This window comes from Schistocerca serialis, chromosome 4, assembly GCF_023864345.2.
Source record: "Schistocerca serialis cubense isolate TAMUIC-IGC-003099 chromosome 4, iqSchSeri2.2, whole genome shotgun sequence".
In the NCBI taxonomy this organism is placed as follows: Eukaryota; Metazoa; Arthropoda; class Insecta; order Orthoptera; family Acrididae; genus Schistocerca; species Schistocerca serialis.
Window position 1 is genome coordinate 433,621,901 of NC_064641.1, and position 288,358 is coordinate 433,910,258.

At 41.0% G+C, this 288,358-nt stretch overlaps 1 protein-coding gene across 3 annotated transcripts; it reads left to right on the forward strand.

The window, feature by feature from the left end:
- Positions 1-57,954: 57,954 nt before the first annotated feature.
- LOC126475037 (acetylcholinesterase-like) lies at positions 57,955-194,448 on the forward strand. 3 transcript variants are annotated; one of them, XM_050102583.1, is made up of 12 exons: positions 57,955-58,013; positions 99,451-99,558; positions 116,670-116,804; positions 136,594-136,870; positions 141,068-141,253; positions 147,901-148,103; positions 162,403-162,553; positions 168,363-168,544; positions 174,862-174,991; positions 185,542-185,674; positions 192,268-192,449; positions 193,877-194,448. In XM_050102583.1, the coding sequence occupies exons 2-11, from the start codon at positions 99,502-99,504 to the stop codon at positions 192,434-192,436; spliced, it is 1,623 nt and encodes a 540-aa protein (XP_049958540.1). In that variant the 5' UTR covers positions 57,955-58,013; positions 99,451-99,501; the 3' UTR covers positions 192,437-192,449; positions 193,877-194,448. The 3 variants fall into 3 exon arrangements, 2 of the variants coding, with proteins under 2 accessions (XP_049958540.1, XP_049958539.1); XM_050102582.1 differs by lacking the exon at positions 57,955-58,013 and adding an exon at positions 78,669-78,767; XR_007586645.1 differs by lacking the exons at positions 57,955-58,013; positions 185,542-185,674 and adding an exon at positions 78,669-78,767.
- Positions 194,449-288,358: the final 93,910 nt, after the last annotated feature.

Sequence of the window (288,358 nt, forward strand, 5' to 3'; positions counted from 1 at the left end):
TGACTTTGATGCGAACTTACAGGAACTACAGTAAATCATTCCATCTAATTTTTGGTTTAGCTGTGTTTCTTCGTCCTCTAGGTTTATATTTTTGTAGTATTTTTGGTACTTTCTCGTCCTCCATACTAGTGATGTGTTTTAGCTGTTACCTTCTTTGTAGTTTCCCTTATTCTCATTCAGAGACATTTATCAATATTCTCATCGTATTTCCCGTTTCCCATAACGATCTTGACTTGTGTATCTGGCAACGTCTGAGGAACCCGATCACCATACTCCACATTCTTAATGCATCCTGCTCCATTACTTTCCCATTTTTAGACCTAATTTTACTTTTCCGATAAAATTCCACCTCCATTTTCTGTTGGCAAACAGCGAAAATTTGTTTAAAGCACAGATTCTTTGATACTGATGCAGTGTTCGCTGAAAATCATTTTCTGTTAAAAATAATTACGTCATCTGCAATACCACTGCGAGTATATAGTCTGGATTTTCTGGAGTAAAGCTTAAATGATAGTTTATTCATTCATTTCAATAGGATTTCGGCTATGTATATATCCACAGTTAGTTATGAAAAACACTGCCTTTGCTTAAAACCTAGATAGATTGATGCTCTCTCCATTAGTTTTGCCGCCGGTAGACGTATGTGACTTTTCGTACTTACTCTTCATGACGTCTGTTAAATGTTTAGGAAAAATTCATGCTTTCAAGTGTTTGGAAGAAACTGCGTCTTTTAACACGATTAGAATCTTCAATGAAATCGACGAAGATTATACGTCTTTGCTTCCAGTACTACATACGTTTTTCATCAATTTAATTACGATAGTTGTGTCATGAACAGCTCTTCCCTCTCATGAATCCGGATTGCTCCTTGAAAGCGTATTAAGAATTTTTCTTGATTCTTGTTTTAAAAATTTTGCAGTTTTCTTTGTCTGTTCTATTCATTATGTTCAGATGAAGATCGCTCTCACAAATCATTTCGACCCTCCTTCTGTCTTGACTACAATGAGTCTCATTCCATGCTTCCACTACAGTGGAATGTGCTATCCAAAACTTATTTATAAGTATTGTGAATCCACCGATTATTTTATTTGATAGGCCGACGTTGCCGTAAAGCCAATTAATTTTCACCACATATTTATATACTATTTTTGTTTCCTTTTGCAGGCATTCGCTAACACAGAAGAAGAGGAAAAAACAGCACACTATGGGTGAATAATAACTGTTAAAATGGACTTCTCAAAGAATTTGATTCAAAATTTGTGATGCATATCTACTGAATCGGGAATATCATACTTTTAAGTCTGTCAGAAACGTGGATGTATACATTTCTACGTATAATTCACACCTTCATCTCAGAAATGCAAAGAAATTTCGGAGGACACCAACAAGTGAAGCTGAATACTTACACCTGCCATAAACCTATTGGCCTCAGATTTGTTTTCAGTTCCTCAATGTCTGAACTTGAAGAAATTATTAATAAAAACACTATGCATTAATTTACAGTGTCAGTTCTTATTTACTGTTACACGATACAGCTGAAACCAGTTGTCTGTGAACAACCTTTGCAGACGATAGCCCAAGATGATTGGTAATTAGTTTACAGCGCTGTCAACACAGGAACAACAAATAGGTCTACACGGCAGATAGTGCAGATAGTTTCTTCTTTTGTAGGAGATACGACATACCTCAGCACTCGTCGCTGGCGGTCTTATGCAGTGTTTTAATGCTGCTCGTCAGAGTAACTTCCTAAATTAGAGTTAGCTATTTATTGAAAATGTAGTCTCATTTCTTGTTTTAATTAAATAGTTACTTAGTTACCAGTGGAGGACAAGATTATAGAATGGAAGGCAGAAAGGGTTGATTACATTGACCACCAAGTATTCTCGAATGGTGAAGAACAATTGCACTATTAAAGTTAATGTATGAATTTGAAAAAGAAATGTGGTGCCGAAATACCTGAGAGAAGTGAAGTGTAAAAACGTTTTGACATACTTTCCAGGATATACAGACATAATAAACAAGGTAAATGAAAAATTGCTAATATGTTTTAAAGTGATCTAATTCTTTCTGTATGTTCGACGTACGCTCAGTGTCCTTTTCAAATTAGGCTAGAGATTTGTCTAAACCATTTAGTACGAATGGAATTACAGTTGAGGGGAGCCAAGTTTATTGACGGATGCTCTCCATTTTGAAACCTGCTACTATTGTCGGTTCAGACAATACAAACAACGGTAGGCATTTGGAACATTCGCGAGTAGCTCACGAACATGTCAAATTCCGTCAATTCTATAAATACTTAGGCATGCAATTCTGTGATACTGGGTGTCAGTCCATACAGAAATGTGGATGGCGGCTAGGAGAAAATGTTTTCACTGATTCGTTCTTCACAAAAATGCTCATTTAGATTGCCTGTCTTTGTAAAAGTATCAGGAGCTACTTTTATTGATATCGCTGTTCTCAGCGATAAAAAACATGTCGATTCTCTGTGTATCAACAGAATTGATTCCTCAAGACCATGTTCAACTCTTCTATGAAATAAATAAGGATATTATAGTTTTATTTGAAAGTGACTCCTAACACCATTTGTAGTTATTATCATACTCTTAATCACAATGCCTCTGTCCAAGTAACAGGTAAGCTACTGTGGATTTTCATTCTCATTGGCTTCATCCGGACGATCTCAATTCACTCTATTCTCTGTTGTGATTCCGTGTACACAGGCTTGGGTAAAGCAAAACATTCTTCTTAGAACCTCAGCTACTCATTACACGCTTGGAATTTCTTATCTTCGTATTCATTCTAGTTTACTTTCTTAGTAGCAACAGTGGACCATTACAGAACAATTTACATTCATGTGAATCGTAATCATAATCTTACTATAGCAACTACTGCATAAATATATTATACTAGTTCTAATACTAAACTTCTAACATGACAGCTTGTCTTCATATATACTCAGAGCAAAGACAAGTAGGAAATTCATTTGGATCATTATACACATTCTCTCCTCACTATAGACTGAGACTGAAATTTACTGTCATTGTTGTGGTGTCTGTTGACTATAGCTACTGCTGCTTTTTCTGAGACGTTTTCGACAAGTCGATTTATAATAACGGCAGTTCCTTGAAAATTTGTAACAAAGATTACTGTGCCATTATCAAACCTCAATTACATTTAACATATTTTTAAAATCTCTTCTCTCACAAACTATTAACGGTGGTTGGTGGATACGAAATTTTTTCCCATCACTGCAGTAGAGCAGCATTTCTAAATCTTCCACCATTTGTTACTCTATTTTCAGTCATAATCTTAATCCCTCCCATTTTCCAAATACAATATAATTCGACGTTAAAGCTAGAAAGTTACTAATTTTGAAACTTACCAAAATAAGCAAATTTGTTTCCATTTCACAATATCTATCCGCTACAATGTTAAAAACAGAATCGATGGCACTATATTGCTCTCTCTATCGCAGAGGCAGCACGCGAACATACTCCCGAAGGTCTCTCACCTGCTGAAGACTGAATTTTGGGGAGGGTGGATTGATGAGCTTTGGGCACTGAAAACATGAGCATTTCGTATGCTATCACGATGCGTTGGCTGCTTTTAAGAAAAATAAAAATCTCAGCTAATTATCAAAAGATAACTTACAGTGCTTATTTCCTATATTCAGCCCTTACTTCGAAAAGCTTTGCCTGGCAACCCAGACCCAAGGGAGCCGCTAATAATTATAAAAGATGTTTTTAAATAGTGGTGAAAAGCTATTTATTAGATATGATAAGCAGTACTGATACAGTAAGATTTATAAGCGCATTATATCCGTGTAAATGCAAATTTTAATGTTTCATTTTGTCCGAACGTATTTTGCCATACTTATCTTTCAGTAAGTTGATGAATTTTTTAATTAATTATTGTTTTGTGCCGGCGTCTCTATTTTTATTCGGGACACTCTTTCCTCACAGGATACTATTTTTAGTGTTGGAATACTACTAACAATTGGCTTCCTTTTTGCTTCTCTCCGGCAGTTCCTGTTGCTGGCTTATGCAAGATTTCGATTGTTAATGACTGTCTATCCAAGGCTTTTCTCACTTCGCGCTTAAGCCTCCCTCGAAAGTGCCTTCTAAAAATGGTTCAAATGGCTCTGAGCACTATGGGACTTAACATCTGAGGTCATCAATCCCCTAGACTTATAACTATTTAAACCCAACTAACCTAAGGACTTCCCACACATCCATGCCTGAGGCAGGATTCGAACCTGCGACCGTAGCAGCAGCGCGATTCTGGACTGAAGAGCCTCAGCCGCTCGGCTGCTCGGTCACAGCTGCCGGCAAAGCGCCTTCTCTTTTTGTTGAATTTTGCTGTGCGGAGCTCACTCTGTGGGTTCGTCTTCGTGTCTTGAAGCACTTTTCACTCCGCGTGTGAGGTTTTCTTACTACTGTTGAGATCCTACTAGAGAGTCCCCGCCTTCTAATGCCTAACTGCCATCCTTGATCCGTCTGCATTTGAATACGTTTGCCAAGAACCCACAGGCTTCCGAGGCATAACTAAAAACGGCTCTATTTTCCTTGAAAAAGTCTCGAGCCACCAACGCGTCAAACGGAAGATCATCTTACCATTTAAGAGGAAGCACTGCTTCACTTGCATTCCACTCCCCATTCATAATCAGAGGGTTACGGTGTCCTTGCAACCATATTAGCGATTCCCCGAATCCTAGTACGTTCAGCTGGATTACGCTTTCCAACGCTTCTCAGACAAGTTCTACGAAGTAGGCTTATTTGCACTCCCCTATCCACGAGAAATTTTAGCGCATTGTTGGTGCCTTCCTGACAGTCTTGATTTATACTCATTTTTGTTTCCAAAATCAACTGTTAATATCTTTCCTGGTAAGGCTGTTTCCTTTTGCCCTTACTTAGTTTTCCTGTCTTTTACTTTCATATGCATGGAATGCGCTCTCTGGGCACTCTTTTGCTTTATAAAGGCTTCGTTTGCATTTAAAGCGCGTTATCGAGTTATGCTTCACACATGGGACTCTGTGAATTGGTAAATTTCATTGTGAGCACGTCACTAATCGCTGTCGATCAATTTCCTTGTAGTTTATTTCTGCAACAAGAACTACTTTCTTAATTCCTTTATCTGTGCGACAGTCTCACATCATATTACCTGGCTCTCCTCATGTGAAGCACTTCATGCCCTGCAGCACACCACCTCTGCCTCTACCATGTTTTCTCTGGCTGAGGCTATAGCGCTTTCCTCTGTCAGAGCGATCTCTATAGCCTCTGCTAGCGTTAACTGTGCACCGCGCGCTCACACTGTGGTCTTTACCCTGCTGTCGTAAAAGCCTTGGATAAACTTCAAATGAGCGCAAGGCTGCCTTCCAAGTGGAAGTTCTCATATGGTGCCTTTGATAGTTTCTCTGGCGTGGCGTTGCACTCTATTGAACCTTGAACCCTATTGTTCTGTACATTGCCCTCATTACTGCTGACTTCCCAACATCTGACAAGCATACAAGTCAAATGGTCTTTTGGCGGCATAGTTATCTACTAATATGGCACGCACGTCTCACCAAACAGCACCTAGATCTCTGACCAACAACATGCTGCTTGCTGAGCCCACTGTCTTAGTTTTAACAAATTTCAAAAGGGTATCATGCTGCTCTGAGTCAAAAAGTTCGAATCAAGATCGCAAACGTCGAGGAACTCAGTTGAAGCGTTCTTCAGGCCATGGAATGATTTTGGTATTAAATTTCCACTTCTGACAAAGTAACGAATTGCGTAGTGGGTTGCTCATATCCGTCAGTGTTGGTCTTCAAACATTATCGCCATCATATTGTAAAAGGTCCATGACTAAGGAATTTATTGCTAGCGCACTTGAGCAGATGTTATTTCGATGGATTGCTCACGCGCTGCCTGCGATATGTAAGCCATAAGAGAATCTGTGTGGCAGTAGGAGTAAGTAGTAGCTAGCAGTTCTGGTGTATCGAGTTGGCCGGCCGGTCGTAGGGATCGACGGCGGTGCCTGAGCGATGTAGTATAAGGTAAAGGCAGCTTCGCGCATATGTACTATTATTGTATCAAGTCCCATGTAAATGTGTTTAAAAAAATCTCTTAGTAATAATCTTTCTTATAAACAGTAACTTTTGACAATTATTCATCTCAGTGTAAAGAATTTACTAATTTCTCCAATCCATGGTCATCCCGATTATTGTAAAGAAAAATAAGTTGTTTCTTTTTATACTTGACAAATCTATCGGCCAGCATTGTACAGGGCTGTGCCAGATAAATTTCTTTTAGGAGCAGATATATATGCGTTATCCGGCGACTTCATTGAGGTAAGAATTTTCAAGTTATTCAGTACGATCTTTCTGGGCCATGACGCAGCATTGCTGACGTCTAAAATTTACCAGTTTAAATTCACAGTCAGTTAGTTATTGAAAGTTTATATATGAGTCACATTTTTTATTGGGAGGTTAGATTTTATCGGCAGGCTACATGAGTAAACTGCTGGGAGGTTACACTGAATGTGAATGTTATACATATTTTAAACTGCTGGGAGGTTACACTTGTCGACAACCGGCCAGGATCGTATTTTTGTGCATTTCTGAGAAGTAGTCAGTTATATAACTGCACTTATTTACTTAATGTTAAATGTAGTTTTCATTTGGCGCTACGCATTTACTAATTTGTCACTCTTTCTTTCACAGATCATCGGCAATTTATTGCTCTTTGTTGTTATTGTATTTGTTCCATTTTTGCTTTGTCTTTGATTTTGTGCCTATTTTTGACTTGTGAAAATTCTACGAAAAACTGGCAACAGTACATCGCAATGCGCAATGAGTGAAAAAGCCGACTCGAATAATTTGACCGATAATACTAGCGACACTCAGAGTCATACTGTAAATCCTCTAATTAGAGATAATCAATACGTACCGACCACTAGTAATGATTCTAACCTAAATGATGAGCAAATAAATCCAATTACGTCCACACTAAATTCAACGACAATTGATGACGCGGCACGTTCCGTTACAATGAACGCTGCCCAGTTTGACACGCCCGACTTGCAAAATTTACACAGTGAACAGATAAATGTTTCTCACGAAGGTGAACAATGTAGTCAAAATATGTAAGATTTATTTAATTCCGATGTATTGACCAACAGTGCACATCCAATTGGCAAACCTTTTCAAGAATCAGAGAATAACGAAATGGTTACACAAAATGTGACAAATGCAGATACACCATCACACAGCACAGAGAATAGAGTAGCTAATTTTGGCATGGATCAAGTTATGGCAGTATTGCTGCAACTTAATGAAACTGGCGAACAACTTAATGAAAATCTCAAACAGTTGAATGAAAAACACGACAACAATTTCAAACAACTTACTGAAAGACAAGACAACAATTATAAACAACTTAATGAAAGTTTCAATCAGTTGAATGAAAACCACGACAGGTCGTTGTAACAAATTAATGAAAAACTTGACACCGCTATTGAACAGTTTACTGAATAGATTGCGGTCGTTGACGAGCAATGTAATGAAACTAAAAAACAATTACGTGAGGAAATTAAGGCCTGTGCCAGGAATAATAGTGAAGAGATACGCAATACACTTGCTGCCACAACTAAATTACTTAGAGATGAAATTAGTGCAGTTGTTAAACAATATTCAGAAAACGCAACACAGTTACGCGACGAGTTTAAATTAATGTCAGCAAAACTTTCACGCACACTTGATGTGAAATTAGGCACGAAATTTGACCAACAGAACAGCCAAATTGACGAACGTTCTAATCACCACCTACAAAACAGTGAAACACGTTACCGTAAATTCATACAGGAACAGAACAAAGTAAAGAAACAAGTCATGCAAACAATTACTCAACTACTACACAGAGACAGGAAGAAAAGCGTAAGTTATTTTCGAAAGCAAAAACATACGTAGGCAACAACATTGCTACAGTTCAGACGAAATCAAACAATTCAACACCGAATTGCATGATGAAACCTCCGATCTTAAAACAAAAGCAGATACACACACAGTAGACTTTTAGACAATGACCAGCAGACTTGAACAATTGGAATTAATACAGGATCCCGATGTCATTACAGCAGACGTTAAGGAATTGAACAAAACAACACGTAAAATCCAAAAACCAATTAATGCTCGTGACACTAAAAATGACGATCAGGTAAAAGCACCGACTGAAAAAATTGATGAACTGGCCAGTCGTATTGATGTTATCGAAAATAACAATGACACCAAATCAGACGATACGCCACCAGTTTCGTTTAATCAAACACCCGAATCACAAAACTTCAGTGAGATAGGTTCGTCCAATAATACATTGCGTAGAAAAGTGTCATCTTTACAGCAAGAAGTGACAGAAATGAAAAATGTTTCAGCCTTTAACACGTCACCGCATACGCCACTTTCCGAACTTTTCTCACACTCACACAGCTAGTATAATTTAGGTAATTTACCGAGAGTACGTGACTTAGAATCCGAACAGTCACAGACAAACAGATTATCATACATTTTCAAATAACTTCCGGGAATTCAGCCAGGTAACACTTTCAGCGACCGCCGATATTTCGGCGGGAGAACACACCGCCATTTTCAAGGCAAACTGCAACGGACAGGCGGCGTACATGCAAATTTAATACCTCGGTTCTCGGACCCAAGCAGAACATCTGAACTCGATCCACCCGAACATTCGTTTTACGATGGAGGTGGAAAAGGATGGTTGCCTTCCCTTTCTCGACGTGTTGGTTAGGAGGAAGGATGATGGATCATTGGGACATGCAGTCTACAGGAAACGTACTCACACCGACTTGTACTTACAAGCTAATAGTTGTCACCATTCGGCTCAGCGTGAAGGGGTACTTCGTACCTTGGTACACAGGGCACATATCGTTTCTGACGCTGAGACTTTACCAGCTGTGCTGTCCCATCTTGAAGTTACATTTCGTCAAAATGGTTACAGTGGTAGACAGATTGAACGTGCGTTGCGCTATCGACCAACTGTACATCAGGTGATTGATGATAATTCTGAGTCAACACCTAAGTCTACTGCCTTTTTGCCTTACGTAGGAAACACGTCCAATAAGATCGGTCGTATTTTACGGAAATACGATGTGAAATGTGTTTTCCGACCTCCATCTAAAATTAGAGCACTTTTGAGTTCCGTTAAGGATGATCTTGGACTGCGTAAGGCGGGTGTATATCGTGTCCCTTGTAGCTGCGGCATGGCATATATTGGTCAAACTATCAGGACCGTGGAGGACAGATGTACTGAGCATAAACGGCACACACGATTACAGCAGCCAAATAGATCTGCTATTGCCGAACATTGCTTGGATACTGGTCACCCCATGTTATATAATAACACCGAGATATTGGCATGCACGTCCAGCTATTGGGACAGTGTGATTCGGGAGGCAGTTGAGATTAAATTAGCGAGCAACCTTGTTAACAGGGATGGAGGTTTCTGTCTAAACTCTGTTTGGAATCCGGCTCTCTCCCTTGTCAAGAAACAGAGGGACAGACTCAATGCTACCTCACCTGCGAATTCATAGTCTCACTATCGATAGCTCTGACTCTGGCCATCTTTGGTGGCACTAGTGTTCAGTGTGTGTGTGTTATCTTTCCTGCTTGGGTCCGAGAACCGAGGTATTAAATTTGCATGTACGCCGCCTGTCCGTTGCAGTTTGCCTTGAAAATGGCGGGGTGTTCTCCCGCCGAAATATCGGCGGTCGCTGAAAGTGTTACCTGGCTGAATTCCCGGAAGTTATTTGAAAGTTGTATACGCCAGGAGAAACTCAGGTTTCAGATTATCATACAATTCCGAACCTATTCAGACATTCAGAGACGATAATTTTGATTAAAAGCACTTTCTGTCCGTGAGAAAATTTAAGGTGTTTAAGAATGACAGAACACAGATTCACCCTTTGGATTGGATACAACATACGCTTTGCTTTTCCATCAACTTGGCCCGTAGCACATAAACTTGAATTTATTTGCAATTTTTTCGAAGGCGAACCAGCAACTGGTATGAGACCGATCGCGAGATAATGTTATTCTGTAGAAGAATTTCAGAATGCTTTTCTGTCAGCATACTGGTCGAAGACGACACGGTGCGGAATCAAGGATCAGTTAATTAACTTACCGAATTATGAGAATTCAAATTTTCCCACTGTGACGCAATTTTTTGAACATATGGTACAACGAAACCAATATTTATGTGAGGCAGCACTTATTCAATTATGTATTTCAAAATTACCACGATAGTTAAGAGCGTCACTTTTAACAGGACAGCAAAAAGAAAATATTTCGGCATTTAGAGATCTGCTACAGCTTTCGGAAGTTTAGCAATCAGACTATTCCTTCATAAACAAAAAATTTTCACAACGTAACCAAGGCCAACAAGCATACAGTAATTACGATCAGCCACGCTATTTTAATAGCAAAGGTGATAGACGCTCCAGAAATGACAACTATAAGAATTTTAATAACAGACAAAATTTTAATTATCAGTATGATCAAAATTATCAGCAACAGGAAACACATTTTGGTAACAATAGTCGTTTTTCCCCACAACAACAATAAAACAAGCTGGTTAGCATACCTAACCAACAATGTAATGTACAAGGTCAACCAAGCTTTGATGTTTCGCCGCCTACACGTATAGCTTCGGCCCCATCAAATAGTAACGCACAGCAACAAAGAAATCTCTACGTACAGAAAACATATCATTTCAACTCCTATCGGAATGCGCCGTGTAGCACTGATTATTATGACAGATGTAAAAGTAATGAGCACAGTTTTTAGCGTAACAGTATATCTTATCAACAGCAGAATCATCCTCAACAACAGATTATCATGAATGAACCAGACAGTCGGTATCATCCCGAACCTAATACGTCAGGAAGAAATAACAGAACAGTACAAATAGTCGAAATGCCACAGCATCCTCCCGCAAATAACAGCACGTCAGAAAGAATTTGACTAGATACAGTACAGGTTGCATCTTCCAGCAACGTAAGCAATACTTTTGACCTACAGAATCTTGTTCACGAAAATGTTATTACTTTTGACGATATCCGAGACACTGTTTTACATGAAAAACCAGTTATACAAAAAACCATTTCCCACCCTGTCATTGAAGTAAAGATTGGATCATCCAAATTTTCATCAGTAATCCATTCTGGATCACCTATGCCAGTTATAAATGAAGAAACTTTCAGCATTAGGCAAAACTAAAGTAAAGGAGTAGATGTAAAATTACAGACACACATATCATTTTGTATTGCAGGTCATACGTTCCACTCAAATTTTTGGATTGTTCCCTTACTGACAACAGACGTTATTTTACGTGCGAATTTTTTGGTACAACACGACGCCGTTATTGACTTCCAAAATTCCTATCTAGTGTTAAAGGATGAAAAGGTACAACTGGAATTAGAATTTCAGCACGCTTTATCTGCAGAAAAAAAGCAATTAATCGCACAGAGGGCATTTCTACGTCGTGTAACACGGACTGTCATTCCACATTGTTTACAGATACGTACGTACACAATTATAATACACCAGACGAGGCGACTATGACGTTATGCAAATGATTTCTGAGAAGGTAAAACAGAGCAATGTAAATACAGATGATGAACGCAAAGTTCTTTTACAGCAAGCTCCAGTTTTTGACAACATCCCTGGTACTATGTCCGGTTTTATGTATGAATTTCAAGTTAAACAGCATGACACATTTAAAGTCAGCCAAACATTATCCTATTCCTTACATCCAAAGAGAACAAATTAAGAAAGAATTGCAAACTATGCTTGACCAAGGAATTATTGAACCGGCAGTTAGTCCGCACATAGATCCGCTCCATATTGTTAAGAAAAAAGGATGGATCACTTCGCCTCGTACTTAATTTGCGTCATGTCAACGAGATTATTACTGATGAAACAGATCGCCAACAGACGCTAGAAGAACTTTTACAGAAATTTCATGGTACTGCTGTTTATTGCACATTACATTTGAAATCGGGATTTTGGCAAATTCAGCTCCATCCGAACTGCAGAAAGTGCACAGCATTTCTCTAATTTGGTGATTGTTATCAATTTTGCAAATTACCGTTCGGTTTAACAATTTCTTCAGCAGCATTTATTCGCGGTTTGAATAATATACTTCCGACAGAACTGAAAGACAGAATCACAACATATGTAGACGACATGTCTGAACACAGTTTCATTCTTGAACAACTGTTACAAACTTTTCGTGCACAAGGACTCACAGACTATCTTAGCAAATCACACTTTAGCAAAACTTCTATAAAATTTCTTGGACATGTAATTTCAGCAGAAGGCATTGCGCCTGACCCGGAAAAACTTCAATCTTTACGTGACATTACTGCTCCAACTACGAAGAAACAACTACGCAGCTTTCTGGGATTAATTAACTTTTTCCGTAAATTTATTCATTACTCTGCTTTAGACACCCCTAGATTATGCCACTTGACGGGTAAAATTGCTATTTGGTCCTGAGAGAGCGAAGCCGAGTCTGAGTTTGTTCATCTGAAACATGCCTTGTTGAATGCACCACTTTTATCACACCCAAATCCTACCAGTAATTTTTCCATTGCCACCGACAGCTCTAACACCGCTTTAGGCGTACACATTTTTCAGGAAACTGAAGAAGACGGTACTACAGTAATTAAAAACATCGCCTTTGCATTCTGTCACCTGTTGAGCGCAATTATTCTGTTACAGAACTTGAAACATTATGTGTTGTATGAGCATTTACCAGATTTAGGTATTTTCTTTATGGAAGACATACTACCGTCTACACAGATCATAGAGCTAAACAGTTTTTACTTTCCGCTAAATTTACACATGGCAGGTTAAGCATATGGAAACTTTATTTACAGGAATTTAATTTTACAACTGTTCACATTCCCGGTACACAAAATATTGTAGCAGACGCACTATCCCGTTCTCTCAGCAACAATCAGCAAGACATCGCAACCAACTTCTGCGAAGCAAATTTTAATGTCATGTATATTTCACAAGTTGCATTTGAAAATTTCATTTAGTCGTCATTACAAGACATGACACAGTAGCAAAGCAAAGACAACGTATGGAAAGAAATTAAACACCTTTGGCAAGATAGGAATAAAGTTACCAGTGGAAACCATTATACTGTACGCAAAAACATTCTGTTTCGCTGCTCTCACACTGACAGCAACAAATGGTCATTATGTATTTCTGACGAGCTGGTTAACAAATTACTTTCGTACACTCATTTAAGTTACGCACATTACGGAGGCAGAAAATGTTATCTTACACTGAGACAGAGCTGTTATTTTGCCAACATGGAGAAACGTATTCCACGAGTTTTAGCGACATATAAAATCTGCCAGAAAGCTAAATCAGACACGACTTTACATATTCCTCCGTTACATCCCATTGTACCCGTTAAATTGAGACATATGGCCGCTGTAGACATTTTTGGTCCGATTCCCAGATCTAATAGAGGTTTTTGTTACATCTCCGTTGCTGTTGAACTCACTTCGAAATTTGTTACCTTTACTCCTTTACGTAAAGCTTCGGCTACATCTATTTCGAATGCATTTGTAAAACATTTTCTATTTCATGTAGGGCATGTACTGAAAGTAATTTCCGACAATGGACCACAATTTCTATCTGTAAAATGGACACGTATGTTACGAGCTAGAAACATTTCTCCGACCTATTACGCTTCTTCGAACCCATCTGAACGACTAATGAAAGAAACTGGTAAACTATGTAGAATATACTGCCATAAAAAACATATTGCTTGGGATACACGCATACTCTCATTCCAGGATGTAATTAACTCCATACCAAATGAAATTACTGTGCTATCTCACACTGTTATATTGAAAAATGTTGAACCACCCTACAAAATTAAAGAATTAGTATCTTTTCCTACATCTCGTCGACCACGCCACCATGAAATAATTGCACTGCGCTCAACAACATCAAACGTGCCGCAGAACGCTGGAGAAGACAGCACACGCCTTGAATTCCACATAGGACGGAAGATATTAGTATACATACCTTATTTATCCAACAGAGGAAAAAGTAGATGCAGTAAATTTGATCTTCTATACGCTGGTCCATATAGAAAACGAAGCATTCCTCACCCCAATGTAGTACACGTCGAAACTTTGAGAACCAGAAAAAGCAAGGGCAATCATCATATTTCCAATATTAAACCCATTTTTGAGTGAACATACTTTATGATTTATCACACTGTAGTGCCATTTCCAGATATTAATAAGACCACTGACTGATGATGGTCATACTTTTTCTTGGCAAGTGCCCGGCAAGGTAATGTTAGCAGGTCGCTTTTCTTGTCGCTATATATCGGACTGTGCACATTTTCTGATCTTTTTATGTATATATGATGATTTTCCTATTGAATGTAAAATTTTCTCTGTATGCACTATGAGATCTTTAAGATGTAACAAACACCAGTTGACATTAACATTTTTGCCTTATAATATCTCAATATCTTGATTATTCTAGATTTATTTTGCTACTAGATTATGGTATTGTGTGCACATTTTCGCACTTGAAAAATGTCTATGTTCTGACCTAATACGTTTTATGTCATGCTATGCTGTATGCTTAGTTATATCACTAGAAACACGTTTTTATTTAATGGGTATATGATTTAAATGTAAGATATTAATCCTTATTCATCATTTTCAGAAAGCAATACCATGTAAAAGAAAGAAATTATACAACCACAGTGTTCTACTATGAAATGGACATTTCACCATCGGAATGAACGAAAGAAAATGCAATTCTTGTCATGAAGAGTTACTGGATCAGAATTAACAGGCATTAACAAGAATATACTATACACACTGTATAATAGCAGTCTTAAATAATAATTTTTCTTTCAGAATACGAGGCGATTATTGCCGGCTGTCTGACAGAACTACACACGTTAATTGTAGTGATGAAATATGCTTGAAGTAAGAAACTCTATAATACATGAAGTAATAAATGATAATGAATAGTTGTATGAGGAGAATGGTAATATATGAATAATGAATAATGATGCGTCTGTTTTTTGCAGATGATAATAAATGATGATGCATAGTTATATGAAGAATATGGAAATATGAATAATGACGTTTTTCTTTGCAGATGATAATGATGAAGTTATGGTAATATGAATAATGAAGTTTTTCTTTGCATATGATGATAATGATGAAGTTCATATATTTTCTATTAATTACGAAATGCAATGTAGTTATTTAAGTATTTGTTGCAGTTTCTGTTGACAGTATGTCTTATGTCGCATAGTATAATGACTGAATGTTTTGGAAAGACAGATAGAGTACATAATATTAAGTCCACGTTTTATTACTTGTTAATTCGATGTTTACTACTTTTCAACATAATATGCATTTTTTCTTTGAGGTCAATAATCCATTTTGTATTTTTTCCAGGAGAAGCTTTTCATGATATCAATATGCTATGAACAGTTAGTTATGAAACCTGTTCTAATACTTGCATTTTTTACCCAGTTATATCATTTATGAATGTGATCACATATACTCTACTTGTTTCATAAACCTTGCTACAGCTGACTCATGACAAAAGATGTCAATAATCCTTATTTCCAGCAATAAGTCAAAAGCAAATATTTTCATGCCCCAGCAATTAATTATCGATCCCAACGCAATGCTTTGCTAGTACAACAAAAAAAAATATTATCAATCCCAACTATTACCAGTATACAACTAAATAATGCTACCAGTTTAAGATATATTTCTAGTCCTAAATATAATGCGTATTTCTCTGATGTATTGATTCCATTATGTGTATGTATTATTGAACTAAACACCTTGAATACTAGTTCCAATGTATTACATTTTAAGTATGTCTTATGTCAGTTGCATGATATCATATATAATCACTAGCAGCTTGATGCTACATGCAATAAATCTTGTTTTGAATGATGACTTGTGAGTAATATTTAAATATGCTTTGTAATCCTGCATAGATGCTATGTCAATAATTACTGTAATGAGATGACTTATGAATAATGTTCTGTAATACTCCATACATACTACATAAATGTTTAGTAACTGGCCAATGAATGCCAATGATTACTGTAATAAGATGACTTATGCATAAATGCTATGCCAATAATTACTGTAATGAGATGACTTATGAATAATGTTCTGTAATACTCCATACATACTACATAAATATTTAGTAACTGGCCAATGAATGCCAATGATTACTGTAATGAGATGACTTATGCATAAATGCTATGCCAAAAATTACTGTTATGAGATGACTTATGCATAAATGCTATGCCAATAATTTCTGTAATGAGATGACTTATGCATAAGTGCTATGCCAAAATTTAATGTAATGAGATGACTTATGAATAATGTTCTGTAATACTCCATACATACTACATAAATGTTTAGTAACTGGCCAATGAATGCCAATGATTACGGTAATGAGATGACTTATGCATAAATGCTATGCCAATAATTACTGTAATGAGATGACTTATGAATAATGTTATGTAATACTCCATACATACTACATAAATATTTAGTAACTAGCCACTGAGTGCTAATAATTATTCAAATCGGTTGATACACTAGTGTAATTCTGAATGATGACTAGCATAAGATTTAATATCCTTCACCTCCTGACCTAATTACCAGCAATTACTGCAATATCCGTATGTCCTGTCCATCTGCATGATCATGGAGTGCTATATTTGGTTTTTGCACTAATTCTACGTTGATGTAACAGTATGGATTCTACTAGAATGTGGTGTTGACATATCAAGCTGTCCACCACTCTGACTGAAGGAGATGTTATTATAGTCCTACAGTTTGGTGTACCTAATGTACTACCAAAATGATAACATACAATATTAATACAACATTTAAGTGTCTTGGTTACACTAATAAATACTTCAGGGAAGAGAACTTCCGATTGTCTCACTTGATGTTGTGCTTCTGTAGAAAGATATGGACTTTTAGTGCAGCTATGAGCAATCCACTGTGCTACAACCATGATGCTATCCTTCCCATTCCTTTCCTAGTCCTTATAAAATGCTAAAGACTTTTACAGTGTGTATGCACTTTATTTCATTTCTTAATGCATTCAGTTCATGTAAAAATGCTAAGGACTTATACAGTGCATGTGCACCCTATTTCATTTCTTAATATGTTCTGTACTTATATTATTTATCAATAATGTTTTATATATATATATATATATATATATATATATATATATATACTCAGTGACTGTAGACTTAGTAAACTAAATAGATTATAGAAAAATATGTTCCTCATATCAAGTCCAACTGACTCATCATCGCTGCCAAATTTTTGCTCCCCCCCCCCTCCCCCAGTGGAGGGTTAAGTAGCAGGACCATGACTAAGGAATTTAATGCTAGCACACTCGAGCAGATGTAATTTCGATGGATTGCTCACGCACTGCCTGCTGCCTGCGATATGTAAGCTATAAGAGAATCTCAGACCAGAGAGCAGTGTTGTATACATTAGGAACTGTGTGGCAGTAGGAGTAAGTAGTAGAGAGCAGTTCTGGTGTATCGAGTTGACTGGGCCGGTAGTGGGGAGCGATTGCGGTGGCTGAGAGATGTAGTATAAGGTAAAGACAGCCTCGCGCATATGTACTATGATTATATCAAGTCCCATGTAAATATTTTTAAAAAATCTCTTAATAATAATCTTTCTTATAAAAAGTCACTTTTGACAATCATTCATATCAATGTAAAGAATATACTAATTTCTCCAATCCATGGTCATCCTGATTATTGTAAAGAAAAATTAATTGTTTCTTTTTATACATGACAAATCTATCGGCTAGCATTGAACAGGGCTATGCCAGATAAATTTCTTATAGGAGCAGATATAAACGCGTTATCCGGTGACTTCACTGAGGTAAGAATTTTCAAGCTATTCAGTATGATCTTCCAGGGCCATGGCACAGCACTGCTGACGTCTAAAATTTACCAGTTTAAATTCACAGACAGTTGATTATTGAAAGGTTATATAAGTCGCATTTTTTATTGGGAGGTTAGTCAGATATTATCGGCAGGTTACATCAGTACACTGTTAGGAGGTTACACTGAATGTGAATGTTATACATATTTTAAATTGTTTGGAGGTTACAATATGAAATGCCTGCGAATTCCTTCTTTTTAACTCACTGCGCAATTTCTTACTGCTCCAATTGCTGCTGTGCGTCATCCGCAACTAAGCGTTGCCCCGTGTGCCGCCGTCCGTCGCCTCCACTGCCGCTGCCGCTGCTGCTGACGTGTGCCTTCCTCTGTTCTGCACCGCCGTCAGCAACATGGGGCGCCTGTCTGCGCTGCTTCTGCTGCTGCCGATGCTGGCAGCCTCGCGCCGTGTCTGACCCACACCGCTGTCTCTCGTCGCCGGTGTCGCTGCACTGTCTGTGTCGTCTGCGACCCCATGCTCAGTGGCGCATTTGCATATAGGCCGACTAGGCACGGCCCTGGGGGCGGCACTGTAAGGGGAGCGGCCTTTTTTGCTCTGTACTCATTTTAACCTTTATGTTTTAAAATAATTGCACTTACAGACGACAAAAAATTTTAATATTGTTGAACAACTTGCGAGTTTAAATAAGCCTTAAGAACGAAATTTGGCAATACAGGCTTTGAAGTATACGTAGTTTACTTGGTGGCTGAATGGAAATTAACACTGGGTTTCTGTCTGATATGATCTTCATGATTGTTCAACATTTTTTGAAGTAAACTGTCAGGGCAGCAATCACCAATACAATGTTTGAAACGTTATTATTCCGAGAATGTTGTCGGCTTTTACTTAACCCTACCATATTTTGCCCGGGAATATACAAAGACCCCTGAAAAGCTGTGATAAACTAACCACCAGTTTCTTAAATACTGTAACATGTGTGGGCATCAGTATGTAAAAACCGACTCCACTTAAATTGCTTGTAGAAATTACGTGGAAGGATCAAGTCACCCCTCCATTACCGTAATTAATGTGAAAGCTCTTTGGTCTTCAATATCTGAGCTTTAACTTAATGACACCCGTTTAACAAAACATGATGATACTGGGAACGTTTTACATTTTTAAACATATCTTAATACGAAAAGAACGTAAGCAGAATATTTAATAATGTGCGAAATACACTTCACAACAGTTTAACAATTTTATTTACTTATTTACTTAGTTAAATTTTTTGGTGACAAAAGAAGAAAAAACGAAACTTCGTTTGTCTCATTTATTATGCTGCAGCCTGCACGATATCTAAGTTCCCATTCTGTGCAGTCAAATAGTTGGTGGCATTGCAAATTTTGTATTAAACTTCTTAACTATGCTTTTTCCGTCGAGGAAAGGTTGTTTTTATTTTATGTTGGAACAAACGGTGCATTTGCGTGCAGACATAATAGCAGTGTTGACACAAGTGATAACACACCACATCAACTGTCAACAAGACAACTTGAACTTTGTAGTCTGACTTCTCTGCCCACAGAAACCACTAAAATGGTTTAAGAATAAGTGGGATAAGAGTCGATCCAGCACACCACACGGCAAGAAATTGGAAAAATTATTTGCTTTTTAAATTAGAGACACAATATGAAGAATTTTCAGAACGTATTTGCATCCCAGCTAAAATTTCAGCGACGCGGGAAACAGAAGCCAAAAATGGGACTGTCCCGTTCCTTTACGAGACGAATTCCAGCTGGCAGATGTGCTTCTACTGTTCACTGACAACAGAGAAACAGGCGACAATGCAATGAAATTAATCTGCATTGGTGTTCTTTCGTAGCACAGTTAGGACGAGTAATCCGAGTTGATCAGTTCGTCGCTCGATGTTTAAAGGAAAAATCTTTGTGCTCGCATGCCATGTTTAAAGTAAAAAGCTTTGTGCTCATGTGCGGTGTAGTACGATTTGAGCTAGATACAGTCTTTCTTTGTTTCGTTTTACAAATTTTTTCTTTTGATTAGACTGTTGGTTGACAATTTTGTAAGTACCTTAACATGAGTAACAGTGAAAAAAGCAAACGTGCAAAATTAAGTTGGGTGGCATTTCGGAAATTATCGAAGGAGAAGCGAGAACGAGAAACCAATGTTCTAAAAGTGCTTGGCAGAGTAGATAACATTTTCGCAAAAAATGTTGCTGGTTTGACATCGAGTTCAAGTAGTACGGATGCTATTTCTGGTGCTAGAGCTGTTGCAAAAGAAGTAAATACAGACGAAACAAAAGTTAAAAAAGAAGAAAAGCAAATTGTTGCTGATATCAAGTTTAACTAAAAACTAAGTGTCGAGTCAGACATTACAAAAGGAAATGTCCTTGTTAGTGATGATCCTGCAGAATGGTATGTCAATGAATCAACAATCGACATTCTCTTACAACGAGGCATTAATCAAAATTGTAACCACGACTTTTCTAATTTAAAAAGATCAATAAGCGATAAAACCAGATATTTGAACAAAAATGTATTATACCGTACTTTTAAGTGGTGAATCAACTTTGCGTGATTTTCTGGTACATCCCCATTGCACCACTGCTGTTTTTTGTGCACCATGTAAATTGTTCAGCGGTAAGGCCGCGATTGCTGCTAATGGTATTGCAGATTGGAAAAATATTTCTAATATTTTATCTCATCATGAGAACTCACTTGAACATAAAAGTTCTGCGTTATCACTCTTAAGAAGAAAAAAGTCACATGGAACAAAAGATAACCTTTTCGAATCATATGCGGGGACAGAAAAAATGTACTGGCGCGGTGTGTTGAAAAGGGTGTTTGCAGTAGTAAAGAAGCTAACAAGTCGAGGACTTTCCCTACATGGACTCGTTGAAAGATTCCGGTCATTACATAATGGTCAATTAATGACGTCTCTTGAACATATAACTGAGTTTGATCCTTTTCTCGCAGAGCACAGTCACGATAAGGAAATCCAGGGAAGGGACATACAAGTTATCTTCCTTTAACAATCTGCGATGATATAATGGGCCTTCTATCTGAACAAATAAAAAGGATTATCGTTAGTGAAATAAAACAGGCCACATATTTCTCTATGTAATAGTGGATTCTACTGCAGAAATTTCACATATTGATCAATTATCTTTCATGTTAAGATATATGAACGAAAATAGTGAACCTGTTGAGCGTTTCCTTCTGTTTTTACCAAACCCGGGACACAAGTCCGAAAACTTAGGTGTGGCCGTACTAAAAGTCTTGTCTACAAATTCCGCTTATATTACTGACCGCAAAGTCCAGTCATATGACAATGCAAGCAATATGTGAGGAACCTACGCTCGTTTGCAGGCATGCATTAAAGAACGAAATCGGAAATTCCATTATGTGCCTTGGGCAGCATGTTCTTTGAATTTAGTCGGCACTAGTAGTGCAAGCGGTTGTCGGGAAGCATGTTCATTTTTCAGTATAGTGCAAAACCCTTATAATTTGTTTCTCTGCTTCGACACAGCACAGGGATGAACTTCTTTTTTTCATGAAAGTAGGTAGCAAAACAGAAAAAGTTTATCAATAACACATTGGTCAGCAAGAGTGGAAGCGTGTGTAAGTCTGCATGAAAACTGGGAGGGCACTATCAATACCCTCACACATATTTGCAATAATACGTTGGAAACACCACTTGTGCGAAATGAGGCTTCAGCTTTCTTGAATCAAATCACCAGACTAGAAACAATATTCATGATTACAGTTTGGACGGACATACTCCAGAGATTCAATAGCATAAATCTGAAATTACAAAGTGCAAATATTTATACTAAAACAGTGCATGAATTGTATGAATCACTTGTAGGGTTTATTGCATCTATAAAACCTGGTTGGTAGGTACTCAGAGAACACACATGATAAGGTTACGATTGTGAATGGGGCCGTAAACAGTTGCTGTGAGTTGCACAATCAAACACACAACTTTGTATTTCTAAGAACCACTTATTTACACATCGCTACACAAGACGGGTGAAGGCCTAGTTAAAGAAAATTTGAGATGCTTTCTGAGCTGAACGCCAAAATCACACCAAAACAAAAATGGCTGAAGGCCTGGGTTAGAAATCAAAAGCAATTAAAAATAGAGGGTAAAATTTTTTTAAAAAAAAAGAAACTTGGAATTGAAAACAGTTAGTGGCTGAAGGCCTAACTACAGTCTGAAGGACAACTACAATTAAAACACATTAATAAACCATTTTTCTTACCAAGAAATTTCTTTTTAAACTTAATGCACCACTGAAGGCCACAAACAAATTTGAAACAACAGCTGAAGGCCTGAACAACAAGACCGACCAACAATTTAACTAATTCCCTTCTATCCAACCAACGGAACAACGATGGAAAGTATCGTTCAAGGTGTCTAAAACCAGCCAACGGAACAATAAACACTGTAAGCAAAATATGAACCAAACAACTTAAAAGACTGTCGAACATACACGCCGTTCCAGATAACATCAACACGATGAGGAAAGGCACATTGTCTGAAAAGTACGCTGAAAATGACGGCAGGTAACTGAGGAGTTAACGGTCACATGGCAGAAAATACCGCTGGTGCACTTCCGTGGCAAGTAACAGTCAATTTAATCATTAATCACAATATAGGAAGATAGCTGCAAGATTTCGCCGACTCCAACACATCATGCGATGCTCATAGCCCGAACGGCCCAGGGAGCAACAACCCGCAAATGAACAAAGAGATGTCACAATAGTTGAGGTTTCATAACAGGTTAAATGATCACTCAACTTCAGCGTCCAGGTTGGGTGGGCAACAAACTTTGTCGCTCTCGTAGCTAGCGCCTCACGATCCGACAACGAGTGCACGCCTCCATCGATACCGGCCTGGCCTCGTCCCGCGGAGACTTCCTTGCTGCTCCGTCCCAACTGACTGACCACCACACACCGCACCACCACCCGAAAGTACTAGCGGTCACATCAAAGATAGTACGACAGTACTAGTATCGATAAGCGCTGCTGCTGCCACTCAAGGAGGCAAGCCAGCAACCTCGATACGCCAGTAAGTAAGGAAGAAACAAGACGCCACTCGATGTGGCAAAATGCCAATGAACAAACGGCATGAACGCGAGCCGCACACGGCTGAATCTACTAGTGGCATGTTCGACTATTATGAAAATAAATAGATGGAGACTGTGACTGATGTAGACTAAGACCGCGCCTATAAAAGATCACGAAAACGCAAACTTCATGATGACGAAGAAGCGGACTCTAAAGAAGTTTTTCTGACTGGAAGGGAAAAATTTAGAATCAAAACATTTCTCCCAGTAGTCGAGAACCTGTGCGCTGAATTACGGAGGAAAGCTATAGAACACTGTAGGACTCCTTCATAGTTTTCAATAACCTTAAGAACACCTGATGATATTGATGAACACAGAGCCTTCCATCCCTAGTGAATGTGTACATTTCACGTAACTTTTCAAATCTTCTAAGATTAGTGATATACCGGTCGAGATGAGAAAATTTTTACAAAGAGAGAGGTTACAGTCCGCGTTTCCGAATGTTTACATTGCCCTTAGAATATTTCTATATATGTAAATTACAAATGGTTCAGCAGAATAAGACTAAAACCCATTCTACGTTGTCTGAGGAGAGATTGAACGCCTTGTCCATTCTTCACATTGAGGCCGACCTCCTAACTGATAACTGTCTGAACTATGAAGATATGATCAACGAGTTTTCTGCCCTCAAAGCCAGATGCAAACTTTGCGGACTGGTGAGTTTGTTTATTTATTTATTCGTATCAGTTATAAAATTTAAGTTTATAATGCAGTTTTTATTATAACTTAGAGCAAATTCATTAGTTTTACAGACTACGTATTACCTGTTTATTTTACAGTTGCCGATGGCAGAACGCAGAACTAAACCTCGTTTCCGTGTACACCTGACCGAAGGTGCCTTACAATACTAAACAATACTCGAATGACCGAGGCTGCTCGGCGCTGTACAGTCAAGTCATAGTGATACTGTAGTATATTACTACTGATGCGTATTCTTGGAATCAGCTGAAATGTATAGTTATCTCGGAAATATACGTTATCGGAGAGTGCGCTTAGATGAAAAAGTGCTAATAAATAACGTAGTCCAGTTCTGTCAATAAATACGCAAAAGTTTTACAGACTACGTATTACCTGTTTATTTTAGAGTTGCCGATGGCAGAACGCAGAACTAAACCTCGTTTCCGTGTATACCTGACCGAAGGTGCCTTAAAATACCAAACAATACTCGAATGACCGAGGCTGCTTGGCGCTGTACAGTCAAGTCATACAGATACTGTAGTATATTACTACTGATGCGTATTCTTGGAATCAGCTGAAATGTATAGTTATTTCGGAAATATACGTTATCGGAGAGTGCACTTAGATGAAAAAGTGCTAATAAATAACGTAGTTCAGTTCTGTCGATAAATATCGTTAGAAAGAGCTATAGTGAAAGCAGTAGCTGCAGTACAAAACTGTTCAGTCCTTACGTAGATTAAAGGTAGTGTGTACGCGTACTAATACAGCGTATAGCTACACAGACCCTAATGCTTTACACGTTAACTAATAGACTATAAAGCAAATTTGATTTTTCCACACTAGTCTGTAATATTATGTAATAGGATATCCCGTTCTGTGTTTGTTCGTCTGTTTATTTTCAGTTCTTACGCTTTCTTATAGCTTCACGTCTTAATACTGAACGTGTTTCTTCTATCTTCTACACATTCAAGTTATTAGATCGTAAAACGACAGTTTAATTTTAATTTTGAACGTGTCTCTGTGAAAGTATGTGTAAATTTCTAATGTTTGACAAATCCGCTTAAATTTTTAGGTTGTAAAACAACTTTTTTATTTTCGTTTTCAATGGTTTCGTGTAAAAGAACAAATTATAAGTAAATGTATAACAAAACTCCTTTGTCTCCTACACGCTCTGCTGAATTTTTAGGCCATAAAAGAAAAGTTATTTTCCTTGTGTTTGTTTCTCTTGTCTTTCTACAGAAGGATTTGTTAACACAATGCAGTTTCAAGTTTGTTTTATCCGCTGCCGTATACCTAGTATAGTTCAGAAACTATAGTACATTTTGACTGAGTGCGACTAGACCGCTGACGCGCGCTTCAGAACAACGAATAGCAGAGTACGGAAACAGCTCACAGCTCCCACGGAGAACGGCAATTGTGAAGTGATCGGGTAATAGTTGTTTTTTAAAACATGTTTTTTTTTCAGGGGTGGGGGGTGCGCATATATTATGATACGCCTAGATGCGCTCCGCCACTGGCCACGCTGCCTACCGCGGCTCCTGGCTGCCCCTCCCACCGTCCTCCAAGACCTCCTGGTGCTGTGCGCAACCGCCTGTACCACTGCACTGCCTCTGCGTGCTGTCTGCGACCTTGCGCCACAGTCGACAGCCCCTATCCGTTCACTATTTCTCAGGTTGCAACGCCTTTGGCGAGCTCCGTGAAGGTCCGCCTCCTTAGCTGAATGTTTACGTGTACGCTTCTCATGAAATGGGCCCGGGTTCGATTCCCTGCTGGGTTGGAGATTTTCTTGTAGACTGGGTGTTGTTCTCATCTTCATCCTGGCATGCAAGCTGAAATGAGACTTGCACTCGGCGGCCGAACTTCCCGTGTGGACCCTCCCGGCCAACAATGCCATACGCATTTTTTTTTTTTTTTTTTTTTTTTACCTCTCGGAAAAACCTCGCTCGGGAGCTCTTTCACTCTCTTAGGTCCTGGCCTGAGTACAGGTTATTCAAGTAGTCTAGAAGGGGTTCTCATAGCTGATCAATCCTTTTACGTGATGTCGGGCTGAGCTGGTTCGATGTTCCAAGGATGGGTGACCTGTTTTTACGACTCGTGACGTGACGAGTGTGTGCTCCCTGCCGCCGTTGGATAAGCAGCTGCAGCAGCAAGTCGTATACTCCTAGCTCACTCATTTGTTACATAGTTTAATTCTTAATTTCTTTGCGTGTTTTTGGTACTTGCATTGTTTAATTCATAAATTTCAGGCGTATTATAGTATTTGAGAGTTGTAGCATCGAGTTTTAGTACCTGAATAGTGTAAATTCGCGTAGTCGTCTGTCCTCTGTTTTTGTTTTGAACGGCCAGTGTCGGTTGGTCACAGTCAGTGTGCTCCCTGCCGCCGTTGGATAAGCAGCTGCAGCAGCAAGTCGTATACTCCTAGCTCACTCATTTGTTACATAGTTTAATTCTTAATTTCTTTGCGTGTTTTTGGTACTTGCATTGTTTAATTCATAAATTTCAGGCGTGTTATAGTATTTGAGAGTTATAGCATCGCGTTTTAGTACCTGAATAGTGTAAAATCGCGTAGTCTCCTTCCGCCGCCGAGCAGTGTGTCAGCAGTGCGCAAGTAGCAGCATTACTGCATTTACTAGGCAATCTTGTATTTTAATAACCGTTCAAATTTTGTGTCCATTTGTTTGCGCTCTCTGTAGATCAGTTCAGACGTTCTTTACACAACAGTTTTTAGCATGGATAGGGACTGCAACTGCTGTGTTCGGATGCAGGCTGAGTTGGCATCCCTTTGCTCCCAGCTTCAGGCAGTGTTGGCTTCGGTCACACAGCTTGAGGCTGTTGCCAATGGGCATCACTGTGGGGGTCCAGATGGGGGTTTGTCGGGGCCCACGCATCCCTCGATCGGACTACGACTGTGGTTGCCCGGGATACTGCCCGCATTGAGGCTGATCCCTCACCTGTGGTAGAGTGGGAAGTCGTCTCAAGGTGTGGCAGGGGGCGAAAGGCATTCCGGAGGGCTGAACGGAAGGCCTCTCCAGTTTGTCTGACGAACCGGTTTCAGGCTCTGTCTCGGGCTGATACTGATTTTCGGCCTGACATGGCTGCTTGTCCTGTTCCAGAGGTTGCCCCTCAGTCTGCAAGATCCGGGCGGTCGCAGAGGGTGGGCTTACTGGTAGTTGGAAGCTCCAACGTCAGGCGCGTAATGGGGCCCCTTAGGGATATGGCAGAAAGAGAGGGGAAGAAAACCAATGTGCACTCCTTGTGCATACCGGGGGGAGTCATTCCAGATGTGGAAAGGGTCCTTCCGGATGCCATGAAGAGTACAGGGTGCACCCATCTGCAGGTGGTCGCTCATGTCGGCACCAATGATGTGTGTCGCTATGGATTGGAGGAAATCCTCTCTGGCTTCCGGCGGCTATCTGGTTTGGTGAAGACTGCCAGTCTCGCTAGTGGGATGAAAGCAGAGCTCACCATCTGCAGCATCGTCGACAGGACTGACTGCGGACCTTCGGTACAGAGCTGAGTGGAGGGTCTGAATCAGAGGCTGAGACGGTTCTGCGACCGTGTGGGCTGAAGATTCCTCGACTTGCGCCATAGGGTGTTGGGGTTTCGGGTTCCGCTGGATGGGTCAGGAGTCCACTACACGCAACAAGTGGCTACACGGGTAGTAGGGGTTGTGTGGCGTGGGCTGGGCGGTTTTTTGGTTAGATGGCCTTGGGCAAGAACAGAAAGGGCAACAGCCTCAACGGGTGCGGGGCAAAGTCAGGACATGCGGGGACCAAGCAGCAATCGGTATTGTAATTGTAAACTGTCGAAGCTGCGTTGGTAAAGTACCGGAACTTCAAGCGCTGATAGAAAGCACCAAAGCTTAAATCGTTATAGGTACAGAAAGCTGGCTGAAGCCAGAGATAAATTGTGCCGAAATGTTTACAAAGGTACAGACGGTGTTTAGAAAGGATAGATTGCATGCAACCGGTGGTGGAGTGTTCGTCGCTGTTAGTAGTAGTTTATCCTGTAGTGAAGTAGAAGTGGATAGTTCCTGTGAATTATTATGGGTGGAGGTTACACTCAACAACCGAGCTAGGTTAATAATTGGCTCCTTTTACCGACCTCCCGACTCAGCAGCATTAGTGGCAGAACAACTGAGAGAAAATGTGGAATACATTTCACATAAATTTTCTCAGCATATTATAGTCTTAGGTGGAGATTTCAATTTACCAGATATAGACTGGGACACTCAGATGTTTAGGACGGGTGGTAGGGACAGAGCATCGAGTGACATTTTACTGAGTGCACTATCCGAAAATTACCTCGAGCAATTAAACAGAGAGCTGACTCGTGGAGATAACACCTTGGACCTACTGATAACAAACAGACCCGAACGTTTCGACTCTGTATGTGCAGAACAGGGAATCAGTGATCATAAGGCCGTTGCAGCATCCCTGAATATGGAAGTTAATAGGAATATAAAAAAAGGGAGGAAGGTTTATCTGTTTAGCAAGAGTAATGGAAGGCATATATCAGACTACCTAACAGATCAAAACGAAAATTTCTGTTCCGACACTGACAATGTTGAGTGTTTATGGAAAAAGTTCAAGGCAATCGTAAAATGCGTTTTAGACAGGTACGTGCCGAGTAAAACTGTGAGGGACGGGAAAAACCCACCGTGGTACAACAACAAAGTTAGGAAACTACTGCGAAAGCAAAGAGAGCTTCACTCCAAGTTTAAACGCAGCCAAAACCTCTAAGACAAACAGAAGCTAAACGATTTCAAAGTTATCGGAAGGAGGGCTATGCGTGAAGCGCTCAGTGAATTCGAAAGTAAAATTCTATGTACCGACCTGACAGAAAATCCTAGGAAGTTCTGGTCTTACGTTAAATCAGTAAGTGGCTCGAAACAGCATATCCAGACACTCCGGGATGATGATGGCATTGAAACAGAGGATGACACGCGTAAAGCTGAAATACTAAACACCCTTTTCCAAAGCTGTTTCACAGAGGAAGACCGCACTGCAGTTCCTTCTCTAAATCCTCGCACAAACGAAAAAATGGCTGATATCGAAATAAGTGTCCAAGGAATAGAAAAGCAACTGGAATCACTCAACAGAGGAAAGTCCACTGGACCTCACGGGATACCAATTCGATTCTACACAGAGTACGCGAAAGAACTTGCCCCCCTTCTAACAGCCGTGTACCGCAAGTCTCTAGAGGAACGGAAGGTTCCAAATGATTGGAAAAGAGCACAGGTAGTCCCAGTCTTCAAGAAGGGTCGTCGAGCAGATGCGCAAAACCATAGACCTATATCTCTGACGTCGATCTGTTGTAGAATTTTAGAATATGTTTTTTGCTCGAGTATCATGTCGTTTTTGGAAACCCAGAATCTACTATGTAGGAATCAACATGGATTCCGGAAACAGCGATCGTGTGAGACCCAACTCGCTTTATTTGTTCATGAGACGCAGAAAATATTAGATACGGGCTCCCAGGTAGATGCTATTTTTCTTGACTTCCGGAAGACGTTCGATACAGTTCCGCACTGTCGCCTGATAAACAAAGTAAGAGCCTACGGAATATCAGACCAGCTGTGTGGATGGATTGAAGAGTTTTTAGCAAACAGAACACAGCATGTTGTTATCAATGGAGAGACGTCTACAGACGTTAAAGTAACCTCTGGCGTGCCACAGGGGAGTGTTATGGGACCATTGCTTTTCACAATATATATAAATGACCTAGTAGATAGTGTCGGAAGTTCCATGCGGCTTTTCGCGGATGATGCTGTAGTATACAGAGAAGTTGCAGCATTAGAAAATTGTAGCGAAATGCAGGAAGATCTGCAGCGGATAGGCACTTGGTGCAGGGAGTGGCAACTGACCCTTAACATAGACAAATGTAATGTATTGCGAATACATAGAAAGAAGGATCCTTTATTACATGATTATATGATAGCGGAACAAACACTGGTAGCAGTTACTTCTGTAAAATATCTGGGAGTATGCGTGCGGAACGATTTAAAGTGGAATGATCATATAAAATCAACTGTTGGTAAGGCGGGTACCAGGTTGAGATTCATTGGGAGAGTCTTTAGAAAATGTAGTCCATCAACAAAGGAGGTGGCTTACAAGACACTCGTTCGACCTATACTTGAGTATTGCTCGTCAGTGTGGGAACCGTACCAGATCGGGTTGACGGAGGAGATAGACAAGATTCCTGTTTCGTCACAGGGTTATTTGGTAACCGTGATAGCGTTACGGAGATGTTTAACAAACTCAAGTGGCAGACTCTGCAAGAGAGGCGCTCTGCATCGCGGTGTAGCTTGCTTGCCAGGTTTAGAGAAGGTGCGTTTCTGGATGAAGTATCGAATATATTGCTTCCTCCTACTTATACCTCCCGTGGAGATCACGAATATAAAAATAGAGAGATTAGAGCGCGCACGGAGGCTTTCAGACAGTAGTTCTTCCCGCGAACCATACGCGACTGGAACAGGAAAGGGAGGTAATGACAGTGGCACGTAAAATGCCCTCCGCCACACACCGTTGGGTGGCTTGCGGAGTATAAATGTAGATGTAGATGTAGACGACAGAAACAAGGGTACATGAGCGTGCCTTCCACTCGGAATGCCCTTTCTTTGAATGGTTTGCTGGCTGATACTTGTGGATGGACAAGCACTGAAATCTGCAGCAATTTGCGGAAACGTTGCTCTTCTGTCACGTTGAACGATTCTCTTCAATCGCCGTTGTTGCAGTATCTTTTTCCGATTTCAGAGATTTGATGTGGTGCTGATTCCTAATATTCGCAGTGCACTCGTGAAATGTCCGTACGGTAAAATCACCACTTCATCTCTATCTCGAAGATGCTGTGTCCCATTGCCAACTATAACACCACGTTCAATCTCACTTAAATCTTGATAACCTGCCATTGCAGACTTGCTGTCTTATATATGCGTTGCTGACCAGAGTGCCGTATTCGGCCTGTTTACATTCCTCCGTATTTGAGTACGCATGCCTGTACCAGTTTCTTTGGCGCATCAGTGCATGATTGTGTCGCTATTTCAACTGCTTTACAATGTTAATGAAATAAATATTTAGATAGTCCGCTGTGGTTTGGCGAAAGAAACACATGACAACCAGCAGACTTAAAGACTGCTCAAAACTCATCACAGCTAACGTTTCTCTGGAGAAAAGTAAAGGTGATGATAGTTCCGGGTAAAATAAATCGCTACTGCAGTTGAAATTCCAGTGAAATCCTATACCCCAATATATTTTTAATAACGTATGACATGGACTGAGACTTAGCAACGGATTTTATTTCTGTATATCAATAATCTACCATTTACCAAATGAGGGATTGTGATTTATCGGCACAAGCGTATTTTAGTTTGTCAAAGATATTGCTAGTCTGTTTACTTCTTGACAGACAGTTGACAGGATTTTGCAGATTTTAATGTTTTGGTATTTCTCACATAATTAAGATACAGAAATGGAATTCTTTGGCCAGTGTCAGTCTGGATAATTCATTATTAAAAACACAATAGTGTATAGAATTCCAATAAAATTTCAACAGACGTGTTATTAGACTTCTTACTCCCTTTATTTATCTTCAGAAAGACGTTATCATTGATGAGTTTTGAGTAATACGTAAGTTCCGTTTGTGCCGTGTTCAAATCTGCTTGTTTCTCCAATATACAACAGAATTTGTAACTATTCATCTCATTAAAATCTTAATGCAGTTGCAAAATATTCATAAAACAGCAACTGATGGAAAGACAAGTCAACTGTTTAAGAAAATGCCCGTTCACGCTATAATAATGAACTGAAATTTCTTCTGATGTATTGTCCCAAACCCAAAATAATTATCGTTTCACCAATTATCGATGGTCCTTAAATATTAAATCATTTCACTGAAAAAATTGCGTAAGTATTGCGATAAATATGGAAGTCTTACGTATTAATCATATGGCGAAGCACTCTCCTCTTTGCTTACTATGATCTGCAAAAATCTTGTTCCGATACATGAAATCACGTGCGGGATGTGAGAAATATTGTGAATTTTTCATTCTGGCTTCTTCACCGGCGTGTGAGTTCGGGGCAAAGCACTTCACGTACGATCCATTTTCTCGAGACCTGTAGTAGGTAGCATTATCTCTTAAGGTTAAAAGAAAAATTCAATCTGTTAACTACATTTCATATACACCAACATATGACCTAACATGCACCAGATACTAATTCATAGCAATTTCTAATTTTCACTGTAAACTTTCAAAAATTGTTGCAGTAGTTTACCTGATCCTGAAATATCATAGTAAATACAACCACTAACGAAATGACAGACACTTCATCATGAAGCTGAACATTAATAAAGCTTACGAATGAAGCTGTTAGATGTGTGAGAATCGAATCTTTTTGCCAAGCACTTTCTTTACAGTCACTTGAGAAAGACTGAAGTTTGGCTGGCACGACCACTTTGCTGTTCATTGATTCAAAGCAGCCAGCTAGCTGCCGCACCGACTCATATATATTGTGAGAGGTTTAGCATGCGAGGTAGCCATCACCCCACCTGTTAGCGAGTAATCATGTACACCTTCGAGAAAACTCGTGGAAAAGCATGTGTGAGATCGACTAAAATGACATTTCACATTGCCATTGCAGGTAGACGCAAATACACATCACAAGTTCTTTTCCACTCAACTTGAACCTTGTAAAGTCTTTTTTGCCTTGGAGAAGTAGCATAGGTCCATAGAATTTTTATCTTTGCGTGTGCGTGTTTATGTGTGTATGTGTGTGTGTGTGTGTGTGTGTGTGTGTGTGTGTGTGCGCGCGCGTATCACTCGCCTTTGACGACAAAGGGACAGAAATAAAGATTTAGTTTGATATTTGGCATTTCACTGGCAATAATTAAGCAAAAAACTATAGACGAACTAAGTTTCACACAAAATTCAGAGACATAAGACTAATATACAGTACTGACACTGTCTAAATATAGAAACAGTAACTTTAAAACAAGTAAAATATTGCAATATGCTTACAAACTGAATTGACATACTGCAGTGATATGAAAATGATTGTTACATGTATCAAAAGTCTGGTGTATTAGCTTTACGCGTAATATTGTTATGAATTGAACTGACTGCAAGAGAAGACGAATTGCTCCACAGCAAGGTGTCTATGAGTGATGCGGTATGCCAGCAGAGCAGTAAGAATTTCGTCGCTTTCCAAGGCACATGCTGTCGACGGTCCACTCGCCACCTGCTGAGTCAATTCTCGCCTCCGAGTCAGTAAACAAAAAGAAAGTACAGTGACCATAACATAAGCTGTATCCAGCTATAATTCTTCAGCGTAATTCGTTTTATAGTGCAATTAGTTTTAGAGTCACTGTTCCAAAATAGGAGCAGTGCTCTTTTAATTTTTTTATATTTTTGCATCTTTGTTAATCTCACCAATATTAATTACGCTCTTTGGTAAAGAAAAAGTGGAGCTTTTGAAGAACCGATCCCTACAGTTCGAGAGAGGCCATCACAAAATTAGACAGCTGAAGGTCACTCTTGCTACTTGCAGTCCACCGGTGCTAAGCGCTACAATTCATTCGCTTCATTGCTTTGTTGTCGCATGTACACTGTTAACAAACAGTAGGTCAGTGCCAGATAAATGTCCTGCGTTTCTGTGTGATAGCGTGTGTTCAGATGTGGTTTCAGTTTTCCTTAGTATGGTTTTCTGACTTTTGTTTGATAGTGAGCGAAATACAGGAGCAAGGGATACGTTCAGTGCTACACCAGCTGGTGTGCATAAAGCGCAAAAAGATATTCGAAAACAGTGTAAAATTGTCATTTCGAAGATTTGTTACAGATCTGACCAACAGTAAAGAAGTCAGGAATAACAAAAATTTTGTGCAAGATCGCAAAATGGCAACAAAGCCTACTCATATTCCTAAATCTACCGTGTTCTGTAATAACAGTGCAGTAACAATCGCAAAGGATGTGTTTTGGTTTTCCAACAAAGGGATACAAAAGAAAAAAAAATTCGGAATTCAGTATTTTAACAAAAATTTAGTGTGTAGAACAGTACATCATTACTACGACAGAGGAATGTAGCCAATGACTAGAAAAATACAGAGTGGTCTTCGTGAAAAAAATTAATTATTCTGGCTGAGAGACCGTCGTTCTTTGTCGACTCCGCTCAACTGGTTTTTGATTCCGACAGTACACTACTGGCCATTAAAACTGCTACACCACGAAGATGACGTGCTACAGAAGCGAAATCTAACCGACAGGAAGAAGATGCTGTGATATGCAAATGAGTAGCTTTTCAGAGCGTTGACACAAGATTGGCCCCGGTGGCGACACCTACAACGAGCAGACATGGATGAAAGTTTCCAACAGATTTCTCATACACAAACAGCGGTTGACCGGCGTTGCTTGGTGAAACGTTGTTGTGATGCCTCGTGTAAGGAAGAGAAATGCGTACCATCACATTTCCGACTTTGATAAGGGTCAGATTGTAGCCTATCGCGATTACGGTTTATCGTATCGCGACATTGCTGCTCGCGTTGGTCGAGATCCAATGACTGCTAGCAGAATATGGAATCGGTGGGTTCAGGAGGGTAATACAGAACGTTGTGCTGGATCCCAACGGCCTCGTATCACTAGCAGTCGAGATGACAGGCATCTTATCCGCATGGCTGTAACGGATCGTGCAGCCACGCCTTGATCCCTGCGTCAACATATAAGGACGTTTGCAAGACAACAACCATCTGCACGAACAGCTCGACAACGTTTGCAGCAGCATGGACTATCAGCTCGGAGACCGTGGCAGCGGTTAGCCTTGACGCCGCATCACAGACAGGAGCGCCTGCATGGTTTATTCAACGAAGAACCTGTGTGCACGAATGGCAAAACGTCATTTTTTCGGATGAATCCAGGTTCTGTTTACAGCATCATGACGGTCGCATCCGTGTTTGGCGACACCGCGGTGAACGCACGTTGGAAGCATGTATTCGTCATCACCATACTGGCGTATCATCCGGCGTCACGGCATGGGATGCCATTGCTAACACGTCTCGGTCACCTATTATTCGCACTGACGGCGCTTTGAACAGTGGACGTTACATTTCAGATATTGTACGACCCGTGGCTCTACCCTTCATTTGATCCCTGCGAAACCCTACGTTTCAGCAGGATAATGCACGACCGCATGTTGCAGGTCCTGTACGGCCCTTTGTGGATACAGAAAATATTCGACTGCTGCCCTGGCCAGCACATTCTCCAGATCTCTCACCAACTGAAAACGTCTGGTCAATGATGGCCCAGTAACTGGCTCGTCACAATACGCCAGTCAAAACTCTTGATGAACTGTGGTAGTGTATATATACTGACAAAAATTTTTAATGGAGTGCAGAGACATTGTTGAAGCAAGCACAAAGTTTGGTACAAAATGTACTTAACTGAGTACTGAGTAGAATAGTTTTGTAGTATACTTCGATAAAACTTGGATTTCACGGACACAAACAGAAAAATACATTCTGTTCGATTTTATGGGAAATATGGCCTGGAAATACCTACAGTGACTTTTGTATAGAGTGTATCAGCGATCTGACTGATTCGTGTAGTGACAGAAGATTGGTTTGGTTGGTCCCTTGTTCTTATTAAAACAATTCCACGAGGGAAAAAGTGGAACAAACGAGACATACAGCACAATACCGAGAGGAACGAAAAATCGCAAAATGACAGAAGGGCAACAACATACAAGGAACTAAATAGTACATGAAAACCGACCGGCCAGAGTGGCCGAGCGGTTCTAGGCGCTATCGCGCGACCGCTACGGTCGCAGGTCCGAATCCGGCCTCGGGCATGGATGTGTGTGATGTGCTTAGGTTTAGTTATGTTTACGTAGTTCTAAGTTCTACTGGACGACCTCAGAAGTTAAGTCCCATAGTGCTTAGAGCCATTTTGAACCAAGATAATCGCAGAGAAACGCAAGAAACAGGTAGACAAGATTAAAACAAAGAGCTAATTACCATGGTTGGGTGATCACGAGAATAAAAAGGATAAGCCAGCCGCTCTGCAACACATTAAAACCTCTAGCCTAAAGGTAGAATGGGAGAAAAAAGAGAGTGACACATGAGAATTGGTAAAATTTAGAGGGATAAACCCCCCACCCCCCTCATGTATAAAACGTAAAACTAAATCAGCTGATAAGGCGTTGTCTGCTAAAATTAGCTGTAACGAATCCGGTAGACGAAGAGTATGGCGCAGGGCAGCCAAAAAGGACAGTTTAACAGTACATGGGCCGCTGTCAACCTGGCACTGCATCGGCGGTGAGGTGGGTCTTCATTGCACAGGAGTTAGCCGTGAGTCATCCAACTGTCGCCATTACGGAGCCGTCCCTGCGAGAGGCCCGCATAGAATACTTCTTCACATTCGTAGTCTCCTTAATGACACGGAGTTTGTTGTGCATAGTGTTATGCCATTCCGTCCCCCAAGGCCGAAAAACCTTGCGGCATAATAATGAACGCACGTCAATTACAGGAATGCCGATCTCCATAAGCTGTTTCTGTGTAGCCTGTTTGGCCAGCCTGTCAGCAAGTTCATTGATTGGGATGCCGACGTGTCCTGGGGTCCAGACAAACACCATCGAACGGCTGGATCGTTCCATTGCAGAGATGGACTCCTGAATGGTCGCTATCAAAGGATGGCAAAGGTAGAACTGGTCGATAGCTTGCAGGCTGCTCAAGGAGTCGGTACAGAGAAGAAACGACTCGTCATGGCATGAACGGATGTCTTCAAGGGCACGAGATATCGCCACCAGCTCTGCAGTGAAAACACTGCAGCCATCTGGCAAGGAATCCTCTTCAATATGTCCTCTGTGAACATAAGCGAAGCCAACGTGACCATCAGCCATCGATCAGTCTGTGTAAACCACTTCAGAGCCCCGGGACATGTCAAGAATCGAGAGGAAGTGACAGTGGAGAGCTGCGGGAGAAACTGAGACCTTAGGGTCATGCGAAAGGTCCAGAAGAAGCGCGGCCTAGGTAACACCATGGAGGCGTACGCAGATGGACCCGGAGGGGAGGTGGTAAAGCAAAGGACTCTAGTTGACACAGCAGGGATCGGATACGAACTGTGTGTGATCTTAAAGTCTGCCCTGGGCCGCCGAGAGTAGATGAACCGCAGTGGTTGGGAAAAGGAGACCATAATTCGGATGCACAGGAGAGCTACGAATGTGTGCAACGTAACTGGAGAGCAGTTGTGCATGCCTAACCTTCAATGGAGGGACTCCAGCCTCCATCGGACTCGTCCTAAAGGCTTCCATCGCTAGTCGAACGCCACACTGGTGCACTGCGTCGAGTAAACGCAACGCAGAGGGCGCCAACGAACTCTAAACCAGACTTCCATAGTCAAGGCGGCATTGAAAAAGGGCTCTGTAGAGCTGCAGCAGCGTAGAGCGATCTCCATCCCAGATGTTGTTTCTCAGGCAACGCTGGGCTTTGAGATGCTTCCAAATGGTTCAAATGGCTTTGAACACTATGGGACTTAACATCTGAGGTCATCAGTACCCTAGAATTTAGAACTACTTAAATCTAACTAACCTAAGGACATCAGACACATCCATGCCCGAGGCAGGATTCGAACCTGCGACCGTAGCGGTCACGTGGTTCCAGACTGTAGCGCCTAGAACCTCTCGGCCACCCCGGCCGGTGAGGTGCTTCCAGCACTTCCCCTTAAACTGACGAGCATGAGGAAGCCAAGTCAATAGAGCATCGAAAACCAGTCCGAAGAATCAACTTGTCTCCACTACCGTGAGTGGATTGTCATTAAGATAAAATTCTGGTTCCAGATGCATTGTATGACGCTGACAGAAGTGCATGACACACGACGTTGCGGCTGAAAAGTGGAAGCTGTTGGCTAGAGCCCATGACTGCTCCTGTAGGCGCCTCTCAGCAACACCAGTACTGGATGAACAGGGAACAGTATGAAATGCAGAAGTCGTCTGCATACAGAGAAAGTGAGACCGATGTCCCTATAGCTGCTGCTAGACCGTTAACGGCCACTAAAAATTGACACTCAATACAGAGCCCTGCAGTACTCTATTCTCCTGAATATGGGGGGAACTATGGGAGGCACCACCCTGAACATGGAAAGTATGGAGTGACAGGAAGTTTTGGATAAAAATTTGGAGCGGCCCCCAAAGAGCCCACCCATATAAAGTGACAAGGATATGATGTCGCCAGGTTGTATCGTAAGCTTTCATTGAATCGAAATGACGGCAACCAGTTTTTGACAATTAGAAAAGACTGTTCTGATGGCAGAGTCGAGGGACACAAATTTATCAGTTGTAGTACGACACACCCGACGACATACCATATGTTCTAACAGCTTACAAAGAAAGTTGTAACGTTGGTGAGTCTGATGGGCCGATAGCTATCCACACCAAGCGGACTTTTACCAGGTTTGAGCACTAGAATGATGGTGCTCTCCCGCCCTTACCATAGAAATACGACATCGCACCAGCTCCCGGTGAAGATGACGAGAAGATGTCGCTTGTAGTCCAACGAGAGATGTTTAATCATCTGACTGTTTATCCGATCTAGCCCAGGGGCTGTGTTGGGGCAATGTGCAAGTGCGCTGAGGAGCTCCCGGTCGGTAAATGAAGCATTATAGCTTTCACTGTGCCGTTCAGTGAATGAGAGAACTTTCCCTTCCACCCGCCGCTTGAGGGTGCGAAAAGCTTGGGGGTGGGGGTAATTCTGCGTCGCAAAGGCTCGAGCATAGTGCTCAGGATGGTGCTCGGCAATTGCGTTTCCGTTGGTAAATAACACGCCAGTGATGTTAATGCCAAGAACACCTGTCAGGATATGGTGCCCAAAAACACATCAGATACACGTCCAGATCCGGGAAGGTGACTTATACCTCTCCCAACACTCCTGTTTGCGTCTTTTTATAAGCTGGCAAAAGCGGACATGGAGCCGTTTGAAAGCTGTTGGGGAAGGGTGCCGCTTATGTCGCTGTTGAGCTCGGAGGAGCTCCTTAATTGCCTCAACGATTTTCGGTGACCATCAAGGCACCGACTTTCGCCTGGGGCGTCCTAAGGAACGAGGGTTCGCGTTCTCCGCCGCAGAAACGATCGTCCTGGTGACTCGCTCAACCATCTCATCGGTGCTACCGCGTGGGGAAGATCCAGTGGTGATTTCAGAGGTGAAAGCTTACCAGTCTGCCTTGTTTAAATCCCATCTGGGTAGGCGTCCATGGGCATGACGTCAGAGGACTGACAGGAAGATGGGGAAGTGGTCACTGAGATCTCCTGCTATACCCCCAGGACAGTAGCTTAATTTGTGGAAAGTGGCCAAAATGTGTGGCTGTCAGTTGCACTCGAGCATACTTTATTCATTTGACATACACTACAAGAGTAATGAAAACATTAAAAACATAGCAAGCCAAACATTAATTTTAGAATTTTGTACATGGATGCATGTTCAGAGACCGTGAATAGTTGCAAGTGAAAGAAAACAGCCTTCGGTCACTATTTTTAACGAATTAACCGGGTTTCAACACTGCTAGGAGTGTCTTCCTCAGACGTTTTTAGTCATAATTCTGTGACCATGTTATAGACCATTCTTTGATTTAAATTCTGAGGAAGACACTCCTAGCAGTGTTGAAACCCCGTTAATTCATTAAAAATAGTGACTGAGGGCTGTTGCCTTTCAATTATTAATTTTAGAACTTAATTTCCGGCTAAATGCACCATTCAATCTCTCGCCTCAAGGGCAAAACTACTTTAATTTAATACCAGCTGAAGGCCAGTCACTTGAGACTTAAAAACAAGAGTTTGAATTTTAAAAGGCAGACAGCCTCTACTTAAAACATTTCTCTAAATTAGGTTGAAGGCTCAAACAGTCTCACGCCTTAAGGGAAAAACAACATTAATTCAAAATCGGCTGAAGCCCAGTAACTTAAGACAAAAAAACAGAAATTTGAATTTAAAAGGCCGAAGGCCTTATCTTAAAACACTTCTCTAAATTAGGCTAAAAGCCCAAACAATCTCACGCCCTAAGGACAAAACAACTGTAACTTAAAATCGGCTGAAGGCCAATAACTTAAGGCTCTAAACAGGAATTTTAATTTTAAATGGCAGAAGGCTTTATCCTACAATTTCTTTAAATCGGGCTGAAGACCCAAACAATCGCACGGCTTAAGGGCAAAACAACTTTAATTTAAAATCGGCTAGAAGCCATACATAAACAAATAACAAGGACCAATAAGAAAAGGCAGCACATCAAACGGCGCTTAGAAGTTTCCAAGGGTCAGCCTGGAATTCAAACACTAAAGCTCGCTTAGGTGAGACAGGCAATCGGCCCAACAATTCTCAATCTGACGGCAACCCAGCCAACAGACAATCAACGGACCAAGCGACAGGATAACTTCCGCTCCACCCGACCAGCACACAAAAGGGAGTTAATTGGAACAACAGCAGAAGGCATCAGCGCCCACAACAAATTACACATTCAGCTGTCAAACTACACACTGTGCTGGAAAGCCACAACATGACGAGGAAAAAACACTGCCTGAATTTAGGTCAATGGCCAGGGCAGGTAACCGGAAAGTTAACGGCTACAAGGCAGAAGATTCTGCTGGAGAGGAGCTAGAATTTCGCCAACTTGAAAACACACGTTGTTGCTCGTGGGAATGTCCCAACAGCCCACAACGAGAGTCAAACGACACAATGTGAACAGTTGGGGCTGGTTGGTAGGTTAAGTAAAGATTGATGAGCCACAGGCCTGGTAACAGTGGGAACAGCCCCTCACACTCCGACCGCGCGCGGACGCTGCCAGCAGCCCCGGCCAAACATGTGCCATGGAGACTTCCTCACTGCTCTATGCCAACCGACCAACTGCCTGCAGCCAGAAACTACAAGCGTGAGGCCAAAGATAGTACAAGGGTGCGAATATCGATATATGCTGCTGCTGCCACTCGTGGAGAGAGAGGATAACAGCATAATCGCGATAACTGCAGATGGGGGAAGTCCTGGGCTGCAAAGCGATAAATCAATGGCCTAGTAAATACCATGAGTCACACTGAAATGTGTGAGGGCCCCAGTATCTAAGAGGCAGAGGTCGAATTGAGACAGTAAATTTTCGACATCTCTACCCCAGCCAGTAAGGATTGTGCCACCCCACAAGGGTTTATGGGCATTAAAATCTCCCACAAGTGGGAAAGGTTTAGGGAGTTGATGAATCAGTGCAGCCAACACATTCACGGGTACTGAGGCATATGGAGCAAAATATATGTTGCAGATGGTTATTTCGTGTGTCCTCCTTATCCTGACAGCCACAGCTTTAAGAGGAGTTTGAAGGGGCACAGGTTCACTACATACGGAGTTCAGGACATAAACATAAGCCCCACCTGACACTCTATTATAGTCGCTATGGTTCTTCTAATGCCCCATACAGCCACAAAGGGCGGAAACCACGTTTCCTGGAGGGCAATACAGAAAGCAGGTGCAAAGCTTAAAGTTGTAGCTCAGCCAAGTGGTGGAAAAAAAACCGCCGAAATTCCATTGCAGGTTGACATCGTCCTGGGGCTGGGAAGGCATGAAGCGAGAAATGAGGCAGTTTAGGCCTCAGGGTCACCTGCTGCAAAGACTCAGAGTCCGGCGAGATGTAGGACCTCAGCACAGTCCAGAATCTCCATCCTCGGATGCAGAGCTTGTAGGAAGCAGTGGTGTGGATGCCACCGCAATTTCCTTTTCCTACGGGGTGTCCTTTTTTGATTTCTCTCACTGCTCCTTGGGTTTCTCTGGCTGGGAGGGCTTCACTGATTCAGTCTCTGGGACTGAAGCCCTACTACCAGCTGCCTATGGGCGCTTAAGCCACAGGCAGGTGTCTGTTTTCCCACTGGTAATCACCTGGGAACTGACTCAAGGGACCTCTTCCTAGCGAGAGGAACCGAAGAAGACTAACGCTTCTCCAGCTGAGAAGTGCGGTCTGATGTCCCTGATGGTTGAGGGGTCAGTGCTTCCAAGGTAGGTGGTGTGGGAGCAACAGGTAGGAAAGGGCCCCCCCACCATCAACAGGGCAGGTGTAGTCTTACGACTCTGAGAGCTGACTGGAATTGGAGGAACTGATGGGGCTGGAACTTTTGCCGTAGCGGCAACGTAAGAAGATGTCATACGCACAGGATTTGGGCATTCAAGGTTCCTCTTAGCCTCAGTGTAGGTCAGTTGGTCCAGTGTCTTGTATTCCACGATTTTCCTTTCTTTCTGTAGAATTGTGCAGTCTGTCGAGCAAGGGGAATGGTGCTCTCTGCAATTGACACAGATGGGAGGCGGGTCCTTGGAGTATTGGGATATGATGGACGTCGACAATATCGACAGGTGACACTGGAAGTACAGCGCGAAGACTTATTCCCCGCGTTGGGGGAGGGATATATGGCTTGGTATCACAGCAGTAGACCATCACTTTGACCTTTTCGGGTAATGTGTCACCCTCGAAGGCTAAGATGAGGGCACCAGCGGCAATCGGATTATCCCTCGGACCCTGATGGATGCGCCAGACGAAATGAACAACTCGTCACTCTAAATTGGCGGGCAGCTCGTCATCAGACTGTAACAGAAAGTCCCAGTGGAATATAATACCCTGCACGATATTTAAGCTCTTATGGGGCATGATGGTATCAGAAACAACCCCCAGCTTGTCACAGATGAGTAATGCCCATGACTGGGCAGAAGATGCTGTTTTTATCAAGACCGACACCTCTCCAAACTTGTCATCTAAATGCTCTACAAGAAACAGGCTTCATCGATATGAAGGATTCCCCATCAGCCCTCATACATACAAGGTACTTGGGTGAATAAGATCCGCTGCCATCCTTAGCCTGGCATTTCTCCCATGGTGTCAACAGAGAGAGGAACGATTTGGGGTTGTACTTCCTTGTACTAAACTGGGACCTGGAGCGCTTAGATATTGCTGATGTTTGACCGCCGGCACGTATTGACGTAGTACGCTTAATAGTGTGTCATCTGCCCTGATGCCACCCACTCCGACTAGGGGCCCACCCAACGGTCGCCACCCAGCCTCAGCAAAGGCTGTTTGGCAGGATGACCATTGCTGGGAGTCCCAATGGCATCTATGCCTTGGCATACATGTGGATTTAAGGGCGTAGGCATCAGCAGAGCGATCCATGTGTAGTCAGGGGGCTACAACCAACAGAGTACACGGCGACCCCATCACAACAGACTGGCTACAGTGCTGGATATGAGGTGCAAAGGAATCCATGATCATCGCCGGCACAGAAAAAGACACCGAACAGTGGATGGAGGAAAAGGCAACTACAAAGGTGTCCTCACCCAACTGCTGGATAATAAGCAGAACTGCAAATCCACGACGATAATGTGTACTAAAGATCCCAGTGCACGATGGACAGGATGCAGCACGTAAGGCGCCCTTCCCCACTTGGCTCCACATACAGCGGACCATCACAGAAAGGCCGAAACCTTTGCGACTCCTTTTAGTCGCTTCTTACGACAGGCAGGGATACCTCAGGCCTATTGTAACCCCAGACCTGCAGAGGAAGCAGAAGATCAGTAAGTGCTGCAAATAAAACAAGGTGTCTGGAGGGAGGGAGCATTCTCTCTCACTCGTATTAAGGCGAGCCGTCGGAACTAAAATGCTGATGCCGTCATACAAGTACTCGCACGCTGTCAACCACGGAGACCCCGTAAAAGTAAATAAATAAATGAAAAAGTTCATACTTGATATGATACATTAATGATGTCTCAGATGTTACGAAAATTAATTTCATAGGTGTCTTAACAACTTTCTCACTGGAAGTTCCAACGAGGTCCTACTGAAAGGAAATTCATCAGCAACGACAGTTATCGCTACACAGGAGAAACAGAGTCACTCCTCTCGCGGTATTTTGATTTTTATCTCAGAATAGGTCTACATTTTCACTGTAAAATGTATGCCACATGCATCTATAAACTTTGAAAAAGTTCATATTTTATTTTCAGTCCGAATATGTTAGTGGATCTGTTTTGTCCACAAGCTGAATTAAAGAAATTAAAAAAGAATTTCAACAGTATTTCTTGTAATGCTGGTTCTTATTTTCTTTTGTGGAATGCTGTAATGTGGTGAGATGATCTTGAGGGGACTATTTCCATGATGAACACTATAGTTAGGAGCAGATGATGATGATCAGCCCTCTAAATACGTGATGGAGGATCATCACAACACGAGTACTTCGGTTAGTTCAGATGTTGGTGCCAGTGAATTGATTGACGAAATAACTGTTTACAAAGTTTAAGTGAAAATTACAAATGTTACGTAATTAATGCACTCCTATGCATCTGCAGATACAGTCGGTATGGATGTTCACAGTGAAGTATAAGATGAAAGCACTCGGGTAAAGACTACAATAACTGAGAATCATCTCAAGGTTTTTCTAATGGGCTTCAATGAAATGACTCAAAATGCACGGAAATTATCGAAAAATCATTTTAAAATTCTGATGTGGAATCGAAAGCAGTAAAATGAACTAAAAATCAGCTTGATCAGTCTATCACCAAACACATTTAAAAATACTGTACATTTAGGACATCAATACAAATTTGAGTAAATCTGTTGTGAAAAACCAATCAAAAATGAAATACATCCAAACAAAAGATCCACATAAAGACCTTAAATTTGATAAAAGAAATTAAAGGACCGCAAAATTCATTTGATGATGTTTTAATCAAATAAGGGACAGAAATTAAAAGCTCAAAAAATTACGTATGTGGTATACAGTGTAGTTCAGTTGCCGACAGCTAACATATAAATTGTTGAAAATTATTTTGCTTATCAGAAGATATAAGATTTGGAAGTAGAATAAATCTCTAAAAGAGAACAGGTCAAAACTTCATTCAATGAGGATGATGATGAAATTCATTTGAAACTGAAGGAAATTTAGGATAAAACCTAAAATACATCAATTTCGGAAACTGAAATACTGATTAACTGCGCCTAACAGGTGGAAGCTGAAATCATGTAGCACCCTGAAGACTGTTCCGACAAGAGTGGCATTGAGAAAACAAGCCGGATTCGTTGACTCAGCATCCTTTAGCACTTTTTTAGTGGTGCCATATTACATGTTTGTTTGCCTTATTGAAGGCTGTCCCCTACGTGTCTCCTCCCTCTGCCCCAACTTCTCTCCTCTCCTTCTCCCCACTCCTCTTCTTCACCCCCCCCCCCCTCTCTGCTTCTTCCGAGATCATATCATATCTGTACAAGGTGGGGAAAGATCATCAAGAAGCGATATCAGTAGAGATTGGTCAAAGAACAAAACAAATTTGAAAGTAGGTCAGAAAGCGCGATAAGTTTGAAAGTAGGTATACATTCAACAGATAATGATTATAGTGAACTTAATCAATTGTAATTATATTCACTTATAGTTACGTTTCGTTATTTTTTTTAATTGCAGCAGCACAGGACGCCATAGTGGAAGTGCTAGACAAATACACTGAAGTGTTCAATATACATGTATAATCTGCAATGCCACAGCAGCAGCACCAGTCAACATAGGACCCTCCATACTTATCGGACCTACTGTCGTTCATCTATTCTGTACAACCACCAGAACTCCATCAACTCATCGAGCATCAGGTACGTCCCACAAGAATGCTACTATTCACCAACACATACAATGTGGCAGCTAGTGGTTCTAAGCATATGAATGTTGGCCTAGCGCCAGACAGTGATCTTGAAGTCCTCAACTCATCGAGCCTCAGCTTTGTCCCACACGAATGCTATTGTTCACCAGCACATACAATGTGACAGCTTGTGGTTCTAAGTGCATGAATGTGGGCCTAGCACCTGACAGTAGCTCTCGTAGGAAACATTAAGATAAAGCGCTGAATTCATGGTATGAGTGAGACTACCTGTGTAGCATAGAGAGTATACAGAAAAGAGAATAACAGTGGATTAAGATCCCTCTTTTACTCCTGTTGATGCTTGTATGTCTGGATGTAGAATTTCAATAGCTGATATGTACAGTTAAGTTGTGTTTGAATTAATTTTAGTAGACACATACACTCACCTAAAGCATCCAAGGGTCCTGAATTTGAAAAATTGTAAATTTGCAAATTTGTGGTAAGATCTTATAGGACCAAACTGCTTAGGTCATCGGTCCCTTAGCTTACACACCCTGCGGCCCTCTTAATTTGTATTATTTATATTGCGCGCTAGCAACAGCGGCATTACAATACAGCTGTTGCTTTTAATTATCATTATTCAAGTTCATTAAAAGATTCCGCCAATATTACTGCACTTTTAATATGAAATACAGTCGATTCGGAAATTCAAGTAAGTTTTGTTGTCATTTCTTGATCTTGCGATCAATTTTTAGTATTCTTGGCTTCTTCGCTGTGGGCCAGACCAGTAAAACATCTTCAGCACGTTCGTTACGCTGATTTCGAATGTCTTTTCGCTCTTTGCCCACACTGACTGGATTAGCAACACACATGCAATCTACCTACATTTCTATCACTATCAAGTACACATCAGTACACCATTTCACAGAAGACTGAAACCACATGTGAACACACGATATCTCACAGTAACACAGAACATTTATTTGCCCTACCGCCTCTTAACAGTAGACATACAGCAACAAAGCAAGGACGTGGGTGAATCACAGCACTTAGCGCCAGCGGACTATAGGGAGTGGGTGGGACCATCGGGTGTCTATAGTTCGGTTATTACTTTATACTTCACACCTGACGCCTTGCAGCTGGTTTCCTCGAATCAGAGGACTCACCGTCCGCCCGAACCATTCGCTGTTGCCAAAGTACCACAACAGTTGGGCGGTTTACGTCGAATTCCTTGTCCAGTGTTATTTCTTGATGTGTTTGGATCTACAATTTGTGTCTGGCACTTTTATTTTGTATTTCATCACATATGATAACCAAACAAAAAATAAATAACAAAATACATTACGATGATATTGAAATACACATGTTCACACACAGCACTAACCAAACACCACTGGATACTTCTGCACAAGACGCGATTCAGCCTCTCATATTATCATAATCACAGTTATCATAATCACACTAGATAAGCCGAGTTTTGGAAGGCTGCTTTTCACTTTTGCGACTAAGGCACCACAATCACAAATGTGGAACTTAACTGAGTCTTGTGCGTTACCACACCGGTTGGCGCATAAACCTGATATGCAGAGGATCATTAGGTTCAAATCTCATCAAATGTAGCGAAATTCTTTTTATTTCTAAATATAATCGAAAGAATTTGATTATTACTATTATTGTGTTAATTAGCTTAATGTAATTTCTTTATTGCTTTTTCTTTGCTGCATAATTTTCATCATCGCATTTGGTTTTTTATTTGCACTTATTTTTCTTCCTGCCAGTCTTTTGTCGTTCGGAATATGTCTTTGCTGCCTATAATCTGCAGCCACGTATCAACGAGGACTGCTTGTCAGTTGGCAACGTGGCAACTTTTGTAGCCAATGTGAGGATTGTTTCAGGAGACCAATGATAATGAGAAATTGCCGTTTGCTTTTAGAGATGAAATGTATATTGTCTGTCTTCAGTTTGCTTGTATAGGTTGGCTTTCATCGCTGAGAACAAAGTAATCGTCATTTCAGTTCTGCCGCTAACTGTTGACAACCGTTTCCTTGGACGCCTTGCACATCATAATGTTATGGTAAGCATTGGAAGTGAATTTAAATTTTGTGCTACAAAACGCGTCGTGATCTACAGTTTAGTCAATGGTCACTCAAAAACAGCTGTCTACAGAGTATATCCTGTTTCCGACTTACCTGACAGGGGATACTTCCAACATTGCTCTTTGTTACACATTGACAGCATTTGTGAAGCGATCCACCGTGTTTCTGTGTCACCTATAACGACGCCGTAGAGGCCAGCAGATGTGAATACACTGTAGTGGTACGTGACAGACGTCAAGTATCAAATAATTTTAATCGGACAATAATTTCTTGACTGCCTTTGAAGTACTGTACAGATCGGTTACTCAAAACTACTACCTATCCATCATTCAAGTGTATAATGAAAACTGGTAAGATTTAAGAAACACAAAATAACACAAGACAGATGCCGCTTACAAATTGCGACTGTACAAGAAAGTGCACTAAGAAAATGAATCGCACAAAAGAACTACTACTGGGTATAGATGACGCCATAAAAAATGTAGTCACTGTACTTTCTTTCCGTGTACTGCCTCAGAGCGCTGCAGTGGTGTAAAGTGAGTCATCGGTTAGATCGAGGGGCAGGGGGGGGGGAGAGCGGAAGCTGTGTTGAAGGCGACGGCCAGGAAGCAGCAGGTGGCGACTGTAATGGACTGTCGGCAGCATTTGCGCCATAAAAAGCGACCGAGATCTTTTTGTTCCGTTGACATAAGGCGTGACTCGTGAAAACCTTGCTGTGGCTCAATGCCGTCTCCTCTTGCAATTATATAATTAACAGCTCACAAGGTAATTGCTGATGGAGAAGCAAATAATTACGTAATAATATTTCGTGTAAAGTTGCTTCACGAAACGTTGGGCACCTGTAACGTTCATTTTCGTGTCATTGTCTAATAACAAGTCATTTTATAAACCTATTACAATATTCTTATCACATTTTTTAAAGCTACTGTTAGAGGTATACACTTTTTTGCATTATCAATAACAGAGTCAAGTAAACGAGATCTACATAAAAAATTCAGTATTATCAATAAATCTGCCAACCACAAATCACTGGAAATCAAATTCCCACCATGGATACGACATGCAGTCTCACTTCCCATTCAACATTACCTCTGAAGATGGGAGTACTGTCAGGTTGTTATGTAACTAAAGGCTCACATGGTAATTGCTGGTGCAGAAGCAAATAATTACGTAATAATTTCTTTGTGACAAACACTTATGTTTATCATTTCCTGAGCACAAAAAAGATACCCTTGATCTGAATTGAATTTCGCTCGACGTCGGTGTTACGGCAGACGCGGTAGACGACAGCGAAACTGCCGTTGTATTTTTAGCACTTGTTTCTTTAATGACTATGGCCTTCTGCGGAATGGGCCGTTGTCGGGTGCAGTGTAACTGTATCATTAACTGACGTGAACAGTGCAAGCAAGCTTTGGCTCCTGAATCTCGACGCCTCTTTACAATCTTTTAGACATAACAAGGAAGATTTCATTGCAATATGAAGCGGTCCCTCGTTGGTGATAGGCATGAAACAAGGGTTGTCCATTAAGTGGCGGAAAGAATGGAGGTACTCCAAAGGCGAAAATGAGAAGGTATTATGAGAAGTACTTATTGCTAGGCTTCACGAAAACTACAATCAGTGATGATGAACGTCTGCATTGTGTAATTTGTGTAAGCATTTTAGCTGTTGATAACATGAAGCGTAACAAGTTAAGAAACATCTTGAAACCAAATATCGCGAATTGACAGGAAAACGAAACAAAATTTTTCTCTGAAAAATATCGAATGTGTCTTCCGCCCACCTCCTAAAACGCGTGGCCGGCTAGGTACAGTAAAAGATGACCTGGAGCTCCCCAAACCGGGTGACCGTATTCCGTGTAATTGCGGTAAGGGATACATCTGGCAAACTGTACGAACAATCGAAGAAAGCTGCCAGGAACACAGGAACACTGAAGACACACAACTGAAGCAGTCTACAAAATCTGTGGTTGCGGAACACTACATCGATACTGGAGATACTATGGAGTACACGAAAACGGAAGTTTTAAGGCAGGCCTCGTCTTTTTGGGACTGTGTTTTGAAGGAGGCGATTGAAATACGTGTAGCTCATGAGCTGATCTACAGAGACGCCGGGTTCAACCTCAGCAAATCTTGGGACCTAGCACTCAGCCAACTAAAAGCACAGCGCCGACACAAACCGACTTCCGCGCCTGAGGAAGGCCACAGGACATCTGATGGTCCCCAGTTCGCATCCAGCCGCCAGCAGTCCGCCCCTCCCCACCACCGCCCCACGCAGCGCGGGGGAAGGGTGGGGAGCGATCAGAGTATAAAGGGGAGGAGATTCAGAGGAGATGTTTCACTTGGGCGGGACGTTCCCACGTTCGTGCCTACACAGGCTCGACATAGGCCAGACGTGTTAGACATAGCCCTCATAAAGGGCATCACATGCACACTCAACCTTACGGTTGAAAACGATCTGGACTCAGACCACATGCCTGTAATACTGCACATGGAAGAGACACTGCAGGACATCGAACCACGCAGGATGCTTAACTACAAGCGTGCAAATTGGACACTGTTCAAGGAAACGCTTCATAGTCGCATTCCTGACACCCACGAAATTAACGACACACAGCAATTCGATGAGGCTGTGGAGGCTCTCACAACTGCCGTCCAAGACGCAATGACTGACGCCATTCCATTCACAACACCAAGACAACACTCGACGGCCCTGCCCCAGGAAATCCTGGGCCTTATCTCAATGAGGAACCGCCTCAGGAGATACTGGCAGCGTACCAGGCGCCCGTTCTATAAACTGCACGTCAACAGACTCCAGGGCATAATACGGAATAAAATACAAACATTCAGAAACGAGCGACGAGGACAGAAACTCGCTGGGCTGGATACCACACGTCCTGGCATGTGGCAGCTGGCCAGACACTTCACCAGGGAGAAACATTACATTCCCACGTTACAAGGACCAGACGGCCCGGCCTACTCCGCGACGGAAAAGGCAGAGCTTATGGCCACAACACTTGCAGCGTCCTTCATGCCGAATCTGGTTCCTTCAGACCCAGCATTCACACTTGAAACGGACCAGGAGGTTGCTCGACTTGTAGCCCAGCCCTCGCGCAACGAAATAGGACGTACTAGCAGAAATGAGATCACAAGGGCTATCAAGCACACAAACGCTAGAAAAGCCCCTGGGCCTGATGGCATTCAAAACCGTGTCCTCCAGGAGTTCACGGATAAAGCCGTAGAATACGTTTCCGAGAGAAAGTCAGGTACCTTGGTGTCTGGCTGGACCGGAAACTTACATGGGGGGACCACATCGAATACGTTGCCAACCGATGGCACGCGAGGCTCAAACAGCTCTACCCAATGCTCAACATGGAAAGCACACAGAATACGAGGGTGTCGAGGTCCATATACATGACACTGATTAGACCTCTGATGACGTACGCAGCTCCCGTCTGGGGATATGCAGCTCCTACACGACTGCGCCGCCTGTAGATCATACAGAACAAGGTGCTACGAATCATAAGCAAAGCTCCACGCTACACACGCACCGTGGATCTTCACCATGAATACCGCCTTGATACCCTCAAGGAAGTATTCAAAAAACACGCCACACGACTATACAGGAACTCGAGACACTCGAACAATCCTTTCATCCTCATTCTGGGAAACTACGATCACAACCACAGGTGGAAGCACAAGCGGCCAAAGACACTGCTAGCTAGGGCATAGCCACCTATGGTAAACTAACATACGCAAACAGCGACAAACGTCGGCAAGCCCCTGCATATCAGCAACACTGACTGGCAACTACCAGCTGCTATTAGAGCCGACCAACAGGCCACAGCAGGGACACCGACGAGCTCGCCCACAGATGCACAAACAATCTGCCAACATTCCCACACACTGTGCCTCCGGTATATGACCTATCGGACACAAGATCGATAACAAACCTAACTGTCGCAGGTTGCTGACGCTGAACGAGGACTCTGTACCAGCATCCAGCGCCAGCCGCCGAGCAGCTCAAACGCACAACGTCAAGGTACCGACATGCATGATACCCACTACTAACAAAGCCTATCCTTGTACAACCTATCGCAGGCAGCAAGACAACCGCTACTGCTCTTACCACCCGACCCAACTTTCGCAAAGGTTTTCTTCCCTTGGCTCTTGCCTTGGCACTTTTTTTCCTCTGCCCTTCAAACTGCTACCCTTCGTCAGATTTCGACCAATCTATCTCCAGATGAGCGCGTATTAATGGTTAATCCTGACCAGACGTACGCAAACATCGCAGTACCCACATCCTGCGACACCTCACTTTAGTGAATACTAAGCCTTATGCAGAGATGGCAGTAGACCTTTTGTGTTGGCCATCATGCCGGTGTGGGCGTAGAGGGGCTCCACCTCTTATTTAAAAAAAAAAAAAAAAAAAAAAGGAGATGCTCAGTCTGCAGGTATCACCTGAAGATGACGGCAAGGAACGCTGTCGAAATATCGCGGTTTGAAAACGACTCCACTGGGCTGGAGACCCGAGAACAGTACAAACAATCAACAAATTTACTTGTTTTTGGCAATTTTTAAAGTTATATCTTTTTAGCTTTAGCTAGTGCATGACAATTATGACTGCAAATTGGGCCCCCGAATACTGAAATAATGAGAAACGTTGTTCCACTGCAGTTATGAGGAAATTAATTTCGTCTAGTTGGCAACCATTGAAAACAACTGCTGAGAGGACTTATGTTGTTCTGTGGACTATCGTTAGAATCGCTGAATCCCTCTCTACTAGTGCCCTGACATCGCCAGAAACGATGTGCTTCTCTAACACTGCCGCCAGGCTGCAGAACGAAGAGCTTTTCATGGGTAGTATACGCCAAGGAAGTCTACATTTACGTATGTGCATGGAGCGGTATTTCCAATATTAGCATATGTACTTCAATAATAAAGGTATTGCTACCATTTAATTCTGTTTTATAAACTACAAGCCCTTGACGAATGGAGACAGGCAGATCGCTCACTAGGACGTGTATCCACCGACTACGCCGAACTTTCCTGATGGAGCACTGACTACATAATCTTCAAAGAATATGACCGATCCTTTCCATAGATTGTGCATTCCTAATCTTAGCATACTGAGCTGGTTTCCTTCACACAACAGTTTCGGAAAACGTCAGTGTCTCGGAAGCAACAACTCCTGGAGGAAAGTTCACCAAAGCAGCAACGTGCTAACTGGATGACGTCAGTCACTGACAACGTTCTTACAACATTTTAGGAACGTGGGAAATATTAATTCAAACAGCTTTTTCCTAGGATAATTTAAATTCTGGCATTGCCGACAACTTCCGCTCTATACGGTGAGACATGGTTGGAGGAAAAGCAATAAATTATAATTCATTTTGTAACAATCTACTTTTCACTAGGACCATAGTTTTGGTAGTAAAACTAAACCACGGGACCAGATATTAGTCAAACCCACACGTAACAGTGCCTTGAACTCTTATAATGGCATCACTTCGACCAAGGAGTGAGACCATGAGTTTTTCCGGATATGCCATTTGCAGATGAACCCACAAATTGATAACTGGATCTCATGAAGGTAACCAAACTGCCCATACGCTGATTACTGCTCTTCATACGTTTTTCCCTATAGTCCCAGACATTTCTACGGAATTCAGTTCGAGTGATATAGTGGGCCAATCGCAGGATGCTTTTGTGTTAGTCCAAGCAAGAAGTTATGAATGCTCTACTGTAAATGTGACTGTTGTCCTCTCGGAATACAGAGTGTCCATAGCGTACTTGTCACGAAACTGTAGTAGTAGATATGCAGAAAGAATAAAGAGGTATATGTCCTGGTTCATAGTCACGGTAACCTGAATCATTGGCAACAAGTCATGGTTCATCAAATACCTCCAAAACATCAAAGCACCATTCACTGCCTGAACTGCATCCTTCAAACATATGGAATTAAATCCCTAATTGCGCCATCGGTGTATTCCATTGCGTAATTTAAAAGAAGTAAAACAGAGATCCATTGCGCCACACTACACGTTCAGCATCAACTTGGCCCACTGGAGACGGCCAGAACAAGATACTTTGAAGAAGTTCCCCGCTTCAAATCTCCACTGCACAATGACGGACAGGTATCCTGATTTAATGTGCTACAGCACACTGTAAATAGGGCGCTAAAATTGTGCCATTTCTCTTCGAATGCGAGCCGAAAATCGCACTTAAGTAACGCTATTTCCCGTTGAATGCAATCCCACATCACTCTAAAATCACGCAATTTATCTTCGGATGCGTGCTGGAACGCAAATAAAGCAGGCGAAAACGTACTGTGGAGCACTCTCTGCACGATTACTGGAAACCAGTGTCAAGCGCTGAAATTATGGCTACTCAGAGAACGGAAGCAGATGTCTGTTGTTGTGATGTGACGTCATCCCATCTGGCACTACGAGTGCTACGTTTTTCGCAGCACCAAGACGAGACATCCACCACAGAGCTTATAAGAGCGTGTAGTTGCATAAGTTGTAGCAACGCTCCTTCTGCCACCGTGCGACGTGACTCGACACCGCGATACATCGAGACGCTTAGCGTCAAAGTCAGCCGCAACAGGGGGCATCGACAGCTGCTTTTGCTCGCGTACGGGATAGCAGCACTTAGAGGCTGCGTAAATTATTGTAAGAACGTTTGTCAGTGACTGACGTCATCCAGTTAGCACGTTGCTGCTTTGGTGAACTTTCCTCCAGGAGTTGTTGCTTACGAGACACTGACGTTCTCCGAAACTGTTTGATGTTAGTCTGCCTCCGCTAAGAATGTTGTTGTGTACTGCAAATTATGCGCTGACGACATTAAAGGACTTCGAACCATCGTAATATTTAAAGTGATGGGCTGTAGTAATGTGTATGCACCACTTAATACTAAAATTAATAAAATTTCTTTATTGTACCATATTGTTGCAATTTTTGTGGCCAACACGTTATTTGTGGACTACACTGATAAACAGAAACACCTATTATCTTCTCAGCTTTCGAAGAATTTTATATGATAGCGAAAAGGCTGCAGGACGGATTCGAAGATATCGAAACAAAAATGATCATCGAAGGGACTGATTCAGCTTACAGAAAAGTAAAAAAACCCTTCCTGAAATTAAAAGCAAGGGTGGTAACACTAAGTGTGCGATTGGGTTTCCTTTGTTAAAGATTGGATAGGTGGAGTGAGTACACTGAGAGTCTAAATGAGGGAGAGGACTTGCCTCACGACGTGACAGAAGGAAATATTCGAATTTATATGGAAGATATAGAAGCTCCAGTATTTGAGTCAGAATTTAAAAGAGCTCTGGACAACTTGTGATCATATAATGCAGAAGGGATAGATGACATTCAATCGGAATCGGGATAGGTGACCAAAGTTAGATGACGATCACACTTTAGGAAGGGAAAGGCACTAATGAGGCAATTCTGACTTTTCGCTTGCCATTCGAAGCAAGACTGAAGAAAAATCAAGAGGCGCTCATAGGATCTGTCGACCTAGAAAAAGCTTTAGACGATATAAGTACAAAATATATGAAATTATGGAAAAAATGAGTAAAATATGCGGAAAGACGAGAAATATGCAACATGTACAAGAAGTAATACCGAATTTTGGCTCTTAGCACTATGGGACTCAACTTCTGAGGTCATCAGACCCCTAGAACTTAGAACTACTTAAACCTAACTAACCTAAGGACATCACACACATCCATGCCCGAGGCAGGTTTCGAAGTAAGACCGAAAAGTAAGACAGTAGAACCTACAACCAAGTGCTTAGAATAAGAAGGATGAGAGACAGGAATGCAGTCTTTCGCTCCTATTGTTCAACCTACATATATATGAAGCAATGACGGAAATAAAAGAAGGGTTCAAGAGTAGGATCAAAATTCAGTCTGTCACTGACAGGATTCGATGTTGACATTACTATCCTCAGTGAAAGGAGAATTACAGAATCTAATGAATGAAAAGAACAGTCTAATGTGTACAGAATATGGATTGGAAAAAAAACAGGAAAAAGATGAAAGTGATGAGATGTAGCAGAAATAAAATTAGCGAGAAACTTGTCAAAACTGGTGATCACGAAACAGAGGAAAATATGAAAGTCTACTACCCTGGAACCGAAGTAACCGTTTATCGACGAACTAAGGAGGACATAAGGAGCAGACTAGCACAGGCTACGAGTGCATTCATGGCCAAGAGTAACGCACTGTTATCAAACGTAAGACTTAATGTGAAGAGGAAATTTCGGAGAACGTACGTTTGGAGAGAGGTATTGTATGGTAGTGAAATGTCGATTGCGGAAAACCGGAACAGAAGAGAATGAAGCGTTTGAGATGTACTGCTCCACAAAAGTGTTCAAAATTAGGTGGACTGAGAAGAAAAGGAATGAGAAGGTTCTTCGCAGAATAGGCGAAGAAAGGAACGTACGGTAATCACTGACAAGATGAGGGGGCAGAATGATACGACCCGTGTTAAGGCACAGGGGAACATACTCCATGTTACTAGAGCGAGTTATAGAGGATGGAAACTGGAGGGGAAGACAGAGATTGTGTAACGTCCCCTTAGAAAAATTAATGAATTACTGTGCTGATAAACATCTTATGTTATTTGATTTTCAAACAGCTGAGCAAAACTGAACGTACTCAGACATTCACTAAAGTGACACACAATATTTTTAGCGAAACGCAATCTGACTTTCAGTAACCCCTACAAAAGAATGGCCCTGACTAACAATAACCTATACCTTTCATGAATTCTTACCTCACAATAATCTTCGTTACTCTTATCTACTGCAATATAGCGAGCGCCAATACTGCCAGCTAAATAAAAGATTCTAATTATTGAAGGCACTAACTACTGATAGGCATAGTTAGAAAATGAAAGATTTTGATAGCGAACAATGTATTTACCTTAATAGTGTTCAAAAGTCATTATATATATCAGTTCACTGCATCCAGTCTCTGTCCAGATCATCCGCTCTTAAAACTCCGCCATCTCACTCCCCACATCCACCACTGCTGGCGGCTCACCTCCAACTGCGCAACGCCACGCGCTGTTAACAGCCAACTGCCCAACACTACAATAGCAAACAACAATGCAAACCAGCCACAGACTGCACACAGCACAGCCAGTGATTATCATACAGAGCGCTACATGGCGTTACCAACGTAAAAACCTAGACAGCCTACTTACAATTGGAATACATCTAACAACTATGTGATATTCTGAGATGAAGAGGTTGGTCCAGGAGAGGAATTTGTGGCGGGCGGCATCAAACGAGTCACAACACTCATGACAGGGAAAAGAATTCAACAAAAAGTAAAAATAATACAGTGGCTCGTGTGATGTTTGGAAATCAAAGGCCGAAGTCAATAGGCGGCCGGAGTGGCCGAGCGGTTCTAGGCGCTACAGTCTGTAACAGCGCGACCGCTACTGTCGCAGGTTCGAATCCTGCCTCGGGCATGGACGTCTGTGATGTCCTTAGGTTGGTTAGGTTTAAGTAGTACTAAGTGCTAGGGGACTGATGACCTCAAAAGTTAAGTCCCATAGTGCTCAGAGCCATTTGAACCATTTTTTCAGAAGCCAATAATCACAAACCGTGTATCACAGCTTTCTCCATTCCATCTTATTAAATTCTTACAACAGGTTAATTCACAGTGGCAACTCTGTCATCTACAACATTATGTGCTGTATCCTTATTACGTAGTGGGTAGCACACTGGACTCACATTTTGGAGGACGACCGTTCAGTTATCTGATTTCCTTTTCATCCTGTCTTTTATGACCATACTGCCGACGGGACGTGAACCCCCTTATCAATCGTTTTCTCTTTGTCTCACCACTTTAGACGGAGCGCTACAGCCCACTCTTCTGAGGCACGTTTTCTTTTTTAAGGTGCTTGAGTGTGTTACTGACAGGACTCGTACGCGTAAGTTCCCTGAATCACTTACGCAGTAAATTTCGGTTACAAGGAATAATCAAAGAAAGAAAGTGCACTTAAATTTAAGTTCGTATAATTGTGAAGTTGTCTATGAATCGATATTGCAGCATGTTCATTAAAGGTGCCTATGGCGAGGAGAAAGAAAGTTTGCCGATTTTCAAGACTTGCGTAAGAGTTACATCATGAATTTTGGTCTGATTTTTGTAGTCCCTTTTTTTTGCTTTTTAACGACAGAGAAATAAATGACCGTAGTTATTTAACAGTATATAAGTGACGATCTTCAGCAACCACATTTGTGCCGTTGTCCTGGAGGTTACATAACCAGAAGGATGAGGTCGGTGTGGTGGACGGAGCCGAAGGTGTGGTGGATGGCTTTAGGGGGGTGGGGGTGAGGGGTGAGGGGAAACGTACTGTGCTGGCTGGTGACCTCACGAGAACAGCCGTGCCGGCAGTTGGTTCGTGGCTGCAGCCGCGCTGGCTGCGATCTTTGTCCTCTGCTGATAATGTCTTCAGAGGAGGAAGATCTGTAAGTATTTCTCACATTTATCTGGAGTATGACGGGCAACGCTATGGTCTTTAGCAGCTGATACGGTCACATTAATTACCTCAATGGCTTGTGATGAGTGTGCTCATGCTGCCGACTGCACCTGCGGCGTTCAGCGTTATGTTCTTCCTCACACTGTCATCTTGGCAGTATGCGGCTTTGTGCTATGACACGTAATAACCTGAGACAATAATTCTTACTTCACTTCCACTCCATTGCTTCATTATTCTTGCGACTGACGTTGTTAATCAATGTCGTGAGAAATTATCTTACAGATGTGCCTGAGTTCATATCTGTGTTTGTAAATTTATACTGCGACGTTGAAACTTTTGTTTGGGGTAGAAAGAAGAATCTACGTTTGCAAATTTCTTTTTGATGATTCAATTTTCGGTTTATTTCATTTTTTATTATCGTAAATAAACTTCCTGTGGGCCTACACTGAGGATAAACTAGAACAGGACAGCATTGCTTTCAGTTACAATAAGCGGTTAACTGTAGTTTTATTTCTCGAAAATCTGGGTACTGGAGGATGTAGCAGTCATGCTGCATCACAGATCTAGACATGCCGCCAGTGAACGGATCTGCAATGCAGCTACATCTCTCCTTGGCTCTTCACAGTCCTTATGAAGCTACGCTATGTTAAATTCTCTAAAAAGTTCATTTGTTCGATTTATTAATCGATCAACACCGGTAACGTTTCCAGAAGCAAAGCGTGACTGATGCCTTAACGGACTCGTTCCACATAGATCTCCAAGGTACAAACTATAAAAGAAACATCACACAAACGAAATAACTTGGCAGACAGTGTCATATACACATAAACACACAGAGTTTTGAACATGATAGTGAAACAAGGTCTTGTGCTTGCAAATAAAACTGTAAATAGGATGCAAACGTACTTAACAACCTCTACTCTAAAGAGTACCAAATTCCAGAAATGAAGCATCGGTCAACTTGAAGGTCAAAGCTACAATGCACCATATGTTAGAATGACAAACAGGAATTTTAACACAAGATATAAAGCACACATGAGATGTTCAAACTGTGACAGTAATTTCTTCATATCTGTGGAACATTTAAAGAAAGACATGAAAACCATCACAATAAATAATTCCAATAAATACGTCATACGTATAGTACAGAGCAAGTAACTGATCAATGACCACACACCTATAAACACCAACTCACTAAAAAAACTTAGCCAAAAAGCTGACACATACAGACACTCAACCTTCGATCGCAGGCAGCTCGATATACGAGGAACTGCTGAAAAATAATGCCTTGGAATTTCTTATATGAAAACTCTTGAAGATTATTAAATAAAACAAACGTTATTAACATACTACATCTTCATTTTCGTGTCTACATATTTGCAGCCTTCTGTCGGCAGAGGGCTAAGAATTGTAGTCTGTAACATGACTGTCTGTAACGTAACTATGTCGGTGCGTGGGAAACGCAGTATTGTAATCGAATTTGGAGTTCGAAGAGTTCTTCCACATATGGAACACACTCTGCTACAGGGCAACATCACACCATACACTAGCGGTGCGACATATGCAACAATCCGACGCCTTGTGTTCGCTTGGCCCCATATGATTATCGTCCGTTTAAAAAAACAAACACCTTCGATGAGTTCACATTCATTGTGATGAAGCAGTGCAAGTAGAGGTGAGGCTGTTGTCTGCTCAATAAAGTCAAACATTCTGCAGTGATCGCTTCAACAAAATGGTCCCACGATGACAGTAATGTATTCTTCACTGGGATGATTATGTTTAGCAATAAATAATCATACATAAAGAATAACGATGTAGAATGTTAATAACGTTTGTTTTATTTATATAGATTTAAGATTTTTGACGTAAATTCGCTCAAACATCTCACCGTTGGCAAAAGTCCATAATATGAGTGACATAGTGGAAGACGGTGTGTGCGGTTTGTTTCCTAAGTTGATGAATACAGTCAGTGGTCTTCAAATGGTGTAAATAGTGATGTATATTTGTTCATCAGTCCGTACTCAGTCTCCAGAATATTTGTCGTGGGGAGTGAGTACAGCATAATGAACAACATTACATCAGTATTTACGTCACCTTAAGATCAATAGCTATAGTTATCTATTTTTTTAGGGGGTTGGTAGACTAGCTACAAGCACATCTGGCAAGGCCGAACCGTTGACCATTGTTTCCTCCTGGTCAGCAGGTCAGGTGTGGAACTGTGGACGCAAGACGTTTAGTCTATACTGATGGGCATAGTCCTCTTAGTGGTACAGGTACGATTAACCAGGAAACATGAGGTAGTAAGTTACATGACATATTTTAGGGAAGGCGCAGAGAAAAAAACAACCAACACGTGAAGTGGGTAAACACTAAGGTACCAATGATCACAATATCTGCAGTAGTATTCCTAGCAGACAGCCACAAGTGACATCATTTCAGTAGAAGCAGTTCCATCAGTGGCACCCAGCAATGTTGAACAGGTGCAGACAGCAACTAGTGACATCATTTCAGTAGAAGCAGTTCCATCAGTGGCACCCAGCAATGTTGAACAGGTGCAGACAGCGACAGGTGACATTATTTCAGTAGAACAGTTCCATCAGTGGCACCCAGCAATGACGAGCAGGTGCAGGTAACAGTCCATAATATTCACCAGCAATAATTACACAGTTCATCAGAGTTCCTCAGCAGAAATTAAACATTTCCAAGTGGCACCAACAATGTTAATAAGTGTAAGCACGGACAACAGTTTGAATGCACACACAACTGCTTTTACAAAATTATATACTGCTTATTGATTTAAAAAAGTGTGTGCGTAGACAATCTTACTTCCACTGAGTGTTCTAGTCTGCTATCTTCATCCTTCTTGTTCCATATAAACCAACAACAAAAAAAAAATATAGTCCTCACTTACTTTACCTCTTAGCCACCAAAACTCCAATAATCATCAGCATAACATAATCTCAATACTTTAATAATTCCTCTTCAATATGTCGATACATATAAATCTTATCACCAATGTCATTTACCTGACCTCTTATCCACCAAAACTCCAATAATCATCATCACACAATCTCAATACTTCAATAATTCATCTTCAACACGTCGATACATATAAACCTTATCACCAATATCATTTCACTTCCATAACAACTCTTTCCTCTAGTCTGTCTCTTTGAACAAGTACAAATAAAATCAGAGTGCAAACTTCAATTCATCATCCTATAAAACCTGAAGACACAATGTCCACACACAACCTCTGTGTAATCCTCCTGAGCCAATTCCTCTACTCAATATGAATTATAAAATACATTTTGGTTACATTGTCCATCATAAAATAAAAGAAATGCATACATGACCTCTAATAGCCTTCAGTTTGAATAACATTCAGTAAGTGGGTGCGAGTACATAGTATGGATGATCACATAATACTTTGAATGAATAAATCGTAATATTTCACAGTGTGTACACCACTTCAAGAATCATGGCAAAACAGAAGCAAACATGTAGAGTATTTCTTTGTATCAAATGTCACTTGCTATTTCAATGGCTCAGTGTAATAACTGTCAATGGTCTAAAGCTAGTGTTGGCATTTCATGTCGTTAGCTTCCTTTCTATTAGCATGAATTTATACAGATTCTACAAAACCTCCAGTTCATGTAACGTCAATGAAGTTTCTTGTACCAATGTAGTTCGTAGAATTATAGCAGTTCATTTTCTTATTTAAAATATAAAGCACTGAGCGTAAGCAAAACAAGTAGTAGCGAGTAAATAAACCAGTAGAGACAGAATGTCAACAAGTGGATGCAGCACAATCCCTACAACGAGGCTCTGCCAAGCGAACAATCTATAATTAATACCATAGTGTAACCCAAGCTCCATGTTCGTACAGAGTATTAAGCATTTCTATATACCAATTTAAAGAGTAGTTATGACAACAAATCACAAATGTGTAAATATTCAATCCATACGCAAAGCAGAAAGTATATATCTTTCATAATAAACAGGTCATTAGCATCATATCAGCATAAGCAAATAAATGTTCATATACATCTCAATAAGTAAACATGAAGGCGCAAGCAGATAAATCACAAAGTATAACTTGCATACATAACCATATCAGCACAACTAATCAGGTGACAATTATAATTTAAATAAATAGGCACAGCAGGCTCATAATAAAAAATATGACATCAGTGAAAAAGCAGAGCAGCCAAGCGATGCATAATATACATAAGTAACAACCCTGTTCATTAATCAATCATTCTCAAAATCAGTTAACACAAAGTATAAATCATGTAATCGCGAGCAGTAAATTACATATAAAGTACATACCTAAGTAGAAATATGTTACCCGAAAAATAAACTCAATTAATAGTTACCTTTTTAGTTTATTACTTTATTCTTCGACAGCAAGTCCTCTTAACGTCGGACACACACAGAATTTACCTGAAGTTCTTAAATATTTTGTACAACTGTATCCTGGAAAAAAACTGAACGTTAATAACATAAGTTATCAAGTCATAATAGCTTTATACTGAATTTAATCGGAGAATTAGACTGTGTATTTGTCTACGGCTGTCAGTGGATTCGTACTGAACGCTCGATCAGCTGTAGGTAAGCGTGACGTAGGATGTAATTATTTGCGGTCAACGACTACCATGTGCAGCGCGCAGACTTGACTGTCGCTTTTTGTATGTGCCGCCGCCAAATCACGACACGGTATCCTTATATTCTCTGCGTATTTAAGTGTAACTGTTAATTTCTCAAAAGTATGTCATTCCACAAAAATTTTAACGTTCGATATATGATGTATTCCCTTAGAGCGCCGCGATTTAAGAGTTTCTACTTCAACCGTGTTATCATGAATAATTTTGCGAATTCTATATGGACCGTTATGAAGCAGAAAAAATTTGCGACACAAGCCTTTTCCTTTATGAGACAAACGATGAGACTTAATTAACACCTTTTGACCAACTGACAAAGTTTTTAAACGACCAGGACGTGTAGCTGATTTCTCTCTTCTAGCAGCCACAGATGCAATATTTTGTAGAGCCAGGTTGACAACTTCAGAATGCCGCAGTTTCCGTGTAGACGGAAAAGGATCTATTTCAGAAATGCGATTTGTCGGTGCTTTATTTTTTAATGTCAATATAGGCGGTAAAGAAGTTGAATCATGAGGGAGTTCATTCAGAATATTTTGAAAAATATGAAGATACTGATCCCACGTTCTGTGATTATGATGACAATAAAGACGACACAATTTATTGATTTCCTTCATCCATCTCTCTGACGCGTTAGATAGAGGGTGAAAAAGTGAAATGAAAATTGGTTTAATCTTACGACGCCGTAGAGTACGAAGCCAAATTTTAGAGCGAAACTGTGATCCGTCATCTGACATAACTTTATCAACATGACCCACTTCTTTAAGAAAATGTCTGATGAAAGCATTAGATACTGAACGAGCTGTTGCTTTACCTAAAGGAGTAAAACACACATATTTTGATGTCAATTCCATTGCTACCAAAATGTACGCAAAACCATTAGTAGAACGAACCACTGGATCGAACAAATCGACTGAAGCCATCTCCTTTAATTTCTCTGGAATGATAGGAAACAACGGTGCTCTGTGAGAAATAGTTGGCGGCTTAGCCTTTTGACATAATTTGCATTTGGCAAGAACAAATCGAATGCGTTTTTCCATATTACTGAAGTGGCAATTTTCTCGTAATTTATGAAAGCATTATCTGGGACCAAAGTGTGCATAACTGAAATGTGTATACCAAAACCTAATATAATTTGTGTACTGAGTAATGGAACAATAATAAAATTAACAGAAAATTCATATCCTTGACAAATGATATTTAAGTTGGTCTGTTGTTTGACTTCCACACTTTTTCCAGAAATAGCTCCTCGAATTGTAGTTTTAGAAATAGGTAATACAGGACAAGCAATAGTTCTTACACATATACGAAAACCTGATTCACTAATAACATTCAATGGGTTCCCAGAATCTAAAACACCAGTGAACTTATTCTTACACATGCTTCAATAACATCATCATCATCATCATCATTTAAGACTGATTATGCCTTTCAGCGTTCAGTCCAGAGTATAGCCCCCTTATAAAATTCCTCCATGATCCCCTATTCAGTGCTAACATTGGTGCCTCTTCTGATGTTAAGCCTGTTACTTCAAAATCATTCTTAACCGTATCTAGGTACCTTCTCCTTGGTCTGCCCCGACTCCTCCTACCCTCTACTGCTGAACCCATGAGGCTCTTGGGTAACCTTGTTTCTCCCATGCGTGTAACATGACCCCACCATCTAAGCCTGTTAGCCCTGACTGCTACATCTATAGAGTTCATTCCCAGTTTTTCTTAGACTTCCTCATTGTGGACACCCTCCTGCCATTGTTCCCATCTACTAGTACCTGCAATCATCCAAGCTACTTTCATATCCGTAACCTCAACCTTATTGATAAGGTAACCTGAATCTACCCAGCTTTCGCTCCCATACAACAAAGTTGGTCGAAAGATTGAACGGTGCACAGATAACTTAGTCTTGGTACTGACTTCCTCCTTGCAGAAGAGAGTAGATCGTAGCTGAGCACTCACTGCATTAGCTTTGCTACACCTTGCCTCCAGTTCTTCCACTATGTTGCCATCCTGTGAGAATATGCATCCTAAGTACTTGACACCATCCACCTGCTCTAACTTTGTTCCTCCTATTTGGCACTCAATCCGTTTATATCTCTTTCCCACTGACATTATTTTCGTTTTGGAGATGCTAATCTTCATACCATAGTCCTTACATTTCTGATCTAGCTCTGAAATATTAATTTGCAAACTTTCAATCGAATCTGCCATCACAACTAAATCATCCGCATATGCAAGACTGCTTATTTCGTATTCACATATCTTAATCCCACCAAGCCAGTCTATTGTTTTCAACATATGATCCATAAATAATATGAACGACAGTGGAGAGACAGGTTGTAGCCTTGCCTTACCCCTGAAACTACTCTGAACCATGAACTCAATTTGCTGTCAACTCTAACTGCTGCCTGACTATCCATGTAAAGACTTTTAATTGCTTGCAAAAGTTTGCCTTCTATTCCTTAATCTCGTAGAACAGACAATAACTTCCTCCTAGGAACCCGGTCGTATGCCTTTTCTAGATCTATAATGCATAGATACAATTCCCTGTTCCACTCATAACACTTCTCCATTATTTGCCATAAGCTAAAGATCTGGTCCTGACAACCTCTAAGAGGCCTAAACCCACACTGATTTTCATCCAATTGGACCTCAACTAATACTCGCACTTTCCTTTCAACAATACCTGAGAAGATTTTACCCACAACGCTGATTAAAGAGATACCTCTGTAGTTGTTATAATCTGTTCTGTTTCCATGTTTAAAGATTGGTGTGATTACTGCTTTTGTCCAGTCTGATGGAACCTGTCCCGACTCCCAGGCCATTTCAATTATCCTGTATAGCCAGTTAAGACCTGACATTCCACTGTATTTGATGAGTTCAGACTTAATTTCATCCACCCCAGCTGCTTTATTGCATTGCAATGTATTGACCATTTTCTCCACTTCCTCAAATGTGATTCTATTTCCATCATCATTCCTATCCCATTGTACATCGAAATCTGAAACATTACTGATCGTATTTTCACCTACATTGAGCAACTCTTCAAAATATTCCCTCCATCTGCCCAAGGAATCCACAGGATTCACCAGCAGTTTTCCTGACCTGTCCAAAATACTTGTCATTTCCTTCTTACCTCCCTTTCGAAGACTGCTAATTACACTCCACAATGGCTTTTCAGCAGCTTGACCCAAAGTCTCCAACCTGTTTCCAAAGTCTTCCCAAGATATTTTCTTGGATGCTGCAATTATCTGTTTGGTTGTGTTTCTTTCTTCAACATAACTTTTCTGTCTACCTGAGTTCTAGTATGTAGCAATTGTCGATACTCCTTCTTTTTCCTTTTACAGGCTGCCTTGACTGTGTCATTCCACCAAGCTGTTTGCTTCATCCTACCTTCACACACTACTGTTCCAAGACATTCTTTAGCCACTTCTAGTACTGTGTCTCTGTACCTTGTCCATTCCTTTTCCAATGACTGTAATTGACTACATTTAACTAACTGGTACCTTTCTGAGATCACTGTTATGTACTTGTGCCTGATTTCCCTATCCTGAAGTTTCTCCACTCTTATCCTCCTACATATGGACCTGACCTCCTGTACTTTCGGCCTCACCATACCAATTTCACTGCAGATTAAGTAATGATGAGTGTCATCAAAGAATCCCCTGAATACATGTGTGTCCCTCACAGCCTTCCTGAATTCCTGATCTGTTATTATATAGTCAATGACAGATCTGGTTCCCCTGCCTTCCCAAGTATACCGGTGAATGTTCTTATGTTTAAAAAAGGAGTTTGTGATTACTAAGCCCATACTGGCACAGAAATCCAAGATTTGTTTCCCGTTCCTGTTGGCCTCCATATCCTCTCCAAATTTACCCATAACCTTTTCATACCCTTCTGTTCAATTTCCAATCCTGGCAGTAAAATCATCCATGAGCAGAACACTGTCCTTGTCCTTTACTCTAACTACATCACTGAGTCCATCATAAAAACTATCCATCTTATCTTGATCTGTCCCTTCACAATGCGAATATACCGACACAATCCTAATTTTCTTGCTAGACACTGTCAAATCTATCCACATCAGTCGTTCGTTTACATACCTTATTGCAACTACGCTGGGTTCCATTTCTTTCCTGATGTAAGGCCCTACACCCCATTGTGCTATTCCTGCTTTGACTCCTGACAGGTAGACCGTGTATTCTCCCTCTTCTTTCTCACCCCTTACCCGAATGTCACTAACAGCTAAAACGTCCAGGCCTATCTTACTTGCAGCCTCTGCCAGCTCTGCCTTCTTCCCAGAGTAGCCCCCATTGATATTAATAGCTCCCCACCTCATTACCATTTGTTTTCCAAGTCGTATCTTAGGAGTCCATGGTTTGTCAGTTAGAGGTGGGACTCCGTCACCTCCAAAGGTCCGAGGCATTTTGCTCTGATTGTTGCCAGCATCATACACTCCTGGAAATGGAAAAAAGAACACATTGACACCGGTGTGTCAGACCCACCATACTTGCTCCGGACACTGCGAGAGGGCTGTACAAGCAATGATCACACGCACGGCACAGCGGACACACCAGGAACCGCGGTGTTGGCCGTCGAATGGCGCTAGCTGCGCAGCATTTGTGCACCGCCGCCGTCAGTGTCAGCCAGTTTGCCGTGGCATACGGAGCTCCATCGCAGTCTTTAACACTGGTAGCATGCCGCGACAGCGTGGACGTCAACCGTATGTGCAGTTGACGGACTTTGAGCGAGGGCGTATAGTGGGCATGCGGGAGGCCGGGTGGACGTACCGCCGAATTGCTCAACACGTGGGGCGTGAGGTCTCCACAGTACATCGATGTTGTCGCCAGTGGTCGGCGGAAGGTGCACGTGCCCGTCGACCTGGGACCGGACCGCAGCGACGCACGGATGCACGCCAAGACCGTAGGATCCTACGCAGTGCCGTAGGGGACCGCGCCGCCACTTCCCAGCAAATTAGGGACACTGTTGCTCCTGGGGTATCGGCGAGGACCATTCGCAACCGTCTCCATGAAGCTGGGCTACGGTCCCGCACACTGTTAGGCCGTCTTCCGCTCACGCCCCAACATCGTGCAGCCCACCTCCAGTGGTGTCGCGACAGGCGTGAATGGAGGGACGAATGGAGACGTGTCGTCTTCAGCGATGAGAGTCGCTTCTGCCTTGGTGCCAATGATGGTCGTATGCGTGTTTGGCGCCGTGCAGGTGAGCGCCACAATCAGGACTGCATACGACCGAGGCACACAGGGCCAACACCCGGCATCATGGTGTGGGGAGCGATCTCCTACACTGGCCGTATACCACTGGTGATCGTCGAGGGGACACTGAATAGTGCACGGTACATCCAAACCGTCATCGAACCCATCGTTCTACAATTCCTAGACCGGCAAGGGAACTTGCTGTTCCAACAGGACAATGCACGTCCGCATGTATCCCGTGCCACCCAACGTGCTCTAGAAGGTGTAAGTCAACTACCCTGGCCAGCAAGATCTCCGGATCTGTCCCCCATTGAGCATGTTTGGGACTGGATGAAGCGTCGTCTCACGCGGTCTGCACGTCCAGCACGAACGCTGGTCCAACAGAGGCGCCAGGTGGAAATGGCATGGCAAACCGTTCCACAGGACTACATCCAGCAGCTCTACGATCGTCTACATGGGAGAATAGCAGCCTGCATTGCTGCGAAAGGTGGATATACACTGTACTAGTGCCGACATTGTGCATGCTCTGTTGCCTGTGTCTATGTGCCTGTGGTTCTGTCAGTGTGATCATGTGATGTATCTGACCCCAGGAATGTGTCAATAAAGTTTCCCCTTCCTGGGATAATGAATTCACGGTGTTCTTATTTCAATTTCCAGGAGTGTATTTAAAGTACCAGGGAAGCAGGTTGCTAGCCTTACTTGCCCCGAGTCCCATTGAGTTTTACCCCTAACGGTTGAGGGACTAACCGGTGGATTTGGTAGTCTTTGACGTATGAGCACAAAGGTGACCACGACTCAGAATATGTCCGAAATGCCCAGCCTTATTCCAAAGTAACTGGTATTCCGACTGTTGGGACCACTTACTTGGGCACTCATACGTTGGCCGTGGTTCATGAACTACGACCACCATGAACAATAACGGGATGTAAAAATGCGTCTAAATTATTTTCCTTTTCGTCTAGCAAAATAACTCTCATGTCTTCCATGCGCATGTAGTGTAAAGTCGTAGCGTCATTACTTTCTGAACCGTCTATATTGCTGCCAGAAGCCGAAGCTACAAGTCACTGTCATTTGTTTGCGTCACATCTTTGATTATTCGCGTCATTTCGCGGATAAATTTCTACGATTTGCACTTGTCTCTCTGAGTTTCTGTCACTTGGAGGATGCCAATTAGGTGCCTCCTGTCCGTTGCATGTAAATTCTTGGTTGTGTCTGTTATTAAAATTTCTATTTTTCCTGGCTATCTGCATAACTACTTCTTGTGTAATTTCGACTGTATTTCTGAAATTATTGTTAGATCTTATACCCTAGTTATTTCTGTAGTAAGAATTTCTATTATTGTATGAATAATTTCTGTCTCGATGATACCGATTCCTGTTTCCATATGATTGATCATTCCGGTAGGAATTTCCGTTATTATAATTGTCTGTGTAATTTCTATTAGAGCGTCTGTTATTGTCATAAGGATGGTATCTATTGTCCTGTCTGTTTCGTCTATCATTTTCAAAATTACCGCTATAACGTCCGTTCCGATCATTATCCTTTTTCTCTGAAAATCTTTTGTGATTACAGTTACTGAAAAAATTACAAGAAATCCCGTCGTCGTTGTCATACTCAAGTTCTTGTAGCAAAGTCTTAAAAGTTTCAGTGTCGTCTTTACGTCTTCCGGCTAAAGCAATGTGTCTTATCGATTGTGGCAGCTTAGTTAAACAAATGCGAATTAATTCAGTCGGGCTATAAGGGTTGGAAAGGAATTGATTCGAATCATATATTCAAATAATTCTGCCGGCGTGCGGAACTGAGACTTTAAAATTACGCTGCATAATAAGACTATGTTTGACTCTGTCTTGCGTGTTTTCGGACCAGTATGTCGATAGAAATACATCATCAAAGTCATTTAAATTATTACAATCTCTAATAAGTGCGCGCATGAGCGTCGCCGGTTCGTTTTCATCAGTATCCTGAAAACTGTCACTTTTGGGTAAAATAGTCCTATCCGGTTATTCTTTACTAACTCCTTTTCTAGATAGATTGATAGTTGAAGAGTTGTTTCAATGGATACAAAGAATAGTAAAAGAGTAGGCAGCAGTGCAGAAAACTAAAAGGGAACTAGCACCACTACAGCTCGGGGACCTGTACATGCTACGGCACATATTCACTTAGTGTAGTGAATCCCCTGAGAACCTAAATAGCCACACATAAATTCCAGTTTGTGACTTAGTGGGCAATTTGGCAGAAGTGCGTACATAAATTGATCTAATCATGAACATGTATGTATGTCATTATTAGAATTGCGAAAGATCCTAAATTTCCGAACAGTTAAAAAGTGTTTATAGTCAAAGTTTTCGCCTCGTGGCGACAAAGACCTACTGCGTCTGTCCCAGTCCGAATGTCGATTATTGTCAAGTTCGCGCGCCTGGCGCTGTCTTGTTGCATCTCGTAAATGAAATAAATTATTTTCTTCAAAACCCGCTGCTATCGGTGATTCCAAATTTCTTCTACTTTCTTTTCCTACGATTTTGCTTACAGTTTGTTTAACTTGCCTTCGTAACGCCTCAAATTCCCTTTTAACGCGTTCATTAAAATTTCCCTGATTTTCAACATGTTTATTTATATTCTGGTACTCCTCTGCTCCTGCAAATGGGAATGAAGCTGTATCATCTGAATCTCTGTCCCCATTTAAACTAAGACTTGTCAATTTATCTGAAATCTCCTCAACTCTTTCCGATAAGTCACCTATTTATTCTTTCTGTTTATTTACGTCTTCCGTAAGTGTCGCGACTTGGGTTTCAGTATTGACACATTTAGTACTTAACTGTTCATATTGTTGTGTTAGGTTATTTATTCTGTCATTGGTACGGATTCCTCGATTCTTTCAAATATTTCTTCCTTGTCGTGTGCACGTTGTAAATGTAACTCTGAAAATTTTTGTACCATCACGCGATCTCTTTCTTCCTGTTCTCTATCCTGTTCCTTTTGTCTAATTTCTATTGAAATTAATCTATTATTGTGAGCATTCAAAATCGGTTGTACTTCTTCTCTAGTTTCTTTCTTTAATTCATCTTTCATGTTTTTGAAACATGTCCCTATTCGTGAGTCTAACCGTGTTTCCATTGTTCCCATATCAGTATTAATTGTTCCTATTTGTGAGTCTACCCGTGTTGCCAATGTTCCCATATCAGTTTCCAACCGTGTTGCCACCGTTTTTAATTCAGGTCCTAACTGTGATCCCAAATTTAATATTGCACTCATCAACTGCCCCATATTAACTGGTTCGAAATTCTTTTCGCCCCTAACATTTCCCGTAAAACTAACTTCCTTCGTCACAGCTGTAAAGCTATCTATGTTCGATACTATTCCAGAAGCTTCTGTCGTTAATCTCGTATGCTGAAATTTTTTGATTGTGAAAAATTTTGAACTGGTTCCGGTCTATTTTCCCGGCTTATTAAATTGTTCTCTACTTCATTATTCATCCTACTGTTCTCCTGTGATGGTGAGTTTGCTATGTTAACAATTTCGTCATTCTGACTATCCATCATTTTTGCCTTTTTCATCGATCGCGTAATCTTTTACAAAACATACAAAACTCGTCACTATACGAAAATTACACACAATATAACACTTTATCACCAACGATACCATCCACACGAAATGCTTCCCAACAAACACAATTAACGAACAATTAAAACCTTCACAATTGCACAAAATTGTCAAACCCGTATACGACTCATCAAAAATTCAATTCTACAAAAATACCATCAGAAGAATGACAAGACAACTACAAATGTTCAATTACAAATTCTGTATCTGCAATATAGACTACGATTACTAAACTACAAATTACTATAACAGTACTACTGTCTGCTAATTTTACTATCAAAAGAATTCCAAGATACGATCTGAAGCAGCGGTCGCCACGTGCATGGGGGCTTAATTAAAAATAATAATCAATAAATGCAATAACTGTAGTAGCTGTGTGTCCGGTTATGAAGTCTCGTAACCGGTTGGCCCTGAGTAGTACTAGCACGCAATCTGACTGCATAAAATAAAAATAAAGAATGACAAGAAATTTCCGTTAACACAATTGATTAATTAAGTCCCCTGCAACTGTAAAAGGTACGAAACAACAAAGTACAAGTGTAACTGTTCTGTGTGTCGTAGTGTGACTCAACGTACATGTATCTGGCACGGTTCTTCCTCAATACGACAAGATATTTTAAACACCATTTACAATGAACTAATTGAAAAACCAGAAATACTATAACTGCACATAGAAACCAGAATTACAAGTCTAATACATGAACACGAACCAGATGCTTTGTTGACTGAACCTATGACCAAGAGGCATTTTCATTAAAGAAATGTATATATATTTTTTTAACTCAATATATATTCACGAAAAATACACTGTGATCATTGCAACATCTTCCATCTATACATTACACTAACCGAACAGCATCTACTTTCTCGCCCAACAGAACAACAACTGTACTCGACCCTGCACCAGTGGAGGCGGCGGAATAATGATCTTTGGCGCAATCTCTGGCGCTGTGACTCAGTGTAGCCACCTTTCAACAATTTCCGATGTGATGGTGAAGTGGAAACGTGAAGGTACACGTACAGGACAAAAGCGTGCAGGCCGACCTAGTCTGTTGACTGACATGGACTGCCGATAGTTGAAGAGCGTCGTAATGTGTAATAGGCAGCTATCTATCCAAACCATCACATAGGAATTCCAAATAGCATCAGGATCTACTGCAAGTCATGCGGGAGGTGAGTAAACTTGGATTTCATGGTCGAGCAGCTGCTCATAAGCCACACAGACATCACGGCGGTAAATGACAAACGACGCCTACCTCGGTATAAAGAGCGTAAACTTAGGACTATTTAACACTTGGAAAAACGTTGTGTGGAGTTACTAATTACGGTACACAATGTGTCGATCCGAAGGCAGGGTGTGGGTATGGCGAATGCCGGTGAACGTCATCTGCCAGCGTATGTAGCGCGAACAGTAAAATTCGGAGGCGATGGTGTTATGGTGTGGTCGTGTTTTTCGTGGATGGGGCTAGCACCCTTTGTTGTTATTCATGACATTATTACAGCACAGGCCTACAATGATGTTTTAAGCACTTTTTTGCTTCCCACTGTTGAAGAGCAATTCGGGATGGCGATTGCATCTTTCAACATGATCAAGTACCTGATCAAAATGCAGGGCCTGTGGAGGAGTGGTTACACGACAATAACATCCCTATAATGAACTGCCCTGCACATAGTCCTGACCTGAATCCTATAGCATAGGTTTGGGATGTTTTGGGACGCCGACTTCGTGCCAGGCCTCACCCACCGACATCGATATCTCTCCTTAGTGCAGCACCTCGTGAAGATGAGCTGCCATTCCCCAGGAAACTCTCCAGCACCTGACTGAGCGTATGGCTGCGAGAGTGGAAGCTGTCACCACCGATAACGGTGGACCAACTACATATTCAGTTCCATCATTACCGACGGAGGGCGCCACGAACTTGTGTTATTTTCAGCCAGATGTGCGGATACATTTGATCATTTAGTGTATGTTCGCCTCTATAGTGTCTATGTTACAGGACAGGGAGAGTCCGATAGTTCCAATGGCGGTAAAACCCTGCCTTCTTCATCGTCTTGCAGCACTGAAGGTTCTTTTCGGAATGTATTTCAGCGATTATATTGATAGATTTAATTGGGTTAAAAATCAGTTCATAAATGCTCCTAGACCATTACATCTGAATATAAATGAACAACGATTTACTGACCTCATTTGTGACACTTCATCGAAAAGTAAATATAATGAAGTTTCTGTGTTGTTGTTTCGCAAGGAATCCACAAATCTGAGCCAAAACGCAATGAAGGGTCTGATTCCTTTCACAACAGCATACTTGTACGACACTGGCTTTCCGACAAGTATGTAGTCGAAATCCTGTTCAAAGCTAAACACAAGCAAAGAGCTTCGAGTGGCCATTTCTCCTGTTGCATCACGTCTTAAGGAACATTGTTCTCAAAAGCAAGCACATACATCACACAGCGGAATTTAAATTTTTAATATTCTTGAAATCCTTGTTTGCTGAAATGTAAATATTTTTCATTTCATTGTTTTCAATAAATGAAAATGTGATAAAGATAAACAATACGTTCCGTGTTTTTTAGTTCCCCTTGCGTAAAATCCTTCAAACTGATATTGATAAAACAGAGAATAGGTCAAACAAAATATAAAAAAGACTGAAAAACTGATCAATTAATTGAAAGAAAACTAAAGCAAAACACATTCTGAGAAAATAAAAGTTAAAATTCACATTTACACTGATATACATCGCTTATAAACATGCTGCATAACGCATTTGATAGATAACTTTCTACTACTAAATTAAAATAAAGTTTTGTAGTTGTTAGGGCCTCCTTTCGGTCTGGCTTGCAGAGAAAAGCATTTCGAAGGATATTAGAAACAGACGCTCTAAGTTGTTTTTCTACGTTCAGCTCAGAGTTATACTTCGTCTTCAAAATAACCAACGCATGAAATTCGGTTCTTCAAAGGTAGAATATTGAAAATGGTAATAGTGTACGAAATGCTCTTGTTTTCGGTGAATAAAACTCATCCATCCACCCTTCCCAAAATTAAAAGGGCTATTTAATAATAAACGGTTTTTCAGTTTTGCCACTTGCTGTGAACTCATCATCAGCTGAGACACTTTCGAGCGAACATTCGCCTGCAATCTGTTGTAAGAAAGATAGATAGATAGATAGAGAGAGAGAGAGAGAGAGAGAGAGAGAGAGAGCAATAGAGAGCCATGGATTTTGGTTTTGACATTGTAGTGGATAGATATTGCGAAACGTCAATAAATTTAGTTATTATTGGTAATTTTTAAAGTTTATATCTTTTTAGCTTTCGTTATGGCATGACAATTATGACTGCAAATTGGGCTCCGAATACTGAAGTACTGAGAAACGCTGCTCCACTGCAATTGTGCGTAAATAAATTTCGTCTCGTCAGCAACCACTGCAAACAACTGCTGAGAGTACTTATGTTGTTCTGTGAATTATCGTTAGGATTACTAAATCCCTTTCTGTTCGTCCCCTGACACCGCTACAAACGATTTACTACTTTAACACTGCCACTTGGGCGTAACATTGCAGAGCGATATGAAGTGGGACAAGCATGTAATTGTAGTTGTGGGGAAGGCAGATAGTCGTCTTCGGTTCATTGGTAGAATTTTGGGAAGATGTGGTTCATCTGTAAAGGAGATAACCTATTCTTGAGTACTGCTCGAGCGTTTGGGATCCCTATCAGGTTGGATTGAGGGAGGACATAGAAGCAATTCAGAGGCGGGCTGCTAGATTTGTTACAGGTAAGTTTGATCATCACGCGAGTGTTATGGAAATGCTTCAGGAAGTCGGGTGGGAGTCTCTGGATGAAAGGAGGCGTTCTTTTCGTGAATCGCTACTGAGGAAATTTAGAGAACCAGCGTTTGAGGCTGATTGCAGTACAGTTTTACTGCTGCCAACTTATATTTCGCGGAATGTCCACAAGGATAAGAGAGATTAGGGCTCGTAGAGAGGCATATAGGCAGTCATTTTTCCCTCGTTCTGTTTGGGAGTGGAACAGGGAGAGAAGATGCTAGTTGTGGTACGACGTACCCTCCGCTACGCACTGTATGGTGGATTGCGGCGTATGTATGTAAATGTCTACATTTACGTATGTGCAGGTAACGGTATTTCCAATATGGGCAACTGCACTGTTATCTTTGTAATTAGTTTTACACATCGCAAGCCGTTGAAGAAGAGAAACACGCAGATCGCTCACTAGTACGTGAATCCTACGACTAGGGCAACCTTAAGCCCTGCTGGAGCACTGACCACATGCTCTTCAAACAACGGGACCGATACTTTCCGTAGACTGTGCATTAATAATTCCTGTTTCCTTCTCACATCTTTCCAGAGAAGATTATCAAACAGTGTACTACAAAGGAAGTGCTCAGTCACGTTTCCTTACAAGCGACAATAAGTTCTCGTTGATTCCCAGGGACAGCATGGTACTATCCATTGTACTATCCAGTTCTAACGTACATGCAGATAGCCTAACATTTTACGAACGTGCAACATATTGATTCAAACAGCTTTTTCCTAGAACAACTTAAATTCTGGCATTTCCGATCACTTCCGCTCCATCCGGTGTGGGATGGTTGGGGGGAAAGCAATGAACTATAATACATTTTGTAACATCCTACTTTTCACTAGGGCCATAGTTTTGGTAGTAAAACTAAACACAAGGGACCAAAAATTAGTCACATCCATATGTAACACCGTCTCTAACTTTTATGAGTTTGCGGCTGAACCCAAGCATTAATGATTAGATCTGCTGAAGGTACCAACCTGCTCAGATGCTGTTTACTACTCTTCATCTGTTTTTCCATATAGTCCCAGATATTGCTACGGAATTCCCTTCGAGTGGTTTAGTGGGCCAATCGCAGGGGGCTTGAGTGTTCGTCCAAGCAAGATGTTATGGATGCTCTTCTGTGAACGTGGCTGTTAGCTCGATATAGGGGAGTGTCCGTAGTGGACTTGTCAAGAAACTGTAGTATTAGATACGCACGAAGAATATAGAAGTACATCTCCTGGTTCATGGTCACCGTAATCTGAACCATGGCTCTGAGCACTATGGGACTTAACTGCTGTGGTCATCAGTCCCCTAGAACTTAGAACTACCTAAACCTAACTAACCTAAGGACATCACACACATCCATGCCCGATGCAGGATTCGAACCTGCGACCGCAGCGGTCGCGCGGTTCCAGACTGTAGCGCCTAGAACTGCTCGGCCACTCCGGCCGGCAGTAGTGAGGCAATTTTGACTTTCCGCTTGCCATTCGAAGCAAGACTGAAGAAAAATCAAGAGACGTTCATATGGTCTGTCGACCTAGACGAAGTTTTCAACAACATAAATTGATACAAAATGTTTGAAATTCTGAAAAAAAAGAGTAAAATATGGGGAAATACGAGTAATACTAAGAACCAAGTGGTCAGAATAAGAAGGATGTGAGACAGGGATGCAGTCTTTCACCCCTATTGCTCAACCTACATACCGAAGAAGCTATGACGGAAATAAAGGAAGGTTCAAGTGTGGGACTGATATTCAATCCGTCAGTGACGATATTCGCTGTTGACATTACTGTCGTCAGTGAAAGTGAAGTAGAATTACAGGACCTGATGAATGAGAAGGTCTAATATTTACAGAATAAGGATATAAAGAAAACAGGAGAAAAATGAATGTGATGGGATGTAGCAGAAATAAAATTAGCGACAAACTTAACGTCAAAACTCGTGATCACGAAACAGAGGAAAATATGGAATTCTGCTACCCTGAGAGCGAAATAACCCATGTTCGACAAAGTAAGGTGGACATAAGGAGCAGACTAGGACAGGCAACGAGGGCATTCATGGCCAAGAGTAACAGACTGGTATCAAATATAAGATTTGAAGAAATTTCGAAAACGTACGTTGCGAGCAAGGTATTGTATGGTAGTGAAACGTCGATTGTGGAAAACCGAACAGAAGAGAATGAAGCGTTTGAGATGCGCTGCTCCACAAAAACGTTCAGAATTAGGTGCACTAAGAAGAAAATGAATGAGAAGGTTCTTTGCAGAATAGGTGAAGAAAGGAACGTATCGTAATCACTTACAAGATGAAGGGGCAGGATGATACGACCCGTGTTAAGACACAAGGGAATAGACTCCATGGTACTAGTGCGAGTTATAGAGGATGAAAACTGGAGGGGAAGACAGAGCTTGGAATACATCTAACAACTAAGTGATATTCTGAGATGAAGAGGTTGGTCCAGGAGAGGAATTTGTGGCGGGCCGCATCAAACAAGTTAGAACACTCATGACAGGGAAAAAAATTCAACAAAAAGTAAAAATATAACGGTGGCTCGTGTGATGCTTGGAAATCAAAGTCAGCAGCCAATAATGACAAACCGTGTATCACAGCTTTCTCCATTCCATCTTATTAAAAATTATACAATATGTTAATTCACGGAAGCAACTGTGTCATCTATAACATTATCTGCTTTATTTTTTTACCGAGCGAGGCAACGTAGTGGGTAGCACACTGGACTCGCAGTTTACACGACGACCATTGAGTTATTTCATTTGCTTTTCACCCTATCTTTCATTACCATATTGTCGACAGGACATGAAACCTTAATCATTCATCTTCTCTTTGTCTAACCACATTAGACGGAACGCTACAGCGCACTCTTTTGATGCATGTTTTCTTTTTTAAGATGATTGTGTTACTGATAGGGCTCGTATGCGTAAGTTCCCTTAATCACTTACGCAGTAAATTTCGGTTACAAGTAATAATAAAAGAAAAAGAGTGTCCTTAAATTTAAGTTCGTAATATTGTGAAGTTGTATATGAACAGATATTGCAGCAAGTTGATCAAAGGTGCCTATGGTGAAGATAAAGTAATTTTGCCGACTTTGAAGACTTGCAAGAAAGTTACATAGTTCTTGAATTTTGGTATAATTTTTGTAGTGCCTTTTCTTGCTTTTCATCAAGCACCAAAGTAAATGACCGTTGTTATTTCACAGTATATAAATGACGAACTATGGTAAGCACATTTTTGCTGTCGTCCTGGAGGTTACATAAGCAGGAGGATGAGGTCGGTGTGGTGGACAGAGCCGAAGGAGTGGTGGACGGCTTTTTCGGGGGGGGGGGGGGGGGTGAGGGGAGGGGAAGCTTACTGTGCTGGCTGGTGACCTCGAGAGCAGGCGTGCCGGCAGTTGGGTCATGGCTGCAGCCGCGTTGGCTGCAAACTTTGTCCTCTGCTGGAAACGTCCTCAGAGAAGGAACTTCTGTAAGTATCTCTCACTTTTATCTGGAGTATAACGAGTTACGCGCTGGTCCTTAGCAGCTGAAACGGCTAGATGAATTACCTCAAAGGCTTGTGATAGGTGTGCTCAAGCTGCCAATTGCATCAGCGGCGTACAGCGCTGTGTTATTCCTGACACTGTTATCTTGGCAGTCTGCGGCTTTGTCCGATGGCACGTAATAACCCGAGACAATAATTCTTATTTCACTTCCACTCCACTGCGACTTATGCTGTTAATCAATGTCGTGTGAAATAAACTTACAGATGTGCCTGAGTTCATATCTGTGTTTGTAAGTTTATACTGCGACGTTGAAACTTTTGTTTGGGGTAGAAAGAAGCATTTCGTTTGCACATTTCTTTCTAATGGTTCAACTTTCGGTTTATTTCATTTTTTATTATCGTAAATAAACTTCCTGTGGGCCGACACTGAGGATAAACTAGAACAGGACAGCATTGCTTTCAGTTACAATAAGCGGTTAACTGTAGTTTTATTTATCGAAAATCTGGGTACTGGAGGATGTAGCAGTCATATTGCATCACAGATCTAGACATCCCACCAGTGAACGGATCTGCAATGCAGATACATCTCTCCATGCTTCTTCACAGTCCTTACGGTGTTAAATTCTCAAAAAAGTTCATTTCTTCAATCAATTAACCGATCAACACCGGTAACGTTTCCAGAAGCAAATCGTGACTGATGCCATAACGGACTCGCTCCACATGAAAGAAACACCACACAAACGGCATAAGTTAGCAGACAGTGTCAAATACACATAAACACACAGAGCTCTGAACATGATAACGAAACAACGACCTCCACTCTAAGGAGTACCAAATTCCAGAAATGTAGCATCTGTCACGTTGAAGGTGAAAGCTACAATGCAGCATATGTTTGAATGACAAACAGGAATTTTAACGCAGGATATAAAGCACACATCAGATGTTCGGATTGTGACAGTAATTTTTCCATATCTGTGCAACATATAAAGAAACATGAAAATCATTACAATAAATAGTACAGAGCAAGCAACTGATCAATGACCACACAGCTATAAACACCAACTCACTAAAAAACCTATCCAAAAAGCTGGCACATACGGACACTCAACCTTTGATCGCAGGTAGCTCGATATACGTGGGACTGTTGAAAAACAATGCCTCCGAGTTTCTTATATGAAAACTCTTGAAGATTATTAAATAAAACAAACGTTATTTGCATACTACATCTTCATTTTCATGTCTACATATTTGCAGCCCTCTGGCGGCAGAAGGCTAAGAATTGTAGTCTGTAACATGACTGTCTGTAACGTAACTATGTCGGTGCGTGGGAAACGCAGTACTGTAATCGAATTTCGAGTTTGAAGAGTTCTTCCACATATGGAACACACTCTCCTACAGGGCGACACCACACCATACACTAGCGGTGCGACATATGCAACAATCCGACGCCTTGTGTTCGCTTGGCCCCATATGATTATCGTCTGTTTCTAAAACCTAAACACCTTCGATGAGTTCACATTCATTGTGATGAAGCAGTGCAAGTAGAGGTGAGGCTGTTGTCTGCTCAATAAAGTCAAACATTCTGCAGTGTTCTCTTCAACAAAATTGTCACACGTTGGCAGAAATGTATTTATCGCCGGGATGACTATGATCAGAAATAAATAATCATACATGAAGAATGACGATGTAGAATGTTAATAACGTTTGTTTTATTTATATAGATTTAAGATTTTTGACGTAAATTCGCTCCTACATGTCAGCATTGGCAAAAGTCCATATAAGAGTGACATAGTGGAAGACGGTGTGTGCGGTTTGTTTCCTGCGCTGATGACTACAGTCAGTGGTCTTCAAATGATGTAAATCCTGGGCACTGAGTACAGCGTAATGAACAACATTACATCAATGTTTACGTCACCTGAAGATCAATAACTGTAGTTACCAGGAGCAGTGTTTTTTAGGGGGTTGGTAGGCTACCTACGAGCACATCTGGCAAGGGCGAACGATTGATCATTATTTTCTGCTGGCCAGCAGGTCAGGTGTGGAACTGTGGACGCAAGACGTTTAGTCTATACTGATAGGCATAATCCTCTTAGTGGTACAGGTACGATTATGCAGGAAACATGAGGTAGTAAGTTACATGACATATCTTCGAGAAGGCGCAGAGAAAAAAAATCAACCAACACGTGAAGTGGGTAAACAGTAAGGTACCAATGATAACAATATCTGCTCTAGTGCTCCTAGCACCCTGTACATATTAGGCCATTGCTGATGTCCTCGTAAACTAAGGCGAAACGCATCTGATGAAGTAAATATTGCCAATATTCAGTTGTAGGCAGAGGGTCCTGACTAAAAAACCATTAATTTAACGCTAATATCCTCGGTGTGACCGATTAACAACATTAAAGATCTTACGTAGGATTTTCAAGACTCTATGCGTTCTGACGAACTGACATGCCAAGTCCTGTTCTATCACTGTCAGAGTTACATTATGTCAAAGGAGGTGAGGATGAGCTGGGAGGGGAAGTACATTCAAATAAAAGGACAGAATTATATTCACTATGGACTGGAATGAATTTTGAATTTAAAGACAAACAGCTGCCAAAAGGCGTACAATTCAAACAAAATGTGCTTACAGGACAGTCCAAAGCTTTTGGAATATTAAAAGTTTTGGCTGGTTTCGGTGTCTAGGCGCTGGGATATGTAGTTACCGCAATACAGGCCAAACACTGCTGAGTCTACAGTATACGGTAATAAGACACACATGAATCGAATGGTCGATGAGTTGCATCACTCAGCAATTGCGAATTATGAATGGAGCATATAAATTTATAAATGAAAAATTGCAATTAAGTAAAATCTGTAGGTACTATCTTAACGACTTTAAATGATGAGTACGATAGTAGAAGTACTTTTGAGAATGCGGTATATTTCTACTAAACACTTATTGGTGTCGATAATCCAGCAATTAAATAAAATATAAGTTGAATAACAGGGAAACTATAGATTCCTACTGCACATAATTAGTTATGAAGAACATCATAGCTCACGATATATTCACTTCTAAACGCACACTACGTCTTGACTGTAGAAACCTCGGAAGTCTCACAAGTTCACAAGTCCGCATTCTGAAGTACACTCCTGGAATTGGAAAAAAGAATACATTGACACCGGTGTGTCAGACCCACCATACTTGCTCCGGACACTGCGAGAGGGCTGTACAAGCAACGATCACACGCACGGCACAGCGGACACACCAGGAACCGCAGTGTTGGCCGTCGAATGGCGCTAGCTGCGCAGCATTTGTGCACCGCCGCCGTCAGTGTCAGCCAGTTTGCCGTGGCATACGGAGCTCCATCGCAGTCTTTAACACTTGTAGCATGCCGCGACAGCGTGAACGTGAACCGTATGTGCAGTTGACGGACTTTGAGCGAGGGCGTATAGTGGGCATGCGGGAGGCCGGGTGGACGTTCCGCCGAATTGCTCAACACGTGGGGCGTGAGGTCTCCACAGTACATCGATGTTGTCGCCAGTGGTCGGCGGAAGGTGCACCTGCCCGTCGACCTGGGACCTGACCGCAGCGACGCACGGATGCACGCCAAGACCGTAGGATCCTACGCAGTGCCGTAGGGGACCGCACCGCCACTTCCCAGCAAATTAGGGACACTGTTTCTCCTGGGGTATTGGCGAGGACCATTCGCAACCGTCTCCATGAAGCTGGGCTACGGTCCCGCACACCGTTAGGCCGTCTTCCGCTCACGCCCCAACATCGTGCAGCCCGCCTCCAGTGGTGTCGCGACAGGCGTGAATGGAGGGACGAATGGAGACGTGTCGTCTTCAGCGATGAGAGTCGGTTCTGCCTTGGTGCCAATGATGGTCGTATGCGTGTTTGGCGCCGTGCAGGTGAGCGCCACAATCAGGACTGCATACGACCGAGGCACACAGGGCCAACACCCGGCATCATGGTGTGGGGAGCGATCTCCTACACTGGCCGTACACCACTGGTGATCGTCGAGGGGACACTGAATAGTGCACGGTACATCCAAACCGTCATCGAACCCATCGTTCTACCATTCCTAGACCGGCAAGGGAACTTGCTGTTCCAACAGGACAATGCACGTCCGCATGTATCCCGTGCCACCCAACGTGCTCTAGAAGGTGTTAGTCAACTACCCTGGCCAGCAAGATCTCCGGATCTGTCCCCCATTGAGCATGTTTGGGACTGGATGAAGCGTCGTCTCAAGCGGTCTGCACGTCCAGCACGAACGCTGGTCCAACTGAGGCGCCAGGTGGAAATGGCATGGCAAGCCGTTCCACAGGACTACATCCAGCATCTCTACGATCGTCTCCATGGGAGAATAGCAGCCTGCATTGCTGCGAAAGGTGGATATACACTGTACTAGTGCCGACATTGTGCATGCTCTGTTGCCTGTGTCTATGTGCCTGTGGTTCTGTCAGTGTGATCATGTGATGTATCTGACCCCAGGAATGTGTCAATAAAGTTTCCCCTTCCTGGGACAATGAATTCACGGTGTTCTTTTTTCAGTTTCCAGGAGTGTATTTCTATCTCTCGCGACCACGCGCGAACAGCTCCACATTCCAAGTCTCTCTCGCGATCGTGCGTTCCGTACTCTCCATGTAGACATCTCCTTCATCGACTCATAGCACCATCCTCGTCACAGCTGAATTCCCAGCCACGCGGCCGATGGACCTTGTGCTGGGGCTGCCCCTCCTGCAACGGCCCATGTCCGGCACCACGCGGCCGGCCTGCCGTGCCCCCGCTAGGCGAACGACCCGAGTGGTGGCAGCCAGCTCTGAACTTAGAATATTTTCAGGGCGCCATATATCGCCCGTTACCTCACAACACGAATTTGAATAGTGGTTTTCTTGCCACGTCCCCCAATGATTTTAGAAACTCTGATGAAATGTTATCTATCCCTTCTGCATTACTTGATCTTAAGTCCTCCAAAGCTCTATTAAATTCTGATTCTAATACTGGATCTCCTATCTCATCTAAATCGACTCCTGTTTCTAGCGTTTCGTTATTTTACGATTCTGGAGCTTAACCAACCTTAACATTGGGTCCCTTCAACTGAAATTGACAGGGAGGTCACAGAACTATGTCAGCTAATGTTGAATATCAACGTAATAGTTTCAGACTGCAACATCTGAAAAATCGCTACACAAACGTATCTCTAGGTTGCCAAGAGTTTGTGCAGCTGTAGTGAGGTCAAAGAGTGGATACTTGGAAGACGCTAAAATCTAAACCATATTGTTCTGTTCTTAGTGACAGAGAAAGTTAACATGTATTTTGTTACTCTAGTTAGTTTGTTCGGTGTGTTTGTACATTGAAATAAGGTGTATGTAATTTTCATCTAGGGCGATCGAGAACTTTTGACCGTTAGTGTACTATACAGGTTGATTCAATGATGATGTTACAAACTCCCAGGGATGATGGAGAAGGAATACGTATCAATTTCAGGTAAGGACCCTGGTCAGGAAACGCCTGACTGAACATCTTCTTCATATCTCTGTCAGTGGAATGGATGTACCGGTACTATTGTTGCTAAGGTAACTTTCAGAGGTTGTAGTATGGTCCAACATAGCGAGTAAAAGTCGTCTCTAAAATGCGTACCTTAAGAGCTACGAGCACTTGTACAGTAGAAGAGATGTGTTTCAGTCGAAGTTGAACATGTGCTCTTAGCTATTAAGGTATGAGTTTTAGAACCTATGTTCACTCGACGTTTTTCCTTGTTTTGGTTCATATTACCAACTATCAATGTTGCCTACCCTACAATCTTAGAAACAAAAATACCGGTGCTCTGTAAGAGGTATCAAAACGATTTTCGCTGATAACTTCGAACTCGATCGTTTCTGGACAAGTGGCCATTACATCCAACTGATACAATTACAGTTCTCCACCATCTCTGAAAGTATTTAACATCTTCTTGGAGTCATCATGTACATTCTCTTCACAGTTCACTTTTCCTTTTCCTTGCGCTGTACAGCCTACTCATTAGAGCTCTTCATTTCATAGAGGTATGTTTTATTTTGTCCCAAGTTTCCTTTACCTTTCTCATAGGTGACGTCTATCTCTCTTCTAGTAATGATTGCATTTACTGCATTGTATGTCTCACATGGTCACTCCTGCTTTGGCATTTTTCACTTCCTGTCAATTTCATTTTTCAGACGTCTGTATTCCTTTCCGTCTTCTTCAGTTCCTGTTATTTTATACTTTCGTATTATTCTATTTCGTCTACAAAAATTAATATGTTTTCTCTTGTCCAGTGATTTCTATTTCATTTCGTCCGTTTGTCTATTTGATCTTCATTCGCCTTCACTATTTCATCTCTCTACTCTACCCGCCCGCCTTGTCCTGTATTCCTTTCCATTGTATTAGTCAACACTTGCTTAAAGCTTCGTTTGAAAATCTCCAGAGTCAATCTTTTTTTTCAATTTATTAACCTCACTTATTTTTCTGCAATTTCTTCAGTTTTAATTTGCTAACAATTATAAGTAAATTATAGTGTAAACAGGCAAATGCTTTTCGATATGATTCGAAGTTTAAAATAGGTTTTCAAAATCTATGTCTTATCATCATGTATCTTACTTGAAGCCTTCACCTCCACGTCTCTTCCACGTACACTTCCGCGTTGTTTTATAATCCTGAAGCCAAGGATTGAAATATGCTCCTATTTTTCTGCAGTTTCTTCAGTTTTAATTTGCTAGTGATAATAAGTAAATTATAGTGAGAATAGGCAAATGCTTTTCGATATGATTTGAAGTTTAAAATCTGTTTTCGAAATCTATGTCTTATCATCATGTATTTTATTTGAAGCCTTCAGCTCCGCATCTCTTCCACATTCACCGTCTTCTTTCATAATCCTTAAGCCAAGGATTGAACTATGCTCCGAGCAAGATTCTAACAGGCTGTTTAACCGTCTATTCCTCTTCCCCAGTCCACGTTCTCCTATACTTCTTCCATCTCTCCTTTCTCCTAATATCGAATTCCAAGCCACCGTTACAAGTGCGTTTACGTCTTGTTCAACAATGTGAGTAATTTCATCTCAATATACATTCTTTAGCCCAACAATGGCAGGGATAGCGGTGTGCTCCATGCCACATCCAATGAAGTCTTGGGCAGAGCATGATGTCATTGACAGAGGGTGACATCACCGGCAGAGGATCACATGTTGGATGATCGGCCCCGAAGGACCTGTCTAGTGGCGGATTGCGGAACTTTATATTTTCTCTTAAATTCTGCCCACCTGGTTGGTGAGTGGCTTCGTATCTACCTTGACTCCGACAATACACTGATGTGCAAAAATTAAAGAAAAATTAAAGAAGTATCATAGGCCAATGGAACGTGTACCATACATACAAAGAGCTGCAGCAGTGTGGTATAGAAGGTAACTAAAAGAAATATGTAATAAGAAAGACAGTAGGGACATTTCTATTCAAAGACAGAAATTAAATTAAATAAACTGAGCCACTAGCAGTAGTTATTAAAGAATGAATCCCAGAACTCAACAAAATTAAACTAAAAGAAAGATATAAAGGCCTTTTGGCAATGCAAGAGACGGGACGTGGTTCTTAACGTGGTGTGTGATCACTATGGACGAGAAACTATGCTCTGTAATGTTCTCCCATAGTGGCCACAAGTTTAATATGGAGTTCTTGTAGTAGGGCGTTTCATCCCTGCACTAGCACTTTTGACAAATTCTGGGTGGTGGTTGGTGCATCTGCACGTGCTGTAATACTGTACATGTTCCCAATGCATCCCACACTGCTCAATGGGATTTTAGTCTCAGGAACAGGAAGGTCAGTCCATTCGCACCATATATCCTGTCATTCTAAGACCCTTTCAAGACGCGCAGCTCGATGAGGTAGCGCACTGCATCCGTAGTTATGTAGTCGGAGCCAGATGTTACCTGAAACGACTTACGAAGGGAATTAATACAGTGTTGCAATAACATTGACCAGTGAACGTACCATGTTTAAAAACTTGTAGGTCAGTACGCCCTTGCAACATTATGTCTCACCACACCATAACACTTGTATCCCCAAAACGATCATTATCGACAACGTTTCTGGGTGTAAGTGTTCCCACATCTCACCATACGATGGTCGATGTAATTGTGACACTGTAACTCTCCCTTTTCTTATCTTTTCAGGAGTGCATTGGGCCCTGACATGATCTTAGTGCATCACAATGTGCGACAGCTTCCAACTGTGCAAGTGGAGAAAGTCTTGAAGCTTTAGAACATTCGGTGAATGGTCTGATCTGCTTAAAAACGTATTAAGCACGAATGCGATCTCATAATGCAGCACATTCAGAAAAGACCATCCAGCGGCTGTCAACCGTGCTGGTGGAGGAATGGAGCGCCCTGTGACAAGAACTCCTTACAAACCTGTGACCAGCACGGCAGCACGTTTCAGAGCGAGCACTGCCGTCAGTGGTGATCAGACATCCATGTCCCACCATTTGTAATGAGGAGGGAACCCTCATGAATCGCGTTGACTTCAGTGTATAGCTGGCGCAGGATACGGTGGACGATGCGCAGTGAACGGTTATCGTCCAAAAAGGTGGGAGAGTTCATTCGTTTGTTAAGAAGGCGAAGCCGACAAGAGTTTGCCTCCTTTCGGATGGTCGGCGATGACGAAACCGACGCGTAAGCCCTGAAATCTTTCTCAAACGATTTCACAGAAAATATTTGGTAAAAAATTTTCTTTTTTCTTGAATTGTAGCTTTATGTCAGGTTCTTTATGATGTGCCCATCATTTCGTTTATGCACGTAGTTACTGGGATATTTACATGTCAGTAAGACATTTCGCAAAATTCGAAAATGTTTGCAATGCGAAACAGGGGTCGCTATGATTTTGTGTCTGGTGAATATTACATAATATGTTGCTGCGTACGAAATTTAGCTAAGATATTGAATTTTATTTAGACTTGGTTGAAGGTCTCTGTCACCGATGTCGAGGAAATTGATCTGACGTAGCCCACTCATTTGCGATCGCACCGCGCCAGCGACAAAGCCAAGGTGAAACACGCACAACATTCCTCATGTTTCATAAACGTAGAGATATCGATATGAGATCTTGGCAAATGGCAGCACATGAAGAGGAGAGTATTTTGCTATACGGTTATCACGCAAAACTTCATTAGGTACTGTGTTACTCCACAAACTAGAGACTTTTCCCATGAAAGAATGTAAGTTTTAAAGGTCATCGACAGCTGGTGAAACGAGAAATGCTATGGCTTTGGGAATAACATAAGTAAAGTCATTACACTTTTATTTCGTACCGAGGGTGTAATTTTCCATAAAATTCTGACCTTACTTTTCATTCATAAACTTAATAAACCACAGTTTCAGATTTATCTCTCAACTGCGTCTGCACAGCACGTTAGTGAGGTGAAACTGTGTAAAGTCCGCTGAGATTTGGCAAAAGAAGCAAATTTCAACATGGCAACAAGAGACATGTGTAGGTTTTACTCCTGACTCTTCTCTGAAGATATAAAAAGCGTAAGTTAGATGGGTCACCCTACATGTTTTTAATAAAGACGTGTACGTACCAAAAATATACTGAATGTAAACTACCATGATATATGCAAGAATTATGTTAATTTCTTTTGAGAATGTAGCTTTTTAGAGAATGTGATTTGATTACAAAATCTCAAGGTGCTTACTCCGATGAAAGTAATTTGAATGACATATTCTAAAGAATGCAATTGACTCAACATTTTTCACAAAAAAATGGACCCCAGTATTGTGGCCACAGATTAGCAGTTCTGTGTGGGATGAATTCGGTGACCGTAGATCAGAAAATAAATCACGAAGGATATATATTGAATATTGGAATTTCTTAGTTGCTAGAAGAGACTTCTGAATGGCGCTCTCTCTGGAAATTTACTCCATTGTTCATTCTTTGTAGTACGTTTGGAAGAAACAAGAGAGAGAAGAAATGACTTTCCGACGGCCTAGATCTTATTTCTACAACGAATCTGCCACGTACACTCAAAACAGCGAATACACCGCTACAGGCCGAGATATTAGTTTTGAAAACAAGCCCTAGGCTGTACCAAGTAAATTCTCCGCGATGGATGTCCTTCTGAAGTGTTAGTACAGCAAGGAACGCCAGAGCGTATCTGTGAACGTTCGAAAGGGAAAGGAAAGTTTTACGAAAATTAAAGCACTGAAGGAAACTCTGGAGTCATAATAACTTAGTTGGCAAGAGCAGTCACGAAGAAAAGTATCGTGCCGACTTCGAGTCCTGTCGGTATTAATTTTCCACAAAATTTCGAAACAAAGCACACTCACTGCCAACATCGATTCTAAAACGTGACCTTGTTTACCCTGGTCAGCTCATGGGGTACTAACGGGTTGCAACGTTCCCTCGACAAGTAATTTTACAGCAATCATCATCATCCAAGAATACGACACTCTTCCTACATACATCGGGTAAACTTCCATGAACCGTGTTAAGAAATAAGCAGCCATTTTTCACTGTTACCGACATGTTCGTCTCGGAACAAACGGCAACCATACTCATACTGAAAATAATTCTCAATTGTTTTTCAGTCTCAGTTGCACATTTATCGTTTGATGACATGTTTCAATTACTCTGGATCATCTTCAGATCAATAGTTGCCCCAGCAGGTCGTCTTGTCTTTCCAGAACATTTGAAACGTCCCCTTTGAACAATTCTACATAAGACTGTGCTTAACCTGACACACAATATTTTGTTAGCGCAACGCAATCTGACTTTCTAAATTCCCTACAAAAGAATGGCCCTGACTAACATTAAACTATACCTTTCACAAATCACTTACCTCACAAAAATCTTCGCTGCTCAAGCTACTGCAATACAGCGAGCGCCACTACTGCCAGCTAAATAAAAGATTCAAACTACTGAAGGCACTAACTACTGATAGGGATAGTTAGCAAATGAAAGATATTAATAGAGAACAAACAATGTATTTACCTTGATATCATCATATATAAATATAGCAGTTCATGACAAATTACAAAACTCCGCCATCTCTCTCCCCACATCCACCACTGCTGGCGGCTCACCTCCAACTGCGCAACGCTACGTGCTGTTCACAGCCAGCTGCCTAACACTACAATGGCGAGTATTACAACAATGCAAAGCAGCCACAGACTGCACACAGCACAGCCAGTGATTTTTATACAGAGGTGGTGTTACCAATAAAAAGACCTAAACAGCCTACTTACATAGAGAAAACATAAACAGCCTACTTACATAGAGAAAACATAAACAGCCTACTTACATAGAGAAAACATAAACAGCCTACTTACATAGAGCCTACTTACATAGAGAAAACATAAACAGCCTACTTACATAGAGAAAACATAAACAGCCTACTTACATAGCCCCCATGCTCCCCACAAAAAATTTTACAAATTTTTTTTTGGGCAGTGGCCAATAATGATTTGATAAAATTTTTCATAATTACAATAACAAAGAAATCAAATGCACACACTTATTGATACAATGTTGGTCAAAAGCTAAAATTTTCTCACAGTCCATAAAGACAGTCCTAATCGTACATAACAGTAGAATAGCAGTGTTTTTCTCAAAGTCTGAGCAGTAAAAGAAAATGCACACGGAAGTAGTGGATTTCCATGCAGTCTTGAAGAAGTAGTGTTGTCCTTCCAACGGAAAGACAGTGCTGACTCTTGACATGCTGACAGGTAATGGGCCACAACGAAGCAAACCCACTGCAGAGTCAGTGGACGTTTTGATGAATATTGGTAGGTAGGTCATCACAGAACAGACCCACTGTAGTCCTGGTAGAGATTACGGTATTGGTGGGCCACCAGAGGTGCAGACCCACTGTAGTCCTGGTAGAAATAATGGTATTGGTGAGTCATCAAAGGTGTAGACTCACTGTAGTCCTTGTAGAGACGGCCAGCAGCCATCCGTTGCGACTGTGCAGGTGCACAATCACCATCGAAGATTCTTGCGGAGAATATAGCAAGTCCATAAACCACCACTTGTGCACTCACAAAGTTTTTGAAATTGTCCTTAGAACCAGCAATGCTGTTATCCAGTCCCTTGCTGAATCATTAACACATGTGCAAACACTATCAGTCCCTACTTCTCACATATTGTCTATATACTATGACCAACAGAAACGTGTGCAGTGAAATGTAACTTAATTTGAAGAACTGGTAACATTTACAATTTGGTAACATAAAAATACAATAACAAAGGTACAAAATACATCATTAAAGAACATAATAATACAGATAACATTTGTAGTACAGGCTTTACAAAAGAATCGAAATAACATATACGTCAGTGTTCCAGGAATTATGACATGAGTACATACATAAAAGATCAGAATAACTTGCGAAACATCAACTTCACCCATGAGCATTAAACAGAACGGAATTAACAATGTCTAACATCTTTACAAACTAAATAACATATTATTAATGCCAATTATATTCGAGGATAACAGTATTCCTCATCATAGTGAATGTAGCTTAATATTAAAAGAAGAAAAAATTCTATGAAACTACACAGAGACAGGAAGAAAACAAATACACAAGGGTACACAAACACATAGTGGGATAACACCAATAGGAAAGGACAGGGTTCGTTTTTAGTGTAACATTTGGTACTGCAGTCCAACCCAAAACTTCATATATCTTTCCTCTTATTTCATCCTTTGTTTCCACCAAAAAAAAATTCTATCTAAGCATGCTTTCTGTATTTATATGTTCACACATTTCTTACCTCAACATTTATTTCCAAGAAAATCCTACCTAAACCTGTTTTCTCAATGCATTTCTTCCACTTCATCGCAACTCATTCTCTTAGAGGCTACCCCCTCTTAAGCTAACTTAAATCTACTGAGCTCAGATGCTAAACTAAGGGACGAGGCAATGCAGCATCACATAACAAATCAACACAAACAGCAATGCAAAAAATGCAAATTGGCAAAGCTAGCAGCATAAATGAGCAAAAGTCAAATTCAATAACACTATGCCTGGCAAACAGCAGCAACTTATAACTAAACATAACGCAAGCAGAAAAAATATTACACTAAAATGGCCATGTCTAATACCTATGTCACATCTTAACACTAGAGTGATGCATCACAATTTATTCTACAAAAGAAATTACCAAGTACTTGAAAAGAAAATTATGAATGCAGTTCCTGTGAAGGTAAATGTCGCTTTGTGCTCCCTCATTTTTTGAAAAAAAATTATTATATACTCGATCTGTAGACAGAAAGTGTTCACATTAGCAAATGCATTTAATTTTATTTTATGAAACCAATGCTGCAACACAGCTGGAAACCAGATATCAAATGAAATAAGCAATTACGCAAACCAAAGCATAAAAACATCATTCAATAGCTATGTGGCATTTTGTAAGTCAGTAGAAATTCTCTCAACTCTCGTAGAAAGATGCTTGTCGTAATCAGGTGTGCAGATGTAAAAATATTTCCAAGGATAATGGCCTCCCCTTTTTTCTTGTTCTACCTGTGCCGCTGAAAAGGGCTCGCAATAATGGCTTTTTCTCCAGGCGTCTGACACAGCTGGGTGCCCGCGACGCATTACGTGCAGGTGGTCACTTAACTTTCTTACGGAAATATTTACTGCTACAGTGACAGTCTCACATAAAAATATTTCACAGGTCAAGAATTAGCGTTGCAAATCTGTAGAAACAAAATCCTATGAATATAACAGTGTCCAAAAAATGTTCAGTGGCAATGTGATACATTCACACATGATTCACACATGTCATAACTCTTAAAGTACGATTCTTGGTTTCCAACATCCTGTTTCACAAGCCAAGAGTCCCTACCCCTACTCCTTATTCCTTACCTTATTACACATATACATATTCATATTCATCAACACGTCTTCAATATTTCATCATAATAACTACATAGCATAATCAGATTCCTCATATAGCATCAGCTTATTTATCATAAACATACCTCAACATCATAGTACACATCGTCGTCGTAATAATAACATCATAACACTTTGGTCAAATCTCAAAAACGTCGTAGCTTTCTGCAATAATTTCAAAACCTAAAAAAATTCTCTGCTCATGTCAAAAGTGTCATCTGCCTCAAACGTACTTTAAAAATCATGATCTCATACCAAATACATCATTCAAAGCTCTCATAGTATCACAATGGTTCCGAAAAATATGAACAGTTTATAAAGTACAGACAAAATACAGTTTCATAAGTGTGAAGTTATCCAACTGTGTAATTGCGTAAACATGTGTCACTGATGTAGTAAAATAAATGTTTGTCTCTCTCAGTTAAATAATCAGATAGCTGTGTAATTCTGTGTTTTAGAGAAATATGGTACCGATGTGTAAAGTTGTATAAGCAAAATACCATATTAGGTAGGGTTCCTTGTGGTTGCCACACACATGGTACACAAAGTAAGCGTGTACCCCCCTGAGGATTAATGTAATTATACCCTCAGGTGTTACAGATTACACCAATGGAATGAAATATATCACGGAAAACTTTCTTTGTAATTCAAAAATCTTTAAAAATAAATGTTTTAAGTACAAAATTAATCACTCAAATACGTGTACTGTAGCGCTAAATGTGCGTCTTGTTGCAACATAATCTGTGTGGAAGTGTTGTAGTTATCGTCCTCCGAAAGCTAAGTTCTGCAGAAGCCAATGTACTTACCTCATGATAAACAAAAGTGAAATGCTTTGCGTATAGATATCATACTTATTACGCTTATTGCCGTGATGAAGAAAGTACTGTGCTGTAACGTATTGTTATGCTACAGAAAAGGCTGTCTCCTTGTAGCTATACCATAAAAGTTACTATTAAAACATGTTTTACTTTCCAGAATAATACAGAAAAACTGTGCAGATATAAAACAGAAACACCGCAAAATCAACATTGTAAATTGTCACTCATTAGTAGCGTCGTGATAAAATCGTGTAGCTGTCACATAAACTAACTATTGTCTCATCTGGTATCTCACAGAAAGTACTTTAAATCCGGAATGTATTTTCAAGTAAACCAAAATGTTGCATTAAAATCTCATTAGCAGTACAGGTAAATGTTCTAATCGTGCAACTAACAAGCAAGAATGTACACACACAATTACACTGTGTCGTCTGTTCGCAATAACAATGCATTCGTAATTTCTGTTTAAATAATTTCTCTTGGTTCTTGGCTGGATATTTAACTTCAAACATTGTTGCATGGTAACAGTTTCTAAGTCTGACAAAGCATATTAGTAATGTGAAGCGAAAAATTTTATGACAAAGACTAAGTTAAAAAGCAGATTATCTTTCAATAAATGGTTTTACATGTGAAACGTGGTGCAAACCTTTACTCTTCCTAGTGCACAGAGTTTCAACTTCAAAGCAATTATCATGTTGTATACATCGGTAAAGAATGCTAAAATTTTTCTCAAGGCTAGCGTCTTATGTTATTTTTCTCTGAGCCACCTGGCGCACGCGGCTGCCTGCTGTGCGAGTCATTGTCTGTCTCTTTGTTGGCGCGCGTCGTTATTGGGATTAGGAGACCTAACTTCTACAAATTCGCCTTGCCGAGAGGGCCCTGCTCTGTTTGAATCCCGCCAGTTCTGATGCAATTGACGTCTGTCGTTATGATCATATCGTCTGTCGTCATTTCGGTAGAATCCGTAGTTTCTTCCTTGTCGGTCATGTGGTGGAGAATTTCTCCCTGAATCGTAACTGCGCGCTGGTCCGTTGCGTCTAAAGTTATTCTGTCTCCCTTGATAGTATTTATTTTGGTTCCCATATTGTCTGTTTCTCTTATTGTCTCTGTGATAGTCATTACCACGGAGAGGTGATCTTTCCCTGTAGTTATTACTACTCTGCCAACGGTTGTCATACGGGTGGTGTCTGTTTTGGTCACGATTTGTGTTGTGAGAATAGCCTTGTCGTGTCAAGTTATTACTTCTTTCATCGCGGAATTGCGACGGATGTGACCTGTAATTGTTGTGTTCCTGGTTTCGCGTTCCGCGATTCTCAGTGTCAATTTCTAATTCTTGTAACAGTCCCTGAAATGCTTCAATGTCGTCTTTGCAACGCCCTGCCAAAATAATGTGTCGTAAATGTTCAGGTAATTTGATTAAGCAAATGCGGATGAGTTCTGAGGGGCTGTATGGGTTTGACAGGTACTGATTCTTGTGCAACATGTCTTCAAAATATTTCACAAGACTGGAAAATTCAGATTGTTCGAAATGTTTCATCATTATGATGCTATATTTTACCCGGTCTTGTGTAGCTTGAGGCCAATATGCTGAGAGGAAGGCATGATAAAAATCTCCTTCACTGTGACAATCGTGAATTACCGATCGCATTCTTACAGCTGGTTCATTCTCCAAGTAGCCACACATAAATTCTAATCTGTGTTCTAACGACCAGTTGGGAGGAAAACAATGAGAGAATTGATGGAGCCATGCTTGTGGATGAATGTCGTTGCCAGAATTCTTAAATGTTTTGAATTTACGCGTAGTAATGAACAGCTTATAGTCAAAATCATCATGTCGGCGAGTCGCATATCGGTCATTGTTAGGTCGTGTCGGCCGTTCCATCTCAAAATTCGGTCCACCGTGCCAATTCCTTTCATAATTACCGAAATGCCCTGTGTTATTATTTTGTGGTTGTTCCGTATTTCTATGTCCCTCTTCCCGTATTGGAACGCGAGTGTCCTCTGAAATACGTAATTCTTGTATTACCTGTGTCAGCTGATCTTGTACTTCCCGGATTTCTCTTTGATGTTGCGTATCAATTTGATTCAGATTTTGTTTCAGTTTCCTAATTTGTTCGCTCTCTTCTGTGTCATTAAAGACTACCGGTCTTGTGTCAATCAGATTATCATCTACCTTCGTAGATAAATTAGTGAACTGATCCAAAAGTTCGGCTACTTTCTCCGATAGTGTACTTATTTCCTCAGTGTGTTTTTCTGAACCAAGTTTCAGAGTATCTACTGTGTCCTTAAAGTTTTCCTGAGTTTTTGCAAGTTGCGTAACCGAATCGGTAGATGCAACTGAGTCAAATTTAGCTTGCAAGGTCTCATGATTTTCATGAACAATAATTTGCAGTTCTTTTATGGCTGCTTCGTGATTCTGTAATGCATTTTTAATGCCGCGAAAAAATAGGTTGAAAATGCTCACAAATTTGAGTTTTTACGTCATTACAGACTTTTTGACATTTCGATTCAATGTGATGTAACTCAGTAGTTAAATCTTCACGCGTTTGTTCAAGAGTTTGTTCCAATGAGTCTAACTTTTGAAGCTGTTGCTGTGTTTGTCTCTGATTTTGTTCCAGTGTGTCTAACTTTTGAAGCTTTTGCTGTGTTTGTCCCATTTGTTGTATTAATTGTAATAACAATGCATTGGTGTCTGAAATATGTTCCTCAGTGCTTTTCGGCAGTGAATTTGCACCGGCAACATTCACATTTTGACAAGCAGAAAATGTGTCTTGACTTATTTGAGAAAACGGTGATGACCCAAAACCTGAATCTACAGTATTTGCGAAATTGTGTCCTGTTATTTCTGATTCCTGAGGCGATCTGTTGCCGACCGATCGATCGATAATGCTTCCCTGTTCACTACCTGTTTCACTGTGTACACCATTGTTTGCAGCCCGCTCCATTTCCCTATGCACAATTACCAAATTACTACTTTGAACATCAGTTAATTCATGACGCGGTGGCGCTAACATACTGCTTTCATTTTCACTGTCATTTCTCAGTTTACTTTGGAGCCTAGTATTACGTTTTTCACACGCCATTATTGTCACAGTATTTCACACGACAACACAGAAAAACACAATTTGAAGATCAAAAATAAGAGAACACATTAAAATAGCACTGAAAATAATATCTAGTTAATTGCAGCTGCGAAATGCTTGAGAACACATTAAAATAGCACTGAAAATAATATCTAGTTAATTGCAGCTGCGAAATGCTTGGTGCAAATCTACATGCATGCCACAACTGTTTTACTGTACAACAATGAAAGACTGCAACTAGAAAGGAAATTCTCTCTATAATTACGCGCTAGCAATAAACAAAATCTACACTAATTACACAAACTACAAGAAAAAAATCAGAAGATTCCAGTGAGGTATCCTCGGCTAAGGGTCGACATATGAAACTTCCCCTTAGAACAATTCTACATAAGACTGTGCTTAACCTGACACACAATATTTTGTTAGCGCAACGCAATCTGACTTTCAAAATTCCCTACAAAAGAATGGCCCTGACTAACATTAAACTATACCTTTCACAAATCACTTACCTCACAAAAATCTTCGCTGCTCAAGCTACTGCAATACAGCGAGCGCCACTACTGCCAGCTAAATAAAAGATTCAAACTACTGAAGGCACTAACTACTGATAGGGATAGTTAGCAAATGAAAGATATTAATAGAGAACAAACAATGTATTTACCTTGATATCATCATATATAAATATAGCAGTTCATGACAAATTACAAAACTCCGCCATCTCTCTCCCCACATCCACCACTGCTGGCGGCTCACCTCCAACTGCGCAACGCTACGCGCTGTTCACAGCCAGCTGCCTAACACTACAATGGCGAGTATTACAACAATGCAAAGCAGCCACAGACTGCACACAGCACAGCCAGTGATTTTTATACAGAGGTGGTGTTACCAATAAAAAGACCTAAACAGCCTACTTACATAGAGAAAACATAAACAGCCTACTTACATAGAGAAAACATAAACAGCCTACTTACGTAGAGAAAACATAAACAGCCTACTTACACATTATTCCAGAGCAGTCTCAATATACAACTGGGGCTGACGATGTTACTACTTAGATATGAAGATGGTCTACAGTGTCATAAAATTTGAAATGTGCTACTGAGATTGAACAATAAATGGAAATTATTTCAGTGGCTGTTGTTATAAACTTTATTGATCAAGTGACCGATATAGCGATCTTGGGTTAATTTCATTTTGCAGGAGCATAAGCCCTTTACGGCCCACAAGTGTGGTTTATACAAGCAGGGCCTGACGCCTGTAGTAGATATGTGAGCCACCTGGCTGTTCTATGACCCGTTCTTGCTTCAACGCCCTCAAGTTGTCACCGATCCTCTGCCCCGCCGATCATTAACAGTCTTCCGTGCCTTGATAGGATGGCCCTGTCAGCATGCTATCCTACTTTATTTCATTCATCTAAGACGTAACAATGCTGGAAGATCGATTCGAAACTGGAAGAGTTTCGACACATGGGTGTGCATCCTTAGTACTACTACAGTTTCTACAGTAAGCTACAAAGTTCCCCAGTGGTCAATACTTTCGAAAAGAGAGCTGATGGAGGAGGGTAGCTCTTGAAAGGAAACGTTAAAGTGCTGTTGCTGATCAACTCTGTTAAAGTACTTGGTTTAAGCAAAAGGTAAAAGAGTTACTGTCTCGAAAGTCGATTTAAGTTTGTCTATTCTTAATGATCTTGTGCAATACGTATTTCTCACTGGGCACTAGACGGTTACTCAATTCTCGAAGATATTGCAGGTGACGTCTTATTAATGTCGACAGATGACTCACGCGGCGTCGCTCGAATTCCTTATCTTTAGATTTCTACACGAGTTGTGTTCTATAAAGATACTTCGAGCTTTTTTGGGACTTAAAACGATTGGGAATTCTCTAACACATTAATACGGAAATAAAACAACACGTCGCTTTCGACTTACGCATTTGTGTAGTGACTGGACACCTATCAAGGCCACGGTATCATTGGAAGCTATCGTAGATATCCCTCGCGATCGTTTTCTGTTAGGAGAGCCACTGGCATCGTTTGCCACACTACGACAGCGCGTATATCACCAACTTGCAATTTGCTGATTCTTCTGTGCTGTTTACTGTCACCCTCCCCCCTCAACCTTCCTTCCCACCCGTTTACAAAACTTCGTTGCACACATTTGCAAGAATTACAGCCCTTTAACTGACAACGATTCAGTGAATTTAAGAAAGGTTTTGCTCCGACTGTTTCAGATATTTGAGAGGCGACACTTCTGTCATTGATTGTGGTCCGCACTCCCTACCGATACACGTTGTGGGCGCCGAACATTTGCTGTGTCACAGAGCATTCGGGTGTCAGCTGTTATCGTTTTCGACGGCCCCTGGCTTGTCTCTGTATTTTTCTTCAGTCGAATTTGTAGTTTATTGCTATTAGTTTCGTTCGTCTAAACCTCCATTATATTTTCTGTAAAAATCTGCTTTCAAATATAAATTTCCCTAATCGTCGCTTCAACTAAATACCCGACTCCTCGAAACCTGGTCATCCGACCGACGCCACAACAAAGATGCCGTATGTGCTGCCACCTTGTGGAGCCATTCGTTATCAACATAAAATTCAGAAAAGTTTTATTACATCGTAAAACATGGAGCATGGCCATTACTAGAAATTTCACATGTGAGAAATCAGAAACGTACATTTCACTCTAATCCTACAGGAGAAGGCATTCTCAGCGAAGTAGCGTTGTAATTACGAAACATTTCATAACTTCCGCCGGTAATGGTGATAACAGCAGCTTCATCAGATAACGCCTAGTACAGTGTTCGAAAAAGTCGCTGCTGTATATAAAGTGTCGGAATATCGCAAAACTTATCTCAGTGGAACCCTTGTGATTTTCAGGACGCTGGGGAACTTTCCGCAGCAGTGAAACAGGATAACAACGCACCAGCTATGCATTTCCCAATCGCCGCTACGCTAGCAATCGTCGGGTCCGTAACGCTCTGCAAGGTAATTATTTCTGACAGTATATTCAGCGCAGACTCTCAGACCTGTTGCTGTTCCTTTCCAATAGTGTTTATCCAAGGGTTTTGTAACAGTGACCTTACACAGTATTGTAGCTTTTCTTTCACTGCAGTTCACACATCATCCGTAAGAGCCTCTTAAGAAATTCCTTGATTCTGCAGGGTGTATAGAGAATTCCTCACGTATTAAAACTACGTCGCGGAAATGGACAAATCTACATCTACATCTATCCTCCGCAAGCAACCCTACGGTTTATGGTGGAGGGTACTTTGTGTACAAACGTCATTTCCCCATTATCTTGTTCCAGTGATGGTTCTGTGAGGGCCCCAATCCCTCTAATTTTATCTTCACGTTCTTTTCGCAAGATATGCACAGGAGCACGCAGCATATTGGTTGGCTCTTCTACAAACGTACTCTTTCAGAAATTTTACAGTAGATTATACTGTGATGCAGAATGCCTGTGTTGCACCGTCTGCCACTGCAGCTGATTGGCCATCACCGTGACGTTTTGCGCTCTTATTAAATCAACCTGAAACAAAACGTGCTATTCATCTGTCGTCTTCTCTATTTACTCTATTAATCATGTCTAGTACGGTCCGCCCCGACTGCTGAATGGTCAGCATGACGGACTGCCGTCGTAAGGACTGCCGTCCTAGGGGGCCCAGGTTCAATTCCCGGCTGGGTAGGGGATTTTCTGTGCTGAGGGACTGGATGTTGTGTCGTCTTCATCATCATTTCATCCCCATCCTGCGCGCAGGTCGTCCAATGTGGTGTCGAATGTAATAAGACCTGCACCAAGGCGGCGAGACCTGCCCCGTAAGGGGCCTCCCGGCCAATGACGCCAAACGCTCATTTCCATTTCCAGGTCTAGTACGGATCCCAAACTGACTGATCGAATGAATGTCATGTTAGGTACTTCCTTTGTTGATGGGGTACAAAAAAAATGGCTCTGAGCACTATGGGACTCAACTGCTGAGGTCATTAGTCCCCTAGAACTTAGAACTAGTTAAACCTAACTAACCTAAGGACATCACAAACATCCATGCCCGAGGCAGGATTCGAACCTGCGACCGTAGCGGTCTTGCGGTTCCAGACTGCAGCGCCTGTAACCGCACGGCCACTTCGGCCGGCTGATGGGGTACACTTTCTGAGAACTTTCCCAATGAATCTCCAGCATCTGCCTTAACCCCGATTAATTTTATATGGTCATTGCCCTTCAGATCTCTCAGTACGCAAATTCACAGACATTTTATGGAAGGAACAGCTTCCTGTGATTGTATCTATCTTGTAGTCATACAATAAAGGGTCCTTCTGTCCATGTGTTCGCATTGCTTTACATGTGTATATGTTGAGGATTAGTTGCAAATACAAAGACAGAACTACTATATGAATACATAAATGATGAACAATTACTTCGAGCAAATATCTAGGTACGTCTGCGGTAATCTCTCTCATATACTGAACAATTCAAAAATAGTATAGAACAATCAGTGTGCTTTAATATAGCATACGCTCCGGTGTCGAATGAAAGATTTATTCTGAGAACCAACAAGTTCAAGTATGGCATTAGAAAATGTTCGGATTACTCATTTGGTAAGAGCATCTTCCGTCTGAGGCAAGCCGCACATAACGCACCTTCACGTTTAGTATTACAACTTTGTCAGAAGCGCAAAAATGTCAGCCACAGATCGTTACCTACAGTCTTTTTACTTTTCTTTGAAGTATTAATAAGTGACGTTCAGCTGAAAGTATCCTCCCAGCACAACATTTACAGGCAAGTGGATTTGAAACTATTGTCACTGGATTGTGTCTCTCATATCATTCAATTTATGTTTGAAAGAGATACTGTTTTCCTCGTCTTTACTAAACGTTATTGTTCATTAGTACTACCACTAATTTATCTTCTATACTCTATTCAGATCGCGCAAATAGTAAAGCAGCAATACCGAATACCCCCTTTAGCAGCATGTAATGGCTCAAGATACTGGTTTTCATAGTTACCATCGAATGGGTCAAGCAACTCATATTCCACTTTTGAGAATAGTGGCATCTGTTGCTTGCTTAGAGTCTCTGGAGAAATTTCTTCTTCTTATTCCATATGGCTTGGTTGTACTTGTTCTCAAGTAAATGCACTTCCATGACTCAGATAATTGTTGCTGTTACCTACATTAAAATACTGCAGAATGGTGCATTTTCTTGAGATAAGAACAATTTTATTTAACTGCAGTGTTTCTTCACATAATTTAAAAGATCGACGTCTGTATATGGCTAATCAGATTTAAGTCTTGTTGGCATCCCATGCACGAAATTTAAGTGATGCAGTTTTATCTCGACAATTCTTGTAGTTCTTCATACACTAACAGATTTATATTTAAAGTATTTGATACTACACAGCTAACTGGTTGCAAATAGCTGTTTGGTACACTGACCTATGTTTCCACTCCTCTAAGGATGTCTTCTTCAGAATGAATTTTTAAGAGACCCTACAAAATAATACACAGAAAAATACTTTTGACAAAATTATTAACCAAATGACAATTGTCATGCAATACAAAGGTTACTTATGTGAAGTTACACTGCGAGAAAGCAGTGGTCCAACTTTCGAGCAGATATGCTCAAGTCAAAAATTAAAATAAAACACTTTGAAGCCTTTGGCATGTATCCCTGGCTGGGAACAACATCAGACTGATCGGTCTAGTGGCTTACATTGCTGTTACGAAAACAATACAAGCTGCGCCCCCTATTGGGCGCTGACTGTGGAATATGCGCACCTGAGACATTATAACAGATATAATTGAACTAAGCAACAATTGACAGAAAAACCAAGTGCAAAGGAAAAGAGCTTAATATGCTTTTGAAGTTACAAAAGAAGTAGGGCAAATAAAGTACAACACAGCCATCTATGAGGCTACACAGGAATTATCGATACGTAAAGCACAGGATATTACAGAATATTCATACAAATAGCTGCACAATCCGAAAAATATGTGGATGAAGGCAGCTTTAGTAGTACTCATCTATGAGATTCGAAGACTAACATGCTTCGGAACTAGAGGCATGAAAACAAAGTAAAAAATGAAAGAATCGAAATTCCGCGAGTAGTGCATTAAAGTTATTAAGAAAAAAATTTACGTAATTCTAACAGTTCATTGAGGATGAGACCATCGTTCTTAGTAATATGATAGATAACCTCCTACTCTTCGAATCTGTCGAGCCTATGATCCATTTCTTCCCTACGTCAAACGCAAATTTCTTCTACGCTTTTCGATTTGTGGCCGAAAATTAACAGATGATCAGCAAAATAGGAATTCTATACATTAGCGCCTCTTTTTCCCAATAAATGTTCCTTGTATCTGATCCTGAAAGATCTTCCAGTTTGTCCAATATAATAAATGAGACTGAATGATCTTCCAGTTTGTCCTATATAATAAATGACACATGTGTCGCAAGTGATGTTATAAACCCCAGAACCATTAGAAGATAGTGATTCACCATTAACAGAGATATTATTCTTCGTTTTCAAAACAGTTGTAGTACTTTTAGTTACAGTGCTTGTAGGTAATACCCCAGTTACATATTAGACACCCTTTTCTAAATATACTTCAGGGATATTGATCAGAACTATATGAACATTCCTACCAGTTACAAGATTAATTTTATTACAATACCATAACTAGAGCTATTTTATTTTGTGGTTTATCCTATTGAAGCAACGCTCACAATGAAAATCATGGATGAAAATGGAACTAAAGACATGAATAGTCAGATTACGTTGATGTTGTAGTAGATGTTTACATAAAATGAGAAAGAGAACTGGAAATTTATGTATGTCACACTCTATATGTAGAAATCGAACAATTTTTTATATGAACACAAATTTTGATCAAACAGAACCCCCAGATATGTTATATTCCTAAACAGTTGCAGCATTAGAAGCTAAGAGTGATGCAACATCAAAATAATAAGTCTAAGGAATATTTACAATACTACTGCCTGGATTATTATTTACACAGTGCCCATTCATCAAAACGGCCTAAAGTGATAACAACTGTTACTGAAAAAATATTGGTGAACTGCATTTAAGGATGTTAGTAAACATAATACGTCATGTACATTGTAAAGAGATAAATGAATGTAAACAATGAACTGTTAAACGAAACAGGAGTGTATCAAAGCCTGCTTCTGATAGGAAAATCACTACCATATCATCTGTTTAATAACTTTCCTATTGCATTAACTTTATGTAATGAAACAAACTTGATGAATTTAAATAATTAAACATAATTTATACAAGTAAGAAAGAAAAATTTTATACTGAAGACATAAAACTTTATTCTCAGTGTCTGAACCTCCTAAGAACAATTTGAATGTTCCACGAAATTTTAGGTAGACTACTCTTAGCGTTACTATTAATCTAATTACTGTTCCAGTTAACACAACTGTAAAATAAATTATTTATAATAAATTATACTTATGTAATGAAACCAATGTACTTTGGGATCAAATTCACATAAGAGAATAATTTTCCATTCATTTAAATTTTAATTGTGTAATTGTCCCTTAACAAACAAAGAAAGGGCATCAACAGAAATTTCAGAGTTAAACGGAGATGATAGACCTGGCAGGTGGAATGAATGTCCTAAATACGACTATGTGGTAGGAGATTTTGTTTTCAGTTATGACTGAAGAAGAAGATATAAGAGACTCATTATTGAAATAAGAAAGTTTGAAAGAGTTTTGGAATCAAACTATGTAGAGAAGACAAAAGCATGTTTGTCTGCTAGTGAGTAACGCATGTTTCTTTGTTTCGCAGATTTACTAGAAATTTGGAGCTGTTATTAAATAGCAACACTGCTAAATATTTTCGAGATCCTTGATCTAATGCCCCATTACCATTCTGTTTAATGATATTTAAGATGTAACTGCATCTAAAATGGAAAACCAAAGAGCAGTATTCAACAATGGCCAGGCCAGTGAGAGCAGAGGAGGCGAGCCCACAGAGAATGCTGTGGACACACAACTGGGCATTGTGGTAAGTGCTGAATTCGTCAAGGTCTATGTGAGTGCAGCGAAACAGGAACAAAACGTGCTTCAGGTCAATGGTTCAGACTGTTGCTGATGCTGTCACTGCAACAGTGTTGCGAAAAAAGTACCGAAGACACTGTAGGTGTATGTGATCCATGTGTGTGCCCTGATCAAATGATTGAAGGGACCTGTGGATATGGCACGATTGTTCAAACGCAACTTAACAGACAAATCTGACGATCTAGATCACTATCAGATATCTTACACTTTTCGGAATTCCAGAGCACGGCAAGGAGAATTTCGAAAGTACGGTGATAAATCTTGCCCGAAAGAAGCTAGGGGTGCAGTGACAGAAAATGACGATGAAAGTCAAAAAGTGGTGTAAACGAGGCCGTGCTCTACGAAACCTAGAACTATAATAGTGAAATTTGTATCATATATGGAATGACGTTAAGAGAGGAGAAGAAACTTTTTGAGTTAGCTCTGCCAATAGCTGGGAGTCTCCAGATGTGAATTAGACAACTTGTGTACCCGTAACGGGTAAGAAAGCTGCTAAAAAATACAATTTTCGTAGCAAATGAACTGAAAACCTAACAAATAGAACCTGAAAACACGTCTTTTCACGCAGCGGTTATTTATATGTTTGTATGATACTGTTTCCGTACAACATAAATGTGATTTACCCATTTGTTATTGAACTACTTTACTTTATTACTATTTCTTTTTTATGTGTCTTTTCCCCTGTACTGACTTAACTTTACCATGTTTTATTTAGCGCATTGTTACCAAATAATTGGTGTTACTCATCATTAGAGCTAATGACATTAAATCATACACTGTCATTTTTTATCTTGCATTTGCTACTGTTGTGTGAGAATTGTTTCTGGTCTACTCAGTAAATTTGACTTCCCACTACCTCTTCTATTCGTGTGACAGCTGTATAACCCAGCTGGCCTCGATCACAGAACTATTTTTCCTACTTTCTCCCAGTTTCCATACGCCTTCTGCACATACTTCATACTTTGACTCCGACATGTCTGAAACAACAGACAAAATGTATTTATATACCTGATTCGCCTTGATCAGCTATGATTCTGACACCGTAAGTACGAATCTACAATCACATTCGACATCCTGCAGGAATTTCAAAGTAGCGAGCAAGGTGGACATAGATGGGCACTGTGGATAGGTGGTGCGAGGTGGGAATGTGGGTCAGCCGAGGACAATACCGAAGTAGTCTGCGTAATAGCAATAGACACTGTGTCCAGGTGGCTCACTGGTTAACGCAATTGCCTAGTAAACAAGAGACCCCAGGTTCGAATCCCGGTGTAGCGCACAGTTTCACTTGTCACACTTACTCCGCGTAAAGTTCCGATGCAGCTGACATAATGAATTTCTGCCTTTTCCCTTCATCCGTCTACCCTCCCCCAACCACCTCCTCCCCTTCAATTTACATAAAATGTCCAGTGTCTGGCCTGTCATCGCGACGAGTTCCACCATATGTTTCAAGATGTAAACACGCATATAAAATTTCTGTCAGAGACAGAAGCGATCCACAACAGAGTAAACGCATTCATCTATGTCTTCTAGAACAGGGCAGATGAAAGATATGAGAGGGGGTAAACAAGCTCTGGCGTATTATCACGCTATGTACATCCAACTCTAATGAAGAGAAACAAGTTGGCTGTATGCTCATATACACCAGGTCACTTTCTTCTTCAAATCTAACGCCACTTCAGCTTAACCTACCCATTATACAGTAAACTGTCACAGCCTCATTCATACATTTGCAATGAAATCCTCAGAGTAATATCCGCAGCTGTTATGTGTGGCTGTAAAATAAATTTCGTGTTGTGGTCGCTAGAGTGTCCAAAAAAGAAAACCACAACGGACTATTTACACAGACGTTAAGTGCACCATTGTATCTTAAACTTCAACAAAGATACAAGTGACAGATTGGTAGATAACGTGCCTTACGTTAAGGAACATGAAAGAGAAACCTTCTGATTTTCTGAGCAACATATGCATTCCACTATATTAAGGTACAATTACTGTTCCCGGAAGACCGGAAAAGTAAGAGGAAAACCAGCACATGTGAAAACGGTTGAGGTAAAGCAACTCAGGAAACTCAGAGACGCCGTACATCACGCATAGAAACGACGTCCCACACCTGAATATCATGTTGCTTACTACTACAAAGGCAACAGAGTTAGTCAGTCTGCGAGAAACGCTACATTAACTCACAATTGATATAAACCAGACGTTGATAGTACAAACTGCTTGTTCTATATAAATGCTAAGTAAATATGGTAGTTTACATAACTGCCTCGATCGAGAAGTCACATTAATGGCAATTATGTTAAAAAAAAGCTGTCAGGCGTGTCACGCCAGCATTTGCTGGACCCGTTATGTCTCGGTCCTAATGACAGAGATTCGTAGTGACCCATTATTGCCCATACAACATTTATTTTCAATCAGTCCTTGACAACTGGTTTCCCTGTTGCTTGGAAAGAGACATCTGTCAAACCACTACCACAGGAAGTCCCCGCCACAGCGCGCTGCCCTCTGACACACCATTTTTATCTTCTACCCATGTGCTAAGTCTTAGACTATGTAGTCTACCAGCAGGTTACGAATTAATTAACAACAAACAATTTATTTGACAGATACCAATCAGGCTAAGAGAAAACACACTTGAAAACGGGAACTGTTTCCCGACACTTGTCCTGTGAAATACGAATAAAAGAAAATTGTGATTGGTAGCAGAAAAGTTATTTATAAACAAACCCATTGCTTTCACAGTCGCAGCCTTTCAAAAAATCCATTTATTATTTACAAAATCACAAAACGTTTTGACAACTTTGGGAAATGGGTAATGTAAATAATGGATGCATATCCAAATATTCAAGAAGAACGTTTAGTGTCTCAAACAGCGACATAGGGTCACTTTATTTTGATATGAATAAGAACAGAAAAATGAATGGTGATCAAGTTTTGTTTTCAGAAATCATCTTATCGGCTGACGAATGGTATCACAGAATTACAAGACAACATACATGTACCACTCATTTCATAAAAGAGAAATTGGAGGCATCTTTCGCCCCACGCACCGTATGGGACGAAAATTCTCCATAAATCTTATTCAGGACCAACTTTACCCCAGTATTATACAGCCTTTCAGACTTGGATCAACCAGGCTAGCTCCTCCTATTCTCAGTCCATTCGCAGCTCAAGAGTATATCACGTACTATCTGAACAACACATACTGGTAGGTTATCAAATCACTTTATACTCACTTTAAGCAGATTTCAGCATAACAATTACTCCTGTCCAGTCACTACCCACCTCTTGGTAGTTCCCTTTTCACTATGCAAGTGGTCCCTGTCGGTGGGAGACACCATCAGCTATGGAGCCAAGCCTATCGTCGAGTGCATTGTTAAACCTCCTCGTCTTCACAGCTTTCGCCAATGTAATACATTATCTTATCCACTACTTCATTGTAAGCGACTGACAGTTCGCAAAGTGAACTAAGTAATGCATTTCAAACGATGTAAGGTCCGTGATGGAATAACAACACTAATTACAGATTGCTACCTGCCACATGTAGGGTGTGTTGAGTCGCAGATAGGGACAGTGAAGAAAGATGTTGAATATTTAAGCTTTTGGAGAAATTCCATCTTTCAGAATAGGAAACAACACACATTTACACATTGACGCAAGCACAACTGACACACACATGGCCACTGTATCCAGGGACTGATACACAACTGCTGCTGCATATCTCATGAACAGTAATGTGGCTGTGTTGGGGCTTTGGTATTAAGGAGGAAGTGAGGGATGGGGAGGGGGAGGGACAGCAGAATAGGACTGGGGACTGTGCTAGTGCTGCCTGACGGAATGTGGAGGTGTTGAGGACAGGATAGGTCTGCTAAGTGCAGTGGCTGTGGTGAGGGTGCAGGAACGATTAGGGGGCTGAAGTGGAGAGGGGAAAGTACTGAGTGGGTGTGTAGGTGGGATAGAAAGTATGTGTAGTACTGGCGAAAGTTCGACCAGTCATGAAGGCAGGCAGCTTGTCAGTAGCTATGCACACATAGAATGCATATCAATGGTGGCAGCTGAGATTGATGCTCACACTGCTGCTTTCACAGGTGGCCCTGAATCTGATGAGTTAGAAGATGCCTGTGATAGGATTGGAGTATGTGGTATTGGTAGAATGTATAGAACAAGTCTCGCATCTAGGTCTACTGTAGGGATACAAGACATGGAGCAAGGGGTTGGGTGCAGGGTTAGAGTACAGGTGGATGAGGATATTGTGTAGCTTAAGTGGGTGGGGGAATACAACTGTAGAAGGGTGGTAAGGATAATGGGGACGATACTATTCATTCCAGGGCTTGATGAGGAGTAGTCGAACCCTGACAGAGAATTTGATTCATTTGCTCCAGTACTGGGTGGTCCTGAATCCAGAGAGGAGTGCTCCTTTGTGGCTAGTCAAAGGGTATGTGGGGTGGGGGGGCCGTAGGTGACGTGTGGCAAGTCGCCTGTTTATGGACAAGATGAGGATTGCTTTTATAAAGCAATTTGTTCTAAATGTTACAGATATTTCACATAGAAAGGAAACTAAAAATTTGTTTTATTACTCGAAACTTTGTTGACAGTAATATCTGGGAAATATTCATAATGCTGGGTATTTTCACAAACGGTAAAATCGTCACAGTGGTGTTAAAACAGTTTATATGGATTACGAAAAAGTGCGTACTTGAGTATCTCAGTCGGTAGAGAACTTGCCCGCGAAATACAAAGATCCCCAGTTAGAGTCACGGCCAGGCACACAGATTTAATTTCCAGGAAGTTTCAACGAAAATTCGTGTTGTGTAAAGTGTGTTGAGTGATTTAATTCTATTTTTAAGCGTATAATCTGTATTGTAATTCAGACAACTGTGGCTGTTGCTGTAGGGTACGAGCACATTATGAGTTGGAAAGTCACCGGGGTCTAGAGTGGGAATCTGAAGTGGGAATTCAGCGAGGCTCTTCCGAAAAACTGAAACTCAGTAGAAAAGAGAGGATAAACGCTAAAGAGTGGTTGGTTGGTTGTTTTGGGGAAGGAGACCAAACAGCGAGGTCATCGGTCTCATCGGATTAGGGAAGGACGGGGAAGGAAGTCGGCCGTGCCCTTTGAAAGGAACCATCCCGGCATTTTCCTGGAGTGATTTAGGGAAATCACGGAAAACCTAAACCAGGATGGCCGGACGCGGGATTGAACCGTCGTCCTCCCGACTGCGACTCCAGTGTCTAACCCCTGCGCTACCTCGCTCGGTGCTGAAGAGTGGGAAAGGATTTGTATTCTTCAGGCTGAATTAGACCTCGCGAAATCTGAACTAGATGGATTGAAGGGGGATGAAGATCATGGAAATTAGGTAGAGGTAACAAGTAATGAGTATAGATGAAAGAGGAAGACTCCTTCAACTTCATCATTTACATCTGAGGTTACAGTATGGAAGAAACTTGACTTTCTACCTGAAGTAGTAGCAGAAGAGCCTCATTCAGTTGTAGGTCACAGTAGGGTTTAACACATTTGTACCAAAGAAACCAACGATAAGTTGTTACCAAAGGAGCGTACGAGGAGGAGATTTCTTGCTGCTAGGCTGTAGTCATTGTAACGGTATAGGCCAGACGGTACATTACAAACTGGGAACAGGGTACCAGGTCACGAGTACTGTGATGCCAAGTGCTAGCCGGCCGCTGTGACCGAGTGGTTCTAGGCGCTTCAGTCCGGAACCGCGCTGCTGCTACAGTCGCAGGTTCGAATCCTGCATCGGGCATGGGTATGTGTGAAGTCCTTAGGTTAGTTAGGTTTAAGTGGTTCTATGTCTAGAGGACTGATGACCTCAGATGTTAAGTGCCATAGTGTTTAGAGCCATATGAACCATTTATGAACCTTTTTTTTTTAGCCAAGTCGACCACTTAGCCAGGTAGCATAGGGACATTGCGCAAGGATTTTGACAAAGTGGGTCACATTACTGTGGTAGGTGGAGTTGAGAATAATCTGGATAAGAAGAGAAATTAGGGCATTAGGGGTGATCTGGGTGAAATAGGAACAGTAATTACACACACAAATGTTTTTGAAGGTGCTGCAGCGCCATGACCGTCCCTGGTTGACATTTCTGTGAACCGTGTGAACATTGAGTTTAAGAGGCTGCTGCTAACTGAAACGAAATCTCATACGAGTGCAGTGACAGTTGCTGCAATAGGGAGACGGGAATAAGCTAGACATTACATACATCTGAATGGGGGAAGGGTTGGTTGAACTTTTTGCAGATAATATACTGGGGGAGGGGGAGGGGAGCGGTGGGACCTCACACACAGCAACATTCCTGTGGTTACTGGTGTAAAAGAGGCACCTGTATCAGGTTAGACTGATTCAGACACCCTGTTCTGAAATAACTGTAAATAACTGGAGAGCATCACAAAATGCTTGATAGTGCACAGAAAATTGGGATTAGCTTTTTTCATCAGAACATTAAAAGACTAAGCAAGAAGGTAGAAGAGCTTCTAGCTATTTTGAAAATTTAGACAGCTATGAAAATATAGACATCCTTTACTATATGGGGACGACAAAACCACAGGGATAGATAAGTTACACAAGGTAACCTTACACTCTAGCATCTTCATCAGGCAGAACTAATATGAGAAATGAGGAGCTATTGTATATATTAAGACAGAAATTCAAAAATATGGTGACTAATAGATTTTGTAATGATCATCACACGTGAATGGGTACTTGTCAATTAATACCGAAAAATAGATGATTTTTAACTGTTACTGTATATATCATTGCTTGGAAATTTTGAATTGTTTACGAGGATTCTGGATTCCTTTCTACGCTATCAGTCGTCAGAAAGTAGCTAATAGTCTCCCAGATTTAGATTTTCTAAGGGTTTATGATAGGTAAAATTATGTAGAAATCTCATTTTGATCCTACAATTTCATCTCAGTAATTAACTTTCCAACATGAGTGAATAAAGACAGTAGGACCCTAATCGGTATTATTTTCTTTGGCGAAGCTCAAAGGCTAAACATTTGTTGCCCAGTAACAAATGCTGTCTCTGGTCATGATACACAGTTATTTACGATAAATAGATAGTGCCTTACAGTATTGAAACTCCTCGGTGGAAATCAGAATAAGTAATGACTCCATAAAAAAATGCTTTTTGAGAACAGTTTATAAGAAATGATCTGGTACGAACTTTATAAGGAACCAAATGCTAACATAAAATTTAATCTATCCCTTGATAAATTCGTATTATTATCTTAAAATAGATTACTACCTAAGCTAATCAGAGAGGCCATCAAACAGCCATTCAAAAACTGTGGGACACTAGAGGGATACTTGTACAAGGAAAATGGAGAAGTATCTGTTGGCGAGAACAAGGAGAGATACTGAAGTAGCAGCATAGTACCAGAACAACTCAGATTTACTAAGAAAAGTCATCAAAACTGAGGAACATGCACATAGTGTAACTGTAATTTCAGCATCAAACGTTAGGCTGTACGGAATGTCACGGAACGAGAGACAGGACAATCAGCCACGAAACAAAATAACATCACTAATGTATTAAACGGAAGGGTGATAAATCATAAATAACGTGTAACAAACGTATTTAATAATTAATTATGAAATATAGTAGAAAGTATAGTGACAAGCAGTACAACATAAAAATCGCAGCAGTATGTTGAAAAAGCAGGTCTCATCAAGCTCAGTCATATGAACGACTCACCAACTTCTCCTTCTGAAATTTAGAGAATTATATATTCTCTCAAAAATAAAAGTTCATCTGGATTTGATGGTGCTTCCAAAATAATAGTAAACATTTGTTCGTATAAGTAAACCTTATATTACCTGAAAAATGTAATTCATCACTGACTTAAGACATTTTTCGGAGCGACTGAAATATGTAGTTGCTAAACTCCTTTTTAAGATAGATGATTAGAGTGATGTCAATAACTACCAACGTGTTTCACTACTGACATCATTTTTAAGAATGGGATATGTTATAGAATTGTATATCACCTGAGCAACGGTAATATCCTCAGCAAATCTGACATTGGACTTGAGAATATTTGCTCTACTCAGAATGCATTTACATTTCATTAATAAAATTTTACAAGCATTTAATAATAAAATTTCGTGGTTGGTATTTTCTGCTACCTATATGAGGCATTTTACTGTGTTAATAATATTATCTCTTAGATAAACTGAAGTTTGATGGGACTGATTGTATAGCCAATCAATGGGTAATGCCGCATCAAACCAAAATAATGTAGGAAGTTCTACTTAGTGATTCAGCTGATACAGTCCAGTGATATTATTCTAACTAGGACAAATCACATGTGTTATTAGCCAAAGATCAGTCTAGGTCTGCAGTTGTTGCTCACACACGTACACTATCTCCCATCCAATATACAATAACTAGCATTAGTTATTTTTTGCAGATGACGCTAGTAACCAATGCAAGTATGCATACAACTATTAAAGGAATGATAAACAGTATTCTTAAGAGTATTATTGATCGGTCGTCTGGAAATGTCTCACTCTCAGTTTTAAAAAGACGCAACGTATTCAGTTCTACACATCTAGGGGTCCTACACGGATGATGTGACCGTACTGACGAGAATTTAAACTGGGAAAAAAACGTTTTGGAACTCCTTAAACAGCTTAGTTTACCCACACTCACACTTGGAATCACTGCAAGTTATGAAGAAAGACAAATCAGTAAGTCGACATTTTTACATAATTTCATTCAATAAAGGTATATGTAACAACGTCCTGGCGCAGCTCATCTTTAGGAAACATAGTCTTCATCATTCAAAAACGTGGTGTAAAGGAAACATGTCGTGAACTCCAAAGATCATCTTGTAGACATCTGTTTCAGGATTTAGGTATTCTGACTACTGCTATGCAATTTCTTTTTCCATCAAGAAGTTTGCTGTACATAATGCAGTGCATTTGTAAAGGAACAACGATGTAGGCACATAATACCAGAAGAAAAAATTACATTCATTACGCCAGTGTAAGGTAGTCTTTAACACAAAAATAGGTGGATAATGCTGTATTCAAAATTTTTGATCACTTACCTAAATATATAAAATGTCTGACAGATAGGAAAGTAAAATAAACTGAAAATGTTCTCCATTGACAACTCCTTCTTTTACGAAGAAGAATTTCTACTAGTGTGACGTGTAACAGGTTGTGGGTAAGAACCCTGTAAATGATCAGTGCCTTACAAAATAGTTCACGGTTGTAGGACTGAGTCTCGGGCTTTCGGTTAACCTGATGATGGCAACGTCATAGTCTGACGGAACATTCTGCCCATTGGACACTAGTTTGTCAACAGTTACACTGGGAGACTGACCACTTCTTATTTTCATAATTATCTGATCCATGCCATATCAAATTGATACAGTTTTACTATACTAAAATCATCCCTTCTAAAAGGCTGGTGTTCTCTTAAATTGATCACAGTGATTTATTTTCAGAATCATTCTCGAAGTTAGACAGCAGTACGTTTGTGATGACGTAGATATCAACAGTATGTTAAGCCCTAACCTTTCACCGTTTCTTCACAGTGTTAGAGCACCCTTATAGACATCTATAACTTGTAAGGGGGCTGAGTAAATAATATTTCGAGTTGGAACGCATGTCTGGAAACGCACCGTTCCTTGCTAGAAAACTTATTTATAACGCAACCACTTTTACAAGTAGTTTATTAAGCGTGACCCAGTACACCACTTGTTTCACCATTATGCTCATTAAAAAACCAAGAAAGATAACCCGTTGACGGGCTCGCTTCAGCGAGATTTAGCACGGCTTCTTGCATTTCGGAAGTGCTGTGTCTCCCTGCAGCAGCACAGTAACGCCTGCTCACAGTAAAGGTACACCTTTCTCGAAGCCGTTGCGTAATTGCAACGAGAAGGGTATGCAATGGTGTCGGACATTGTGGGTAGCGATCTTCATAAAGGCGACGAGCTGCTGTTTCATTACTGTGAGCTTCGCCATACAGAAGGATCGTGTCGGTATATTCTGCAAACGTGTGCTCACCCATGTAGCCCTGACACTTACGAGAATGGAACTCGAACCAGGTGGGAAAGGTAGTATAGACGTCAAATGACATCAGCCGATCCGACAGAATCAGCCCTCCCCCCCCCCCCCCCCACCTCCCCTGCGCCGCCGTCACTACCCTGTTGTATATCTACCTAGAAAACAAGTTTTCAAGCGGCTGTAGTACGTAAACGGTACGTTTTAAGACATGGATTCCAGTTCGTAATATTGTGTACTCTGTCCCCTCCACAAGTTATAGAAGGCTATTCCCTGCCCATTTGTCAGGTGTGTAACTAGCTGACTGTCTACGGTTTGAGCCAACTTCATAATTGCTTGCCTCTGCAAATGGTCTGTTACCCTAGATGTAAAGAAGAAAAGGGGAAAGACTGAGCAGCTGCATGTGTTTCTAGTGGCCACAGTATCTTATCCATATTTCATCTTAACATTTCATTAGGTTATTGGTACCTGTCGGAGCCCCACACGCGTGTTTGATGCATTTATGTGCCATATTTCAATGTACCTAGTCTTTCCTCTTTTTGTCCGATCAGTTGAATATATGGATGAGAGTGTGCAATGATTTAAGCGTGTAGGTACGTGGGAGCGTAGTAGTCTGCCATTGTGTCAGAACAGCCAAGTGTAGGAAACACGTGCCAGGTAGCAAAGTGGTTTCTGTTTCCCTTGGACGGACCTTTTTTGTAGGTTAGCACCACAGTAGGGGTTCCTCTGGTCACTTTCGTAGGTATGGGGCGGTTTTGGTTGAGAGCGAATGCTCGTGGATTGTTCCGTGGGACGCGAGACCTACTGGCGGTAATTGTGCCTTTGCGATGAGAAGTTAATGTTGTGTTTTATGTAAGTAGTCAAAGAAAATCATTCCTTTCATTGTTCGTAGCTTATCCTGTGTGACATATTTTACTTGCTAATTCGCGACTGTTAAATGCGTTAAAATCCAGGGAAGGTGTAGGCTATTGTTCAGTTGAACTGTTAATCAAACACGTGGAGCCGTGTTGGGTTTATTGTGATTCAGTTAATTCTTCTTAGTATCCCTTTCGCAAGAGCATATATGTTGTGTATGATTTCCGTGATTTTATGACAGAATTTTGTGCAATTTGTCTCACTTGATAACTTTCTTTGTGCACGCTTTTGTTTGTGAGGTCCACGTGCTCGTGATCTAATAAGAAAGTTTGTGGTGCCAAGGCTATAGTGATCTTCCGCTGTAGAATATCTGAATTAATTATGATTCTTAATTAGGCTTCATTTTTATAGCAATACACTTCAAACAGAAATTTTATTAATTTATCCAGCATGTTGAAATCAAGGGAACAGCCTTTCTTGCTGCCCACGTATGCTGTGGTGAAGGTTTTTAGTTCTTTTCCTTCCTGTTAGTGTGTCAAGTGTATGTGAATATAAGCGTTCATAATTAAACCATCCTTTGAACATTCCTTTTCCATAGATCACAGACCTTGCAGGGGACTCCGAAGTAATTTTCTAGAATTAATTAGTATGCGACGTATTAGATTGCAGCCAACAGCAGTCATCATGTTACCCACTATACTCGGTCATGTGTGCAATTTACCGATAAGATAAATGTTCTTCTGCCAGAATTTTTGTTTACGCTCTCACTGCTGAAATTCCACTTCTTGCTTCATCCAGCTGTGATGTGCGGCACATCCTACTGAATTCCGTTTGCGCGACAGTTGTATTGAGGCCACACTTTACCCCTATATTCAGATTAACTGTAAAGATACCCCACAAATGTAAAGATACCTTTCAGCGTCAACCTATATTCACTTCATAATGTCTTCAAAAGTGATAGTATGACATTGATTCTTATGTAACAGTTTTAAATTTTATATACTGAAACATTCCGGGGTTAATGATCGAGGGAATGAGTTTATTTACATTTTGGCGAATGCTTTTGGTAACGGAGACTTTTTATCTCACCCTCATACCCATGTGAACCTCACTCCTGTTGCAGGGAGAAGATGTGCTGGTGACCGTTCAGCAGGGAACACTACGAGGATCCACAGCCACGAGCGTCTACAACACCTCTTACTCGGCCTTTTTGGGTATCCCGTATGCCGTGCCGCCAACCGGGAAGTTGCGATTTTTGGTGAGTGTTCAACTGTCAGTGAGTAAAGTTGGACAGCTGTCTGAAGGTGACAGGGCACACAGTTTTTGAACTGATCTTGTTTCAGTCCATCGAGAAATCTCAACAAAAATATCCAGATGGAAGAAAAAATGTCGAAACGTATCTACAATGAAGAAAACCGGCAAAGCGGGAACTTGCAAACAGCGTTTCGGATAAATAACTCGTGTGGGAAGTTATATATAATTTGTAATATACAAATGGGATGTCAGTTTGACACAGTACAAGTAATACTAATACGAATAGTAATTATTACATGCTGTAAGTACGATTCTTTTAAAGGCGACGTGTGAGACCCCAACAGCGTCATTCTTCTTGAAAAAAAAAAAAAAACTTCCAGCTTGACGAGGATTTGAAAAATGCAGCAACACGCTTTCCTGAAAGCTACCGATGCATCTTCTGTAACACATATGTGCTGTCTTACAAACGATTCGTAATTTATATAGCATTACAGGTACCTGGAGCTAAAGAAAAAAAGGAACAGAGATTCGGGTTTGACGTCTCGTCTGCGTCGAGGTCTTTAGTCACGGAGCACAAATTACGATTTATTTAAGGGTGAGGAAGGAACTCGGCAGTGCACTTTCAAAGGAATCGTCCCGGGGTCTGTCTGGAGAAATGTAGGAAATCATGGAATGGCAGAGGGTAACTCTTACCACAACTAGTTAACTTGTTTCCTGTTCCACTCGCAAATGGAGTGAGAGAAAAACGAATGTCTGTATCCCTCTGTGTGAGCTCTAATTTCTTTCACCTTCCTTTCATGGGCCTAACGTAAAACGTCCATTGGTAGCAATACAATCTCTCTGTAGTCAGCTTCAAATGCCGGTTCCCTAAATTTTCTCAAAATTATTTTGCGACAAGAACGTCGTCTTCGCTCCAGGTATTTCCATAAGAGCTCACAAAGTTTGCCGATAATACTCGGTGTTGATCAAACTACCGCTACAGATCAAGCCTCACGCCGCTGATTTAGTTAGATGTCTGCCTTTAATCTGACCTGGTGGTGATCCGAACCACTCAAGCATTTATCTAGAACGGATTGCACTTATTGTTCTATACGCGGTATATTTTACACATGATTTACATTTTCCTAAAATTATCCCAATACTAAAATTCTCGCCTTCTCCACTACCGTCCTTGCGAGCTCATTCCACTTTATATCACTTTGCAGCGTTACACCAGAATATTAAATCGACATGACTGTGTCAAGCAGCATTCTACCAATATTGTACTCGAAAATTGGAGGTTTGTTTTTCCTTCTCATCCACGTTAACTTACACTTTTCTACATTTAGAAAAGCTTCCATTTATCACATCAACTAGAAGTTTTGTCTGTCATCTGATACCGTCCTACTGTCACTCATCGACGATAACTACCTGTACACAAATAGCAATAGGTTCCTGCTCACTCTGTCCATCAGATTATTTATGTATTTAGAGAACCGAAGGTTTCTTAGTTGTTACGTCCCTTGTACCAATGTTGGTCTTTTCTAATTCAGTAATTTCCCTTGTCAAAGGTTTCCATTCACCTTCAGCTGAACTACCTACATTAAAATTCATTATCAGAGTATCTACCCAATTACATCTACACCCACATCATACTCCGCAAGCCACCTAATGGTGTGTAGCGGAGGGTACTTTCGGTACCGCTATGTGCCCCCTTCAACTCGGTTCCACTCGCGAATAGTGCGTAGGAAGAATGATTGTCAGTAAGCCTCTGTATTGGCTCTAATTTCACGAATTTTCTCTTCATGGTCAATACGCGAGATGTGTGTGGGGGAAAGTAATATGTTGTCCGACTCCTCCTGAAGAGTACTGTACCGAAATTTCTCTTCTGGGACTTTACCAATGCAAGACGTGTTCTATTTGAAGTATGTGAGGACATATGTTCTCTTAGGATAATGTGACTGATCTGTCTAAGTTTCAGCACGCAGTTAATCACGGCTCTAAAACAGAATTCTTCTAACCTAACAAAAACAGCGTGCAAACAATACATTCTACATTGTCTTAGGAGTCGCTTCCTCCGTGTCATAAAGACTGATCTGTTAAGGTGGGCTCTACATTTTCCGGCCAGTAGAGAAGCCTCAGAACCGAAGTGTCAGCGGCCATTCGTCCCGCGTCACGACATCCAACCGGTTGCGCCCAGTGCGTTCAGTAGCCGCCGGCACAGATTCCTCCACATCTCGGAAGAGATCTCCAGTCAAGCTTACCGAGTGCTCAGTAGCAACCTTTCACGGTCACCCTGGCATTTCCCAGATGCGATGTTCGCCACGCTTGTTTCCTAGTCTTCGTCTACTTGCTCTGAGGGTTTTCTGATGCGTTCAGCGTGAACTGCCACGTCGTAAAGAAACTGATTAATTAACTAACTTGACCTTTGACGCAGATAAGACAGGTACTGCATTTAAACGCTCTCTTGATATCTTTGACTAGATGCATATATTTTAAAATTATTAACTTGTCTGAGATAAAAGTATGTGAAAGAATTTGACTTTAGATGATTATGTTTTCTTCGTGGCTGCTGTAGAGGAGAACGGTTTAGGTATAGGATCAGTTGGCGGTCGGACGTTTCCGTTTCTCCGGTTCTCAGAGATCGCCGGACTGAGTCGGAGAAAACCACTTCAACTCGCGATGAAGACCGTCTCTCTTGGCAGCTAAAGTACACAGTCGCCGTAAGATTTTTTGGAAACATGTTCAGAAGGAGAAGGTTGAGCAACAGTGGTAATGTGGTGTCTTCTAACAAATTGGTCGCTTAGCGAACGTCTTGAACACACAAGCTGACGGCGAAATATTACGCGTCGTTTTGACAGTGATAGTAGCAGATTTGCCCAGTATTGTTAATATGAGGAAATCACTACGCACTGTGTTGCTAAACACACTAATAGTTTTATGAAGGTCTGGGCATCTAACATCGAATAAAGGTTCGTAGACGATATTTAACTCTTTTTCGTAAGAGAAATTGTTTATTTTTGATAATTGCGATTACAAGCTGTATCTCTTCTGCACATCAAATTACGTCTATATATATATATATATATATATATATATATATATATATATATATATATATATATATATATATAGCCAGAAAAGGCTAGATGCTTTTTTTTCACAGTAAAGAGCGTTGTCATCTCAATTAAGGTTGCGCATCATCGCTGGTACTCGCAGATGTAATATTAAAGTACTATTACATTACGTAGGGACATATCGAAATATGTATTTCATAAAGCTTCCTTCGCCCACTGCGAGCATTTTTTTTTTTTTTGGTCATCAGTCTACTGACTGGTTTGATGCGGCCCGCCAGGAAATCCTTTCCTGTGCTAACGTCTTCATCTCAGAGTAGCACTTGCAACCTACGTCCTCAATTATTTGCTTGACGTATTCCAATCTCTGTCTTCCTCTACAGTTTTTGCCCTCCACAGCTCCCTCTAGTACCATGGAAGTCATTCCCTCATGTCTTAGCAGATGTCCTATCATCCTGTCCCTTCTCCTTATCAGTGTTTTTTACATATTCCTTTCCTCTCCGATTCTGCATAGAACCTCCTCCTCATTCCTTACCTTATCAGTCCACCTAATTTTCAACATTCGTCTATAGCACGACATCTCAAATGCTTCGATTCTCTTCTGTTCCGGTTTTCCCACAGTCCATGTTTCACTACCATACAATGCTGTACTCCAGACGTACATACTCAGAAATTTCTTCCTCAAATTAAGGCCGGTATTTGATATTAGTAGACTTCTCTTGACCAGAAATGCCTTTTTTGCCACAGCGAGTCTAATACTGGATCCCCTATCTCTTCTAAATCGACTCCTGTTTCTTCTTATATCATATCAGACAAATCTTCACCCTCATAGAGGCTTTCAATGTATTCTTTCCACCTATCTGCTCTCTCCTCTGCATTTAACAGTGGAATTCCCGTTGCACTCTTAATGTTACCACCGTTGCTTTTAATGTCACCAATGGTTGTTTTGACTTTCCTGTATGCTGAGTCTGTCCTTCCGACAATCATATCTTTTTCGATGTCTTCACATTTTTCCTGCAGCCATTTCGTCTTAGCTCCCTGCACTTCCTATTTATTTCATTCCTCAGCGACTTGTATTTCTGTATTCCTGATTTTTCCGGAACATGTTTGTACTTCCTTCTTTCATCATTCAACCGAAGTATTTCTTCTGTTACCCATGGTTTCTTCGCAGCTACCTTCTTTGTACCTATGTTTTCCTTCCCAACTTCTGTGATGGCCCTTTTTAGAGATGTCCATTCCTCTTCAACTGTACTGCCTACTGCGCTATCTATAGCGTTAGAGAACTTCAAACGTATCTCGTCATTCCTTAGTACCTCCGTATCCCACTTCTTTGCGTATTGATTCTTCCTGACTAATGTCTTGAACTTCAGCCTACTCTTCATCACTACTATATTGTGATCTGAGTCTATATCTGCTCCTGGGTACGCCTTACAATCCAGTATCTGATTTCGGAATCTCTGTCTGACCATGATGTAATCAATTGAAATCTTCCCGTATCTCCCGGCCTTTTCCAAGTATACCTCCTCCTCTTGTGATTCTTGAACAGGGTATTCCTTATTACAAGCTGAAACTTGTTACAGAACTCAATTAGTCTTTCTCCTCTTTCATTCCTTGTCCCAAGCCCATATTCTCCTGTAACCTTTTCTTCTACTCCTTCCCCTACAACTGCATTCCAGGCGCCTATGACTATTAGATTTTCGTCCCCCTTTGCATACTGCATTACCCTTTCAATATCTTCATACACTTTCCCTATCTGTTCATCGTCAGCTTGCGACGTCGGCATGTATACCTGAACTATCGTTGTCGGTGTTGGTCTGCTGTCGATTCTGATTAGAACAACCGGGTCACTGAACTGTTCACAGTAACACACGCTCTGCCCTACCGTCCTATTCATAACGAATCCTACATCTGTTATACCATTTTCTGCTGCTGTTAATATTACCCGATACTCATCTGACCAGAAATCCTTGTCTTCTTTCCACTTCACTTCACTGACCCCTACTATATCTAGATTGAGCCTTTGCATTTCCCTTTTCAGATTTTCTAGTTTCCCTACCACGTTCAAGCCTCTGACATTCCACGCCCCGACTCGTAGAACGTTATCCTTCCGTTGATTATTCAATCTTTTTCTCATGGTAACCTCCCCCTTGGCAGTCCCCTCCCGGAGATCCGAATGGGGGACTATTCCGGAATGTTCTGCCAATGGAGAGATCATCATGACACTTCTTCAATTACAGGCCACATGTCCTGTGGATACACGTTACGTGTCTTTAATGCAGTGGTTTCCATTGCCTTCTGCATCCTCATGTCGTTGATCATTGCTGATTCTTCCGCCTTTAGCGGCAATTTCCCACCCCTAGTACAAGAGAGTGCCCTGAACCTCTATCCGCTCCTCCGCCCTCTTTGACAAGGCCGTTGGCAGAATGAGGCTGACTTCTTATGCCGGAAGTCTTCGGCCGCCAATGCTGATTATTTACCAAAATTTAGGCAGTGGCGGCGATCGAACCCGGGACCGAAGACGTTTTGATTATAAATCACGGGCATACTGAACCGAATAAGGAAGTGAAAGTCTGTCTACCTTGGGCTCCAAGCTATATTACTGCAGCGTGTAGAAGAGTGATTTTGTAACACTGTTCTTGTCTTGTATAATCGTTTAAGTGCTGAGTCGGAGAAGTGTTTCATAATGCGCAGCATGTTAATCCACCCTGGAGAACAACTACAAAGGGCTGGGCAGCATTTTTGAAGGGAGCTTTGGAGATATTTCCTTTTCATATTTGCCGTGCTGTCACCCATAAAATAGCTCCCGCTATAAATGATTACAACTACAATCTGTAGTTTACACAAGGCACAGCTATTAATGAAGGGGGTCGTCTGAATTTTATCCAAGGTTGTTGTTGCTTCCCTTCTCAATGCTGCTCTGAATAAACAATTTTTTGGTTGGATATAGTAGTAATCCCTATGAACCATGGACCTTGCCGTTGGTGGGGTGGCTTGCTTGCCTCAATGGAGGGGTATCTGCTGAGAGACCAGACAAACGTGTGGTTCCTGAAGAGGGGCAACAGCCTTTTCAGTAGTTACAGGGGCAAGTCTGGATGATTGACTGATCTGACCTTGTAAAACTAACCAAAACGGCCTTGCTGTGCTGGTACTGCGAACGGCTGAAAGCAAGGGGAAACTACAGCCGTAATTTTTCCCGAGGGAATGCAGCTTTACTGCATGGTTAAATGATGACGACGTCCTCTCGAGTAAAATAGTCCACCATTCGGATCTCCGGGCGGGGATTACTTCGGAGGACGTCGTTACCAGGAGAAAGAATATTGGCGTTCTACGGGTCGGTTCGTGCAATGTCAGATCCCTTAATCGGGCAGGTTGGTTAGAAAATTGAAAAAGGGAAATGGATCGGCTTAAGTTAGATCTAGTGGGAATTTGTGAAGCTCGGTGGCAGGAAAAACAAGACTTCTGGTCAAGTGAATACAGTGTTATAAATACAAAATCCAATAGGGGTAATGCAGGAGCAGGTTCAATAATGAATAAAAAATAGGAGTGCGGGTAAGCTACTACAATCAGAACAGTGAACGCATTATTGTGGCGAAGATAGACACGAAGCCCACGCCTACCACAGTAGTACAAGTTTATATGCCAACTACCTATGCAGATGAGAAAAAGATTGATAATATATATGATGAGATAAAAGAAATTATTCAGATAGTGAAGGGAGAGGAAAATTTAACAGTCATGGGTGACTGGAATTCGATAGTAGGAAAAGGAAGAGAAGGAAACGTGGTAGGTTAATATGGAATGGGGGTAAGAAATGAAAGAGGAAGCCGCCTTGTAGAATTTTGCACAGAGTATAACTTAATCAGAGCTAACACTTGCTTAAGAACCATGAAAGAAGGTTGTATACATGGAAGAGACCTGGAGAGAACAGAAAGTTTAAGACAGATTATATAATGGTAAGACAGAGATTTAGGAACCAGGTTTTAAATTATAAGACATTTCCAGGGACAGATGTGGACTCTGACCACAATCTATTGGTTATTAACTGTAGATTAAAACTGAAGAAACAGCAAAAAGGAGGGAATTTAAGGCGATGGGACCTGGATAAACTGACAGAACCAGAGGTTGTACAGAGTTTCAGGGAGAGTATAAGGGAACAATTGACAGGAATGGGGGAAAGAAACACAGTAGAAGAAGAATGGGTAGCTTTGAAGGATGAAGTGAAGCCAGCAGAGGATCAAGTAGGTAAAAAGGCTAGCGCTAGTAGAAATCTTTGGGTGACAGAAGAAATATTGAATATGATTGACCAAAGGAGAAAATATAAAAATGCAGTAAATGAAGCAGGGAATAAGGAATACAAATGTCTGAAAAATTTGATCGACAGAAAGTGTAAAATGGCTAAGCAGGGATGGCTAGAGGACAAATGTAAGGATGTACTGGGTTATCTCACTAGGGGTAAGATAGGTACTGCCTACAAGAAAATTAAGGAGGCCTTTGGAGAAAAGAGAACCACTTGTATGAATATCAAGAGCTCGGATGGAAGCCCAGTTCTAAGCAAAGAAGGGTGGAAGGAGTATATAGAGGGTCTATACAAGGGTGATGTACCTGAGGACATTGTTATGGAAATGGAAGAGGATGTACAGAGGATGAAACGGGAGATACGATACTGCGTGAAGTGTTTTACGGAGCACTGAAAGACCTAAGTCGAAACAAGGCCCCGGGAGCAGACACAATTCCATTAGACAGCCTTGGGAGACCCAGCCCTGACGAAACTCTACCATCTGGTGAGCAAGATGTATGAGACAGGCGAAATACCCTCAGACTTCAAGAAGAATATAAAAATTCCAATCCCAAAAAAAGCAGGTGTTGACAGATGTGAAAATTACCGAACTATCAATATAATAATTCACTACTGTAAAATACTAACGCGATTTTTTTTACAGACGAATGGAAAACCTGGTAGAAGCCGACCTCGGGGAAGATCAATTTGGATTCCCTAGAAATACTGGAACACTTGAGGCAATACTGACCCTACGACTAATCTTAGAAAATAGATTAAGGAAAAGCAAACCTACGTTTCCAGCATTTGTAGACTTAGAGAAAGCTTTTGCCAATGTTGACTGGAATACTCTCTTTCAAATTCTGAATACGGCAGGGGTACAATACAGGGAGCGAAAGGCTATTTACAATTTGTACAGAAAAAAGATGGTGGTTGTAACAGTCGAGGGGCATGAAAGGGAAGAAGTGTTTGGTAAGGGAGTGAGACAGGGTTGTAGCCTATTCCCGATGTTATTCAATCTCTATATTGAGCATGCAGTAAAGGAAACAAAAGACAAATTCGGAGTTGGTATTAAAATCCATGGAGAAGGCCGGCCGCGGTGGTGTAGCGGTTCTAGGCCCGCAGTCCGGAACCGCGCGATTGCTACAGTCGCAGGTTCGAATCCTGCCTCGGGCATGGATGTGTGTGATGTCCTTAGGTTAGTTAGGTTTAAGTAGTTCTAAGTTCTAGGGGATTGATGACCACAGATGTTAAGTCCCATACTGCTCAGAGCCATTTGAACCATTTGAACCATGTAGAAGAAACAAAAACTTTGAGGTTCGCCGATGACATTGTAATTATGTCAGAGACAGCAAAGGACTTGGAGGAGCAGCTGAACGGAATGGACAGTGTCTTGAAAGGAGGGTATAAGATGAACGTCAACAAAAGCAAAACGAGGATAATGGAATGTAGTCGAATAAAGTCGGGTGATGCAGAGGGAGTTAGATTAGGAAATGAGACACTTAAAGTAGTAAAGGAGTTTTGCTGTTTGGGGAGCAAAATAACTGATGATGTACGAAGTAGTGAGGATACAAAATGTAGATGGCGATGGCAAGGAAGGCGTTTCTGAAGAAGAGAATTTGTTAACATCGAGTATGGATTTAAGTGCCAGTAAGTCGTTTCCGAAAGTATTTGTATGGAGTGTAGCCATGTATGGAAGTGAAACATGGACTATAAATAGTTTGGACAAGAAGAAAATAGAATATTTCGAAATGTGGTGCTTCAGAAGAATCCTGAAGATTAGGTGGGAATATCACATAACTAATGAGGAGGTACTGAATAGAATTGGGGAGAAGAGAAATTTGTGGCACAACTTGACTAGAAGAAGGGTCGGTTGGAAGGACATGTTGAGAGGCATCAAGGGATCACGAAATTAATATTGGAAAACAGCGTGGAGGGAGACCACGAGATGAGTACACTATGCAGATTCAGAAGGATGTAGTTTGCAGTAGGTACTGGGAGATGAAGAAGCTTGCACAGGATAGAGTAGCATGGAGAGCTGCATCAAACCAGTCTCAGGGCTGAAGACCACAACAACAACACAATATTAATCTTTTATTTTCGTTGACTGTGTGTCCTAGTTGACGTCTTACCGCCCTGCGCGTTATGAGAGTGGACATTGTGAATTTTTAAGCGCCATTTTTTCGGAAAAGGCGTTTTCAATGTTGTTTTTTCTTACTCTCAGTACTCTGTTGCATATTTGTAGGTTTGTTCAGGTGCCAAGCCATGATCAAAGTGTTTAAACATGCATTGTAGATGGCACATGGTCCATGTGCCAAGCAGTGTTTCCCTCTAGAGTTCCAAATGCCATGAGTCGGGGCACTACTTGAACCTATCTAACCTAAGGACATCACACACATCCATGGGCGAGGCAGTAGACTAGCTATAGTAAGGGTGTACAGGTTGGCACACCAGAGGAATTCGTGGTGAGGCCGCACCCGAACAGTCAGAAGCCTGAAAATTAAAAAAAGTGAATAATGTTTGCGAAAGTTATTGCGAACAAAGTTAGTAGCAAAGAAGTAATAAATTTAAACGTCATGCACGATGTGACAGTTTTCGATGCATCTCTTTGTGTCGTCATGTCTTATGAACTGATTCTTACAGTGATTTAATTTTGCTAATTAATTCAGCGATATATATTCACATAGTCTGCAAAATATTTCGCGAATACAACTGGTAGTAAGGAAGTAATAAATTATAACGTAAGGTCTCGTGGTACACTTATTCCATAAACAGCGGAAAAGTAGTAAGCGTTTATCTATTATCTTTATTGTAGGGGTTAAACTAAAAAACTAAACTCCTTCCGAACAGGCCATGAAGGCCCAACAATACCGACCGGCCGCCGTGTCATCCTCAGCCCGTAGGCGTCATTGGATGCGGATATGGAGGGGCATGTGGTGAGCAAAACGCTCTTCCTGCCGTATGCCAGTTTCCGAGACCGGAGCCGCTACCTCTCAATTAAGTAGCTCCTCAGTTTGCCTCACAAGGGCTAAGTGCACCCCGCTTGCCAACAGCGCTCGGCAGACAGGATGGTCGCCCATCCAAGTGCTAGTCCAGCCCGACAGCGGTGATCTGACGGGAACCCGTGTTACCACTGCTGCAAGACCGTTGAAATTTTGTAGGGGTTACCACGGATAAAATTTCCAAAGCTTTGAAATTATGTGTAAAGTCTGCTGCAAGTCGCTAAGTGCTCTCTCAGATACTGGGTGTATAAAGTCGGTAATTCACGCGTCACGGGCTGCAATTGCTTTTCACCATCCTCTCCCCCCTCCCTTCCTCCACCGCCTTCCCATGATAGATCGCTGGTTATTGCACCCACAGTGATTGTTGTCTGACAATGAGGTATACAGTGATCAACCAGTATATTATGACCACCTTCGTCACAGCCGGTGTGTCCAACTTTAGCACGGACAATAGCGGCAACATGTCGTTACCTGGAAGCAATGAGGCCTTGGTAGGTCAAAGGAGGAGTTGGCACCACATCTGCACACAAGTCACCTACTTGCCTTAAATTTCACAGAGGGGGCGATGAGCCCTGACGCCACGTTCAGTCGCGTCCCAGATATACTGGATCGTATTCACGTCTGGCAAGTTCGAGGGTCAGCGCTGCCTTCCTCGAACCACTTCGTCAGACTACTGGCCTTGTAACATGGTGCATTATTTTGCTGAAGAAAACCACTGCCGGAGGTAAACATGATCGTCATGGAGGGGTATACATGGTCTGCAACCAGTCTACGACTCTCCTCGGATGTCATGTTGTCTTGCACGACCTCCAGTGGAACCAGTGATGCCCACATGAATGTTCCCCAGAACATAACGGAGCCTCCACCAGCTTGCCTCCGTCCCGCAGTGCAGCTGTCAAGAAGCTGTCCGCCTGGAAGACGACGGATTCGCGCCCTCTCATTGGAATCATGAAGTAGGTAACGTGATTCATCAGACCATGCAACACTCTGCCTCAGCACTACCGTCCAGCGCCGATGGTCACGTGCTGATTTCGGTTGTAGTTGCCGATGTCGTGGTGTTAGCACTGGCCCATGCATCGGAGTACGGAGTCCCATCGTTAGGAGTGTTCGGTGCACAGTGTGTTAGACAAACTTTTACTCTGCCCAGCATCAATGTCTGATGTCAGTTCCGCCACATTTCGCCGCCTGTCCTGTTTTACTAGTCTACGACGTCCAAAATCTCTGATGAAGGGTGGCCGCCCAACGTCACGACATCGCGACGTTGTTTCACCTTGGTTTCGCCACGTTTTGAAGACACTCACCACAACACTCACCACAACACTCCTCGAACACCCGATAAGTCGTGCAGTCTCCAAACTGCTCGTGTCGAGCGTCCGGGTCATCACAATCTGCACTCAGACAGACTGAGGTAGATCGCGTGGCTTCCCAATTTTACTCACTGACAGCACGCTCACTGACACTGTATGCACCTTGATTGTGATCAGTAAGAGTCATTCATGGCCAGGTGACTCTGCTATCGCCTGAACTGGTTTGTATCGAAAGTGGTCAACATGTTGTGGCTGATCATTGTGTGTATACTAAGTTTGGCTGAAATCGGTTCAAATGGTTCAAATGGCTCTGAGTACTATGGGACTTAACTTCTGAGGTCATCAGTCCCCTAGAACTTAGAACTACTTGAACCTATCTAACCTAAGGACATCACACACATCCATGGCCGAGGCAGGATTCGAACCTGCGACCGTAGCGGTCTCGCGGTTCCAGGCTGTAGGGCCTAGAACCGCTTGGCCACTCCGGCCGGCTTGAAATCGGTCCAGTGGTTTAGGAAGAGATGTGGAACACGCATATATACACACATAAAAACATATGTATGAATACATCCGTTTTTATAATGTGTATGGATAACGTGTTCAAAGACTCACTTAATTGTTCGTTTGTGCCAACCTTATTTACCACTCGTTTACTATGTCGTCACTGGTTACAGGAAGTGTTTTCAGAATTTTAGAACACCGTTGAAGATGTATAATGAGAAATATAATAATGACGACAGTGCAAGGACCAATTTCTCTTCTTGTTTAGTTCTGTGTTGATTCCAGTTACATGACGTATCTTCTGTTATATAGCCAAGCAACCTGTTAAACAATGACTTCGACATTTGAAGACAGTTGAACACTTTAATGTCGTCCGCTGTTAGATCGTCAAACAGCGTAACATATTTCTATGGTCAGTCGAGTAATGTATATCGAATATTATCTTTGTCCTAACCTTTCGGCTTATCATTTTAACAGAAGAGTGAGCAGACGTAGTTCTATGTACGATGTCATTCTCACAACTGACTATTTCCGTAGAAGCCGGTTTAATGCCTCAGAATTTGAGCTGTCATTAAAAACTGGTGACAGACGTTGTCTGGTTCGTATAACTACTGGCAGCCAGTGGCATCATTAGTGGTGCTTCTAGAGGCACTTGGCTGACAGCGGCCTATGGACGCCAATACTAGGTATCTGGAGATGAAGCGCCGTCTTGGTGCTTCATTATTTCCTTCCAAAGAAACCAATGAGTCACCACTCGAGATACAACAAGGCTGACGGAGGTACTATTTTCAGTTTCAGTGTCGCTACTGTGTAAATTTCACCGTTCTATGCGGCGTTCGTTTCGCAGTCGGTTCCAGCAACTCTGGTAATACATTCTGTCCTCGTAATTAATGCAAATACGCCCGCTATAATTCTGGAAGTTAAATGATGACTCATTGTAATGAGAACGCTCCTCATTGTCTCCTGTATACAACAGTAACTGATGAGCACTGATTTGGCATCCACCGAAGTTATTGCAGCAGCAAACCATTCTGAGATACGAGATAGTTGTCGATATTATTACTGCCGCAAAACAGAATGCTATGAAACAAAAAAATAAGCCTGAAGATAATAATTGTTCTGAGAGTATTGTATGAAGAGTTGTATAGAGGCAACGAAACCTATGACCTGGAGCGAAGATACAAACAATTGTTAATCCATATAGAGGTAAAGCTGCCTAGCAAACCAGTGATTGAATCTCTTATGATAATTTATTGGAAAGCATTCCGTGTGATCATGAGCGCTTCATGTAGAAGCTAACCACAGAATTCGTTCCTGTAGCAATTCCATGCAAAGATAACCAAAACACAAGGCGAATAATACTAGCATTTGAACCCCAAATGTTTGACACTGTGACACAACCACAATATCAAAGCTCGAGTGGCAGTTACAAAGTGCTGTGCCACTTTGAAAGGAAGGGACAGTGGCCATGAAAGAAAGGCGTTCGATAAGTGACGCAACAAATTTTCTGTTTCGACCGATTTCGGTTGAAAAAGTGCGGAATTTGTTGTGGAATATCCTGGAATACTCCCGCCTCAGCCCCTTTAGTTTCACTAAGTTCAGATTGGTGGCGGCGCTATATGTGGTCTTCAAAATGGCGTCTGGAACGGTCTTCAAAATGGCGTCTGTAACGGAGGTGTGTTTTAACCAGAGAGGTCTTCTTCGTTTTGGCGGAAAACCAGAGTATCACATTCATAGGCGCCTGCTGAATGTCTACGGGCACTTGACAGTGAACAAAAGCACCTTGAGCCATTCTGTGAGGCGTCTGTCATCATCGCAACTAAGTCGCGCTAACCAGTACGGTTTCCTGTGGGCCGGCCAGCTGCACACAGCTGTGATTCCTTCTGTGTTGGAACATTCGGACACTGTCATTCGATGAGATCGACGGATCACGATCAAACACCTACCTATTCAACTGGACGTCTCTGTGGTAGTGCTGACACGTTTGTGCACCAATTCTGGTATGTAAAGGAGTGTGCCTGCTGGGTTGCTCGTCGCCGAACGGAAGACCGTAGAGAGGACGAAGGTCCACCTGTAAGGAACTGCTTGCGCGTTACATCGTCACAGACGAAGATAAATGGGTTCATCACATCGAACCAGAAACAAAACGGTAATCCATGGAATGGCGCCACAACACTGGTCGTCCGAAGAGAAAGTTCAAAATTACAGCCTCAGCCGGTAAAGCTGTATCGACGGTCTTCTGGGACTCTAAAGGAATTTTGTTTGATGTCATGGTGCAACGATCAACTTTGAAGTGTATTGCGCTACCTCGCAAATTGCAGAAATAACTTCAGCATTTACATCGCCATAAAAATGCAAACAAAGTACCCCTTCCCCAAGAAAATGTAAGCCTCACACAGGTCTGGCACTCGAGAGGACCTCACAAAGCTTCGCTGGACTCTTCTTCCACATCCACGCTACAGCTCAGACCTAACACTTCCGTTTCCCGTAAATCTGTTTGGTCCAATGGAGGATGCACTCCATGGGAAGCAGTACGTGGACGATTGGGAGGTTATTTATGCAGCAACACGTTGGCTCCGACTTAGACCAGTAGAGGGGTACCATCCAAGCCTGCAGGCCCTCCCAGTAGGGTTGCGTTTTATTGTAGATTATGTTAAAAACTAGAGTCTTGTAGCCAAAAATGTGGGGGATATTGTGGTGTATTGCAGTGCAGAATAAAACTAATCTGCTTTCAGAAAAAAAAGTGTTTGCATTACTTGTTAAGCGCGCCTCGTAGGTTTTCCTGTGATCATGTTTAGTATATACGAAGCAAAAATCAAAGCAATAGTAAAAATAATAATATCAACAAGAAACGTATCTCTCTTTGGAAAAGCATGTGTTTCTTATAGTAGCGCTTGGTTGAAATATTAAGGTATAGTTCTTTTCCATAGCTTTTCTTCTTTCAGTATGTTACAACGTCCATTTATTTCTATATTAGGCAAATTTTATTTCATTATTAAACTCTATGGCCGGATGCCCACCTGACGCACAGTTGTCGAGAGGGCCAAATTGAGCAAAATGCATGTGTGCCATCTATCTGCGAACCGAGTAGAGTTTGTTTTGTGTGTTCTCGTTTTTCATCTGTTTCGTGTATCATATTAACTAAGGTGGAATTAGGTGCCTACTTCAGCATTTGCAAAATAGCCTAATAACCGCCACAGGCAGGTTGGCCAGTGTACGAACACGTTTTCGTTAACGCGCTACGCTGATAGATCCTGGTAGAACCCAATTCATTGTCTCGTGAGCTAGCGCTCTGTGCCTTATTTTTTACGAGCGGGTTATTTATTCCATTTACTCGCTTTTGGGGCCTAGCTACACAGCCATCTAAATAGTGACATGTCAGTTTTGAGGATACGAACGTAACGGAAACACAACAGCCAGTCTCTGACTGCACAGCAACTAAAGCGGTGTACGAGCAGGTTGTTGTTGTTGTGGTCTTCAGTCCTGAGACTGGTTTGATGCAGCTCTCCATGCTACTCTATCCTGTGCAAGCTTCTTCATCTCCCAGTACCTACTGCAGTCTACATCCCTCTGAATCTGCGCAGTGTATTCATCTCTTGGTCTCCCTCTACAATTTTTACCCTCCACGCTGCACTCCAATACTAAATTGGTGATCCCTTGAAGCCTCAGAACTTGTCCTACCAACCGATCCCTTCTTCTAATCAAGTTGTGCCACAAAATCCTCTTCTCACCAATCCTATTCATTACCTCCTCATTAGTTATGTGATCTACCCATGTAATCTTCAGCATTCTTCTGTAGCACCACATTTCGAAAGCTTCTATTCTCTTCTTGTCCAAACTATTTATCGTCCATGTTTCACTTCCATACATGGCTACACTCCATACATATACTTTCAGAAATGACTTCTTGACACTTAAATCTATACTCGATGTTAACAAATTTCTCTTCTTCAGAAACGCTTTCCTTGCCATGGCCAGTCTACATTTTATATCCTCTCTACTTCGACCATCATCAGTTATTTTGCTTCCCAAACAGCAAAACTCCTTTACTACTTTAAGTGTCTCATTTCCTAATCTAACTCCCTCAGCATCACCCGATTTAATTCGACTACATTCCATTATCCTCGATTTGTTTTTGTTGATGTTCATCTTATATCCTCCTTTCAAGACACTGTCCATTCCGTTCTACTGCTCTTCCAAGGATTACAACGTCATCGGCGAACCTCAAAGTTTTTATTTCTTCTCCATGGATTTTAATACCTACTCCGAATTTTTATTTTGTTTCCTTTACTGCTTGCTCAATATACAGATTGAACAACTTCGGGGAGAGGCTACAACCCGGTCTCACTCCCTTCCCAACCACTGCTTCCCTTTCATGTCCCTCGACTCTTATAACTGCCATCTGGTTTCTGTACAAATTGTAAAGAGCCTTTCGCTCCTTGTATTTTACCCCTGCCACCTTCAGAATTTGAAAGAGAGTATTCCAGTCAACATTGTCAAAAGCTTTCTCTAAGTCTACAAATGCTAGAAAAGTAGGTTTGCCTTTTCTTAATCTACTTTCTAAAATAAGTCGTAGGGTCAGTAGTGCCTCACGTGTTCCCAAATTTCTACGGAATCCAAACTGATCTTCGCCGAGGTCGGGTTCTACCAGTTTTTCCATTCGCCTGTAAAGAATTCGCGTTAGTATTTTGCAGCCGTGTCTTATTAAACTGATAGTTCTTTAATTTTCACATCTGTCAACGCCTGCATTCTTTGGGATTGGAATAATTACATTCTTCTTGAAGTCTGAGGGTATTTCGCCTTTCTCATACATCTTGCTCACCAGATGGTAGATTTTTGACAGGACTGACTTTCCTAAGGCTGCCAGTAGTTCTAATGGAATGTTGTCTACTCCGGGGCCCTTGTTTCGACTTAGGTCTTTCAGTGCTCTGTCAAACTCTTCACACTGTATCATATCTCCCATTTCATCTTCATCTACATCCTCTTCTATTTCCTTAATATTGTCGTCAAGTACATCGCCCTTGTAATAGACCCTCTATATACTCCTTCCATCTTTCTGCTTTCCCTTCCTTGCTTAGAGCTGGGTTTCCATCTCAGCTCTTGACAGTCATGCAAGTGGTTCTCCTTTCTCGAAAGGTCTCTTAAATTTTCCTTTAGGCAGTATCTATCTTACCCCTAGAGAGATAAGCCTCTACAGCCTTACATTTGTCCTCTAGCCATTCCTGCTTAGCCATCTTGCACTTCCTGTCGATCTCATTTTTGAGACGTTTGTATTCCTTTTCACCTGCTTCATTTTTATATTTTCTCCTTTCATCAATTAAATTCAATATTTGTTCTGTTACCTAAGGGTTACTACTTGCCCTCGTCTTTTTACCTATTTGATCCTCTGCTGCCTCCACTACTTCATCCCTCATTCTTCTTCTACTGTATTTCTTCCCCCATTCCTGTCAATTGTTCCCTTATGCTCTCCCTGAAACTCTGTACAACCCCTGGCTCTTTCAGTTTATCCAGGTCCCATCTCGTTAAATTCCCACCTTTTTTTTTTTTCTTCAGTTTTAATCTACAGTTCATAACCAATAGATTGTGGTCATAGTCCACGTCTGCCCCTTGTAAATGTCTTACAATTTAAAACCTGGTTCCTAAAGCTCTGACTTACCATTATATAATCTATCTGAAACCTGTCAGTATCTCCAGGCTTCTTCCATGTATTCAACCTCCTTTTGTGATTCTTGAACCAATTGTTAGCTATGATTAAGCTGTTCTCTGTGCAAAATTCTACCAGGCGGCTTCCTCTTTCATTTCTTACCCCCAATCCATAGTCACCTACTAGTTTTCTTTCTCTCCCTTTTCCTACTATCGAATTCCAGTCACCCATGACTATTAAATTTTCGTCTCCGTTCACTATCTGATAATTTCTTTTATTTCATCATACATTTCTTCGATTTCTTCGTCATCTGCAGAGCTAGTTGGCATATAGACTTGTACTACTGTCGTAGGCGTGGGCTTCGTGTCTATCTTGGCCACAACAATGCGTTCGTTGTGCTGTTTGTAGTAGCTTACCCGCATTCCTATTGTTATGTTCATTATTAAACCTACTCCTGCATTACCCCTATTTGATTTTGTATTTATAACCCTGTATCCACCCTACCAAAAGTCTTGTTCCTCCTGCCACCAAACTTCACTATTTCCCACTATATCTAACTTTAACCTATCCAGTTCCTTTTTTAAATTTTCTAGCGTACCTGCCCGATTAAGGGATCTGACATCCCACGCTCCGACCCGTAGAACGCCAGTTTTCGTTCTCCTGATAACGACGTCCTCCTGAGTAGTCCCCGCCCGGAGATCCGAATGGGGGACCATTTAAAATAGCAAATCAGATGTAAAAGGAAATGTGTGTTGACTGAATACTAAATATTATGAATTTACACTACTGGCCATTAAAATTGCTACACCAAGAAGAAATGCAGGTAATAACGGGTATTCATTGGACAAATATATTATACTTGAACTGACATGTGATTACATTTTCACGCAATTTGAGTTCATAGATCCTGAGAAATCAGTACCCAGAAGAAGCACCTCTGGCAGTAATAACGGTCTTGATACGCCTGGGCATTGAGTCAAACAGAGCTTGGATGGCGTGTACAAGTACAGCTGCCCACGCAGCTTCAACACGATACCACAATTTATCAAGAGTAGTGACTGGCGTATTGTGACGAGCTAGTTGCTCGGCCTCCATTGACCAGACGTTTTCAGTTGGTGAGATATCTGGAGAATGTGCTGCCAGGGCAGCAGTCGAACATTTTCTGTATCCAGTAAGGCCCTTACAGTACCTGCAACACGCGATCGTGTATTATCCTGCTGAAATTCGCAGGGATCTAATGAAGGGTAGAGCTACGTGTCGTAACCCATCTGAAATGTAACGTCCACTGTTCAAAGTGCCGTCAGTGCGAACAAGGGGTGGCCGAGACGTGTAACCAATGGCACCCCATACCATCACGCCGGGTGATACGCCAGTATGGCGATGATGAATACACGCTTCCAATTTGAGTTTGCCACGATGCCGCCAAACACGGATGCGACCATCATGATGCTGTAAACAGAACCTGAATTCATCCGAAAAAATTACTTTTTGTCATTCGCGCACCCGGGTTCGTCGTTGAGTACACTATCACAGCAATTTTAATGGCCAGTAGCGTGTATTACCAAGATTATTTGTGTTTCAGATCATTTTGAGCACAAAATGAATTCTGTAAGTCTTGCCTGCGTGAAAGAGAAAACAAATCACGATGCTAAATACAATGAAAGGCGCCGAAAGTAATGTGTGGTGATACTATAAAATACATAGAACATTATTGCGTACGAACTCATTGTATCGATTTTCTAACAATGGTTACGTGTGATCCCAGAAAATAAGTGTGCGAAGAAATGAGTTATCAGGAATCAGTCACGTTTTTACATCCTTTTTATATTTTATTTTAATGTGGCGATTGTAAATCTCCCATGCTGTGAAAATAAAATGATTGAATTCGTCAGTGAGAGTAGATACGTGTCCTGGGAGATTAGTCATAGTGACAATTTTCTCAAATGTTTCATAAATGTCATTGTGATGAATCTCTGCTAAATCTGAAATTATCCTAGGAATGCCTTACAGGCTCCTCAGCCGGCAGGAAACTGGGAAGGAGTACGCAATGCCACTCAATACGGCAACGACTGCGTCCAACAGGACGGCAGCGGCTCCGAGGACTGCCTCTACCTGAACGTGTACGTGCCGGGCGTTCCACAGGAGGGCGCCAACCTACCTGTGATGTTCTACATTTACGGTGGCGCATTCAAAACTGGCAGTGGTTCTGACCAGGAATACGGCCCCGACTTCCTCGTTTCCTACAGTGTCATACTCGTCACGGTTAATTACCGGCTGGGGCAGCTTGGTAAGTATTGCTTTCCGATATTCTGGTCTAGAGGCAGTGAGTAGGTATTGGGTCCCAGGTTTGATACGAGCCACTGCTTAATTTTGGAATATGTGTATTGTTCGACGAATAGATCTGGAACAAGGAGCCATAACCACTCAGCGTATGGTTTTACCAAAGAGGACGAAGAAGCGGATAAAACTTAAACGTAAAACTGCCCTAAAGCCATAACCATCGGATTCATCAACAGTCTTATTTTTTGACATAGTCATTACCTTCTAATGAAGCTGTCGATTCAGAAAACTTGTAGATAATCAAGATCATCAGAAACCTGTCTAACCTTGACATGGGCACGTCATTGTGTACTGAGGTTTGCGTATTGATCGACTCATTATTTTTATGCACAGCAATGCGCAATACATTTAAAGGATCACTTTTTCGAAACGCCAACATTGTCCCCCATTGCGACGCAGAAGTTTGAAATTTGGCTCAAAGATGCCTGCCACCTTCCACTGTAATGGAGTAAAACTACGCCGTCCTGGGACGTCACCCTCGAACTCAAGGACGCTTCAAACAGCAAGGTGTCGCCACTTGCAAAGAACGGCCAAGGCTCAGAAGATCACGTCTTGTGTGGGTTGGGTTAATGGTGTCACACGGGTACCAATTTCAGTGGTCTCACGATGGATCCAGATTTCGCTACAATTCTGCCCAGCCTCATCGTGGACGTGTCACACGTTGAGAAGGTCTTCACAGGCCCTCTTACCCGCATTTCATCCCTTCTACTGAAGCCTTCTAAACGCACCTGTGGTTGGTAATAAGTGAGTGCTATGTTTGCATTTTGTGCACGATTCCACTCAGCGCGCATAACGTAGTTTGAACACGACCTATAAGGAAACTTGCTACTACTTCAGAAGAATAGCTGCCGTCCATGTTCCTAAAATATCCCAATGAGGTAGGAAGGGAGCCTCTATCTTAGAGTAGACAAAAACTATTCACTGTAATTGTATTTATTGGAATCATGCACATGTTAGGTCATTACAATTCTCAACAGCAATCTCAGACATCACCTGTCGACACATGGGTATCCTGGTCTTAAATTTTTGAAATAACATAAAATATAAAATGTGAATAATATAAATATAAATAATAATATAATATAAAATTAAGGATAGTCAATTATTTTAACTGAGAGAACGACTCTCTGGTTGAAGACTATCATAATGTCTTACTGAACAATGTTACTGGCTTTGACAAATTTTATTCCTTTCCCACAAATGCTAATCAAACGTAGCCATCGAGCGCACGAAGGAAATAGGCTACGCTAATTTCGGGAAATTCTGCAAGGAGGACAGGTTTTCCTACTTCGAGCTTCGTATCTCAGGAGTAAAAACTGGCTTGTGACACGACATTTACATTTACTAACGTGCCACGTTCTTTACGTTGTGCTGCACAGCGTCGTCGGCTTGGCTGAGGCCATGTGTCGTCGGATCTGTAAATCTATAAGAATCCTATACTGAGCTTGTCTGATTCTGTATCATCAAACTTGCCTCACCTTTTCATGGAGCGACAAACGTTAACTTCATCCCAGTCTTCTTTTAAGGGCTAAGTACACGCGCAAGGCTGGCGCTATTCGCTATTCTCGCAAGAGTATATTGGCTCTTATCGTTCTCTTCTCTGGAGATTTACTAAAAGAATTCAGCCAGATCCTGACTGAATTTTCGAGCCGGGAGAACGAAGTGTTCACACCAGTGTATCTCCTTTCCCTGTCGTCATGTCAGAGAGCGAAGCGTCTCCTCAACCTAGTTTCCCTTCTCTACTGTGGATGGAGCAGCCAATGGCAGTCGCTCTTTCATTTCTAGTAGCCACGGCAGCTCATTCAGCAAATGGCTTAATAACTAAAGTGTCGTATAATAGGCTGGCTTTCAAGTGAACAGCCAGGTCAGTTACTCCCGTATGAACACTCCATCATCCACAAGTGGTAATTTGCGTCCTCACGTGCCGCACACGCTATATTCTGTTCTTCCCCCAGTTCTCTGCCTTGCCCGTCACCAGCGCTTGACCTTGTCTAGGCTGCGGCTGTGCAGACCATTGTACCAAAGCGTGGCTACCTAAAAGCTGGCTTCCCCTCCAGTGATGCTTCCATCCTGTTTCTACTTAAACGTACAAATTTATGTAATGAAGTTTTCTCGTCACTCTCGACGCCATGTGTACTAAATCTCAAACGCGACGAATATACAAACAAAAACCTGTCTCATGTTGCAAAACTAGTGTCTGGCAACACTAGAAACGACTCTTAAAACTGAGGCACTCTACATTTAAGGTGTCCAAAATCGCGGCGCCTTACATCCTTTACAACAAAAGTCAGAACCGCAACACCCAACGTTGAAATCACGCGATTTTCTTATGGGTAGCCAAGGAAAGAATTTCTGAGACACCCGATCAGAATCGACACGAAAGTGCCCTAGCAGGTGGCCTGAAGGGCGTCAATGAATGAACAAGTTCCCTTAGGGCGTTGATTCCAACACATCTCGCGATATAACGACAGATCGGAATGCTATGGGCAACAGGGCGACGTTCTTGACAACCTTTGAAGCGGCTGACAGCCACAGACATTTTAATACTTCCACAGGAACATTGTGAGGATGCATCCCTATTGGACTATGGAGAGCAGTGCACCAGCAATTGTTGCTCTGGTGTTTGTGCTGGAACCACTGGGGGCAGTTCAAACCCATTCGATGGAATTTGAACGTGACCCAAAACACAAATGGGTGCTTACGCTTTCCTGTTTCACGCCCTCCTGTGTCGTGATTACAGGTGAGGGGGGAGGGGGGGGGGAGAGGTGTCATTAGCACATGCGTGAATAAAACGGGGAATGTCCTTCTAAAACCTTCTCGTTCCGCAACATCCTCGGTGGCACCCGTCAACATTTATTGAGAATTTTAAAACTAAACTTGTACAGAGAAAACCTGTGAAGTAGTCTTACGCACCTGCAGGGAGGCAACGCCTAGACACCCTCCAATTCTAGATGCGTGACTGCAGGTGCTTCTCTAAAGTCACATTTTTAAAATTTTCAATAAAGCTTGGCGGGTGTCATCAAGAAAGCTTTAAAGGGACACTCCCGTTTTTTTCATGCATGTGCCAATGTCTCGCCGATATACCCTCACCCTGTGGTCACACCATAGGAGGCCGAGAAACAGGACAGCCGAAAATGCATAAACATCTTTTACTGGTTCGTTCAAATGTCGTCGAACGGATTTGAACGGTCTCTAATGGTTCCATCCAGTACACCACAGCAAAAACTGCAGTCGTACTTCATTCCAAAGGGGTACGATGACACTCAACGAGAATCCTCAGTTGAGGTTAAATGTCTGCGACCACGACCATCTCTCCGATGGAGCGTAAAATGTGATTCATCTGAATAGGCTTTCACTTTCAACTCAATGAACGTCTAGTTGCGGTATTGGTATGCAAATTCCAGGCAATGAACAGCAGTCAACAGGGGTTCATGAAATAAGTGCCTCGTGCGAACGCCCATTCGCAGTAACATTCGCTTAACCAGCTTTGGGGAGTCATTGTTGGTAGACACTTGGTTTATTTGGGCAGTCAGATGCCAAAAAGTTCCATGTCTATTTGCCTGTACACATTTCCGCAGTCGTCGTTCACGTATATCTATGGACTGTGGTGTGCCACAGTTGCCTCGGCGTTGGTTTCGGGTAGCGCCATTTTGTCTCGCACGGTATATTTTAATCACGGGAGCATGCTAACAGTTTACACACTTACCCATTTCGGAAATGCTTCACCCTTGGCGCGTAGGTTAACGATACCCTCCTCCCCCCCCCCCCCTGCACTCTGCCCCCCCACCCCGCAGTGCTTGGATGCCACCTGTAGTCTCTGAATTGTTATTGCACGTTGACGTTGCCCATAGGCAGTGTTCATTTTAACGTAACTGGATCATGCACATTTTAAAATATCGTGTCTTATCATGGTATGCGTCTCATTAATTTTGTTTTGTAATTTTTGTGTGGTTAATTAAGATATTTTCATCGTACACCTGCAGATGCTTTTCAAACACATCATGAAAACTGAAACAACATGAAAACTGAACAAATGTGGTTGCGATCAGTATAGTTCCATATCTTCTTAAGTGCCTTGTGCCATTGTAGCTTGCCTTGGTTGTTAGTTACATTCTTATGTCCGGGTTGCCGTGTTTAATTCCAGGTTTTCTGAGCACGGGAGACGCTGTCGCCCCTGGTAACGCGGGCCTCAAGGACCAGAGGCTGGCACTGACCTGGGTACAGAGGAACATCGAGCGCTTTGGCGGCGACCCGCAGCAAGTCACAATATTCGGACATAGCGCCGGTGCACTGTCTACCTGCTATCACTTTATCTCGCCACAGTCCTCAGGTGAGCAAAACTTCTGATAGAGTTCTTCCACTTGCATTAAAGTTGGCCTTACAGATTCCCTGGCAGAATTTCTGTTGTTTATCATGAACTATTTTATAACGTACTTCTAAATGCCGATTACAAAGCTTTGTACACAAGAGCACTACTACAAATGATTCATTCGTTTCAAAGTATTACTAAGTATTACATGTACAAATACGATTGATGCAGGAATAGAAGCGTAAACTCGCCATCTGTCCATTTTGAACTCTAAAAACGTTCTATAAGCGCCCCTCTAATAACATGACACACGTCCAATCGCTAGTCAAATTCGTTCCTTACCTTACGTAGCAACATCCTGTCAATGGTCACCACAGCGGCGTTGGCACGTTCTCTGAGCTGTTCCACTGCTCTTGTAAGTGGGGGTACACAGAAACGGTCCGTAATGTAACGCCAAAGGCAAAATTCGAAAGGTGTCAGTTCAGGAAACCTACAGGGCCAAGAGAACGGAGCCACATTATGTCCACCACTACCACCGACTCAGTGATCCCCCAGTCATAATCTTTCGGTTTTAATTCCTACGCGAACTGCAGTGGTACAGTTTAAAACATAGCCGCCGTCGCAAAATCTTCCACACAGTTTGGTTCGGTAATCACAGTTCGTAGATTGCGCGGACGGTTGATATTTCTTTGGACTATGTTCGAAACTTCCCCTCGCCCACCCCATAATTCGATCAGGCACATTTGGTCGATCGGTACTTCTCTGTTCAGAGCAACAACCATTGGCCATAAACTGTCGAGAACAGCGCACAGTTCTCTGTTTACATGGCGGCTCTTTGCCATAACTCCTTCTGAATGCACGCTACTGTTGTAACACATAAATGTCTCACATATTCCAACACAGAAAAATTATTTTCTGCCTTTGTCGCTTTACTTCTAGGCACTACTCTCGTAACACTATCCGGAGGGCACAATGGAAAAAACGTGTTAATGCGGTTCTCTTCATGGATCAATCGTATTTAACATGTAAAATTGTAACATATAGATCTCTGAAAACGGATGAATCATTTACCCTCTAGTATACCCTACTACACATTGAATACCGAATTATGGCGTTGCCGTGTGCGTAAAGCGATTTTTGGAGACAAAATAAGCGAAGTGTGCGTGCAGACGTCAGTTTAAATCGATTTATTTAGTACAGGGTTCTCATTACTTTTTTATGTATATTTGGTGCAAAGTATTCGAGCTAGCATAGCGAAATATCCGGATGAGATTATTCGATATCGGATAAGTGACAGAAAATGACTACAGTCTATGAGCTATGGATTGGGAATTGAGTGTCTCCTGTAGGATCATCTCATGATCTGGGAGTAGTAGAAGAGGATGGAAAAAGCCTGTGGCAGTATAGGAAAGACACACACCACATGACAACCCTGTGGTAGAATACTTGCTTTAAGTAACCAAAGAGGTCCAACCAGCACAGTACATGCTTTAGTAAGAGACAACACAGTCACCTCTCGAACACGTGTCTCCTGCTGAGGTTTTATCGGACTGAAAAGGTTAACCAGTTTATGCAGAGATCCTTCAGATGGATTATAGTGCTGGATTACTTTGCATGTACAGAACTCTCAGAGACTTTCATGCAGTTGGAGTGTTAATGCATTTCCCTCCTGGCCGCCTTCACTTTGGCAGTCCCCAACAGGATATGCGAATGGAGGATAAGTAATGAATCTTTTGCCAATGGAGAGATGATGATGGTACTTTCTCAATAACATCCTCGTGTCGTGAATGCACATTATACGTTTTGAATTAGGTGGTTCTTAGTGTCTTCTTCATGCTCGCACCTTTGATCACTGCTAATTCTTCCACCTTTTAAGGGCAGTTGATTACACCAAGGGCAAGAACGTTGCCACAAGCTTGTCTGCTCCTCCATCGTCACTGACAAGGCCGTTGGCAGAACAAGAGTGACTCGTTATACGGGAGGTATTCGATCACCGTTGCTGATAATTTTTATACAGAATTTCAACAGAAATGCGGATTTATCCGGGGACCCATTGTGTTCTGATTACTATTCAAAGACGCTATTCCCTTTTCTTTCTTTCCATTTGTTTCTTCGTTGGTTTTTCATCTGCGTTTCTGTGCATATGTCGCATGACATCTTTCAAAGTCCATCTATGAGAACTTCAGTCAGTTTATTTACTACAGATAGCGGCCTGTGGGCGGACCGAATATGCTGCACACCCGTTTTATCAGCTTCATTTGCTGCTTCGTCTCCTTGAATTACGACATATCATATTACCCAGAAGAATAACACGTCCTTTCCCTGCACTTGTAAATGAACCAGGTAGTCGTTACTCAATTGTTTGTGTCTTTTTTCTGGTTATAAGTGAAGGACAGCTTATAGAACCACTAGTAAATGAGGACTTTGGTAGAGTGATTACATCTCATCACATCCAAAGCTCTTACCGTCGCATATAAATCAGCATTATATACAGTGAACGTATTAGCTAACAAATCTTAAGGGCATATTCAGGAATAAACACAGTAGAGCCGATGGAATTCCACTGCATAGAACCTGTAACAGGAGAAAGACGGGTTCCTGAAGTTGTGATTGCTGGTTTTTCTACTTCTAGCTTAAAACAATTAAAGGATAATTACCATTTGTTGCAGTCCGCCCCCTTAGCTGAGTGATCAGCGCGTCGGACCGCAATACAGTTGGCGTGGGTTCGATTCCCGGCCAGATCGGAGATTTCCTGCACTCTGGGACTGGGTGTTGTGCTGTTCTCATTATCATTGCATAATCACTGACACGCAGTTCGCCTAATTTGACATCTCATGAAAAGACTTGCAACTTAGCTGCAGAACATCCCCGGCTGGGGACTTCCGGCCATCAATGCCATACGATCATTTCATTTCACAATTTGTTACAACAATAAGTAGACGTAGCGGGACAAACGTCTAACATTTACGATGACTATATCACTTCTTCCGTCCCCTTCTGAAAAAAAAAAATCAAAACTGTAGAAAGATTAACGCTCCATCTTGCCAACATTTGGTAAATTTTAATATATCGCTGATACTAAAACAATCTTCCCTTTGAAGAAAATGGTCTTGAAGGAAAATTCTTCAGATTTAACACCTGAAAAAACTTACGGCACAAATATAAAATGACAAGTTCAAAGTAAGTTATGGAATCATAGCGTGTAGGCTGTTATGGAAGTTAGCAACTGCTGATTTATATTAAAATAAAAAAATTACGAACGGAAATGTACAATGAACACCCCAGGTTATAAGAAAGTTCCTTCTTTAACTATAGTGCTATCACAACATCACGTGTACACACAACATTAACTTTTTTGACCTGTACATCCTAGGACAGAAACAAACGACGCACGACGAAGCAATTAGCCGAAAAGAAAGTAAATCGGTAGATGTACAATTTCAGAAAAAATTGGTGATTTATTCAAGAAAAAGAGCTTCACAAATTAAGCGTGTCAGTAACATGTTGGTCCACCTGTGGCCCTTTTTCAAGCACTTATTCGGCATGGAGTTGATTGTTAGAGTTCTTGAATGTCTTCCTGGGGGACATAGTGCCAAATTCTGTCCAATTGCAGCGTTAGATCGTCAAAATCCCGAGTTGGTAGGAGGGCCCTGCCCATAATGCTCCAAATGTTTTCAGTTGGTGAGAGATGCGGCAAGCTTGCTGCACAAGGTAGGGCTAGGCAAGCACGAAGACAACCTCTAGAAACTCTAGATGTGTGCGGCAGGCATTATCTGGCTGAACTGGATGCTCAGGGTGGTTTACAATGAAAAGCAACAAAACGGGGCGTAGAATAACGTAGAGTTATCGTTGTGCAGTAAGGATCCTAATGACGAGAACCAAAGGGTCCTCCGACAAAAAGAAATGGCAACCCGGACCATTAAACCTGGCTGTCGCGCCGTATGATGGACGACAGTCGCGTTGGTACCCCACCGCTGTCTGAGGCGAATCCGTCTCCGCTGGCCCGCGGGCTTAATTCGAAGCGGGAATCAGCATAAAGACTACTCTACTCCAGTCGTTGAGATTCCAGGTCCAAGACGGTTCTGGAGACGCCCCGGAGAGCAGTGGGGTACCGACGTGACTATCACTCGCCATACGGCCCGACAGCCAGCTTTTAACGGTTGGGGTACCATTTCTTTTCATAGCAGGACCACTTTGCTTGTCATTCGTGGTACCCTACAGTATAGGGACACGTTGACGATATTCTACGCCCCCCGTTATTGCCCTTCACGGAAAATCATCCTGGGCTTACATTTCAACAAGCTAAAGCTCGCTCACATTTGGAAAGAGAGTCTACTGCTTATCTTCCTGCTTGCCAAACCGTAAATTGGTCAGCAAGGGCGCCGGACCTTTCCGTAACTGAGAAAGTTTGGAGCATTATGGGCAGGGCTCTCCCACCATCTCGGGATTTTGACGATCTAACTCTCCAATTGGACAGAATTTGACATGACATCCCTCGGGAGGAAAGCCATCAACTCTATCAATCAATGACAACCTGAACAAGTGCTTGCATAAAGGCCAGAGGTGGACTATTGTGTGATTCACTTGCAAATTTGTGAATGTCTTCCTCGTGTACAAATCATCCATCATTTCTGAAATTGTAATCACTTGTTTGCCTGTGCTTGTGCGTCACATTTATCGATATCCGCACCAGTTTGATAATTCCTTGATGGTACGTCATTTTCTTCGTTTTAGTGTGTCAATAATTTGCTTATAAGACATTACATACTACCATATTCTAGAGAAATAACTAGAATCTAAAAACAGCTGGTGTTCCCGCATTTCCCTGGGCGGCGCAGTCACAAACAGACAACCCAGGTAACTGCTAATGTCCAGAAACCAAAGCTTCTAACGCTGCTTTGGAATAACCCTCGAATAACATCCGTTTGCAGGACGATAGCATCGAACAACGCCCTTTATAGCAGAGTTGTGAGTTATGCGATGTACCGAGGCCGTTTGTGCGCTTAAAACATCAAACCATATATACTGAACGCCTCTCACTACTGGTCACATTGGCACCCACTACGCAACTCCCAGGGTCCCACAGGCAAGCAAGACCGCGCGCGCATGGACAGTCTTACGAAAACTGCCAGGGAATACTCGCTGACTGCCGCCCAGTATCTCGAATCACTGCCCTTAGAGGCTGTCCTGGCGATGACAGCTATTCAAGAGCCCCCTGCGGGTCGTTATGTGCAGATCTGTTGACTTGCAGAGGCTCATACCCATCAACTAGCGGTTGATTATAATTATAGTGCAGTTACCCACAGAGGTCCAGTACAGGCTGCAATTCTCGTATGGCAACGACACTTGCCAGATACTCTAATGCGTTAATGTGGAACATATTAACGGAAGTAAAAGAATTTGTTCCTGTTTTCGCCACCTGATGAATATCTCCCGCTGCGAACGCAAAAAAAGTCGTATGGCAATGTTTCCATACGAAAAAGAGTAGCACAGGGACGTGTGCAAGTAAGAAAGGTCTTTACACAGTTTATTCAGTATCAGCGTCGAAGGCGTAGACGAGATGCTCTACAGAACCAGATCTGCACCTGATGGCCAATATTGGAACTATTTTTTACCAGCCCAAATTAGTTCCGCATGAACGCTTTAGCGTATCTGTTAAGTCCTGCTGCCATCCGATAATTGGAGTCCATATCGGACCTCCATGAGTAACTCCACTTACACCATAGCCAGCTACTGTTAATAATATTTCAAATGCATTTTGAGATATTCCTATATCTTGAGCCTCGCAATACTTTTTTTGCACAAATCAACGTATACATAGTGAGAAAGTGTTTCCAACGAGGCAGTTGCTAATATCTGTAGTATTTCAAAGACTTCAAGACTGACTTTCAAATGCAACCTCGTAAGCACCATTTCCATGTGAACTTAAAATACCTCTCAGTTATTGGATTATTTCCCACAGACGCCGCGAAATACTACCCCAATAGATTTCTTTAAAAGATTAACTATTATCTTAAGCGTTCAACTACAGGTTTCTTGTTTTTCAAATCTTGCAAATTTCCCATCTTGCTTTTCTTGTATCCCGGTTGTTCTCAGATACAGAATACGGTTGTTCAGAGTTTATGTCGTTCAAGGTTGTTTTAGTCCCTCACAAGTATCTAAAGGAATCCACATTGGAGCTTCCTGAATTCCTTCTTCTATTGAACACAAAGCTTAGTTGCTTTCTCGAGTTAGTCTCAATTAGTTAGTATGCTACTAATTTTCTATTTTTTCCTTTATATTTGTCAAGTACTTACCTTAGTTAATGTGTAGAACGTAAGATGTTAATCATGTCATGCAGTAGTTATATCGTAAAAATTTCTTGCTTTCTGTAATTTGAGGATTATGCCTTATCAGAGTCTCGATGATCCACCAAAATACTTTTGCATCAGGTCGAGGTTATACATTATGTTCAGGAGTCAGATCACACGATTTATTTTTTACTGATTCACTTTCCTCTTAACAAGTGATTACATGTTACTATCCCTAAAAATAGCGTCCATTGATGCCTACTTTCAGAAGGAGAGTAACAAGGTGAATAAGTCACAAAGCTTCTGTTTGACTGCAATACCTATGGTACACCTCTCAGCGCCGACACTAACTGAAATGTGTAATACGTCTTTTTGCAGGTCTGTTCTCAAGAGCTATTATTCAGAGTAGTAACTTCGTCGTCGCAAATCCATTCTCAACAACAAATGCCCGGACTCATTCTTTCAAACTAGGAGCCATCCTCGGCTACGAAACCAACGATTCACAACAGCTGCTCGACTTTCTGCAGTCTGTGAACGTTACAGACCTTCTGGTAAACGACTCACTGATCCAGACAGATGTGGTAGGTAAAAACACAACTTTCTCCTTCTGTGTACTGCATGTGAGCAAAAGTGTGAACAAGATTTGACGTGTGATGGAAGGATGGAAGGGGGAAACGGGAATCATGGACCTTACAGAGACCGGGCTGACTGCTTGCCTGAATAACGCACATAACACGTGCAATCACAATTTAGTGGTATCTTCGAAGAGGTCTGTCTAATTCGTGGTTCCTAAAGAGAACCAACAACCTTTTTAGTAGTGTAGGGGAACTGTCTTTAAGACTGATGGATCTAGGTTTATACAGTGGGCCAACATGGTCTTACTGGTTTGGTACTGTGAGCTGTTGAAAACAAGAGACAGCTATTGTAGCATTTTCTGTGCTAAGACCATGCTGTTAGTGATGATGGTATCCTCTTACGTAAAATATTGGATCTTTCGGTGGAGTAAGTCGTCATAAGAAATACCAGCACTGGTACTCTAGAGCAAGGTGCGTGGAATGTCAAATCCTTTAATTTGGGAATGTAGGTTTAACAATTCGAACGGGAAATGGATAGGACGAAGATATACATGGTGGGAATTAGTGGAGTGCGGCGGAAGAAAGAACAAGATTTTAGGTTTTGTGAGTACCGGATTATCAACACAAAATTGGATGGGGGTAATACAGTATTAACCCTAAACCTTAACAAGAAAACAGGAATACAAGTACATTGTTACGAAGAGCATTGTGAACCCGTTGTAGCCAAGATAAAGTTGAAACCAGTTCACATCACAGTGGTACAGGTTTGTATGCCAACTAAGTCTGCAGATGAAGAGACTAAAAGAATGGATGATAAGGCAAAGGATAGTATTCAGGTAGTTACATGACATGAAAATTTAGTTTTGTGGGCGGCTTCAGTTCGGTAGTAGGAAAAGGAAGAGAGGGAAAAAGATATTTGGAGAACATGGACTGAGAAATGGAATGAAAGGGGAAGCCACCTTCTAGAATTTTAAACAGAGCGTACTTCAGTCATCATTAACACTTGCTTATAGAATCGTGTAACGGGGTTATATACGTGGATGGTCTCTGGGGACACTGCAAGATTACAGATTGATGATATAATAATAACGCAAAAATAACAAAACCAGATTTTAAAATGCAAGGGGCAGATGTGGACTCCGACTATAGTTTATTGTTTACGACCTGCAGATTGAAACTGAAGAAATTGCAGAAAGGTGAGAAATTAAAGAGATGGGCCTGGATAATTGAAGGAACCAAGGGTTGTTGAGAGTTTTAGAGCGAGCGTTTGTTAACCTTGAACTGAAACTGTTGCTAAGAGTATATAGAATACGATTTGGTAGCCCTGAGGGATGAAGTAGGAAAGAAGCAGGGAATTACATACATAAAAAAACAAGTACTAATTTAAATTCTTGGATAACTCAGGGGAGACCGAATGTAACTGAGGAAAAGAGAAAATTTAAAAACAAAACAAACGGAGTTGCCGAAAGGGAATACAGATACGTAGAAAATGTAACTGGCAGAAACTGAAAAATAGCTCTGTACTGATTTGGTAGAAGACAAATGCAAGGCTGTACAACAGGGCGTAATTAGGAGAAGAATAGGAAAATTACAGAAGTCGTTATCGAAAAGGGAAGCTACTGAATGAATAACAAGAGCTTAGATGGCAAACCGTTACTAAGCAAACAAGGTAAAGCTGATTGGTGAAAGGAATACGTAGAGGGTCTGTGTAAGAGAACGAAATTGAGGACGAATATTAAAGAGCAGAAGAGATAGCTGGACACCTGATATATGACATTTGCGAAAAAAATCAGCAGAACACTGAAGTACATAACTCTAAAAACAGTGCACCTGATGTAGACAAGGTACCCTCTGAATTACTGAGACCACTGGGAGAGCTAGCCACGTCGAAAAAATTCCAGCTCGTGTGTAAGACATAGGGGACAGGCGAAATACCCTCAAACTTCAGAAAGAATGTAAGAATTCCAATCCCACTAAAGGCAGGTGCTGACAGGTGTGAATACTACTGACTGTCAGTTTAATAAGTCGTGTTTGTAAAATAATAACACGTACTATTTACAGAAGAATGGAGAAACCAATAGAGTCAGATCTTGGAGTAGATCAGGAAAAATGTAGAAACACCTGAGGCAGTAATCACCCTACGTCTACGGGCGCTTATGACCTCAGCTGTTTTGCACGCCAAAGCAACAACAAACTAACAAATCGTACGTGTAATAAGTCGATGAAAAGCAAACCTATGATTATAGAATTTGAAAATGTAGACAGTTTTTGACAGTGTTTACCGGAGTACACTCTTTGAAGTTCTGAAGATGGCAGGGATAAAATAACTTTGCCCAAATGGTATTTGCTACTTGTGCGAAAATCAGACTGCAGTTACAAGAGGGGAGTGATACAGTGTTGTAGCCTATCCCAGACGTTACTCCATCTATACACTGACCGAGCCATGAAGGAAACCAAAGATATATTTGGGAAGGAATTAAAGTTCATGCAGAATAAATAAAAACTGAACGTTTCGCTAATGACAATATAATTCTGCCAGCAATGACTAAGGGCTCTGAACGGAATGAACAATGGCTTGAAAACAGGTTACAAGATGAAAATCGTAAAAAATAAATCAAGCTAATGGAATGTAGATGAAGTAGAGCCGGCAATGTTGAGGGAATTAGTTTGGGAAATGGAACAATAAAATTAGTAGATGAGTTTTGCTTTCGGGCTGCAGAAAACTGATGATGGCAAATGCAGGGAAATATAAAATGCAGAGAGGAAATAACAAGAAAAAGCATCTCTGATTAGGAGAAATTTGTTCACATCTATTACAAATGTGGAAGCTAGGAAGTCTTTTCTGGAGATTTTTTTCAGGAGGGAAGTCTTGTACGAATGTGGACGTGAACGACAGGCAATTACGACAAGAAGAGAAAAAAAGGTTCTGAATTACAGTGCTGTAAATGAGCGCTGCAGTTGAAATGGGTAGATCTAATAACTTAGGAGGATATACTGAAACGAATTTGGAAGAAAGAAATTTACGACGTAACTTCTGTAGAGGAAGGAGTCCTTTGATAGGCCACAACTTAGGCGTCAAGTGATTCTTATTTTGGTAACGGGACGAAGAGTATGGGGTAAAACTCGTAGAAGGAGACCAAGGCTTGAATATTGTGAGCGGGCATGTAGACTGAGAGATGAAGAAGATTGCACAAAATAGACCAGCATGGAGAACTACATCAAACCAGAACAACAGCAACATTATCATGAGAGATACTGCAAATCTACATTTAAAGAAAGTATTTATTTTATAGTATCAGCAGCAAATTGTCACAAATTTCAATCATTTAATTGTAGCACTCGTATCTATAAATGGAAATAAATCAATAATATAAGTCTCTATACAAGTGAGTAACACATTTCGAAAATATCAAAAATGTAATGTTCTTAATGTTATCACTGATCAGTCATTAGTTTTTAAAAGTCAACAATTATAGTGAAATATCCCATTCATCACACGTAAAATAATGAGAAAAGCAGCATACAACACATGTAAGTGTGGTGAGCTGCTAAGTTGGTCTTCCTCCAGGTGGGGCTGGGCCTACCAAGCCATGTCTTCAAAATGCTTGAAGTACACAGAACTCTTGAAGTCACAGTGAAGACACTCGTTGTAATTTTTTTTTTTGAGGTTCCTGTCAAACACATTCTATAACATTTTCACAACCAGTGTGAATGCTACCACTTGAAATGCATTGAGGAATTTTTATGACATTCCAATCCATTCCACTCCATGCCACTGCATGGTGGCCAACATTCTCCCAGGTACATATGGCGAGCTACTGGTTGTAGAATACTGTTTTCAGAGCCCCGTAGTTTAAGAACAATGCATTAATGCCAAAATAAATTGAACATATAAGCTGACAGCTACTAGCTTTCCAGCGCAATTTTGATATCTCGTATCTGACAGACAGTGTCAAGCAGCGGCGTATAAAAGGACAGCTTTTGGTGTTACAATACTCATTGAAAATCCAGTATGTGAGACCCACTATCAAGTTGTGGCTCATACACTGTCATAGTCTTCTTTTAGAATACTATATGAACTATGAATATGTATTTGTTTCAGTCAACTGTCACTGCGTCGCCTGCCTAGCATTGTAGTTTCCACTGTATGACAGAATGAAAATGAGCGTATGTCATCGTTGGCAGGGAGGCCCCATCCGTGGAAGTTCGGCCTCCAAGTGCAAGTCTTATTTCAGTCAACGCCACATTGGGTGACTTTCGCGCTCGTGATAAGAATGAAATGATGATGAGGACAACACAACACCCATTCCCCGAGCAGAGAAATTCTCCAAGCCGGCCGGGAATCGAACCCGGGCCCATTTGCGTGCCAAGCGAGCACGTTACGTCCCAGCTAAGCAGGCGTATTGTGACTGAATAAGTTAGCATTATTAGCAGAAGATGAGGAAGGTTGTCTACTGCCAGAGACACCGGCATGGAGTTGCTATAATATTGTTTTTCTTGTTTGGCTTTGAAAGTGGATAGCTGAAACTATAGATACCTCGTTTCGTACCTATATATGTACATATTTGCGTCTGAAACCTTGTCCACCACGTCTTTGACCATGTTGTATTCCTCTGCCCGAAAATGGCGCTTGGTCAGTTCGTACGCCTTTGGTTATGTTGTGTGTTTACATCTCATATTCAGAGCTTTGTGAACAGAATGTGGTATCATTTAGCTATTGATTATGGTACATACAGTATTCACTGAGTCTTACAGAGTGCTTTGGCACCATAGTACCACTCGGAAAAAGCCACAAACTTCTCTGAAAGTTCTTCTTTAACATACCCTCATTTAGGCCTAAAATAATCACTGCCTGCTTAGCATGTTACCGTAAGTGACATGTACTTTGTACAGTTAAAGAACAATTCAGGCGTGGAATTACCACTGTGGCACATAATTTGAAAGTTCACTGTTGCGCTTTAGGTAGCAACTGTAAATTATAAATTAATTAGGTTCTATCAGTAGGGACAGAAAGTTGGCTGAAACCACACGTAAACAGTAATGAAATCCTAAACTCAGATTGGAATGTACACCGCAGAGACAGGCTGGACAGTGAAGGGGGAGGCGTATTTACAGCGATAAGAAGTGCAATAGTATCGAAGGAAATTGACGGAGATCCGAAATGTGAAATAATTTGTGTGAAGGTCACGGTTAAAGCAGGCTCAGACATGGTAATTGGATGTCTCTATAGGCCCCCTGCCTCAGAAGCTGTTGTGGCTGAGCACCTGAAGGATAATTTGGAAAATATTTCGAGTAGATCAGTTGTAGAATTTTGGAACACCTATTATGGTCGAGTATAATGACTTTTCTGGAGACTAGAAATCTACTCTGTAGGAATCACCATGGGTTTCGAAAAAGACGGTCGTGTGAAACCCAGCTCGAGCTATTCGTCCATGAGACTCAGATGGGCATAGACACGGGTTCACTGGTAGATGCCGTGTTTCTTGACTTCCGCAAGGCGTTCGATACAATTCCCCACAGTCGTTTAATGAACAGAGTAAGAACATATGGACTATCAGACCAATTGTGTGATTGGATTGAAGTGTTCCTAGATAACAGAACGCAGCATGTCATTCTCAATGGAGAGAAGTCTTCCGAAGTAAGAGTGATTTCAGGTGTGCCGCAGGGGAGTGTCATAGGACCGTTGCTATTAACAGTATACATAAATGACCTTGTGGATGACATCGGAAGTTCACTGAGGCTTGTTGGACATGATGCTGTGGTATATCGAGAGGTTGTAACAATGGAAAATTGTACTGAAATGCAGGAGGATCTGCAGCGAATTGACGCAGGGTGCAGGGAATGGCAACTGAATCTGAATGTAGACGAGTGTTATGTGCTGCGAATACACAGAAAGATAGATCCCTTATCATTTAGCTACAAAATAGCAGGTCAGCAACTGGAAGCAGTTAATTCCATAAATTATCTGGGAGTACGCATTAGGAGTGATTTAAAATGGAATGATCATATAAAGTTGATCGTCGGTAAAGCAGATGCCAGACTGAGATTCATTGGAAGAATCCTAAGGAAATGCAATCCGAAAACAAAAGAAATAGGTTACAGTCGGCTTGTTCGCCCACTGCTTGAATACTGCTCAGCAGTGTGGGATCCGTACCAGATAGGGTTGACAGAAGAGATAGAGAAGATCCAACGGAGAGCAGTGCGCTTCGTTACATGATCATTTAGTAATCGCGAAAGCGTTACGGAGATGATAGATAAACTCCAGTGGAAGACTGTAGGAGAGATGCTCAGTAGCTCGGTACGGGCTTTTGTTAAAGTTTCGAGAACATACCTTCACCGAAGAGTCAAGCAGTATATTCCTCCCTCCTACGTATATCTCGCGAAGAGACCATGAGGATAAAATCAGAGAGATTAAGCCCACCAGAAGCATACCGACAATCCTTTCCACGAACAATACGAGACTGGAATAGAAGGGAGAACCGATAGAGGTACTCAACGTACCCTCCGCCACACACTGTCAGGTGGCTTACGGAGTATGGATGTAGATGTAGATGTAGATGTAGGTGACAATAATTGTGAGTGACTAACTGTTTATGTCACCTAACACTACTGTAAAATATCCAGTCTGGCCATCCTTGCTGCTGTGTGTTAGGCACCAATATGTTTAGCATGTAAGTCGCGACTGGAAAATGGTTACCTGAGTGCAGACCACTGACACTTAGTTATGAAACCTTATCGTCTGAAATTGGTTCAAGCACTGTCTGCAGCTGATAAGATTAAAAGAATCGATTTCTGTGATTTTATCCTTGCTCAAATGGAAACAGATGAATCTTTCGTTTCAAAGATTGTGTTTAGTGATGAAGCAACTTTCCACACTAACGGGAAAGTCAACCGACACAATGTCTGTATATGGGGCACTGAGAATCCGCGGGAAACAACTCAGTATGAACGTGACTCGCCTAAGGTGAACGTTTTCTGTGCCATTTCAGCCAATAAAGTTTTTGGTCCCTTTTTCTTCGAAGGTGCTACTGTAACTGAACTACAGTATCTGGAGATGTTAGAGAATTGGCTGTTCCCTCAGCTCGAACAAGAAGCACAACAATTCATACTTCAGCAGGATGGAGCGCCACCACATTGGCACTTATCTGTCCGTAACTACCTGAACGTCAACTACCCGAGGCGATGGATCGGCCGCCAGGCAGCCCGTGACAGAACACTTCATCACTGGCCTCCAAGAAGCCCTGATCTTACCCCCTGCGATTTTTTCTTATAGGGGTATGTTGAGGATATGGTGTTTCGGCCACCTCTCCCAGCCACCATTGATGATTTGAAACGAGAAATAACAGCAGCTATCCAAACTGTTACGCCTGATATGCTACAGAGAGTGTGGAACGAGTTGGAGTATCGGGTTGATATTGCTCGAGTGTCTGGAGGGGGCCATATTGAACATCTCTGAACTTGTTTTTGAGTGAAAAACACCTTTTTAAATACTCTTTGTAATGATGTATAACAGAAGGTTCTATTATGTTTCTTTCATTAAATACACATTTTTAAAATTGTGGTATTCTTTTTGAATCAGCCTGTATGTCTCCAGTTTTAAACGATTTGATGCTCCGGGTTTATGTTGCTAGATCCTCCAAAAAATGACGATCTTCGTGAGATTAAATTTATTGCAGGAGTTGTTATTCTCGTAAGCGTTAATAAGACTTCTCGCCTCTATCCCTATCCACCAGCTTACAAACAATCGCTGTATCAGTGCATGTGCAACATAGATTTACAATATGGTCCCTCACCTTCCCCAACATGAAGTTTTAGATACATTGGCTCTCATGAAATTCACCCTCAGCTCTCCCACCCTTACACCATTATCGAGATTTTAACACAGAGATTGTTGTTTGGGTTTCTGCACCTACCAATTAAGGGTCTCGTAAAGTCATCACATGTGTATCAATTAAACAGAGGACACTGTCCACACATCAACACTTCAAGAGGGTCATTCATTGCTATTGACCACTTGGTATACTCTCGATACTTCGCACACACTTTGAATGGGGTGTGATCAATGGCTTGTATTCAAGTGACCATTTCCTGATCTGTACTCACCTGCCAAACAGATTGATACCCAAAAGACAGGAGCCAATTTGGGTGCTCAGTAAGGAAGACTGGATGCTTTACATCGAACTTTTACGTTTATGCACTGTGGCAGTGTCTAAGGATGGGTCCATCATATTACCAAGTCTATTCAACACGCCACTGAAACATCCATTTCACAGGCTCTATCGAGGCTGCTTGCTTTACGATTGTCCATCTACTTCTGGAATATTGTTGTGCGTTGTGGGATAAGCGTCAAATTGGACATCAAAAGAGTTAAAAGATGGGCAGGTCGTTTTGTATTACTGCGAAAAAAGGGAAAGAGTACCAGAGATATGATATGCGAACTGAGCTGGGAATCATTAAAACAAAAGACTTTCACGTTGTGGCAGAAACTTCTCTCCTCAGAGCGTGAAAATATTTTGTTAGTGCAGATCTGCACAGGGAGAAATGATCATCACAATAAAACGACATAAGTCAGAGCTCGCTCGGAACGATTTAAGCATTCGTTTTTCCCCACGCTGTTCGAGAGGGAAACTGTAGAGAAATAGCTTCAAGGTGGTTCGATGAATCCTCTACCAGGCAGAGTAACCATGTAGTTGCGATGTAGATATTTACAGGTCGGCTAAAATGGCAGCCTTTCATTTGGTGGTGCTATGGAGGTCACTCAGAAGTCCAATCCAGGCAAATGGCTGACTGTAGGTTCAAGAGACGGTCAACTGCAAAGAACTTCGCAGCCTTTCGGGCGACAAAGGTGAAATGTTACCTAATTATTAGAAACGGCAAGACATAATCGTGGAAATGCTTCCAGGACATCATAAACTGTTCCACTGAAAGTTCAGTCGTATGGAAGGTCATTTGCAGGATTTCTAGTAGAGGTGGGAGACCCAAAGTGGCTGTTGCAATGGGGAACGGAAGTCTCCAGACCAACCCGCGAAACTTTACTCAGATCATGGCGCAATATTTTGTCAGAGTTAAGGCTCCGGCAAACGATCAAACAATTTGTCAACTTCACTACGTTCGCCAAACATGTAACCATGTACTGTTTGTTACAGTATTCCTAAAGTGAAAAATCTTAGCTCTGACGATGACATGTAGGCAGGTGTCGGAAGATTTTAGAATTCTGATATGTTCTGAAGCGGAATCTTATGGAATACCACTTGACAGTGGCCTAAAGGCGTAAACTGCAAAACTGGAGTAAAACTAATAATTTTCTACAGCCAACGGCGAACATCATGTCCTTCAAAAACGTGCACGGTGAAGTTTGAAAAATTTGTCAAACGTAGACCGTATTGTGGCTACGAAGTCATTCGCGACGTATTTCTTGAATAAAAATCTCTCGGTGTACATGCCGGTGTACATGCCTCGTCAATTCGTAGACCGTATTGGACGCATTTACCAGAAAGTTTTACTGACCGAAAATCTGGCAAGATGGCGAACGGTGTTTGTGTTGATGCTACGACAAAATGGTTCAAATGGCTCTGAGCACTATGGGACTTAACATCTGTGGTCATCAGTCCCCTAAAACTTAGAACTACTTAAACCTAACTAACCTAAGGACATCACAAACATCCATGCCCGAGGCCGGATTCGAACCTGCGACCGTAGCAGTCGCGCGGTTCCGGACTGAGCGCCTAGAACCGCTAGACCACCGCGGCCGGCGATGCTAGGACATATAGGTTTCGTGAAGACTGTTATATTACATGTTATCCCACTGTATCGTGAGTTTCCACAACTATGGAAAGCACAAGTGGGGATAAAAACAATATAGCACCGCAAGTACCAAAATGGTAGAGGTGTCACATCATTCCAAGTCATATACTACGCTGGAACAGACTAAAGAAGAAAATCGGCTTCTATACATAACATACAAGTAGGAGTGCAATAAAATAAAATAAAAAATAAAGTTCTCCGACTCTTGCAAGGACGATGTACGTTATGCCATATTTGCCCAAATTACGGTATTTTAATGAACTGTTATTAGAGGACCAACAGCAGAGAATAAATTTTCGAATACTTGTGTCCTCTGTTGCAATGCGAGGGCGAAGTCATTCTAAAGAATTTACTGAAAGTTTCACTGTCCATTCGCAGAAAGTTGATTTTATCATCAGGTTCCGAGTGTCATACTTCCTTGACCAGGTGTCAGTGCTTATATTTGTGTCTCATTTCAGATCTCTCATTTTAAATCATTCCCTTCAGCAGCATTTGGTTTTCCTCTTCTTCTTCTTTAAACACAGTGCCAGAGTGTAAGAAATTCTTTATCTGCATTTGTAGCCATTGCCACTAAAAGCGTCTGCTTCAAAAGTGAGATTACAATGACACATATTGTTGTTATATATACAGGCTTATTTTACAAATCCGTGGCTGAGTAGGAGGAAACTTGGAAAACAAGTTTGTTCGTATACGAGGGTCTTTTCAGTCACTGCCATTCAGGTTCCAGCTTTCCGACTCCTCAGAATGGCCTCTGGGATGGTGGTGGTGGGGGTGGGGGAGGAGTGGGTTGGGGAAGGGGAGGAAGGTAAGACTTCAGTTCTACCAATGATGAAGGGGACAACTGCTGTGTTCTATTATGGAATGCTACTGAACCTCATGGTGCGAAGCAAATAAACCCTCCTCACTTTTTATTACTGCATATGGACCGTAGGAGACATTGCAGACTCGTGAAGTGAGGCAATTTTAATCCCAATTTTAAACACCGAGAAGGACCCTAAATGCTCTATTATTTCTCGTAGTGTTACCATCACTGTCTGCCTTGGGAAGGCCTTGCACCAGATGGTCAGTCTCCACCTTGTGTGGACAGACAGTTACCTCGTCGCCTCCAGAGCCCGTCAAAGATATCACGCTACCTTTGATAACATACGAGTCGAATTTTTTTATATGAAGACGGACTGTGATACCACTTGGAGGCACAATATCCTCAGTAGCTCCAAGAATGTTGCTTTCGAGGACTCTTACAGCCTTTGTATGGTAACTCCTCTCACTAGGAGTCAGTGAAGTAAAGTGGAAAGCAAACAAGGATTTCTGGCCAAATGAATGTAGGGTAATATCAACAGCAGCAGAAAATGGTATGACGGGAGTAGGATTCATTATGAAGAGGAAGAGTGTGTGCTACTATTAACAGTTCAGTGATAGGGTTGTTCTTATCAGAACCGAAAGCAAACCAACACCGACAGCGAGAATTCAGGTATACATACCGCCGTCGCAAGCTGAAGATCGATTGAAAATGTGTACGAGGATATTGAAAGGGTAATACAGTATGCAAAGGGATATGTAAATGGCGACCACTGTGGCCGAGCGGCTCTAGGCGCTTCAATCCAGAACCGCGCTGCTGCTACGGTCGAAGGTTCGAATCCTGCCTTGGAGATGGATATGTGTGCTGTCCTTATGTTAGTTAGGCTGAAGTAGTTCTAAGTCTAGGGACTGATGACTTCAGATGTTAAATGACATGGTGCTTAGAGCCATTTGAACCATGTGGATATGTAAATCTAATAGTCATGGGAGACTGGAATGTAGTTGTAGGGGAAGGAGCAGAAGAAAATGTTGCAGGAGAATATGGGTTTGGGACAAGGAATGAGAGAGGAGAAAGACTAACTGAATTCTGTAAAAAGTTTCAGCTAGTAATTGCGAATACTCTCTTCAAGAATCACAAGAGGAAGAAGTATACTAGCAAAAGGCAAGGTGACAGGGGAAGATATCCGTTAGATTACATCATGGTCAGACAGTAATTTCGAAATCAGATACTGGAATGTAAGGCGTACCCAGGAGCCGGCATAGTCTCAGATCACAATGTAATAGTGATGAAGAAATGCCTGAAGTTAACTATATTAGTCAGAAAGAATCAATATGTAAAGAAGTGGGATACGGAAGTACTAAGGAATGACGAGATACGGTTGAAGTTCTCTAAGGCTATAGATACAGCAATACGGAATTGCTCAGCAGGCAGTACAGTTGAAGAGGAATGGACATCTCTAAAAAGGGCCATCACAGAAGTAGGGAAGGAAAACATAGGTACAAGGAGGTAACTGCGAAGGAACCGTAGGTAACAAAAGAAACACTTGAACTGATCGATGAGAGGAGGAAGTTCAAAAATGTTTCTAGAAACTCAGGAATAGAGAAATACAAGTCGGTGAGGAATGAAATAAATAGCAAGTGCAGGTAGGATGAGACTAAATGGCTCTAGGGAAAATCTGAAGACATGAAAAGGCAATGAGAGTTTTGACGGACTCAGCATACAGAAAAATCAAAACAACCTTCGGCGACATTGAAAGCAAGGGCGACAATATTAAGAGTGCAACGGGAATTCCACTGTTAAATGCAGAGGAGAGAGCGGATAGGTTGAAACAATATGAGGGGAAAGATTTGTCAGATATCATAGAAGAAGATACAAGAGTCGATTTAGAAGAGGTAGGGGATCCGGTATTATTATCAGAATTCAAAAGAGTTTTGGAGGACTTAAGATATATAAGGCTGAAGGGATAGATAACATTCCATCAGAATTTCTAAAATCATTGGGGGAAGTGGCAACAAAACGACTATTCAAACTAGTGTCTAGAATGTATGAGTCTGGCGTCATTCCGTCTGACTCTCGGAAAAGCATCATCCACACAATCCGAAGACGGCAAGAGCTGACAAGAGCGAGAATTACCGCACAGTCAGATTAAGAGCTCATGCATCCAAGTTTCTTGCAAGAATAATATATAAAAGAATGGAAAAGAAAATTGAGGATGCGCTAGATGACAATCAGTTTGGCTTTAGGAAAGGTAAAGGCATGAGAGACCTAATTATGTCGTTGCGGTTAATAATGGAAGGAACACTAAAGAAAAATCAAGACACGTTCATAGGATTTGTCGACCTGGAAAAAGCTCTGGGGCAAATGATGTGTCTTCATAGCAATAAGTTCCTCGTCTGCTAAAATTTCCTTAGTGTCCTATAATGTTACAACAATTTCACCCTCAGAGATAATGTTACAACAAATTCAAGAAAATCTGCTTCTCTCTTAGTTGCAAGGGAAAATTGTATCTCCGCGCTGAGTATCAGCGCCCGCGGAAATTCGGGTAAATAATCAAGCAGACCAAGCAGCGAAAGGGATTTACAGGGGACAAAACGTGGTTCAATTTCCCTTCCCCTGCAGTCATTCTGCTGTTGACTCAAAGCTGTGACACGGTGGGAGGATAAATGGCAGGCGGTGAGTACACTTTCCATCGCGGTGAGACAGCAGATGCAAATTTAAGTGGAGACCTGTTCTCTAGCTTATGTGATGACCAGTCAAGTGTGATAAACCTTGACAATTTTGTGATAATTTTAGGTTCCAGTTTAAGATTTAGCCTGGAGAGCTTAGTTTGCTTCAGAGTGGTTGGCTCATCTTTTATATTTCAGAAATCGGTCTGAAAGAGCTGTCTGTTGTATTATTTTAATTCTTCCCACAACTTTTTCCTCTCTACTGTAAGCCTTAGTTCTGAAAAATAAATATTCTTTGTATCTGAAAATGATTTGTAAGTGATCGAAGTAGTAATAACTTATGGAAATTAAAATTCTCTGTCTGCTCCATCCGAATTGTAACTGTTGTACTTGTGTAGCATGACTGATTTTGTCTTGGTCAATACAAGACTAATACAAAATTCAAACGGACAATATTTCTGTGGGTGTGGTGGGGTAGAATGGAATTTTGGCTTATGGAGATCATAATTTTACTTTCTAGGACACACAGGGGTGGCAGCTGCTTTCCCACGTCAAATTTGAAATAATAATAGCTCAGTGATCAAATAATTTTCTCGGGTCACAGCATCTATTGCTAGACACATTATGGTAACATCAGTTCCTTTATTTCTTTAATTAACACTTCCATTGGAACAGTGTGTATCACTTCACTGTGCACTTCGCGATCTCTTGTCCCACAGTGCTCATTGCTTGCGCTGTTTGCTTACTCTGTGCAAAAATAACAAGTACATGGTGACCGCCAGCAAATAAAACAACTGTAGCCAACGTGAAAAATACTTAACCAGCATCTGACTTGTCAAAATTCACTTATAGTTAGATTCATGTAACAATCCTCTCAATAAACATGCCTATTGTCACTAGGCATTTGTTCCACAAGATAAAAACGATTAATGCTGTGAACATCGCGAAGTATCATTTATTTCTAAGCAAACATGTGGTAGCTACACCACTTAAAAGGCTGTAAGTGTGACTTATATTTTCATTTTATGCATTTTAGGAAAAGAAGCAAGTTATACACCGTCCATGGGAACCAAATATCGAGCCAGACGTGGAGGGTGCTGTAGTTACTGAGTCCCCTAATCAGATGCTCATAGACGGCCGTTTCAACAACGTGCCAATCATGATGGGCACTGTTTCTGCCGAAATTGGTACGTATTTCGTGTTTGCCGCATCCGAGTTGAAGCTGCTTCACTTGTGCTGCATGACAGGTTTTTCTAGGTCAGTACAAGGCTAGTACAAAATTCAAACAGGAAATGTTTCGGCGAAACTTTCTGTAACTTATATGCATCTTCCATTATTTGACAGCTGACTCTTGTTAATCTTGTGATCACGGCATTTGTATCAGAGTTAGTGGCTTATTACGTAAATGTGTAGAATCTAAAATCTGAACTGAAAAAGATACTATAAGGTAATGCATTTTTAGTCAATCGTTGTTTCTTCCCCCACTCCAACCCTTGACTCACCACCATCCTCTGCCCCAAATATTATAGTCCTCAGCTTTACATGACACAGTATTAGAAATACATACAAACAGCTGGAATACACCTTGCTGAAGAATACTCTACGTTAGTAATTTGAGTTTATTTGCTTCTACAGGAAAAACAGCAACACTAATGTCTATCGGACCCATAATTTCAGAGCGCTGACTCAAATGTATCGTAGTTTAATTATAGACAAATTAACTAAGTTGTCTTTAAATTGTCCACGGTACAGCAATTTTCTCAATACATAACTATTTGATTTCCAGTTAATAAATCATGAGATTATCTAGACCAGTCCACGTAAGATCGTAAGATATGACACTCGCACATGGTAAAGAACAAGTGTACTGAAGAATATGTTATTTTGCCGAACATCTACCCAATGTTGCCGACAAAGAATCCCACACGAATCTTAACGTACCATTTTTCTGCGTCACTTAATTTTCTACAGATAATCACATCTGTTCCATACCAAATATTAAAAAGCCTTGGCATTTAATTCTAAGAGGAAGTAGTTAATTATTAAGAAATGTTTGGCTTCATTTTTTAATTCTATCTATGAAACATAATAAATTGCAAATCCTACAGTCATATTGCTTGTTTTCAATTCATTAAAGACGTATAATGATATAGCTTTGAGATTTAGTAATGCATACTGCTATCACTTCTTTCAACATAGGAGTTTGATTATTTGACATGTTTTGCATATATTTATTGTTGCCTTGAGACATACTATGTTTGGCAACAGATCCTATTTACAGTACTTTTTCTACTTGTTACATGTTATAACTGTTTGAAACTTGAGTTTCAGTGTTAAAATAATAACAGCGATTAACAAACTGTAAGAAATGATATGTAGTATTGGCAGTGTTAATTGAAAGGATAGGTGTACATGTTTCAGCCAAAAACAAAGAGAGAAGAAAAACTTCAGAATCCAAGGTCTCTTTTAAAGCCTTAATTTTGATAACCACCTTCGGATCTACACTGTACAGAATCAATTTGCCAGCATAATAGGTTTACAAGACAAATATAACAATGTACAAAACTAATTGTCCATATACTTGGAAAAGTACCATACCTTATCCTTTACAAATTCACATTATCATCTCCATCTGAGGTATATATCATGCGTAAGCATCTGAAAATCAAGAAAATCACAGGATATCAGCATGTCAAATTTAAGATAAACCATATGTTCGAACATAAATATAGTTTGGCGAATTCAAGTGCTCATGCTCACACAAAAGCTAACTACAGACCGTATACTGACTGCAGAAGATACTCATGATTCTGGCACAATGCTGTACAACCTGTCACTCTTAGTGTGGATGACTTTTTCCGAAAATCAGATGGTATATCGCCAGACTCACACATTCTACACCAACGTGAATAATCGTATTGTTGCTACTTCTCCCAACGAGTTTAGAAATTCCGATGGAATACTGTCTATCCCTTCTGCCCTATTTGATTTTAAATCTTCCGAAGCTATTTTAAATTCTAATACTGGACCCCCAGTCTGTTCTGTATTGACTCCAGCCTTTTCTTCTGTCACTTCATCAGCCAAGTCTTCCCCCTCATAGAGACCTTCGATATACTCTTTCCAACTATTAGCTCTCTCCTCTGCTTGTTGCACCCTTATTGTTACCACCTTTCTTTTCATTTCACGGAAGGTGGTTTTTGTTTTTTATATGTTGCGTCAGTCCTCCCGACAATCAGTTCTTTTTCGATTGCTTCACGTTTTTCATGCAGCCGTTTTGCTTTAGCTTCCCTGCACTTCCCTTTTATTTAATCACTATGCGATATGTACCTCTGTATTCCTAATTATCCCTGATCATTTTTCTACTTCCTTCTTTCATCAATCAACTGAAGTTTTTCTTCTGTTACCCATGGTTCCTTGACTGTTGCTATCTTTGTAGCTTCTGTGAGTACCCTTTTTAAAGATGTCCACTCCTCTTGAACTGAAACGCCTACTGAGCTATTCCTTATGGCAGTATTTATAGCCTTCGAGACTTCAAGCGTATCTCTTCTTTCCTTAGTACTAACGTATCCCACATCTTGGCGCGTTGATTCTCTCTGACTAGTCTCTTAAACTTCAGCCTGCTCTTCGTCGCTACTAAATTGTGAACTGAGTCTATATATGCTCCTGGGTGCCCTGGAGCATATATAGACTCAGTTCACAACTTACAACACAGTACCTGATTTCCGAATATCAGTCTGACCATGAAGTAATCTAGCTGACGTCTTCCCGTATCTTCTGGCCTTTTCCAAGTGTATCTCCTCCTCTTGTAATTCTCGAACAGAGTATTCGATGTTACTGCGGAAATTTATTGCCGAACTCAATTAGTCTTCCTTTTGCACTATTCCTAGTACCAAGCCTATACTGTCCAACAATCCTTTCTTTTACTCCTTCCCCTACAACCGCATTCCATTCCCTATGACAATTAGATTTTCATCTGCCTTTCCGTGAAGGCCGGGTGGCCGAGCGGTTCTAGGCGGTTCAATGTGGAACCGCGCGACCGCTACAGTCGCAGGTTCGAATCCTGCCTCGGGCGTGGATGTGTGTGATGTCCTTAGGTTAGTTATGTTTAAGTAGTTCTAAGTTCTAGGGGACTGATGACCGCGGATGTTAAGTCCCATAGTGCTCAGAGCCATTTGAACCATTTCTTATCTTTCCGTACTGACTTACCTGTTCAGTATTATCAAATACATTCTCTACCTTTCCATCATCGGTTGCGACGCCACCATGTATACCTGAACTATCGTTGTCGGTGTTATTCTTCTGTCGATTCTGATGAGAACAACCCTATCACCGAACTGTTCGCAGTACCTCATCCGAGAGATAAATTTAACAATAACTTAGTTACTCTCTGCTGTAGAAATTCGCTATCTGATTACCATTATATATTTCTGTTTAGTTTAGGACACCTGTTGGTTAAACAGCTTTATTAGGAGGGCTGGTAACACTTGATTGTACAGAGGTTGAGAGCACTTTCCTCGCATGATTAGTAGCAGAACCTCTATTTATAACTCAGTACAGTACACAGTGGAGAGAATGACGAGTTTTCGTGTGCAGTAAGGCCAACGTAAAAAATGTGTTTTGTGCAGTTAAATGTTTCTACATGAACTCTGATTTATTTTAAAGTATTTCTGCACTGTTCTGTTATAGGCTGGTTAGTAGTGAAGATCTTAGTTTTAGCTCTTTACACTACTAGATGGAGAGAATGTTGAGTTTTAGTATGTAGTAGACACGACGTAAAAGAAAGTGTTCCTTACACTGTTACAATGCTCTATGTGAGCTCTGATTTCTGTTATAGTATCTCTGTATTGTGCTCCCATCTCGTGGTAGTATGTTGAATGACGTATATGCTGTCTACGTAAGCTTCTAGACGTGAGTCTGGTGATATAAAGCAGCAAGTATGAACCCAGTGCACACCCATATGTGTCAGTCATCTTGCGCGGGGCTCCGTCTGAGACTTGCGAGAGGGTCTCGTGCATCTGCAAAGGGGTTTGGGCCGCCCCTTCACGGAGGCATGGTAGATGCCAGCAGTAGTGGGTAGCAGCAGTGGCAGTACAATATCCACGGGATGAGACGAGTTGGTGCGACGCACTGTGGCGTGGCGTGGAACTTGCGCTTATTAGTTGGTGGATCGTTTCTGATAAAGACGTCATAGTCAGTTCATTATATTCTACTACAATAGGAGGCACTGTGAGAATACATAAATAAGAACCTGGGTTGTGATATTCATGTCGGGTCTGCAGCCGTAACATACCGTCCTCTGGACAAAATATTTCGGCGATCCACCTGGCCACCATCTTCAGGTGATAAAGCCGTCGCACTAACTCGCCGGCGATTTAAAAAGAAGAAACGAAAACCTGGCAACATGAGGACCATTCGAAAAGCCGATTTTGAAGAGGAGGTGCTGTAACGTGTTGCAGAGGACCCCACTACACGTACTCGACGTATTACACGTGAAATGGGCGTTGCGCATACCAGCGTGTCGCGAGTACTCAACGAACAATCACACCCATATCACGCAAAAAGGAATCTACGCATTGCTTGTTACTGTCTTTCTACAGTGGGTACTCCAACAATCGATTGATTGACCAGATGTCCTCGAAATCGTGCTGTTTACTGACAAGGCCTCATTTGATCGTAATGGTATTTCGAACAGCAATATTAGCCATGTGTGGACGAGGAAAACCCTCACGCTGTAGCAGGGTCACACTATCAAGTACGTTGTGCTGTGAGTATCAGGGACGGAATTGTTGGCGACAATCTCATTGGACCGCATCTTCTACTTGACCGTCTGAATGACCACCTGTACTTGAGGTTCGTGCAAAGAGTTCTACCTCAATTGTCGGAGAACGTGCCATTGGCTGTTCGTGAGAGGATGTGGATACAGTATGACGATGCACCGCCTTACTTCAGTGTGGACGTCCGCTGCTTTCTCAGTCGGTATTTCCTGGTCGCTGGATTGGAAAGGGAGGTCCTATTCCATGCCCTGCGAGGTTATTTGACTGAATCCTCTTGATTATTCCTTAAGGAGGCATCTAAATGGTGTATTATGTGTATGAGACCTCAGTGGATACGGAGATGAAATTAGTTCCCAGAATTATAGCTGCCTGTCATATGATTCGAAACACACCAGGGATATATGTAAGAATGCGTCACAACCTTGTTCGCCGATGTCATGCTTGCATTGAAGTAAATAGCCGTCAGTTTCAGCGTATTTTGTAAGATAAAATACAAACAGTACGTTTATTATGTTAATGATGGTATTTGCAGTCAACTGTAACTAGAGTAAATAAAAAAGTATACAGTAATATGATTTTATTTCTATTATCTCCTTAAGCTGCTTTCTTCGACCCCAGGTTCCCTATCTCAAATTGTTCAGTGGAGATTCCTTTATGTCCTGTTAAACTTTTGCACGCTCTAACGGAAAAACCCTATATTATGCGTCAACGTATAAGTAGCAGACCCGTTTTATTGTCTCGGAGGGTGATGTCTGTATCATTTATGTGTGTCTCTTTCATACTCCAGTTTAGCGAATTTCGCTATTAGGTGTTTATAAATCTGAGCCGGGCTCCCTGTTAGTAAATGTTGTCTAGTGTCAGTATTTCTTAGTGTGGTCAAAAAAGGGTCAAATGTGTGTGAAATCTTATGGGACTTAACTTCTAATGTCTTCAGTCACTAAAGCTTACACACTACTTAACCTAAATTATCAAGGACAAACACACATACCCATGCCCGAGGGAAGACTCGAACATCCGCCAGGACCAGCCACACAGTCTAGTGTGGTCACACTCTCTCGTGTGTTAATCGATTTATCTGCACCCTTGCCCAATTCGGTAAATGTATGTGTACTGTGCTCGTCAGTGGACTGGCCGCTTGTTGAGTCTGCTTCGTAGTTATAGTCCTAGTGAATCACCCATTGCAGTTCTTTGCTCTAGGTGATTCTTTGTAGCTTTGTTGCAGGAACCTTCCCCCTTCAGAGACCGGAACTGATTGCCAATTTGAATGAAGACTTCGCGGCTGTGATAGGTCCCAGCTTACACCTGCCTACCGTGGAACAGCAGACAGAGGCCGCCTGGAAGGTGAAAGACTTCTACTTCGGCAACAACACCATTTCTGCCGACGATCCAGACACTCTGATCCCCGTGAGTAATTAGCTAGTACTAACACTACTTCCTTATTGTCATGATTATCTGTTTTATGTGAATAAAAGTGTTCGGTCAATCAATGTGGTTGCTCTCTGTGGATTTAAAGAAAGTCAAAGCGTTGCCGACAAACGGAAGCCCAATGCAACCAAATTTCGCAGAAGACCAATACGATAATCGTCCAACGAATTCTAATGTAAAATTTTGCTACTGACCTGACCAACAGTTGTAGATAAAAATCATCTGCTCAATCACTTGTTGATGATAGTGGCAGCAGGAAAAATGACACACCTGACGTCAAACTGATCATCGGAAATTGTTTCACAGCGGAGTAATTTAACAAAGTGCCTCTTTTCAGTTGCTGTACGAAGGCCAACAAGATCGGTATTAAGTAATGACACATTAGAAAATCTACCCAAGTAGGGTAACAGATGGATGGTAACATATGTGCAAATCTACGTATATTAAGATGAAGGAATTTCTCCCCCTCTGGTATCAGTTACGGTAATTCGGTGGACCAAAGACCGTCACTTTCAGTAACGAAATTCTCTTGTATGATTTTGGAACTTACTTCCGGAAGGCATTTCCTACAGCTACTTTCTGTAGTAGTGAACGAAGTACTAGCTTACAGAATACCTGAACAGCTTAGTAACTGCACACAGAACTTTCCATCAGAGAAAAGTGAAAGGGCTATCCTTAAACGGTTGTAACCGTCAGATACATAAGCACCTTCGCGAGTACGAGTACCATAAAAGAGTGTTATAAGGGCGTTACTTTTAGGTATTTAACAATTTAAAACCAGACAGGCTCTTAATCGACCGTGACTCTTCCAAAAACATGAAAAAGTTTTTCGGAGACCTCTACCGATGATAAATACACTCCTGGAAATTGAAATAAGAACACCGTGAATTCATTGTCCCAGGAAGGGGAAACTTTATTGACACATTCCTGGGGTCAGATACATCACATGATCACACTGACAGAACCACAGGCACATAGACACAGGCAACAGAGCATGCACAATGTCGGCACTAGTACAGTGTATATCCACCTTTCGCAGCAATGCAGGCTGCTATTCTCCGATGGAGACGATCGTAGAGATGCTGGATGTAGTCCTGTGGAACGGCTTGCCATGCCATTTCCACCTGGCGCCTCAGTTGGACCAGCGTTCGTGCTGGACGTGCAGACCGCGTGAGACGACGCTTCATCCAGTCCCAAACATGCTCAATTGGGGACAGATCCGGAGATCTTGCTGGCCAGGGTAGTTTACTTACACCTTCTAGAGCACGTTGGGTGGCACGGGATACATGCGGACGTGCATTGTCCTGTTGGAACAGCAAGTTCCCTTGCCGGTCTAGGAATGGTAGAACGATGGGTTCGATGACGGTTTCGATGTACCGTGCACTATTCAGTGTCCCCTCGACGATCACCAGTGGTGTACGGCCAGTGTAGGAGATCGCTCCCCACACCATGATGCCGGGTGTTGGCCCTGTGTGCCTCGGTCGTATGCAGTCCTGATTGTGGCGCTCACCTGCACGGCGCCAAACACGCATACGACCATCATTGGCACCAAGGCAGAAGCGACTCTCATCGCTGAAGACAACACGTCTCCATTCGTCCCTCCATTCACGCCTGTCGCGACACCACTGGAGGCGGGCTGCACGATGTTGGGGCGTGAGCGGAAGACGGCCTAACGGTGTGCGGGACCGTAGCCCAGCTTCATCGAGACGGTTGCGAATGGTCCTCGCCGATACCCCAGGAGGAACAGTGTCCCTAATTTGCTGGGAAGTGGCGGTGCGGTCCCCTACGGCACTGCGTAGGATCCTACGGTCTTGGCGTGCATCCGTGCGTCGCTGCGGTCCGGTCCCAGGTCGACGGGCACGTGCACCTTCCACCGACCACTGGCGACAACATCGATGTACTGTGGAGACCTCACGCCCCACGTGTTGAGCAATTCGGCGGTACGTCCACCCGGCCTCCCGCATGCCCACTATACGCCCTCGCTCAAAGTCCGTCAACTGCACATACGGTTCACGTCCACGCTGTCGCGGCATGCTACCAGTGTTAAAGACTGCGATGGAGCTCCGTATGCCACGGCAAACTGGCTGACACTGACGGCGGCGGTGCACAAATGCTGCGCAGCTAGCGCCATTCGACGGCCAACACCGCGGTTCCTGGTGTGTCCGCTGAGCCGTGCGTGTGATCATTGCTTGTACAGCCCTCTCGCAGTGTCCGGAGCAAGTATGGTGGGTCTGACACACCGGTGTCAATGTGTTCTTTTTTCCATTTCCAGGAGTGTATGTGTTGCTGTACTAGAAGTACTAAGTAAAGGAACATGTTCGATATAAAAATCGCTTTTCCAGTGTACAGCGGCAATACAGAAAATATATAACAGACGTATTGAGTTTCTAGTGTACAGTATTTTCAATTGATCTAACTATCCTAAGGACAAACAGGATTAATGTAGCGCATCCCCCTATCTATTAATATTTTCGTCCATACAGCAGAAACATTTGTCCAGCATAAATAATTTCAATTTATTTTTAAAGTTTCATTATGACAGAGCATCACAGAGATCCTTATGAGGCTTCAGTGGCAGGCGTTATACATACTGGAGAGATTAACTGTCAAAATTTACGAGACCTCTCTTGCCAAGAGAAAGTGGGCAACGTATTTATCACTTCCTCCCATACACACGACGCGAAATGACGCAGGTGGAAGAATTGTAGTATTGACGCTCATGTCACGAATTCGACTTAAAACGGAATAAGTTATAGTATAGTACCACCTTAAATAAATTCTGTGCTATTACTAAAGGCGTTATGAGAAGTATGAATATTACACTTGATAGTACTAGCAAAATTAACGTACCAGGTGTCGCCGTACTCGATAGCGCACTTACGAGAGACCTGCCAAACATCAGCGGCAACACAGTAATCGTAGCTGTGTCGCAGCTTCAGTACAGAGATAAATGAGAGAGCTATATTTAAATAGACGGTAGGCCCGAGTTTCCTTCATCGCGAATCGTAATATGCTATCGATCATATGAACGAATGCACGAATATGTGTAGAGAGGTGCAAACAATGCTCTCATTTGTATGTAACCTACTGAAGAATATTTTCATGTGTGCACCTATCGAATGCCTTGAAAATTATGTCAACGTGCAAGGACGATAATTGTTCAGAGCGTCTTCTTGGCATATTACAGAGATCCTGGTTTGGACGCGGATCATTATCTTCAATCAGTGAAAAGGTAATTAAGACAGTTATGAAAATATTTTAGATAATGGGATTATCCCATGCTACGTCAAAGTAAGAGAGGTTCTCTGAATTGGCTTCCCACATCGACCAACCATTTGGCCATCAGCTCAGTGCGTCCTTATGGCAGATACGTCCACAACAAAACTCTACTTCAGTTATTCACAACGACTAGGGAAAGATGATAACAAACTCTGTGCCGAGTGTATCGGAATATAGCATGAATTTTTTGTTGTTGCAAAATTGAATAATGAAATGGTACGGAATGGATATCATTCATATATTGAATATTGGCTACTTGTATGGCGTCTTTAGAACGAAAAACAACGGGTATCTGGAGATATTGGTTTACGTAGTGAAAATGTCGCATATGGTGTACTGAGTTTAGAAAGTACTCTCAAAACTGACTCCGGAGAAATAACTGAGAATTTTACAAAAATAGTTCGTAACCTACAATAGAAAATTTAAAAATATAACAATACGGAAAAAATCTACAATCCTTACTATCATATGTGAAGCATCTTTGCTTAACCCTCGCAGTACTAAGGAGGAGGGGGTACTGTGTGCCGACCTTTTGAAAATATTGTGATGTAGTCATTTACATTATATTTTAAAATTCTGAAAAAATGTTTATTGTTTTTAATGAATTCTTGCAGCAGATTTCACAAACGTTTCTTTATTCAGTTAAACTTAAACCAGAAAGGTATGTCTTAGTAGTAGAACACATTCCCCAATGTATGTCATATTGAGTATTCTATGTTCAAGACATTACTTAGACATCAAAATCTTAACGAATTTTACCTTTTTTTAAAATTGTTATGCTGGGATTAAGTAATCTGCCCCCGCCCCTCACCAGTCCTAGTCGGTAGTGTACATTATTGAAAGTGCGTTGATGTCGCTAAGGATGTGCTACAAGATATTTCCAGGCTCTGGAACCTGTTTACAAATCATGATCTCTTCATGGTGGGCATAAAGTATCCCACTGTGGTAATGTGGGTTATGGACAATGCGTTGGTACTGCTAGAGTTAAGGTAAGCTTACAGTATCTCAGACTGTCGTAACTTGAAAATTTCCAGAGTATTAAAAAAGCCGTAGGTCCAACTATACCTTATATTTGCCTGCAGAATTCAAGATTCGTTCGAGATTTGATGTATGTTACATTGTAGGTTTTTACCTAATCGGCCGTCGTAAAATTGTCCGAAACAAATCAAAAGACGAACTTCGGATTGAACAAAGCCAGCCGCCGTCAATAAAGATTCCTTTGAAAAGTTGTGAAAGCCTTGTGCGTAAATAAACACGTCTAACGATGAACTGACATGATGGTACGGCACAACTGCTAGTCACTCTGTGCCTGTGTTTTTGTCGGACAGTTTTTGATAGACGGCCAACTGTTTTCGTAAGTACGAAGTTATGTAACTACATGTTTAGCTGAATTCGTCACCAGAATCCCAATTCCCTACACTGAAATCGGCTTAGACCTCATCCACCGGCGTAGGAATACTTTGTAAACAACTACAGAGTTGTAGTAGAAAGAGTTATATCCAACAACAAATGGTTGCCTGTTAGGGTAGGACACCAGTTTTGTTAGCTTTATGAAAATGGTTATGAATTACCGACAGCCCTTCCTAGTTTCGATATTGTCGAAATGTACAGCGTCGGATATCGTTACCGACTTCACTGTTGCGAACTTTTACGAAAGGTAGTTTCATTTCCGAAGTATCCTATTTAAACTTAGGCGTCGGATTTACTACATTTTGTAATACGCGATGCACGTATTAGGAATAATGCACCATTAGATGAGTTCGCAAGACTGGTACACTTACCACTGTCAAGAAATTGATAAATATGGAATACATACCTTCAATGAAAAATAAAACCTTTGGTATTAATCTGAGATCACATATTGTTTTCTACATAGACATATCCGTACGTTAGCGAACGTTTTCTCACTGCTGGCCAATGTTAACCTTTTTATCTCTCGACGCCCAACGTTGACAACGTCTACAGCAGTGCCTTCTACGTATTAAGGTGTTCATCTCCCACAACTTCATTACTTCCAACACCACATTAAGTACCTCTGAAGACTTTGAACTATGGCTAGCCTAATTTTTATTCCTTACAGCAAAGGATTTCTTACTTAAGTTCTTTCTTCCTAAGTATTACGATCGCATAGATCAAGGGTCTTCCTTAAGCAACATATATCAGTATATTTCAGTTTCTGACCACTGATGTCACATTTCAATTGAAATGAAATATTTGATGTTTTCAAATGTACTTCTAAGAGACATCGTTTCTTGCTGTATCACATTCCAATTGTTGAATAAGACTTCGTAACACTTTTCTGCGTTTCTCCATCTTTGTGTAACTTAATACATAATTCTCTGTTAAGCATTTCAACCATTCCAGTAACGTGTTATATGTTTTTGCTACCTTCATCCAAACGGACTTTCTCATTGCACTGCTGAACTTTTAGTTATTGATTTATGTTTGCCTCTGTATGAAAACACTAATTTTAGTTTTACTTTTTCCGTTTCGCATTCTACGTGACACGTAAATAGTATTTACAATTGGCCATAATTATTCTCATAGAATTCTTTAACATATTGTTGCCTGTGTCTTTTCTTATTTTTATGTTTTTCACTTCGTATCTAAGGGCGCTGTAAATGTGCGGCATGTCTTTGCCATGTATCCCAACGGGGAAGATCTTTGTCGATGTATTAGTATTATATAAGCCTCACCTAGACCATCATAGCTCACTTACACATGTCAGTAAAACATTTCCGAGAAACAATAAGTGTACATTGTAAAATATGTGTAAAGTATATACGGGGCAGAGAAAATTAGCCGGGCAAATATTTACAACAAATACGACTGTTACGACATTCTGTTCGATCAGTAACGCCTCAGTGCTGCCAAGTAGCTTACGTTAGTTCAAGTCAGTCTTTCAATTTTTATTCGTTTTTTGCCTTTCCATCTTCCTTCCGTAAAGCACAGGCAGAGTTTATCTGCCGTAATTATTTCTATTTTCTTAATAATGTACAAAAGTCTCTTCCTTTCAGTTTTTCGAAGACTTCGCATGGTCTGATCCCAACGATGCCATGATAAAGAAAGTCGTAGAGGTCTCTAACTTGACCCTTCATTCCTATATATTCGACTACAGAGGAGACATCATTCTTACAAATCCATGGGGTAAGTAAAATAATCACTGTGCTACCCAATGATATCGATAATGTCACTATTGTTTCTATTTTCGCTTTAACAAAAAAACTAAAGATCATTTCTAGTATTTGTGAGCTGTTGCCACCGCTACATGGTCAGGAGTACGTCATCCTGAATCCCACACCCGCTTGCCTACACGCGAACCGGAGCAGTAGCTTCAAATGAAAATGTACGGAAACGAACATGCCCTTCCTGATGGAAACTTCACAGCACGACAGCAAGCCATTATGCTGGTGTTTCCATTGTTCACGCTCTTGATGTGTCTAGCGCTACTCTAAGGAAAGAAGAACAGTATTCGACGACCAATACGCCGCAAGGCTTCAAACAAAGGTGTACACCAGTAAACTGCAGATGACTAGTAAAATGACGTGTAGAAAGAAACCAAATCGTCTATTGGCACGTTGGCATCGATCGGATGCCATCTACAGAAGTGAGCCTCCGCTGGGCACTACGTAAAGACAATCAGTGTCCCATTATACTCTGGCTGAGTGTGGTGTAGAGGGAGCACTAGACGACACATTGCTACTGCAGATCACAACCAAGCTTCCCGGCGTTACATTGTCACACTTTGCTTGTAACCTCTGCGCATATTGCCGCTGCTATAATTCGTCTGTCCGTCAGAACCAGTCAATCTTATGGTCCTCTCGTAGTGTAGTCCTTTCGCAGGGAACCGTGCATTGTCTTCTTGACACTGTGTGGTCCCTAGATCTCGCTCTCACTCGTTTTGCAGTCGCTGTACGGCAACCAACAATCTTTGCGATTTGTGGTGTGATGCTCCTACCTGCCTCTCCCCAATGACTCGACGTTACTTTTAACTCAGAAAGATGGCTCCCTGCCATTAATCCTTTAACTAACACTGGCCCTCAGAGGCTGGTATATGATTATTATTACATTGTCTGTTAATGACTATACGCCTTGCTTAAATGAAATTTTAAGGCTGTTTCCTAATTTTTCTCGTTAGTTATAATTTTGGAAATCAGCTATAAAAATTTCCCTATAGCTTTGCGTTAAAGTGTTGATTTCTCCCGTACATACCTCGCAAGCCCGTCCTGTTAGACGCAATTTTTAAACATGATAATGTTTGGCTGCTCAGCGTCTGTTACGTCATTTGATATTGTTGCCTCGTATTTTAGAGTTTCTCAGTCATTCGCGACATGGCCCCGCAGGCGTTGGCCAGTGCTTTGAATATGTTGGAGTTGCGGGGGTACGGACAGGCACCGTTTCTCTAATAAAAGCCCTTTCTTTTACCTTTAAAATTTGCAACTTTATTGACTTGATTTTAAAATAGTGAGTGAACATTTGTTACCATGAACAACAAGATCCTGAATATAATTCCTGAAGTATTGTAACAGATCAAAGAACAGCTCTCAGAATCAATTTACAACGCTTACGACTCAAAATACGTTTTCAGTCAAAGGAAAAAAATACAAATTGCATAATGCAAGGTTAAACAGAAGATTCTAACGCAACGTGGTAGTACAAAAATTTTCGTAGACATGACCTGTAATCTCTAAAGGCAATAAAATATTGATCAAAAATTTTTAATTAAAACAACTGAAATGCAATAAAATTTGATTGCTATCAAGATACACTCAAACCCCATAGCCTATCACAAAATATTTTCATTCCTTTTAAACACTTTACACCATAAACATCCTTACATGTGATGCACACTACCGCCAAAGAATTATGAGAAATAATAAGCATAAATGTTATAATTAACCAGGTATGTAAAACTTTACGTTTCAAAATCAAAAAACACAAATCAACTCTTAAGATCAGTGTTTACACCCATTAAAAAATGTTTAAAACATACCTTTTGATTTCGGAGCGGTCATGCACTGTTGTGCACCGTTTTGTTCTTCAGGATCACATGCGGCACGGGAAACATTTTCCACGATGGATAAAACGTTAACAGGGCGCAACCAACTTACAAACTTGCATACTAGGATTATACGTCGATGTGGATACGACTCGCAAATATTAAACTCGGCGAGGTAGTAGATGCGATACTACTAAACGCTTTGACTATACCGCACCGCACTAAACAGCAGTTCGGTGGGGTAGACAAGGGACTAATCAACAACTGTTGCAAGATAACCTCAGCAAGGCAGTAACAAAATATCTGAGACTTTAAACTCTTGGAAGGGCCACACCAAACAATAGAGTGACGTCCCAAGCTAAATTATGGAAATACTATCGGCGATTTCGCCACGACAAGTATAACGGCAAAATACCATAAGAAGTGAACTGCAGTTAACACAATTCGTGAGCGTCCGACAGAAAAGCTCCACAGCCAATCTTTCCCTTACTACAAACACTTAACAGTACCTCCAAAGTTCACTCGTGGACACTATCAGGGTGTCAGTTACTCGTTATAACTGCCGATAACAAGTTTAATACACTGGGGCTCCCTCTTAGGTTTCTTAATACGACAAGTAATGATTCGGTCCTTCACTTGGATCTACCTTCGATCCAAAACAGTCATTTACCTTAAAGCAGCTAAGTAGATGACAATGCCTATATCAACGCTCTCCTCCCAAGCAGCGCTCTAGCTGGAGACAGCAGTACCGAAGCAAAGCTTACACAAGTCAGATACAGGCGCCACCAACGAGCAGCTTTTTAGAATTGTTATGTTCACCTCATACAGCAAACTTGCCGTAATTCTTCGTCGGAATCCAAGGACAGAACCAAGAAATCGCTTCTCAGCCGTTGAACAGCACACGATGATTGCCATCGGGACAACACCGTCCCTCCACACCCTGGGATCTTCGAGCCCACGGCGTTCCGTCCCAACCGACTGCTTCCGAGGGGCCCACCGACCATGCTCCCTTGCCCTCCGACACCGACGTCGCTCCTCAGGCACAGTCCAGCGCTCACTCCCAGAAAGCCTCTTCTTTATTCCTCCTGTTCGCCTCGCGGCGCGCCTAAAGCCAACTCGCCAAAGATAAGCGGCGACCAGGGCCTCCAATACGTTCTCGATATTAACACTGAGGCGAGTACTGAGAAGGCGGGTGGTTTCTAAAGGCAAAAAAAAATTAAATAACGAGTCGCGCTGGCTCAATCCGAGTGATAAGCATATACAGGGTGTTACAAAAAGGTACGGCCAAAGTTTCAGGAAATATTCCTCACATACAAATAAAGAAAAGATGTTATGTGGACATGTGTCCGGAAACGCTTAATTTCCATGATAGGGCTCATTTTAGTTTCGTCAGTATGTACGGTACTTCCTGGATTGCCTGCCATGATTTCATACGGGATACTCTACCTGTGCTGCTAGAACATGTGCCTTTACAAGTACGACACAACATGTGGTTCATGCACGATGGAGCTCCTGCACATTTCAGTCGAAGTGTTCGTACGCTTCTCAACAACAGATACGGTGACCGATGGATTGGTAGAGGCGGACCAATTCCATGGCCTCGACGCTCTCCTGACCTCAACCCTGTTGACTTTCATTTATGGGGGCATTTGAAAGCTCTTGTCTACGCAACCCCGGTACCAAATGTAGAGACTCTTCGTGCTCGTATTGTGGACGGCTGTGATACAATACGCCATTTTCCATGGCTGCATCAGCGCCTCAGGGATTCCATGCGACGGAGGTCGATGCATGTATCCTCGCTAACGGAGGACATTTTGAACATTATAGTGAAGAAGACGTCGCTGAAAACTCAGAACAACACGAAAATTATGATGTCATGAAGAATTCCTTTACGAAGAAGAAGCAATACCATTTAGCGTAAATTCTATTGATTACGACTTACTGTTTTCTAGTAATAGGAATGAAATATGGGCTACAGGTGCTCAGGCTGGAATTTTTGGTAGACAGAGCAAAAATGATCTACTGAAAGAAGGCCAGAGACCTACATGGTATTCAATTAGGATCTGTGATAATGAAGAGTCTTTTTATGTTGGATTTTCATGTATCTCTCATTGAGAAACTGTGTTTGTGGAACCACAAGGAAGGCTGAATCGTTTACAAGGCCTGGATGGATATAGATTAGGGTGGAATGGAAAAAAATCTTTTGTGTTCTGATCCCGACTGTTTACCAGTCAAGAAATGAAGATATCACTCAGCTCTGAAGTGTTGAGAATCGCCGACCACTGCTCAATGAAATATGTCTCGCAACTGTTTCCATGCTATTCTGAGGGTGTTGAGCTTTGGCCGTATTTGAACATATGCCTAATGACAAACTGGAACGAATCAGAGAAATTTCTGAGATGTGGGAACCTGAGGGACTCTTAGATTCCAGGATGGCTGCTCATATTTCAATGTCGCATTAATGTCGACAATACATCTCATCAAAACCTAGTGCTAGTACATACACTAATAAAGTTCTGGACAGTCTGTGACAGAGCAACAAACTACTGCTGGAAGATGAAAGTGTATCTGGGGAAGGAGGAAGACACCAGAGCCGTCTGACTTGGAGAAAATGCTGTGGAAACTCTAGTGATTGAACTTGAGAAGTCTGGAGATAATATCATTTGTCAATGTTTTTTTTACATTTCTAGATTCATCTTATTACTTGTAGTCAAAAGATCATCACAGCCTGGCGAAGAGTTGGTTTAAGGGGACATGCTCGTGAAAATGAGCAAAAATTTGAAAAATTTCTTGCTCTATAGAAAAGGGAATTTCATGCTGATTTCAAAAATGTATAGTTTATGCGCATTATCATTTTCCGTTCGTTCTAAAACTGAGGTTGAACGCAATGTTGCACAGGTTTGACGTACGACAAAATATGTGATGTATTATTTTGTTCTTCCGTTTTTCCGTCGTTAGTTACGGATCGTTAACATAGGTGTATTCTGGAAGGAACTGACTCCCGGAACCAAAGTACAGGCATGTCTAGAAGGCTATGGTTCCAATGTAAACAACGATCTGAGAATATATGATTTCGGGGCTTCATACGCGTGTGGTTTTGTAGTTATTGGGTGTTGCTTTGTTTCTGTGTGTGTGTTTCCTGGGCCACAAATGCCGAGAGTAAAGAACTTTAGCCCCAAACGAAATTTTCACGGCAACCAGTTCCAAACAACCGAATATTACACATCAGTGGCTTCAAAAGTCGCCCGCAGAAACTGTGTCTAGAGGCAGCGCTTCTAGACGTACACTTCCGCTTTCTGAATATAATAAGAGCGAGCCTAGTAATATTGTGAGCAGCAATAACGACGGAAATGTTATTGTGAACCTAAATACTCTGTCAAAACTTTTAAAGAAGAATGCTGTGAAATGTAAGTACTGAAATTGTGAAGGTAGTATTGAAGTTTCTGAGGACATTTCAGCAAGGAAGTGTCTTTCAAATCGGTTAGTGATTGCCTGTAACTCATGTAACACTCACAGTGATACTATGACATCGCCAGTAACTTATAAACGACAGCTTGCTTATGCAATGCGATGTATCAGAAGGGGAAGGAGAGCTGCCCAGACTTTTTGTGCTTTTGCCTCCACCTCCACTGAGGTTTGAGAGATACAATAAATTAATATATAATGCTTTATGTGGTGTAAGTGAACATTCAATGAAAAGAGCAGCAGAAGAAGCAGTAGCCTTGTTTGAGAATACAGACATTGTAGCAGCATTTGATGGATCTTGGCAGAAGAGAGGTCATACTTCTCTGAATGGGATTGTAACTGCCACATTTATTGAAACTGGTAAGATACTGGATTATGAATGTCTAACAAAGCACTGCCGGGGTTGGTCAAGTAAGTTTATTGGCACCCATGTTTTGTGAAGAATTTTGATGGCCCAAGTGGAAATATGGAACCGAAAGAAGATCAGAGGTCAGTCGTTGTGTGAGGTATGTAGGCTACCTTAGGGATGGAGACTGTAAAGGATACTCTGTCAAAACTTTTAAAGAAGAATGCTGTGAAATGTAAGTACTGAAATTGTGAAGGTAGTATTGAAGTTTCTGAGGACATTTCAGCAAGGAAGAGTCTTTCAAATCGGTTAGTGATACTGTTGTTAATGACAGACCTTATTAGGGACACTCTGATAGAAAAGCTTCAATGTCTTGGGCATGTACAAAAAAGAATGGGCGCTCGCCTGAGAAAATTATGTAAAGACTTCAGTGAAAAAAAAAACTATCAGACGGCAAACACATAGGTGGTCCAGGTCGTCTTACAAAAAGTGAAATTGATTCTTCTACTCAATATTGTGGACTAGCAATAAGGAGAAATGAAGGAGATTTGGAGAACATCAAACAGGCTGTTTGGGCAACACTGTTTCACAGAATGTCAACAGATGAAACCCGACAGAGTGGTTTGTGTTCAAAACAGGAAGATTCGTGGTGCAGGTACTGGTTGAGCAATGTTACAGGCATAAAATATACGCACAAGCGTTCCTTATCACTTGCTGTAATGGAGGCAATTAGGCCTATATGTAGGGATCTGGAAAAAATCTACTCAGGAAATGTATGCTTGGACTCTCTCAGAATGCACAGTAAAGCTTCAACAGTTGTATATGATAGAGAATATCAAAAACTGCATTTGTTGGGTTAACAGTGCTGAAGGTTCGTATAACGCATGTAATAATAACAGTCAATGATGGTGCAGTTTCAAGGATCAATTATATGAAGAAATTGAACATCCAGACGGAAAAGAATATGACTTCAGCTGTAACTGCAATTGACAAGCGGTGAATAACCGAAGCAGAGACAGCTGCAGAAGCTGCTACCAAGGAGTCAAAGATAAAGAAAAGAATGAAGAGAAAGAGTATGGAATATAAGGAAATAGGGGGAAAACCGAAGTATGCTGCTGGAATGTTCTAAACGAGTATAGTGGTAAATTAATAAATCTCTAAATCTTCATTTGCTATTTACCGAAAACTAAAATTTTCAACATTCATTTACACTTTTCTCCTAAATGACTTAAGTTAAATTCACAAAAATTGGTACAGATATTTAGAATGACCTCATCCACCTCTTTTGCCTACTATTTCCTGAAAAATTTGTAACATGATGAAGATGTCGGAGATATTTGAACTACATTTTTAAATATTTTGTTGTAGTACAATAAAATATTTGACTTTTTGACAGTTCAGCATCAGGGAAGGAAACTGGAGGCATAAAACACTTAAGTGAATGTTGTCTGTACTCTGACACTTTATCCATGCTGTGCAGTCAGTGGTTCCAAAGAAAATGGTACCGCAGTGAAGTAGTGTTCCGTTTTTTAGACTATTATAAATATTTTTGCCAGTTCCAAAATATAATAAATATCACAATGATTTTTTGGGAACTGCTTTGAGTAATGACCCTACATGTGTATAAGAATTTTGAGCTATCTCTCATGTATAGATCAGTTGCACTATGAGGGTGAAGATAATGCTAAAAATGCAGCCCGTTCATGGGCGTGTCCCCTTAAGAGTCTTATGAAAATTGGCGACTGTTCCGTTCTTGAGAAAACTACGGTGGTGTCTTGTTGTGAAGAAGCAGATAAAATCCTGTATGAAAAAGGGTATCTTCTTATGAACGGGACATCTGATTGTTGTTCGAAACAGTTCAGACAACTGTACAGCATACGTGCTAACAACGGAACCACAAAAGAAGATACGAAGGGATTTCCTTTTCTCCCAGACAAATGTCAAAATGCTTATGAAAGCTTTTTCTGGAATGAAAAATTGGGGACCCGGTTGGTCACCAAAAGCTGCAGTGGTAGACTCTGAAATGGATTTGTTTAAAACTATGAAGACAATGTTCCCTGATAATCCCTTTCCAATTACATTTTACACTTTATCCAATGTCTGTGGAAGAAAATTCTGGAACTAGAATTAACAGAGGAATACAGGGATAGAGAATAACACTTATTTTTCTCGGCGTCAGTTCTGCATAGCATTTCATCCACCTAACAGTGCCGATGAATCGTGGATGGCCGTAACGGAAGAAAAGCCCAGTGGGAAAAAGGTCATTATGTTAGTAGACTGTATGGTCAACCAAAGGATGGAAAATGCTAGTATGCCAACTGAAATGTGGAAAGACTTTAACCAGTGGCTCAGGAGTACGAATCTCGTCGAAGTGTGGCATAGAAAACTAAGTCCCTCAATAAATCAAAAATGTCTGAACTTAAATAATGTGAACGCAGTAAGTGATATACTAATATACTTGAAATTACAAAAGATTCATTTGTTCTAGAAAACAGTACATAGATCTTGGAGAAAGGTTAAAAGACATTACAAGATTATACTGGTTGGTCAGAAACAACCTGAAAGGCTTGTAGGCGTGTTGCAGGGTATAATATAATTATAATTATTAAGACAAGAATTCGATACGTTGCCCCGCTTCCGAGATAGTACTGAAGATAGCCAGTCACGCTACTTCTCGCGCAAATTCAAGTGCCTCGCCACGTAGAATTAGTGTCCGTTCTCTCATAGCGTAGATGACAATGCACAATATTGCCAAGCCTTTGGTTATGGTTCGATCCTTACTACTGCCCCATGTCCAGTTTTTGTATCGCTCTCTTGTTCTGTTTTAGGAGACTAAACGAAAATCAATTTTGGCGACACAGTCTCTTGCGGGCCAGTTGCATTTACTGATTAATGAAATACGGCACGGCGTATCGAATTTTTTTCATAACAATTATTTCTTGGCACATCATACCGTGCAACACCCTTACAAGCTTCTGAGACCTTTCCTGGTCACTGTGCATGAAGTTTTACGAAATTTTAAATTTCTGGCTTTCTTACGAAAACTAGTCGGAATTTAAAATTTGTAAATAAGTCAAGATGTCTAATCACTTTCTCCAGTAATCTGGTATAAAGAGAAAAGATAAAAGTAAAAAATGAAATCAAAAATGAAAAAAAAACCGAAAATGTCTATGTACTATGTTCACAATCACTCCTAAGCCTGGATTAAATGTGAAGAGAATGTGGTGTTACTATAAAACAGCCGGCAGAGTCTCCCCAATTTTGCGGGTTCCTTTGGCGATCGGAAATCCGACGGATAAAGTATTTGCGGCCGAAACACTACGTTGACGTCACGGGTCACGCCGACGGTCGGAAAGCTAGCGACACCGGGATTCGACTGATTTGACTGAAATCTTGGAAATTAGAGTGCTCATTTACAGCTATGAAGTATGTAATAAATTTACATTGGCAGAATACGAGGCTGCAGCTGCAGTTAAGACTAGAATGGGAATCACAACAACATGGAGTAGACTGAAGTTCAGATCCATGGGTCAGCGCAGGTTAAGTCCTGACTATGAAGCCTTGAGATGAAGTCCCCACATGAAGTCTCTCAAAAGAATCATAACGAGTTCTCAATCCTAATTGGGGGTCTCCACAGAACAATTTCACCGAAAAGGACTTACCAGTTATGATGTAGATGTTCTCCACGTTGTGCTTTCGAGTGTTGAAATTTGGTCGTTAGTATCATATCATTCACTGACGCCTGGGAAATTCTCCTCTTCTTGATTACTTGTTCCTGCGTGCCCACATTCTGCTCAGGACAGTGAAAGTCTATAAAATATTTCATTTGAGAATAGTACATTCATCTAACAAGCGCTCTCGCGGTTTACAATCACAGATTGACAGATCCCAGCTTATCCAAAACAGGATTCCCTCGCTGGTGAGTCTTCAGAGGACTCTAGGCTGATTGTTCACTTGTGGAGAGGTTAGCTCATCCGTTATCTTTCTCAAGGAGGGGTTTTCCTAGGTTAGAAAATCGGGTGATGAAGATTCCCCCGTATCAATAATGAAGCTTTCACAGTACTTTCCCTCCGGCGGGCAATGGTACTCTTCTCCTCACGTCTGTGTTGCCCGTTACTCGTATTTCGAGAAAGAACTTGCAGAGAGCACCGAAAAGCTCTTAGTGGTTACTTTTATGTGTAAAGCTGGTGCATCCGAGCACTCGCTATCGGTTACACTCTTTCATTAAATACTGTATATTTCTACATGAGATAAATGTGGGAGCCCCTCTTAGTTACAAGTAATATCTCCCTTTTGAAAAGGTGGCAACACAGATTTTTTTATTGTAGTCTTTGGTAAGGACCGTTAAATGAATTGTAATTTGGGTTACAAGAATTGTGGTAAACAAATTACATAGCACTGTACTTCAAATAATCTCTTTCTGCAACGTATTAAATAAAATTATCTGAAATAAAGCTGTTGTCTAGGTTTTACTTCCGCTAAGAAAGCAGAAACAATTTTTAAATACGTTTCGCTGTCAACGTCGGAAAGAGAGAGATCTGTTTAAGATCCAGCCCAAGGTAGAAATGGTTTTTCTTCAGTCAAATCCCAGCTAACTGATAATAATGTAGCAATGGTGATCCTAGTTAAAAATATTTGGTTCTCATTACCAGTTGAGGATTTAGCTTACAAGTGTAACCTGTAAGAAATCTTAGTCGAAATAAATGTATAGGAGTATCATTATTTTTTTTTTTTTTACTTGGCAAAAATGTCACTGAATAGTGTATGTTAGCGTCACTCTTTGACTGCTAGTAAGTCGAGGATTTACTTGCCATGGTCAGTATACTGGTTTCAATGTTAACATAACCAAATCTTTCCCATCTGTCATTTGTTTCTTTCTTCTTTCAGGAGTTTCACATGCAGGAGAGTTAGCTATTTTGTTCTTGAGAAAAGATACAGAATATAACTTGGATCCTGAATCAGAAGAAGACAAAGTGCGCAGAAACATGCTGCGTCTTTGGACGAACTTCGCAAAGTATGGGTAGGTATTTCCGCTGACAGAACCTGCGAGTATCGAAAATTTAAAACATTGAAATTAGAGTGTACATTTACAGCAATGCAGTATCTGATAAATTTACATTGGCAGAATACGAGGCTGCAGCCGAAGTTGAAAGTAATAGCCTCAACAATCTGTACCGAATAAGACAACGATTAGAAATCGTGGGCTAGTCCCATCGCAGACACATTACTGCCTGCTCTCAAATATAACTAGCGCAGTAGTACATAACGGAATGTAAGTTGGCATTAGCTGAAACAGGTGGAGAGATTATACTGGAGAATAGGAATTACAAACCTAAAGCTGAAAGTGAAAGATAGACGCACAGTGTTTCAAAATCACACCGGCAAACTTAGATGGGTTGTAAAAGGTGTCTTGAGGAACAAAAAGAGGGTAGTACTTGAACAGTGATGACAAAACCAGCTGCTGTATTTGAATCTAAAGTCGTTCATTCTTTTCAAAACATGCAACCAGTTTCAACACCACATGGTGTCATCCTCATACCCCGAACGTAACTTTCTATCCACAACCGTTTTCATGTGAATGAACAGAATGGTTTGGAGTTTGGAGCGGGCCAAAATGAAATGCGTTCCATACCTTCCGTGGCAATAACAAGCATGGTCAGATGACAATTCAAACTGGTAGCATGTTTTAAAAAGAATAAGCAACATTAGATTCAAATGAGTCCGCTGGTTTTGTCATCATTATTCTACTACTACGCCAACCCCCTTGGCGCAGTAGTAACACCGGTTCCCCGTCAGATCACCGAAGTCGGGCTGAGCAAGCACTTGGATGGGTGACCATCCTGTCTGCCGCGCGCTGTAGGCAAGCGGGATGCACTCCGCCCTAGTGAGGCAAACTGAGGAGCTAATTGACTGAGAAGTAGCGGCTCCTGTCCCGTAAACTGACATAAGGCCGGGAGAGCGGTGTGCTGACCACATGCCCCTCTATATCCGCATCCAGTGACGCCTGTGGTCTGAGGATGACACGGCGGCCGGTCGGTACTGTTGCGCCTTCCAAGGCCTGTTTGGACGGTGTTTAGTTTTTTTTTTTTTTTTTAATCCAAATACTACGTGACCAGCTGCAGTTCCACTTGATGGATTGCCGGAAATGGAGGACAGAAACCGGTGCCCAGAAATGTCATTCAACGACGCAACAGAGCATCGTAGTTATAGGGCACTGGCTCCTGTATGGCAAGGAGGGGGGGCGGATAAAAGTATGAATTTCTGTTTTACAAAATGATTTTAAGAACTTGCAGCATTGTTACATCGACTACATCTACACCTATGTCTACATCTACAGGGATACTCTGCAGATCTGATTGGCAGAGGGTTTATCGGTCACTCTTCACAATAGTACTCTGTTATTCCAATCTCGAACAGCGCACGGAAAAACGAACACTTGTATCTCTCCTTGCGAACTCCGATTTCCCTTATTTTATTATGATGGTCGTTTCTCCCTATGTAGCACAGCGTCAAAAAAATGTTTTCGCAATCGGATGAGAAGATTGGTGACGACATTTCTGAGAAGATTCCGCCGCAACAAAGAACACCTTTGTTTTAATGATGTCCACCCCAAATCCTGTATCATGTGAGCAACACTCTCTCCTGTGTTTCTCGACACTACAAAACGCGTTGCCCTTCTTTGAACTTTCTCGATACACTCTTTTAAACGTATCTGGTAAGGATCCCACACCGCGCAGCTGTACTCCAAAAGACGACGGATAATGGTAATGTAGGCAGTAAGTAGATCTTTTGTATCTTGTAAGCGTTTCGTCAATAAAACGAAGTATTTGGTTCGCCTTCCCCACAACATTTTCTTTGCGTTCTTTCCAATATAAGTTGTTCGTAATTGTAATTCGTAGGTATTTATTTGAATTTACGGCCTTTATATTTGAGTGATTTATCGTGTAACCGAGGTTTCACGGATTCCCTTTAGCACTCATGTGGATGACCTCACACGTTTCATTATTTAGGGTCAACAGACAATTTTAGCAGCATACAGATATCTTTTCTAAATCGTTTTGCAATTTGTTTTGATGTTCTGATAAGTTTACTAGACGATACCGTTTATATAAACCGTTTATATAAATGACGAACGGTAGCATGCAACACCTAGTTTGATATATTGGTAACACTGTGTAACAGTTTCATTGCTATCCAATTATTATTAGAAGAGTAGTAAAATTTCGAAAAAAATAATTTTGAGTACCAGGGCGTGGAACAAGAGTACGCAGCGCGTAATGTTACACCCTGCTGAAGAAAATAAAATGGATTACAAATAAATACATGAGATAAAATATAGCAACTCTTTATTTTTCCGCGCAATCAAAAAGTAAATGTCGTAGTGATGTGACAGTAAGGCCGAAAACTTTTATCGAGGAAAATGCAGTGCTGCACTATTAGTTATTCTTCCTCCAATGGAAAAATTTCCGTGATTCGGCCGAGTTCCTCACTGCCTGTCACTGATTTAAGATGTCTTGTTAAGGGAGTCTCTGAAATCGCGGTAACTTTGGATGCTTGTCGTATTACGTTCCCGTTTTCAATAAGGCCAGGAGCTTGATGGTAGAACGCCTCTGTAAATGGCTGTTGCGTTCATGTTCTCGATCGGTTCCCGAAAAAAAAAATCACTATATAAGCTGTGCTTATACTCGGGGTGTGTTTGAGAGGTAGGCGTGTTTGAATAAACCGCTCTCCAACGAAAGAAAAACTACAAAAAGAAAAATAAAGTTCTCTAAAGTGAATAACTATTTATCTAACGTAAAAGTTCGCAAATAGTTTTATGATGGGATAAAAGTATGCCCTGCGAAGTTTTACCCCTACAGACCTGCATACTTTTACCCCATTTCGCTATTTTCTTTTCCAGAAATCTACAGATAACACATAAATAAAGTCATGGATACTGGAAGCTTATAGCCGCCAGATCCGGTACTGAGTTTATCTAATTTTTAATTATATCTAGTTTCACCTAACTCTTAGTCAAATTATAGAAATCTTACATCTAAATGTACTAACGTGACTTATCGTGTTTTCTCCATCCGTAAGCGTCCGACTGCCACGAGGTTCCAATATAAAACGGGGGATATGATGACGTATGCGCTGCCTGATGGGAGAATGGTGAATTTCTGCTTTGGGGCATGGGAACTTGATGTGTTCTCTTGCCCCCGCATACTTATACCGCCACCTATCCTATATATACGTACAAAGAGGGTGATTTCGTGATGAGGTTACAGACTTTCAGGAATGATAGAAGGATAAATTTATCAGTTTGAGGTAAGGAACCCTGGTCCAGAAACGAAGGAGTCCAAAGTTACAAACGAAAATCTGTTTGACACCCCTGCCAGTGGAATGCATGTACCGACACTGTTCAAAATGGCTTTAAGCACTATGCGTCATCAGTCGCCTAGAACTTAGAACTAATTAAACCTAACTAACCTAAGAATATCACACGCATCCATGCCCTAGGCAGGATTCGAACCTGCGACCGTAGCGGTCGCTTGGTTCCAGACTGTAGCGCCTAGAACCACACGGCCACTCCGGCCGGCGTACCGACACTGTTGTTGCTAAGATTTTATGGTAGACAAGTTTCAGAAGTTTTAATACAGACTAAAACAAAAAAAATTATAGTAAACATAGGCTCTACAACGCATATCTGAGGATCTGTAAGCACTTGTTTATCTTCGGTTTTGTGGTTCCAATGGCTATGAGCACTATGGGACTTAACATCTGAGGTCATCAGTCCCCTAGAACTTAGAACCACTTAAACCTAACTAACCTATGGACATCACACACACCCAAGCCCGAGGCAGGATTCGAACCTGCGATCGTTGCTGTCGCGCGGTTCCAGACTGAAGCGCCTAGAAATGCTCGGCCACATGGGCCGCCTGCTTTTGTGAAAAGCATCTCCACTACTGAACAAATGCTCACAGCTGTTAAAATATGCACTGTAAGCTCATTTTACTAGACATTTTTTTCTTGTTTCGGTGCGTACTACCACCTCTCAAAGTTGCTTACGCTGCAATCTTGCCAGCAACACTGTGAGTTACCAGAAAGATTTTCCCTTTTAACTTCCAACTCGGTCCGGTCCAGACCTGGGCCCCTTACGTCAAATTGATCCATCATCCCTGAAATACGTAGCATCATCTCGGAATCACCATATACATACATACACGGACACAGTTACTTTGACGTCGTGTAGTGTCGTTGGATGACGTTTCCGGACACGCGCTCATGATCTCGTTTTGTTCCTCAAAACATACTCTATATACCATTGACGTTTTACGGTGGAATTTTGAAACACGCTGTGTATCATCACCGACTTTACAACAGTACATAACATTTTGTGCCGTCTATAAACACTTCGGATCTGTTTGTCATAGTAAGATTGATACCAGACAACTGACTTAAACGGCAGATCTTCTGCCTCAAAGCTTTCTCGATGTTGTTCTTTCTTCTAACGTAATTCAACTAGCTTTTTGCCGAGATGTATTTCTTATCAATTATTTTCGGAAGTATGTGTTTATAGACGCCAGCTGGTTGTTGTTCTTCTCGCGAATATGCGACCTTACGATTTAGAACCACTGTGGGTCTCAGTAATTCAGGGATGTCATTTTCTCGTAATGGAAAACAGGAATGTACCGGTACATCAAAAACTAAATTCACCATTAAGAATATGCTTCCGATTGAAAATTGATGGAATGAAGAAACATTCTTAAAAATATATACCGAGCGTGTGAAAGAAAGACGGTTAAACATAATGTAAAAGCTAATAGCGGGATTCAGAGATTTTTATAAATATTTAGGAGTGACACCATGTGACTATCCACTGTACCACTGTAAAAAGACGAGTGTCACCTTTTCATTGGTGTTTGGTTTGAGACCCTATTGCAATTAGAAATTCCATCTTGGCGTGGTGGTAAACCGACGTTCTACTGCTACTGCTTTAAAACAGTAGTTAGAGCAAAATATTCCTTATTAACTTGAGAACAATGCGTATCACCCGAATATAGCATCATCAGATTGTGTTAAAAAGTTAGAAATTTTCTTCCAAAAAAGCATACGTGAGGAAATATGATACCGATTAAAGTAACCTCATGCAGGCCACGCCAGACATAATAGCGTCTCCATGTAGTGGCCTTTTTATAGGTTTTATTCAGTATCTTGCGTCCGTGATAAATGCTTTTTGGCAGAAAAGTTCATATTTTTTTAACGTAACGTAATCCGGACGAAACGCATTGTTCTTGAGTTAATAACGTATATTATGCAACCTATGGCTGTTTTTTTTTCAATAGTACTAATAGGAATTGCTGCTGTCGGCGAATGCAAGTCAGTTTGAACCAGATTCTTGCTGAACACTGCAAAGAGGAACTTCCTGGGAGAATAAAACTATATGCCAAACCGAGTCTCGAACTCGTGAACTTCGCTTTTCACAGGCATGTGCTACACGGACTGAGCTTCCCAAGCATGACTCTGGTCCGTTGTTGCAGCTTTACTTCCTCCAGTATATCGTTTCCTAGCTTCCAACTACGCAGAAACTCGCGAAAGCAAAGGTCCCGAGTTCGAATTTCGGTCCGGCACACAGTTTTATTTAACCAGTAAATTTCATACCAGCGCACAGTCCACTGGAGAGTGAAAATTGCATAGTGGACTGCAACGGGAACTTCGTGAAATGGACATTAGAAGTTGGAATCCTTGCAAAAGATCTGTGAATACAGCTTCCCACGACGCTGCAGGTCTTCGTTAGGACAAACAGTATAGGAGTTTGACAGGAACTGTCTCGAGGTGAGTAGTTTGGTCCATTGAGTGGCGATTTTGTCTCATTTCTAATGACGCAAATCGTAGCGATCATCCACGACGTGGTGATAGCTGTAACGCACGGTGTACGCGAGAGTAGTTAAGGACAGAGGTGGTCCTGTGATTTTTTGTGGGTGTTTTTCGAAACCACCACTAGAGTCAACGTATTGAGGGTAATGTGAAGGTGAACGACGACGTTTATTACAGCATTAGCGATGCCCAGGTGTTGGCCTTTCTTCTAGATCTTGATGATGCGTACGCTGTGAACACACCGGAGTTCGAAGGTAGCGTCAGCTGTGTTCACAGAGCTGCCTGTATACGATTCTCGTTTGGTGAATTGTTAAGAACCTTATTTTAGACGCAATGGCTGTCTAAATTACACAATCTCTATCCGATCCAAATGGTCTGCGATTATTTCGAACAGTAGACGGAATGTAGCTATCAACATCCTCGCAGTTAGGATACTCAACGGAATTTTATCTTTAGTGAGTGGTTTCAGCTGCATATAGCATACTAGAGAACATACTTTGTCTCGGTATTGCGGAACTGAAGCTATTCTCAATTATAGAGGTGGTGTTACGCCGTAGGGTCGCCAAATCTCCTTAATGTTACTGATATTTTTTTCTGGTATGCTTATAGAACTGAATGTCAGTGAATTAAGCATATTCTGCCTTGTACTTCCTTCATCACGTAATTAATAAGTAACTTTCAGTCTTGCTTTTTACTTGTTCGTCTGAGGATCTGTAGACGACATAAAGAATAATGCATGTCTGTGTGCCTCAACAGCAACCCTACTCCTGAGGCGGATCCCGTGGTGTGGCAGCCCTACGACCTCTCCAGCCATAGTTACTTTCTGATGCAGGCCAACTTCTCGATCGCACACGACCCATATGGCGAGCGTATGGCCTTCTGGAGAGAGAACGTTCCACTCATGCCATTTCCCGACACAATATGATATGCCACAAGAGGTAAGGACAAACATGAATATCTTCCTCCAAAAGCTCTTCTAACGATATGGAAAACCCTTCGGTACATTTTAGGAACACTAACAGAGCACGATCCTCCCTGGAGGAATTATTTCAAGGAACGAGAGAATTGCAATTCGTGGTGTATTATTATTTACACCTATGGTGTCATCATCGTAATATTCTCCTGCACATATTAGCCATTGCCTGTTCCGCCTACTTACAGAGACTAGTCTAAGTCTTTTAACATAGTTTAGAGTTTCCCCATGTTGCTTCTTCGTATTGCCTAATATTTTTGTAGTATTTCTTTGAAGTCTGTCAACTTCCCTCCTAGTGATGTGCTCTTTAAATTTGCTTCACCGATCTTCCTATTTTTCATTTCGAGTCATTAATCGTAACTCTGCTCTTATATCTGAACTTCTCGTTCGAAAATGTGCGTCCTTCGGCACATCTCAGGAATTTAATTTGTACACTCTGGATCCTTATTGCATCAGTTCATTTATTCTTTTAGCCAGCTTTCGTTCCCATACGTTAGTTCTGCCATTCATTACTTTAAGTTTCTCTACGTTAATTTCGAAATCAATTCAGCCTCCATGAGATATACTGCACCCGTAGTATTTATTATTTGTTAGTTGTTCTACTGCTTCCCGTTTATTACGATATGGGACAAAATTTTCTTTTTCGCATAAATTACAATTGTCTTTGCTTCTTATCAGGTAACTTCTGGTTGCACGAAGCGCACTATCTTTACTGTTGACACGCTTCTCTTTTCAGATTACTCTCAGTGTCAGCAATTAGTTATTATATAATATCGTAAGATTGTAGAATGTATTTTTAGGGTAAAGAAAACGGATTAGCCGAACATTTGTCCCATGCCTAGGCCCATGCTCTCAAAAACCATTTTGAATTCTTTTCCCTACAACAGATATAAGTGACTATTCATACATGCCTTTTATGATTTCTCTTAAACTTTTAGATAAACCTCTGTTGTCTAGCATCACGATCAAAAGATTTAATGAAATCGAAGAGATTATATTTCCTTACTATTGTCTGTATATTTTTCTACAATTTTGTCCAAGCTTGTTATGTTAGCAATACAGCACCTTCGTCTCCTGAATCTTGATTCCTCTTCTGTTAAAGATGACTACAGCAGTTTTGCTGATTCTTTTTGTGATGATTTTGTAGTATACCTTGTCGGTTTTTATTCAGTAATCTTATTCTTCCATTATTTTCTCATTTTCTTCTATATCCTTTCTTGACTATAGAGAATATCACCACGTGTCTCAGCTGCTATGGAATGCAATTGACCCTAAAACATACGTTTAAAAATGCTGTAAAGAATTTCATCATTTTATGTGGTAGGGCTACATTATCTTACAGCCACTTATCTCTCAGGATGTGTTAATATATTGTTCTGTTTCCTGTTACAGACATTGACCGATTCCAAAGAAGAGGAAAAACAGCACTTTACAGATAGATAATGATTACCTGGAAAGCAATTAACTAAGAATTCGAAACAAACATCTCTAATGCTTAGTTACTGAGGCACTGCGAAAAATTCCCTTAATTCGGGGTTTAGATGTTGTTGAACATAATCCTGATACTTCAACCTCACAAATGTTACAGATATTCATCAGTTGCAGAGAAGAGGAGAAACAGCACCTAAATATTGAATACTCTCTGCCAGAAAGGACTTAATCCAAAACTCGAGAGAAACATCTCTAAAGTATAAGTAACAAGTCACTGCGAAATGGCGGTTTCGTCGTTCCTGAACATAATCCTGATACTTAAATCCCACAAATGTTAAGAAATTTCAGGAAACGGCCTAAGTGCAACTAAACACTTAAGCATTGTGGTACTGTCCATTATAGTTAACTTCGTTTTCAGTTTTCTCTTCTCAGTAAGATGGAATTATTAATTTAATTTATTTTTTTATTTGCTTGAAGATGGAACTACTGTATTTGCATTTATTGAAATAAAATTATTAATTTCATATCAATGACATGAGAAAATAAAAATGAAAAGAAATTATTAATAAAATACTATACCATATTTCACAATCTCTATGGATCTTCACCGATACATGACGCAGCTCACAACGAGTTGTTTGTGCTTAAGGATTACTACTGACAAGCGAACTGGAGCAGTTTCAAGGCAGTAACAATGTAGGCGTCTGTTTGACCAATAACCAGACGATCGCCTCTTTTCTTCTTAGATGCTGGTCATCACACTAAATTTATTAAAATAAAAATAAAACAGTATGTTGGAAAGGTAATTTGATTTATTGTTTGAACTTACTAATTATTGATGGAAATTTCCAAGAGGAAGGAAAGGATTATCAATTGTAGGTCATGAAGGGTTCATTAAGTAGACCACCATATACGACAAAATGACGCTGAAAACTTGTATTATTAAGTTTCATTTTAAAACCTGAAACCTTAATTGTGGTGTCAGAATGAGAGAAGTGAATTAAGAAAAGTTTCTGTGTTCTTTTCAACTAAACAGTTAACAAGCAAAATAAATGAATACTTGGTGATGTAAATACATATTTAATAAAGTAACTGAGAACTGTAACTTGTATTTAAAGTGACACTGTTTCACTACACTATATATAAAGTATCCCAATGAAATTGTGGTAATCATTTGTCTAAGACATTCAGTATGGCTGAACTGCTCTGTTATGAGAACTAGATCTATTCAGGCCTGTTATAGGAGTTAGTTCGAATATCATAGGTTCTGGCAGCTAAGTGGAATATTTTCTGGTAACATACTAGTAAGGCAATTACAAAATGAGTCTTATGATATATTTTAGTTGAGTAATTACGAGTATTATTTGGTGTAGAAACCTAGCCGTAGAAGAGATCATACTGCTGCGTACGGCTGTATTTAAAAAATGAAAAGGTAAAAATGGATTCCTTTGGCACTGAAGGAATCGTTTCATCAGGGCCCCGTCGAATTCTTGAACGAAATTAGGAACAGTAACATAGTTTCACTATTAATTGTCACTAAATAACCCATGTGGGAATCAACAAATCAATATCGTGTACACAGAGCTACACCCTTAAAAGATCTAACGTTTTTAGAATAAATTTTTATTTATTGAAATTTATTTATGTATTAATTCTTTCCACACCATTTTCTTGCTGACAGCGGCACACCACATTAAATTTATGTAAATCATTATGTCAAAACTATTTTAGAGCTCTTTTTTTCTGTAGTATTCCTGTTGCTTTTTTTCACTCACAGTTGTTCCTTTCGTGTCCCAGAAAATTATCTATTGCTTTTGATTACATCAATGTGCTTTAACTAATGTTGCTAATATCTTTACCTTCTGCCGCTGTTAGTGTTTAATGTCGAGTATGACTACAGTTTTATGATATGACTCCCTTGCACGCTGTATGGTTCTTTAGTGAACACAGGAGCGACGAACAGATGCTGTTCATGAACAGAGACTTCAGATATTAATTTGTTCTACATCTGATATCAAACAGTGCCCGTCCGGTTAACCGTGCGGTCTAACGCACTGCCAGACGGGAAGGAGCGACTGGTCCCCGGCACGAATCCGCCCGACAGACTTGTGTCCAGGTCCGGTGAGCTAGCCAGTCTGTGGATGGTTTTTAGGTGGTTTTCCATCTGCCTCGGCGAATGCGGGCTGGTTCTTCTTATTCCGCCTCAGTTACACTATGTCGGCGGCTGCTGCGCAAACAAGTTCTCCACGTATGTGTACTCGACCATTACTCTACCAAGCAAACATAGGGGTTACACTCGTCTGGTGTGAGACGTTCCCTGGGAGGGGGGCAGGTGGAGGGTCCACTGGGGGCCAAACCGCACAATAACCCTGAAACAGTGGTTCAGTGTGGGGCGGCGGAGGGGTGAAGTGGACTGCGGTAGTCGTGGGGTTGTGGACCACCGCAGTCGCGGCGGCGACGGAGGCCCTCCGTCGTTTCTAGGCCACCGGTTAACATACAATACAATGTATACAATATCAAACAGTGGTAATAATGCATAACATTTTTGCTGTATTTTAAGCTTCAGACGTGAACACAAGACTTGAAGGTTGAAACACATACAGTTACAATAGATTTATAAATCCGTCACTCTTCAGTGCAACATGTATTCTGAAAATGTCGAGCTCTAGCCACTATAAAAGTCGGTAAATATTATTCAACTGACAAACACACAAAATGCGGACTATGCATGACTGTTCGAACTTCAGTAGGTCCACCGCTGGAGCTCCGGGAAGGGGATGCTTGCATATTGTTTGCAGCGGCGTAATCGTTCGTGGCAGCGCCCTCGTGCTTTGGTGGCGGCTGTGGGAAAAGCGGCCACAAATTTGAAAGTGCAGCCGATACCACATTTTAGAAATGAGGTTGTCCAGAAAGTAATGAACGATCGAGCCCAACGCCCGGTGCCTGTCCCCCACCATCGCTAGCGCAAAGGTGCCGGTTAGCTTCTTCCCCCATCTCGGTGTGACCAGAGTTCTACAGTCGAGCGATCAAGTCTCTTTTTCTGTACACTTTAAAATGGCACCACCCATTAAAAATCCCGCCATGTAGGAAGTGTGTATTTCATTCGTCCCGGAGTGCACAAAATGTTTGACCTAACTAAATGTGTAGCAAGTAAAGAATATAACTGGTGATAGTGTAATTAAAGGGGATTCAGTGACGTAGACGCTCATTATCTTTAATTAGTGAGGGACCAGTGTCCACAAAGAAGATCTGAGTGGGGAGCTATCAGATATTATGGCATCAGCATGAACACAGCAAGAACTTCAATGTCGTACTTGACACCAAGTTATTGTCACTTATTCATGAAACTATCAGAATTTTTGAGTGGAAAACAGTTTGCAGAAAATGGAAACCTCAAACAAGCAGTGAAATCCTGAGTCAAATCTTTGGCGGCAGAGGAGTACAGCTTTGTCCCAAACTACTATAAGTGCCTTTACAGCTATGGCGCCTACATTGAAAAATACAGTAACGTACAGTAACTTCATAAATAAGGTTTTGTGTTGGTATCTTCTGTTTTTATTTGATGATACCGAAATGTTCTTAAGTCTCTGGACACCCCCCATACTACTATTGCAACCACAACTACTACAAGTATTACTTGCTGCTGTTGTGCCAAAATATGGCTCAAAATACTAATACTCTGAATATGTTTCATGATGTTTAGGTCTTTCAGTATCAGAGCACTAATAACTAGTACACGGTCTTGTAACCACACACTTATCTTCTTTTGTAACACCTCTTGCCAGTGACAGTGATGACCACGAAACCGCCACATATTTCTGACAGCCACCAGCACATCAGCAGTCAACAGTGTTACCAAAATCCAAGAAGCCGCTTGAGTGTGACGACAGAGGGAAAGGATGATACCTGAGGCGTATACATGAAGATGTGCTGCGTCCGGGTGTGTATAAATATCGGCTGCCCAGCTGTCAAGGAGTCTTGAGTCAGCGACCACTGTTAAGTGGATAATTGTCATGGGTTCTGCAGAACCCTCGTGACCCCATCACAGTCTACTGGTGAACATGCCAGGCTCAGTCAGCATCACAAATACAGCTCTGCATCTAACACTGATGGGATAAAGGGTCGAACTGGCCACAGTCTGTGTAGTGACTGGCGTCGCCAGACGCCGCTAGCCAGATGTCGTGGAGGAGGGGGGCTCTATTCGCTCCCTCACAACAAGCCCCACCAATCGGCTAGCAACATCTTTCTGCAAGTTTACGCCCATGGCTGCACCATCAGCAGTGACTCATCCTCAGCCATTACAGGGCAGCACCAAGTGAGAACGCTCTGCTCCGACCCACGCTGCACGACAGCTCCGGTCAGAATTCTGACGGCGCGCCCCTGCCGTGTGCGGACTAGAACCATCGCTGTAGCATAAACAATACTCGCAAATCCATACCCTTGCAAGCTGAGCATTGCTGAATTTACTTCTGCTCCCCCACTAGAGAACCAACTTGCTCGAGGTGACACTATCTGATGCTGCCCACTCCATAGCACTGTAGAGTGAGAAAGAAACAAACACCTCACCTTTACTGGTTTCTCTGTACGATCCACACCAGACCAACCGGATCCAGAAAACCTTCGCTATTGCCAGACTACATGGCGTCCGATCAGAGTGCATCACGTATTTTCACCTGAGAACCACTGAAATTCTCATTATACTCAAGTACTATTGTTCCTCTCTCTTCATTGTTTCATTGATGGGAGTAGTGACGTTGACGTATCAGCTTTCAATCGGGTGCCCTAGGAACATCTACTGGCCATTCTCGTGTTTGCTATGTTGTTTGTAGACGTCTTGTTTTAACTGAGAAAACATCGCTTATATGATTTAGAGTGAATGTAGATGATCAAAAATCTTCACAAACGATTGAGACACAAGGGTCTTTCAGAAAATTTTGATTACTTAAACATGTAGCCTTACCCCTTAGTTTTAACTAACTGCCCATTTTTTATATTGGCCACATAGTATGGTATTAGATTAAAAAGTAGACATAATGAATTATCAAATGTTCAGCACCCCCCACTCTTCTCACCTTGTAAACGTCATCTGGCCTCTGGCGAGTCTCGCGCCACTGCGTGAGCGCTTTCCGCGTTCCGGTGCCGCGCGGCTCCTCTCAACCTGCACGGTATGTTCTGATGTATTTACATGGCCCTAATTCCGCTGTTTGTTCATGCTAATGTTCCGCTCTTCGTCGTTCGTGTTTAGGAGTGTTTTATCAGCATCGTATTTTATTTTTATTTTCTAGGTCATTGCCGCTCCCATCATTTTAAAAAATATTTTTAAATTTTAACTACTGCTTTCACCAGATGACGGTATATTGGACGTGAATTGTGGGGAGCAGCTACAGGGCAATGTTCAACGTTACTATGTTATAAATAGCGTCTGTGAGTACTTTGTTTCATTAAAAAAACTGGCTACTTAAAAATTTAATTTACACCTCAAAATTGGGGGATCGAATAGTTTATATGAGCTCTTATTATATTATTTTTTGTTCAGATTGCCTGAGGATGCACCGATAAGTGGTGCGAAACCGGTCGCAGATTTAATAAAAATCATTCATACAGCCAGTGCGGAAGTTTCTCACAAAAAATGCCGAGGTTTGGCTGTGGTTGCCAGCCCTACAAAACAACGGATTACTATGCTGCTGTCAAGTCCGAATAAAATTGACAATTACGTTTTGATTGCTGCCACAAACAAAGTTTTCAATATTTAAGTGATATGTATTTTAGAGTTTCGTTGAATAAACATTAAATGTATTGTTGAAATTGTTTGAATAATTATTCTGTTCGTTGTTTGAATAATTATAGTAATTAAGAAATTCTATGTCTTTTTCGCTGCAGAAAATTTTGGCTGAGCTATGAAGGTATATCATATTGTTGAATTAGTGAATACTGTAGAGGAGATTACTTAGTAATCACATAGACGAAAACGTTATGTCTAATTAAGAACTTCTACGTGCCTGTAGAGACTGAATCAGCGTCTCCATGCTAATCTTGATGTGGAAATGACTTTGAAAGCTAATGATCCTCTCTCTACAGGCACGTGGAAGTGCAATGCAAGATGACTGATTTAATAACTAACGATCTATTAAAAACTTAGTGCATATTGTAATTGGCCACCTTGTGTCATCTTGTTCGTAGAACAGTCTATTAAGTCTTTTACTCCAACTACAAAAAGTAGTCAGTTATCTCTAGGACTAATTGGCCAGAATTCTTACTTTTGATGACTATCGGCTTGGTAGAAGAGCCTAATGGTAGCACAATGGGAAAATGCAATCATCAACAAAGTACCAACATGAAATGATTAAATTTACCTGAAGTAAATCCCATAGTGAAAAAGAGACAACAGAAGATGTTTCTAGAATGAAATGTTCACTCTACAGTGGAGTGTGCGCTGATATGAAACATCCTGGCAAATTAAAACTGCGTGCCGGACCGAGAATCGAACTCGGGAACTTTGCCTTTCGCGGGCAAGTGCTCTACCAACTGAGCTACCCAAGCACGACTCACGCCCCGTCCTCACAGCTTTACTTCTGCCAGTACCTCGTCTCCTACCTTCCAAACTTTACAGAAGCTCTCCTGCGTTTCAGACAACAGAAGAGTACCGTTAAGGACCACACTATTGAATACCAGACAGACTATTCACCGTATTAGGAAGCTGAAACAAAATTTTGCACATCGTCTCACATCTGTGTCAGCACAGACATTACTTTTCCATGCAATATAAACATGTAAAATAGAAGATTCGTTTCTCCTTGCAATATTGGTTCTAACATTGATGACTGGGTGTTGTGTGCTGTCCTTAGGTTAGTTAGGTTTAAGTAGTTCTAAGTTCTAGGGGACTGATGACCATAGATGTTAAGTCCCATAGTGCTCAGAGCCACTTTTTATTAACGATTAAAGCAAAATAATACGATAGCAAGTACGTTAATGCAGTTATTAAAATCTATAAGACAAGCTGGAATTATTATGAAATATGTGAAAACAATGTCTGCTGTTCCATGTAGCATTTAAAACATTCAAACGCTGCCAAAAGTAGGAACTGTAAAATGACTGTAGGATGAACAAATTTAATTCCTGATTGACGTTTCTACCTTGTGCTGATATAGAGTGATTCTATGTCATTGGAAAACATTCAAATCTTCGTATTACCGTTTCATTAGCTGAAACTGCACTGTAGAGGCATCTCCTCAGCAGAATGCGGAATTGCTGACTTCTTTCCACATGTTTATGTTTACAAACAGTAAATGTAGACGGATACGTTACGAACTTGCTACTCTTCTGTTGACCAAAGGGTTGCACATCTCCATAGCAAACTCATGTCGCCATTTTCATCTCGTCACAGATGCCACCTATACTATTCAAATCTTCTCACCAGAATGATACACTAAGGATCACCATCATTCCTGCATTTGTCGTCAGACCGTGACCATGTAACAAACAAATTAAGTCCCGTTTTCCAATTTCATGCAAACATACTTTATGGAGTTCTTGACATAACTGAAAACTATTTTACAATATGTGGAAAAATTTGAAAAATGTTATGTAACTTAGTTAGTTATTTACAATTTTAAATATTGATTCTTAAATACGTGTTAACACTCGAAATAAGTATTACTGTGTGGATGAAACATTTCTCTACATATGACATTGGGTACTAAACACTGTAACGCCTATTAGCAGATACATTAGTCGCAAAGTAAGAGAGTGAGTATAAAGAGGAGCCCCAAAGAAATTGATTCATAGGCATGAAAATCTCCAGAGGTATAAGAGGGGGAGAAATTGTGTAGATAGTTTTATTATGCAAGTCAAAATGTACATACCTCACTATACAAGGCAGAATAAAACTCTTATTTGTATAATAAGCATACGTATATTGTGACATTTATCTGACGTCACTGTGTGATGCATATACTGCCAATTTCAGATGATTGGCATTAAGATCAGGCACATTCAGTGCAGCCTCAGTAGGTCAGCCTTGAGAATCAACCAGTCGATTCGAAACTAGTTACCAAAATATATGTAGTGTAACTGACAGATTTGTAATAAACTCTTCATGAAATAAAAAGATGGGTGGTCGTACATCAACTAAATGTTGAAACTGGCAAATTGTTGTTGTTGCCAGTTAATGTTTCCATGCAGCATAAAATTGAACAGATATTTTCATTCGAGATTTATGTTTTCGGCTCCTTGTAATGTCGAAACGAAATATGATGAGGTATAGAGGTGCAGAGACAAATTTGCATCCTAAATTGCATTGCACTTAAGGAGTTTAAACTTATCTTGAAGAACAAATGCCTTTGATATTAAGTTACCTGTTCTTTTAAGTGTGTAAGTGTAATAAATTGCATATATTGACATGTCAGGACTTGCAGTTTGCAGATAAATATCGCAATTTGATGACTAACATCACAAATTTCAGACTGATGTCACTGCTTGCTGTCTAATCGCATTCTTTACCTGTAGGAACAAGGTAGAACTGGTCTAAGATCTGTAGACTCAATATGAGGAACTGTTATAAAAGCAGAGCACCCACTGCAAGTAGCATGTTGTCATCACTCGACCACCATAATCACCATTGTCATTGCAGTCATTGTCACTGCAGTCATTGTCATTGTAGTCATTGTCATTGTTCCAAACTTTCCTGTGTTTATACACAAGGCGTTGGTTTAGTGTGCACATAATAATAATTCTATTGATAGAAATTATATTTTGCTTATCAGTTACTCGCTGCAATTCAAGAAAGCAGGAATACTTCTGCCTTGAGGTTGCAAATACAGAAACATCCGGCCAGGGACGAATGCAAAGTATGAACTGAAAGACTATCTGTATTTGAGAGGGGAGGGCGATACCCAATCGACATCAGACTCGAGTGGCAGTAGGGGTTTATTTGAAAGATGCAAAATATATATACCGTCTAGATTCTCAGATATCAACGATGATGAATTCAAATTTCCCAACTTCTGCAACCGGTAGTGTGAACAGCAAGGCTTAACATCAACACACAATGGCTTACCAACTGATATTCAAACAAAATCAAAATATCAAAACTGTGAGTCATTATTTTGATATATGAGTAATAATATTATTGCCCAGCTCCTACATGTGCCAACGGCCCTGTTGCAGTTTTAACACCAGTTCCCATTAGATCACTTAAGGTAAGCACTGTCAAACTTGGCTATCATTTGGATGGCGGAATTTCAATGTCTCGTGAGAGCTGTTTGGAAGTGGGGTGCACTCAACCCTTGTGACACCAATTTAGGAGCTTTTGTTGAGAAGTAGTGGCTCCAGTCGCGGAAACTGACAACTGATAGATGAGTGGTATGCTGAACACGTGCCCCTTTATATCCACATCCAGCGACACCTATCGTCTGAGGTGGTCATTTGGTACCATCGGGTCTTCTGATGTCTCTTCACACAGAGTTTTTCTTCAGTTTAATACGTTATGTCGATTTTTCGTTTAAAAAGGCCGTAATCATCCATGCACAAACTCAGTTTCTTCAAGAACTTAAATTAGATGGTCCAGACCTTCATTTCGAAATGACTGAGGACACTTATGCTGCTTTAACATCACCAATTTATTATTTGTTTCAACAGTATTAATATTTGACGTCGCTTTCGAAACAGTCCGATGAAAACTTGCTCTTAATCTCACATTCATACAACAATCCATTATCAGTTTCAGAGCAATGTTTGCTACCTTCTTTCCTTTTACAATCCAACATCCAACCAACTATCTGCAATAATGGTGATGTAACAGCTCCAAAAAGTCTATAAGTCAGAGCTATTCATATAAGTATTTTCAGAAAATTAAATATTTTCTGTGTTTCTCAAAATATCAACAAAGCTCTAATTCCATGGAACAGTTTGTTACATGAACACATTTTTAACTAGTAGCACAAAGCCAGAACGAGCAAATTTTGTTACTGCAGTTTGCATACATTCACATGTGAAAGCTGACAGTCAATGGCAACGCTTGCGAAATGAGTGGCGCCAGTCAAGACGAGAAGAAGACAAACAACTGCAACCATGCCAACTAAAAGATATGGTCTGGCCTCCTAAAGGGGGAGGAAACCTACAAACAGCACCAAGGTTAGTTGCAGCACGGCTCAACTGGCATACATGATTGTTTTATAACCCCATCCCCTTAACCTATTGTTCTGCTAAGTATTTTAGATCCTATAGGGGTTAACCTATCCATCGTGAGAAACCTCCCATGCCTCCCCTTCTACCAACCCCTATCTTCCCCCTCCCTCTCCCTCTCACCAATACAAGGACATATTTGATACCAAATTAATTGGTTAATTAAATAAATCTTTATATTAATGAACCCCTCCCCCCTGGGAAACCAACAGATGACCCCTATACCCCGCCATTATCCATTTGGAAATTGGTGGGAAAAGAACTCAGTTTGTGTTGGAGAGGAAGGATTTCATGATAGAAAATTGAACTACATAGCGAAGGATATACTGTTTGCTTATAAAATTCAGTTCACAGGGGTACGATCACTCTTTTATCTGGTGGGAAAATTTCATCATTCTCTGCTGATTCGGGAAGATGCAGTTCTTGTAAAATACATCGAAAATAAGTAATTAAACAGATCATTTTTTTTTGATCTCGCAAGGAATACCATCAAGAAATCGACATCGACGTAGCACACCACACACAATCTTCTGATCGTGTCTTTACGCTGACTTGACAGGGGCCAGACCAGCAGGGACACTTCACTCCCACATGCCATTCGCCTCACATATTACCATATACACCTGTCAGGACAGAGTCATGCAGACGAGAAGTCACAGTAATCGCGGAATGAGGTGTCAGGTAATGACAATCCTCTGTTGTTGATACATGAGGAATTCCTGTTAAAAAAGGTGCTGTCTCTGTCCGTGTCCCCCTCTCAAGTGTCCACTTCCTGTGATGTGCCACCACTGGGCTCGCAGGCGCTATCGGTCACAGCTGCGCCAAACCGCAAACAAAGTCGTGTTTATCTGGGAAATCCCCAAGCCTTACCTGACGTGTCATCATTCTCTGCTGTTTTGGAAGATGCAAGTCTTATAAAATATGTCAAAAAGAAGTAGCTAAATCGATCGCTTTTTTCCGATTGTTTAAAGAATACCATCATGAAACACTCACCAAATGTAATTACACTGTCATACATCACTCTAAATATATCTGGAGAAAAAAAAAACTACCAATCGCTTAACTGGCTGTCAGGTCAGTCGCACCACATCACATGCACTACAAGTTACGGACCACCGCAATTGTAGAACCAAGCCAGTCCTCCACAAACAAAGCTTCACGAAGCAGCATCCCTTTGAAATTTGATATCAGACTCACTTCCCACCTCCCTCTTTCTATCTCAAGTGGCTGTTTCCTTTTTGTGTGCACCGACAAATGCAGACACACACAGACCAAGGTGGTCCCCACCCTTCTTCCCTCACGTCCCCCTCCCTATGACCCCATGCGATTCCTGCAGAACTAGCATTGGTATTCAGTACACCTCACTTTCTCATACTTCCACTGCTATGGATACCGTAGCATATGGGCCAAAGACATGCAACAAGAAGTAGGTAGTGTCTGTTATGTGCCACACAAACCCCACCTTTGTCCTGAACAAAGTAGCGGATACATGGTAAAAGGTAGAGGTGGATGTCTTTGAAATATTCCACCACTCTATAAGACTGGTTGACTAATTAATTAAATCGATACCTTTTGTGTGCAGCCAGTGTTTCCTTGTATCCTATTGGTTAATACTAGGACTAGTATATATGGTGGGATTCCATCTTGCAACTGCCAGATTTCCAAACCCTTCTAAATTTTGTTCCTTGCCTCCTATTGGTGGATACTGGCACAGTTAAGTGGTATTACTAAACATAAAACGCCAAATACAGCTGCAAGATACAGTCAATTACGATGTGTTGAGAATCATTAAACATACCTCACTCAAACCACGACCAATTCCATAGTAGTGGTGGTCATGGATATGTTAGACATTGCTGAAACATTCGTACAACGTTCATGGTCATGTCCCAAAGTCTACACGCAGCACCCCAGGCCAGAGTGTCGTGCAGCACTAGTTGCCGCCATTATCGCGCATCTCAGCGATAGCGCCCATCAGCAGCCAGACTCGGCCTGCTGCAGAGCACCCCCCAGCCTTAGAGGGGGTCCAGGGGTGATTGGAGGTGTAGGAATTCAGATGTTATTAATACCTCCAGCACCAACACTTCTGTGTGATCGATAATGAATCTTCTCAAATATCCATGTAAAAATCGGTGAATACTCGAAACACACGAAATCGTATTAGTTAACTATTCGCCAAACTAGAGGGCGACACAGTTGTGACCCTGAGGCTTAGCGGCAGTTCTCACCTTAACCCAGAAATGCCAATTCGTTCTGATTATTGCCTACCACCGCCATGGCCGCTACATGCAGAATCGTGTCGTCCTAGGAAATCAGCCACATATTTATCACTATAATTACAATTAAGTATTGCAGTCGCAACCCCAATCTGGTGATATTCGACAATGAACAATGTATCAGAAATACCTTCTCCTGACAAATCTCAAATATCAATATCCATATCCTCCTTATGACTGGACATAATTTTCCGTGTAAAATCATTCATCGCCCTTATGGCTGGTGATGAGTTCAAATTGCAATTTTCCACATCACACGCCTACCTCCCATGCAACTGGACGTAGTCATTTCCTTTACACATGTCGGAACACTAACGACAGTCACTTTACATCCCAACACATATTTTATAGGCTTGCTGATCACAGTGAATCTATCCCACTTTCCCTACTGAGTATAATACTTCGCTAATAACTGAATGCTGGTGACATCGAATAACACTGAACGAAAATTCGCAATCGATGGACATGTGCCATTTGTTTTGCTTGTGGGTGCTACCAGCGCGTCTTAGGAACAGAGGTGTAATAGTCTTATGAGCGACGAGCTGTTAGAAACACGATCGCCATGTCCATGTGACTGTAACCTGCATAAAAAGCGATCTTGTTTCTACAGACACACACAAGTACCACCAACGATGTCCATGTTAAAAACTACACATGCTTTATAAATCGAGATATGGTATTCCTTCTGAATGAAGTGTCCTTCCACATGACTACTGTGACACTGAAAATACAGTTATCGGGAGTTTGTATTAGTAGACGGAAAGTGCTGGTGCACACCGCCAGCGGTGTAAGATCGTAATAAAATAACCGTTCTCACCGAATTTTGAAAGTGCTTCTGCTAAGGAATGAACTATTAAGTCGATATTTATAACTCCCTCATGCTGTTACTATACATTTCTCACGCTAGCAAACTGTATTTTTAACACACGGGCACTATGTTTCGACATGTGAACACAGTGCCATCTTGAGACCCGCTGAAGATGTGAGCGCCTTTTCCGCCGGTCACCCGTGATCTATTTTGTCACCACTTACGCCAGGAGAATTTGAAGAATCACAACACATAATTTGTATCCACTGGAAATATGGTCTCTCATGTACAGATTTTCATTTCAATCTCCTTATTGTCAAAAATTGACGGATTCGTACCCTATTTGGATCTCTCACACGAGACTGCCGACAGTGAGATGAACTTGACATAACTTGACAGAACGATTGATAAAGCCACAAAACTTTGACTAGCCGGAGTATGGAACGCCAGAAGTCTGAATGTGGCAGGCAATCTCCAAACTCTGACACTGAAATGCAATGGTTGAATCTAGTTACAGAAGGCGCCTGTTAATTGAATTGAAAAGAAAATAAGGGTTTTCGGTGAGACGAAAGTAGGTTACAATCGCAAGATGGAAATGTTGAAATGGTAACAGAATTTGTTAAGAGGACGAAGGTCAGCAAAGAATGAGTTACTATAATGAGTTCGGTAATGTTTTTTTAAGAGAAATTGTCGTCGCATTTCTTAGATTATTCATTTACAAAATCCACAATTTCAGTAGCGACTTGTAGGCATATTCATCCAGGAAAAAGTGAGACATTTATGCTCCAATAAAGTTTCACAGTTACATTTTCGATGTATTCCATCTAAAATTGTTGCGGTTGCGGAGTTTATAAATAAATAACTTTACATAAAAATGACGATGATATCCTTTATATGTTTCACGTAAGTGTGAACTACCTCTAAGAAAAATTAATTCTGGTCATTGATAGGACTGTTCCTACAAGAATAAAACCGAAACGGGAACGACAACTACACGTCAAGCACACACACAGACGTCACAAGTAGGCATGACATGTATTCGTAGTTACGAATATGGACAACCATGAGCTGCGTAATGGAACGACGACAATGAAAACTTGTACCAGACCACGACTCGAACCCCTCTCGCTTATCACGAGCAGTAGCCCAACCATTAGAGTACCCAAGCGCGTCTCACGACCAGACTCAAACTTCTAGAAATCGTCAACCATGCGTCTAAAGCCAACACACGGAGCGAGAAGGCGCAATAGTTAGCACACTAGACTCGCATTCGGAAGGACGACGGTTGAATCCCGCGTCCGGCCATCCTGATGTAGGTTTTCCGTGATTTTCCTAAATCACTTCAGACAAATGCTGGGATGATCCCTTTGAAAGGGCACGGCCGACTTCCTTCACCCTCCTTCCCAATCCTACGGGACCGATGGCCGCGCTGTTTGGTCCGTGCCCGAAACCAACAAACCAACTTGTATATTTCTCGTACATCCATTACATATGTTCCTATAGACGGGTGAAATATTAATGGAAAGTCGCTTGCATAGTGTCAAGCACAACATGAAAAATGCAAAGTTGGGGAAGTGAATGGGTAATTCAGTATGTAAAGGGAGATGAAAATCTGATGTTGTTGTTGTTGTGGTCTTCAGTCCTGAGACTGGTTTGATGCAGCTCTCCATGCTACTCTATCCTGTGCAAGCTTTTTCATCTCCCAGTACCTACTGCAACCTACATCCTTCTGAATCTGCTTAGTGTATTCATCTCTTGGTCTCCCTCTACGATTTTTACCCTCCACGCTGCCCTCCAATACTAAATTGGTGATCCCTTGATGCCTCAGAACATGTCCTACCAACCGATCCCTTCTTCTGGTCAAGTTGTGCCACAAACTTCTCTTCTCCCCAATCCTATTCAATACTTCCTCATTAGTTATGTGATCTACCCATCTAATCTTCAGCATTCTTCTGTAGCACCACATTTCGAAAGCTTCTATTCTCTTCTTGTCCAAACTATTTATCGTCCATGTTTCACTTCCATACATGGCTACACTCCATACGAATACTTTCAGAAATGACTTCCTGACACTTAAATCAATACTGGATGTTAACAAATTTCTCTTATTCAGAAACGCTTTCCTTGCCATTGCCAGTCTACATTTTATATCCTCTCTACTTCGACCATCATCAGTTATTTTGCTCCCCAAATAGCAAAACTCCTTTACTACTTTAAGTGCCTCATTTCCTAATCTAATTCCCTCAGCATCACCCGACTTAATTAGACTACATTCCATTATCCTTGTTTTGCTTTTATTGATGTTCATCTTATATCCTCCTTTCAAGACACTGTCTATTCCATTCAACTGCTCTTCCAAGTCCTTTGCTGTCTCTGACAGAATTACAATGTCATCGGCGAACCTCAAAGTTTTTATTTCATCTCCATGAATTTTAATACCTCCTCCAAATTTTTCTTTTGTTTCCTTTACTGCTTGCTCAATATACAGATTGAACAACATCGGGGAGAGGCTACAACCCTGTCTTACTCCCTTCCCAACCACTGCTTCCCTTTCATGTCCCTCGACTCTTATAACTGCCATCTGGTTTCTGTACAAATTGTAAATAGCCTTTCGCTCCCTGTATTTTATCCCTGCCACCTTTAGAATTTGAAAGAGAGTATTCCAGTCAACATTGTCAAAAGCTTTCTCTAAGTCTACAAATGCTAGAAACGTAGGTTTGCCTTTCCTTAATCTTTCTTCTAAGATAAGTCGTAAGGTCAGTATTGCTTCACGTGTTCCAGTGTTTCTACGGAATCCAAACTGATCTTCCCCGAGGTTGGCTTCTACTAGTTTTTCCATTCGTCTGTAAAGAATTCGTGTTAGTATTTTGCAGCTGTGACTTATTAAGCTGATAGTTCGGTAATTTTCACATCTGTCAACACCTGCTTTCTTTGGGATTGGAATTATTATATTCTTCTTGAAGTCTGAGGGTATTTCGCCTGTCTCATACATCTTGCTCACCAGATGGTAGAGTTTTGTCAGGACTGGCTCTCCCACTGCCGTCAGTAGTTCCAATGGAATATTGTCTACTCCGGGGGCTTTGTTTCGACTCAGGTCTTTCAGTGCTCTGTCAAACTCTTCACGCAGTATCATATCTCCCATTTCATCTTCATCTACATCCTCTTCTATTTCCATAATATTGTCCTCAAGTACATCGCCCTTGTATAGACCCTCTATATACTCCTTCCACCTTTCTGCTTTCCCTTCTTTGCTTAGAACTGGGTTTCCATCTGAGCTCTTGATATTCATACAAGTCGTTCTCTTATCTCCAAAGGTCTCTTTAATTTTCCTGTAGGCGGTATCTATCTTACCCCTAGTGAGATAGGCCTCTACATCCTTACATTTGTCCTCTAGCCATCCCTGCTAGCCATTTTGCACTTCCTGTCAATCTCATTTTTGAGACGTTTGTATTCCTTTTTGCCTGTTTCACTTACTGCATTTTTATATTTTCTCCTTTCATCAATTAAATTCAATATTTCTTCTGTTACCCAAGGATTTCTACTAGCCCTCGTCTTTTTACCTACTTGATCCTCTGCTGCCTTCACTACTTCATCCCTCAAAGCTACCCATTCTTCTTCTACTGTATTTATTTCCCCCATTCCTGTCAATTGCTCCCTTATGCTCTCCCTGAATCTCTGTACAACCTCTGGTTCTTTTAGTTTATCCAGGTCCCATCTCCTTAAATTCCCACCTTTTTGCAGTTTCTTCAGTTTTAATCTACAGGTCATAACCAATAGATTGTGGTCAGAGTCCACATCTGCCCCTGGAAATGTCTTACAATTTAAAACCTGGTTCCTAAATCTCTGTCTTACCATTATATAATCTATCTGATACCTTTTAGTATCTCCAGGGTTCTTCCATGTATACAACCTTCTTTCATGATTCTTAAACCAAGTGTTAGTTATGATTATGTTGTGCTCTGTGCAAAATTCTACCAGGCGGCTTCCTCTTTCATTTCTGTCCCCCAATCCATATTCACCTACTATGTTTCCTTCTCTCCCTTTTCCTACACTCGAATTCCAGTCACCCATGACTATTAAATTTTCGTCTCCCTTCACAATCTGAATAATTTCTTTTATTTCATCATACATTTCTTCAATTTCTTCGTCATCTGCAGAGCTAGTTGGCATATAAACTTGTACTACTGTAGTAGGTGTGGGCTTTGTATCTATCTTGGCCACAATAATGCGTTCACTATGCTGTTTGTAGTAGCTTACCCGCATTCCTATTTTCCTATTCATTATTAAACCTACTCCTGCATTACCCCTATTTGATTTTGTGTTTATAACCCTGTAGTCACCTGACCAGAAGTCTTGTTCCTCCTGCCACCGAACTTCACTAATTCCCACTATATCTAACTTCAACCTATCCATTTCCCTTTTTAAATTTTCTAACCTACCTGCCCGATTAAGGGATCTGACATTCCACGCTCCGATCCGTAGAACGCCAGTTTTCATTCTCCTGATAACGACATCCTCTTGAGTAGTCCCCGCCCGGAGATCCGAATGGGGGACTATTTTACCTCCGGAATATTTTACCCAAGAGGACGCCATCATCATGTAATCATACAGTAAAGCTGCATGCCCTCGGGAAAAATTACGGCTGTAGTTTCCCCTTGCTTTCAGCCGTTCGCAGTACCGGCACGGCAATGCCGTTTTGGTTATTGTTACAAGGCCAGGTCAGTCAATCATCCAGACTGTTGCCCCTGCAACTACTGAAAAGGCTGCTGCCCCTCTTCAGGAACCACACGTTTGTCTGGCCTCTCAACAGATACCCCTCCGTTGTGGTTGCACCTACGGTACGGCTATCTGTATCGCTGAGGCACGCAAGCCTCCCCACCAACGGCAAGGTCCATGGTTCATGGGGGGGAGGGAAAATCTGATATGTGAAGTAAATACATTTTAATGGACAATAGTCGGACAGTGAAGAAAAGTGTTGCAGTAGATTTCGATAATGCCAGCTGTAGAGTGGCTAGCTTGTCATCCAGTACATGAAGACGTCACGTCTAGGTTTACTGTAATGTCATTTGAGGCGAACTGTACGATTTTGATTATATCAAAGAATGACTTCAACATAGAATATTATGGTTGGAAAGGCTGATATTAATCACTGGTAGGGTGGAAAAGTATTTTTTAACATTTAGTTGGGACAGCCAATAGAACTAATCAAAAAGGCCAAGATAGCTGACAAGTAGCGTGGTCTCTGTGCAGAATGTGGATGACGAGCCCGTCCTGAGTAAGTTACAGATGGCCTCAACCATGTCTTTAGTTCATAATTTTTATGTAGAACTTACAAATATTATATACGCCAAACGCACCAGAAAAGTCGTAAATGGTATTTTCTTCCCTTAGCAAGCCACCGTAGCACCTTACTCAACACTCTGTTGTGTTTTTTTTTTTTTTTTCTCTTTTGAAAGTAGCTGGAATCTTGGCAACATAAACGAATAGGAGGAACAAACATGATAGTTACAAGAAGGACACAAGCTCTGACTATCTTTGCCCATTATACTGCTGACGGGAAAAATCTTCAGTGTATTCTCCAACAGCCTTCACTGCTTAAATAAAGATAAAGTGAAATTTTCCTTCAACAAATGTTACAAAAATGAGGAATTACTAGGCCGTTCAATAATTAATGCTACAAGAAATTTTTTTCGACAAATTACTGTAGAAAAATGCAGTATTTGTTGTGGAATGTTATTATTAGACCCCTATATTTTCATGAAATTTCATTAGGTAGCAATGCTTTACGTAGCCTTTAATATGGTGTCTGTACCGGAGATGCTTTCGAAGCAGAGAACTGTCACTGACTTTCCTTTGTTGTAAACCAGAATGTAGCTTGCAGAATGTGTACGTAGACCTTGCAGTGAACAAAAGTTCAGTGAGTCGTTGGTAGAGGTATTCGTCGTAACCCAAACAAGGTCTCGAAATCCTGTCCGATCACCGCGTCCCACTTGGCCTCACACAACTGCGACTCCTGCAGTGTTGGAACGTGCGGACATTCTCATCCAAGGTGACGACGGATCCTAGTCAAACAGCTCGCAGCACAACTGACACACTCGTCCACCAGTTGGGCTACCCGAAAGTGTTTGCCCGCTGGCTTCCTCGCCTTCCAAATTCCATCTGTCTGGCCTAATGAAGAATACACTTCGCAGAAAGTAGTACGTGGATGATAGGGAGGTTACTGATGCGGCAAGACGTTGCCTCTGATATCTACAAGTAGAGTGTCACCATGCAGGTATACAGGCCCTCCCAGTGAGGTGGTGTCAGGCTGTCGCATGGGACGGCGATTTTGTACAAAAATAGAGTTTTGTAGCCGAAAAGGTGAGGAATGATATGATGTATTGGAATACTGAATATAACCGATCTGTTTCCAGAAAAAAGTGTTGCATTACTTATTGAACACTTCTCGCATTAGAACTGGGATGAAAAGTCATTTTTCGGCACTCCGTGTTACATAAGAATACCGTATCTTGATCGAAATTTCTACATTAATATTCACATCAAGTTTCAAAAACATCATACTGATACCTGTGGTGTAAAACTATACTTTTACATGTATTACACATAAGCATCGTGGAGATCTATATGCCATTTGTTAAGGTGTTTGGGTAACGTGCCGCCTTCTACTGTATGTTAAGTTTTCTTCAGGGACCACACACCACTGCCAGCAGGTCGGAACTTGTTTTCCATGTTTCCGTACATGTTTCTTTATTTTTGTCATTCGACTAGAGCATTGGATAAATCAGGTCTTTCATTTTGTGTTTTGAAGTATTGCATTCTGATTATATTTCGGAATATTGCATTCTGTGATGATATATCTTATTTAACCTTTCCTTGTATATCACGCAGGACTAATTCAAGCATTTTTATACTACACCACAGATCTTAGACTGCGATTCATCTGAGGGAATCCATCCCGACCCGGCTAAGCTAAGCGCAATTAAAAGTTTTCCTATTCCATCTTCTCAACGACAACTTAAAGGCTATCTCGGACTCACCTCGTTCTTCAGAAGATTCTTACCAAAGCAAGTGATGAACAACCCTCATTTATCGAAATTGTTAAAGAAAAATACTCAATGGAATTGGACTGACGACTGTCAAAAGGCATTGCTCGATATCAAAGAAGCTTTCTTAAATAGCAACATTTTTCATTATCCAGATATGGAAAAGGAATTTTGTGTCATCTGAAGCAAGTTTTCAGGGATTAGGCGCATGTCTCTTCCTGATGCATGAAGCCAATGGAAAACAGGAAATCAGAGTAATTAGTATTGCTAGTAGGGTTCTTACAGAAAGTGAACGCTCCTACTCTACTACCGAAATGGAAGCTCTTGCAGTAGTTTGGGCTTTCAAGAGATTCAACTACTACATCAATGGCAAGAAAATCAAAGTTTATTTTGATTGTCAGGCTCTTAGTTTTCTTCTGACGTGTAAACTCCTACATCCTCGCTTAACGAGGTGGTGTCTTTTCTTGCAGGAATATGATTTCGAAATAATCTATATAAAAGGTAAAGATAGCATTATTGCAGATGCTCTATCTCGCATACCTGAAGGCTCTTCTGACAGTACTGAACTTCTGGAACAAATGTCAAATTACTTAATTATTTTGATGAATGATCCAGTACATCGCAAATATTTTCTTGATCTTTGTAACCTGATTGTCCAATTGCAGGAAACTGATTCCAAATGGAGAAGTGTGAAACGGATCCTCGAAACTAATCCTACCCCCATCATTTGAGCAAATATTACAAATTGCATAATCAAATTCTTTTCCACCGAACATAATTGTCATTAGAAAATTTGTTAGTATGCATTCAGCAGGAATACGTAGAACACTTCCTCTGGTATACACAGAAAAGTGTAAGCGTAAAATAGCAAATTACTGCTACGTCTCTAACCTTCATAGCAGAATTCACAAGTTCTTGAAACACTGTGCCATTTGTCAAAAGGCAAAACCTTTTAATCTTTCGAATATACTGCCTTTCAATCACAGAGGAACCTAGACATATCCTAGGCATAGATTCGGCAGGACCACTCCCACGAGGTCGTGGAGGACTAAGGTACCTTGTAGCTGTTATCGATCTATTTACCAAACATTTGAGATTGCACGCTATGAGATCTGCAAACACTCAACAAATCATCAATCGCTTAGAACGTGACTACTTTCCTAGATTCGGAAGACCTGAATCAGTTCTCTCAGACAATGGGTCTAACTTTGTTTGCAAAACGTGGAGACTTTTTCTTGCTCGTCATCAGTTTAGGCAAATATCTCAAAATTTAGACCCCAGTCGAACCCGACTAAACGAGTCTTCAAGGATTTAAATCTTTTCATTCGTACGTTTGCACCAAATCAGCTGACTCGCAGGGTTGACTCTGTGTCACCTTTCGAGGAAATTGTGAATAATCTACCACACTTGTGTACTGGTTTCACTCCGAGTGAGTTGATGTCTTCTGACCAAGAGAAAAGTGAATGGGTCAATTCAATTCCTAAGTGTAACAACACAAGCGCTAGTTTAGACGCCAGATTAAGACAAGCTCTTGCAACATTGACCACCCAAGCCAATTTACGCAAGAAGGCGTATGACAAACATAGCCGCGCGGGATTAGCCGAGCGGTCTTGGCGCTGCACTCATGGACTGTGCGGCTGGTCCTGGCGGAGGTTCGAGTCCTCCCTCTGGCATGGGTGTGTGTGATTGTCCTTAGGATAATTTAGGTTAAGTAGTGTGTAAGCTTAGGGACTGATGACCTTAGTAGTTAAGTCCCATAAGATTTCACACATATTAGAAAATTTTTTTGACGAACATATTAATAAGATGTCATCTTATATAGTAGGCAAAAAGGTCTTGCTAAAACGCACCTTAAACCATCGTTGCTATCACGCAAAAATCTAAAATGGCAAAAACATTTTGAAGGACCCTACGAGATCCTGCGTATGCCGCACACAGGTTGTTATCTGTTTTATGATCCCGCCAATGGAATGATAAAAGGATTATACCATCATTCTGATCTTAAAAAGTATCATGCAACAAAATAAGTAAAGAAACATATATAATGGCAAGAGAAGGTTGGCCGCTAGTAGCTAAGGGAAAACTGATCAGATTTCGTTAAAAAAATATTTAGGACAAACTACACGACAGTGAGCCTGTCTTGCTATACAGCAGAGAATTTAAAATATGTTATCTTGAGCCATAATTTATGTAGAGGCAAGTTGATCAAATAATCTTGTTTAACAAAGAAAGTGATCGACCCCAAGAACTCTAGTTTTAAGATTTAGTTTTAAGCATATAATATTTATGAGAAATAAATTAAATATAAAGCGAAGGATGTGCCTTCCAAGCCGGCTTCTGCGATAAGAATTGCTAAAGAAATGAAAATAAAACGTACTATGTAAGAAATTTGTTTTAAGTTCAAGGAGCTATTATGGAGAAAGGAAATCTATTTTCGTCAAGGACAAGGGTTGCTTGACAATTAATGGTTCATGATGCCACTAAAAAGGAAAATAAGTAACTAGTTTCTAAGTCATCGATGTCTAGATTAAGTTCTAATGTACATAGAAATCTTGAGCAAGTTCATCTCTGCATTAAAATAACGTAATGCTTACGAAGCATGTGAGTTGCTTGTTGCTTGTAAGTACCAACATGATAACGAAAGCGCTATCCCTCACCTAGATAAACAGAGTAGCAGTAATCATAATTGCAATACGCAGGTCAGATATATTTAAAGCCATAAGTGAAATAAAATACCAAGCCTAAGAGCGTAAGGGACAAGGAGAAAGGAATGATGACTAAGGTCATATATAGAGGTCAATGCAGCTCCACGCAAGCAGGCGTCAAAGCGACGATAAAATGACAATGAAACCGCCAGTAAAACAAAGCAGGTAGTTCTTAATTACAGCACGTACGCAGACGTACGACGGAAAGAAAAATTAATCTCTAAGTCCTAAGGAACAAGGATTTGGTTGCTATATTTCTTGTTCTATGTACTATTAAATCTATGTCTTTCTTCTGAATTTTTGTAAACATCCTAACCTGCCTAAACCCATCCCGTAGAACTGACGTCACAGAATGAGAAATGCGGTTGACGTGGAAGGCTGGTCTGGCAAACGAATTTCAAAAGAAAACGCGTGTACGAAACCGGAAAAAGCTAGTTTTAAAATATCTTTCTTTTTCTTCAATGGTGTTCTGCTCTCATGTGAGAGGACGATCAAGTGTGACTGATTGATCCTCGCATCTAGTCAAAAGGAAATTTTGGTCTAAATGACAGTGATAACTTAACTGAATGTAATGAATTGAAAGAACGATTCAAATGAATCCAAAATAATAATTGCTAACAAATCGGAGAGACTAATGTATTGTGACTGTGAATCGAAAGCGTAATTAGTCTTAGAGAAAGATGATGAATAATGTAAAGAGATATGTTAAGGTGGTAACCAACAAAGCAACATAAATTGAAATGGACATGATAATCGACGCTCTCAATTAGCAAGCTTCAAAGTGAGACAAACTATTTGATTATAAGCTGTAAAACATTTGTGTACATAGTAGTGTATAAGTGAAGGCTTAAAATGCTGTGGAAGTCTGCCACAGACATGAAGCAATACGTCGTTGTTATAAATGAGTGATAATTTCATGCACGGTGAAAATAAGTGTTAATCGTGCAGATATGCCGACGGACAGTGATACTCCGGTTGTGTAACAGAAGGCGGTGATGTGATTAAGTGCAAACCAAGTGTAAGTGTTAGCTGCTTTGCAAAGTGCAGCGCTAGCCTACGTTAAAATCTTCAAAATCGGCTGGAAAATGTGGAGGCAGGGATTGTTTCAACTGAGTCTTTGTCCCTGGTAAACGTCGTCCCTCCGCACCAGCTCAACAAATCACAAAATACCACAGCACCATCGACGCAACGGTTTCGCTGAACCGTACGCAGGAAGGCTGAAATACCGCGTGGCGGCTAGTGAGCGCCTAGAGTTGCGATTCAGCACGAACAATCAGCCTTCACCAACGCCCATCTACCCAACAAACACGTTAAATTTAAAGTGATGTTGCAGCACAGCACTCCCGCTGCAGTTCAACGAAACGGACTTCCCTTGAAAGCTGTTCCCAAAATAAATGACTCTTATAAAGAGTTCACAACGTATCACATAATGAAATGCGAACAGCAAAATCCCACGCGAACAGTGACAAAGTCAGATTCCTACGAAACACAAGTCCTAAAATTAGATTTAATCTTAGTTCTTAGACTAATAGGTATTTATATTTTTTGTTGCATGTAACTTGTGTACGTAACGTGCCATCAAGACTCGCCCACCAGAGCTGATTAAAAGTTTTCTTCTCGGAGAACGAAAAGTAGCGATCCAAATACTCAAGGGATAAGCACCATCTGGAGAAGAATCAATTATGTCTTACCTGTCAAATACACAAATAATGAAAGCGGAAAAATCATGACAACTAGTGAACAATGGAAGATGGACAGTGTAAGAAATTCCATGTGTGAGAATTATATGTGTATAAAAAGATGAATGTCTACGTGTTTTCTTTCAGGAGCAAAGAGCCTATGTGCTCTGGACAATAACTTGAGGCCACGAATATGGTCCTTATAAACTCAGTAAAATACAATATAATGACCACAATGTATAATCTCCATTGTAAACTCTGGAGATTTACTGCCTTAGCTTTTAATTTTTATCTGTGTATCTTTACCTTGTTGTTGTTGCTGTGGTCTTCAGTACAGAGACGGGTGTGATGCAGCTCTCCATGCTACTCTTTACCTTAAGAATTGTCTTTTGTATCAGAACGAGAGATCACCATGTTGGTGAAATCCTAATAATCAAATGACAGAAATACTATGTTTAATACATGTAAATCCGTAAAGTAGTCAATCCCATAATGTAGAAGGCATTGTAACATTATGTGGCTGCCCTATCACTTTAAATCATTCACTGACCAAGCAGTCGCTTGGCAACATCTACAGTTAGCAAATAACGATGCGAGGATGTAAAAACATGAACATCCAGTGACGTGACGTGTTTATTGTGGAAGCGCCGTCAGAGTTGCTGTGAGCTATTGACTTTGAAAGCCGCTGCGCGAAGGACAGAAAAAGAAGAACATCTTTCACACATTCTTTGATGTACTAGATACCCTCGATGAACAGTTACTCTCTCTTCTGTCTCTTGTAATTTGTGTCGGACACGCATGTCTTGCCACCGTATTATTCTTGTTTAAAAAACATTATTTTAGTGTACTGTGAAAGTGCCATACTGCATAGCAGTAGATTTATGTGAGAAACCATATTGTGCGATGTGTATCAGGAAATGTCGAAGGATGTAAGGTCGTTACCTATTGATTGCCATAAATTCACAGTTAAATGGAACTTGTGTATGGACTAATTACTTAGTGTAGAACCTATGTCTCACTACTTCATGAACATACGTTTTTAATTTTCTTTTATGTTCCTGCAGGGTTTGAGGGTTCACAGTCACGTATTGTTTCGTCGAAATCGGACGGAAGTTGCATACGGCGAAATATTTTCTCCGCACCTTGCTCTACTGGTAAATGCGTGATAAACTTCGGTCCCTTAGGAAGTTCATGTTGAGCTATCCAAAAACAATTATATTTTCAATAGTCATTTACCCTCCTCTGCAAAGCAACTTGCTACTGATCAGATGATTCAACAAGAAAGAGCCGCACGCAGTCGGCGTAAAATTCCTGACCAGTAAAGGTATTCCAAACCGCTACAATAGCTAATTATATCTATTTGCCTAAAACGCAATATATACATCATTGTGTGCTTTTCTCTGCAACTACATTTCCACCGCCGATTATAGCTGTACGTTAATGCACAAAAGTAAACATATTGTTACAGATATCTGGGCCCAGAATCTCAAAAAACTAAAAATAATTTTCACAAATTCTTATGACCAATTAGACTTACAAACTAATAACGCTCTGCAAATGCGTCTTCGCTACACAATTGGTCAGAATCACAGTAAACTTTCAAAGTCAGGTGTTTACAAAATTTCTTGAGACGATTGCAATTCCTTTTGTATTGGACACGCGGTAAAGGCCTTTCAAACAAGATTTAAAGAACCACACATACCTGTACCTGTATCGGTTCGTCCACGTCAGTCGTCTCTTTCTCTTGTAGTAATTCTCCTCTCATGTCAATATGTCAATTCCGTCATTGTATCTCAGTGCAAGTACGTCATGGTTAGTCTCTTTGTCGAAGTGGTCACCCCCATTCTGTCTCACAGCAACCCTTAGGGAGCTTTCAGATGCTGAAACTAGTTTTCCTTTTTGCGTGGTTTTGAGCGGCCTTCATCATTAGGAAGTTCAACCAATCTGACATTGTGGGAACACTGAGGAACAAAATTACTATTATGTACAAACCTCGTGTCAAAGTGTTGTTGCGTTTGTTCTGGTGTCCAATATGTGTTACCGTCTTCCGCGTTCGCGAAAAATACAGGGGGATTGTACTGTCTTCACGGGGTCTGATGATTTTTATTACCATTGTGATTTCCGAAATTGTTACGGTGAAATCCACCTTCACACTGTGGCTTGCCGTTAAAACTGTGTGTTTCTATACATTCTCTGCGCTTGACTTTTACTAGTCGCGGAGTTGTGTTGGTATGACTGGACGTTATGAGCTGTTTGTTGCTGCCTGTAATCTGAATGTTGCCAGTGTGAGTACGGTGCATTCCATTACGATCCGCTCTGCTGTTGCCAACCCTTTCGACTGAAACCATTTCCAAACTTCTGCTTGTACGGTTGATTGGCGTACTGGTTACCAGTAGTGTTATGCATGAGGTTGAATCAGTTGTGTTGATTACGTCTATTCCTTTTGTACTGATACCCATTGCCTTTATTTCCGTTTCGCCGTTTTTGAAAACATTCCCGGGATTTTCATAGCCGTTACTCTCTTAAGGTCGTGGCCAAGAATTGTGTGGAGTGTTCCGCGGTTTGTTAGCTCTCACGTCCTCGTAGATCAGGTCTTGAGAATCTAATGTCGACAGAAAGGTATCTGGATCATCATCTGTATGGCTATCAGCTTTTCACGAATTGATATGAGTAATTTAGACTTGCGGATCATAATTACATCTTTACCATTAGTAGGGGTATCCAAATACCGGATTTTGTCAAGATATTTTTCGAAGTACTTTCTCAGGCTACTATTCCTGGGGTCAGATTGTTCCGCGTTATAAACTTCTTTACGAAGGTGCTTCTGAACAACTTCGCTCCAAAATTTGCTAAGGAAACGGTGCTCAAACTCCAAATATGTTCGACACTTATCAAACATTTCGGATCCCATATTGCCGATTATCCGGTAACAAAGTGGATACGCTGTCTATCGGTCCATGAATGTGGAAAAATCCCAGAGAATCCACGAAGAAAACCAATTGGGTGTATATTTCGTTAAAGGTTTGAAAAACACGATGTTTTATCATGCTTTCTTCCTTCATCATTTGTGATACTGAGTCAGATTCATTGTTTCGATGACTAACTGAAATATTTGGTGGTGAAGTGTATTAATTGGATACAGCAGGTATTCGGAACTGCCGAAATAATTAATATTTTTCCTCTGAGGCTAAAGAGGTAGGATAATTCGATCTCTGTATTCTGGAACTACTACGCACTTGTGCCTTCAAGTTACTTAGTTGTTCCGTTACCTCTTGCTTCCGATTTGGTATTTCTTGCTGAAGGGTACGCCTAATGCTACCGAGTTCAGACATTACAGTATCTCCGGAGCTTCCAGGAGCTGCCAAGATATTAAGAGTGGTTGCTTTTAGTCTCTACTAGGTGTTTGTTAATTTTCTTTTCGGCAAATTTGTCCTTTCTAGCAATCCAGTTCTCATACTTTTCTCTAAATTCTCTCTCATAACTATCTAGTCTCTCTTTTACTTTTGTTTCAGTTTCCAGAGTCAAATTTGACATTTCTTCGGTTACTTTTTCTACCTGCGTAGTTACTCTGTCTAATCTATGATTAACTGTGGTTACAGAATGGTATTCACCATTTTCCGATTTTCCTCTCTCATTTGGCAGTTTTCGTCCTGCATCATTTCACTCATTTGATTCAGTAGATGTCTGAATACATCGTCTGTCACTACCCCTGGATTACTGTCACCTGCCTCCCTTGTAACCGGTATATGGCTACGAGTACTAGTGTCAGAAACTGTGCTGACATAGTTTACTTCAGTAACATTATGGTGTGAGGCACCAAAGTCCGTAATATTTCCTACTTCACTTTCTACAGTTGTTTCGATTGGTGTCTCAGCCCTGCTAATTATCCTGTGGGACCGTAAGCGACGCGACACTTCACTCGTTTCATTCTGTTCATTTGAATCTAGAGATGACATTTTATCATGTGCCATTGCACACTTATTTACAAACAGTAAGTCAATGAAGTTAGTTTGAGCTACAGCCGTCAGCTGTTGCAGAGATGTAATTTATTGGCAGCGAGTCGGTTGTTACTGCTACGTCACAAGATCGGAATGTCGGCAATTGCACGTCACGAGAACAAGTGACTATTCTGGACCGTAAAGAAAGTATGGCTGCACACAGATCAAAATAAATTAAAGCTAATACTGATCAGCTCCGTTAACAGGCACCGGACATTTAAAAACAACTGATATACAATACACAAAAATGGAATTTAAGCAATAGTTAAAGAAATGGCCAATCTACTAAATGCAAACTACTGGATTAGAAGCAAATTTCCTACTCGACTACTAAAGATCGTCACAAATTGATTAATGACGGCTGTAACTAAGGAAGCTAGGCTACGGCTGACAAAATTTTAACTTACTTTGCTGATGGCTACCTTCGGCGCAAATTCTGTTCCAAAAAGTCTCTTTTCCGTACTTTTCTCTGATTGCCTTATCTCGTTTGTTCGCTCGATGGACATTTTATTGGATGGTGTTTGATGCATGTAACAAATCAAAAGCACAAGATTTGTTAAAATTCTTTATGAATACTTCCACAATACGTATCTTACTAAAAATGTTTTATTCCTTTGAGCAGTACACGAGTTTTTGAACTCGTGTCCCTGTTCAGAGGCGCCAACTATAACTATATGTTTACTTTTGTGCATTAACGTACAGCTATAATAGGCGATGGAGATACATTTGCCGAGAAAAGCACATAATGATGTAAATATTGCATTTTAGGCAAATAGACATAATTAGTTATTGTAGTGGTTTTCAATACCTTTACTGGTCAGGAATTTTACGCCGACTGTGTGCGGCTGATTCTTGTTGAATAGTCAGATCAGTAGGAAGTTGCTTGCAGAGGAGGGTTAATGAGTATTGAAAATATAATTGTTTTTGGATAGCTCAACATGAATTTCCTAAGGGACCGAAGTTTATCATGCATTTACAAGTAGAATCAGGTGCGGAGAAAATATTACGTTGTATGCAACTTCCGTCCGATTTCGACGAAACAATTCATGACTGTCAACCATCAAACTTTGCACAAACATAAAAGAAAATTAAAAATGTATGTTCATGAAGTAGGGAGACATAGGATCTATACTAAATAATTAGTCAATACACAAGTTCCATTTAACTGTGAATTTATGACAATCAATAGGTAACGAACTTACATTCTCCGACGTTTCCAGATACACGTCGCACAATATAGCTTCTGACATAAATCTACTGCTATGCAGTATGGCACTTTCACAGTACACTAAAATAATGTTTTTTAAAAAAGAATAATACGGTGGCAAGACATACGAGTCCAACACAAATTACAAGAGACAGAAGAGTGAGTATCTGTTCATCGAGAATATCTGGTACATCAAAAGAATGTGTCAAAAATGTTCTTCTTTTCCTGCCCTTCGCACAGCGGCTTTCAAAGTCAATAGCTCACAGCATCTCTGACGGCGCTTCAACAATAAACACGTCACGTCACAGGAAGTTCGCTTTTTTACACTCTCACATCGATATTTGCTAACTGTAGCTGTTTCGGAGCGACTGCTCGGTTATTGAATGATTTAAAATGGTAGGGCAATCACAGAATGCTACATATTCCAGCATGACATTTTGTGTTCTAGCTTTCATTCAAATGGCTCTGAGCACTGTGGGATTTAACATCTGAGGTCATCAGTCCCCTACAACTTAGAACTACTTAAAACTAACCAACCTAAGGACATAACACACATCCATGCCCGAGGTAGGACTCGAACCTGCGACCGTAGCGGTCGCGCCGTTCCAGACTGAAGCGCCTAGAACCGCTCGGCCACTCCAGCCGGTTAGCTTTCGTTGTGCAGACGCTTGTGTCGTTTTAATGTCTTTCGGTTTTTTGTCTTGTAACAAGTATTCATTACGTCTATATTTTTATTCTGAATAGGTTATTTAATTACGTACGTTGAATTCTTTATCTGTATCTTCTTGCGACAGAAGGAGTCGTATCATTGACGGATCATCGAATCATAGAACGCCTTTTGTTTCGTTGGGGATACCACAGTTTGCCATGAATTATGCTGTCTGTGGCGAGTGGACTCACTCCTTTTCGTTACTTTACGTCCATTCCCGTTTCATTTTCATTTTTATTTCTTACTGTTCTAATCAAACTATAAACTGGAATATGAGAAATTGGACGTTATACATGTTCCTGATGTTTATAACAACTTCTACCTTCGTAAGACTAATTGTAGGAATGTCACAATATATTCAATTTCAGAACGATTCCTGTAATCAATTTTTATTGAGTGAATGCTTCGTTAAAGTCTGACCAGTATTAAACTGTCAGTAGACGAATATTTTTTCATGCAACTATTTTTTTAAGAAAATTTCGTTTTTTTAATACAATGTACATATTTTAAACAAACGTACTTCTATTTGCACTTCTTTTGAATTATTTTGTATAATTACCTCTATGTTATGAGTGCATCGAAGACATCTAGGATAGCTCTGCACTCTATTTGTAACTGGTTAAAATAGGCGTAGCAGTTTTGACTCATTCAAATAACTTCCGGGAATTCAGCCAGGTAACACTTTCAGCGACCGCCGATATTTCGGCGGGAGAACGCCCCGCCATTTTCAAGGCAAACTGCAACGGACAGGCGGCGTACATGCAAATTTAAAACCACGGTTCTCGGACAGAAGCAGGAAAGATAACACACACACACACACACACACTGAACACTAGTGCCACCAAAGATGACCGAAGTCAGAGCTATCGATAGTGAGACAGTTTGGAGGGACTGAGGCTGAATGACTGTGATATTTTAGTGAGTTTCGATGTGGTCTCTCTCTTAACTCGTGTTCCTCTGTCTGATTCGTTGCGGTTAATTGAAGCCAGGTTTGGTGCTGATTTAACTAATCTCTTTAGGCATGTGTTGACATCCACTTACTTTTTATTTAATGACCAGTATTACGAGCAGACAGATGGAGTTGCGATGGGTAGTCCGTTGTCTCCTGTGATCGCAAATTTGTTTATGGAAGATTTCGAGGAACGTGCATTGGAGTCGGCGCCTTTAAAACCCGCCTGTTTCTTTAGATACGTCGACGATACCTTCGTTGTTTGGCCTCACGGTAGGGAGAATTTGAATGTCTTTCTAGAACATCTGAACTCGATCCACCTGAACATTCGTTTTATGACGGAGGTGGAAGAGGATGGTTGCCTTCCCTTTCTCGACGTGTTGGTTAGGAGGAAGGATGATGGATCATTGGGACATGCAGTCTACAGGAAACGTACTCACACCGACTTGTACTTACAAGCTAATAGTTGTCACCATTCGGCTCAGCGTGAAGGGGTACTTCGTACCTTGGTACACAGGGCACATGTCGTTCCTGACGCTGAGACTTTGCCAGCTGAGCTGTCCCAGCTTGAAGTTACATTTCGTCAAAATGGTTATAGTGATAGACAGATTGAACGTGCGTTGCGCTGTCGACCAACTGTACATCGGGTGATTGATGATAATTCTGAGTCAACACCTAAGTCTACTGCCTTTTTGCCTTACGTAGGAAACACGTCCAATAAAGTCGGTCATATTATACGGAAATACGATGTGAAATGTGTTTTCCGACCTCCATCTAAAATTAGAGCACTTTTGAGTTCCGTTAAGGATGATCTTAGACTGCGTAAGGCGGGTGTATATCGTATTCCTTGTAGCTGCGGGATGGCATATATTGGTCAAACTATCAGGACCGTGGAGGACAGATGTACTGAGCATAAACGGCACACACGATTACAGCAGCCAAATAGATCTGCTATTGCCGAACATTGCTTGTGAAACGCCCCCTTACAAATGTTATACACGACTGTCCTTAACCTGACACACAATATTTTTAGCGCAACGCAATCTGACTTTCAAAATCCCTACAAAAGAATGGCCCTGACTAACATTAAACTATACCTTTCAGAAATCACTTACCTCACAAAAATCTTCATTACTCGAACTACTGCAATACAGCGAGCGCCACTACTGCCAGCTAAATAAAAGATTCAAACTACGGAAGGCACTAACTACTGATAGGGATAGTTAGCAAATGAAAGTTATTAATAGAGAACAAACAATGAATTTACCTTAATAGTCATAATATATATAGCAATTCATGACAAATTACAAACCTCCGCCATCTCTCTCCCCACATCCACCACTGCTGGCGGCTCACCTCCAACTGCGCAACGCTACGCGCTGTTCGCATCCAGCTGCCGCTGCCCAACACTACAATGGCAGACAACAATGCAAACTAGACACAGACTGCAGACAGCACAGCCAGTGATTTTCACACAGAGGTGGCGTTACCAATAAAAAAACCTAAAGAGCCTACTTACACTTGGATACTGGTCACCCCATGTTATATAATAACACCGAGATATTGGCATGCACGTCCAGCTATTGGGACAGTGTCATTAGGGAGGCAGTTGAGATTAAATTAGCGAGCAACCTCGTTAACAGGGATGGAGGTTTCTGTTTAAACTCAGTTTGGAATCCGGCTCTCTCCCTTGTCAAAAAACAGAAGAACAGAATCAATGCAGCCTCACCTGCGAATTCATAGTCTCACTATCGATAGCTCTGAGTTTGGTCATCTTTGGTGGCACTAGTGTTCAGTGTGTGTGTGTGTGTGTGTGTGTGTGTGTGTGTTATCTTTCCTGCTTCTGTCCGAGAACCGAGGTTTTAAATTTGCATGTACGCCGCCTGTCCGTTGCAGTATGCCTTGAAAATGGCGGGGTGTTCTCCCGCCGAAATATCGGCGGTCGCTGAAAGTGTTACCTGGCTGAATTCCCGGAAGTTATTTGAAAGTTGTATACGCCAGGGGAAACTCAGGTCTCACATTGTTTACCTCTACGGGGAGGAAATGTATCGGTGTTTACCTAAGTTGGATAAACTTCGTAGCTGTCGAGTTAGACTGCAATGTGCTTTGTCGTTTTTATTGAGGTGTCGTGATGAAAATCATGTCCCAACATTTGCTAAGGTTGTGCACCATATTAATTCTCCTGCCGCCAATCGTATCAAGCAACGTGCTGGCTTGGCTCTTGTTCGCGAAAGGATTCGTTTTACTCGTCGACGTTTGGATTCTGTTTCCAAAGACTTCTATCGTTTTCATTTAATGGTTGCATCTGAAGTGTCTGATTTCACTTGGGATTGGTTGGACGGTGCCTCATGGACCCAAGCTGACTGGGTGTACAACTCCGTTACTGCCCGGCATTTGGCTAAGTTTGAACGTTTTCATCGCGCGGAGTCGGATGTTATATCTCGACGTTCTGTGATAAATCTCACATAGAAATCTTTTGACGACGCAACTTTATCCGTGCTAGGGAAGGCTTTAAATTTTGTACCCACTCCGAAGAATTTGCCGGTAGCTGATTTCATTAGTTGAATTGAACAGGCAGTTTGCAAACTACCTCCTGACGCTGCAGAGGAAGTTAGGAGGGAGGCATGCTGTGTTTTGACTAGGGCTCGTCCACCCAAGAGTAATGTAACAGCAGCAAAGAGGGCTGCTTTACGCTCTCTCAAAGTTGATCCCAGTATTGTTATTTTACCTGCTGACAAGGTCAACGCCACCGTTGTTTTAAATAAACATGATTATGTACAAAAGATGCAACGTTTACTATCTAATTCAGCGTATCGTAGAATCGATGCTGACCCCACGAAAAGTGTTGAGAGAAAGACCAACAGCCTCCTGAAGTAAAGTGGTTTGTCGCAGGACACATTCAAGAGGCTTAACACCTATAGTGCGGTTCCCCCTAGGTTATATGGCCTTCCAAAGGTTCATAAGGAAGGGGTTCCTTTCCGTCCTATAGTGAGTAACATCGGCGCTCCGACATATCGTGTATCCAAGCATCTTGCTTCTCTGTTGAGTCCACAAGTAGGACGGAGTGAACATCATATCAGGAACTCTGCTGATTTTTTACGTCGTTTGGAGTGACTGAGGCTGAATGACTCTGATATTTTAGTGAGTTTCGATGTGGTCTCTCCCTTCACTCGTGTTCCTCTGTCTGATTCGTTGCGGTTAATTGAAGCTAGGTTTGGTGCTGATTTAACTAATCTCTTTAGGCATCTGTTGACATCCACTTACTTTTTATTTAATGACCAGTATTACGAGCAGACAGATGGAGTTGCGATGGGTAGTCCGTTGTCTCCTGTGATCGCAAATTTGTTTATGGAAGACTTCGAGGAACGTGCATTGGAGTCGGCGCCTTTAAAACCCGCCTGTTTCTTTAGATACGTCGACGATACCTTCGTTGTTTGGCCTCACGGTAGGGAGAATTTGAATGTCTTTCTAGAACATCTGAACTCGATCCACCCGAACATTCGTTTTACGATGGAGGTGGAAGAGGATGGTTGCCTTCCCTTTCTCGACGTGTTGGTTAGGAGGAAGGATGATGGATCATTGGGACATGCAGTCTACAGGAAACGTACTCACACCGACTTGTACTTACAAGCTAATAGTTGTCACCATTCGGCTCAGCGTGAAGGGGTACTTCGTACCTTGGTACACAGGGCACATGTCGTTCCTGACGCTGAGACTTTGCCAGCTGAGCTGTCCCAGCTTGAAGTTACATTTCGTCAAAATGGTTATAGTGATAGACAGATTGAATGTGCGTTGCGCTATCGACCAACTGTACATCGGGTGATTGATGATAATTCTGAGTCAACACCTAAGTCTACTGCCTTTTTGCCTTACGTAGGAAACACGTCCAATAAGGTCGGTCATATTATACGGAAATACAATGTGAAATGTGTTTTCCGACCTCCATCTAAAATTAGAGCACTTTTGAGTTCCGTTAAGGATGATCTTAGACTGCGTAAGGCGGGTGTATATCGTATTCCTTGTAGCTGCGGGATGGCATATATTGGTCAAACTATCAGGACCGTGGAGGACAGATGTACTGAGCATAAACGGCACACACGATTACAGCAGCCAAATAGATCTGCTATTGCCGAACATTGCTTGTGAAACGTCCCCTTACAAATGTTATACACGACTGTCCTTAACCTGACACACAATATTTTTAGCGCAACGCAATCTGACTTTCAAAATCCCTACAAAAGAATGGCCCTGACTAACATTAAACTATACCTTTCAGAAATCACTTACCTCACAAAAATCTTCATTACTCGAACTACTGCAATACAGCGAGCGCCACTACTGCCAGCTAAATAAAAGATTCAAACTACGGAAGGCACTAACTACTGATAGGGATAGTTAGCAAATGAAAGATATTAATAGAGAACAAACAATGAATTTACCTTAATAGTCATAATATATATAGCAGTTCATGACAAATTACAAAACTCCGCCATCTCTCTCCCCACATCCACCACTGCTGATGGCTCACCTCCAACTGTGCAACGCTACGCGCTGTTCGCATCCGGCTGCCGCTGCCCAACACTACAATGGCAGACAACAATGCAAACTAGACACAGACTGCACACAGCACAGCCAGTGATTTTCACACAGAGGTGGCGTTACCAATAAAAAAACCTAAAGAGCCTACTTACACTTGGATACTGGTCACCCCATGTTATATAATAACACCGAGATATTGGCATGCACGTCCAGCTATTGGGACAGTGTCATTAGGGAGGCAGTTGAGATTAAATTAGTGAGCAACCTCGTTAACAGGATGGAGGTTTCTGTTTAAACTCAGTTTGGAATCCGGCTCTCTCCCTTGTCAAAAAACAGAAGAACAGAGTCAATGCAGCATCACCTGCGAATTCATAGTCTCACTATCGATAGCTCTGACTTTGGTCATCTTTGGTGGCACTAGTGTTCAGTGTGTGTGTGTGTGTGTTACCTTTCCTGCTTCTGTCCGAGAACCGAGGTTTTAAATTTGCATGTACGCCGCCTGTCCGTTGCAGTATGCCTTGAAAATGGCGGGGTGTTCTCCCGCCGAAATATCGGCGGTCGCTGAAAGTGTTACCTGGCTGAATTCCCGGAAGTTATTTGAAAGTTGTATACGCCAGGGGAAACTCAGGTCTCACATTGTTTACCTCTACGGGGAGGAAATGTATCGGTGTTTACCTAAGTTGGATAAACTTCGTAGCTGTCGAGTTAGACTGCAATGTGCTTTGTCGTTTTTATTGAGGTGTCGTGATGAAAATCATGTCCCAACATTTGCTAAGGTTGTGCACCATATTAATTCTCCTGCCGCCAATCGTATCAAGCAACGTGCCGGCTTGGCTCTTGTTCGCGAAAGGATTCGTTTTACTCGTCGATGTTTGGTTTCTGTTTCCAAAGAATTTTATCGTTTTCATTTAATGGTTGCATCTGAAGTGTCTGATTTCACTTGGGATTGGTTGGACGGTGCCTCATGGACCCAAGCTGACTGGGTGTACAACTCCGTTACTGCCCGGCATTTGGCTAAGTCTGAACGTTTTCATCGCGCGGAGTCGGATGTTATATCTCGACGTTCTGTGATAAATCTCACAGAGAAATCTTTTGACGACGCAACTTTATCCGTGCTAGGGAAGGCTTTAAATTTTGTACCCACTCCGAAGAATTTGCCGGTAGCTGATTTTATTAGTTGAATTGAACAGGCAGTTTGCAAACTACCTCCTGACGCTACAGAGGAAGTTAGGAGGGAGGCATGCTGTGTTTTGACTAGGGCTCGTCCACCCAAGAGTAATGTAACAGCAGCAAAGAGAGCTGCTTTACACTCTCTCAAAGTTGATCCCAGTATTGTTATTTTACCTGCTGACAAGGTCAACGCCACCGTTGTTTTAAATAAACATGATTATGTACAAAAGATGCAACGTTTACTATCTAATTCAGCGTATCGCAGAATCGATGCTGACCCCACGAAAAGTGTTGAGAGAAAGACCAACAGCCTCCTGAAGTAAAGTGGTTTGTCGCAGGACACATTCAAGAGGCTTAACACCTATAGTGCGGTTCCCCCTAGGTTATATGGCCTTCCAAAGGTTCATAAGGAAGGGGTTCCTTTCCGTCCTATAGTGAGTAACATCGGCGCTCCGACATATCGTGTATCCAAGCATCTTGCTTCTCTGTTGCGTCCACAAGTAAGACGGTGTGAACATCATATCATGAACTCTGCTGATTTTTTACGTCGTTTGGAGGGACTGAGGCTAAATGACTCTGATATTTTAGTGAGTTTCGATGTGGTCTCTTCCTTCACTCGTGTTCTTCTGTCTGATTCGTTGCGGTTAATTGAAGCTAGGTTTGGTGCTGATTTAACTAATCTCTTTAGGCATGTGTTGATATCCACTTACTTTTTATTTAATGACCAGTATTACGAGCAGACAGATGGAGTTGCGATGGGTAGTCCGTTGTCTACTGTGATCGCAAATTTGTTTATGGAAGACTTCGAGGAACGTGCGTTGGAGTCGGCGCCTTTAAAACCCTCCTGTTTCTTTAGATACGTCGACGATACCTTCGTTGTTTGGCCTCACGGTAGGGAGAATTTGAATGTCTTTCTAGAACATCTGAACTCGATCCACCCGAACATTCGTTTTACGATGGAGGTGGAAGAGGATGGTTGCCTTCCCTTTCTCGACGTGTTGGTTAGGAGGAAGGATGATGGATCATTGGGACATGCAGTCTACAGGAAACGTACTCACACCGACTTGTACTTACAAGCTAATAGTTGTCACCATTCGGCTCAGCGTGAAGGGGTACTTCGTACCTTGGTACACAGGGCACATGTCGTTCCTGACGCTGAGACTTTGCCAGCTGAGCTGTCCCAGCTTGAAGTTACATTTCGTCAAAATGGTTATAGTGATAGACAGATTGAACGTGCGTTGCGCTATCGACCAACTGTACATCGGGTGATTGATGATAATTCTGAGTCAACACCTAAGTCTACTGCCTTTTTGCCTTACGTAGGAAACACGTCCAATAAGGTCGGTCATATTATACGGAAATACAATGTGAAATGTGTTTTCCGACCTCCATCTAAAATTAGAGCACTTTTGAGTTCCGTTAAGGATGATCTTAGACTGCGTAAGGCGGGTGTATATCGTATTCCTTGTAGCTGCGGGATGGCATATATTGGTCAAACTATCAAGACCGTGGAGGACAGATGTACTGAGCATAAACGGCACACACGATTACAGCAGCCAAATAGATCTGCTATTGCCGAACATTGCTTGGATACTGGTCACCCCATGTTATATAATAACACCGAGATATTGGCATGCACGTCCAGCTATTGGGACAGTGTCACTAGGGAGGCAGTTGAGATTAAATTAGCGAGCAACCTCGTTAACAGGGATGGAGGTTTCTGTTTAAACTCAGTTTGGAATCCGGCTCTCTCCCTTGTCAAAAAACAGAAGAACAGAGTCAATGCAGCCTCACCTGCGAATTCATAGTCTCACTATCGATAGCTCTGACTTTGTTCAGTGGGTGTGTGTGTTATCTTTCCTGCTTCTGTCCGAGAACCGAGGTTTTAAATTTGCATGTACGCCGCCTGTCCGTTGCAGTATGCCTTGAAAATGGCGGGGTGTTCTCCCGCCGAAATATCGGCGGTCGCTGAAAGTGTTACCTGGCTGAATTCCCCGAAGTTATTTGAAAGTTTTATACGCCAGGAGAAACTCAGGTCTCACAGTTTTGGCTCTAGTCATTTTTACTCGTTATGACTTAGTGCAGTGCAGCAGAATGAGAGGTATATAGTATTTCTATTATAACTTCTGTTATTAGTTTATAAGCACTTAATGTAGTTAGTAATAATGCGGTTTTTTTTATGCCGATGAGCCAAGACATTATGACCACCTGTTAAATAGCGTTTTGTTCCACTTTAAAAAAACATTACAAATGAGATTCTGCCTGGCCTGGGTTCTACAAGTCCTTGAGATTATTCCACAAGTATGTGGCACCAGATGTCTACGCACAGGTCAAGCAGTTCCCGTAAATTGCGGGATGGTTGTCTAAGGGCATGCAGCTGGCGCCCTGTATGTTTTCCAGTGGGTACAGATCAGGCGCATTTGCTGGCCGAGACATCTATGTTTGGTTACTATCATGCTATTCAAACTACTACAACATGATCCTGACCTTGCAACAAGGACAGTTACCCTGCTAGAAGATGTCATCGCTGGAGGGGGAGACTTCAAGCACGAAGCGATGCAGGCGGTCCGCAAAGACGTTCACGTAGTTCACTGCTGTCATGACCGCTTTAGATTACCGCCACAGATCCTATGGGAGCCCAACTCTGTGTACCCCTTAGCATAATTCTGCCCTCACCGGACTGCTTATTTGGGGCGGTGCATATAAAATCCAGCCATTCACGTGGATGACGGCGTGTAAAGACACAACCATCGATCTCGCATAACAATAAATGCGATTCATTCGACAGACAAAACGTTTCTATTGATCCGAGGTGGAAACTCAAGAGACGCTGAGCCCACTGCAGTCATGACTGACGACGTCGGTTGGTCAACATAGAATCACATAGGGATTGTGTAATTTGGAACTGTATGTTCAACTGTGACCTTTTAACGGAGTGCTCCAAAACACTTGTACATGCATCAGTATTGTGCTCTGTCGCCAGATCTGCCAAAGATCACTGCCTGTCCTGTACTACACAGTGGGGGAGCTTTAGATCTCCATGTTTTGTGATGAGACATGGTCGTCCAATACCATACGGCCTACTCATTATTTCACCATCATTCAACCATTTTCTATACGTGCTCACGACAGTAGTACGTCAACAGGCGACCAGGTTCACCGTTTCAGGGATTGTCGTTTCCAGCTGCAGCGCCGCCACAACGTACCGTACGTCAAAATCTGTTACATCAGTGGATTTCCGCATATGGACCGCCCATCCGTCTCTCTTCCACTTACATTTTTCCTTTCTGCGTCACATGTCAGCAAAACCACCACGAGACTTTCAACCTCATGGTGGGCAGTCCTCATGATGTTTTGGCCCTGCTTTTACTGCAGATTCTGAAGATGGCTACTGCATAGCCGACACTGGTGATTCCATTCAAAAAAAAAAAAAAAAAAAAAAACTGTGATCAAGACAGTTTAATGCAAAGTATTCGTTACAATGTGACTATCTGTTGAAGAGTGCGGCCAGAATCTTAAGCGGCAGGGTGGGGATGTTAAGTGGGCAGATATTGTGGGGCAAAGGGGAAGTTTGTAGTTAGTCGTAGTAGTCGTGGTGGTTATACTCGTTCATAGATAAATCTTAAAATAATGTTAGACATATCGCACTATTACAGTTGGAGAAGAATGAAAATAACGCAATTCGTACTTACAGAAATTTACATACTGGCGTTCTAGTTTGACAAGGAAGGGGCAGGTAGTCGGCCATCTCCTAGTAGAAGGAATTATTCCAGGATTTGACAGACGTAATTTAGGGAAACCACCAGAAAAATTTAAGAGGAAAAGAAATGGCATGGTCCTTTCGGAGAAATGCCACACAAGTTGGATATACTGCGTCAGTGGTGCAACGATGCCGGTGACTAGGGTCACGTAAACATTCTCACAGCCATAGACGAGGTTCTGGACGTCCACACAACACAGACGTCCGCCAGGATCGTCTTATTGTAATGTCAGTAGTGGCAGATGGTTCAGCTGCCAGAGCACAGGTAAGAGGGCTTGTGAACCCACACATGCACACGGGAACTACTGCGCACCAGTTATTAGCAGCGGGACTACAACCACGCACATCTCTAGCCCGTCTTCCTGTCATGCCACAACATCGACGTGCAAAGCTTGACTGGTGCCATCAGAGGATCAGTTGGAAGATGGAATAGCGCGCCGAAGTCTTCAGCGATTAAAGCAGATTCTGCCTGCACTCATCTGATGGTCGTTTGTGCGTACGACGTAGAACCGGTGAGTGCTGTTTTGTTGAGTTCATTCGTCACAATGGCCTGGGGTGCGATATGCTACATTTCTCGGTCGCCTTTGGTGTTTCTAATGGGGACGTTAATCAGCGCTCGATACGTGCAGAATGTTGTTAGAACCGTGATTCTACAGTTCTAGCAACAGGAAGGTGATGTATTGTTCCAACAGAATAATTCTCGCCACTGCCCATGAAACTCAACGCGCCCTGCAAAACGTGCAGAAACTTTCTTGAGCGGCACCATCTGAAGACTGGTCTCCAATGGAGCACGTGTGGAATATGATCGAATGAGAAGTGACTCCTGTGACTCGTCAACCAACACCTCTTACAGAACTATAGGCTTGACGTAACGTGTCCCAGGACAGTATTCACCACATATATGATCGACTGCATGCCAGAGCCAGCGCCGGCATTGCCGCCTGTGGAACCTACACCTCGTAATAATAAGGTTCGATACATGGTAGCTCAGCACCGCTTTTGCAATTGATCTGTATGTTGCAATCATTTCGTTTGCAACACATACACTGTTGCAGAAATGTGTCTTCAGTAGCTGTACAAATTCCTTCTAGTAGTTTATATCAGGAACATTATTGGCCCTAACATGCTACAGTGATGACCTCCTACATAAATGTGCTTTGGGCCTGATTAAGATTTTATTAAAATTTTACACATACTTGAAATAAAATTTAACTCCGGTTTTTACATCCCATCTACTAAGTTTGTTCGGAACCAGTTATTATCTATAACGCTTATTCCTTAAGTTTCCATCTTATTTTGTAGCATCTTATGGTCAACATTGTCAAAGCCGTATACAAATCTAAAAGTACGCCTATTACATACTCATATTTGACAACAGTATCAAGTACCACCTTTGTGAAATTTGCTGTGACTGGTTATGCACTTCTACCAATGTTGAAATCAAAGAGTGGTTCACTTATAAGGTTATATTTATCTCTCTTTCATAATTTATTCTATTCCTTTTGAGAATGGAGACAACAGGGAAATGGGCCGGTAGTTTTCCATATGTACAGCAGTACAGCATCTTTCTTTGGCAGGGGTACAAGTCCTGCCGATTGGAAATTACCCTCACCTGAATGATTTATTTACTGTGTTTGTTAATATTGTGGCAGCACACTAAATGCTGTCAAATGAGCACGTGCCAGTTGTAAAATTTACACCATGGGGATTTTTAAGAAAAAGCAAGTCTGTATCAGCAGCTCAAGGTTAAGACATCGACGAGGCCCAAAAGTCGCTTCTCTTGTGCTGCTTACAACACTGTTCCCTCAGGAGAGTAAACTTTTCGGCGGTACACCTAATGTTGTTGCTTAAGCAGGTGCGCTTTGTAAAATTTAAAACATGTATATTTTTAAGTAAACGCAAGCCTTCGCTGAATAAACTAATAAATAGATTCTATAAAAATTATTTTAAAAAAATGTATAAGCATAGCTAGGTTTTTATAACACTTACATCTGACCCTCTGAACAAAGCTTGCAACTGTCGCACCCACAGGTGCTCATTGTACGTTTTACAAGTTCAGAAAACTGGATGAGAGGGCTAGAGAAAGAATGTGGAGCCGCTTTAACATTTTCTTGTAAGCATCAACCATGAAGTATATTTACGGTTTCGCAATATCTCAAAGTTAAGGCATTGATAAGGCATAAAAACTTTTTACAATAGCGCGCCGGCTGGAGGATTGAGAAAGCTTGTGTGGTCTGTAAACATTGTTTCAGAACACATTTGGTACTTGATCTAAGCGTAATTACATTATATTTTGTAGGTTTCATATGCAATAAGTTTTAGGTTTTAAAAGCTATGTGTTTGGTAGTAACATTTAAAGGGGTCTGCTTCAGCCACTTTTCATAAATGTACTATCTGTAGTCATTAACTTTCCCAGCAGATTGTTTTCTGCCGTTTGCTTCTGATTTGACCAAGCTTGGGCTGAAGAATATAGTGAGGAACCAGCTTTTCTGACTTTATTGTCTTTTATCTCCTATCAGGGTCCCATGTTACCCATTGTCCATAAGCTAATCACAGTTACCTCTGTGATATATAAATGTGTGATTAACTCAGACTCCATGTGCGGTCATGTAATCGGTATAGCTCTCTTCGTTTTCATTGAGGTAGTGTGGGAATATCCGTTGAAGATGACTTGTGGCGTGACCGGCCAGGAAACAAACGTTTGTCGCACATTTTTTAAAAGTTTGTCTTGCAATTGGTCTGTCAGGCCAACCAACGTGCGAACTGCTGAATTTTCCACCGAAGTATTCTTCGAATCTTGGCTGAGTAATAGGCACTTGCATTTTTAGAATCCACCCGACAGTACGGAGTATTTGGCAGTGTAGGGTCTTTCTCCATTGTAATCTGCTGGTGGCCACCCCTAATCAGAAACGTTGCACCGGAGCACAGCGTCTGAGTTGTTGTATAAAGTTTTTGGTGTCACTAACTTTCTGTCGAACGGTGTGGCGAGTAATATGTGCTGGTCCTCAGCACACTTAGAATAAGTCATTTTGGCTGGGAATTTTCTTTCGTAATGGACGCAATCACCGCAGTAATTAAATTCGATTATTAAATTATTGCGTTTCTAAATTTGGTCGATTTTCAGCTTAGGTTTGGCAGTACCCTCTCACAGTCTTCTGGTGTCTTTCTTCCTGGACTGTTAACAGTACTTGGGTTTTCAACGCGTTCACAAGGGCTACCATGTCCCATTTTTCCAATGGCACAGTCCTTTGCTGACACAGCAATGCTCATTGAATTATTTCAGAGAGCACTCTTTCTCACTAATGAATCATATTATTAAGCTGTTTTTCATTGTTCATCGTTAAATGACTGCTGAACTTTAGGAGAATATACGTCGTGTTAATAAATGTCCTGTTTCATGGATTATGGTAAGCTAATATCTGAACTACGTCCTATCCACTGCTCCTTCCTACTTCCTGTACTGAATCAGAACAGCTGACCTGCTTGGGAAATGTCTTCTTAATTTAACAATGAATCTGATTCCCAGATCACTCGTAATGAAGTCCTTTAGTCGGATACCGACGGGGTTTCGGTAAATCATAGCGTCAAATGTCATTATATTCTCTTACCAATTTTAGGTGACATTGAACTCAGTGGAATTCACCGTCAGAGAGGCAATCGAGGTTATATCTAGAACGAAATTTTTACTCTGAATTAGAGTGTGCGCTGATATGAATCTTCCTGGAAGATTAAAACTATGTGCCAGATCCAGACTCAGACTCGAATTCGTGATCTTTTCATAGACGTGTGCGCTACCAATGGAGCTACGCAAGCACGATTCATGACCCCTCCTCACAGCTTTATTAATCTGCCAGAAAGTTTCATATCAGTGTTCACTCCGGTGTAGGGTGAAAATTTCGTTCTGGAAACATCTCGCAGGACGTGGCTAAGCCATGTCTTCGCTATATCCTGTCTTCCGGGAGCGCTAGTATTGCAAGTTTCACAGGAACATTTCTGTGAAGTTTAGAAGATGGGAGACGAGGTAGTGGCGGAAATAAAGCTGTGAAGGACGGGTCGTGAGTCACTCTTCGTTAGATCAGTTAGAAGTACACTTGCCTGCATAAGGCAAAGGTCTCGAGTTCCAGACTTGTTCAGGTACTCAGTTTCAATCTGCCAGGAAGTTTCATATCAGTGCACACTTCGCTGCAGAGTGAAGATTTCATTCTGGAAAGCCACGTCTCCGCAATATACTTTCTACGAGGAGTGTTAGTCATCCAAGTTTATCGGGTGAACTTCTGTGACGTTTGGTAGTGCTGTATTGTGTTTATTGGCATTATTCATACCTAATTTTAATGTTATTTTTTGGTAGAAAAGATCTGATATATCAGTATCTTTTACAGTTACACTACACTTCTTCCTATCCATATTTGTGGCCGTATGACCGATTACTAATGCAGTCATCGTAGTAACGCTCTTCTGTGACATTTGTGTTTATGTTTATGTTTCTGGAAAAAACATATTGATTTCTCTAGTTGAGATTTTATCTAGAACATTTGTTAATTTATTGAAAGAAGAGTACACATTACCACTGGGTATCGATACACACGACAAACGATTAATATCTTGGTGGTATCAAGCAATATAAATTCCATAGCCGATATTTCTAAGTGTTTGCCTTCACATACTGCATGTCTTGATTTAAATTGTGTTCTTTTACGACGACGGTGCTACATGTTGGATGTCGATGTCTCTAGACCAGCACCCACTAACACAAACTACTGTGCAGTTCAAAGACTAAAGCTCAGTTGCATATTGTTGTATTTAACTTTTTATGGATTACATGTTTTGACGAAAGATTCTTTAGTCAGACAACTGTCTCATGTTACTTTTTCCAATCGCATCTTTTTCTGTACGACATCTGGTACTTGTGACATTTGGTATTATGGCATGTATTCAAAATGAGTGTTTCAGGATTTTCTAGATTGCTGAAGATATTCTTTAGGAGGGGGGAGGGGGTCTATTGTTCTGATTTATCCTAACGAAAACCTGCTTCTCCTACTTGTGACAACAGGTATTTGACAACGTATAGCCTGAGATCCACCCCCACCCCCCACAGTACTTTCTAGAATCAGTTCTAGAAATGTTCTCTTCCCAGTGTCGTTTAGGTGCAGCCCTTGCCTAGTGAAAATTCGTCTACACATAGCACCAACTGGAACTGCAACAAGATGCACGAAGTCGTGGCGGAAAACGAACTTTAAAAATTTCGTGTCATGGCTAATATCCTGAGTACACTCGCTGCTAGTGAATATGCATTTCATTTCCTGGTTGTCTTCATCTGACACTGGTTGGATGTGTTATTTGTGAGGAGGGGCAAAATTCGAGTTAGGTCTATGTGTTTTCTTTTTTTGTTTTTTTTTTTTAAAAAAAAAAGACCATTTTAGGGTATGGTGCACGTCCCCTCCTAAACCCCTCTATAGTTACAATTGCTTGGCACTGAGATTTATGACTGTTTTTGGTCGAACCGAAAATTTGCTTACAACGACAAATATATATTAGTTGGCCCTTCCCTGTTTAGTTTATGACTTGGTGCAGGGACCAGAAATTCAAATGAGGTAAAAGGAAGATTACCAGATTCTAGATTCATATTGGACGGCACTGTTCACAGTCCAAATCTGCACTTCATTCGTCAGTTTTAAGTTTTTGTGCCTTTCAAGCCTGTAGAATTCTTCGAAAAAAGACTGCAAAATAAAAAAAACTTAATGAATACGACAGCTCCTTAGCTATACTGGTATCTAATGTATGCAACTTAGTCCACAAGTAAAAGACTCTTAAACGTCACCAAAAAATAATATGTTGTTAGTTACTTTAAACAAAAAATAAATCACAAAGAAGGAATAGACTTGTATTTCTGATTATTTTTATTGCACATTGGAAGCCGTCGTTATAATACACGTAAAACATTGAAGCTGTTAGTGACTTTCAAACAACGATAACCCAATGTGGAGTCACAACATCTATTAACGGATAGAGTTGGACAGTCTGTTTCCTTAGCTTCTTATACATAATCTAATAACCAATGTATGACAGCTCATTGTGTGTTCCGACATCAGCTGTCGCGTAATACTTATTTTTCTTTATCTACTTATACTCCGACCAACAATGATACGAAGTTACTACCAGCAAAGAGAAAAACTAAATGCAGTCGGAAACTCAAGTGTTACCCAATGACCTGATGGAGGAAAACTTCATCCGCCATCTTAATTTCAGGAAGTTCCGATATGATAAGATGCAATAAACTCTCTCTACTATCAAACAAACGCCTTCTCACTAGTGATTTGTTCTCCATGATGAAACTGTAGCAGTAATACTGTGAGTAAAAATAAGTAATATTTGTTGCTATGCTGAGCTTTGAGATATCTCTTATGTTTACTGAATACAAATAGATAATTGGGACTAGTCATGATGTCCAACGGAATGCTATTCCTTTAAGATTTTATAATATATGAGAACTGCAATTTCGTTATCGTTTTTAGGAAAAGACGCACATTGTAAGGGTTCTATGGGCACAAAACATCGAGCCCGACATGGAGGGCGCTTTCCTCACTGACTCCCCTATCCAGATGGACATCGACGGACGTTTCAGCAAGGTACCCGTCATGACAGGCACTCCTTCTGCAGAGTCTGGCACGTATTCTGCGCATGATTCATCTGAACAGCTTTAGCTGACAACGCATCTGCTACATTATCGGTGCTCTATTGATCAGTGTTGGACGAGTATAAAACTCACGTAGGAAACGTAACCGGGAATTTCAATACATTATTTTTACACCAGGAAATGCGGAACGTCTACCATGTCTTAAATGAATTATTAGGTGAATCAGCATTGTTGCAGGCATCATGGAGCTTATAGCTGAGTCATTGGACTACGATTTTAATGCGTAAAAACTTACTACTTCTAACTAAACCACAGATAATAATATAGTACAAATGTCATCAACAGCATCGTCCAATCAGTAATCCAGTCTGATCGATTTTATATCCGTATTAATATTCGCTAAGTAATTAGTGTTCGCTAAAAGTACCCCTCTCAAATTATGAGATTATTCCTTAGAGCCTATTGAAATAGACACTGCTCTTGTCATTAATGACAGTAAAGGGCTCAAAATATAACTCATATATAGACAATAATCAGATTTATATCAGATAGTCCTTGAAACAGAAATAAAGAGATGGAATGCACTTCACTGAAGGTACAACTGCACTATAACTTATCTACATTAGTTAGTAGAGAAGAAACAGAAGCAGTGTTACCAGTGTGATTCTTAGAGATGGAACAACGCCTTACAACAAATTTCCTTTTATTATACACAAACAGCCCAGTTGTATTTAAGTTGACCAAAGTACAGAATTTCTTCGAGCGTTAACATCTACATTTCCACTTAATGAATCACAAATTTTACGCAGACAGATAAAGTTAAGCGGGAGAAGTCACACATTGCGCAGGAGTGGACGAGTCGTTTCCCGTTTCAATGTTGAAAGTCGCGCTCTATATCCTCTTATCTCGAGTTTTCTACTGAAAATATCGTGCTTATACTCTTGTTAACTTTACTATTACAGAGATCGCCTAAACTTTATTTTTTATTGGTCCTGTGCGCAACAAATAACTTCCTTGGTCTTTCTGCTGCCACTGCTTGATCTGCTGCATTCCACTATTTAACAAAAACATAAAAAACCTATTATTCATGCTGAGTGCAATGCATGTTCTGTATGGCGGCTCCTGCTGTTGCTGCTGCTGCTGCTTACTACAACTACATATAATTCAAGAGAAAGGGTTTGGTCATACCTAAACTCGATAAATTATAACCCAAAAACGTAACTCTTTTTTTCCTAAACTATATTCTGAAAGCGATTCTTTCTCATTCAATTAAAAAAACCCCAGAAGTTCTTTGAACAATCGCTTCGCATGTAAATCTGTCTCCAGTGGCATTAAAGCAATATTACGAATTAATCAAACTCTTGAGACAGACTGAAAGACTTCTCAATTAAATACACAGTGGAACAATTCCCTGACAATTACAAAAGAAATCAATGACAAAAATCAATACTTCATCTATTCGCCTAACAATGGTTTCCCTTAAGAATTCAACTCCTATCGTTATCAAAATTACCGTCTGCTGCTACGCACATACACAAACCATTTTCTTTAAATTAATAAGCGCGCTGCAAATTATAAAAAATATGAACTCACTACCAAATCCTGTGTCGCTGCTGGCGGACGCAGCAGCACGGCAGCTCGGCGACGACCCCACGCCCAACACACGTGCACACAACAGCAGGCGGGCTCCTACACTGGCTTCAAAACTGCCACTAGTTAATCCGCGAGCTGCGAAGCGCGACAACAATATCTTAGCTTCCAGAGCTTGTGTATGCGCACTGTAGCCAACCTTTAAATCCTAAGAGAGTATTTCCAACTCTCATAACCCCCAACCTCATTTCTGAAAATTTTGCAGTGTGATTCTTGCCTAGCATATTGGCAAAGAACAAACAGCAATTTTTTTTTTACAAAACGAAGGAAAACTAGAAAACGAGAAAAATGTTACAATTTATATCCAATGACTAAAAGTATTTCTTGCTTAGCTTCTAATTAAACTTTTTTTACAAAACCACGAAAATTGTCTTGCATGGCATATAGGCAAGATATAAATGTCAAAATTTTATACAAAATGGCAGAAATGTTGCTTGTGTGATTGATTGGAATGGAGAAAACATGGCTCCTTTTTACAAAAATACTATGAAAATGTTGCTAGCCTAGTATGTATGTAATAAGAAAACATCAAAGGAAATATAACAAGTTTCTTACATAAGTAGATAAAAATGTTCATATGAGTTATAACAGATGTATAACAGTAACTACTTAAGCATTGAATAGTCTCCAATAAGCTAACATAACCTAATAAACAGTAAAAATTAATATTTTATTTTCTTCATTTGGGCACTTACGTTTCCATGACATTAATCAGTAGTGGTCTAACCACATGATATTTTATGTTTTTATGCTCTCAGTTCCCTCTGGTCAAAAGAAACCAGGTATACATGTTTTAAGTGCAGCAGACTCAGGGACTTCATATCCACTGACAACGACACTAATATTCCAACAGCAGTTAATTTACGGTGTAAGCAGACTCAGGGACTTCGTATCCATTGACAACCACACCTGTTTTCCATCATCAGTTTATTTAGGGTGTAGGCAGACTCAGGGACTTCATATCCACTGACAACCACTGAAGTCAAATTTGCCTCTGGTGAGACAATTTGACAACGTAGGCAGACTCACACACCTCGTGTCCACTGACAACCATACGTAACGTCCATTATCCCAGGATGAAACAGTTTGACAGTGTTGGTAGACTCAGGGACCTCGTGTCCACTGACAACCACACGTCACTGCGTTATTGCGTAAGTATCTACTCAAACTTATGTTGTACAAGTCTCAGTCGAGTATTTCTGTATACTGGACATGTCATATTCTATAGAAAATAGATTCTCCCTTTAAAATGCGATATCTCTAACCTAATTACAGAAATTGAGCAAGGAATGATATTATAGCATATCAACAGGCATGTGAGGTCTGAGCTCATTTAAATGTTATTTTTTAACTCTATTTCCACAGCAATTACAGATCTGTGGCATATATCTCAAGTCATGAATAATGTGAGGCTCACCACACGGTGGCAAAGCCAATTTTCTGTAAATTTCTCGCCACAGCAATCACAGATTTGTGGCACACAGTGGCAAGTCAATTTTCTTACAATTAGTTTCGCCAATAACAGCGGCAAAGTTTTGATTGTGACCACGAATCATTACAAATGTGGCACCACACAAAAAATATTATTTTAATTTGTTCACAGTGGCAAAGTTTTGATTGTGACCACGAATCATTACAAATGTGGCACCACACAAAAAATATTATTTTAATTTGTTACAATACTTTTTACAATAATTGTTATGTACATTTTGGTTATGACATATTTAAATAATCCTACAAATAGAAAAGTAATTCCATAGTGATGCTATAATAATAAAAGTTACAAAATCATTTAGAAAAAGTCTAGCCAATGGCTTGCCAAATCAATTCATGAAAATGTACAAAATTTAGTGAATAATTACGACTTCGTGTCAGAATTTTTTCGCACTCTGATTACTAAGTTATACGAAATTTATAATTATCAGTCTGTAATGGCTGTCAATATTACTGATGTCAAACGTCAACGTCTGTGGTATAGTGTCTCAATCGTTTTTATATGGAGTCCTCATTGTCTCTGTTTGGCAGCCTCCCTAGTCTTTGTATGAATCTGACTGGCCATACCTTGGACGATCACAGAGAACAAGAAAAAGATCTGTGGCATATATCTCAAGTCATGAATAATGTGAGGCTCACCACACGGTGGCAAAGCCAATTTTCTGTAAATTTCTCGCCACATCAATCACAGATTTGTGGCACACAGTGGCAAGTTAATTTTCGTACAATTTTCTTACAATTAGTTTCGCCAATAACAGCGGCAAAGTTTTGATTGTGACCACGAATCATTACAAATGTGGCACCACACAAAAAATATTATTTTAATTTGTAACAATACTTTTTACAATAATTGTTATGTACATTTTGGTTATAACATATTTAAATAATCCTACAAATAGAAAAGTAATTCCATAGTGATGCTATAATAATAAAAGTTACAAAATCATTTAGAAAAAGTCTAGCCAATGGCTTGCCAAATCAATTCACGACGATCACAGAGAACAAGAAAAAGAAACAACCTACAACTTACAAAAAAAAAAAAGATTATTTACAAAATACAACACACAAAACCCCTCCATCGGTCCAGTAGAAACTGAAAGAAATGTTTTATTCATCAAGAAGACAAGAAATAAATTTATAACATGACAAGAGAAATCTCATCACCTTCCAAATAACCTCGAGCCGGAATCGACAATTCATCACTAAATGACAATCATGAAATAGAAAAACACAAGATAAATATTAAATTGACTTATTTTACACTACTATTTACACATTCATAAAATATGGCAGATACTCTCGCCCCTTGGAGTAAGAGTCATTTCACTCTGGAAAGAGAAAAGAAATTGTTTAATGCACGACATAATTATTTAGGTCACAGCTGAGTGTTTTCCTTTTTTTTTTTTTTTTGGTCACGTTCGATTGTTTCTGGAACGTCTTTCTTCTCGCGATCCTTAACGGTAAGAGTGCTACGCTCCGATCTGAAAATATCGTCTACCACACAAAATTACGTCACGTGAAGTGCTTTCGTTTCTGCTATGGAGAAAACTTCCGTTGCGATCACGTTTCCTGTAAGAAATGCAATAAAGTCAACCTTAACAACAATAAGAAGAGAAACAACAATATCATTCTTGCCATTCCACAGTTTCACAGAGCAAAAATTATTCTTGGCACTCATTCATCACATAATTCAGCACTTTACTGTGTATTTGTATCAGAACTCCTTTCGTGACTCATAGCTATGTCTTAACTTTACTGTGACTTAGATTTTAAGTAAATGTGTACTCGACCTTAACATTACTGTGACTTAAATTTTACGCAAAAGTGTATAAGCTATCTCTTCCTTCAGAGAATACCAGTGTGGGTTTCTTCGTTTAGAAATGTATCTTTCTTACCTTCTCTTGTTCTATAAATGTCTGCAAAGTGCTTCCTCATTGTGTCACACTATTCATGAGTGGTCCATGAATCCTAATACGCCTTACTTGGCAAACTAATAAGCACGAAAAATCCACATAAATCATCACTCTTCAAACTACCTCATAAATCAGAACAAGTGTCAGTTCGAATGTTTCCTTATTATACTATTGCCCATCAAATATACCTTCTCAATTCAGAGCCGCTTGTACACTATATTTTATCTGAAGATAATGTCAACAGTTTCTGTTATTTCATGTTATTTCTCCCTAAAAAACGTACATAGTTATTTCTTGCATTTTCCTTCCAATAAGTCACGAAAATTTCATTGTTTCAGTGAACAATCGAAAGATGTCAACAGCTGGTATAATCCTCTAATCAGAAATGTCCCTTTGCAAAATTCTCATTCTCTCAAACAATACAAATCATTCAAAATCATTCATTCTTGGTCTTTCATACAGGATAGATTGATAGTAAAAGATTAATAGATAAATACGTGCCGGCCAAAGTGGCCGTGCGGTTAAAGGCGCTGCAGTTTGGAACCGCAAGACCACTACGGTCGCAGGTTCGAATCCTGCCTCGGGCATGGATGTTTGTGATGTCCTTAGGTTAGTTAGGTTTAAGTAGTTCTAAGTTCTAGGGGACTCATGACCTCAGCAGTTGCGTCCCATAGTGCTCAGAGCCATTTGAACCATTTGATAAATACGTTAGTCAAAGATTATGAAACAGTACCGAAAATTAAAATCGGAAGAATATACTGTAACGGCTGGGGCACTGATGCTCGCCAAACATATATTTACTAAAGATCAGCAAACCCCCTAGGGCCTTATTCCTTGAAAATTTTAATGTGTGATAAGTGATGAAGACCTCGCGATTTATGTGTTCCTATTGTCTGAAGTTCCACAGAGTTTGTGTGTGCAGTGCGTCATATACGGAAGGGTGCTTCATACCTCAAGAAAAGCTTCCTACTAAAATATTTTCCCTTATGAGATAGTCGATGTGATGTAAGCAATACTTTTTTTACCTACCTCTAAATTCTTGACGTTGACTCGTGGATTATGAAGCTTCTTTCTTCTGTATGCTGCTTTCTTGATCTGTAATGCTATACCGACCACTTCATGGTGACTTTGCAATAGTCCATCTAGAGTCTGTGGTCGGTTTCAGGTTGGATTACTGTGCTAAGGCAATAATCTCTTAAGATTTAAAGGTTGGCTACAGTGTGCATACACAAGCTCTGGAAGCTAAGATATTGTTGTCGCGCTTCGCAGCTCGCGGATTAACTAGTGGCAGTTTTGAAGCCAGTGTAGGAGCCCGCCTGCTGTGGTGCGCACGTGTGTTGGGCGTGGGGTCGTCGCCGAGCTGTCGTACTGCTGTGTCCGCCATCAGCGACACAGGATTTGGTAGTGAGTTCATATTTTTTATAATTTGCAGCGCGCTTATTAATTTAAAGGAAATGGTTTGTGTATGTGTGTAGCAGCAGATGGTAATTTTGATAATGATAGGAGTTGAATTCTTAAGGGAAACCATTGCTAGGCGAATAGATGAAGTATTGATTTTTGTCATTGATTTCTTTTGTAATTGTCAGGGAATTGTTCCACTGTGTATTTAATTGAGAAGTCTTTCAGTCTGTCTCAAGAGTTTGATTAATTCGTAATATTGCTTTAATGCCACTGGAGACAAATTTACATGCGAAGCGATTGTTCAAAGAACTTCTAGCGTTTTTTTTAATTGAATGAGAAAGAATCGCTTTCAGAATATAGTTTTGGAAAAAAAGAGTTACGTTTTTGGGTTATAATTTATCGAATTTAAATATGACCAAACCCTTTCTCTTGAATTATATGTAGTTGTAGTAAGCAGCAGCAGCAACAGCAGGAGCGGCCATACAGAACATGCATTGCACTCAGCATGAATAATAGGTTTTTTATGTTTTTGTTAAATAGTGGAATGCAGCAGATCAAGCAGTGGCAGCAGAAAGACCAATTAAGTTATTTGTTGCGCACAGGACCAATAAAAAAAATAAAGTTTAGGCGATCTCTGTAATAGTAAAGTTAATAAGAGTACAAGCACGATATTTTCAGTAGAAAACTCGAGATAAGAAGATATAGAGCTCGCGACTTTCTCTGTTAAACAACACCGAGAGACTCCAGTTCACTAATTCCATAAGATTATTACCTTCGCTTTCTTTTGCACAAAGACTGGTCTTCCCGGAGATATGCACATTTGCTGCTACCAAAGCATTAAAAAATTCTGAAAGGTAATTAAAAAACATAATTAATATCTTGCATACTTTTAGTACCACACCATTGTCAAACAAACGTAATAAATGGCAGTTAATGGTTAAAAAAATATTTCTTTCAGATTCTGTAATAGGTGCCGAAATTCATTTCCTTTAACTTTGAAATATGTTTGATTGCTGTGCTATCCTATACACAACCATTTCAGTGTTTCGCTCTACTGCTTAATTGTACTTCTGTAACAGGATGCGGCGTACTTGAGATCTCGGAGCTCATCCCCAGTCTGAACGAAGACTTTGCAGGTGTGGTGGGTCCCAGTCTGCAACTGCCTACTGTGGAACAGCAGACAGAAGCCGCCTACAACTTGAAGGACTTCTGCTTCGGAAACAACAACATTTCATCAGATAATCGTGACCCTGTTGCCTACGTGAGTTGGTTATTGCTAACACAGCTTTCTAGTTATTGTAGTAAACTATTAAATGTTAACAGCGCTCACAGTAATATAAGGCTGGGCTTATGAGGTTACAGCTGCTGTATCATGATACATGTGTTTCCTGCCATACTGTGTCAAAGGGAAGGCTACGTAATCAAGTAAACTTTCATCCTACATTTACCGTAAGCCAAAACGTTACGACAAACAAAAGTTCATTGGAACGGAACTGAACTGAAGCACTCCAGTATGAAAATCGCCCAGCGATATCAAATATAAAATTCTTATTACCGGTGTGTCGGACAACCGTAGGTTGTTTTCTTCTGACATAAAGGCAGAAAATGAGAAATAACCATGTATACAGACACACACTGAGATGGAGAATCATGCAGTTAAGGCCGTGTGACACGTGTACAAATCTACGTAAACTAGGAAAAGGAACTTGCTTCCTCTCTAGCAGCAGTTCTGGCACCTCGCTGGAACATCGATCGTTCCAAGCTATTTCAAATAGGTACATTCTCTAAGAATGGTTATTGAGCTGATATATGTGTGTGTAGACCAATATTGCAAACGAAAATCTGTTGTAGAATTATGAAATGCATATAAGGCTGGGCTTATGAGGTTACAGCTGCTGTATCATGATACATGTGTTTCCTGCCATACTGTGTCAAAGGGAAGGCTACGTAATCAAGTAAACTTTCATCCTACATTTACCGTAAGCCAAAACGTTACGACAAACAAAAGTTCATTGGAACGGAACTGAACTGAAGCACTCCAGTATGAAAATCGCCCAGCGATATCAAATATAAAATTCTTATTACCGGTGTGTCGGACAACCGTAGGTTGTTTTCTTCTGACATAAAGGCAGAAAATGAGAAATAACCATGTATACAGACACACACTGAGATGGAGAATCATGCAGTTAAGGCCGTGTGACACGTGTACAAATCTACGTAAACTAGGAAAAGGAACTTGCTTCCTCTCTAGCAGCAGTTCTGGCACCTCGCTGGAACATCGATCGTTCCAAGCTATTTCAAATAGGTACATTCTCTAAGAATGGTTATTGAGCTGATATATGTGTGTGTAGACCAATATTGCAAACGAAAATCTGTTGTAGAATTATGAAATGCATATAAGGCTGGGCTTATGAGGTTACAGCTGCTGTATCATGATACATGTGTTTCCTGCCATACTGTGTCAAAGGGAAGGCTACGTAATCAAGTAAACTTTCATCCTACATTTACCGTAAGCCAAAACGTTACGACAAACAAAAGTTCATTGGAACGGAACTGAACTGAAGCACTCCAGTATGAAAATCGCCCAGCGATATCAAATATAAAATTCTTATTACCGGTGTGTCGGACAACCGTAGGTTGTTTTCTTCTGACATAAAGGCAGAAAATGAGAAATAACCATGTATACAGACACACACTGAGATGGAGAATCATGCAGTTAAGGCCGTGTGACACGTGTACAAATCTACGTAAACTAGGAAAAGGAACTTGCTTCCTCTCTAGCAGCAGTTCTGGCACCTCGCTGGAACATCGATCGTTCCAAGCTATTTCAAATAGGTACATTCTCTAAGAATGGTTATTGAGCTGATATATGTGTGTGTAGACCAATATTGCAAACGAAAATCTGTTGTAGAATTATGAAATGCATTTTATGCATGTTATCTTCTACAACATCGAAATTTATTCTTTACGAATGCGCCTGGATTGTACTAACAGCCATCTTGCGAAATGTCGCTAGCTGTTTTCGTCCTTGAGATCTAAAAGGCGACGAGCAATGACAGCCAGGTACACGCCATTACTTTTGGAAGATAGTGGATACGGTTACTCCTTCCCATAGTGAACAGAACAACATTTTACACTTGACCAGCTTAGTAACCGTATAGAGAAGTTTCTACCATATAATCGTCCATATGTTCTATTTAAAGGGCCAAACCGTCAAGTCTAAAAGTAACTTCTGACGTAACCTAAGGGAGTGTTAGGTGGCCCTTAATTTTCACATTATATATTTATACACACATGTATTTCATTTATACACACATGTATTGCTTGTAAGAGGTACAAGATAGCAGTTAATCCTAATCCAAGGAAAAGAATGACACGCAGTTTTTTTGATTATAGACTGGGAGGTCAAATATGATGAGGTACCTCCTGATATCCTGTCGGACCTCCCCTTCCTTGGCGTAGTGCAGCATCTCGATGCGGCACTCACTCAACAAGTATTTGGAAGTCATCTGCAGAAAAATTGAGCCATGCTGTCTCTATAGACGTTTATAACAGCCGAACTATTGCCGGTGCAGAATTTTGTGCATCAACTGATTGCTCGACTGTGTCCCATAAATGTTATATGAGATTCATGTTGGACGACCTGGATGGACACATCATTCGCTCGAATCGTCCAGAATATTCTTCAAAATAATCGGGTACAATTGTGGCCCGGTGAACATTCCTTCGTTTTTTGGGAAAGTAAAGACCATGAATAACGGCAAGTGTTCTACAAGTGGCCGAACAGAACCATTTCAAGTTAATCATCGGTTCAAGTGGACCAGAGGACGCCGTCCATTCCTTGGAACAAAAGCTCACAACAATACAGAGCCACCATCAGCTTGAGCAGTACCATGTTGACAGCTTGGTTCCATTGCTTCGTGGGGTTTGCGACAATCTCGAAACATACCATCAGCTTTTACAAGCTGAAACCTGGACTCATCTGATTAGGCCACGGTTTTCCGGTCGTCTAGGGTTCAGCCGACATGGTCACGAGCGATGTTGTGCTGTCAGCAAAGGCACTCGCGTCGGTCGTCTGCAGCCATACCCCATTAACGCCAAACTACGCCACATTGGCCTAATGGAAACGTTCTTCGTTAAGTCCCACATTGATTTCTGCGATTATTGCTATCAGAAAATGAAAGCAGTTACTCAAGTGTCGATGAAAAACGTCCCAGGTAGCCGCCGGTTGTTGTGAGATGTCCCGAGGCTTCGAGAGTAGTGGTATTAAATGGTACTGGTATTGGTTATTCAGCAGCACGTAATCAGTAGTTAAATGATTCTTTTGTACTAGAAGAACTGCCCTGCCGTTGACCTACTGTCGTCAGTTACTATAAGTAAAGCATCAATACGAAACACTTAATGTAGCTATAACATTAGCCTCGTTGCACAGCCTGGGCAAGGCGTTATAGCTTGATGGCACTGCTTACTGAGGGACAGCTACCTTGCAAAGTATGGCAAGATTATCTCTGACTTTCAGGATATATCACCATAAGCAGATAGCGGTCTGGTCACCATTTTACAGCAGCAGTCGGACAGAAACTTTTTTCATCTTCCTGTTGACCTACTACGATCACCTAACAACTTCATTTCGTCTTCTTCCCTGTTTCCTATTTTTCCAGAACTCCTTCATCTTCTCCACATGTTGTCTTTTCCTTTCTTACTGCTTACTTCTATTGGCTTGACCGTGTTTTAAATTCAGTATTTTATTTTTAAAAATGTTTCTTTCTGTTATTTCCGAATCTTAAATATTTCTTTCTATTGCTTTCTTTATCTGTGTTGTTGTCAACTTATTTTTGCACAAATACAAGAATATTTGTTTCGTTAACCTCTTCTCTATCACTCCTTATATGTTTCCAAAGAAGTTTAATCTTTACTTTGTCTTTACTTCCGATATTTTCGCCATAGTTTCGTAGGCCCCCCTGTTACTACTCGTTTACCAACTACCTATAGTTTCTATCGCACCCATTATTTTTGCAATAATCCGTCTTTCATGTACTGCTATTCAATATTTCAGTTTAGCATTAAAAATTCTCATGTATATGGTGTCCAGTGAGAAATCACCAATTTTCAGGCATATGACAGAAACGATCATGCGCAGTAAACAAATGCAGTAAACTTCGGCTCGAAAAAACATATCTTAAAAGCTATGAGCACTTCTTCACTTTCGATACTGATAAAGAAATGTCTTCTATTGCAAGTTTTGAGAGGTAGTAGTACAGACAAAAAAAAAAAAATCCAGTAAACATGGTGTCTAGGGTGCATACCTACAGAGCTATGAGTAATTCTGCCTCTTCGCTACTGTGAAACACGTCTCTTCAACTGAAAAGGAGCTCATAGGTCTTAAGTTACACATTGTAGACCCCATGGCTGTTAGCCTCTTTGCTTCTAATGATGCTTCCTGTCATATCGTTAAATATTGACAATACCCTGTATATAAACGATCTGGTCTCACCGAAGTGGTAGAGTGTTTTACTTTTCTTTTTCTAATTGTGCATTTCTTGTTGAACATATCCTTTTTATAACCTTATGCTCTTTTTATTTTATTAACTGTCACTTCTATTGCAAATTTTTCCGGTCCATTCTACTGTATAGTTCCTCCAACATATTTGAATATACGAATTCGCTCTATGTTATTTATTTCTGCAATGTGTTCTTTTTTTCCAGATTTTGTATGTCTGTTATGAATCTTTCTTAGTTATATTATGAGATCAGTTCTATTCGCCGTTTTCCGAGAAGATTAATTGCTCCCATCAGATTTTCTGAAAGTATTGCAAAAACTTCTGCAAAAACCAGGCAGGACATCATAACTCAGAATTATTGTCCCAGTTTTTGTCATTTTTAGCTCCAAATTCTTACAATGTTTTACCGATCTCCTAGTTTTTCTAAAACGCTGTTAAACCGTGAAGGTGGTAAGCCGTCCATTGTCTAACATCGATGTTTTTATCCGATGACTGTGATACTTAACCCACAAGTTTAACTTTAGGTATCGTATATCTTAGAGTGTCACGAAATATGTTTACCAACTTTGCCTAAACAGAGAATATTCTGATAGTTTTATTTCTTGATTCTCTGTCTGCCGAATCGAATATTTTCTAAATCCAATAAAAATGATACTCATACAGATTTCCTTTTAACACTGTTGTGTGCAAGATCTTTCCTTCTGAAATCACGATGACCCCACCTGTTTGTCTTAGGTTCTTATTCAGAAGAATTTTTGATAATGTTTTGTATAACACTGGCAGAGTAGACACAGTTCTACAATAAGTGAAATTTTGTTGCGTCCTTTTGACGCAGTTGGTGGAGAACTGCTATTTTCCACGCTCTTGGCATCTTTTCTTGTTTTATAAATGTTCTCAAAACCGAGTGTAGTTCATTTATTAATCTTTTGTTTCAGACTGTTTCAATATTGTGCTGTAATGGAGTCCTCCACGTGCTTTGTTGTTTTTGAATGTTTTTATGGCTTCATGAATTTCTGTCCCTGTTGGTGGAAAATCTTCCTCAAGATTTTCTGGTTTTGCTGGAAGTTTCAGCTTAACTGTTGGAACTGGACATTTTACAAGAGCCTGCCAAAAATTTAGCTAGTATTTCACAGATTTCCTGGTTATTTAATCCTACTTTGCCTTTATATCTTCGAAACAAATCTTTGGTACTTGACTCTCAGTATGTACATGTTTAAAATATTGATACAAATTTCTAGTATAACTTTTGGCGTAGATTCTCATAGGTCCTTTTGATTTTCCGCATTATTTATGTCCCTATTCTTTGTTGACTGAGTTGTTCTAAGTGGTCTTTTTTTTTGACATCTGCGTTCCCTCCATTTTTGGGCTGTTTGTTCTTGTTTTACTTTATGTGCCTTCTTTTGTTGTTGGTCAAAACTAATCTTTTTTCTGCTGCTTCAGTCGCCTTTTTTAGTTGTCTCAATTTTTCCTCTAAGTTTTTGTGTTACTTCTGTTATAATATTGGCACTGCTCTAATTATAGGTGATCGCTTTGTCGATTTTCTTATGGGACAAATCGTATTTTTTGCCTTAACGAGATAACGATCTAAATCAAATTTCCGATTTCTGATCTCTATAACATTCATAATATCCTTCATATTCCATTTTGATATGGCTATATGATTCACTTGTATATGTCTAGGTTTGTATTTGGAGATATCTAAGTTTTGGCGTTTCTTTGTGCTTTGCGAAAATACACTGCTGCCCAAAATTAAAGCAACAAAAGGAAATCTTGCAAGTTTGAGTTTATTTTGCCACAAAATAGTATAAGCAGGTGATAGAAAATTAGAAACAATGTAAAGAATACAGAACGTAAATAATAGCGACATGCATAACAGTAGACGAAAATGTTCTTGTTTTTTTTTTTTTTTTTTCAACCAACAGATTTGCACACACTTTCCGACAACTAGTTAACGTGTTCAGTATGTTGCGTGACCAACTCTGACAGCAATAGAGGCCTAAGTGCGACGTAGCATGCTCTGAATGGTGTCACCAATCTCATGTTGAGGCAATGACGCTCATTGTTCCTGCAGACCTACTCGCAAGTCTCGGAGAGTATTTGACGGATGCTGATGTGATACAACCCGTCTCCCTAGTGCATCCCAGATATGCTCTATAGGACTCAGATCGGGAGAGTGAGCAGACAACACCATGTGTGCAGTATCTCCCATTTCAAAGAAAACATCAACCACGCGAGGTGTACGAGGTCAAGGTCCATCAATACGAAGTCTGGACTCACAGCACCTGTCAACAATCGTACTGAAGTCACAAGACCGCGTCACGATAGCAGACTAAAGTTAAGCCTTTCCGATTCACCCGTACAATTTCATGAAGAGCTACTCGATTGGTCAGCTTAGTGCCTGCCCACATTCTTAGCGATATTGCTCGATATCGGTCCTTTTCCACAATGTTCGGGTCTCGAAATCGTGTTTCACATTCCCCCCAGTATGCGAATCCGTCGAGAATCACTCTCCAGGCCAAATTGGGATTCATGTGTGAAAAGAATATTGGCCCACTCTTGGACTGTTCAGGTGGCATGTTGACGACTCCACTCTAACATTCCCGTCTGTGAGAAAGCGTCAGAGGCACACATACAGCAGATCTCCGACAATTAAAGCCACTCTTTCGAGGCCATCCCCTACACAGTTTGCCTCGTTACAACGCATCCAATAGATCATGCGAGGTCCGATGCCAGTTGCTACGTAGTACTAAGGGCGTACCGTCAAGCCCTTACAGACAAATAACGGTTGTCCCTTTCTGATATCACCCGTGGTCGGTCCTGCCTTCGTCTTTGGGATACAGTTTCGGTCTGTGTTAACTGTCGCCCAATCCGAGAAACAACAAAATAACTCACGTTAAGCCATCGGGCCACATGAGTTTTCTACTGCTTGCTTCCATTCTACCTATGGCCCTCCGCCGCAGAGAGTCTGGTAGGCGTCTTCTTTGTGCCATACTGCACCGTCTATGATTGTACACAGCGACTGTCGATGTGTGACTATGCGACATACACTGCTCCTTATGGTAGGTGCCCTGACGTCATCGTTGGCGTGGTTTTCCGTTGACTGGAATGCCGTCGTCCGTGTAGAACACAATCGTACAGAAGTCTGTTGATAGTTTGTATGATTATATCGTGAATTAAACAGGACAGGGAAACAGCGGTTTGTTGCTTTAGTTTTGGACACTGGTGTATTTGATCATCACTTTTAACTGGTACAATTTACATCTTGTACTGGTCTGTCTTTCACCATTTCTGTTTGTTCTTTAGTGTACTACATATCTGCGTATAACATTCATTGTTTCCTGCTTATTGACGTCCTTTGTTAATGGGATTGTTGCGATATGTTCTCCACCAAGTGTAAGTGTCCGTATCCGTAGCTACCTGCCTAGTAAATGGATAACACAGAATCTGATCACTTGTCCGTAGAATTTTGCTGTTGCCAGTTAAGTGACTTAACCGAATGACAGAAATCCTAAACGTTAAAGGTCGAACTAGTAGTTGTACCGCTGTCCTCCATGAAATGAGTCCCGTGCCTTACCACTGCGTCACGCAGCGTCACCTCACTCGGCACTACTTTTGCCTCACGCTTTGTAAAACTGTACGATAGTCACGCCCAGAGTCTCTGCGGCATTCTTATTCGACTGCAAGAGAAGGGAAGATTGACATTACATACTGGAACAGTACGAATAAACCTGTTTCTCTGCGCCAGTCACGAGTATATTTTGACACCACGCGTTTCGACGGTTCAAACCATCATATTCAGGTGGAGATTTTTTTAGTTACGTAGCTGGTTTTAGTAAATAGCATACATGCCTTTCCACAGCAGGTCGATGTAGGTTATGTTGAGTCATTTGCTGAAGATAAAAACTGTGTCTTTTATAGGGTAACCTTTTACAGATTAGTGTGGTATATTGACGCATTCTTTGAATTTGCTATGGAAGTTACAGCCCCTTTGCCCTATATACTGAGTTAGACAATATTACTATATATATATATATATATATATATATATATATATATATATATATATATATATCAGAAACTTTATCTTGACTGCTTTTCTTTTAGGTTATGAAGTAGTCAGCGGCCAGTTTTGTCGTTTGTTTGGAATGTAATTCTTTTTGATTAACAACAGCGATGAAGAACAGCCTTTTCCGACAGTGAATCAAATTTATCCATTATTTGAAGTAACTCTTAAGGTGATTAGAAACACTGAAATTATAAAGAGTGATTGAAATTATTTTATCAGCATGATTGTAATCGATTTATCAGATCAGAGCTTCAAGAAGTACTCTTGCGGAAAAAGTTCAGAGGCATATAGTCAAATAGCATCTCTAAATTATCGATATTAGCAACAATGCGTTACTATTTTTCACAGATGAGCGTTTCCGTACTTAAGCGATAACATAAAGTGATTTGAAAGATTTCCTGTCTCTTATCTTCCGATAATAGGATCTGTATCGCACTTTGGAGATTTTATTTTACAAATCTTTTATGAAGTTTGGAAATTAGGAGACAAGATACTGGCGGAAGTGAAATTATGAGGACGAGTAGTTTGTCGTGCCTGGCTAGCTTCGATGGTAGAGCACTTGGCTGAGCTTCCCGGCCAACGGAGGGTTACCGAACAGTCGAATTTGGCATCGAATATTTTCAAAAGTTGTTTTTCCAAGCTTAACTGAAGAAACGCAGTCGGACCGCGGCACATATTCCTGACACACGTGAGTCAAAACTGTGGCCAGTTATGCCATCCGTCTTTGAATACGCTCAAACTCCTGTTGTTGTTGTTGTGGTCTTCAGTCCTGAGACTGGTTTGATGCAGCTCGCCATGCTACTCTATCATGTGCAAGTTTCTTCATCTCCCAGTACCTACTGCAACCTACATCCTTCTGAATCTGCTTAGTGTATTCATCTCTTGATCTCCTTCTACGATTTTTACCCTCCACGCTGCCCTCCAATACTAAATTGGTGATCCCTTGCTGCCTCAGAACATGTCCTACCAACAGATCCATTCTTCTAGTCAAGTTGTGCCACAAACTTCTCTTCTCCCCAATCCTATTCAATGCCTCCTCATTAGTTATGTGATCTAACCGTCTAATCTTCAGCATTCTTCTGTAGCACCACATTTCGAAAGCTTCTATGCTTGTCTAAACTAGTTATCGTCCATGTTTCACTTCCATACATGGCTACACTCCATACAAATACTTTCAGAAACGACTTCCAGACACTTAAATCTATACTCGATGTTAACAAATTTCTCTTCTCCAGAAAGGCTTTCCGTGCCATTTCCAGTCTACATTTTATATCCTCTCTACTTCGAACATCATCAGTTATTTTGCTCCCCAAATAGCAAAACTCCTTTACTACTTTAAATGTCTCATTTCCGAATCTAATTCCCTCAGCATCACCCGACTTAATTCGACTAAATTCCATTATTCTCGTTTTGCTTTTGTTGATTTTCATCTTATATGCTCCCTTCAAGACACTATCCATTCCGTTCTACTGCTCTTCCACGTCCTTTGCAGTCTCTGACAGAATTACAATCTCATCGGTAAACCTCAAACTTTTTATTTCTTCTCCATGGACTTTAATACCTACTCCGAACTTTTCTTTTGTTTCCTTTACTGCTTGCTCAATATACAGATTGAATAGCATCGGGGAGAGGCTACAACCCTGTCTCACTCCCTTCCCAACCACTGCTTCCCTTTCATGTCCCTCGAGTCTTATAACTGCCATCTGGTTTCTGTAAAAATTGTAAATAGCCTTCAGCTCCCTGTATTTTACACCTGCCACCTTCAGAATCTGAAAGAGAGTATTCCATTCAACATTGTCAAAAGCTTTATCTAAGTCTACAAATGCTAGAAACGTAGGTTTGCCTTTCCTTAATCTAGCTTCTAAGATAAGTCGCAGGGTCAGTATTGCCTCACGTGTTCCAATCTAAACTGATCTTCTCCAAGGTCGGCTTCTACTAGTTTTTCCATTCGTCTGTAAAGAATTGGCGTTAGTATTTTCCAGCCGTGACTTATTAAACTGATAGTTCGGTAATTTTCACATCTGTCAACACCTGCTTTCTTTGGGATTGGAATAATTATATTCTTCTTGAAGTCTGATGGTATTTCACCTGTCTCATACATCTTGCTCGCCAGATGGTAGAGTTTTGTCAGGACTGGCTCTCCCAAGGCTGTCAGTAGTTCTAAGGAATGTTGTCTACTCCTGGGCCCTTGTTTCGACTCAGGTCTTTCAGTGCTCTGTCAAACTCTTCACTCAGAATCATATCTCCCATTTCATCTTCATCTACATCCTCTTCCATTTCCATAATATTGTCCTCAAGTACATCGCCCTTGTATACACCCTCTATATACTCCTTCCACCTTTCTGCTTTCCCTTCTTTGCTTAGAACTGGGTTTCCATTTGAGCTCTTGACATTATACAAGTTGGTCTCTTTTATCCAAAGGTCTCTTTAATTTTCCTGTAGGCAGTATCTATCTTACCCCCAGTGAGATAAGCCTCTACAGCCTTACATTTGTCCTCTGGCCATTCCTGCTTAGCCATTTTGCACTTCCTGTCGATCTCATTTTTGAGACGTTTGTATTTCTTTTCGCCTGCTTCATTTACTGCATTTTTATATTTTCTTCTTTCATCAATTACTTTCAATATTTCTTCTGTTACCTAAGGGTTTCTACTAGCCCTCGTCTTTTTACCTATTTTATCCTCTGCTGCCTTCAATATTTCATCCCTCGAAGCTACCCATTCTTCTTCTAATGTATTTCTTTCCCCCATTCCTGTCAATTGTTCCCTTATGCTCTCCCTGAAACTCTGTACAACCTCTGGCTCTTTCAGTTTATCCAGGTCCCATCTCCTTAAATTCCCACCTTTTTTCAGTTTCTTCAGTTTTAACCTACAGTTCATAACCAATAGATTGTGGTCATAGTCCGTGTCTGCCCCTGGAAATGTCTTACAATTTAAAACTTGGTGCCTAAAGCTCTGACTTACCATTATACAATCTATCTGAAACCTGTCAGTATCTCCAGGCTTCTTCCATGTATTCAACCTTCTTTTATGATTCTTTAACCAATTGTTATCTATGATTAAGTACCAGGTGGCTTCCTCTTTCATTTCTTACCCCTAATCCATAGTCACTTACTACGTTTCCCTCTCTCCCTTTTCCTACTACCGAATTCCAGTCACCCATGAGTATTAAATTTTCGTCTCCTTTCACTATCTGAATAATTTCTTTTATGTCATCATACATTTCTTCAATTTTTTCGTCATCGGCATAGCTAGTTGGCATATAAACTTGTACTACTGTAGTAGGCGTGGGCTTCGTGTCTATCTTGGCCACAATAATGCGTTCACTATGCTGTTTGTAGTAGCTTCCCCGCACTCCTATTTTTTTATTCATTATTATACCAACTCCTGCATTACCCCTATTTGATATTGTATTTATAACCCTGTATTCACCTGACTAAAAGACTTGTTCCTCCCGCCAGCAAACTTCACTAATTCCCACTATATCTAACTTTAACCTATCCATTTCCCTTTTTAAATTTTGTTACCTACTTGCCCGATTAAGCGATCTGACATTCCACGCTCCGATCCTAGGACGCCAGTTTTCTTTCTCCTGATTACGAGGTCCTCTTGAGTACTCCCCTCCCGGAGATCCGAATGGGGGACTATTTCAATCTCCTATGTTTTCATATTTTGTATGGGTCCTATGCACTTTGTAAATAGTGCGATGCAAAAGTATTTTGTAAGCTAATTCCGTTGTAAATTGAATTTTACCAGACTCCAACCAAAGACTGGCACCTACTTTATCATTAACTGAGCCTATCGCAACACTGAAAATACAGATAAAATACTTTCTACACCATTTAAAAATTTGCATCGTTTAATATCTGTTGAGAACTTGTAATACACTACTGTTTCTCAATCTTTAAGCTTTATTAAAGAAACTATATTTAATACGTAATGGGTGTAATAGTGATTTATTTGTGAAGGTTTGTAACTGACTGTAATGACAGTGTAAATATGGCAAACTGCTAGTTAATCGCCAAGGAAATTTTGTCTGAATGTATCGAAAGCAACGACGTTATGGCGGTAGCTATGCCGTTGTTCATCTTTGCTCATGAACAGTCTCTGTTGCGCTGCGAGCAGAGAAAATACACAGCAGCCTGAGTCTTGAAAGAGTGCGGAAATGTTTGCTGAGCACTTCCGCAGACAGGGTGTTCCTACTTCACTAACCAGCGATTATTGAGAGGACGGTGGCAGTAGACAGGGAGAGGAGGCTGCAGTTCTCTCTACTGGCTGTCCCTTGATTATCCGTCGCTCTGGAGATGACTCATGGTTCTGAATCAGCAGCAGCTGGAACTCAGCGTTGTCATCGACTACATTCTTCGTCGTCGGCACAGCTACAACATCGTAAGACTGTTAACTGATTGAGTATAACTAACATTGTACAGGCTTTACCCTATGACATTGCCTTAACAAACTTTAATGACTAGTTTTCTTGAATAATAACCCTCAATAGTTGAAAACTTGAAGGGCACCATTGTTGTCATTGTCCTCAGACATAACAATAAAGCAGGGACTCTTTCCTTTCTATGCAATCACCGAACGTCGTAAAAACTATTTACGAGCCGGTCGTTGTGGCCGAGCTGTTCTAGGCGCTTCAGTCCGGAACTGCGCTACCGCTGCGCTCGCAGGTTCGAATCCTGCCTCGGGCATGGATGAGTGTGATGTCCTTAGGTTAGTTAGGTTTAAGTAGTTCTAAGTCTAGGAGACTGATGACTCAGATAAGTCCCGCAGTGCTTAGAGCCATTTGCACCATTTAACTATTTACGGCCAGTTTTCTTTGTATGCTAATTCCCAGTTTCAGTCTAACTTTTGCTGCCTGAGTAACTGTTCATTCTCGTATTGAATAACAGAGACTTAACTAATTAGCTGTTTTGAGTATTAGATTCATTCATTGAAAGTAACGTACAATTTCACTGATAAAACTGATAACTGATGACAGCACAGATTAAGAGGGCGTAGTTTCATTTATTCTGCATTTAGCTTGGCGAATGTCTTCTGCTGGCTTGATACGTATTGTATTGTTCTTACGTTAAAAGTAAATCAGTTGTTCAATTCAAATTACGTAATTAGAAATTAATTTCTTGCCTTTTTCCAAATTTTGCATTGGCTTGGCTAGGTTACTGAAAGTCACATTATTCGTAACAAATTTTCAGTCATAGTCAGTCATTTATTTAACCAGAAAATTCATTTAACTTTACTTTCAAAATTTAGCGTCTCAGAATAAGTATATGCAGACTCAGTGTATTTATTTTCTCCTGAACTGTTGTGTTGTAAAAAAGCGTTACAAAGTTCTGTTCCCACACCATGTGATTATTTGCTTATTTTTCTTTGCCATTATCTTTTTGTATTAGTTATTACGTGGTACCGTTTTCCCCCTCCGTGGTTCGAGAGCGACAGCACTAAAATCTACCTATTTCAATATTATTATCAGTATTTAGATATGGTTTAGAGCAGATTCTTCCTTCACAACGTTCTGTTGTACACTTTTCTCTTACCAACTGTTATTATTTTCCTTCGGTAACAATAGCCTTACTCATCATGATATCTTATTAGGCATGCGCGATCATGCCATTTATGTGACAGTCCAATAGCCTGATAGGGAAGTGGGAGGTTGCACTATGTTCTCATTGAATTTCACATCCATGCAAATTGTCACAACCAGATACGTATATGTGTTGACTGATTCCAGATGTGACTCATTGCCATGGTATACTACTCGTGCGTTTCTCTGTATTGTGAAGTGAGTATTATTATATTTCTATAAACTGACACAAAGTCACCCATCTTTGAACCGCTTTGAAACCTTGTCAGGACCTGACTCGATATTTGACCGAACTGAGGTATAGAGCCAGCATGAAGACGGATAGAGAATAGAGGACAGTACAACAGCCGATGCAGTATCGCCAGAAATAGGACAGATAACGCACCATAACGAGGATAATGTACGGCAAGGCACAGAAAACGTAGGTCAGCATACGACAGAGGAGCAGGAAAGTAGAGAGACAGTCGATGAGGATTCTAACTTGCGTCGTGAATACGTAGAAACCATAGTACAAGTAATCAGTGCTCCCTCACAACAGAGTACAAGGAATTCGAGAAGAAACGTGTCACCACACAGTTCAATGCAATCGGTTGCAAACCAACACTTGGGCGAAAATACAGAGCGTAATAGGACCCACCAATTTGGCAGAAATATTACAACAAATTACGGAAACCATGACAAGGCAAAATAAAGAAATTGCGAACCAAATTAAAATTCAGAATGCAGAAACGACGAAACAAATGAGGGAATAAATTGCAGAAACCACGAAACAAATGCGTGAGATTAAAGAACAAAACAAAAAAAATTCAGTTACACCTAAGTCATACTGAAGATGAGGCAAAAGAACCTCGAGAAGTGATAGGAAACTTAATAACAGGTCACAATCAATTGAGAACAGACATTGACAAGGTACAAGTGGACACACAGGACGAGATCGAAACATTACGTAAAAACAATCAGGGAGAAGTCAACAAAATTGAGAAACAGATAAACGTAATTACTAGACAAGCAGCAGGTACAGCGCGTGAAATTGTTGAAAACAGTGTGTTACAGAAACGTATGACAAAAGCAGCGCTGAAAAGATATGATAATCGCATAGTCAAAATACAAGCGCAAACGAAGCAACAATTTCAGAAATTACGAACAGAGTTTTTGCAGACTATTGAATAGCGTAATGAACAAGATCGAACAAGCACTGAGTCTGCAACCACATCCGTATCTGTAACAGCACCGGAAAAACAAGCTATTAACGAAGATATCATGCATTTTCGATTCCAATCACTGGCGGGAAATAACACACGTGAAATCAGACAGGCTGCACCGCAACGAACACGTTTCGAAATTCTTGATGAACAAACGGCACCACACACACATGCGGAACCACAAATGTATGTTTCAAGACAGTTTGGATCGTGCAATGGAGCGGCAAGGTTAACCAGACAAGATACCGAACCAATACGTGACAATGGAAAGCCAGGTCGCGAAGAGAACAGTGCAATGCATTCAGCTACACGTTCACAACCGATGGAAGAAAATTATTGCGCACCACTTCAACGATATCACGCAAGGGTAGGCGAAAGTTACAGTGGACAATATCCAATGGATCTACCACAACCGGAGAGAACGACGAGAGGAATGATCAGAAACAAAAGTGGCGAAGAATCGCGAATTTCATATGGAACCATGATGAAGTACGACAAAGATCATTTCCTCACAGTCAGAAAATTTCAACATTTTCAAGAGGGAAACTCATTACATCCAAGAACTTTAATTGATCAATTCCAAGTAGGATAAGCAGAACACTGGACGCTAGCACACAAATTAGACTTTATTTGTGCACACATGTCAGGAACAGTCGCAGAAACCACGCAGAATGCTGCAGCGACATGCCAATTGTACGAAGATTTCAGAAAGAAGTTTCTCTCACGGTATTGGTCCAGTGAAGCACAGAACAGAGTGAAGTACGAATTATTACAGAACCCACATTTTGAAAATTCAGGAGAGAAGAGTCCTGTGAAATTTTTCGAAGTAATGGTAAAGAAAAATCAATGCTTAGATGTACCATACAGTGACGGAGAGTCGATTAAATTATGCGCGATGAAGTTACCATTGAAATACCAGAAATCATTAGTAGGTCGCGGAGGCAATGACGTCGAAGCATTTAAAGGAATTGTAGGGGAACTGGAGTTTATATTTTCGGAAGATGATGCAAGAAAAAGACGAAGGGCACGTGAAAACGAAAGCAAACAGCAGTGGAATCCACAAGACACAATACGAAGAAACAATAATTACGAACCACATGATAACTTTGCATCAAGAAACAACAACAGATTTCAACAAAGAAACGGTTATGGACTTAGAAGAGAGTATGGCGATAGCTATAATTCACCCAGGAACGGCAACAACTATTACAGAGGGAATAATGACAACTGGAATGGGTATTGGAGAACCAATAGACCGACAAACTATCAACAATGAAACCAATATCAACAAGCTGAACAAGAAAAGAGAATACAGATAGAAGAGATGGAGGTAAGACCACCAAATCCCGAAAAACGTTCGAACTGACAGCTAAGCGCCCAAGCCAAAGAGAATGACACACCGACCCAGGATAATTGCAGCACCTTGAACAGAGAAGTAAATACCTAATCACGAGAAGAGAAACCACAGGTACCAGATGAAAACGAAGACAGGAAAATAAAAATATCGTGTTGGGACAAAATAAATTGGGAGAATACTGACGAGGAAGATGAATTACCAAAGGCATGCACAACGAATGTAGGAGGAAAGGATGAAGTAACGAGTATTGCAGAACTATTTGAGATGGAAACCAGGGAAAGCGAATTCAATGAGGATAATGCACAGTCGACATAAGTTGAAAATAAGTTACTACTGGGCCCTCAACTCAACGTATATAATGAAGGAAGTTATGAAGCGATAATTAGAGCATTTAGACACGATTATGTGGAAGTAGCGACGAAGAAGGAGAAGATAGACGAAGTTGAGGGAAAAGTAGAGGATGTTGAAAAAAGCATAAATGATGGAAGAAATAGAGAAGAGGAAATAGATGAGAGAGAAGTAGTAGTCGAAGCTTATCCTACAGAAAGTTCGAATTCACAGGGGAAATTTTGGAAAAGACTGATGTATGATTCAGTGGAGGATTCATTGATGCAAGAAGAAGCAGAACAGAACGAACCCTTTCAAATTCAACCAATTGTGAAGGCCATGGTAAAACAGATCCCAGTCAATACTGTAATAGATAGCAGAAGTGAACTGACCGCGATCTCAGAAAATTTATTCATGCAGTGTGTTGCCAATGTGGAATTGCCAGTTCTGAAAACACGTAGGATTAAAGTAAAAGGTCCTATTAGAAACAATACTGCGGAAGTTACGAGACAAACAAGGTTAACTCTTTCGTGCCAAGGTCAAAAGATCGAAGCCTACTTCATGATTATGCCTAAACTAACTGTAGATTTGATTATAGGTGCAGATTTTTTAAATGAGAGACGAGCAATAACAGATATGGGGAAAGGTAGCATGACATTCAGGAATGTCACACTTCTCTTTGAGCAAAAGCTAAAATTAGAAGAAGTACCAGTTATAAACAAAAAATTAAGAATGATGCGAGATAAAGAGGATGAAGAATTAGAATGGTACACACAAAAGGGGGAATCGCCTCAACTCATGTTAGAAGTCCATAAAGAAATCGACAAATAATTAGCACAATATTTCAAGTTTATGTTGCAGATAAGATCATCAGGAGAAAGAAGAATGAAAAGAGAGGAAGGTGAAAAAAAAGTGTATTAAAAAAATAATAACACCAATAGTAGCATAGATTAAGGTGAAGGGATAAAGCGTAGATAGTCTAACAGCATAAAATAACAAAATGCCATACACCACGACACTACACAAAAATAAAAATGAAAACGAATTTGAGAATTCTTGAAGAAGTTAAGACTCACAATATCTTAGAATTGTAACATGGAAAGGGCGTCGAAATTTGTAAAGCTTTTTAAAAGGCATAAAACAACACACAAGTTGCTACAAGAGAAGTATCAAGAAAGAAAATGACGTAATTAACAAGACACGATTCCTACAAGGCAGAAGCGTCAAGAGAATGGAAAGGACAGCGAGACCAACAATGGGCACTTGTATCCAAAGTCGGCAGTAAATCTACTGCTAAGGGGAACCCTTCAGGGACAGGAGGGTCCTGGGACGTGGAGCCAGTCCAATGCAGCACAGCGAGCAAAAAACGGCCCGACGAGAAGATGGCTTGGGCAAGCAACCACTGGCAAAAAATACGTGTAAAAGTCACACTACTGCTATTAAACAGCAACGCTGAAGCACAAAACTGAAGAAAACTTCCACGAAGTAGAAATGACACGTCCAAACAATTTATTAAACTGTTACTGAGAGTACAACTTCAAAGCGACTGGTTATCAATAAATATTCCCATATCCTGCCCAGAGAAGAACCAAGAATCAAGTAAGAAGCAGAGAAACAGCAGGAAGAACAGAAGTTGAAGATTCGCAAGATTGAGACCAACAAAGAAGATGGGTGAAGAATAGACAACATACCTTACCAAATCCCTATTCTATTGTAAACTAGTCGTCTGTGAAGTGTTACAACGAAAAACAACCCACTTTCAGCGACATATAGCGATGATTTTCACACATACAAAGCCAGTAAACCACGAGATTCCGCACTCACAGCTCCATTCCATTATGGGACCCCCACAACAGCAACACACAGTTGCGAAACCAGCAAGGAACGACGAACTAGGTTGTACATATACTTGCCCACATCCATCTCGCTCAATTCCATCGACTTCGTACAAAAACGTTCGTCAACCTCATGCATAAACATTCATAGGATCGTGAAAATGTGTGAAATCATCTCATGTAGGAATTGTGCGAAAGACACGTGTGAAAAACTAAATAAGTAAAGCACACCAGACAGCTAATAAATTACAAAATAACAGTAATTGACTATGGACTTAAGAAAAGAGTAGACTATCGATAAAAATAAGTCATTAGTTCTGAAATGGACAGTATATAAAGAACAAAAGTAAGGCATAATAAACACTAAAACTACATGCTACTTATTTTCTCCAATAAGAGAATAACTATATTTTAATTATTTTCTCCTTTCAATAACAAAGAATAAAAAACATCTTTTTGGATGTTTTCCCTTTTATAACATTTGTACCATTTGTTAAGATAATATCTCAATACTTATGTAAGTATATTTCTTTGTCAAAGCAATTCTTAGATATAATTGTTATTTCTTAGTGTAACAATGTCGAAATTAATGTCTAGAAACATAAACATTTTTTTGAATAATGACCAACAATATTCACAGTAGTTACTTCTACATGATATTTAGAAAATGTGTTAGGAATATGTTTTACTGAACTACTATATTTATAAAAAAAAATTCTGAAAAAATCGATCCTCACTTTCGATAACAAACTTCACACTTAAATACAGAAAGAAAATAATTAAAAATTAATAATGATAATAGCATAAAAATATTCTTTTCTTGTCAATATAAACATATTTTTGAGAATAATGTGGAAGAATGTAAAAATGTAAATTAGTAATATGAATTAGCATAGAACTAGAATAATGTGGCTGTAACAGTAGGCAACAAAATTTAGATAAAAGAATAATTTTCGACTGACTTAGACAATGATTCAATCATTGCCTAACTTCAGGGCAAACATTAAGTTCGAAGGGTGGTGATATGTAAGGTGTCAGGCAAATCCAACACCTACCATGAAAACCCTGACATGATAGCAAATCCAGCAACATGTCACATAGCTGCCAATAAATCCTGACATTAAATTAACCAAAGTAATACGATCAATGAGTTAGCAAATGGAATACCACAGACTAACACAAGAATGCCTAAATGCATGTCATACCTTTCCAGCATGAAACAGATGCAGTTCTAAGGGGAGAACCGAGAGCAGAAACCGAGAGCAGAGCCGTGTAGGCTAGAAGGCCCTACAATGAAGGACACCCACATTACCGGCCGACCGCCAAGAGCAGCCCCCAGCCCATGTTAAAAGATAGAGCCCTCCAGAAGAACAGTATAGATCTTACAATAACACTAAAAGGACCACACCAGCTGCAAGTTTTAGCGTGAGACTATACCCCTCTCTTTTACTTAGCAAAAACATTGCCCCACCACAAAAAGTATAACGTTTCTCATTGGATAGAAAGAATTTTTGTAGGCGGAGCTAAAGGTTAACATTGAGACGCTGATTGGTCAGTTGAAAACACAGCCAGATACCTTTTTCTTAAACCTAAGTCGGTAAACAGTAGTAAGGAGAAGTTCGAGAGAGTTGCTACCGAGATGGCAAGATGTGTCGAGCTGCGCCGCCCGCCACCCATGACGCTGCCTAACCACCGACAAGGTAATGAACGCAAGCGATACCGCATAAGAGTGCATAAGGCTTCACTCAGAACTGCAGAACCTCTCATCTGTTACATCCCCTTCTTACGTAATACTAGTGTCTATCGTCAATTAAACTTGGTGGTATTCACATTTGCTACTTGAAGTTAAAATCTGAAACGCGGTGATTTTTCTGTTATATAATTATTGAGAAGCTACATCAGCCACTGTAATTTATGACCTGTTAAATAAGTAATTAAAAATAATTGAGGATCACTGTAGACCATTTTTGATAATTTTCTCTTTTATGAAACTTAATTTAAACCTAGATTATGGATGTGATATGGCATAGGTCATCCTTCGATCCATTATAGAACTTGGAAACCCATTCAGGGAATATTCATTCACATTTCTGTTGAACGCAATTGGTTTTTATCGTCCTGTAATAAAATATTTCCTTTTATCAACAGTGCAATTTATAAACAATGTTTTGTGAGTAGAATAAAAATTCCAGTGGTAAACTTAACTGATTTTTCGAAGTTATTTTACCAGCTAACTAAAAATAGGAAAACCTTGAACCCCTTCCACTAAAATTAGTTAGTATTAAGATTCTTTTACAGGGAGTGCAGTGGAGCTGACACTGAAATCATGAAGTATTTGATTATATCATCGCTAGTCTCACTGAACTCTATATGTTATATGTGGTCTGGCGTCTCCTTACCAGCAACAGACCCAGGTTCAAACTAGTCAATTCCCTAAAAAACTCGCTCAGAGTGGTGTTGGGCGAAAGTGATAGGGAGAGACGACTTAGAACAAACAGACACCACACAGAATGTTAGAATTGGTACTTTATGATGTGAACTGTACTGAACACACGTGGCTCCAGAGTGCCTTTATGGACATGGAGAACCGCTGATATTAACTATCTTATTCCAGATCTAGCTCACTGAAAATGTCTTTGAGTTGTATCAGCTGTTGGTTAACAGTGATCAAGAAGACTGTTTAATTGTTTCATTGAATATGCAATAATATCTTCGTGTTTCACTAAGAATCTTGCTGTTTGATTAAAACTAGACAAGATTTCTTTAACTACAATTACTTGCTCCTTCGAAAGTCTGAGGCTCTGTTTCTGCTCCTCTTCTGGGACATCTATATTAAACTTGAAGTATGTGGCGTCGTCTTCGTCTAGTGTTCCGAAGAAAGTCTTACTTGCCTCGCCCACAAACTTTAAGATCCCTGGATTCTTTATGACGGTTTCATGACGTGTGAATTGTCCAATTAGATCCTGGCCTTTCCAGTTTTTCCTGTGTGCCATTTTAACCCAGTTTCCGCACTTCTACACTGTCTTGTACTCATATTCAGTAATGCCAATCTATCTCCACAGTATCTGACAGCCAGCGTCACGAGAACCTCAGTGTGCGCAAATTTCTCTTTCAGTTCCATCAAACTGAAATAACTCACAGTTCTCCTAGGTGCATTGTGAATTTTTACTTTTTCCATAGTATTGTAGTACCGTCCGGATGACGTCTGGAACTTCGTCACTTGCGTGTACGTTCGTGTCTTATATGCCCAATCCTAGAGAGCAGTAGGCCAACATTGGCAATGCAGTATGAGGCCAGTATGAGGAATTAGGAAAATTCCTGCAGTAAGTTAGCCAGAACAGTGAGATACTTATTTAGTTTCAGACAGATTACTGCATTAGGTAACTTTGCCCGTACTGCTGTGTACGGACCTCTCCATTGTGTATCTAACTTAGGCGATTTGCCGCGTGGTGCATACGCACAATACAACACAACTTTGTCCGCGCAACGGATACTCTCTCAGTATTTTTAATTTTTTACTCTATACTGAGCATTATACTTTCTTTCACATCGGCGGTTTTCTTGCAGACGCTCCTCTAGCTCTGCCACATGATCATCAACATTGTGCCTCATATCAGCTGGTTTCTGCAATATCCCTCGAACGTTATGTGTTCTTCCGAAGAACAGCTCATGTGGCATACATCCAGTCGCACTATGCGGTGTCGTATTATAAATAAAAACTGCGAGTTGACCCTAGCAGTCCGAGTTTGTATGAGGTCTATTCACATCACGTTGAACATTTCGGTTAACGTTTGACGCGGCCTTTGTAACGCTCCGTTTGTTTGAAGGTGGTAGATGGTAATCCGATTCTTTTAACTCTGCAGTAGTTTACGTAATCTTTTCATAGTTTCACTCATGACATTGCTTCCCTCATCGCTTAACAATACTGACGGTATTCGGCACCACAGTATAATTTTCTCAAACAGCAATGATGGTACCGTGTCGGCATCTTGCCTGTCAACGGGTTCATCTACCGTAAACTTGGCCGATACATCTTGAAACGTAAGAATATCCTAGTTTCCTTTATTACCTACTATGTCAATATCTCATCTTTCGAAAACGTGTTCAGGTGTTTTCGTGATTTCTAAAGGAATATTCATGTGTTTCCTTCATATCGTTCCTTACTCGATACGTCCTTATTCGCATTTAGGTAGTTCCTATACCCTGGAGTCCTCCAGCGGGAGAATCGTGAAAGAGTTTTGATATCGAAGCCTTTTCGTTTTCACTTATTTCTTCCATCGTTATCGACTCAGATGTCTCTCGTTCCCGAATATAATTTTCGATATCTTTGACACAGTTTTCACATATCAAAATGTACTCTTCCACTGTGCCCGCTTCAACTGTTTCGTGTCCTGCGTCCTTGCCCGCGCCTGCTGCCTGTTCGCGTGCTTCAAAAGGCTCGTTATCGACGCCTGCTGCCGGGTCCCTCACCCGCGCTGCGGCTTCCGCATCTGTCGTATCCTGTGTTGTCTTCGGGCACGCACCAGCCGCCCTGACTTCTCTTATTCGCGAGAGTGCGTCGGCGACTTCATTCGTTTTACCTCTATTGTACATGATTTGATAAACATGTTCCTCCAGCTTCAACGTACACATCAATCTGGACGACGTATCAGATTTAATACCTGCCCATGTCTGGGGTTTATAGTCAGTACATATCTGGAACATTCTGCCAAATACATACGGTCTAAAGTATTTCACTGCTGAACAAATGGCTAATATCTCCCTCTGAATTGTGCTGTACCCTCCTTGTTCAGCGTTCTCGAAGCGTACGCGACAGGCTGGTCGCTTTCGATTTTTTCGAGACAAAAAACAGCTTCGACGCTTGTGTAGCTATTATGATATTCTTTTCAAAGTACGGATACTGTAGTTTAGGTGGACTAATCAACTTCTCTTTCAAGTGCGGAAAAGAGTTTTCCTGCTCCACAACCCAGTTGTACCTTCTTTCTTCAGCAACTCATATAGCGGCTTCGCAATTTTGTTTAAATTGCTTATAAAACTCCGGTAGTATCCCAAAACACGTAGGTGCGTCTTTAATGGCTTGTTGGTTTGGGACGGCCGGAGTGGCCGAGCGGTTCTAGGCGCTTCAGTCTGGAACCGCGCGACGGCTAAGGTCGCAGGTTCGAATCCGGCCTCGGGCATGGATGTGTGTGATGTCCTTAGGTTAGTCAGGTTTAAGTAGTTCCAAGTTCCAGGGGACTGATAACCTCAGAAGTTATGTCCCATATTGCTCAGAGCCATTTGAACCATTTTTTGCTGGTTTGGACTCTGATTACTCCTTTATCATTTTGACATTCTATAGGTCTGGCCTGAAGCCCTCAGCCGCCATAATATGGGCCAAATCGTATTAATTTTAATTTTAATAATGAGCAGCCTAGAATTAACCTAGGTTTCAGTCGGGATAACCCAGCCTTCTTCAGAATAAATCTACCGTTTGTCTGTAGTGGACATCATCAAGCTACAGAAAAACGGTAGATAATGTTAATCTGAAGAAGGTTGGGTTATCCCGATTGAAAACTAGGTAAATTCCAGGTAAACGGTGCAACTGAGGTTGCTCATTATTAAAATTAAAATTAATATTTATACAGTTGCTGACAGGGCAGCGAAATGTTAAAGATATTTAAGTTCTTACCTGCCAAATACTATTCTTCGTTTCGCAAAAATTCGTCCTTGTGTACTTGTAACTTTAAACTGTGGAGTTATTTCCACGTCATCCAAATAGATGAAAAATTTGTCATCTTGTCCTGTCAGGATGTTCATTCATCTCTGAAACTTACTTGGAGCTGTTTTAAGTCCCATGAACATTCGTTTCTACTAAATTGCTCATACAGCGTACTGAAAGCCGTCTTTTATCGATCGTGTACTCTTAATTAGACCTAGTAATAGCCCATTCACTAAATTGAAGATCAAGAAGTACCTCACCTCTCCGAGACCATCAAGAATTTCGCCTACTCTTGGCTACGGATGTAATACATTGAGGAAAATTTCATGCAGTCACTTGCAATCTGTGGTTGTACGCCACTTTTGCTTTCCACTGGCATCCATCTTCTTCTGAATCAAAATTAACAGAAAGTTCCAGAACCTTTTAATCGGTATTATGATTTCATCCTGTAACATCTTTTCAATTTCTATGCTAGAGTTCCTAGCTTATACTTCTCGCAGTATATTAATTTTGTGCCTGATACTAGCTGTACAGTTAACAATTTGTCTCCTAGCAAGTGGTTCAACATGGTGTTTAGCTCTATAATTTCTGCCTTCTGTTCTGCATTTAGACCTCTTACTGGAGTATTTTCCTTCAGGAAATTTATTCTCGCTTTCGGTTTCGCTTTACTTTTACTGTCGCGATTCGCTCTGAATGATTCGCGCAACAATATCTTCTCCGAAGTTGCTTCTGCTAATAAATCTCGGCATTCTACTGACACACACTCATCTGTAGCGTTCATTACACTTGTCAGACATTCTCTAGAGGTAAATACATGCCCTTTGCGATCTCTTGTAACTGAATGATAGACTCTCTCATTCCGTTCGCCTCTAATTTCTTTCGGCACACTCTTTCCCCATAGGGTACTATTTTTAGTGTTGAAACACAACTAAGAATTGGCTTCCATTTTGCTTCTCTTCGGCGATTCTTGTTGCCAGCTGAAGCAATGTTTCGATAGTTAATGACTTCATATCCATATTCACACTCGCTTTTTTACGTTTTTCTCGTTTTGAAGCTAAAGCCTCCTTCCAAAGAGCCTTGTCTTTCCTTTGAATTTACTGTGCAGAGCTCACCCTGTGAGTCCATCTTCCTCTCTTGACGCACTTTTCGCTGCGCGTGCGATTTTTTCTGGGAGAACGTTCTCTGCCGGCCGAAGTGGCCGTGCGGTTAAAGGCGCTGCAGTCTGGAACCGCAAGACCGCTACGGTCGCAGGTTCGAATCTTGCCTCGGGCATAGATGTTTGTGATGTCCTTAGGTTAGTTAGGTTTAACTAGTTCTAAGTTTTAGGGGTCTAATGACCTCCGCAGTTGAGTCCCATAGTGCTCAGAGCCATTTGAACCATTTTTAGAACGTTCTCTATCCCGATCTGGTGAAATCGTACTATGGAATCCCCGCCTTATAATGCGTAATTCCATTGTAAGGAGCTCTCATTCTTGATCCGTCTTCATTCCAATACGCTCCTCAAGGATCCACTAGCTTCCAGTGCCATAACTAATTATGAATCTATTTTCCTTGAAAAAGTCTCAGGCCACCAACCCATCAAGCGGAAGATCCGTATTTTCCCCATCTTCGTGCAAGTAATGCCTCACTTACATTCCACTTCCAATTCGTAATCCGAGGGTTACAGTGCCCTCTGTTCCCGCAACCATAGTAGCGATTCACCGAATACTAATATGTTGAGCTGGAATACACTTTCCACCGTTTCTCAGACTAGTTCTCCGAACTAGGTTTATTTTGAGTTAACTATTCACGAGAATCCGCAGTGTATTGTTAGTGCCTGTCTGACAGTCCAAGTTTACAGTCATTTTTGTTTCTCCATTCGACTGTTAACATCTTTTCAGGTAAGGCGTGAGGTGACTGTTTCCTTACGCCCTAAGTTAGTTTTCCTGCACTTCCTGTGCATGGAAGGCGCTCTATGGCCAGTCTCTTGCTTTTTGAAGGGTTCGTTTGCATTTAAAGCACATTATCGATCTAAGCTGCATACATGGGCCTCTATGATTAAGCAAATTATATTGTAAACACGTTACTAATCGCTGTCAGTCAGTTGCTTTGTAATTTATTGCTGCAACCAGACCTACATTCCGAATTCCTTTATCTGTGTGACAATCTCACATGATCTGGCTTTCCTCACGTGAAGCACTTCGTGGTCTTGCAGCACTCCACCACTGCCTCTATCATCTTTCCTCTGGCTGAGTCTATCGCGCTTTCCTCTGTCAGAGCGATCTCTATAGCCTCTGCAAAGCGTTGACAGCTCACTGTGCACTCACTTTATGGTCTTTACCCTGCTGTCTTAAATGCCTTGGATAAATTCCAAATGAGTGTAAGTCCATCTTCCAAGTCTAAGTTCTCACATGGTGCCTCTGATAGTTTTTCTGGCGTGGTGTTGCACTGCATTCACCTTGAGCCCTACTGTTCTGTACGTTCCCATCATTACTGCTGACTTCCAAAAATCTGACAAGCATAGAAGTGAAATTGTCTTTTTCTGGCATAGTTTTCTACTAATTTGGTACGCACGTTTCGGCAAGCAGCACTTAGGTTTCTAGCCAAAACCTTGCTGCGTGCTGAGCCATCTCAGTTTTAACAAATTTCAGAGGATACTAATTTTAGCGCTTCTGACAAATTAACGAGTAGCCTAGTGGGTTTCTCATGTCTGTCTGTGTCGGTCTTGAAACATTATCGCTACCGTATGAGATACCTTCTAATTCCTTTTTTTAACTCACTGTGGAATTTCTTATTTCGCCAATTACTCCTCTATGCATCATCCGCAATGAAGCATTGCCGTTGTGCTCCCACCCTTCGTTGCCGCTGTCGCTGCTGCTCATGTGTGCCTTTCGCTGTTCTGCGTCGCCATCAGCAACCTAGGGCGCCTGTCTAAGCTGCTGCCTGCCTCGCGCCGTGTGTGGGCCACAGCACTGTTTGTCGTCGCCAGCGTCGCTCCACCGCTCCACGCTGCCCACCGCGGCTGCTGACTGCCCCTCCTACCGTCACCCACGACCCCCCGCTGCTGTCCGCAACCATTTGTAACGCTGCACCGCCTCTGCGTGCTGTCTGCGACCTTGTGCCACTGTCGGCAGCCCCGGGCTGCCTTCTGGGATGTCCACTTCGACCCCGGACTCTTCTACTCTCTTGGTTCCTTGACAGTGTTAAGAAAATGGTTCAAATGGTTCTAAGCACTATGGGACTTAACATCTGAGCCGTTGCATCCCTTTAAATGATGTTGTTCTGAGTAGGTTCGATATACCAAATAGTGGTGACCTATTCTTAAGAATTGTGGCATGAGAACAGAACATTAATTCACAACCAATCACACATCTGACACCAGTAAATTAAAAAATTCTATTATCGCATCCAGCGAGCGGTCTAGAAGCTTAATTTCATATGAGGATGGTACATCCAGTCAAATAACGTAGAGAGGGCTAAGTGAGTATTTTGAAGGAGATTTAGGAACTTGTTTGAGAAATATGCAAACAAATGGGCAAGACTTCAATAACTACAATCTCTAACGCTCATCTGAGCAAAACTGAATAAGTGGCCTGAGTGACAGTTCACTGTTTCTAATTGCCTAAAAATCTCCTGGAGGAACGAATGCGGTCTTGTGGGAACGCAAGCAGAGCCAGAGCTAATACTGTAAGTCCAATCCCGAGGCTTGACCTGCAAAGATGTCTGTCCAGGATGGCTATTTTAACTGAACTCTCTTTTACAATTCTGCTGCCTCCAACTTAATACGTGTGGTAGGCCATACCACCTCTTCCAGATTGGCACTTCTAGCCTCCGCCCTGCACACTCTCATGTGTCACCATAATTAGTCACTACCAATGCAATGCCATGCTCTCCGTGTGAGGATATGGTTGCTTCATGAATCTACATAAGATTTCTGGCCAACGCTGAAACCAATGACCTTCCTGTGGCGTTCCTCAATAATCAAGCACTTTCTGGGAAACTTATTTGTGGCTGCTGTTCTCTTGCCTTTTTGGAGTTACATTTTTAAATGTGCGACAGATTAGCAACGCCCTCACTTTTTCATTCCATGGTAGTAAAGGTGCTTGATTACCTTGAAGTAAAGTGTAAAGAAAATTTAGTTTCTCAACACTGTCAGTGATGTAAGTCATTTTGATTAGAAAATCTCCGTTCCTGAAACATTATGCCATGGAATGACTTTTCCCCTTTAAGAAACAAAATACGTTATACCTCAGTTCACACATTCTTGTTAGTGTTGTACGCCTTCAAAGCAATCAAGCAAGAAAATAGTAGCACCCATGTCCTCATATAGCACTTCAAAATGACTTTAATTTTTAGATTTTGCTTTAATATTATTAACTTTCTTTATAACCATATGCAGCATTTCATTTAGGAGTGGGTTACGTTTTTCAGCTGCCAGGGCCACCCAATATATCACTCTGTGAACTGATGCTGCATCAAAACTACAACTTTAACTTCTACAGCTTTATCTTTCGCATGCAAACCGTGATGACGTGCAGACGTTGACTAGTCTCCATCTGTGCATAATTCAATGGCGCTGTACCAAGATATGCGTTTTATTAAAAATAAATAAATAAAAAGATTTGAACTGTAACCATTTTCAGTGTCGCCTCACAGAAAAGCAATTCCACTCGAATGTTAAACACATCAGCTAAAAGAACATTAGCCATCAAGCCAACACATTCACGAGTATCAGTCAGTTTGACCACTTGAAGTGCAAAACAGTTGTTACGCAATTTATTGATTAACTTCTAGAGGAAATAGTCAGAAATGTCTTAAATTCTTCGGCACACTACGTCATTAGAAGTAGGAATAATTTTCAGCTGTGGAGTATATGTCACCAAACATTGCTGATACTGTGTGATTCGCCACTAGTAAAACCAGTTCCTCAAATGAAGATTTATTCGATTATTCGTCCCTTCGTCCAGTTGAAATGCAAAACAACTGACATGTAATTTATTGATTAACTGCTCTAAGAAATTATCAGAAATGTGTAATATTGTTCTACGCACTGTGTCATTAGAAGTAGGTATACTTTTCAGCTGCTGAGCATAAGAGCCACCACACACTACTGGTACCGTGACAACCACTGCTGGGAAAATCAGAGTTTCTGCAACTGCGTGTGTTTCGTTGCATGTAGCAGTCCAGTGAAAAGTTTGGAAAGAGGCTAAAAGGGCCCTAAAACTTAAATTCGTCATATCTGCAAAGCTCTTTTGAAGAGATAATGAAACATTCATTTTATTCAGAAGTTTTTTTTTCGTTTTCCTGTGAATTCAGGATTCATGGTTTCTAGCTATATCGTTAAGTTGTTAGGCTTCAGGATCTCCCTTGTCTCCGCCAACTGATTGACAACTGGTGTCACCATTCCTGTCACTAACCAGGAACCACCTCGTACTGCAGTCGTCTTACTCTGAAATCTGAAAGACTGTGAGGAGCCATGGCTTGCACTGCGCACAGTGGTTAAGGGTACAGTCACAGTTTTACGTGACAACGTAGACAATGCTAAAAATATGACCTCAGTTTTATCGTTGTCTATCGTCTGGCGGAACACCGACGTCGGGCGAAATTCAACCCAGACGAAGGGCATCATCTTCACTGGAAGGAAAAGATAAACGAATTGTTCGTTACAAGGAATTATATATTTATACTTGGGGTAACGGCTAGTAGTTTGAGAAGTACTGGGTTAGCCTGTTTCTGCTGTAGTACAAAATCCAGTGGGAGACACTATATTATTTATGCCTATTTAACTCTGTCCAAGGAATATGCTGTGGCAAGACCGGAAATGTTGCTGATTGAGAGTAATTATTTCCATTTCTTAGTTTTCCTAAGTGTTAATCAAGCAACGTTGTGTAACGCGATACAGTTTGGAAGTTCCTGAATGGAACATGAAGACGTGGGTCTTTTGGGTAGCGTTCTGCCTTCTGACTGGCTCCTAGTACAGAACAGACAGCCCATATTACGACTTGACACCACAGTCAGAAAGAACGATTCGGGTGACCGAGGCACTTAGGTTTGGGCGTTATTTCGTGGGGGCCCATCTGAGCATAATGCACATCGTTATAAGCAGGCGCAATTTGCGCTGAAGTATGTAGATAGTGTCAGTACTGCATATTAGCCTTGTATCTGTGGATTTAGTGTTAAACTTAGTTCGCTTACAGTTTTTTGCTTAATTATTGCCAGTGAAATGTCAAATACCAGACTAAATCTTTATTGCTGTCCATCTCTCTCAAAGCTGGGCAAATACAAAAAAAAATCTATGGGCCTCTACTACTTCTCCAATAAGACAAATAAGTCTCTACAAGGTTCGAGTTGAAAGGAAAAAAACTTGTGATGTGTATTTGTGTGTCACCCTGCAATGTCCATGTGAACTGTCACCTTACTCGATCTCACATGGAGTATGGTTTGCTGCGAGTTTGCTAGATGGCGCATATGACCACTGACCAACAGGTGGGGTGGCGGCTACCTCGCATGCCAAACATCTCACATGATGTATGATACGGTGCGGAAGCTAGCTGACTGCCTTGACTCAATGAACAGCAAGATGGCCGTGCCAGCCAAACTTCAGTCTTTCTCAAGTGACTAAATAAACTGCTTGGTAAAAAAAAATTCGATTCTCGTACGTCTGATGGCTTCATTCGTAAGCTTCATTAATGTTCAGCTTCATAATTGAGTGCCTGTTTTTTCTTTGTTGATCGTTTTTACTGTGATACCTCAGGGTCAGGTAAACTACTGCAAGAATATCTGAAAATCTGCAGTGCAAAATAGAAATTGCTATGAATTAGCGTTTGGTGCATATTAGGTCATGTGTTGGTGCATATGAAATGTTGTTAACGTACTGAATTTTTCTTTTAACTTGAAGGATATTGCTACCTACCACCAGTCTCGAGAAAATGGATCGTATGTGAACTCGCATGTCAGCGAAGAAGTCAGAATGAAGTATTCACAAAATTCCTCATATCTCGTTTGTGGTTTCAGATATCGATACAAGATTTCGGCAAATGACAGTATGCGAAGAGGAGAATGTTTCGCCATATGATTATATGCAAGACTTCCATATTTACTATACCCAAGCGACTACAGATTTTTTCAGTGGAATTTTTTAATATTTGGACACCATCGATAGCTAGTGAAACCAGAATTAATGTGTGTTGGGAACAATAAATGTGAAGAAATTTCAGTTCATTTTTATACTGTGAATGGCCATTTGCATAAACAATTGTCTTTCCATCAGTTAGTGTTTTATGATTCTGTTGCAATTTCAACTGCATTGAGTTGTTAGTGACATCAGTATTTATAAATTCTTCTATGTTTTGACGAGAGAAATACATCAGAACATGGCAGCAAGGAAATCTACATATCACTCAAAACTCATCAATGACAATATCTGTCTGTAGAAAAATAACGGGAATAAGTCTCGCGAAAATACTTCTATTGAAATCTTCACGGAATCCCATACGACAATGTGTTTTTAATAAAGAATTACTTGGACTGACACTGACCAAAGAATTTCATTTCCATATAACCACATGAGAAATATCAAAACATTTAAATTTGCAAAATCTAGTCAAGTATCTATCAACATGCAAACAGATTACCAATATCTTTCACAAACTAAAATATGTTTGTGGTGAAAAAGTACAATTCCTTATTTGGTACAGCTTAGGAAAGAAAAGATGGCATACTATTTGCAGTTAATTGTTTCCATATTACTTAGATTATTGATGTACAGACATAAAATCCGTTGCTCAGCTTCAATCCATATCGCTTGTTATTAAAAGGACATTGGGGCACAAGGTTTCACTCCAATTTCAACCGAAGTCGCGATTTAGTTTCCTTAGACTTATCGTCACTTTTACTTTTCTTCCGAGAAACGTTATCTGTGATGAGTTTTAGCAGTATGTAAGTCTCCTTGCTGTCGTATTAATCGGTTTCTTTCGCCAAAATAAAGCAGAATTTCTAAATACTCATCTCACTAAAGGTGTTGAAAATAGCGACAGAGTCATAATACAGCAGCTAATGGAAAGACAAGTCAATTTTGTATGAAAATACCCATTCTCGGTATAAAAATAAACTGTAATTTTTTCACATATATTGTTTCAAACACTTAGTAATTCTCGTTTAACTAGTTATCGATGGCTCTTATACATTACATCATTTCATTAAAAAAATCTGTAGTCGAATATCGCGCTAAACGTGGACGTTTCGAATTTTAATTATATGAATATATACTCTCCACTTTGCGTGCAACAATTTACCAAAATAATATTTCGATATCTGAAACCGTTTACGAGATACAAGGAATTTTGTGTATGTTTCATTCTGACATTTTCACTGGCGCCCAAGTCCGGGACGAACTGCTTTAAATATGATCCATTTTCTCGAGATTAGTGATAGATAGCAACATCCTTCATAGTTTGAAGAAAAATGTAATATGTTTGCTACGTTTCATACACAGCAACGATGACAAATCATCCATCAAACAAAAAAAAAAAAAAACAAAAAAAAACTTAGCAACTTCTATTTTTCACCTGAGGTTTCAGAAATTCTTGTAGTATATTAACTAATCTTCAAATATCAGAGTAATTATGATCATTAATGAAATGATTGGTAGAACATCATGAAGCTGATGAGCTACGCTATAAGATGACTGAGGATCAAACCTTATACCAAATGGGTTCTTTACAACAATGAGAGAATACAGCAGGATGGCAGGCAGACGCATCACGTTCTGTTTTGTCTTGAGGGTTAACTGTCGTTGTCTGTGATGTCAGTCGCCAACAGGAATCCTGACTGGCCAGAGCAGGTAGCACGCAGGAACCCTGCTAGTCCTCACGAGAAAAATAATCCGAGACCTCTCACAGAAGACACACAGTTCCCTGCGAGGCAGCTGGCTAGCAAACGATAGCGACCTCAAGGAAGCCATCGTTTGAGACAGCATGTAAGAGTCCAGTGAACCATACTCTGTTCAAATGGTTCAAATGGCTCTGAGCACTATGGGATTCAACTGCTGAGGTCATAAGTCCCCTAGAACTTAGAACTACTTAAACCTAACTAACCTAAGGACAACACACACATCCATGCCCGAGGCAGGATTCGAACCTGCGACCGTAGCGGTCGCGCGGTTCCGGACTGTAGTGCCAGAACCGCTCGGCCACCAGTGGTCGGCACCATACTCTGTGTGAGACGAGCTTTAGGTTACAAAATCACAGTACTCCCATATCTTCAACATACAGCGCATAACGATATTCGAAAATAGTATTGTCGGAGAAGAAGCAGAGAAGTACAGTCACCGTGGTGTAATGGTTATGATACTAAACTGTTGCCTGGACGGTCGTGAGTTCAAAATTCACCTGTACTGTAAAACTTTAATTTCTGTATTCAGCTAAATTCTAGAAGTATCCACAAACGTCAAGAATCATTGTACTGGAATGTTCTGTAACTGTATATATACCGTATGTGTTCTGGCCAGGGGCAGCATGCTCCGCGCTATTGTACGTGCAAGTGCTGAATAAACCTTCGTTAAGCGAACTTAGTGTTCGTAATTCACCTTATTACGACATTTTCAACGTAAAATTGTCCTATAGAATATACAGAATATTTTTTACTGATCTGACCAACAGCGGAGAAGTCAGAAATAATAAAAATTTTGGGGCCAGTTCGTAAAATGACAACAAAACCTACTCGTACCCTCGAATCGACAGTGTTCCGTATCAACAGTGTAGTAACATTGATAGAGGATGTGTTTTGGTTCTCCAACATAGGGATATAAATTGAAATAAAAATTTCGTGATTTGACGATTTTGACAAAAAGTTCGTGTGAAGAACAATATGTCATTTTACGACATAGAAATGTATCTGACGGTTAGAAAAATACAGAGTGTTTTTCGTGTAAAAATTAATCATTCTGGGTGAGAAAGCGCCGTTCTTCGTCTTCTCCACTCAAATGAGTTTTGATTCCGAAAGTATAATTATATACTGAGAAAATTTTTTTAATAGAATGCAGAGTCATTGTTGAACCAAAGACGAAGTTTCAAAAATGGCTCTGAGCACTATGGGACTTACCATCTGAGGTCATTAGTCCCCTAGAACTTAGAACTACTTAAACCTAACTAACCTAAGGACATCACATACATCCATGCCCGAGGCAGGATTCGAACCTGCGACCGTAGCAGTCGCGCGGTTCCGGACTGCGCGCCTAGAACCGCTAGACCACCGCGGCCGGCAGACGAAGTTTGGTATAAAATGCACTTACTGAGAACACTAGTCTTGTAGTATATTTCGATAGCACTTAGGTTTCACGATCAGTAAGAGCTGCAAAAAAAAAAAAAAAAAAAAAAAAATAAAATAAAATAAAATAAAAAAAAATAAATAAAAAATAAAAAAATCGGCAAATAGTGAATGTTCTCAGTTGTATTAAGGCGAGCCGTCGGAACTAAATTCCTGGCGGTGGCTTACAAGTACCAGCAAAGCAATCCAGGTTACACACATCCCTAACTAGAATTATATGAGATGTACCAATAATAAGAAAACGAAACAAACCGATAATGTAACAGCAAACGGTTGAAGTAAATATACTCAACAAGAACCGAATGAAAAAAATGTTTATTCGAGAAAGCAAAGAAACCGAAATAAGAACATATACTCCAACGACTTCTAATACACAAACTGTGTAAAACTCAGGCCAAAATATAGTATACAAATAGACACACGCTTCACTGATATTACTATTTGGCAACACAGTCATATCCCTTAGGTCCACCACACTGTCACAGCAAATGTGTAACTTGTGTAAGTAAAATACACTAATTTCAATATCTCTAAAGTTACAATGAAACAGGTCACCAATGTTTCTATTAAGTCTAGGTAATTTATGGAACATAAAACAATGTTGCCAACATTATTAGTAACATCTATCATCAATATGTACCCACAGGGTTAACAGTAACAAACATGATACATGTCGGCGAACTACTGCCAAAGAGGATGTTGTGTGGCAAATTCCCTATTCATATGTAACACAAGCCTATAAAGTAACCTAGTAAAAGTCAGTCAGTAAAATCATTAGCAGCATAGGTGTGACGTACACATACAGAACCATGAAATTGGAAATGTCTGTATGAAAATCCAGAACAAGAACACATTTGTATTAACACACAAGAGTAAGACAATGGACTCTGAAGATTCCGTAAGAAGTGACAAACATCCTTATATGGCCTTGCTAACCTATAAATATGTGGTGCTATCCACCTCATACCCACTCGCAATTTACGTGAAGTAATATTAAACAAAATTCATAATTCATATCTTAGAAGTCCACACACCTAAACTGCATTGTTATAGCAGAACATCAGTGTCAAATCAAAGTAAGGGCCTACAAGGCACTTCGCACAGACAAAATAAACACTGAACCCACTCCCATTCTCTAGTGAACCAGATTCAACCATACACTTAAAATAAAAATAAAACTGGCTGTTGAAATAATTCATTAGATACCATAGCATCAACCATAACAAAGTCACAATCAAACACCCACAAAGTAGTAAAAGGGAAAAAATGACAAGGTCATACAACTTAAAAACAGAAGTAGTCATTAAATGTGTAGAGCATATAGTCAAATCAACCATTCCTCTACCGCACACTGGGAAACTTCTAAGTGACACACCCAGAAACCATAAACTACAACGGACCTTAGTAGCAACTTGGAAATATCCTAACAACTGACAAGCACCAGAAACCCTAAACATAAAAACTTTTGAAAAAATCTTAAACAAGGCTCTGAAACAGCAACTATTTAAATCCGAAGAGATTGAAAAATCAGCCAAGTAGTTGCAAACAAAAATTCATTAGTCCTTGACCTAGGTTTCGATATTTGTAAGAAACAACTTCTTCAGAACTAGTGGGCCTTGTTACATCACATGATGCTACACTAGATTAGATGAAGCCGAGTGGTTCTTGTCATATATAAAAATGCCGAAACAAGAATTATCCCAAGCCATGGCTTTAGGTAGCAGCTAGATTACACATATCGTCCTTCAGAATGAATGGTCACTAGTAAATGCCCACAGGTAGGGGCTCTTGTCAACATAAAATGCTAATAGTCGTGACAGGATAAAATATTTGCCTAAGTTACGTGTTTTTTTTTTTTGGTCATCAGTCTACTGACTGGTTTGATGCATCCCGCCACGAATTCCTTTCCTGTGCTAACCTCTTCATCTCAGAGTAGCACTTGCAAACTACGTCCTCAATTATTTGCTTGACGTATTCCAATCTCTGTCTTCCTCTACAGTTTTTGCCCTGTGCAGCTCCCTCTAGTACCATGGAAGTCATTCCTTCATGTCTTAGCAGATGTCCTATCATCCTGTCCCTTCTCCTTACCAGTGTTTTCCACATATTCCTTTCCTCTCCGAGTCTGCGTAGAACCTCCTCATTCCTTACCTTATCAGTCCACCTAATTTTCAACATTCGTCTGTAGCACCACATCTCAAATGCTTCGATTCTCTTCTGTTCCGGTTTTCCCACAGTCCATGTTTCACTACCATACAATGCTGTACTCCAGACGTACATCCTCAGAAATTTCTTGCTCAAATTAAGGCCGGTAATTGATATTAGTAGACTTCTCTTGGCCAGAAATGCCTTTTTTGCCATAGCGAGTCTGCTTTTGATGTCCTCTTTGCTCCGTCCGTCATTGGTTATTTTACTGCCTAGGTAGCAGAATTCCTTAACTTCACTGACTTCGTGACTATCAATCCTGATGTTAAGTTTCTCGCTGTTCTCATTTCTACTACTTCTCATTACCTTCGTCTTTCTCCGATTTACTCTCAAACCATACTGTGTACTCATTAGACTGTTCATTCCGTTCAGCAGATCATTTAATTCTTCTTCACTTTCATTCAGGATAGCAATGTCATCAGCGAATCGTATCATTGGTATCCTTTCACCTTGTATTTTAATTCCACTCCTGAACCTTTCTTTTATTTCCATCATGGCTTCCTCGATATACAGATTGAATAGTAGGGGCGAAAGGCTACAGCCTTGTCTTACACCCTTCTTAATACGAGCACTTCGTTCTTGATCGTCCACTCTTATTATTCCCTCTTGGTTGTTGTACATATTGTTTATGACCCGTCTCTCCCTATAGCTTACCCCTACTTTTTTCAGAATCTCGAACAGCTTGCGCCATTTTATATTCTCGAACGCTTTTTCCAGGTCGACAAATCCTATGAAAGTGTCTTGATTTTTCTTTAGCCTTGCTTCCATTATTAGCCGTAAAGTCAGAATTGCGTCTCTCGTCCCTTTACTTTTCCTAAAGCCAAACTGATCGTCACCTAGCGCATTCTCAATTTTCTTTTCCATTCTTCTGTATATTATTCTTGTAAGCAGCTTCGATGCATGAGTTGTTAAGCTGATTGTGCGATAATTCTCGCACTTGTCAGCTCTTGCCGTCTTCGGAATAGTGTGGATGATGCTTTTCCGATAGTCAGATGGTATATCGCCAGACTCATATATTCTACACACCAACGTCAATAGTCGTTTTGTTGCCACTTCCCCAAATGATTTTAGAAACTCTGATTAAATGTTATCTATCCCTTCTGCCTTATTTGACCGTAAGTCCTCCAAAGCTCTTTTAAATTCCGATTCTAATATTGGATCCCCTATCTCTTCTAAATCGACACCTGTTTCTTCTTCTATCACATCAGACAAATCTTCACCCTCATAGAGGCTTTCAATGTATTCTTTCCACCTATCTGCTCTTTCCTCTGCATTTAACAGTGGTATTCCCGTTGCACTCTTAATGTTACCACCGTTGCTTTTAATGTCACCGAAGGTTGTTTTGACTTTCCTGTATTCTGAGTTTGTCCGTCCGACAATCATATCTTTTTCGATGTCTTCACATTTTTCCTGCAGCCATTTCGTCTTAGCTTCCCTGCACTTCCTATTTATTTCATTCCTCAGCGACTTGTATTTCTGTATTCCTGATTTTCCCGGAACATGTTTGTACTTCCTCCTTTCATCAATCAACTGAATTATTTCTTCTATTACCCATGGTTTCTTCACAGCTACCTTCTTTGTACCTATGTTTTCCTTCCCAACTTCTGTGATGGCCCTTTTTAGAGATGTCCATTCCTCTTCAGCTGTACTGCCTCCTGCGCTATTCCTTATTGCTGTATCTATAGCGTTAGAGAACTTCAAACGTATCTCGTCATTCCTTAGTACTTCCGTATCCCACTTCTTGGCGTATTGATTCTTCCTGACTAATGTCTTGAACTTCAGCCTTCTCTTCATCACTACTATATTGTGATCTGAGTCTATATCTGCTCCTGGGTACGCCTTACAATCCAGTATCTGATTTCGGAATCTCTCTCTGACCATGATGTAATCTAATTAAAATCTTCCCGTATCTCCCAGCCTTTTCCAAGTATACCTCCGCGTCTTGTGATTCTTGAACAGGGTGTTAGCTATTACTAGATGAAACTTGTTACAGAACTCAATTAGTCTTTCTCCTCTTTCATTCCTTGTCCCAAGCCCATATTCTCCTGTAACCTTTTCTTCTACTCCTTCCCCTACAACTGTATTCCAGTCTCCGATGACTATTAGATTTTCGTCCCCCTTTACATACCGCATTACCCTTTCAATATACTCATACACTTTCTCTATCTGTTCATCTTCAGCTTGCCATAGCCTCAGCCTCTGGGATGATGTACAGGTAACTTCCGCCAATATTTTATCCTGTCACGCCTA

Excerpts from the sequence above, each read along its gene's own strand:
- LOC126475037 (XM_050102583.1), top strand. The coding sequence starts at position 99,502 with ATGCATTTCCCAATCGCCGCTACGCTAGCAATCGTCGGGTCCGTAACG. Across the intron at positions 99,559-116,669 it reads GGTCCGTAACGCTCTGCAAG|GGAGAAGATGTGCTGGTGAC; the intron begins GTAATTATTTCT and ends CTCCTGTTGCAG. Across the intron at positions 162,554-168,362 it reads CACTGTTTCTGCCGAAATTG|GAACCTTCCCCCTTCAGAGA; the intron begins GTACGTATTTCG and ends GCTTTGTTGCAG.